This window comes from Apus apus, chromosome 7 (assembly GCF_020740795.1).
Source record: "Apus apus isolate bApuApu2 chromosome 7, bApuApu2.pri.cur, whole genome shotgun sequence".
In the NCBI taxonomy this organism is placed as follows: Eukaryota; Metazoa; Chordata; class Aves; order Apodiformes; family Apodidae; genus Apus; species Apus apus.
This window is the reverse complement of record NC_067288.1, coordinates 11,743,931-12,032,288: the sequence shown is the minus strand read 5'-3', so window position 1 is coordinate 12,032,288 and position 288,358 is coordinate 11,743,931. Positions and strand designations below refer to the sequence as shown.

The 288,358-nt window shown below is 38.2% G+C and overlaps 7 protein-coding genes and 1 long non-coding RNA gene across 25 annotated transcripts in view; 3 read left to right on the top strand and 5 right to left on the bottom strand.

Annotated features, from left to right (window-relative positions):
* VCAM1 (vascular cell adhesion molecule 1) overlaps positions 1-30,692 on the bottom strand; it is a 39,147-nt gene extending 8,455 nt beyond the window's left edge. Inside the window, exons 1-2 of one of the 2 annotated variants that reach the window (XM_051625308.1) lie at positions 30,396-30,692; positions 3,573-3,688 (exon numbers count right to left, since the gene is read on the bottom strand). The gene's annotated coding sequence lies outside the window, so the exon portion shown is untranslated. Of the gene's footprint in view, positions 1-3,572; positions 3,689-4,987; positions 7,733-30,395 lie in introns of those variants that run through there. The other variant, XM_051625309.1, reaches the window with a different exon arrangement.
* A 157-nt stretch (positions 30,693-30,849) lies between these two features.
* On the bottom strand, positions 30,850-32,415 carry GPR88 (G protein-coupled receptor 88). Its single transcript, XM_051625311.1, has one exon. It carries the CDS (start codon positions 31,933-31,935, stop codon positions 30,850-30,852), a length of 1,086 nt encoding a protein of 361 aa, XP_051481271.1. The 5' UTR covers positions 31,936-32,415.
* A 2,616-nt stretch (positions 32,416-35,031) lies between these two features.
* CDC14A (cell division cycle 14A) lies at positions 35,032-93,532 on the bottom strand. 3 transcript variants are annotated; one of them, XM_051624676.1, is made up of 17 exons: positions 93,212-93,530; positions 92,588-92,678; positions 82,959-83,034; positions 76,187-76,279; positions 69,727-69,806; positions 62,681-62,747; positions 60,472-60,534; positions 57,182-57,269; positions 54,900-55,130; positions 52,468-52,606; positions 49,767-49,920; positions 49,136-49,177; positions 47,341-47,456; positions 46,800-46,847; positions 45,112-45,240; positions 43,859-44,181; positions 35,032-36,835 (listed from the first exon to the last, which is right to left on the bottom strand). In XM_051624676.1, the coding sequence occupies exons 1-17, from the start codon at positions 93,315-93,317 to the stop codon at positions 36,822-36,824; spliced, it is 1,860 nt and encodes a 619-aa protein (XP_051480636.1). In that variant the 5' UTR covers positions 93,318-93,530; the 3' UTR covers positions 35,032-36,821. The 3 variants fall into 3 exon arrangements, with proteins under 3 accessions (XP_051480636.1, XP_051480638.1, XP_051480637.1); XM_051624678.1 differs by lacking the exon at positions 43,859-44,181 and having other exon boundaries at positions 93,212-93,531; XM_051624677.1 differs by lacking the exons at positions 35,032-36,835; positions 43,859-44,181 and adding an exon at positions 44,192-44,535 and having other exon boundaries at positions 93,212-93,532.
* A 2,283-nt stretch (positions 93,533-95,815) lies between these two features.
* EXTL2 (exostosin like glycosyltransferase 2) lies at positions 95,816-103,349 on the bottom strand. Of its 4 annotated transcripts, none has more exons than XM_051625356.1 (5): positions 103,250-103,349; positions 101,858-101,927; positions 100,178-100,605; positions 98,901-98,971; positions 95,816-98,366 (listed from the first exon to the last, which is right to left on the bottom strand). In XM_051625356.1, the coding sequence occupies exons 2-5, from the start codon at positions 101,860-101,862 to the stop codon at positions 97,875-97,877; spliced, it is 996 nt and encodes a 331-aa protein (XP_051481316.1). In that variant the 5' UTR covers positions 101,863-101,927; positions 103,250-103,349; the 3' UTR covers positions 95,816-97,874. The 4 variants fall into 4 exon arrangements, with proteins under 4 accessions (XP_051481316.1, XP_051481313.1, XP_051481312.1 ...); XM_051625353.1 differs by having other exon boundaries at positions 101,858-102,730; positions 103,250-103,339; XM_051625352.1 differs by lacking the exon at positions 103,250-103,349 and adding an exon at positions 102,514-103,228.
* A 477-nt stretch (positions 103,350-103,826) lies between these two features.
* SLC30A7 (solute carrier family 30 member 7) lies at positions 103,827-133,231 on the top strand. Of its 2 annotated transcripts, XM_051625350.1 has the most exons (11): positions 103,828-103,966; positions 104,128-104,229; positions 108,835-108,948; positions 110,381-110,468; positions 112,083-112,209; positions 113,127-113,282; positions 114,814-114,864; positions 116,847-116,982; positions 125,379-125,469; positions 126,224-126,373; positions 128,187-133,231. In XM_051625350.1, exons 1-11 carry the CDS (start codon positions 103,887-103,889, stop codon positions 128,232-128,234), a joined length of 1,143 nt encoding a protein of 380 aa, XP_051481310.1. In that variant the 5' UTR covers positions 103,828-103,886; the 3' UTR covers positions 128,235-133,231. The 2 variants fall into 2 exon arrangements, with proteins under 2 accessions (XP_051481311.1, XP_051481310.1); XM_051625351.1 differs by lacking the exon at positions 108,835-108,948 and having other exon boundaries at positions 103,827-103,966.
* A 775-nt stretch (positions 133,232-134,006) lies between these two features.
* Positions 134,007-155,290, bottom strand: DPH5 (diphthamide biosynthesis 5). 2 transcript variants are annotated; one of them, XM_051625357.1, is made up of 8 exons: positions 155,229-155,290; positions 154,858-155,040; positions 151,435-151,559; positions 148,092-148,200; positions 138,524-138,644; positions 136,327-136,366; positions 135,165-135,268; positions 134,007-134,251 (listed from the first exon to the last, which is right to left on the bottom strand). In XM_051625357.1, the coding sequence occupies exons 2-8, from the start codon at positions 154,990-154,992 to the stop codon at positions 134,031-134,033; spliced, it is 855 nt and encodes a 284-aa protein (XP_051481317.1). In that variant the 5' UTR covers positions 154,993-155,040; positions 155,229-155,290; the 3' UTR covers positions 134,007-134,030. The 2 variants fall into 2 exon arrangements, with proteins under 2 accessions (XP_051481317.1, XP_051481318.1); XM_051625358.1 differs by having other exon boundaries at positions 155,206-155,238.
* On the top strand, positions 152,200-154,752 carry LOC127387243 (uncharacterized). Its single transcript, XR_007890076.1, has 2 exons — positions 152,200-154,215; positions 154,344-154,752. It is a non-coding gene; the product is annotated as an uncharacterized LOC127387243 (long non-coding RNA).
* Positions 155,291-155,311: 21 nt separating the features above from the next.
* S1PR1 (sphingosine-1-phosphate receptor 1) lies at positions 155,312-213,229 on the top strand. Of its 10 annotated transcripts, XR_007890075.1 has the most exons (9): positions 155,312-155,426; positions 170,881-171,129; positions 179,285-179,386; positions 191,576-191,667; positions 196,832-197,014; positions 197,499-197,558; positions 199,744-199,845; positions 200,385-200,530; positions 205,232-205,538. XR_007890075.1 is itself a non-coding variant. In XM_051625344.1 (8 exons), exons 1-7 carry the CDS (start codon positions 155,348-155,350, stop codon positions 199,837-199,839), a joined length of 861 nt encoding a protein of 286 aa, XP_051481304.1. In that variant the 5' UTR covers positions 155,312-155,347; the 3' UTR covers positions 199,840-199,845; positions 205,232-205,538. The 10 variants fall into 10 exon arrangements, 9 of the variants coding, with proteins under 9 accessions (XP_051481304.1, XP_051481305.1, XP_051481307.1 ...); XM_051625344.1 differs by lacking the exon at positions 200,385-200,530; XM_051625345.1 differs by lacking the exon at positions 200,385-200,530 and having other exon boundaries at positions 199,744-199,874.
* Positions 213,230-288,358: the final 75,129 nt, after the last annotated feature.

Below are 288,358 nucleotides of genomic sequence, written 5' to 3'. Positions count from 1 at the left end.
CTTTTTAATCACAGGCAGAGAGACACAAGAAATGAAACTCTTCTGCTTTGACTGCTTAAATAATTATGGGCTAAGCTGAAGGAGAAAATGCAGAATTTCCCTATTTCTGGGAAGTGAGTTTCTAGACACAAAATAATATAAACATAGGTCATATCCTCATGCTGGAAAAATTGTAATCAAATCCTTCATCAGATAACATGAAATAGGAAGTAACTCTGATTCAGCTCTCAGTAAATTAAACTGGATAGCTGCCATTAACTTTACTGGAGTTGGATCCCTACCAGAGGGACTACTACACTAAGTGATCAGACAAATTCAACTCAGACGGTACAGGTAAGAGCAGGGTTAGCCAACAATTATTATTAAAGGAAGCACAGATCTGCAAAGAAATTAAAAAAAAATAATCTTAAAACTTGCTCTTTATCCAACTCAAAATGTGAGTCTTCCTCGAATTTGAAAAGAAAATGTCCTTTGCAGTTGCTCATACTATCCTCAGCATCAATCTGCAAATAGGAAAATAGGTATAAAGTGTGCTTATTTTCAGAACTGGCTGTTCTATCTGAAAACAAATAGGGGTCACTTAAAAACTTTTAGCAGTTGACTTCAAGAATTCAGATTATCTAGCTTTTTATTCAGATGGCACAGAGGAGGACACTGGGGAGAAAACCAGAGGATGCATCCAGATTCACTGCGAGATCAAGTATTATAGCATCAGCTGGAAGAAATTCTGACACATGCAGAGCACAATAATGACTAGAATGTAACAAGTATTACCAAAATATTGCTAAAGGCAAACAGGTTAAAACAATTAAGCATTGGGTATAAATATATGCTTTCCAATACATCTGGTAATCAAAAGAGACTTTTATCAGGCTTTGAGGCACAAACAAAAATAAAAACTTTGTGTGTCTCAGAAGGGAGTCTAGAAATACTGAACACATCATTTTTGGCCTGGTATCAGAAAACACAAATTTATTTCAGGAAACTGAAACTTACTTCAGACTTTTCTGAAATGTAAGAAAAGAAAACCATTTCAGAACTGTGCTAAGCATTTGATTTAATTTCTACAACCCTGCTTAATACCTACATGATGAAATTAAATTTATTTCTTCTAGTCAAAACAGATCACAAGTTCTTGATACCTTAATGAATTATTTGAACAAAATGCACGTTAGGCAACATGTTATCTAACATTCCTAACCCTTTTCCTTCACTTTTAATGTACTGCACTGTCTCATGGAGGCTATTAGAGGAAAGCTGAAAGGCTAAGCCTCATGCAGAATTTGTTCTCTTAAAACCTTCTCCACTGGTTTTGTGATTTATGGCTAAGAGCCTACAAACTGGGCTAATCCTTCTTTTTTGGCAGAGGAGATTTTTGGGGAAAAAAAAAAAAAAGGTAGAAGGAAATTAATCTAATTCAACATACTGTTTCCTGTGTCAGTAATAAAATGCTTCATGGCATTTAATCACAGTATCTGCATCTACAGCGACTATTTAGGATTCCTGCTAAAAATGCCCAGTGCTGGAATAATAACTGCTATACAGGGCCCCAACACAGAAACATATGCAACCTGTTTATTACTAAGCATCTCTGTGACCCATCAGCTTGAGAGGGCAGGATTCTTCTGTGGAAGGCATGACGCTCAGGTAAGAAAACAGCTAACTCTGACTCAACAGTTCTTCAGCCTCAGAACATAGAAGTATTACAGCAAGGTCATACTTAGGTCTGCCATTCAAACTGCAGCCCTCACCCATCTCACGGAAGATCTCCTTGGGATGTGCACTGGACATCTGAGTATAACAAAGCCTCTTACAAAGTTCCTTATGCTTTATGGAAGCAGCTGGGATGAAGAACTTTCAACCTATGAAACGTCTTTCAACCTTTCAATGTCTGAAACTTCCACTGTATGATCACACTTAAAGAATAAGAGCAAGAGGAATGTGCTGTAACTCAAATGAGAACTATTCTCAGAGGGAAAATATATCTGCATCAATGAAGATGGAATGACCTTCAGGCACCACATCCCAGGTAACACCTTTAATATGGTCATACTTGATCAAGTAACTGAAAAAACATGGACCTGAAAGACATGCATCAATACTGCTGACCATATGGCTTATACAGCAGAATATGATCTGCCAGCCTCAAAATGTTCAGTTCTTAGCAACCTCAACAAGCCTGCTATACCAGTTATAGACTGTCTTTCCTTCCTCAGTGCCTACTGGCTTTTTGGATCCTCAGACCTTCCCTGACCCTTTGCTTTCTCCAACTCCCTCCACCTTCTTTCTCATCACCTGACAATACAACCTCTGTGGAGCCTCCAAGAAGGGGAGGAGCACATCACTGACTCCCTATAATTTTCATTTCTGGATGGGAAGGATGAGATCTACATGCAGATCTATTTAAGGGTTGTGTCTGTTTCAGAAATTGTAACTTTGTTCCTAGTTACAAAAAGAACACCAACGCATTACCCTGTAACCCACATCAGACCTTACAATTGTACTCCACGTCTAACTTGTCATCTATTGAAAAAAAGTGAAAAAAGAAACAACTTAAGAAAGTTTTATCATATTCTTCTTTCCCTTTTCTGGAATTTCTGAAATACTTCATATAAAAATAAATGCATCTACTTCCTTCATTATCTTTCCCAGGCATCATCTCCCCAGTTATGACACTTCCTCTTTGGTTAGTCTGAAGGCATCCAGCATCTACAAAAGATGGATGCCAGAAAAAATAATACAGAACTATGAAAACTTATATAGACTACAGAATAGCTAATTTCTTAATTTCTTCTACTCAGAGGCATTGTCTATTTCACATCACAGAAGGAAAAAGAAGTTAATCTAAAAAAAAAAAATAGAAGTCACTGCAGAAAAAAAGTCCCTACTTTTTATCTTAGTCTCTTGTTTCAGGTAAAAAACAAGCTGTGGAAATTCCAAATCTTATTTCTAAAAAAATGAAAGTATGGATTTAGTGATGTGGGATCTAAAAGTGAAACTGTTTAATAACTTTTAAATCCACATACTTAGACTGCCAAGTACTGTACTGTAAATCAAACTTTGTTAGTTTGGGTAGCTGAACTTCTATTGTCTTCATAGGACATACATAAAAATAAAAAAAGTTTCCCCTTTGAAACATTCTCCTGTGTATCTCAAGAGCCAAACTCAAATTCAAGCCTTGAAGTATTCAAAATGTCTTTGGGAATTTTGAAGTGAGAGCTCAGATCTGCTTTTATTTTGAGCCAAATAATCTGAGACATGATTAAGGCTTTTTTCTCATTGGAATTACAGGTTTTCAGAAAAAACTCATTAAAAGTGGTCAGAGTGAAAAAATAAAATGGAATTTCGGTTGAAGTATAGATACTGGCCTGGGATATGGCAAAATAAAGTGAGCTGAAAACATTTAACAAGGAATATGAGGAAGCTATTTGATTCCCCCAACACTCTACATGAAATTTGAGTATCACTAAATAACATTGTGTACCTCATTTAGGCCAGCATTTCACATTATCAGATTAATGCCATCAAGAAAAGGGTGGTGAACTTTTTGACCACACTTCATTATTACTCACCAGCAGCTGCTGTCCAAAGCCCTTGCAGATCTTTGACTATGGGAAAATGGCTATCAAGTCATTTCCCTCTTTTCCTTCTCCTTCCTGCTCTTCCATCATGAGGTCCATGTATGTCCCTATGGAGCCAGAAAGACAAAGGGGAATGATGAGAGCAAGGTCTGTAAGACACCGTTGCAGCTAGAACAAATACAGAACTTGGATTCTCCTAGACAGGCTACTGATAACTGCACTGCTACTAATTGATTATACACCCATCTGTCTATCACAGACTATATTCTTTATTCTCTTACAATGATTCATATTCTGAAGAGCAGTGTTTAGCTATATAGATGTTATTTTTGCTGGACTGGTGTATATATAAATGTTATCTTTGTCCAGAAAGAGGAATTCCAAAAGGTATTAAACAAATTAACATTGCATGATGCAATAATAATAATTTTTAAAGCTTCCATATAGGTGAGGATTACACAGATTGCTCTATTTTTTAATTTAATTTTTTTTTTTCTAAAGACACATAAGGAAATATTTATTTTATCTAGATATTCTCACATTTCCCTCTCTGAAAGTGGACTGAAAGTTCTAAAGAAAATGACCCTCCAAATAAAAACAAGAAGGAATGGACTGATTTTTAATTCCATCAAGACAAAATGACAAGTAACCAAGAGAAAGCATTTTTCTGTAGTAAAAGAGGTGTGTGTGTGTGTACACTCATTTTTTAGTATGAAACAGAGTGACACTTAAATCCAGCTGTAAATTTGTTAAAGATCTGGCACCTTTCCTTTATCTCTTGAACGTGCTCTGCCCTAAATCAACAACATGTTGTTTTGTTACATCAACTATTTCTCTTTTTCATTGTTTCCCCACACAGTTAGGTACCATCTTAACTACTTGCTTTGTTAACACTTTGATGGAAGGAATATACTAATGTAGGAGCAGCTAATTAATAAATACCTTGGGCAGGTGAGGTTTTTCTAGGCAAGCAAGGGTAAGAAAGATGCAAGTTGCTGGGTTTTATTTCCCCTTTCAGGACAATTACTTGGCTAGGCATCAAAGCCCCAGTCCTTGTTGTCTGATACAGACAACTGAGAAAGACTGGCTTTCATACTTGTGTCACCCTCTATCATAAACCATGTTACCCTCTAGTGATAAGAGAGACAACTTGAGAAATGTGATGTGTGTTTGAAATTGCTGTCAGGCAGGATAAAGGTGTGTTCTGAATTAGCTTGAGAAATGTTTGACTTTTGACATTCCCATGATTCTTAGCCAAGGATTCCTCCTGAAATTTCCCAGAATTACATGTGAATATTGATTCATAAGGAACAGGTGGTTTAATGGCCCTTTTGGTTGGATAAATTTTACCTCTATTGACTTAATTTTTGACTATAATTAGCTCCACAGCATGAAGATATTAGTACCTCTCTTCCAACAGCTCAGCTCCAGACAAATGCTCTGTATGTTTTTCCTGCAAGGTTCTCTCACTGTTGAATGAAATCACTATTGACTGGGTCAGATGACTGTGGAGTTACTGCTTGGGCTTTGACAGAATCACAGAATCGCAGAACTGTCACGGTTGGAAAAGATCTCTATGATCCGTGAGTCCAATCATCCACCCAGAGGAAAGAAAAGAAAAACAACAAAACCCCAAAAAAAACAAACCTGGGATATCTTAATTGGAAAGAAAACATTTCTGTGCAGTCCACAGTTTCTAAAAGATAAGGAAAAGATATAAATGCTGCACAAGTGGTATGGAATCCTTTTGTGATCAAGGGCCAAATCCACTTACATTCTGGTAGGCTCACGATCCTGAGATTAGTCTTACCTCTGTAACGTCTTCCTGCATCCAGGATATCAAGTAGCATGGTGACTTGGTATCTCTAAGACCATCAGAATAAAGACAAAGGAACTTCCAGGAGTATGTTCAAGGGTGAATTTGTTGAGATTTTGAGCAAACTATCTTACACTCAGTTTTCTAGATTATTTGAATGAACACAATAAAATGATCTGTAAATTTACTTTGATCCTTTTTTTTTTTTTTTTTACACTTCTAAATAAAATTCAATGTTTTAATGAATACATTTAAAACTACAGTATTTGTCTATTTTTGCCAGGATTTGTACTGTACAATATGCCATTTAAGATTAACTTTATCCTTCTGATCCTTTTTTAAGATGATCAAAACTAAGTCAAGTTCAGCGCTTTGACAGACACAATTCTCCACTGGACTTGACTAGGAATAGCACTTTTCTGGCACGCAGCTAAAAGCAAACCCTTGTGAATAACTGGAAATCCTGGCAGGATCTAATTAGGAGAAATAGGAGACAAAAAAAAAACAAACCAAAAAAAACCCCCACACAATAAGAAGTTATCTGTAATTTCTTGGTAATCTCATAATAACCAAGTTATACCAGTTGTAACAGTTTATTTCATCTCTTCTTACTCTTTAAGGTCATTGAAGGTGAAATGCTATGGAAGCCTAACTTGATACATGATACAGAACCTACAGTTTTATCTGGGCTGTAATTGCTTGCTGTCTCTCACAAGGGAAATGTCTGCATTATTCAGAGACCTCTCTCAAGTACATGGAATTTCAAGAGCCTGGAGTGAAAGTGAGTATAGCCTGCACTGTCACATCAGGGTTAACAACACACAGAAGTGTCCAGTCACAGTGAGAGCTACTTTATGCTTCCCAAATGAATAGGGAGTAAGTACCCAAGAGTCCAAGGCAGTTTTAAAATCTTGCTGTTAAAAGGGAATGAAGTCTACTATTCCTGCCAATGTAACAGTACTTTTCACAGAGATCAATTTCACAGGCTCTTCTCTGAGAAATTTACTACTCAACACAGGAATGAATGCCAGACACTGCCACAAACTTCTCGTAAAATTTCCAGGATCCACATAGTGGGAGGCTATTTGAAAGAGCAGTGAAACAAATTCTTGCAAACACTGAAAGTTCTTCTTAATCTAAAGCTTAAAATCTTTCCTGGCGAACCCCAGCTTTCTGCTCAGGAATAACTTACAGTAGCTCCCCAAAACACAATAAGTAATGCAAATAGATAAAAGAACAAAAAGCAGAGAAAAAATGGAAAACAGGAAATGGATATTAAGGAAAATGCTCTTCCTGGAACTTGAATAAATTTGTCTTCACACATTTTAGGAAAAATGTTTTGTCTTCTCAAGTAGTTCAGATGAACAGACAGAAGGTGCTACCACAAATACTTCAGATAAAAGAAAATGCAGATAATATTCTCTTATTTTCATGTATTATAAAACACATTATGTACTTTGGGTTGAAGGTTATACTTTTTATCTTCTTACACTAAAGGAACCCTTTTCATCCATAAATTCTGCTGCTGCTTTTTCTTCCTTACATTTAGAATTATTTGCTTGTGATCTTTTTCATAATACATCAAAAGAAACACAAAAATTTTTTTACATAAAGGTCTACTTTTTCATGAGGGTTTTCCCAGTTAATTCAATATTCCTCTGCATCTTTTCAAGAATCATGGAAAACAGGCCAGAGGATAGGTAGTACCCTGGATCTCTTTCCTCCTCATTTACAGTATTTCTGAATTGAAATCCTGCTTGAACGTGCTTATCAGTGTAGTTTTTGTATAAGGAGAGATTCAGACTTTAACACACCACTGAGTTTTTGGTTTATCAAACTTAGATTTTTATCAGAATATATAAAGACCTGTATTGGATCAGTCAGAATTTTATCGAGCCAGAATCTCATTTCTGACACTGGCCAAAAAGCAGATGAAAAGATAAAAGCTTGATAATGGGGAAAGCTCAAGTGATACAGTTGCTTACACAGGGACTTAGAGAGGGATGGTTTCTATACGTTTAGTCTGTGTTTTTGAGAGCACAATTCAATACAGGAAAAAATCCTATAAGCAAACTGAAAGAAGTTTGAGAAATCCCTAAGAGATTTGGAAATACATCTACTGACATATTCTAAAAGTTTGCAGGCTTTGAAAATCTTATCCCAGAGAGTCTATAAAAATATAAATTAATATTACTAAGTTTATTTACAAGTTAGGAATCACCTGCTTTGTTCTGCCAGTCTAAAACAAATTCTACTGCTCTGTGAAGCTCTCCTTTGCACTGCTGCTGCAAAATGTCTCTTTCTCCACCCAACTGCAAAACAATCTCAGTCATTCCTGAATCCAGAATAACACTTCATCAAATGAGCTCTTCTGAGCAGCTCAATTTTGCACAGAGACTCTGCCAAACTTTTGCACTGCAAAATGGCTGTTGCTGCCTGCCAACTGCTGCTGATGTGCTACTCCCAGGTAACTCACAGTCCTGTTACCACTTTTTGGCTGCCTCTGTTGTGTAGCAGCTTCTCCATCCACTAACTTCACACTACATGTTGCTACACAGCTGCCTGTTGGCATCCACCTCTAAAGGGTAAGTTTTTCCCTAAGTTAAGGATGTCACCTTCTTGCTTTGGTCTTCATTCTAGCCTAATCTAAACTCCACTGGACTCAATAGTCAGCCTTCTAGAGACACTATTAGACTTTGCATTGTCCCCTTCACATGTATAATGACTTACTAATTGATTTCTTAAAATCGAAAGCATCACATTCAGTACCACTAGAAACTGAAATGACCGAAAAACTAAAAAGCTACTTTGCTACCAAGGATCTGTGTTAATGAAGTCATGAGGAACAAGACTCTTAAGTACTTTATAAGCAATCTCCTGCTATGACAGACCACTCAGCTCAAGGCTCAAGTACAAAGCATGGATACAGGTCAGAAGGATGTATTTGCCATAGCACAAAAGTTCACAAATTTTATCACAAAGAATAAATATCTTTATCTACAGAGAGAAAGTTGGTTTTGTAACACAACTTGAAAGTACATGTCAAAGATTTCAAAATAAGAAGAGGTTGCAGAGGAAACCTACAAAATAGTAAATCTCTAATGCATGTAGTCAAAATAACTTCTTTTTTTCCTGGTGTGTTCCTTTCCATTCTTCTCTTGGAAGAAAATTGGCATTTAACATTTTAGTTGCATCTCTTGCCACTCAAAACATTTTTCATTTTTAGCAGACACATTTCCACCCTCTCCAAATATACCATTGATGAAACCTTTCTATGGATTTAGTCCTTTAAAAAATCCCAGTGTCACAAAGGGGATAAAGAAAGAAACAGGAAATCCAAGTAAAATATACAAAAATAGGAAGAAGTTTGTTTATGAAATGGCAACCAGAATCCTGACATATACAATATTCTCACTGTTTTTTCCTTTGCTACAAGTTTTCTGACCCATCTGTTTTGTTTTTCTGGTTGATTTATTAATCAGCTTTTTCTATCACTATGGCAAAGGCAAATATCCTTTGGAAGGAAGACCATCTTCCCTCCACACTTCCTCCAGGACAGGGAAGAAAGAACATCAATTTATTGTCCTGACAAAGTTGGCCACCTGGACCCATCGTTCTCAGGCCAGAAGTGCAATCCTGTAGTGTACTCCATCAAAATCTGCCTGAGGAACAGATCATTTGCCACATCAGCAGCATTTCTGTTGGTCCACTTTCTAACTTACAGCAATAGTCAACAGCAGAAGACTAATACTGCACATCACAAGCCAAGTGCATCAAGCAGTGCTCTAAACAATGTGCTTATTTCTACAGATTATTATGCCCCTTTATTTGACGTATGATTTCCTCCTTTGGCTCAGATTACTTTAGTGCAAACATTATTCCTCCAACAGTGAAAAATCACACTTTTTTTTAAGAACTCAAAATCCATGCAGAATGAACAATACATACAAAAAGAGGTAGATACTGATGTGTATAAATTTGTATGAAATTCCAGCATTTTATCTTTGAATACAGCAAGAAACTTCCTGAAACTTTCCCAACAAACATGTATTATATCATCAGACAGCATCAGTATCTGAAATCAAAACCTACTTAATTCAAGGAAATGTGAAACATTTGACTGGAAATGAGATGAATTCTCACTTACTAAAGCACAGTGCTTGCTGTTCTTCAGCTAAGAAAAGTAATCTTCCTCATTTCATCAATCCTGTGGTATTTTACCTGTATTTTAGGCTGTGAGCTTAATACTTAACCTTTAATCAAAATAAGCTCTAGACAAACAGAAGAAAAAAATGTAAAAAAAAAAAAAAGGAAACTTAAGGTAACCTTAAGGTTTGTGATGGTCTAGTAGTTCAAATCATTGCCATGCTAAAATCTGATTTTTAAATTTTTTATACATTCTCTCTAGCATATGACTTAGACCAGTTTTACTGAACTTCAGTAACTGTGCAGGTTGACATACGGACACCTACTGATTTGCAGATACCCTATATTTAGGTGTTTATTTCTGCAGTTTAATCCCATTCTCTTCTATCCCTTTGAAAGGATATCCTTTCCCAGTCACAAACTCCCTAAAACACAAAACCTTATAGCCTATATTAATATTAAAATATTCTGTTCTACGTGAAACATATGCAGATATATAAATATAAGTTATTAATGTCTAAGTGGCATATATACTAAGTAATTATATGCAAAAGAGAAAATACACATCTGTTTCTCTATGTATTACAACTTCTTTTAGAATAAGTTTTTACTTAGTGATGTGTGTGTACTACAGATTACTACTTCAAATGCCTATTTTAGTAAAGCTACATAAAATACAAATAATTTGTTTCCTAATGCCACAAGGACTGCTATATCTGAATTTATTTTTTCAGTATTAAGAGACTCCATACCAAACAGAGAAATTCAACTCATTTCAACATGAACTTATTAGTCCCATTCTTAGAATCATAGAATCACTTAGGTTGTTAAAGACCTCTAAGATCATCAAGTCCAACCATCAACCCTACTCTACCAAGTCCAACACTAAGCTGTGTCCCCAAGCACCACATCTAGACAACTTTTAAACACATCCAAGGATGGTGACTCAACCACCTCCCTGGGCAGCATGTTCCAATGTCTGACAACCCTTTCAGTGAAAAAGTTCTTCCTACTGTCTAGTCTAAACCTCCCCTGGTGCAGCTTGAGACCATTTCCTGAATTTATAGTTAACATTATCTCAGATTTATTGAAATTTAAGTTAATTTATGAACATTCTTCTCACTTTGCTGGTGAATGCCATTATTACCACCTTGTTTATGTGTGTACAAGTGGAAGCCATAGATTACTGCTTCTGACGGAAAACAGACTGTAGAAGCTCAGTGCTACATACCAGTAGTTAGTTTCCAGCTGTGTTAGGATTTTTAAATTTCCTTTAAAAAAATGTTTTAAATCATATTTAGTTGTTTTTTATTGTTTCAAATGAAAAGCCCTGCCTCCCTGTGCTCCCCAAAAGGTTGTATATAAAAAAATGTGGAGCGAAACATCCAGTGACCTATTGCATTGTTTTAACATTATTTCCTAGCAAAGGCTGCTTGTCTTGGCAGTCATTCATAATTCAGAAGACCTTAAAAAGGAAGGCAAGGCTCCATCCCCTTTGAATTGGTCCAAAAGAATCAAAATTCAATGGCTTGTTCAAATCCTTGCCAATAATTTCTGAAGTTATTGCAAATAAAGAACTTGCAATGCCTTATTAGTGGCAAGATTTATAGGGCCCACATGAAGAAAATCTCATATATTACAATGCTGGATGGACATTTAAAAATATCTTACTAGAATGTCAACTCATATAAAAAAATCTATAATAGCTCAACAGCACAGCTGCTCTTGTGGAGCTGTAAGTTTAAGGCATTCCTCTGGTCTCTTGTCAGTATGACACAGTATGAAGGAACTTCTGCAACATGGTAATATGTTTAAAAATGCTATTAAGGTTGCAAATCCACAAGCTATAAAATGTGAAAGAAGATAATGTTTACTTACATGCTCACATATTTTTTTGCCAGGAAACTTTCAGTTCCTTTACTATACAACATAGATTGACTACGGGAATGAATGACAAGTTGGAGGACAAGGGAGATCCTTCGTACCTGAACCTGTGGCCTCATTTAGCCCCAATAAGAGTTAATGAGAAATATCTTTTTCCTAATTAAAGTAGTAGTGATGCTTATTAATCTGAAAACTCAGGTGCACAAATTAGGCATTCAAAGTTAATGGAGCTGAGGTGCTCCAGAGAAGGGTGTGGAAAAAACCCAGTAAATTAATCAGTGGTGGTTATCTCACACGTTTTGTTAATCTACATCAGCTATGTGAGCATAGGTACACTGAAAACACGTGTTCAATTCAGTACATCTACTATCCCCTGAATATGCTGCAAGGGAAGGGAAAGGTTTTAAATCCTGTTACTAATGGGAATTGCTGTTATATCCTCATGATTATGAGGAAATGCTTTAGAGATTACAGACAAAAATGAGATGGCATTGTAACGGAGCAACTGAAAAAACAGCTTTAGGCTATATCCAGCTTCTAGACAGTTTTTATATGGGAAGTGACACCCATGTGTCCCATTTCCTACAAACACATCCACTTCTGCAAGGATATTACACCAAGCAAGACCAAGATCCTCACAGCAGTTTGTTTTGCAAGAAGTTCACTGTTTTTTCTCCAATAACCAGACACCTTTTTCTCCAGACACCTTGAGGGAATTTTACCAAGGAGAAATAATGTTTGACTAATCTGATGGCCTTCTGTGCTGGTGTGAATGCATGGGTAGATGCAGGGAGACCAGTGGGTATAGTCTACCTTGACCTTAGCAAGGCTTTTAACACTGTCTCCCATAACATCCTTGTGAGCAAGCTCAGGAAGTGTGGGGTAGAAGAGTGGACTGTGAGATGGATTCAGAACTGGCCAAACAAAAGAGCCAAGAGAGTTGTGATCAATGGTGCAGAGTCCAGCTGGAGACCTCGTGCAGTAGCCCAGGCATCAGTGCAGGGTCCAGTGCTGGTCAACTTCTTCATCACTGACCTGGATGGGGGGACAGAGTATATTCTCAGTAAGTCTGCTGATGACACAGAGCTGGAAGGACTGGCTGATTCACTGGAAGGCTGTGCTGACATTCTGCAAGATTTGGACAGTCTGGAGAGCTGGGCAAAGAGGAACCTAATGAGGTTCAACGAGACCAAATGCCGAGTCCTGCATCTTGGGGAGGAGTAACAACATGCACCAGTATAGATTAGGAGCTGACCTACTAGAAAGCAGCTCTGTGGAGAAGGACCTTGGAGTCCTGGTGGACAACAAGTTATCCAGGGGGCAGCAATGTGCCCTTGTGGCCAAGAAGGCCAATGGAATCCTGGGGTGCATTAAGAAGAGTCTCTCCAGCAGGTCAAGGGAGGTTCTCCTCCTCCTCTACTCTGCCCTAGTGAGACCACACCTGGAGTGTTGTGTCCACTTCTGGACTCCCCAGTTCAGAAGGGATAGGGATTTACTTGAGAGAGTCCAACAGAAGCTACAAGGATGATTAAGGGGCTGGAACACTGGTCTTATGAGGAAAGGCAAAGAGACCTGGAGCTGTTTAGTCTAGAGAAGGAGAGCGGATCTTATTAATGTATATAAATATCTGAAGGGTGGGTGTCAACAAGGAGGGGCCAATGTCTTTTCAGTCGTGTCCTGTGATAGGACAAGGGGCAATGGATACCAACCAGAACACAGGAATTTCCACCTCAATATAAGGAAAACTTCTTTACTGTAAGGGTTACAGAGTACTGGAACAGGCTGCCCAGAGAGGTTGTGGAGTATTGTTCTCTGGAGACTTTCAAGATCTGTCTGGATGTGTTTCTGTGTGGCCTGCCCTAGGTGGTCCTGCTGTGGCATAGGGGTTGGACTCGATGATCTCAAGGTCCCTTCCAAACCCTAACATTCTGTGATTCTATGATTCTGTGAAATAACTCCGAGCAGAGACTGAAACTTTAGTCCCTGGAGTCAAACACATGCAGAGTCCTTCAGTTACACAAGGAAAAAACTTCCTTTTTAAAAACAGACCTGATAAAAAACTTGCTCTGGGACAGTAATTCTTATAAAACACAATGATAACTCATATTAGTGAAGCTTGGATGAGGAGCAACTCATAGGTAACAGTCCAGCATCTGTGGAGAACCTGGGCACCTGATCCCAAGCAGCCAGCGGTGTCTGTTGTGAGCCCCTTCATATCGCAGACTCCTCTGGGAAGCACGTAGCTCTCCATATATACAAAATTGTTCTCAGACCCAAAGGAACTTAAAATATTTCCTTCTTCACTATCACATGCCTATACTTCCTTCTTGATTATCATATGCCTTAGCAGCCTCTAGTTCCCTGTAACTGTTTGGCACTTTTGTCCAAGCAAACAGCAGTACCCTAGAATGATGAAGACAATCTGCTGACAAAGGTAACTTGCTCTGTCATTCTCTCCTCATGAATCTGTATGGTGCCAAACCCTGGCTATTCTCCTGTGACAGAACAGTCATGCCAGCATTCAAATTCACACAAGGTTTATGAAATTTTTGAACCTTTCTTGCAGAAGTGTCTCTTTAAGTACCTGAGCTCTCTTTCAATTTCCTTTCAGTTACCAGTAAGTAAAGAGTTATTTTGAAACTCTTCTTGTTGGTAATTATTTTTTCATCTTATTTTTAAGATTAAAGATAGTTTGACTGTCTTTCCCCTTAATTAAGAAATCATCTGCAAATTTATAAAACTGTTTCAATGCAACCAGTTTCCCTTCGTATATTTATTTTCTCTCCCCAGTTCTGGAGAGGGTAACTTCAAAAACCTGCTGTCCTTTTCTTTAAATATTCTCTTCTACACATTCTTGCATTTTCTATCACCATAACTGCTTTTGTGCCTTTTTCCAGTCCTTTCCAAGATCACAGGCTAAATGTTCTCTTTTCTTATATGCTTCACCACAAATCAGTTTCTAAAATTCTGAATTACAGCCAATCTCATATTCAATATGTTGAACACCCTCTGGACATTTCTGCACTTGTACCTGAAAAGCATTAGCAAGACTCCTCAGCTGACAACTTTTCCCCAAGCCATTAATGGTTCAAGCCACTACTGAATGTAGCCTGCAATTGCTCCCATAGCTAAAACTAGCAGAACTATCAGGTATTTTGTAGCATAGTATCTGCAGGTATTTAACCTGTTTACATTTCTTATAACTTCCACTACCAGCTGAATTCTCAACCTCCTTGCTTCCAAGTCCTTCCCAAATCTTGCCCCATCTTACTTGCTAGTGTTGCATAAACATGCTATTGTTCTTTTCCGACCTCGTTCCAGCTCTGTCATTTCAGCTAGTTCATTTGTATAAAAATAGTAGAATTAAATTAATTAAGATTTCCTACTATTCTTCCTTTCAGTTATCTTGTTGGAAATGCCCCACCTACCTGGAAACCTGAAAAAAAATTTCTCAGATATTGAAACTGAAACTTTTGAGAGAAGAATAAAAAAGAAACAAAAAGAAAAAAGTGGATAAAAATTCCTCTTATTTGTGAAAGAAAGCAAAAGATTAAAAAAAAATTCTCTTAATACTCTTCACACTAAGTTCAGCGTAGGCTCTCAGCACATTACAGACTCTCAAAACTGAAGAAAATAATCATAGAATCATAGAATCATAGAATCCTAGGGGTTGGAAGGGACCTCGAAAGATCATCTAGTCCAAGCCCCCTGCCAGAGCAGGGTCACCTAGAGTACATCACACAGGAAGGCATCCAAGCGGGTTTTGAATGTCTCCAGAGAAGGAGACTCCACAACCTCTCTGGGCAGCCTGTTCCAGTGCTCTGTCACTCTCACAGTAAAAAAATTTTTTCTGATATTCACCTTAAACCTCCTGTGCTCCAATTTGTATCCATTACTCCTTGTCCTATCACTGGTCATCACTGAAAAAAGCTTAGCTCCATCTTCTTGACACTCACCCTTTACGTATTTGTAAACATTGATGAGGTCACCCCTCAGTCTACTTTTCTCCAAACTAAAGAGACCCAGCTCCCTCAGCCTTTCCTCATAAGGCAGATGTTCCACTCCCTTAATCATCTTTGTGGCTCTGCGCTGGACTCTTTCAAGCACTTCCCTGTCCTTCTTGAACTGAGGGGCCCAGAACTGGACACAATACTCCAGATGCGGCCTCACCAATGCAGAATAGAGGGGGAGGAGAACCTCTCTTGACCTACTAACCATCCCCTTTCTAATGCACCCCAGGATGCCATTGGCCTTCTTAGCCACAAGGGCACACTGCTGGCTTATGGTCATCCTCCTGTCCACCAGGACCCCCAAGTCCCTCTCTCCTACACTGCTCTCCAGCAGGTCAGCCCCCAACCTGTACTGGTACATGGCGTTTTTCTTCCCCAAATGCAAAACTCTACACTTGCCCTTATTGAACTTCATCAGGTTTTTCCCCGCCCAAGTCTCCAGCCTGTCTAGGTCTCTCTGAATGGCAGCACAGCCTTCTGGTGTGTCATAATATTTAAATGTTACTCTGCAGGGAAGTATTTTTGTTTATTAGTTCTCCAAGATACTGAAATATATACACAACCTCAGTGAAGACATTAGTTCCAGTTAACTATGTAACTGAAGTCTCATATATGCTTAAGAGTTTTGCTGAAAGAGCCCTTTAAATAACAAGTGAAAAAGAAGGTGTAAAAGGTATTTTCCTTAGTTGGTAGAGCATTAACCAATGAACTCAGAGGCTTACAGTTCTTGTGCAAAAAAAAACTTTACCCAACTTCTGCTATAGCAATCACATCTAAATAGCTCTGAACACATCTTATACATATGTACTGAGAGCAGACAGCTGTCTAATGAGGGTTTGAATGCTGTGGAAATACCCTTGTAGAAGAGTGTAAATGGAAATCCCCCCCCACATCCATTATTACAACAAAAAATTATTTATGTAAAATTAGTATCAGAGTCATGGGTGAAGTTGAATGTTTAAGAATATGGGAAAATATTCCTGCATTCCTGATATTTTATGGAGATCCATAGGGGCCTGTGTTGTCCCAAAAATCTCCTGCTTATAACTATTATTTCCCAGTAAAAAATTAAACTGTTAGATATTGGTCTCCCCCTTAAAAAAAAAAAAAAAATCATTCCTGTATTTTGCAAGACTAGAGTAGAACAGTAAGAAAAGAAAAAGGAACATAAGTGATCAAACTAACACCCTCTTCACCCAAATGCTGCAGACAGCAGAACAGACACGTGGAGGAGAGGCTCTTTTCTCTGGCTTGTTCCACTGATTATGAATGTTCTCATCTTTTTTTCTTCAGACCTCACCTGTGCTGGATCAATTTGCTTTTAGACATTCCTGCTAATAACAGAAATATTGTAGTTTAGAGCTGCATTACTGCTCAAAGCTAACACTTGGAGAGAAAACTGAGAAAGAAGAGAAGCAAAAAGAGTGATGTACAAGTGAGAAGCAAGTGGGAATCTCTACCCTTCCCTACACAGGGCGCTCTAGAAGGAAGGCTGCTGCTCCCAGGAAAGGGTCTTGTGGGTGAGAAGAATTGTGGAAGCTGCAGCCAATTTAAAAACTGTAAAGGAAAGAGATGCTTGAGCAGACACACGGGAGTCACTTGCATATAAGTTCTTACCACAGCCAGCAAACTTAGAAGTTTCAACAGGACATGAAAAGAAAGATCTGTGGCTTTCCACAAACTGTCTCTTTATCTGCAAATGCAGTAGCAGGCTTGGAGTTTGCATCCTAAACTGGGGCAAGCAGAAAAATGGTCTTTCAACCTCAGCTCCTACTCTCTTCTCCAGCCTGCCTTCTTAAGCCTAAAAGAGACATTGTAACTGAGTTACTGCAACTAAGTCAGGGTATCGCTGGAAACACTGGCACAGGGTTGGGAATTTGTCATGTAATTTGCAATGGAATATTGCAGCAAATATTCATAGAGGATTTAAATAAACAAAATTAATAAATGTCATGATCCAATAACATTAAACAAATTAATTTACCAGAAACACTGATTAAGCATGAGTAATTTAAAAGTTTCTACTGCCGTATAAATGTGTCTATAATACTTATCTGAAATTCTAGTCTTCTCTTCAAATCAGTACAGTGCAAAGTGCTATGTCAGTAAAGAGCCTGCTTAACATCCCAGTAAATGTTGTATATATCTAATACATTCCTAGTATTGCTGAGAAACTATTTTCATTGTAATAAATGATTGATCATTAATTCAGAACAAGTAACACCTTTAAGAACTGTTAATATTTTTCACATACTGTCTGTATCTTCTACTAGAGGGCTCACAATGTCCTGGGCCTGTTTCATTGACCTTGTTTGGACTTCCTGTGAACAGTCACCAGCCAAAATTTAATTATCCTATTACTTTCAGTATTTTACAAATATGTTGCAGTTTTCCCTTAAAATACATTGTTTTGATTAAACATCTTGTGGATAATAAATTTGTCCAAGGATGGTGAAGCAAAATGAGCAGATTCAATGCAGGATAAGCAATTACAAACTTCTACTAATTTTTAGAACAATTATTTTTAAACATTCTCACAGATTTAAAGTACATTGAATTTATCAGCTTGTGCTTTCCTCTGTTCACCTATGACACTAAATCCAAAAAAAAGTTATGTTGGATTTCTTGCTGAGTGTGCTTATTTTAGGGCAGTTGCTGCAATCCAAAATTAGAACTTTATTTAGATCAGCATTTTCTGGAAAATTAATCCAAAGTTGATGGTTATTTTTAAGAATTCGCTGCATCACACATTTAGAAATACAAATAATGCCAGCAAACATGAAGGCAATGTACCTTATAGAATGTCACAGGAAACAGAAATCTGATGGAACAAGGAGATCTTCCTATCACCAATAACTAGAAATTGGACCTGCTATTGTTTACTTAAAACATAGGGAAAAATCTGCTTCCTGTCACTATACATGTATTTTGCCCCTTATACAACATGACCCTTGACTTACAATCGACATTAGAGAACTTCTTGGCTTTCATTCAGTTTAGCCACTATAGACTGAATTTGTAGAAGGTTCAGCCAACATCCACACTATTTTAAAAGGATTTGACACATCATCAGAAAAAAGAAAATGTGAGTTTCCTTGAATTCTAGGAGAAAGCACTTGAATGGCAAAAAAAGGAAAAGAACAGAAACATTGATAGGTCAGACAGTACTCTGGACAGTCCTCCTCCTTGTTGCTGAAGCAGCACAAAGCAAAACTCAGCTATAGAACTACAGTATCAGCACTACTATATTGCTTAAGGCTTTTGAAGGATGAAACCTGCTGTTAGTTCTCAGAAGTCTAGAGAAAAATGGGAAACTGCACAGTACGGTATCCATAAAGGGAAAAAAAATGTGTAAGACTTCCATTAGGTTAAAAAAAAATTAAAATATGAAGATTGGTGTTTAACAAAGCAGCTGTAATCCATGGTTAATTAAGGACAATGCTCATGATCTCCCATGTCTTAATGTAAACCTGAGGAATGATACTATTTACTGGATGATGCTGTTTTTTCTGGGTAGTGGGCAGTGGGCAGATCAGCAAGTAGGTGGTGTTTCTAAAAGGTGTTAACAGGAATTAGAGTTTTTCACATATTGAAAGAAAGAAAACATTTTGTAATTTGTTACAATTTATTCTGAAGTTTCTTCCTAAATCCCTCCAGTTAGCCATTTTGGTCATGTAGGGATTTTGTGTTTGCCATCTCTTGGGAAGCATAATTTTTTCCCATTTAAACTTAGAGTGTATCCTCCCACCATACTGATACTAAACACAGGAACTAAAAAGGACTCCTGATTCATCAAATACACAATAAATCAGGTGCTGACAAATTTAGTGTAGCCTAAAATTGGAGGAGATCCCAAGAATATTTGCTATAAAATTAATTTAACTTCTTTTTTTTTTTTAACTAAGTGCCATGTTAAAAGTAAGTGAATTTTTTTCTTTGCTAGCCCAAAGGAAATTTGTTCTGCTACTCTAGTGTATGGTTATTCTAATAGCCTGATTCTTCAGATTTCCAATTCTGCTGCCAACCTGCTTCTCTAAAAATTTCTAGAAAACTTTTAACTTTCTTCCACTATGCCTTCTGTCCACAGACTCCTTCTCTTTTAGTCACTCCTGAAGCACCTCCAATAAACTTCCTAGTTTCTTGCCAGTATTTCATTTTGGCTATCTCCATCATCACATTTTAACTTCCGAAGAGGTGTCTTGTTCTCCTGCTCCTTCCAACCCCATTTTTTCTCCTGTTTCTCCCAATCCCATTTTCTCAATTGCATTCCTACTCATCGACTATTTTCTTTCAGCTGCTAATCCCTTAAAACTGTCCTTGTAGGACTGCATTTCTGTGAATTTGCCTCACTGACCTTATGCAATATTGCAAATATTTAAGCATTACAATTCTGTAATAATGTTGAGCTTTTAACTTCATCTCACTAGCCCTTTTTTGCAGGTTCCCAGAAGATCCTCAAGAGCCTCCCTACCGGCCACTAGACCTGAAGCTTTTCTAGCATTTCCAGATTAGTTACATGCCCATCCATAACCCTTACTGTCACATTAATGACATACTGAATCCTGTGGGAATAGTATGGTATTCTATTGTTACCTTATGCCATGATAAAATACTACTAAATCTGTCATTTATTACATCTGTTTTGTGACAGATACATGTTTGTGTAACTTGCCAGTTTGTATAGCAATGGTAACAACTGCTGAACTCCTTTAAGAAACGGACTCTTCCTTTCACAAAAGACCTTGGTTCAAACATAACACAATGCAAAGTAAGCCCCTTTTCTATGAGCAAAGTATACTAGAGACTGGCCTCACTACAGACACCATGTTGTCTGGCTGCCAGGATTTTATTTACTTTCAAATGCAGAGACTTTCTTTAAACTGATTATTAAATAAGACCTCCCTTGACTTCCAAAGCTCAGGGATATTTTTGTTTACTTATTTTGCATTTGAATAACTTTTACATTCTTCTAAGGAATTCTTAAATTGCCTACTTTGATAGTAATTACAGGTGAGATAAAGGCTTTGGTTGGCCTGTAATTTTAATTTAAAACATATAAATAAATTACTGTCTGACTTTTATTTCTGATAAAAATAAAAAACAATTAATTACATATATTAGTTAACCAAAACTTAGGATTAAAAATACTACTTCTAAAAACAGATATTAGAAAAATCAATATATGAAAGTTGAAATGTATGTATATAAAGATTTAATGAGTGTCATACAATAACTACCGTAGATATTTGCTTGTACAAAATCTGTATTTTTGCAGTGCAAGTCCCTTTATCCTTAAAAAATCAGCCAAGAAAAGTTTCATGTGTGGATCAGGGTGAAATTTTTTACCCTCTAGCTTCATGGACCCAGTAAGATGAATGCATTGGTTTTGTTTAACACAGATATTAATGCACAGATGTGGTTCTTTGCTAATCTTCTTCCATACATATTATCTTATTTGAACGGATGTATCTGAGTGTATGTTTAAGTTATGTTCAGGCAGTAAGGCACAACCTAATTCTTACAGTTTTATCTGTGTAGGCAATCTTAAAGCCATTTTACATCTGCAATATCTTTCATGTCTGTATGCTTAAATTAAGCCTGTTAGTGTTTTTAAAAAAAAATCCCAAAAGCTAAATAATTTTATCAGTCAAAAGCCTGTTCTCTCTGTAATTTCACTTCAGGAATTCTGACCCTCATTTTGCTGCTATCTATTAAACTCTAGAGGCTTTTCAGACCAGATTACTTGTACAGCTTCATCCTGTTCACCAACAGAACATGATCTCTTTGGACCATAGTGCCATCTAGCTTCTCTTTTCCTGACCTTAGTAATTCTGTGTGCTGGAAATAGCTACCTGGGCAAAAGGAGGCCCAGGGAGCAATTGTTAATGTAATTGTCAAGCTAGTCTTGACTATTTATCTAGGCATACAGCTGAATTAGGGGAAGCAATTACTCACTGAACCTCTCAATAAATTTCTCTTTGATTATCATTAAAAAATGGGAGGCAGAAGTATGTATTTTCCTTCAGAATAGGTCTTAATGCTTCCCTCCAAAATGGAAAATCAAGATTGACACCAATGCTCTAAGCAAGCCACCTGTGCCTTTGTGAAAGCTCTGGCACCATACCAATACTAGTATACACTTCACAGGACATCAAGGGCAAGATGGCCAAGTCCTCTTGCATTGCTGAAGGTATTTGTCTCTTGAAGAAAAATTCCTGCTCTCAAAGTAGTGATATTTGAAAAGACTTGGAAGATTCCCTAAGGTGCCAAGAAAGGAAAAAAGCTAGAGAAAAACTGACATGGGGGAGGTGAGGAGGGGGTGGTGTCTGTCTCTTCCTTTAGTAAAAAAGCTTTTTTATTGGGAATAGCACAGAAGGCATGAAATATCCACAACTTCTTGAAACAGGCTGTGTGAAATGGGAACCCTTTTTGGATAACAAATTTCCTTGTGTAAACCTGGAATCTGAGACCCACTCAAAAATGTGTCAGTTTCATTTGCTTTTCCAATATATGCAGGACCTGCCTATATGCAGGCATACAACCAATCCAGTCCCCTTGACAAAGTTGTAACCTCAGAGCAAAGGCTGCAGTAGAAAAGCAGGTAAAGTCTCTTCCACAACTGGGTCTGGCTCATTTCCTTGGCAGCTTCTGGTGAGCCAGGACTATACAAGTTCAAATTTAGTTTTCTGAATGTTTCTTTCTGATACACTGATATGCTTTTTACTGCTAGGAGGGATATTTCCTGCTATGTCTCACAAGCATGGTTCACTTCCATCAACTGGCATCATTACACACACACCTTGCTGCTAATGCCCAGTGGTAAAGCAGCCAAGCCTTCAAACTACTTCAGACACAATAATAAGGTAAAGATTTTCCATTAAATTCTACTATCAAGCAAACTACTTAACTGATCAGAGTTTAATAAGGTCTTAATCCCTAAATAATGAACAAACTAACTAAGATTCCACTGCCCTTATTCCTTTTCACATAAACCACTTTCAGTCTGTGCAGATATAAGGATAGATGTGCTACTGAGTACTGGCCATCGTGAAAGAGCAGGCTGCAGGGCAGCAGGCTCCATGTTCCTAAAGAGCACGCAGACATAGCTACCCACCCTCACTGCTGACACACCTGCTAGCATCACACACTGTTGCTTAACATCTATAGACAGCCTTGCAACCACTTAATGTTTTAATGGACATTCTAGGCAATGGTTTGTTCACAGATTATGCGAATAAAAGTACCCACATAATAAGTACCTATGCCAACCTAGGAATGGCTGGTACATAAACTGCTTTGTACACTCGTGCTTAAAACCAAATATTGATGTCAAAATATCACCAAAATATTTTACAACTCACCAACTTTGTTCCTAAAATCAATTAATAAAAAAGCAGCATTTCAGCATAGCAATGTATAAATGATGAGAACAGGAAACAAAACAACAGTGCAATTTCTACAGAAATCTTATTTAAAGATAAAAACTTGTATGTGCCATTCTATCGTGATTATGGTGATCATAATTATTTTCAAATTACAGATAAGACTAGCATTTAATCAGCTATTTTATTAATTACGTTAGTGCAATATTTATAGTGTTAGATGTTACTAAATGAGACAATGGTTACAAGACCCTTAGTTTTACATGTAGTGGGTTTTTTTATTTTGAACTATTTGCTCCCCAAGTGCACTCATACAGATCCCTCTGTACAGTTTTCTTAGAACCTTCTTACATTTGGGAAAAAGAACTGTTTTATAAATTTGTATACTTACAAGACAATATATCTTTCTTTAGAATTAAATTAAAAACTGTCCCCAAATCTAAAAGGAACACAGACCAATGATAGTAATAAAATCTGAAGAAGATACCCATTAATGACTTAAAATTTGTTCTGAGATCTGTTCAGATAACTCTCTGAAAGCGTGTGTTTCATACTCTACCTGCCACCCACAATCTGTGGTCTCGTAAACCAGCATCTCCCAGGACACCTGTCTCTGGTTCCCAGATCAGCTTCTGGGCATTAAAGGTCATCAGCCTCTGCCATGAGAGAGATCTGGGGAAATACAGCCAGAATACCTGGGGCACCATGTGTTGTACCCCAAAAGGGTATGGGCTCATCCACCACACTGCCACATGCTGCCAGATGCGCTTTCACATGATTTCTTTGATTTCTGAGTAATAACTACATCTTTAAATTTTCTTAAATTCCCAAACTCAGCCAAAAAGATGCATGGCAACGGATAATAAGTTCTGACAAGTTCTGTTTATCTCAAAAGAAGTAAAGCCATAGTTCAAAAGGCTACATATTTTTTATTATATATACATATATGTACATATAAGTATACTGTTTTCCTTGAATGTTAATACAAGGCTAAATATATTTTAATATATACACATATATCTACATATAAGTATAGAATTTTCCTTGAATGTTAGTAACTCAGAAACAAAATCATTTGCCCTCAAAAATCTCAAAATGTATTTGTGTTTGGGCTGAGACCAAGCCTGGGGCACTACCATCTCAAAAATACATTTTTTTAGCATAGTATGACTACATTGCAGAAGGGACTATAATTATAATCTTGACATTACCATAACAACCATGGTTGCTACCAGGTGACAGGTATAATATAGATAATCAGTAGACAGTACAATAGCAATATTTAATGATGCATGAAACAGAATAAAATAATTCATGCCTTTAATTCAGCTCAGAGCCATGATTTCTTATGTTTGCTTGTGACTTCCCTAATCCTGTTAGCATGTACACAACAGTCACAATAAGCAGCGAAGAGCCAAGCAAGATATTTACTGCAGAATCCAGACAATTTACATTTACTCATAATACACAATGAAGAATTTTTGTGTCCTTAGTTATCTTTTTTTTTACATGATAGATAGTTCTATTGTCTTTTTTTAATACCATAAAAAAAAGCTGATAGCCACAGCAAAAGCTCTGAAAAGTGCCTTTGCCTTGAAATCAAATACAGTACTGAGGCTGTTCTTTATTTTCCCATGTTGCAGTCTACCTACTCTTCCATGTTATCAACCTGAGAGAAATAAAAAACCTAACCTAAAGGCAGGCACTCTGATGCCTGCCTGATGGCCTGCCCCACTCTGATGAGGGGGACAATTATGCTCACTGGATGAGCTAACAAGGCTGTACATTTCAAATCCTGCAAGATTTTACCACTACCTTTATGAAAAAGGATTAATTGAAAGATTTTTTTTAATGGAAAAGGATAATCCTGCAATTAAGCATTTCCAATATGTGTAGATAATAACAGATTAAATGCAACAGAAGACAAAGGAGAAATACTCAAACATAGATACGAAGAAGTACTACTCAAATATCTTCACAATATTTCTGGTTATTACCTCTTTTCAAACCTTGCTGCTCCTGTCTGCACAGCTACAACACTGCTACAGCCATTTTACTGAACATTAGAATGAAAGATGCAAAGTTTATATAGAATCACAGAAACAGTGTTTCATGAAATTACATCCAAGTCAGTGTTAGAGGCCCTGTGGTGAGAAGGAAGTGGCTATCCCAGTACTGTGGTACACAGTGGTAAGGCAGACAAAGGGGGAAGAAGAAAACAGAGGACATTGCACTGCGACACCTGAATGGAGTAAACATGAGGCAAAGTTTGTGTAACGCTTTGCAGAATTCTGGCAATTGTTCGATTCCTCAAATTTGTCTCTTAAGCTCTCTCTTTCACAGTTTTCTTCTGTTGCTAATGCTCACTTCATTGCTTTCAGACTGACACTGTACCTTCACCACATCACCAGCTTCAGAACAAATCAGGATGGATGCAGCTTCTGCCTGAAGCATATCTGCATTTTTAATTCTGCCCTGAGACTCTCACGGGACAGGTGAAGACTCCACACAGTCGGAAGCACGTTATTAAGACATTTCCATCTGAGATGAAGCTATAAATAAAAGAACAAGATATCAAATTTATCTCTTCTATGTATGGTAGTTCCTGCTGTTTCTCCCCTCACAACTGCTCTTCCACTTTCCTCACTTAGTTATACTCTGAAGTCTCAGGAAGAGAGGGAAAAGAAAGGCCAAGTCCTGCTGCAGAAATAAAAATCTGGCCTTACTGAGAAGCTCAAGCTGAACAGCTATTTTTCACAATTAATACCTTATCTAATGGCAGTATCACAGGCAAACATTACCAGTGTGTCCATTCTGAAAACAGCAAATGTGACAACTGCCAACTGTATGGTTCTAGGATGGCATTTTTCACAAGCAGCTGTTTCACTTTGTAGGACTGCTCCTAAGCACAAAGAATCTTTGGTCTTTAGTGAAACTTTTCACTAATAGCAGCTCCATCTTTGTTCCTTGGACCTTGGTCCTTGGACCACAGGAGCTGGTTCTGTCCAGTTAAAATGAGAATAACTCTTTCTCCCTTTTATTTCTTTAATAATTAATACTAAATATGGTTTTAATCTGCTGTCAGTTCTTGAGCAGCAGGAAAACTTTTGAAGCAGAGGATGATCTCACAGAAGTAGAGAAAAAGAAGGCATTTAAAGAATGCCGAAAAATTTTGGCAGGGGCTCATTTTTGTTATTCACTATTTCAAGCCATTGTCCCACAAAGGCATGGTTCAACGTGGTGAAGCCTGTTGTGCTACACAGCTCCCTTGTTTGGCTCAAGCTCTCCCTCCAATAGGCAGTTTGCTTTCCTTCTGAACAACTCTCAAAAGCCTGGCTCTATACTTATAATAGGCTTGGTGTGGGCTTGCAGGTTAGATATCCTACAGTTTGCCCTAAACACCAAACAGTTAACTCCCCTGGTAGGGTTATTATGTTTTTTTCAGAAGCTCAAAGCTTCAGATCAAAAAGCAGCCAAAAGTGGCTTTTCTTCAGGATTATTGTGTTTCCAGTTCCTCAATTACCTGCCCAGACTAGGTGTAAGGCAAAGACTTCACAGGAAGCCTTGCCATATTGAACTCATCAATAATAAACAAACAAGGTGACCCATACTCACTTAAAGCAAAAATACTTTCCTTTAAGGTCTTCCGTTCCAAGTCAGAAGAGCTCATTAGATCACCTTGTATGTTAACAGATTGGTCTGAGTATTTGTATAAGGGCTTTTACTCTGTAATGAGGTCATGTTTGATAAAATTAATCATAATGAGCTCTTCAGCTACACAGTTATTTTTCTGCAGCCTTCAAACTATTTGTGACTTTTTCCTTTACTACCCCTGTCTTTTACATACTCTTAATCAAATACAAGTATCTCTAAATATAGACCCAGCATTTGTCCACTGCTCTACACAAGAAAAAAATCCACCTTCAAAACCTACCCAGTCTTAAGTAGAAATTGAACTATGTGGGATTTGTCCCTCAGTTCTTTAGTTTTAGCTTAAATGGCTCAAGGAGTAATGCCCTGATTGCCAGGATCAAGAACTTTTCCCTTAGTGAAGCAAATTAGAGAAAATACTGAAAAAAGGAAAAAGAAAGAAAGAAAATAGACTATTACCTTGGTAAAATGATGACAGTGCATGGGAAGGATTGACATCAAAGAGCAAAAAAAGTGGCTTTCTTAGAAGTGAAACAGTCACGAGAAAATCTATTTTCGCTGTCGTTTGGGAAAGGGACTTCTGAATTTAAAGAATACTGCAATAATCTAGTTATCTGATTTAAGATGAAATAGAAAGCTAAAGTATATGTTGTCACTTTTTTCTTTAATGAAATGCTACACTTAAACGTCTTCATTTGAAAATAATCTCTATGTGGGTTTTTTTAAAAATAGCATCAGTTTGATAGTTAGAAAAAAAGGTGCACAGCATGCTTATGGCTGCCTGAATCTGGAGGTTAGCTAGGATGTTATCCCTGCTTCTAAGTCCAGTCATGCTGTTGAATGCAGTCTCCATAAGACCACTGATGCAATCCATATCTTTAGTCTTTTTTTATTCCAGAGGTTAAAGAAAATTTGCTGGTGTATGAAATGCTTTGTTAAAAGAAGAAATTGAGAATACAGTTGCATCGGTTTATTTGTTAAGAAAAGCATAGAATTCTGTTTCCTCACATATGTAAAGAATCAAATAATTTAATACGGTTTATTTCATCATAATCCCAGGCCTCTTTTGGCTTTCAGACATTTCTCTCTGTTGTTTCTCAGGATCACATTATCAGTGCCCCTGTCCTACTATCTTTATCTCCTCTTGATGAATTTTTCCTAGCTTCACTTTGCCTCCTGTACTTTTTAGGCACCTTTGTTGAGGGTAATGATTGTCCAGTTTTGGTGAAGGCCCAAATTACTGTGGCTACCTGATTGCACAAAGCAGCTCAATGGCTCTTAACAACCATCTTAAATTAAGGGTAACTCCAAAAGATTTAATCCAAACTATAACTTACACCTCTTGAAAGATTGTTTGATCAAGACATTTTAAAGAACAACTGGCAACATATCCCTTGCATTAGTTATTTGTGCATGACAGAAATTCATATTGAAGAAAATCACCATTAAACTAGCAGCGGACACAGTTGAATCAGATGTAAAAGTAAAGCATGTATGCCCAACACTGAGAGTAAGATCAGTTTTCTTAACCAAGAAGCTGTACCACAGGGCCAGGAGAAGTTGCACTAAGCCAAGCTTCCATTGCAATTTACCATGGAGTATTTACAATGTGGAAATACAAAGAATATGGCTGTAGAACAAGGCATACAGGATTTTTCTGAGCAGTAATTTCTCAGAGAAACTGACCTTAAGATGAGACAATTATTCTTTCTTAATTACTTTAAATTACAATTCTTTTCTGCGTGATGCTATTTAGGTCACCTGAGTATATTAAAACAGTCAAAGATTTAAAGTCAGATGTAATTACATCAGACTTTCCACGGGATTTCCAGCTATTCTCTGGAATTAATGCATAGCATAAGGATAGCTGACGAGAGTTTTGTAGATGATAGCATTTAAAACATAGTCCATATAAAATACAGGCATTTCAGATTTAACTTGCATGCTATTTTACAGGGGAAAAAGCCCAGAAATTCCAGTTATCTGATGTCTGGAAATTGAATTCTGTAACAGGTTATTGCTTTAATTCCAGACTAAAATGTTCCACAGCCAAAAACTGGGAAGGACATTTGTTCTTTTGCTTAAGTGCCCAATACTGAGCTTTACCAAGTGTCTTTAGTTCCTGTAGACATGGTGGGCTGTGCTGATGTGCATCCTTTTGTGGATTCCAGCCTAAGGATTACTTCATAGTAGAACAGGGCCTTTCCCCTCAGTGGCCCTTGGTTTAGCTTTATGTTGGCAGTGATGCAGAATATTTTCTAGAATTGGTATAGCTGTTGGAACACTTTTCCTTCTCCATGTGCTGCACTAAGCTAGCAAAAGCACAGTCACTGTGAGCAGGATGAGAGATTACTACAGGGATATAGTGGCTTCTCCACCCTCCAAGATATGAGCACAGTGTTGATAAAACTTGCATATTGTCTATGTTCATGTTTCCTTTTTAAGCCTCCCCATCTTTCTCATGTTGTCCCTCAGTGGTACAGTGTCTCTCACAGTGCCTACCAAGATGGAAGAGAAAACTCTGTAAGCCTCAGACTGTAGGACACTTCTCTTACTTTTCCACAGGTCCTTGTAAGTAGCTAAAGGTACTTTCAAGATGTTGATACATTTTCAGGATGCAAAGACTTTTTTTTTTTTTTTTCCCTTTGAGGCCTTGGTTCCTTGTCTTTATCAAACCATGCTACTTTTCTGTGATTATGGCTTTTTTTTTCATTTAGAAAAAGATTGGTATGGCCATTTTAGATACATCATTATATCATAAATGCCTAACAAGTCTTAGATTTGGGAAAAAAATTCTTTCCTTCCTCTTAAAGCAATTTCTATTGAACCTTAAACTCCATTAGGTAAGGCAAGCAAAGTGTGGAGCATTATAAAATATGGCCATAGGGCATCTTGTGTTACAGCCATCACACTTGTCTTCTCCTTATTGTCCCATCATTAATTTTGAGTTCATGTGAGCTGCCAAGTCCATATTAATACCTATCACCCAATACAACAAACTCTTTCCATGAAGTACTTCCCTACGTCCTCATGTGTCCATTCTTCTTCTCAAGATAGCTTAATTTAGGTGATACTGCTCTATTTCAACAAGCAATGCCTGTGGATTCAGAAAACAACTACCTTGTTTCAGCCTTTTGTACCAAAAGGCAGAGATCTTAAGTATCATCACCATGAGAACAGCAGCAGCTGTGTTGGAAGAGAAGAAGGAGGTGGTCAAGCATTAGAGAAGAAAACAAGGATTTTAGGTCTATTCCTGGGAGGAATCAGGCTGCAGAACTCACCACCACAGATTGTTTGACTCACCACCTGAAGTGCAAGGAGCTGTTGACTTTCCAAATTCCAAACAGAATTCGTCATTTTATATTTAGCAGACACTTAAAATTGCACTTCAGCAGTAACATATTTAATAGAAACACAATAAACTGGTTAATGAACAGGTCAGATGGACAACACTGGTCTCCATATTGCATTGTACTTTATCAAGTGCATTATCAGAGGCAGAGGCCTTTGTCAAAACGGGCCTTATCTAAAGAGCTCTCAGAACAAAATATCCAAACCAGATCACCACAAAGGTGTATCTGTTTTTTGTTAGACCAGTTTCCACAGATGGCATAATCCAGAAGTTTGGCAAGGGAAAGCTGAAGGAAGGTCTTGTATGGCACACAGAGACAAGGCAACCTGGGGGAAGCAGTTCCTGGTGGTTTGTACGTGTGTGTAATGACACACTTGGCAGTTCTTCACAAGTGAACCTTGTGTTCAAGAAGCTCACTGAAAAGTTTGCTCACTTTGAATTACTTCAAACGCTGAAATAATTACATAGATTTTGTAAAACCAAGCTTGCAGTCTCAAAAAGAGCTGTCTAGGGGCCTGTATCATACCGAAACATTTAAAGCATAACAACAGTTAAGTACGTTGCCATATTTACCGGTTATCCCAGATTTCAAATCTCCCGCGTTTGGCTGGAGTCCTGGCCGGCACCGGGGGCGGGCAGCTGCCGTGAGCGGGAAGGGAGCTGAGGGGACGGAGCTGAGGGGACGGAGCTGAGGGGACGGAGCTGAGGGGACGGAGCTGAGGGGACGGAGCTGAGGGGACGGAGCTGAGGGGACGGCGGGGGCCGCGCTGCGGGCGGGCCAGTGGCGCAGGGCCCAGCCCGGGGGAAGCGGCCGCAGCCTCAGAGCAGCGCCTGTCAGTGCGGTGAAAGAGGGAGCGGGAAACAGGTGCGTGGGGTCTGTCAGGAGCCTCAGGAGAAAGCGGGCGAGGAAGAGGGGAGCGCTACCGGGGCCGGGGTGGCAGCACAAGGGCAGCGGGCCTGGCGGGGCGGCCTGAGGGGACGCGGCCGTTCCCGCCCCTCCGCCGCCCTCGGCCTCCTCCGCGGCCCCTCAGCGCGGCGCGGCCGCGGCGCTGGCGCTGCCCGCTGTGCTCCTCCGCCGCGGCAGCTGCGGGCAGGGCGGGGCGGCGGCGGGGCCGGCGGCAGCCGCGGGGCGCGGGGCGGCGGCGGGGCCCTCGCCGCGGGGCAGGACGGAGCGGGCCGCCCGGCGGAACTCCTCGCTGCGCCAGGTGTAGAGCAGGGGGTTGAGGGCCGAGAGGGAGCAGAGCAGCAGCCAGCTGGCGGCCTGCAGCGCGGGCGGCGCCGGGCGCAGGAAGAAGCCCAGGAGGCTGACCCACACCAGGGGCTGGGTGCCCAGCAGGAAGACGCAGCAGAGCAGCAGGACCGAGACGCTGCTGAGGCGGCGCTGGGCGCGGCGGGGCGGCGGCGGGGCGGCCGGGAAGGGCAGCTGGTGGAGGAGGTGGAAGTTGAGGACGCTGACCCGTTTGGCGCTGCCCCGCACCCGCCGCACGATGCCGAGGTAGCAGTGGAGCAGCAGCGCGGTCTGGCCCAGCACGGCCAGGGCGATGAGCAGGGCGGTGTAGCGAGAGCTGCCGTCCGAATGCCGCGGGGGCGGCTGCTGGGCAGAGCCCGGCGTCCAGAGCCCGGGCAGCAGCGGGACCAGGAGCAGGGCGAGGGCCCAGGACAGCCCGATCATGCAGCCCGTGTGCCTCCGCTGGTAGAGGGCCTGGTAGACGCTGGGCAGCTTGGTGATCAGCACGTACCTGTTGAAAGCCACCAGCAGGTGAGAGGCCAGGGAGACGGTGAGGCCGAGGCTGAGGAGGCCCCCTCGGAGCAGCCGATACTCCACTGAGCGAAGGGAGGAGGAGTTGGGAGGCAGCAGCCCCAGCACAGCCTCCTGGGGCATCCACAGGGCACACACGCTTAGGTCTGCCGCACAGCCGTTCACGATGAAGGCATTGCTGGTTGTCTGCAGCTTCTTGAAGGAGAAGACTAAATAGATGACCATCACATTGGATAAAGTCCCTGAGATAGCTAAGACTGCATAGAGCAGCGACAGGAAGATGTGGGTCCCAGAGGAGTCCTGCCAGAGCAGCAGCAGAGGTGAGCTAGCACTCCAGGAAGAGGCGTTGGGCATCTCGCTCAATACAGTTCAGTTTTGACTTCTCCCTGTAAATCCCATCCTTGTCTGGGTCAGAAGATCCTGCTGCAGAAGTGCCCCACCGAGCACAAGGGAGGATTTGCAGCTGAGGTTCTCTACGAGAGGTTTCAGTCCTACAAGCTGCAAGGTCCAGAAAATAGAGTTGGCAGTGATGATCCAGAGAACAGCAATGTCCAAGGCAGGTAGGTAGCAAGAGGTCCCGCAGATGTAGCTACTGAAGGTGGGTCCATAGGGAGCAGATAGATGTTAGCAGACCAGAGCACAACTGAGGATTCTGTAGCTGTGAAAATGCCAAAAGCAGCAGCACCTTGCAATCAGCAGCAGAAACGGCAGCACTGATACAAAGCTTTGCAGTTTCTCTGTGCCACAGTACGTACACTGTATATCATTCCAGGAAGATTCAGCCCTTCCACTCTTCATGAATTATTCAGCAGATTTTCAACTTGTTAAGAAGAAAAAAAAAATACCAAACCCTATCATCCTCCAGAAATACTGCAACTACAGTCTGACTCTTCCCTTTGCCTTACCAGTTTCCTGGTTCTTACCCATTTACACAACTTCCATTAGCAGCAAGCTTTCAAACCAGTATCAGTCTTTTCTGTCTGAATTACAATCCATTTACTGTAGAAACTCCTCTGCTACATACACTGTTTTTTTTCTGAGTTTTTGTTTTGTTTTTTTGAGAGAAAGCAAACTGTGCTTCTGCAAGCTTAAAGTTAATTTTAGAACTGGTCTAAAATAACAACATCCTTTCCAAATTGTATCTTTTAAACACGATAGATACACGGGATCCTTGGTAAGACAGTGCTTCTTACCTGATTAAACTGGTCCTCAATCTACATATTCTATATTTCTTCATCAAACTCAGCCTAAGCCTGCAGGAAATTCTGCATCATCAACCTGCCAGAGATGAATGCTGGTGTCAGTAAGTACACAGATATAGCAGAATCAGCATAGTGTTTGGAACAGTCTCGCACCGAAGTTCAGAGCACAAGTTCCCACAGAGGTTAATGACATTCTTAGCTGGACTAGAAGCTGATTGAAGAGCAGGGCTTAACAGTCTCTTCCCAAATGGACAAGAGTTAGTAGTGGGATTCTCCCAGGAACTCTACAGTGCTGTACTCAAACAGGGAAAAAAATGTTAACTGTCCTTACACTGGACAAGGTTTATTAAGAAACGCAGTAAAAGAACTTGCATTTCCTTTGAAAAGCTTTCCAGAGAAGGAATACTGTTTAATTTTGTGGTGACTTTAGGACAAAGCTGCTCTTACAGGAAAGTTACATGTGGCTACAAAAGTAAGAAATTTCAGCTAATGAAGTAAGACATGTATATTGACTAAAGTTATCTTTATACAGTATTTTTTAGATACTGTTAAACTCACAATGTTAAAAAATGACAATGCCAAAATAATATATTGGTACATCATTATAGTTAAATATTAAGATAATGAAATTAATTTGGGGGGGTCAATGGCTTATTTTATATCACAGAACATCTATTTATTTGAAAGAAAGGCTTGGTTGCAGTTGACAGGACTATTGATACAATGTGGATTTGTTATGAATACCTGTGTTTTTTAATTAGATTGCTTATGTGCTTAAGGTTAAAGAAATAACCCAAGTGATTTAAATGATCAGGCCCTTAATTACCATATTTTTTGCCTGCTGCACTTTACAGTGTGAGATCTAATCAAGTGTCAAACCTTTTGAGGCCTTTCATTGTTTAGCTGTCAGTACAGTTATTATAGAAACTAAAATCCTCCTCTTTCTGCAGTACTGTAATTGAAAAATATTATCTAAATCTGTAACAAGAAATACCTCCCTAAGCAAAAAGCTTCAAAAAGAATACTTCAGAGATTATTAAGTTTCATAAGGCATTAGCCACAGAATCAGGCCCAGTAGGCACCTGTCTATTTGTTTAACCCTTCCTGTGTTTCTCAAACCTCTTTCTGAAGATCTCATGTCCTACAGCTTGTTCTCCCAGAACAGGGAGATATATTTATCTATGAAGGAACAGAAATGGTAAAGTTCAAGGATAAGTGAACATTTTTCCAGGTATCTCTTGCTACCTGATACAAATTTCAAGGTATTTCTTGAAAGCTACAAGGTTCTAAAGACCTTCCTTGACCTTTCACTGTCCCAAAATTTTATATTAAGAAGCTGATTATTGCAGAATACTGGCTATATTTATCATTCATTTTTAAGAATAAAAATTATGTTGTACATTAGCTGACATTTACTGAGGTTCACATAATAACTAGAAGGTAAATTAGAAAAAGACTAAGGCAGAGATTGATACCTACATACTAGAAACTTCTAAATTAGCTGTTCTTTTATTTACTTTACACATTCAAATAAACATCTATCAATTGTAGTAGCAGAAGTCTCTTATTGTGTTTTTTTATTAGACCATCAATGGATTTTGGGCAACTTCTAAAGCATCTGCTCTATTCCTGGCTTTGCCATTCCTTTAGAGTGGCTGTGTAACTGTATGCATCATCTATTGCAGTACAGATTATCTGACTGGAATATAAAGCACTGTGGATAATCAATCATGAAACACCACAAATTGGCTGAAAATTTTCAGCAGAGTTAAACAAGGTTAGAACCATTGCTGACTAGTTTTTAATTAAAGGAAAGAAAAAGCTAAATGGAAGCATGATCTTTTAGGTCCTTATGGACAAAGACCCTGCTGTTGTTGAGACTAAAAAGCTTGTTTCATACAAAGAGACAAGGTGTATTACACATTTAACAAGGGTCCTGGTCCAAGAAAAAAAAAAAGCTCCTTCCACTCAGACTCAGCTTTTAAATTGTTTTTAAATATAACCTTTACATCATAATGTCAACATGTTTATTAAATACTTCTTGTTCTACAAAGCAAATACAAGAAGGCTAGCTAGGCTAGCTATCTGTTATAAACGATACCTTTGGTACTAATGTCTTTTTGCAGTGTCATAAATATGTTACACGCTTAGAAGAAAGGGTGATTTTGAAGAACTACTCTTCACTTAGATAACTTGTCATAGTAGTTTACATAAAAAAAACCCGAAGTAAGTCAAGAAACAAGGAAGCTGGCTGGTATAAGCATTTTATTATCAATTAGCTGTATGTATTTATACATACCTACAATTAAAAATTAACTATTTTATTAAGAAAAACTATTTATAGCCAAGTACATGACAAAATTCTTTATAAGAGGTAGAATTACCTTACAATCTACATATCATATACAGTATATTGTATATATATGCACACACATATGCTACTTTGTGTGTGTATATGTTACATATACACAGTTGTGGAAAAAAGTACAGTATTGAATGTAAATTTTATTCATTTATATAGCTGCTCTCAGTATTGCTTACTAACACTTTCAGTACAACTTTCCATAGCAATTTGTCACCTGATTATATATTTTTTAAATAATGTGGCACTTTGTCTTAACTTCAGTTGTAAAGCAAATGCAGAGCATTCACAGGTCTTTAGGAACAAAGACTGACAATTAACAAAGTTTTATTTTCAAGTTTCTGCAGATACTGGGAACACTAATAGGTAGCTATTTTTTTTTCTTTTTGTCTTCTCCATCAGCAGCAAATCAAATCCTCACAGCTGCTTACATATTTTTTGCTTACTATGCACTTGTGGAGCTCTGAAAATTTCACACGTGATCTCTAGTGCTTCATTTTAACACCACTTCATTAGAAGTCACATTCCTAATCACACCCCATTAAGCTATATGCTAAAGAGCATCTTTACCACTGACAAAAAACGTCCTGCGACACAGGAGAAACGTTAGGTGTATGTTTAACAACCTTCCATATTAAATAGTTTATGAAGTATCCAACTGATAAGTGAAAATAACATACTTCCAACATTTACTTCAGAATGCTTTGCTAGGGAAACTGTACCCATATTGCCAAATGTAGGTTAAAAACACCTAAGTATGCAGCTCTGCCAAATTCACTGTCCATACATATTCTTACCAATTTAAGTTTGGTCTGCCTTCATTTTAGCAGTATATATTGCATAGCAAAATTTAACATTCTACAATGAAAATAAAAAAGTTAAAACATTCCTTTAAGACAAACTGAATGAAAGCATTAATTGTACAATTCAATCATCAGATATATTACTTTCTCTTTGCAATGGAGGATGCAATTTACATCTCAAATCTTTTCCCTTTATTTTTCTTTCACAGTGTTTCTTCATGAAACATTAGCAGCCGAAAGTGGAAAGCAGATTATGTATCAAGTGCTTTCAGTGGAAAGTGTGGTAACCAGTCTCTCACTAGTTAGACTTCCATTAAGTTACCAGAAGACCAATCAGTGAAAAAGTAATTACATTAAGCTTTTTGCAAAAATGGACCCATAAAACAAGAATAGCATCTTGTGTATAAACAACATTTGTATTTGATAAACATGTAAAAATTCTTTAAAATACACTTTTTTGTAGCAAAATGAACACTAAAATATATTCTAATTTTTACATAATTTTATATTGCTTACCAAAATATTCTCTTAATACATATTTTAACACTGTACACAACTTAATAAATGTCTTCATGAAACTCATTAGAAATATATTCAAGCTGTCTCAACATTTAAAATTTAAATTATATATAACATGGGGTAAAATAATTTCCATAAATTCAACATCAGTGCATCTGCAGTAGTCATTAACAAGAAATTTCTGCTTGTTAAGAAGTCTCCTCTTGGTATTAAGATTTTAATATTCCTTCTATTGAAGATTCCTCCTCTCAGATAGCAGCTTCCTTCATTAAGTTCTTCTCCTTCATGAAGGACTTCAATTTTAAGAGCTCAACAGGTTTCACCAGAACAGCAAGGCTTTAGTACTGAACATGTTCAGACTGAAGGGACTGTGCAGAGAAGAAAAACTGATTAAAACTTACTGGGGAGGTTATTCTTGTATATAATACACATTTAGCACTTAAGGAGTAGAGAAAGGTCAGGAAGTAGCAAAATAAACAGAGTTAGAGGGGGATCTCTGCGTAGGTAAAGATGAATAAAATAGAAGAAACTCAAAAACCGGATACAGTAAAGTCCACCAACTTTCCTGTACCTACACTTAGTCCAAACTCAATTCTAGAGATTCTCGAAGAAAGTATTACAAGTCCTTTAAAACACCACCTTAAAACAATACCTTTAAAATGTGTTGGAAAAAACACTGCAGTTACTGTAATTGTATTGTTTGCATTTATCCTGATTGAGAATCAAAGTGCTACTCTAAAAAGTACAGAATGATTGAGATGTTGTTTCAGATGTAATGACACTGGAAACATACATGGTGTGGCTAATTACTGAGAAAAAAGCTACAATAGTACAATTATGCACATTAATAAATTTATGTATGATTACTAAAACCTGGTGAAAATGAAGCAATCTAAATGGTTCATCTGGTTTAACAAGCAGTCAGTATATTTAAGAGGAAAGCATAACATGGTCTACTCTATTTCTAGTTATACTGAAGTCTAAATTTTTATTTATGAAGTAATCAGTTTAGAGAGCATCAACATTTTTTTACCTCCTACACAGATGCGTTCAGGAAGTCATTCTGGTGAGTAAAAAAGTTGTCTGAGAGCACTCTCCACTGTATTTGTACGGTTATAGAAATAGCAAATAAAAAAATAAACAGTATTTTTAAACTCCATCAATCCCATCAGAGTTATAGAGAACTACTAGAGAAAAATATGAATCCCAGGAAAGCCCAGAACCTTGGAATCACCTTTTCCATTTTTTCACTATTCCTAACTAGTCATTATAGATATGCTCTTTGGCATCCACAGTGAAACCTATTGATAGAAGTGCATAATAGATATAGAAAACTTTTAGAACTCTAATATCACAACCTCACTTTTTTCCTGTATCTTAAGTCTCAGTGTATTTTTCCAAAGTTGTCTTTTAAATGCATTTTCACATCTTGAAGATCTGAGACCATCTGGATATTCTTTCCTAGGCTGAAAAAAGAAGTGTTGGCAGAATATAAAAAATTGAATACCACTGACTAGAAAGGCTCTGTTTTTAGTACTGAGTGGATTCAACACGAATGGTATAATTTAATAGAAAATATCCTAAAACTAAGCAGATGAAATGAGTACTTTTTTCACCACAGGCTCAGAATGACCGTGGAATACACAATCAGAAACTTGTTTTTCCCCACTTCATTCTCTAATAATTATTCTGGATTATCAGCTTTAGTGAGAGCATCTGCAAGCTATTAATTACATGTGTAAGAGTGAGGCAGAAGGAACAGCCCTTCATTAATTAGCACTTGAAACTTCTACTCTTCTATTGATCCTCAAAGCTCTCCTTTTCAGAAGTGCATTTTAAGAAAGATAGCTACACTTAATAAAAAGTAGTATTTGAAATCTATCCCTCAAAACTGAATTCCAAGTAAAGTCGATTAAAAAAAAAAGGCATGTTGACAAACAACTATGAACGCCAAGCCTTTACTTAGCAGATAATAGTAACCAGGAATTCTACATCATAATGTAAATAAACGAACAAGCAAGCCATAAATTAAAGATCTTGAAGTTTACACTAAAATTCTTGAAATTGTTAGGAATCAGAGTTACAAAAATACAGAAAAAAATGACAATGTATAAAAGAGAACAAATATCCACACAGCAGATTGCTTGGAAACAAGATAGCTTGCTTTGTTAATTTTCATTACAGATGGATAAGCAGGGTTTATTTTATTTATTTTCAAATTGATAAATGTTTTTCAGTGTGTTCCCACCCTCACTATAGTCCTACTTCACATAGCAATGATTCTTAACTACTGTTGCAAAGACTTTTCTGAATACAGCAAAGAATTAAATCTAAGCAGCATTTTTTTCCAGGCTAAGATTAATACAAAATAATTTTGGAGTTTGAAAAATGAAAATACAGCCAGGGAAGCTTGGGTTTTTTGGTGGTGGTTTTAGTTGGTTTTTTTCCCCGCTTTTGCAGTTAAGCAATTCGTGCTCTTAAATCTCTTCACACTGTCCCAAGAGATTGACTGTAACATTTCAAACCCTGTAATGGCAATTTCCCGACATGCCTTTTTTTTTAATATATATTTTGAGGAGCTATCTTTTTTTTAAATTTACAGTCCTACCTATTATGTGCAGTTACTAGAAGTATGGCCTGTGATTCTGAAAGCCTTATTAAAAAAAAAGCCCCAGTCCCCTTTTAGAAGTCATATGCTGTTTTTTAAGAAAAATATTACTTAAAATAGAGGCAAAAATAGAAAAGAAAAAAACACAAAGGAAATTGACTGCTGAATTGCAGTGGTAAGAGTATAAAATCAGTTTAATAGAATTTTCAAAGTGAACCAGTGAACCCCTACAGTAGTCCCATGCAGCTTCAAGCTTGGCATTTTATACCTAACTATCAGACATTTAATCAAAGAAGTAAGATTTAGATAACTTCACTACAATTAATGATATCTAGTGGAGTTCGTGCTGAAGCCACTGCTTAGATCACTACCATTTTTATTTCTTCCACAGGAGGCACCAAAATCCTCAGGGAAGAGACAATAAGCCACAGATCCCTCTAGGCACTAGAACCATATTCACATGCATTCAACCTCAGGAATAAGTCAGCTGCGAGTCAGCTTTAAAGAGGGAACAACCCTATAGAATTTAGGGTTCTCTGCTAGGACTTGAACATGCTTTTTTTTCCAGATAATTGCAACAATTAATTTCAGTTTTCTGAATTAGGCATAAACTCCCCCAAAACTTTGTTGCAACAGGAGTGTTGTAGCAAGCAGGAATTACTGAGAGTACTCAAGATCCTAACATAAATCAGGGTATATTACAGAAAATGAATATGCACTTGAAGTGATCCTTTGAGTCTGCTAAAGTTACAGATCAATAAGGTACACTAATGTGTGTCTCTCTTTTTGCAAAGGCTAAATTCACTAATGGTAAGTTCTTATTTAGAACAACTATTCTACAAGAATAAAGATCATGTATATGATTTTAAAATACTGCTACACTTCACAATTTTTCGCAATTTTTCTATCTTGCCAGTTTCCATGACAGCTATAGAAGCAAAAGGTGACTCATCTTAAGACTACCCAGTTACATAGCCTTCAATAAAAATACATTTTAAAGAGTGGTATTTTGATTTATAAGTATTGTAGGAACAAGGTAAAAATCTGATTGTCATACGTTAAATGTAATTATACTCAATAAGAATATTTCTGCAAATTATAATTGTGAGATTCTGTTTAATCAAAACATCCAGTTTGTAAAATTTGCAAATGCAGTATTTTTTCTCTTTGCCTAGAATGGCAATTTCTATGAAAATCAAGCTTTTCTTCTAGTTCTACATCAGCATAAACACTACAAAAAGGAAGTGGATTATGAGCTTACTCCAATGAAGGCCAAATACCATTAGGGAAAAATACATGGCTGACAAAACCAGGAAGTCATACTCATGGTCATTTTTTGTTTTAAATTGAATGTGGAACAATAGTATTAATGGGTTTTTTTTAACAATTTCATTACAATTTCGTCCTTAATGAGATAAAAGAATGTTAATGAGAACTGAAAATTTACTGTCCTAATCATCTTAAAATGCTCCCGCATTCCTGCAGCATTCATGTTGATAGTTAATAAAAGTTGTAATTTTCTTAAATAGAGAACCTATAAGGTTACAGATGGTTAACTTGATTTCTAACTCAGGTAAGGGAGATTCTGCTAATAAGGTGAATGGAATTAATATCATTCAAGAGCTCTTTGATGAGATAAACTAAATGAATAAACTGTATGTAATAGACTGCTGTCAGCTTCATTATCTGATGTGCTCCAAGTAGGAAAAAAGTGCCATGTACAAGATTTAAGATTTGGCTGACAAGACTTCCAAGTCAGCATCTAAAGCAGTGAAATGGAAGTCATTAAACAAAATGCCAGACTTGGTGTTAAGGCTTGATGCTACTCTGCATTTTGCATATGAGCTTAGGACCACTGGTGAGTATCACCAAAAGCAAAATACCTGGATGTCAGTGTTTGAAGTGGTAAGACAAAACAATCTTCCTTGGTTGGTTAATTAGTCTCATTAAGAAGTGGGTAAAAAAACCCCAATGATGCTTTTATAGAGCCAAACGCAGAGTTCCACTTAAAAAAAAAAGTAAAAAAAAGTAAAAAAAAACCCAACCACCAAACAAAAAAACAAGGGATGCAGGACATTGGACTACAATACAAGTCTTGGATCACAAGAAAGCAGTTTAGCCATTATTATATTGAAATAAGATTACTTTGCAGGTAAGTAAAACTTGTGTTTTACTACATATAATTTGAATTTTCCTAAGGCATGCTGCTTCTCACATCACAAAATCCTTTTTCTCTCACCTCACGTGTCCAGAGAAGACTGGATATAGAATGTAATTTAAAGATGTTGCTACATTTGACTGTGTATAACCTCTGTTCCTAATCAGCAAATTATATAAAGCCAACAATCATTCAAAGGTTACATCCTGACAGCCCCTCTTTGAAGTCAAGATGGCTGTTCCCACGTTTATGATCTGCTCTTTTCCTTAAATCAAGCAATAACCAACATCCTTTGCTTTTCTCCCTTTTCCTAAGTATTTTAGTCACCCTTATCTACAATACTAGAAGAAACAGTTACATTGTAAACCCAGCCCCTCTTCCCACAGGTATTTGTGAAATTTTGGTGTAAATTCTATTAGGTTGAACCCTCAGGGTTCAACAAGATTAAACAGAAATACAGTGCTAAGCTAGAATTCTGTAAATATTTAGACAAATAAAAAACAAAGTGTCAAACATTAATTTCTTAGCCTATGCTTATGGAACAAAGCCCACTAACTTTGCTTTTGTTGGTAAAAATAATTTAGGATGAAAGTATGGTACCTTTCCAAAGGAGATGACAGTTCTTAGATTTTAAGATTTCACATTTTCATTCAAACTTTTCAGCTGTTTGAGGAAACAGACTGATAGTTTCTGTAAAGGTTTATATTATCATTTGTTACTCTTGTAACTTTTGGCCTACTGTGAACAAAGTTAGCTTATGTTCATGACTGAGTTACATTACAGTTAGAAGGCATTTCCTTCCCTTAGGACTCTGCATGTAGGTTTTCATACTTATGCATGAAATGCAGCTGTAGCTAAAGTATGGAAAAAAACCCTAAGAATTGCTGCTGGCAGAATATCTTTTACAGAAGGTACAATAGAAAAGAATGGGAATGGGTTGATCTTCCAAAGAACTGTTTAAATATGATTCCATATTGAAGGTGAGGAAAAAAAAATCAGACACTTTACCACTTAGCTTTTCAGTGATTGCTCTCTGCCATTGTTGGTGTATTGACTTTGGTTCCAGTACACTCACCTGGAGCCTCTCTAGTCCTGAGGACTGAACTTGTGTAGGCATGTTAGATAAAAGACTGGGAACACCTAAAAAGGCTGACTTTCCAGAGCCATCAGCATTCATGAACAAATGAAAGACTCATGGATGTGTCTCATATCAAACACCCTCAGCTTGCTATACAGCTATTCACCTCTCTCCTCATCTCTAAACCTGGAGGGATTAAGCTAAATTAGTTACTTAAACAGATCTCTTGCTCTAGAACTGGTTTCATCATAAGAAGACTGGGATGGTTTCTATAACTTCAAAAAAATCTCAGTTTATATATAGTTTATCTCAATTGTATGTAGTAGGTTAAAACATGCAATTTATTTCGTACTGTCACCTATCCTCAGAAAGCTATAAACACATGGCTTCAGAACTGTGAGCAGTGCCAGGTACTAACTGATAACAAGAGGGCAAATCCCCCACTTCTTCAGAAAACAAAGAACACAACCCATAAGTGATCTCTTCACCTGACATCCTAGTTACAGGCTATATGTGTATTAGCTGTTTTAAGACAGGGGACTCACCACACTCAAAAACAGCAGCAGACATAACACTGAAACTTTCTCTACACTGAAATACAGTAGCAAGGAAACAGAAAAGAATTGTGTAATATTCTGAATTTTATATGAAGGTAGTTTTATTTCCAGCACCTGAAAAAATAAATCTGAAGTGTCAGTACTACTAAACAGGCTGACAGGTTCAATCAATTGTGGGCAATACATTCTATTAAAAACACTACAATCATTTTTATAATTAGTAGGATATAAAATCTTGGGAAATCAGGTATTTTAAATTGTTTTTAGATTTGTAGCAGTAAATGTTTATTTTTCCCTAAAATAGCTGAAGTTATTTCTGATTTCAATACTGAAATTTCCCTAGTCTCTCTTCCCTGCATTTTGTGTCTAGTAACTTTCAAGTTGCATTAATTTATCTCTGCATCCCCTCTCATATAGAAAAAGGGCACAAAATAAGCCCAGGGCAGGAAAGCTGTGGAGGACTGAAACCTAAAATGGTGAGATAATCAGAAATATCTTGATCTAAAATACTTTTCACATTTGGTGTTAGAGGATTTCAAATCAAATGGACTCATCCTTCAAATAAGTTCTATCTTTAAGACTGCTGTACCTTACATTTAGTGTGATACATACAAAGGCTTATTTAAATATGTTACTGCATGAATATTAAAATATCTAATAAGGTTATAAACTGTGTTATAGATAATTTGAAATAAAAACCCTAAAGGATAAGAAGGTCCATAAATAAAGATATCAGAAGAGGTGTTAGTTTAAGTTGAGGACTGATTTAATTTCATGAACCCTCCATGATCTAGATGCTTGAAAGAGATGGAAAAAAAAACAATCCAGGTGAAATGATAATTACTTAAAAACTAAGAGACAAAGGTGCTGTTCAGAAACAGTAAAGGAAGTCAGAATTATGCAGAGTCAAGATTTTTTTGCAACAGTTTTGCTCACAGAAGGTAAGCATTGGTCAGATGCCTGAAAGTGCTGTTGTGACTATGAACTTACAGGAATTGATTGACTCTGGTATCGTGCTGGAGGAGTTGTAAGGCCCATAAAGGAAGGCTGATGAGTACTCATCTGTCACGGCGCTGTGAAAACTGGTTTGGCTGCTCAGGTTGTTGCCACTACTGCTGTTTCTGTTGTATAAGTTGTTGTTCAGTTCATGGTTATTTCTGTGAGGCAGCTGCAAGCTGCCATTCAAGTGGCTGGAGATTTGGCTTACACAAAGACCTGTCCTAGTGGACAATGATGTCCTTTTGCTCTCATCATCATCTGAAGCAGCATACAGGTTCCCTAGAGAACTGGCTAGTCTGGAGTTTATGGAAACGCTGAATGGAAAACACATGCAGGGAAAAAAATATACACAAGGTATGTACAGATTTATACAAAAAACAACAGACAAATCAGAAGACATTACATGGATAGCATAGATAATTCTGAAATAATCTGTGTTTGCGCTCAGGTTCATCTTCTAGCTCTCAGATAATGAAAACCAGAATTCTTTGTCAGGAGTTCCCAAACTTTGTTTATTCAATCACTACCATAGCTTTCACTTGTCAAACCACAGGCACATGCAGGAGATTGTGTTCAAAGGTTTAGGCAGTGGCTGATCTACATTGGAGTACTCTGTGGACATGTTACAGTTTAAGAACTCCTCTTCTGTTTCTTGAACCATACTACTTCTGTAACCAAGAAGTAATATGATAAAATTTGAGAATAAAAATAGGGTGTCCCAAAATATGTGTAAGTTAGTTCGTTTGTTCAAGTAAATATTTGTGTCTAGAGTATTAAAAAAGCATCAATCATTCTAAATTTAATTTAACATGCATAGTTACTTAGTACAGTAGTAATAATAGAATTAAATAGCAATAAATAAAAGATGAATAAAAACTGTATTAACTACCACTCGGTGTTCTTCTGAGATTAATAATAACTTGTGGGAATATCTGCAAAACTTTTAAAAACTCTTGACGAGTTAAAAAAAAAATCAACCTCACAAACCTCAGCAACACAATATGGTTTCTGACTTGATATAATCCCACCAAAACTCTCATACCAGTAGCATAGGTTTTGGCTTTTGATTGTTTTTTAAATCTGCAGGCAACTAAAGTTTGACTAGTGTACAGCAAATCCCTTTATAAGTAACTTTAAGCCTTCTTACACCTGAGAACAGCAAGCATGTCACAGACTGCATATGTGCTGAAAACCATTGTAGTACACAGTAAATATTTGTACCAAAATAGTAATAAGAAAAACACCTTTTAAGATTAGAGCCTGAGGATGTGGAAAACCTGCTTATTCTTTCTGCAGATGGTGAATTAATTGCCATCACTTTGGAGGCCTTCAGAGGAGACATGGATCCTTCTGTGCTACCTGAAGTATTCAGTCTAAAAGGAATACAGAGTTTTAGTGAGAAGCAAGATTTTTATAATATATACCTCAGAAACCCATATCCTGTCCCAACACAAACTGGTATTTTAAAAAGTGGGATTTCTCAAGTCTGAGAACTGAGAACTCAACAGCAAAAATTAAAAAATGTTGCCTATTTTCAAATATCCCACTCCCAAGTTTTTCTCCTGGTGTACCATACTGTACAGTTATAGGCTACTTTTCACCTTGTTTATTTGTGAAGGTTACCAGTCCATTTTGTATAAAATTTACTGTAAATTTGATTATAAATTTTAAATATTGTAAATTTAAGAAAAAATTCCTTTTGTGCTTATAAAGCTAGTACAAGTAGAAAAAAATAACACTAGTTTTCATGAGAACATCATCACTTCCAAATGACAGCAAGACCATTTTAACAAAGTTGCACAGAACATACAGCTCTTTCCAGGCTGCGAATCCTAATGACCAAATTCTTCACACTTTGATTACGAGTGGTAAGTACAATACACTGGACCACTAAAAAAGAGTTATCATATAGCTGTCCATAATAATTTAAAAACTCAACCAAATAGTATGTATCACAGTAATATTAAATTCTCTCCATCCTTAGACTAGGGGACATTACAATGATCAGCTCTTAAAAGGATGAAAGACCTCAGGTACAAGCTACAACCATACAAGGAATGACACTGAGCAGAAGTAGATTTAATTCTACACCAAGAAAGGGTAATCAGACATCTCCAAGGATCACCTGGAGTAATCCATCTCAAAAATCCAGCTTGTCAAAAAATGGAAAATAATGTGTTCTTTTCAATATTAACACTTTATAATGACAGATATTTTGTCTTCTGTGTTGTGTTTAGGATGCAATAGTTACAAAACCAAAAGACTCAATTCTTCCATTCTTATAACTCTTAAAATAATGTAAACTTCCACTCTATGTTTTATTTTCTTTGGGAGGGGAGGGCATTGCCAGTACGGATTTAAGATTAGTACAGGTCATAAATAAACTTTTAGAAAATAAGTATAACTATTGGCTTTATTGTCTGAACAAAGCCTGTAGTGAAGAATACAGTGAGGACCCTGGAATAAAATACAAAAAAGTTACTAAAACTCAGTCTATCTGGTACATAATCTAAAAAAAGTGCTGATTGTATCCACTAAGTAATACTTCTAGTTCATCTACCAAAATACACATCATGAGAATTGTGATATGCAAACAATACACAGAGAGAAGTATTTAATTTTACAGAGATAAAGTGGTTATGAGTTAACTAATTATCCTTCATTGCATAACAGCATAGATATGAGAAAATGTGACTGAGGAAATTACTCATATGTGCTAGTTTCTTATTAAGAATTCAAGGTATCTCTGAAGTAGAGCTGTACCCCTCTGTCCATTCCCCCTGTATCTGCAGGTGGTTAGAAAAGTTTGTTCCCTGCCATTTCTCAGAAATCTGAAATTGCTAATCAATTGATGTGACAAGTATAATTCAAAACACTGAAAATTTAAGACCTGAGCGGCGTACATGTAAAACTGTAATTTTCAAGTTAATACCTGAAAGGTTGTGATATTGACCTGGTGTGCAGTTTCATGTCTTGCAGCCTGAAGAAACAAAAGCAGAAATCTTTATCAAAGGATAAAAAGCCTTGCCTCTCTCCCAAAGCACACCTGCATGTCTCATACTGGCTTTGAAGTAAAAGACTAGCAAGAGTTAAGAATTATTGCCAACCATTATTTTAATTTACAGCTAACCAACAGAGAGGTACTTATTTTCCGTAAATTTCAAAATTTATACAAGAAATACAGAAATCAATGACAGAAAGATAACCAAGTTCACTGAAGAATATTTTGAGACCTAAGTTTTAGAATGCCAGATAGATATACATTTGAAAGTTTTGAAATATTTTTTTACTTTGTCTTTTACTTCTACATGCTGAGTAGGGATTCTGAATAGAAATTAATAACCCAAATCTGCAACTAGATATATACTTTGAAAAATGTCCACCACAGAAGGTGATAAAAGTAGCACCACTGCTTTAAGCAAGGCCACCATGGACTAAATTTAAATTTGCAAATTGCCTCAAAATTAAATTACCTCAGAGCTCCAGTTGTAGCAGAACACGTCCGTCTCCGACTTTTTAAGGCATTAAGCTTATCTCCCTGTGTCATGCCATTCTGATTTTCCACACCTGCTTTGTCTTCAAAATCATTCTGGGAAACACAAAGTATGCAAACTAGGAAATGTGTAAAATTCTCAGAAGTAGTGTAGTTCCAAAGTATTTAACATCTCCTTCACAATGATTATAATTTAACAGGCTAATCTACAGTCTTCTGCATACACAGGGCTCTACTCTGACTCTATATAGTTCCAGTAAATTCCATATGTCACTGCCCAAACGCACATTCACAGAAGCTTTTTGCAGAATCTGACCTCAAAGTCAGTTCAGGATGCTCAAGTCTAACACTGGCATTATTTACTTTGAAGAAGTTTGCTTTTATAGAACTTACACTCCAACTCCTTGCTCCATAACCATTTCTAAAGTTATAATCAGTGTGGAAGGGAAGCAGTAACACAATTTTGTGATATGCATAAGATGAGGAAAAAAATTTAGCTGAAGTTGTGTGTCCTTCAAGAAGAGCTAAAGTCAACTTTCCAAAATATTTTTTGAAAAATGAAAAGTTCTCCTGACCTCTAGAACAACAGTTTTGAAAAAAATTCCCTATGACAACTTAGTAATAACTTAAGCAGGAATATAAGATGAACAGATTTCAGAGTTTTATCCTACTTCTTCTAGCTTTAGAAAATATTATGAACTCTAATAATTAGAAGTGTAGGCCAACACTGTTTAAATGCCTATTTGTAATTTGACTCATCACAAAGCAGACTTTTCTAAGACCTAAGTATTAAGCAGAGAAATATGAAAGTTACACAAAGCAAGGAGATCTGAGATTTTTTTAATTGCCAAATGAAAAAAACTTTAGACCAATTATGATTCATTTGACCTCAGACCAAGTATTTGTTTGTATTAGTGCAGTTCCTATTGTGCCTAAGTGACCTCACTACTCTGCATAAAACAGAACAATACTTTCTGTTATTAACCAAGATGAAACATTGACAGCAGAAGTAATAAAATGTAAGTAAATAAAATGGTGTGATGGTCCAAGTACTGCATTAATTACAGGAAAATATAAATATTTTAGCCACATTTCATTGAAGATTATATGCCAGGCCACTGTTAACTTGCCATGCAGCATCAATGCTGATACATTTTGTTTCACTGTCTTTACTTGCCCAACAGTTATTGCATGTAGATATTCTGTCCTCTGATTCTTAGACCTTATGCATTTTTGGGACATTACTTTGTGTTGAGCTTCTAAAGATCCTAGTATAACGAGGCCTTGAAATATAACCAAATATCAACAGAGACAGAGAGGTAAGTTAAAACGTCTTGAAAACTGAATGTTAAACAGCTTTAATATAACACATGTAAAAAACTGGAATTAGTATATTATAGAGACAGTTACAGTATAAAGAAACAGCACTGTGAATTTGTATTGTTAATCTCCACATAAGCTGCTACACAGTGTACAGGTAGTTGAGTTACCTGCAAGTAAGTTGCCTGGAACACTGGAAGCAGTAAAGTTGTAGTGGTAGCTCAGATGCAAAACCATTACTTTTACACATGTGGTTACGTGCCAGCTGTTTTCACTAGGCATGCAAGATCACCTCTACACAGTGTTATATTACCCAGTTAGTAATCTAGATATTTACCTTTACATATTCCAAGCCACAAATTTAACTTCCAAAAGGAAAACAGTACCTTTATAAAAATGCATTCAAGGTGCGCATCCACATTATGATGCTTAGTTTAATTTATCATAATAACTACCTGAAGAAGGTGCCCCTGGTCTTTTACATCAAGTAAAGGATTCTGTCAGCAACATAAAAGCTTTTAAGTTATTAGAGATCTGAGACAGGATAAATCCAATACATTGTTCCTCTAAACTGCTTCTCACAGATACTGTAGGAAACTAAAGTTAAACATATTTTTTTACTAGTCCAGAAGCAGAAGGATGTTCACTTTAGTTCATGCTTCATGCCTATGCTTCCAATAAATAATTGTAAGGTCCTTACCCTAAATGTACACATCAAGTCAGTAATCCATAACACTGTGATAAAGGGATGGACATGTCATACATAATTAGCTAGAAATTAGCTAAAAACTTGGAATAAATTTTCAGGAAGAAAACTGATTTTTTTTTCCCCTCCATTCTCCAACAAACAACTGAAGACCCTGAAAGACTTGAAATTATCTGTAACAGTTTTAAATATAACCTAAGGTTTTCTCTTTTTTAAATAAGAGATTTGTTCTAATTATAACCCCCCAAAAAATCAAGTGTGAAAAAGCAATCTAGTAGTAATACAAGCCTAAAAACAACCAACTAAAACTTAGCTATAGCTAGTTATTAAAAGATCAGCTCCATCTCTGCTTGTTTGAAATTTATCCTATGAACTCTTACCTCCCTGTACTGATCCAAATCTTGTACTTCATTCATGCTGTCACTGATAGAAATGTCATTCAAGCCACAAAGAACTCTGTTAATATTTCCATCAACTACTCGTTTCTGCTTTGATCGGATGTGATCTCCCTCCAGCCATAACATCGCTTGCTTCCTTTAGGATACAAACCAAATCAATTTATATAAACAAATCTGCATACACATAAACACAATACAAAAACATCTTGCTCTTACAGATTGCCAACATTTAAATCTTCTGTACATCTTCATGTCGCAAAAAAATATTTGAATTTCTATCAGGAAAAAAACACCTGTGTAATTTTCCATGGTTAAAAACAACAATCCCCCCACTCCCCTGAAATCACCAAAGAAGTCTGTAGCTACCACAGAAATATCACAGCTACTAAAATTTCATTTTTCAAAAATCCTATTGTGAAAATAAATTAACCAGCAGGAATTTGTAACAGGAATTTCAAGGCTTTTAAAACACAAATTCATCTAAAATAATGCTTTAAATAAATGATGATACAGCATATTCCAATTTCTTAGTAGCATGAGTTTTGTGTATACAGATTGTGCGGGAAAACTACAGCTGTTTTGCCCAGTAGAAGTGGTCATAGTCATGTGAAGTTGAACAGGACTCTAGAGTCTATTTTCAGAAAATGAAAGATTATATCCTTCAGACAGGTGATTAAAAATAAATTATTGAATTGCTACAATGTATATGGGCTAAGCAGGCTTTTGTTGACGAGACTGCATTGTTCCTCAATAAGGAAGTCTGCTGGGTAACTCATCAAGCTAGTTTCATCCAATAACTGAGATCTTATTACATATTATTGTAACCAAATTAAATTCCTACACTGACAGAAGAAAAGGAAGAATGAGGAATTAAATCACTGGAAACTCTTCTTTGTTTGAAAACAAAAAATATTGTGGCTAAGAGCCAAGTAGTCTGAGTCAAATGCCTAAACCTGCTCAATAATAAAAAGTTAAGCACTTCCAGAAAATTTTCACTATGTCCAAAGAAAACATAAGGGAAAAGAAAAGGAGGGAGTGGGGGGAAAAAGGAGCACCACCTATCCACCTAACAGAAATAGCCTAGAAAACGCGTTTGAATTTAAGTACCTTTGAAATCTTGTAAGGATAATTGCATTAACAGTAGCAAAATTGTTGGATATGTACTTGGGTGGGAGGGTCTCTACAAAAACACTACTCCAACCTCCCTCATTGAACCTCAAGGAACTTAAGATACAGAGCTTTGACATCCATCGGACGGCAGATCAAAGTTGCAAGATTTTACCTTTTGGCAGATGCAACTTAACAGTCCTAAGGGCAAGGTATGTTATATTAGAGTGATGTAACTGACAATAGTTCCTTCTTTCTCTATCCCATTTTGACACTACTGGTGACATTGCTTGAATTTTTTCTGATAGTCGAAACACGTATCTATTGCCATTAGGACAACAGAAAATTCTTCCTGAACAATACGACAGTTCTTAGCTATGAATAATAGCTATGAATAAGCAGTAATGAAAAAATTCTGAAGGATTTTTGCCTATCTATAGAATCAAACTAAGTATTTATATGGCACTGCAGAAAAGACATGGGCTCTGTTTTTCCTATCCTTCAAGTAAACAGCTCTTACTAAATCACACTACCTACCACCTTTCTCCCTCAGTTTTGCTCTATTGTGGAAGCTACTTTTTAAGAGTACATCATGCAAGCATCAGCCCTGTGTGGAGAAGTTTAATCTGCCTTCAGCAAGCACTTGTGGTTTGTGAAAGTTTGTGATTCACAGTATTTTGAATAATGGTGGGCCATATCTCAAATAAGGAGTGCCCATTCCCTTGCACTGGAAAGTAAACAGGATTTCTCATTCATGCTCAATTTCTCTTATAAATTACAGTAATACTCCTTTCTCTCTGATATCCTATGAATTTTCAGGTGCAAGGTCAGTGCATGATGTATGGTATTTATGCAGTATCCAGCAGAGCTGTTGCATTCTTTTTTTCCAAAAAGAGACATTTTTCTCAAAATGCCTTTTTCTCAAAACAGTGAAAGTGTCTCCAGCTAAATACCATCGTGGTATCAAGAAAGATTAGCATAACCACTATAATAGTACATGTGCAATGTACAAACCACTATGAAATTTAACTTAGTGCACGCATCAGTGAAACCAGTGCAATTTTGCCATCCATTTCCAGTCAGGGTCAAACATGCTGCATATACTGTGCTAGGAATATGACATATCATACGGTATCCACCCCACACTTATTAAATATCTAGTTACAAGGAAGAAAAAAACCTTCTCAATTATACTATCGTAAGATTAAGTTTAAATGTTATCACAGGCTATACATCAAGTCTATCCTTTCTATGTTAATATTTTAATATTTTTATTGTTGATTTTATCTTTTGTCCACATCTGGACTTTACACTTCTAACATATCTAACTCCAAAATCTCACAGAACACAAATCTGCAGAGTCTTGAGACCCTCTGCCCCTTAAGATAACAAAATGCGTAGCACTCCAGGTAAGACAATTGCTACTAAATGCATTCAGTTTCAATCCCAGATTAACTAACCTTAAATATATTGCAACAGGCAGTAATATATGACACCAGTAAATCCTATAAATAGTGCAAGATGGATAAAGATGTAGAGAAGCAGGTGATTCTTAGAACAAAGAAGGTATACATACTCTTCCAAGAAGTGTTGCTGGGGTCCTATTATAGAGCCTGGCCGACATATTCTTATCCAAGCAATGGCTTCAGCATGTGTGAACTTGTAGTGTTTCATTATGTAACAGGCAATTAGTGTTCCTGTTCTCCCCAGGCCAGCTATAGAAACAAAAATATCAACATTCACGTACAAAGCCATGAACACTTCATAATTATCAAACTGAAGTATGGGATACAAGACTTTTTGCAATATTATTTGCCACTTTAATATTTGAAGAAAGAATCTCTAATTCAGTATCCCATTTGTAACTTCTATATATATAAGAACGAATCATAAAAAGTTAACAGCGTTTAAGAACACGTAATTGTGATCACTCTTGGCACTTGTACAATTCTATTTAAAATTTTTATTTCTCTTTTGTTTTTTTAAGAAGAGGCTGATATTTTTAAAAAGCTGTGACTGAGTTGGATACAAAGTTCAAAATTATTAAACCTGTAAAAAACAAAAGTAGCTTTCACAGGCCAACACAAATACTTTACAAATCAAGGTCCAAACTCATGCAAATACATGTGCACATCACAAGATAGCAGCATCTATCTTCTCAGCCAGTGGCTTTCTCTTTTTGAATCAGTTTTCTTGTGAAACCAGCCTATAAAACTGTGCACTATCTAGCATATATTTTATTTATTATCAATACCTTAAAATAATTTAACCTTTTGCTCCCCAAATCACAAACTAACCCTGATTTTAAGGGGAAATAAAGAAAAACTAGCTTTTACTGTCAGACAACTCTTGAACTACAAATTAAGAATGAATATCTTTCTAGCCATCTGTCTTATCTATAATAAAGTGTCTCCCCATTGTAACCTTATTTTCCCACAATCACTGTATCTGCAATTTACAGTGGCCAGCTATTTTTATGCATCAACAGCTACCTAAATGGAAACGCTCAAAGCAGCCAGGCATCCTTGCTGAGAACTCTACACACAACTACAAGCTCTTTACATTTACCCAGTAACTAAATCATACTGTGACTTTCTAAAAAGTTAAGATAATTCAGGTAAAAGGATGAAGTTAAAAGTTCACAAATAGTGACATTCCATAACTGTATACTTGAAGACTAGCTCTGAACAATCATTTAAAAAAGGAAAGTATTGTTAGAGATAAAGTTTTTGGCTTGAATTTTTGGTTTTGAAGTTTTTTTAAATGCAAAAGGATGCAACATGCAAATAGGTAGCCAAGTACTACACTAAACATACATCTGCACAAGAAAACAGTCCCTGAAAATTGCAGATAACATGTACCAACTGCATACATCACTGACACTTCAGTTCTTTTCTCTAAGTTCCTTCTATTGTATACACTTTCCACAGCAACCCTTTGCATTAAAGCATTCTCTAACTTCTGGGACAAGCAGTTTCTACTGCAGAAGCTGTGCTTAGAATACTTCTGCAATAAGGGTAGAACTACAGACAACTAACTGAATTAATTGTTGATTTAGCTTTGTATAGGCTTATTTAGAAGGGTATAAAAACCTAAAAAATTAGACTGTTGGTTTGCTGAACAGTTAATGCTCAGATGAAAGATAAAAAATGCTCAGATGAAAGATAACTATTTTAGCAACCGCGTATCTAAGTCACTAGAAAAGTATATTTTTGTTCCTTTAGCAACCAAGCCTGGAAAATAACAATCTACTCCTGCTAATCAATAATTTATACTCTTGTTTAGTCAATTAGCAGATGTCCAGCCTATTAATGCTAGAATTTCTGGGTTCTAGCCACAGCAAAAACTTGTTAGCAAATAAACTTATTTATCTCTGATATGCATGTTTATTTTTAATGGAAAAATTATGAATAGCACTATTCTTGTTCCAGATCAGCAAGACATTTGTCTTCACAATGTTCTTACACAACTCTAAACATAAATCAAGTTGAAACCCTTCAAAGCCTTTGTTAGTAGTTCTTGACTAAGCATGTTGTGTGTTTTTTTCTGGCTGATTTGCTGAAATAGGCTGGTTTGAAATGCTGGTATCACAATAACTCACATTAACTTGAAGTCATGCTCCACAGAAAAATGTAGAACAGTCCAAAACCACAAAGAAAACTTTTCAATCTTTTGCCTTTCCTAGCCAATTATCATAATGCTTTGAAAGCATAATGCAACACAGAAACCTTCATCAACTAAAATTCATGCCTTTCAAGAGATATTAAGAAAAAAAAAGAACAATGAACAACAGATCATCAGTTACTGTAAGAAGTAGTGTAGGATGAAAGAACTTAGTATGCACATGAAAACAACAAATATTTGTCATATATTTAGTCAAGTATCACAAAGCAGTATTACTTTCACATCCAGAAATTGACGTGTTATTTTTAAATGCTTTATTTCTGGAATAAACTCTATGGATTTACACTTATTTTGAACCTCAATCTGAGAAATAAGTGCATATACCTTTACAATGTACAGCAATGGCACCATCAGCACTTTCACAGATGTTCAGGAACCTCTGAACTATACTGTCACTTGGTGTGCTTCCATCTATGAAGAACAGGTCATAATGCTCAAAACCAGCATCAGTAAAGCGTTTTGCCTCATATATTTTTTTGTTTAGTCTTATGATTGATGTGACATTATGTTTCTTGAAATAGGGAAAGTAGGCTTCAGGCGCATGAAGAGGATAACCTACAAAAACAAAGCAGTGAATATTTAAGGTCACAGATGAAGTTCAAAGGCCTGGTAATCAAAATTGCCCCCAAAACATTTTTTTAATTATTATTATAAACATGTTAATACTGAAAATGCTTTATTATTTTATTCAGAATAAACATGTAAAGCAGTATTTTAGAAGTCCACAAAATACTCATGAAGACCACTATAATTAAAGGATCAAACTGTCTCTTGTTTAGCCCATTCCTCTCTACAAGTAGGGTTTTATAGATTCATAGAAAAGTTAAGGTTGGACAGGACCTTGGAGACCATCAGGTTCCAACCTCCCTACTGTGAGCAGGGACACCTCACACTAGACCAGGCTGCACAAAGCCCGGGCAACCTACTCACAGTGCCTCACTACCCTCACGGTTTAGAATTTCTTCCTGATGTCTAACCTAATCTCCCCTCTTTCAGTTTAAAACCACTACCACTTGCCCTATCACTGCCCCCTCTGCTGAAAAGCCCATCCCCAGCTTTCCTGTAAGCCCCCTTTATACATAAAGTGAGGCACATACACAAATTCAGTATTTCAGAACAGTTCTTTATCTACACTCAAGCTGCAAGTCAAAGAATAAGAACGTACTTTAAAGAGAAAACACTGGGTTTATGAGGAAAAACAGACTGGTGATATATGCTGTGGACAAGAAAAATGGTGAAAGGATAAACTGTAGCACCAGAAATATTATTCCACTATGAAGTAAAAAGCTTCAGTGCTTTGATTCAGCTGAGACAAAAGGATCTTCTAGTTGAGGACAAGGAGGCAGGGAGGGAGAGCAGAGACCACACCACAGCTGTTGAGGACACTTTCAGCAAATAGACATTCTCTGTCAAGGAGGGCACGAGGGAGTGCGCACATGCACACATCTGTATGATGTACGTATGGAAAATGTAGGGGGTTTTTTATTAAGTCTTATAAACAAAACTCAAGAATGACAGCTACCACAAAAATCACAAAGTCTGTAATTAATCAAATTCACTAGGTTATCTCCAGAATTGTTATTCCTGTTCAAATTAAGTCCAACAGCTTTATCACAAAACAGGGGTCTTTTCCACAAGCCATATGTGCATTACTAAAGGAAATCAGAGTCACAATATAAAAAAAAAAGTAACTTTGTAATATGTACTTACACTCACCTGTGAGGCTTATTTGTAGCCTCAAATAGATTTTAAGCATTAGTGTTAATTTACTAGTTTTCAGTTATATACATGTTAAAAATAAAACACCAGTTTTCCAAGTCCTATGGAACCTTGTAAGTAATTTTTGAAAATTCCACAAGAAGGTACTGGAACAGTGATTGGGAGAAGAAACCCACACCAACCTAAATATTTTCTCCCTGGATTTTGTTTAAACCTTCAGTGGATACTATGTAATTAGAAGCATTCCAGTCATAAAGGTAACATGAGAGAGAAGCAGAGGAAAAAATAAAATTAATGCTCACATAAACCAAGTGACATGGCACAAAGAATATAGTAAAATTCAGCAGAAATCTGACTGTAGTTTTTAAATGACTGATCTTCCTTTTAGCTGGACCAAATCTCTCCTTTCCCTCTGTTAGTCAAGTTTGTCTGTTTTATTCCATTAGAATCACACAAGTTCTTACCATTATCCCAAGAATCTTCAGTAGTAAAGGCAAAGTTATTTTTCTAGTCTTTCCTGGCCTTTGTTATAAAATTCTTAACAGAGTCTCCTACACTTTATGCGACCCAACTTTAATTCTTCACATTTATCGTACCAGGTGTTAGGATCCAGGATAAATGTAAGTGATCCCAGTTTCTCAGGCACTTTGTCACTGAACTGAAGTCACTGACTGACTGTTAGAAGAATTAGAATTTTACTAGCAAAGAAGAATTCCAAAAAACTTTGCAATTAAGGTTGATGATTGCATATAGAATGTTCACTCCACACTTATTTTTCAAGATAAAAATTGGTCTATAAATCTTTAGTATCTTCTGCTCATTTGCTGTGACAGTTTAACATGCTGGAAAAAAAAGATTATAGAATAGCATTAAAATATACACCATACCATTTTCAAGTTTGCTTTTTGGGTGTGGTCCACTAAATGCCAGAAATTTTCCTGGAATGATCCAGTTGAAGTCACCATTTTCTACTCGCTACAAAAGTTTCAGGAGAGAAAAGCATTTTATTATCTGTACATACAGATTTCATTTCATTTTACTTTTAACTATGTTCTTGCTGCATTAAAACAAAACACTTCAACTCTAATTAACTAGCTTACCTATATGGAACAAACTAATCAGACGATGCTTTTTAGAAATCTTAATAAAACAAAATAATCTGAAGTTTTCCAATAAAAGCAGAAAGATCCTATATCTAAGATATTTCTCCCTTGGAGGGTTCAGTGTTTTAGACACTTATAAAAACACTGACAAACACCAACATTCTTGTATGCTTTAATCAAATAATATGGAAAAATGCTTCCCTGTACAGCAGTGGCTAAAAAAAAACAATACACAGAAAACAAATTTAAAACAAATTATCCTTCCAAAACAATTATCCTTCCCCCGCAGAAACTGGAATTTACATACTTGTATAATATCTTGATGAGCCAGTAATCATAGAAGCAAAGCATAAATTAAAAAAAAGACTAAATTAAAAAAAAAAAAACAAAAACAAAACTTTCAAACTTTAGCGTTTCTTGCTAACTTTTAAATGAAAATGTCAAAATCAGTCAGTGCCAAAACTGGAAACTTATTTGGAAATACTTAACTAAAGTTGATAATTGTCTTTTTTCCATTTTTTTAAATTGAAGAATGGTCATTCCTCATTTGGCAATGCAGTTATTTTCAGCATGACTTTTAAGGACTTTTAAGTTCCACTGAATTATTAAGCCTGTGTTTTTAGCTCTCAGCAAATCAAAACATCCTAATGAGTGAAAGATCCTGATAATGGATGTTACTGTAATCAATTCACCAACTGTTTGCTTAGCTAAGCCCATTAGGCTTGCTCCAAATGTCCTCACACTGTGACAACTCCTGTAAGTTAACAAGGTTGCATAAGGACTCCTGAATCAATCTTACTGCCAAGTCAGGACTCCTCACCCTCCCAGATTTGTATCACAGACTGCAATGTCAACATTGTAGCAACTCTACCCCATTACCACAGAAATCCGTTTAATAAGTTAGAAGTATTTTTATATTTGTATTGTTACCAGTTTCAGTTGTGAATTAAGTAGCTCTTTATAGTTACATGGGTTTTGTGAATAATTTAAATTTTAACCAATCTGCATGTGTATATATACTCAATGCAATATGCAGACATTATTTTAAAATATAAGTATTTTTACATGTAGTGCAACAAAAGGGAAATCAGCAGCCTTGATAATGTGGTAAGATGGAAGAACTATGACAGTGACAGAGTTCCGTTTAGCCTGTTTCCTTTAAGTTGTATGCAACTTTTCTTCACATAACTACACATTTGAAGATGTAACACTGAAAAATCTTGGAATATTTAAAGTTCTAGAAATATAGCACAAGACATATCTAAACAAACAGAGCTGACCATGATGCATAAAACAATAGAAGACATACCAAAAAATGGACAACAAACTAAAAAGTATTCCAAGTTCTTGATTCTTAAATTCAAACAGTGCACAGGATATTTTAAACATCATTCACTTACACACAGTCTTCACAAATTAAAATAATGTTAAACATTAAACAGGAGAACGGGATAGCATTGGCCAATTATTTTAATACTTCTGCCAGGCAGATTAACCCCTATTATACACACAGATTCCTAAGAATACATAACCATAATTTGGTTTTAGAACAAACATCTTCCTTTTGTACAGGGAGTAAGCAAAAAAGTAGCACTGTCATACTTTAAATTTTAATTACTCTTAATTTAATTTTGGTAATTCATACCAATTTCTCAATCTAATAATTATGGAACATTGTAGTACACAGAAATCCTTCTACAAATGCTTTTAAGTTTTATGAATAGCTGTATGTTAGTGTGCCTATTGCAGCCAAGATCTACTGTATAGATTTGTGTTGTAAATTAAGTTTTTCCCACTGTGTCTTCCTCTCCTGAGCTCACCCTCTTTTTATAAAGCATTTTCTATTGTTGTATGTATTTCATATATATATACTGGGAAACCCATATCTTCTTACTTATAGAACAAGTGAGATACATATAAATGTTTTTTCCCTTCCTCCTGGGTGGACAATTAGACTTTGTGATCTTAGAGGTCTTTTTCAACCATGACAAATTCTGTGATTCTGTGAAATGTTAGAGATTCAGAAGCTATTATCCCTAAAACTTGGTTAATATTAGAAACATCTAACTTCAGATAACACATTTTAAAATGGACATTTCCAGACTGAGCAAATTTCTTCTCATTATTTCTAAGTTTTCTGAAAATTACAAGAGAGGGGCTGGGGGACCAGTATTGGCTACAATAAGGTAACACAGATCTAAAAAGACCACTTAATATATATTGAAATGTTTAGTCCACCTCTACTTTATGTATCTTTCTCCTTAATCAGTGCAACTGCAGAAACAAGGTCCTATACTACTACATGGTTTTTACTGACTTCAGTAAAAAACCTTTTCCCCCTTGAGTGTGTAAAGTGGTTGATAAATACCATGCAACTATTCTGGACCAGATGTATATACACCTCTATGCCTGTTATTTCCTCTGTTTGCAGCCCAGTTCACAGGTGCAGCACAGACAGCAATGTAACTTGAGATAACTGTCTACTTCTAGTAGAAAAAGGTGTGTAATGTTACTGAAAAAAGTCCTAGAAGCATCTAGAGTTATCCAGAATATCTGTTTCTTAGAGTTGCAAGAAAGCTGGCAGAACAATGAATGACATCTGCTAGCTTTCTGGAACTTGATTAGGGAAATATTTGGGATGTATTTCCATTACTAGCATCTCCACATAATGCACCCTTACTAAAATACCTCTAATGTGGTCAATCTATGTGGCTATAACAAATTTAGCATATATTTGATCCAGGAAGCAGCTCAACAAGTGTTGAAAGAACAACATTTCTGTGGGTCAGCTGAGTGACCTAGGATCATAAGCCGGACGAAGGCTGGGAAAGCATGAAAGACATCCCAGAAGCCAAAAAGGCCACAAGAAAACAGCAGACTTGTTATGCAACTGCAAGGATATTCATCTGGCATATTTTTCACATACAACTTACAGGCTTGGATGTGTATACCTGACATATGAACACTGGGTTTTACTTGAGTAAAAATGTGTTTCCACTATGTTTTGTGGGATACTGTAGAGTTTAACTTATTTTAGGTAAACTAAATGTATGCAACTTATTAAATGTACAAACCTCATAGTGTTCATATTCATCCACATCAAATGTCTTAAAGTCAAAAAATCCATGCTGCAAAGCCTAAAAGGCAACAAGGTGTCAGTTTATTCTGAAATATAACATATAAACCCATTTTAAAATACTGTTTTTGAGAATTAAAACTAAATCACTAAATGTTTGTGCTTCAGGCTTATTGAAGCCTCTATGTAAGACAACATTACATTTTGCACAGATTAACAACACAGACAACAAAAAACAACCATATTACTAAAGCATGTCAGGCTCATTATTTCCCCTTCAAAGACATCATGATGGGACATAAGGTTGTTGCATATCACTTAAATAATAAAATTGATTCTCCCCACTGTATTATGTTTTTTTTTTCCCCATAAAGCAGTTGACAAATTAAAAGGCAATTCCCTTTTTGTCATACACTCATTTAATTATTTCTATGCTGAATACATTTAATGCAGTTGGACACAACAAAATATAGAACATTAAGAGTTTAATGATTTTCTGTATTTAATATGATACTCTGATTTTATCACCATAATACCCAGGCAAAATTACATACACAGAATACAGTGCTGTGTATAATCTGCATTTTATTATTTGTTTTTAATGAACATCCCACTGACAGAATGAAGCTCACTTCACTGACCAGACAGCATTTATTACAGGATTAAAAGAAGTCAAGTTTTGTATTTGATTACTGCTTTATTAAATATGCCAATTTTGTACTCAATATTTGTGTATAATACCATATTGAAAACAATTATATGTGTAAAGAATAGCCCAAATTTATTCTAAGAAATAGGTACAAAACAATTCTTCAGCATATATTTATACTGAGTCTACTGCACTTAGAAAAGTATAACGATTACAAAACATTCTGGGATTAAAGTGTGATATAAAACACAGCACAGATCTATGATTTTTTAATCATCAGTCCACCATTATTTGCTACATACAGACAAAAAAATAGCTCTGCTATAGACAGCATATGCTCCATGACCGGACCTGTCAAGAAATCCAAGATACTGAGAGATGTTTGAACAGCTGATTTTGAAAAATGTATTTCTTTTAGGCATGGCTGGATGTGCTCCAGAATTCGTGGGCTTATTGAACTATATGTATACGATATACACGCATGCAAACACTCAATTTACCCAGGTAGACTAAAATTTTACTTTAGATTAAGGCCTACAGTTTCTGCTCTAAGTGCTTTGACCTCTGTAGTCAAACTGGACAAAAGTTCAGTAATAAGTTTTATGGGAACAAAGGAGGATAATTTATTCTCAGTCCTTTTAACGAGTTTGTTGCAGATAACTTACAGTGACTGCACCGACTGTTTCAGAGAGCTTCAGGATCCGTAGAATGTCACACAAATTACAGTCTTGCTGTTAACTGACAGCTTCTTTCTCACCCCCACAAAACTAAAAATGTTAAGCTCGATCTCTCTTTTTCAGTTTTTAAGAAACACTTGTTTTGCCATACTTCTGAGAATTACAAATAAGTCTATGAAGTGTCTGTACAGAATTGTTCATATAGCCTGCTCCCTTCATTAAGGCTACTGGGAAATGATGAACAAAATTTAATCTTTGCTTATGGTATGGAGTATATACTACGTACAAGGCTGCCAATTAAGACATGATGTAACATTTCGAGAAAAAACAATATTGGAGCTTAATATTCCCCAGGACCAAGGCTATTGAAACATTACAGCCCTAGTAAGATACATACGTTTTCATCTTTTTTTAAACAATTCTGAAAATATTTGTCAGATACTGAACCAAGCGTTCTGGGGAAAAGTTGGTGCCAATTACATGCAAAAGCTGCTCAGATTAAATCACAGTATATCTAGGTGTCTTGCTTGATTTATCAACCTATGTTATTCCTTTTTACCAAATGACCTGTTAGCAGATCTAGTACACTGCCTCACACTGTTAAGAACTGCCCCCAGCCAGCCTTGTGCATTTGCACATTCCGATTCACAAGGAGAAGTTCAGAAAGCTGTCCAAGGTAAAAGCAGCCAGGTAAAAGTGTAACCTTCTGCTATCGTCACTACTCAAACACAGTCCTCAGTAACTTAGGCTTCATGGCAGCATACTACTAATTGACACACATTTTGCTTTGAAACCAGATTTTCTAATGTATTTTAACAGTATTTTCCTTCACATTTTAGAAGTAAATTTAAATCTGTTTTGCTAAGGAAAAGTGTTATTACCTTATTTACTCCCTGCAAACAGTCCAAGATCGTAAGATTGTATGTGCAGTTCCCAAATGAAGCATCCCTATAGATTTAATAAAAATTAATTTATTATATATACATAATTATTTTAGGAATTGGGGCAAAGGTAGCACACAGAGCATAGTCAAGTTATCCAATCCTATCTGAGAAATCTGAATTGAGGTTTGAAGAAATCTTTTTAGAAGCTTGTTCATGCTAAAGCATTCCCCTACCAAAGATGCAAATGCAGTTAGATATTGCAAATTATTTCAAAAGCATATTTTACATCATTCAACTACAAGACCTTTACCAAATTATTTATGTTGTCCTGGAACAGGAAACTTTGCATCCTCTCCCAATTGTGTAAATATAGTAACAAATAAAGCAAAACTTGCTCTAACCATTATTCAAGTCTTAATTGAGTTAAAATGTCAAACACAACTACTAGTTTGGATTTCACTTACAGGCTCCAATTTTGATGCCTCATTACAGATACGACTGAATTTAAAAACTATTTGACCTAGTTCTGCCACTATGAAAATAACAATTGCTCTTTAAAAGATGACAGGATACGCCAAAGCAAAATATATTCAAGTAGTAAGAGACACCAACACAAAAATAAATAACATCACCAAAAAACCCAGCATGTATAATGTATAGTGTAATATGGATAGTGTATAGTATGGATAATGTATAGTGTAAAATGTACAGTGGAAAAAATGCTTTTCAAAGTCCACTTCAGACCAGTTCGCATTTTAACAAAATTTCTGCTTGGGCAGATTTCCTAATCACTCATTAAAGGAATCTTTTACAGTTTTGCTCTAAACTATCTTATCCAGAATCCTAGGAGTTGCAATTTATTAGAATGGCAAAATTCTAGGTTTCTGGCAGATATATCTTTAATTGATAAAGGATTCAAAATGTCAATATTTCATTCAAAACTTTCATTTTCTAAAAGCTTACTTGGCAGTATGAAATTTTTTATATTTATATGCTCTTTTAATCCTAAGTACTTGAAGAGTAGATTATTCTCAATCATTCTTTAAAAGCAGAATAAGTAGAGCAGTTTTGAGCAAGCAGTGTTTATAGAAAATGTAATTTATGAAAATTTAAAGCTACAGTTTAGGTAGTGTCATATTACAGGCAGGCTACTCTAGGAAAGCTTTCACATTATTAGATTACTAAAAAAATACTTAACCACGATGTATCAGAATGGGAACTTTGAAGTGCGAATAAACCTTTCATTTCCAAATATAACAAAGAAGATTTTAAAAACAAAAAGCCACTGAAGTATTTTTGTTACACTAGATACGCAGAACACATCACAGCTGTAAAATACAAACTTTACAGACAATACATTTTTGACAGGAGAAAGCTGGATAACAGATCATTTAAGCACAAAAGCATTTTAGCAAAAAAGGTCTTCTGAGTAAAAAAAAAAATCTTAAAGTCCTGATGGGAAGAATACACAGCAGAAAATCTTTAAAAGCTGTTAACAGTTTTATAAAGGTGCAACAACAAAACCTGAAACAATATAAAGCACAAAATCAAGTATTTAGGGAAAAAATGAAGATAATTATAGCAGACATGTTCCATATTTTATGTTATTTTGCTATAACAATAATAGAATTTTTATATTATCTATAGAACTACTGCCTCAATTAATAGGACATCTGATACTGCAGTACATAAAAACAATACTGGGAAAAAAGGCACAGTCTCTAATCCATTAATAGTAAATGCTCTGACAGTGAGAGAGAGAAGGGAGAGGAGAGAGGGAGGGAGGACATTGAACTTGACCTAGATGTACAAGATAAGCCTATCACAATTCCAGGTGCACAGTATTCTTAGCTGCAGTTCCCACAGACTGCTGTTACCAGTGGAGTGCACACAGATGCTGGCAGCTAACATCTATTGCCTACCTCATCCATGCCTCAAACATCCCATTTCTGTTGCTGTGCACCTCACCACTAAAACAGCTGTACTGGCTGACAGGAGAAAACAACTCTGCTGACACTTGCATCCACACACAGTGTGGAAATAATAAAAAGACTGAAGGCCAGGGAATTCCTAATAGGCAACGTTTTGGAATGAGCACTTAAAAAAGCCATTTAAACCTAATCCCAAATTCCAAGAAACTCAAAGAGCAGCAGTATCCAAATATATTTTTTCCCAATAAATGCAACACACTGAGCTAACATCTGAAAAACACACATGCCCATCTATCTTTCTTGCTAGCATACAATAATGTAATGAAACCGTAAACAAACACTAGGTATGAATGACAGAACAGCATGTTACTGAGATAACATCTAGAAGAAGTCGCTTAATATTACCTAATACTTCAAGGGAAACTATGATGTTTGATGAACCATGGCAAAAACTGAGCCTACAATGTCAGACCTCTCTCTTCCCTCCTTTGACCCTCAAAGTATCTACTGGTACGAAAACACAAGCAAATCATAAAAGTTCCTTCTATCATAATTTGGAAAACAAGAAAACAGAAAACTGTTTAGTTTTGTTTGGCTTTTTTTTTTTCCTTGAGGCCAGTCATTAAAAGTAACTTCAGACATTCCTCCTATTTAAACTTAATCTTCTCCTTTGTCAACTGTACACAGTCAGCGTTCTATCCTACAGACAACTAATACATGTACTTATTTTTACAACAGTAGTAATTTTTAAATTGCTGGGACTACCTGTGCATATACAAAAACATTTAGGTGTTTTTATCGGTGAAAACCAAGTTGCTTGTATTTCAAATGTTGTACCTTCCAAGTTGAACAAAAAGAAGAACAAAACAGAGCATGTACAGACATCTCCTGCACTGTTTTACAGTGTAGGTGCTCTGATTTCTGTTGCTGATCATGTTTCATTACAGCACTCTTTTGTCTTCTATGGGAAAATGCATAACCACCTTGATTTTCAAACACTATAACCTGATAGTACTCTCCTTGCTTTCAAAATGAGAAAAATGCAAGCATTTCGATGAGACACAGATGGAGTACATATCTGAGCGGGCGTTACAGAGCAGCAAATCCCACATCCCATTTCACAGTTATTGTAGCTGACCTCAATACTGCACAATGCCTTCCCTTTCACCAAACCTTTAAACACTGTCAATAACAAAACATTTTCCTCAGCCCTTGCCCATACAGAAACAAAACCCAAAAGATACAAACTACAATCTAGCTCTGAATTTCATGCCATCTCTAGAGACTGCACACAGTAATATTAAAATGTTGTTTTTTCCTCTTTGATGTAAAGTCAATACAGAGTAGTTTTGAGTAAAAAAGTCTGAAAGTTTCACAATACGAAACTGGTTTTTATGATAATTTAAAATAGCGTCAGCACCTTTTTCTTCAGTGTAAGTGAGAACATACAAGATCTTCAAGAGACTAGAGCATCATCAAGTGACAGTGAATCAGCCAAAAATAGGATTAAAGTGTCTCAAAGACAGTAGTGCCTTCCCCTCCTGGTTTGTCTTTTTCAATTATAAAAACAATTTCCATTTATTTTGTAAGATGAGTATTCTGACTTCCTTCCACCCTGGAACAATATTTGCTGGAGCTGTCTTTAAATGAAATACCCGCCGAAGATCTAAGCCGATTAATGTGTTTTGAGGTCACTGAGCTAGATGAAAGTAGATCAGTTTCCCAGTGATCACTTCCTGCAAACATATCTCAGTACTCCATGAAGCATCTGACAATCCCACAGCTTCTACTTACTGAAAGCTATTTTTTTTCAAATGAAAGACAATTCATATAACTAATTACCAACCTTGTTAAATAGTCCAGCTGCAACACTTAGCTGATCGTTGCTCACTGATAAACCCTTGTACTTGAAATTACTCAAATGGAGATGACATATACTACAGAAGTTATAAAATATAAGCTGCAGGTTTCAAGAATAAATTCAAGTCACTAAGAACTGAATACTAATGATTAATCTCTCAAAGGACTTCCTTCCTAGACCTTAGAAGAGGAGAGAAGAGATAAGGCATTTGGTTTCATTGTTTTCCAATGTTTTTCACTGTACGTAAGAGTCATTTTAGCTCATTTCAAAACACTGAAGATGTGAAGTGCAATCTCTCTCAGAGCACCAATTTGTTTCTTCACAGTATAGCTTGATGGTGAGCAGATACACTCCCTAAGGCAGCACTACTGATTTCAGCACAAGTTTGTTTGCCTGAGACTCAGTATCATGCTACGTTTTGCACCAGAGATACCTCAAACACCCTAGAACGGTCAGGAAGAGAAAAGTATCAAACACCTTGAAAAACAAGGGAAGGGGGAACAATTTTTCTTCCCTATTCCCAGCTAATCTATATTGACCCACTGCAGGCATTCATCAGATCTACTTGCCCTTCTCTCTGCCCCAGTAATTCAAATCCCAAATACCCCCTTCCCTAAATACCAGACCCCACATTTCTTACCTAGCCTCCTATCTTGTCAGAATCCTTCAGTTTATTTCCTCACTCTTCTTCATCTCACCTCCTGTACAGATAGATCCCACAGCCTTCCTTCCCAGCAAGACAAACTGTACAGCAGGTAACAGAATCTGCTTAGATGCTAATCCAGTGCCAAGACCTGACAGTCCAAAGGAGCTCCAAAAGAAACTTATGTGCTTTCCAGCACCACATCATGGAATAATGAATGCTCAAGAAATCAAGATGTTTAATTCTTTTAGCAAAAGCTCATAACGCTATATTCCTTCTAGGAACACCAAGGCTCTGCTCAAATAGATTGCCTCCCTCCCATACTTAAAATAGTCAAAGCTTTGCATTAAAACAAAAATCCCCTGTAAAAACATACCCAAACCCAACCATATCACAGAAAACCTACCACAAAAAACAACACAATCTCCCAAAAAAGCTTTAGAATTTAGCCAATCATTTATCTCCCAGCAACCCAGGGCTTGAAACACACAGGCAAAGACTGCAGAGGAGTTATATTTCAGAAGACTGCCTACGCTATGTATTTATTGCCCCTCTTCTCCTGAAACTGACAAACAGAATGAAGTTGTTATACTTCTGTAGTAACTTTGAAGAAGACAATGTCTAGCAGAGCAACAACTCAGGTTTTTTTTGCAGTCTCTGTTTTCAATGTTTTCAGTTAGTATTTTGTCCCCTGGGAAACATGAAATGCTCTTTGTATTAAGCTATTTTTTACTGTGGTTCTTATCACCCTCACAAGATAGCATGGAGCAAATTACTTTCACTATTCCCTACCAGTTGGGCAGAAATAGCATTTGTTATTTTTGTTACTACTGTCATCATCACTGGTTTTATTTATTTTTATTGGTTGCAAGGCAAACTTTTGTAGCCTTTGGTCTGAGCAAAAAGGGTCCCATGAGACTTTGTGGCAAACATACCATTTCTCCCAAGTTTTCTGTCTTACGGTTTTAGGATCTGACAGCTAAGTTTCTTTCCTTGGTCAGAACCTCTTTACTTCGGCAGGGGAGAAAGGAACATACAGACATAGCAATTTACTATAATTCCAAATGCTAAGTTTTTTTGATTGGTGAACAAGATACAGCTATTCTCAGGTAACACACCCTCCACTACTGAGATAATTTTGTTTTTTAAGCAAGTGTTGAATAAAATAAACTTAAGATTGAGAAGTTTCAATCACTAATATTAAAAGCTCTTATATAAAAGAAATTGTCCTGTCAAAGTTGAACCACTGATAATTTGACATGAAAGGGAGAATCAGGCTTTTTTAGACTACATTCAAATGCCACGTGGTAATCCCCAGAAGAAAAGGAAACATTGCAGGGAAATATTTCACTTTTTGCTTCCCCAAAATAAGGAGACAAAAGAATGTATTGACACTGTTTCCGTGCTTAGAACAATGAATTTGCTTCAAAGAAATTCTGGTAGCAATTTTTCAATAGCTGAACTTTCCGTAAATGGAAAGGACTAGTGTAATTATTTCAAACTGGGAGATCAGGAACCAAAGAAACTAAAAGGTGAACAAAACTATACATTATTCTTTGTTTAACTTAGATTGTCACTCCTGTGTTTTATATAGCATTTTGAGATATTAAAAAAATACGTTTATAATAACTGATGTTTTTTAAGGTACTGTACCAAGTATCTTTTATAATTAGCTGAAATAAATGTAATTCAGTGAACTTCTTGGGCTTTGGACAGCCATTGACAACCAAGTGAATGTATAAGCTCCCTGCCAATAAAATCTATCACTGATTTGATATGTGTTCCAAAGCTTATAATTTCAAAGTCGAAATGGTCTTCACATGCAAATCTACCATCCCAACAGTTTATACTGTAGCTGGCTCCTGTAGAAGCTATGAGAAGAGAGAAAATCCAATCTTCCTTTGGTAAGTGGTTGCAGGATCAGATGATTTGATATCCACAAGGTAGGTTTGCATTTACAAATGCACTGACTGACAGTGAACACTACTTTTTACTTATAAGGCCCAAGGGCATTTCATGATCCACACAATGAAAATAATCTGGAAGTCTCTTTATTGAATAGGCATGATAGGTAAAGCTCCTCAGATTCAACTTTAAATATGACCTTAGTACAGTGAATAAAAACAGACTGATAGAAATTATCTATGATTCATTGAAAACAGAAAGACACAGCAATTAACAACTGGAACATCAGTACCAGTTCTGTAAAATAAAGAATATATAACAGCATGAAACTCCCTTCATTCATAAGTCTAGCTAGTTAGGTACTAGGAAATTTAAAGGATCTGAATGACTCCCAAATAGTAAATCATCATACACGATACAGGAAAGTTTTAATTGCTAAATCACAAACATGCTAAAGAACTATTTTCTAAACCTGACAGTTTGCAGTACTGGGAGTGTTACTTAAATCAACTGAAATGCCTTTATTATTCCAACACAGAACAAGTAATTCTAACATAAGTAAAAAATATTTTTCTTGAGATTAGTCATTTTTATAAAATATCTGCATCAGATATGAAACTCTTTTCTGGGAAGGCAACCTAAAAAAATTAATATTTTGCAAATTCCAAAAGCCAAGTTAGGTCCATTTCACACATTTACGTACCTAAATGGAAGATATTGTGGATTAGATCCAGACAAAAGTGTTCTGTAAGCTTCTTCTGGTGTTTTCTTCAAGTATATTACCTAAAGAGGGTGCAGGGAGAGGTAAAAAAAATAAGCCACCTGCCTGAAAAGTCATTAACCACATCGTACACTTCTCCAAGCCCACTAAACTCTTAAGATTGTATACTATAGTCCTTTATGATCAACTCCTAATATCTTTAGGTCAGAAATTACATACCTACACGAAGTAAAAGATTCTGAAATTAACAGAAACTGGGATGTTTGTGTCATTCCCCCCTTTAAAAATCAATAAATAACATACTGCTGCAACTGAGAAACTTAGTAAGATAAAAGAAAAGGTATCTATGCTAGGAATTCTGTCCAGCTTCAGACAAGTCAAAATATTACCACAGCAGCCAAAAAAGGAAACATTTCTCCACCACAGCTCAATGGAAGATTTTTCCAATACAAGTGTTTTTTATTCCTAATTGTCATTATCAAACTACTAATAAACAAAAATATCCAATTCAACAAGCTGAACCTGTTAATGTAAGACCAACATATAGTTAAAGTAACACCCTTAGCCAAGGCTCATTCTGCTATCACTGAACACTATCAGCTCAGCTTACTTCACTAAGAAGTTAGAATATAACCACAACTTTTTGCATTTTAACACCTATTTGTACAGTAAAGCTGGCCATAAATGAATTTAACTTGGAATACCCAGTAAGCAAGTGCATTATTTAAAAAACAACTCATCCACTTTGGAGTGGCACATTTCATGTGCAAAACCATGTTTTTTCAACAAAGCAACACAATTTTCCTAGGCATTTCCCCCCAACTCACCTTACAACAAGCACCTACACAGCTATTTTATAGCTCTACACACATTTAACTGTTTCATTTAAAGTATTCTAATAACAATTGTCTTAACTAAGACATAGGCTAGTTCCTAATCTAAAAGTTGAATAAATCTTTTGCCCTTGAACATATTAGAATTCTTCTCTTACAATAGTTGTTTTACACAGGACAAAGTTCTTCCTTATTGGGCCCAATGCTGTTTAACATCTTCCTAAGTGATCTGGATGTTGGCATCAAGAGCACCCTGATGCAGTTTGCTGGTGGCACCAAGATGAGTGGAGAGGTTGACACTCCAGAAGGGAGAGCCACCCTCCAGAATGACCTAGACAGGCTGGAGGAGTGGGCTAGCAGGAACCTTATGAAGTTCAATGGGGAGAAGTATAAGGTCTTGCACCTGGAACACATAACCCAGGAGTGCAGTTCAGACTGGGATCCACCTGGATTTGAGCAGTAGTGTGATATGCTTCAATTACAAGAGAGCAAAGTCTCAAAACTTCATATAGGGCTGAGCATTTTAATTATATTTTTTAATTACAGAAAAACACTCACGCAAGCAACTGACTGAACGTACTCTAGTAGTTTGCTTTTACCCAGTTATATGCTGTGATAAAATTAAAAACTTAAGAACTCAACAGCTTTTCTCTCTACTGGCATTACAGAAGTCTAACAAAAGCTATTACTATCAAAACAGAATCTTAAAGTAACTGTGAGAAAGAAACATGACCAGCCCATCTACTATCTACAAGGAAAAGAAAAAAGAGCATGCTGGATCGCTTTTCAGAGTTTGTCACAGTATGAAAGCATTAAGTTTCACTAGGACTGCTCCAAAGTCAGATTTTGGTCCACTAATCAAGTTTTCATCTTGGAAGAATTGCAAGAGATAACTACTACTTGTCTTCTACAAGGGTAGCGTCACTGTCTGACTCAGTTTGACAACAATGCTCTTGATTCCCTCCCCCTCCCACCCAGGTAGGGAAGGAGAGAGATTTAGGAGAGAGATGCTCTGGATTGAAAACTAAACTAGATGGCTTTAATTAAACACCAATGATAAAAGAAAATATATACAATTATATACAAGTGTATCCAGGAAATGTACAGAACCCCTATTGCCTCCCCCCACCCCCATCAACTCCCACAGCACTCTCCTTAGCTGCAAACAGTCCTGAAAAATCCTGGACTGCTGCTGGGGAAAGCAGAGAGTGATGAGGGTCAGGAGATGCACAGCCTAGGGGCTGATGGTCATGGACAGACGGAGTCCTCCCCAGACACCAGCCATGGATGGGAGAGAAGGGAAGAAGCAGGAGGGAAGTTGTCTTCTGTGATCTCTGACCTTCCTCTGAGTTTACATAGATATATGGAATGGAATATCTGGCCAATTTTGCTGTCTGTCTAACTCAGCCTCCTACAGGGGGGTCATAGATCTCCCTGTAATGTCTGAGCCAGCAAAGTAAAGGTGTGACCTTGAAGACCCAGCAGTTAGAAAAACATTCCACTGTTTGTTATCATTCCTAGCTAGAACTCTCTGCTACTAGTTAAAAGAAAGATTACTGAAGGGGAGGGGGGGGGGGGGGGGGGGGGGGGAAAATCAGTAAAAGGAAAATTGGCTTCCTCCTGGCTCAAACCAGGGCAGGTAGAATCAAAGCTCCATATTTACCAGAGGAGCAAGTGTAATAAACCTATGTTCTCTCTTCCCCCTGCCCCGTTTCTCTGCAGGAGCAGTCACTGGTACAAACACATCAGTATTTCTCCAGCTCTTCTACACAAGGAATTACTAGATAACACAGTACACAATTAGGTATGGGTTACTTACTTTGCAACCAGAAAAGAAACATAGAAAACACCGTAAGTCTATAGAAGAGAGACACAGCCCTCAATTAATCCATACGTTAAGAGACAGAAGAAAATGCAGTCTCCATTATTTCTCCAAGAATGAATTATTTGATGACACACGGGGAGTTCATGTAATCGGTTCAGTATAATTCAGTTAAACTTCCTCATTCTCACTCCTCTTCCCCCTAGAAACTTATAGGGACAAACCATGGTTTGACCAGAGTCAAATCAAGCTCCTTTGGTCCTGGTATGCAGGAAAATACTTCTAATACTATTCAAAATTGTTAAAGTTATTTTTTTATTAACTATTGTGAAAGACTACATAAACCCCTAACAACTAAAATAAGTCTCCAAACAGATTAAGGGGAAAGTAAAGCAATACTAGCTTCAAACTATCCTCTATGGCACCTGGTAAGATTTGGAAAAACCTAGAAGCACTCCGTTTCTGACATCACTGAACAGTTTCTGTTGTAGTCTTGGCCATTTAGGAGAATAATGAAATTCTCTGTAAGATCAGAGGAACCTGCATGTTCCCTTGTTCTGTAACCCTATAATTATTCTTTTTATTTCTTAACCTGAATTTTATGACAGAACCTTCTTTACAGAATTCTACAGAGCAAGGTCAATAATTTAGCAACTGGTCATGATCAGCCCAAAAGTACTGGAAGTTCATTGTAAAACTGAAACAGAAAACATCTACTCCTGAGATGCAATTTTCAAACAGGAAAGCTACTGCCAGTTAAGGTTTAAGACTTGACTTTTGCTTAAACTTATGACTCTCTTATTAAAATATTTTAATAGCTATGGGGTATTTCAGTTCAACATGTCTAAGCAGCTGTTTAATGGAACATTCTGAATTGCATAATCACTACTGGAAATCCATTCTTAGAACCTGATCCACTGTTTTCCACGTTTCATTTTACACTTAATGTTTTAACACCAGGACAAATAAAACAAGCCTTCTCAATTAACTTTCATTCATTGGTATACTTCATAGTTATAAGACTTTCTGGTCTCAAAAAGGTTGTGCAATCAAAGAAAAGATGTAAAATCTAGAAGATGTTAAATCAAAGTGTATATATATTTCAGTCACAATTTGGATACTCAAATTGTAATAGATTGAATTGTCATTTTTACCGAAGAATTATTAGATTCCTTCAGGTCAGGAACCACTCTATCATGTAACCCAAGAGTGTACCTCTACTGCACCTGGCTGAACACAGCATTTACAGGTAAAACACTCCAAAAATGCAAATACTATTTCTTGACTGTGAAGTGAATATGCCTGGATTATAAAATCTAAGTCTCTGCAGTTCAAAACCAAAATTTTGTTTATTTTTAGAAGATGAATTAACTATCATAACACTTTCAAGTTTAGGAATGCACATCTATAGAAATAATTCTAGGATGATATACTTACATTTGGTGCTTTTGTGAAAACCGTTTTCCCATGTTATACTAAATCGATATGAGCTGGAAAGTGTTCTCAACAAGAGAATGAATACTTTTTCATACTGTTAACGCTGTATTAGCAAACAATTATTCTGGGTACATAGTATCTTCAATAATCAGAAGATAAAACACCTACTAGTCTGATAGAACAAGAGTATCAAATGCAGATGTGGATCACATGCATATGCTTCCAATGAAGAGCTATAAGCATCTTAAAACAGACTAGGCAAGGGTCACACGTGCATGCAGTACACTCATTTACCTTATTGTTCACATAAGCTACCTACTCTTTATGTGATGTGCTACCTGATACCTATTACGGAGCATATACACAATCATGCAATGATACATATACTATGTGCTCCCCTGCTTCATTTTCTTTAGAGGCATTTCTACAACCCTCCCCACCCCATGCATGCCCTACCTCTTGCTTTAGCTGTTGAGCAGCTCCTTCAAGTAAGGACTACCAAATATTACCAGACTGTCCACATGTTTAAGTCTTAAATACTGCAAGTATGGCATAGTCTTACTTAGCTGATCAGTCCTCTGGCTTGGAGCTCTCTCTTGCACCTTACATACCTCCTTACCTTTCTGTTCCTACAATCTGGCTTTGCAAGAACTTCTCTTTATGGACAGCAGTGCTCTCTCCTTGGGTCTAGCTAACACTGTTATGGGCCTTTTAAGCCATTATCCACAGAGAACAGATACTGAGATGAGACAGTCATATAACAAGGACTAGACAAGGAGAATTAGAAGGTAATCTCATATCTTTCAGAATGCCAGTGTCCTACCCTTTCTAAGGCTGTTAAGATGTATCAGAAGGTGAAGACAGGATCAGACAAGGGCAATCCAGTGAAGGTAATTAGATGCTGTAATCTACATACGTGCTAGATGAGTATTCTCTAGCTATAGACTTAATGAGACCAGCTTTAAAACAAAGTGAATCTTTCCAAATACAGAACTGGAGATACAATGATGAAAACAAATAAAAAAGAAGACTCTTGACAAATTATAGTGTGGAAATCAATAATGAAGATGCTACAATTCCAACAGATTTTTGGATCTGAAGTACCAGTAAAGCTTAAGAGATGCTACCAAATTTGGAGGGTCCTTAAACAGAACATAAAATACAGAATTTGATATGAATTCCAATGTTATTACAAATAGCCCTCTGTGGTCAAAAAACATTAACAAACTTATATAACATTCTAACTTATTTGTTCTTACTACTCCTTTTGCTGCTCCTTCAGGAGTTGTTCCATCTAGTCTACTCCAAGTATTAAAAAACTAACCCAAAGGTTTTTAAAATTTGAACCTACTCCCATTTATTTTTTCATATTTACATTTCAATAGATTTTTTTTCTCAAGAGCATTTACATGGTATCCCTATCCTTGCAGTAAAACATTTTCTTTAATTACAACAATCCACAACCTGAATTATTTCAATATTATCTCCTGCATTTACTGAGCTTTGCTTTCAACATGACCTTGGGCCTGAAAGAAACATACCAGCTTTCACATACTATAAAGCCTGACTTAACGAAGACCTCCAGAACTCAGCTGATCATGTGGATGTCTGCTCAGGACCAGCAGGCTGTTAGCTCCAATCCTTTATCAGCATAAAACATGCTATCACAAAGACTCTCTGAGTTTCCTACAAGTGTGCTCCAATTCTGGACAGTAGAGCAGGAAGGTGAAATTAAAGTTTGAGCTACACTGCTATGAAGACACACAAGTAGCTGTGCAGGTGTCAGCTTGGGACTATCACAACACAGGTGATAAATTAGGCTTGTTTAACTAAGATGGTTCTGAACGTTGCATATTATCTGTAATATCAGAAGGTTGAAATACCTCAATTTTTCTATTATTCTGGGTAGGCTATGAAAATTAACCAAGAAAATAAATCCACGGAACAACCATTGTGTGTCTGGTCTAGTAATTTTAAGAAAGGCTGTGAGAAAAAGCTTTCTCCTTCCCAATATAAATCTCCCTAATGCCATGAGCAGCAATTGTTCCTAAGACAGCCAAGTTTAGAGGTAAGTTTGTGGCTTGCATTTTTGACATTCATGAAAATGGTATTCTATGAGAAACATGCCCATGGTCCACCAAGGCCACTCCTTGTGTAGTGAAGTAAATGGAGTTAAGTGCTAAAGTGCTTCCCTTAAAACTCATAGAGCAGAATTTTCCAAGACAGCTTAGAGAAGAATCAAATGACAATCTGCCTACCTCCCTAAAGGACCATCAAGAGATGCTATTTTAGACACGGCAGATGCATCTCAAGGAAGGTTAGAAGCATCCATGTGATAAGTAATACTTACAGCATATGCACCTATTAAAAACGCTGCGTTTGCTCGCTTCCGCTGGTCAAAACTGGTATAATACACTATCTTCTTTCTTGATAGGCTGAAATACTGTAAAAAAACCAAAACAACAACAACAAAAAACAGATAACATATTGACTGAAAGATGAATATACTTTAAAATACTTACACAACTCACTTTTTCAAAACCAAAAAATAAGGCAGAAAATTTAAGTCTTTTTTTAAATTAAAGAAGAAAAAAAATTACCGATACTATGAGCAATATTCTTGCACTACAGATAAAAGTGCAGGGAAATAGCCACTGTATCAGGGCAGATCTCTTAGTTTGCTGTGCAAAAATATCCTACTAAATGCAGTTGTATCAAAATGTTCAATATAAAATACTGTTTTTTCCCAAGTTTAAATATTGGAACAACAGCTTATGAACACTGATTAAAGACATTGAAATTTTCAGACTAAGACACCCTCCTGTATGCTAAATCTCTTTTAAGCACATAATTCTGTGGAGAAGGCAAGAGAAAAACTAAAGCAATCAATATTCTTCCATAGCTAGCATCCTGGGATGACCCCATCCATTCTTCTGCCTTTGGTCCTGATCCACACATTCCTACATCCAGCTCCTGCCTGCTGCCGAGGCCAGGAGTCCAGCCCAGGACTTTCCCAGGGCCTGCCCTGCAGCATTTTGGGGGGGTGCACAATATTTGCTTTGGATATATTTATATATAATTTCATTATTTTCTTTTTTATCATTACCATTTCACTAAAGCTGTGTACTTTAGATTCCAAACTGTAAGTCTCTGCTCTTATTCTTTTTCCTGTCCCTTTCTGGAAAAGGAGTTAATAATGAGCATTAGTCATTTGCCTAATTGCTGGGTCAGCATTAAACCACTCTTCCATCTGTACTACTTAAAATGGGATGACAGACATCTTTAGAAAGCTTCAACAGCAAAAATCTACAAAAAAATAAATTACTGCACAAGTGAAAAGCCTGAAAAAAGAGGCTAGGCAGAGACAGAACAAGTAACACTTGCTATTCTTTCTTTAGGAAGAAAAGAAGCCTCTGTCAGAATCCTGTGGACAAAACTCCCATGGAAAGCAAGACCAACGAGCACCAGAAAAAAACAATAACAACAAACTGCAGCAAAACTATTAAAAGGCAGAAATAAAATTATCACTTAAAAAGGGCAAATCGGACACTTTACAGACAGGTTTTTTTTAGCTTCATTAATTGCTATGCTTTCATTATATTCTGAAACACTACCACTATGTCAATAGACATACTGGATTCTGCTGATAAATATTTGAAGCACATCTCTATTTTTAAAATTGCACATTTTATAAACTGCCCTCTTACCAATGCTACTGGCACTCAACTTCAGGTTTTTAACTCCAATTTGACAACTTTAATTTACTTTCTTTTCCTACTCTTGGCTTTGATGACACTTTGATAACTGCTGCAGAGTTGTGTTTTATTTAAGTCCTGTCAACTGTATTTCACTTGCACAAATCTGTCAACATGAACAAAAAAACAAATTTTGCAAGAAAACAAAAACTTGGTAAAACCTGGAGAAAAATCAAAGCATGTATCATAGCCAGCATCTTACTCCCACCTCACAAAGAAAAAACACCTTTAGTAGCAGTTCTAACTGTACATTCCTGTCTGGTCTTATTACCCACAATTTCCCACAAGGAGTAAGAGTTACTGCAACTGAATATGTCTAAGTAGGACTGTGAATCCCAAGATAGCTGGTTACTGTTGATTGGAAGAGGTTTTTATCTTGAGACCAATAGCAACATTTCCCTCAGTGTACAGACAAAAGTACAAAGCAGAAGTAGTTATTTAATTAGTGAAGCATTCAATTGTTACTAAAACTTGACAAAATTCATCCCAGTATTTTAAGATCCTTCCTTTCTTCCCCCTCCTCAATTTTTTAATTTTAGTGTTCTCTAACTGTAATTCCACCCATGATGTGTGGGAGGGATAAGATTACAGTAGTTATGCAACAGTGACAAAACTTCAATTATAACTTGTTGACTACTAATTTTAAAGCTAAGTTCTTTGCAACAGTTTACAGTTCACCTGAAATAATATTCTAAACTGGAAAAAGCACATTCTGCTACCTAGCCAGAAGTTCTGTGTAACAAGACCATATTTCTTGTTTTATTTTACAGAATGGATTTTTTTAATCATATGGGCTTATCAAGTCATTCAAATTTTGAGATGCTTTTGTACCTGAAATAATCAAGTGACAGCTCACCTCAAAAGTTCCCAGAATATTTAAATGAAAGGAGTATAATATTTTCATTGATTCATTTTCAAAATAAGGGTTTGATCCTTAAAAGCCATATTGCTAGATGAAATACTTAAATGTTTTTTGAATCTTGACTGAAGTTTTAATACAAAATTGAAGAACAAATCTGCCAATAAATTTCTCAATACAAATTGTCTACACAATAGCTATAGTTAGGCAACACAGAAAGAAAGATTTCTATGTTACTAAGACAAAACTAAAACACACAATAAAAGACCTAAAGATATTTCTATTTTTTCTTTACCAGTAAGAACATTTTAGCAGTTTCACACATTGTTAGTAGACAAGATGTAACAGTATAACAGAAGAATGTGTCAAGATACAACCCAGAGGAATATACTCAAAGACAATCTTTTGAACTAAAAGCAGAGATTACATGAAAAGCATGAATGAATTAGTTTTATCACCTAAACCAAAACCTTTTTGTGTATGAGAGGATTACAGAACACATGATTTTCAGTGCAAGACTACTTTTAAAAAAATAATTGTGCATTATAACATGTAAAAACTACCTCAAAATTTAAGGTGTCCTAAAGGAGATGCTTGCAGTTTCCATAGCTCTATGTGCATGCCCTGCAGTTTACTCTGATTCAACAGCAATACAGTTCACATACAGGAAATGTTAACCCCATAGTTACTAAGTCTGCCAGACCCTTCCTCCTCCTGCCCTTGATCTTCTGTATTTGTATCATTTATCTCAACAACACCAGCTCTCTGATTATGCCTGCTTCTGAATGTGAGACTGTGTTACGGCTAGCCACACAGAAAACACAGCAGGTTTTTTAAAGCAGTTTTTATGAAATCAACTTATTTAAAACAGAAGAAAAAAAAAAATATTATTTCAGAAATGAATCACAGTTGCTTAGTCAAGCATATTTGCCCCAAACAAAATTCAAATAACAAGTAGGAAGACACACGGCCAAGAATTTTTTTCTCACTGCTGAATTGGCTAGTCAAGATCATCTCCATAGCAATCAGCAATCAAAACACTACAAATGTAACAAGGTCAGAAAGGTCTTCCTGTAAAGCATAACCAGGACTTTAGCTTCAACTTCCTCAGCAAATGGACTTCTGAATAAATTCTTCAGCTCGTCAGAACAGAACTACTTACTGTTTTTAAAATGAGCCAGCATAAAGTTACAACAATTTACTTTAAAATATTCACCTGCCCTTAGCACATTTCAAACTGGAACCCTTCTTCCCCACTTGTACTCTGAGAAAGGAAAAACAGAAAACTGCCTCCATGTCAAATTCCTCTCTCAGAACAGAAATAGATATAGCTGAAAGACTTGAAGGGGAAGTTTATGGGCTCAGTTTGTTTTTAAGATATCTTATAATGTCATTTCTCCTGTTCCTACTCATAAAATTTTTAAACTTAATAAAAGTCCATGGCAGAAATATCTCTGGGCTTAAGCACTGTGTTGCATTATGGCAACAACAGCCATCCTGCAGCAGAGGCTGGATTTCCAGAGAAGAACGATCTGCAGTGCCTTTTGCTTCCTATCATCAGCCAATTCCTGCTGCTGGTCACAGGCCACAGTTACCCTTAATGCAAGGGTATGCAATCAGCAGGTTGCTCAACAGGACTCTTTCTACATGTAGTTAGTCCAATCAGCACTTCCCCTCTCTGAAACATCGATCTCAGGATGCCTACGTGCCCTGTGGTGCCATTTGAGAATTACCATCCTTTTGCTGCTGCAGTTGCTCATTGCACCAGTGCCTCGCTGGCAAGTAAGTCACACATCATAAACTTCTGTCTTACACACACTAGCTCAGACCTCAGGAATCCCCTCAGGAACTCATGTGAAGGACAGACATGAGAAGGCATGGGGTAGAAGGGTAAACCATGTGATTCCATAATTCTTGACTAGTGAAACTGAGCAGTAGTCTTTTGTAGCTAAGCCCACAGTACACATCAGATGTATGCCTCACTTACCCATGGTAGATCGCATCTAAATTAAGACAAAGTCCAGCACATATTTTAACTACTAGAAGAGCAAAGCTCACTTCAGCAGGTGCTGGCTTACCTCAGGTGCAGCCACTCAGCCAGACTAGAATCTATTCAGGTGCAAGGTTCTGTACCACTCAGGTAGTATTCTAAGCTTTAGCTGTTTGATTTCAGGTATTACTTTCAAGTGGTTGCACTATCACATTACCCGTCTCTATTATGCACTAGTAGTTGAAATTAACCTATTTGAAATTACCCTCTGGTAACATAGTAGTAACAAACAGCACCTCCTCCCAGCTGAGACTGCAGGTCATCTGCATGAGACTTCTCTGTCCTGTTCCTGACCATCTCTATTCTTCACCTAACACTGTGTGTTTGCTTGTTTTCAAAAAATATAAGTTACCTTAAAATAATATCAGTTTGCTAGATCAACTGCATAAATGTCAGAGTTACTAACTCAGTTTCAATTTGGCTCCCTTGGGTATTTTTTTCCACTATAATACACAATCTTTGTATAATGGTTACAAGCCATTCACGATGAGCAGCTTGCCTCATTCAATGCAGATGATGGCCTTGTAACAGGAATACAGACTGTAGAGACAATCCTGTTTAATACAGAATCATTTATGAAAAACAAGTCCTAAGGTATTTATTAATTGTGTTCTTATTTTCTGTGTGAAACTCTTGGTATCTAAGGTCCAGTTTTATAGTTGAGCTAGAATACCTTCAAAGTATGAAGGTACACTCCAACAGAGACACACAAGACTGTATGCAAACTGATCAAACTTACCACAGTCTCAACTTGGATCTGGAAAAAACTAATCTCTGTAGTAGCTTTATTATTGACTCTGGAGTAATCACAGAACAAGTATTCTCCATCATCTTTAATAACTCAAATATAAGGTCACAAACAGAACAATTTAGGTTAAAAAAGATTTTACTAGTGAGTGAGCATCATTGGTCATGTGTTTTACTGGGACACTAGAAATCAGGGTGATACAATGATGAATTTATAACCACTATTTAGTGTTAACACAGAAATGACAAATGCAATGTTTTCCCAACATAAACACAGGCATTCAAAATTAGAAATACCAGAGTTTATTTATAACTAGCTTTCTGTATTAAGAAGCAATGTAAATTTTCACTAGAACCACCTTTTTTTTTTCTGCAAAAAGGTTAGAGCAACTCTACAAATCCCGCATTTCGCAGAGCCTCCTGTGAAGACTACCTGACTTGAAGTCAGCATGCCCCTGAAAGCAGCAGATAGTGTGAATCAACTTGCATAATGGGTTCATTTGTGCAGCAAAACATCCCCCCCAAAAATGTCATCTTTGATATGGGAATCCTCTTAACAGTACCCAGTGTTATCACATCTGTTGCCCCATTTTCCCCTTCTGTCACTAACAGGTCTAATATTTTATATTTAAAGACTCTAAATATGCAATATTTAGTGAATGGTCTCCTTGCTACTTGTCCACAAGTGATATTACTTAGTAATTTGAAATTAAAACCCCTTTTTTATTTCTTGCAGTTGATCAGTTTTCTATACATGTTACAAAATCTTTTTCACAGGTATTTGGGAACCAGTTTAAATCTACAGCCACATGCACAGTGTACTGTGTCTGTCAAGGATGGAGTCTGCCTTTCTCCACAGCAGCTTGCACGATGCTGTGTTCTGACTAAACCAGCACTGATAACACCAGTGGTTTGGCTATTGCCGAACAGCACTTGCACAGCATCAGGACATTCTGTTTCTCACTCTGTCCCCACAGCAAGGGGGCTGGGGTGGGCAAGATGCTAGGAGGGTACATGGCCAGGCCAGCTGACCGGAACAGAGGGATGCTCCCTAACATGTAACATCACACTCAGCAATAAAGCTGAGGAACAGTCTTTCTAAACGAGCTCGGAACAGAACAGGCATTGGTCTGCTGGTGGGAGGTGGCAAGTGATTACCTTTGCATCATTTTTTTCATTTCTCCCATCATCTCTTCCCACTTTTAGAAGCTTAAAAACACATTTTCATAACAAGTAACAACGTATTAAACTAAATGAGATTTATAAAGTTTTAAGTTTTCCACTGAGATTTAAATAGTTGGATTTTGGGGCCATGTTTTGTTCCTGTTCATGGGTGTGGGCGCTGGGTTTTGGTTGGTTGTTTTTAATATCTGTGTTTTCAGTTATTCATACCAGCATACCCACTTAATTAGCTGCAAACCCATGAAATATCCAGAATATTTGTTATTATTGACTTGAAACTGTAAAATTATATATATAAAAAAAAGATAAACACATGCTCTCATTTTTGCTTAGCAGGTGAGGCACAGAAGGATATTTATTTTTTCCATTCTTTACAAGGAAAAGAATTCAGAACAAAGTATAACCTTAAAGCTTACTGGTAACCATCTAGATAATAAGCACCTAACAACCACTTTCAAATTGAATAATATACTTTAGTTGAATCTCAAATCACAAAAATATAGGAACATTGTTTTTAAACAAACCTTACCTTTAGTTTCTTATTTAGTTTACAGCAGTATCTGTATAACATTGCCAAATTCAAAGGTCCAAAATCTCCATAGAAGCTGCGAGAAAAAGAACAAACAAGCATTACTTGTACAAAAGAGATAAGCAAATTTCAACATGTGGTTGACAGTTAAAGCTGCAAATCAGTAACTTTGGGGATAACTAGTAGCCAATACAGATGGTGCAACAGGCCTTGATAGTCTATGAAAATGTGTTGATGCACACAGTAAAATTACAGTGAGAATGGACTATAACTTAAAACTGTTTTAATCTGCTCTGCCTTAAGTCTTTTGCTAAGAGACAAGACACTCTGCCTACTGACAAAACAGGCCATCAGTATCTGAATGCACGTTTTTTGGTGGAATGACAAAAGAAAAGGTAACTATGTTCTATACTTCTGGGCTTTGAAAAAGTGAAAACTTACTGACATGGGATGATAGAGTAGGTGGTAGTATTTTTCAAACTTTCTTCCCCAAGCAGAGGGTTTATTTCTCAGGAAAAATTAATTACATTCTAGCTTAACATAAGAAAACTTTTAATTTGAGGACAGTCAAACATTAGGCAGAGGCTGCTTAAAGGCTCCAGAGTAACAACCCAATTGTACAAGATCGAGCACCTGGCAATTGTTGACCTTGCTTTGAGCCTGGATTAGATTGGATTACATGATCTGTGGAGGTGCATTCCAGCTTCAACCATTCTGCTTTTCTTAGTGGACCCAAAGTTGTACAAGTTGCAGAAGTGCCTTACCTTTTTGCTGCTTATGACCCTACCAACATCCTCCTCCCCACACTTTTTCAAAGGAAAAAAGCTAAACTCAGAACAAAAAGAGACAATCTATTGGTCTGATCACCATCTAGGATGAGTAGCCTGTTTGCCAAACCAATGCTATTTCAACATCACCTACTTTACAATGTCAAATACAAACATAAGTGTTTGCTAAGATTCAGTTCAACCCTCCAGCACAAAATAATATGACTTAAGGCTTAATTACAGAAGCTCATTAACTAAGCTGTCCAACTCTTAGGACTTTATTGGTAGGTTTATTCTAGAGGTTAACTAACGCAAGGAGAAATTGCAGTGGCAGTAAAGCAGGGTCTAACTTTAGAATTCCTCATCTTTTCTTAGGTAAGTCTGCCAGATATGGTCAACAGTTAGTTATTTTTAAAACAAAACTTTCTGCACAGTTTTTAAGAAATTAAAAATAAAGTTCTTGGGACAAGTATGACAAATAAGAAGTTAAAAATGGAGCTCTAACAACACTAGAGTGAACATAACTTCTAGAAAAGCTATACAGGCGGCTTACTAACATCTCTTCCTATTCCGCTACACTAACATCTTCTATAAATAAATAAAAAAAACCAACCCTACCTTGTTCCACTAACTTTAGAGTATTCTTTCACTTCAATATATGATGGAAGAGTAGAAATTAGGATTTTAAGATTTTGTTAAAAAAGTTTTAGAAGTATTGTGAAAAAGTGTGGAATATGATAGTTACTAGGATGCATTTTTATAAACCAGTGTAAGCAAAGCAGCTTTTGATCAGCTCAAAGATACAACTGAATACACAGCTCACCTAAAGCACTGACAAACTAGAGACGTGCTTTAGGACAGTAAGATTTTATTATTATTCTTTTGCTATAAGTACCCCAATAAGAAGGTATATCCACTTTCCCTTTTCCACATTATTAAACTCAGAAGTGTAGGAAAAGCACACTAAAATTAATTTACATATCCAAATAGACAAACTGATCACTATTTTGGTGGGGATAAGGATGAAATACATATATTAAGTTTATTCATGAAGCAATTATATTTCTACAAAATAAAGCTATTCAGAGTCTCTCAGCTGCCAAGCTAAAGATGTCACACTCAAACTATTTCTCCATCCCTTATTACCATTAAGTATGCTGTTCTTCTCAACACAGTAGGGGAAAAAAAAGTTGTAAGACTCTGGTACTACCACTGTTTGCTTATGCTGCAAAAACAAAATACTTCTCAGAATTCAAACATAACCATAAAGAAAAGATAAAAGGATAGAAAGGCACTTTTTGACACTGTTGCAGAAGCACTACTACCCATGCAGCAAACACTGGCAGCTCCTACTGATTTACTAACACCACGTAGGCTGTATAAACCAGCCATTGGCTTGGTTGTCAAGACACTGTAGTAGATATATGAGGGAGAAAAAATTACCTACGCAACAAATAACTTAACCTTCTCTACTTAATACCTCTAAACTGGAACAAACTTGAATGTCCTTTTTTAATGGAGCTAAGTGAAACAAGGACTTTATAAACCTTCAAATCAAAGAGTTACCTGAAAGGTAATAAAAGGCTCTGTACTGAAGCAAATAAACTAATCTACAAAATCCTTCTTCAACGTATATTCTTAGAACTAAATACAGTGTCCACCATGTTAAAACAGAAGGGTTTAATCTTATGCACCCTCATTATTTTTAGTATAACAGGCCATTTTTGTACTTTAAAATTAGAGACACTTGCACCTGACTAACCCAGAGTGTTTTCTCCTTAAGAATAGAATTTTGACAGAGTGGAAGACAAGAAATGAGGGGAACAAGGAAGAAACGATACACCAAGTCACTGTGTGAAAAAACGAATTTATCCGGCAAAAGTTGACTATAAAAATGTAAAAGAAATAAAATCTTATTACATGGTAGTCACTGACAATCTACCCTGTATTATTTGACTTCCATCTCTTCTAAAGATAATAGATTTGCTTTGTATCTAGATGTTTTAATAAGCATTTATGCACAATAAGAAATGCCTCTGAAGCTTAAGCCAGTTAAGAGGGACAGTCATTTACAATAAAGGTAGGAACCAGATATGAGGAAATATCTGGCAAGTATGGTATTAATCTACATTTAATTATATTTTGTTTTAATCAAGTACTTACATGATAGCTTAAATTATTCTTCCCCCTCATCCCATGGAAGCTTGCTATCCTTATGCTTCTCAAACTAAGAAGTGGCAAAATCCCAGAATATACTAGATGATTATTTAAATACTCTACTTCAAAAATACTATCATAATGCTACTTGGAAGCAGTAGCATAGGTTTCTTGTATTTGTATTCTCCTTAGAATAGACTCCTGGAACCACTTCTTCCTTACAGTATAAGATCTCATGTATTTGCTGTATTGAATAACAGGAACGGTCACACACCTACAGAGGCCAGCCCACAGAGAGCTTGTTGGTCTACTCTGTCTTGAAAGCAGGTACATACATTTTTCCATGGAATTTAACAGCGAGAAATTCAGTCCACAATCCTTTAGGACAGCAACTCAAGTTGTTCCTGACTGCAGTTCCATGGGATGCCTTGTGAAGGTGCCATGAATCAGCTCAAGCCTTGGGCACATTTTCTGAATGCTTTAGTCACTTTTTACTAAGCATTTGAATACTATTGACACTATTACAGCAGAAAAAACAAACAGCTTTTGTACCTTGAACTACTGGATGAAGCCTTGTTATGGTCAACGAAGGAATACCCTAACCTGGCAGACTTTGAAATTAATTGATAACCTCCATATAAAAATCACAATCAATTTATAGTCAAGGTATCGAGTTCTCTTAAAAATAAATTGCACTACTTATACTTTTCCCCAGAAACTTGATACATTTTTCCCCATAAATGAATACACCAGAGCAGTAGTTTCATAGTACCATTCACTTACAATTTTGTGACACAGCAACAGGGTATGGATTAAAGGATAGCATATTCCTACCTGAAAAGTTATTTCAGGGTTCTTGTCTTCAAGACAGACCAGAGTAAGCTCAGTGGTTTTGGTACACTGAACATAAGGGTATGCATGCATTCTTACCAGGTTGTAGGCCTTTCCACTATAAGATTAACCAGAAGAACTTCAGGAACTAGCAGAAATACAGATTCCTAACTCCAAAACTACATTAATTTTTCAGCATTTTATGAAGACTCAGCTTATTATTAGAATTAAGCAGTGAGACCAAATTACACTTCAGTAAGAAAAACATTCTCCACTTGCTTTTCTCTCCCCTTTTCCTAGGCTGGATTACTGTAACATCCAGGTCACTGGACTGCAAGGTCCTTGCTGCATGTGCTCTGAATCTAGCCATTAAGCAGCACAAGAAACAGCTACTGGCAAAGTGTCCAGATGGCTACTGGAGATGAAATGCTTCAAAACAACACCTCACGCAAAAGGATTTCTGGATGTAACTGGATCCAAGAGAATGAGTCCACACATCCATTACAACCTAACTGCTGGTCAGGAAATCTCACTTATTCTGTTTTCTTTCTCCAGCTTTTGTTTGCTATAATGTTCCTACTTCTCAAGTGCATGAATAAAGGTGGGATGCTCAATGGCATCTTGCCTCTCTGCACTAGCCGCACCAATTCCACTAACACGTGACTTGCCAGAAGCTCTCTTATCTGGGCTGAGCCACAATCCCTAACACTTAATACTACTTAGGGATTGCACACTTCTGAATAGATTTAGAATAACAGCAAATGTAACCCTAGAAATTACATACCACCTCACTGCTAGCACCTGAAGGTTGGAATAAAGCAGAGGTTCTGAACTGTGCAAAACACCAGGCACTCACTCCCATTTCCCCCTTCAACATTCTAAATCATCCCCAAGAACCTGATTCTTCAAAATCTAACAATAACTCGTAGATCCAAATTACAGATTATTAAATAGTTATTCCAGTTATATGCATTTTTACACAATACTCCTTATACTTCAAGAAAAAAGTGAAAAGTTTCTCCAGTTAAGACCTTCCCTATAGAGGTTAAAAAGCTACTCCCTAGGGAAACAAGTCATCTTAACAGAGGCCAGGTTTCTCACAAGGAGTCACCTATATCCAACTACACTCCCATCCAATATAAAACTGTAGCCTAGAAAACAGATCTGTTTTATTCTGTTACTCTTCTACTGCAAGGAAAGACATCCTCAATACTTTTGGCAATTGCTTTTATCTTTTCTATACAAAGAAGTGAACACAGCTACGGCAGAGCAACATGTGGGTATAAAACTTAAACTGTTGGACTGCAGAGAACACCACAGGTGTTAAGGGATAGCATTTTACAAGTTTCAAGTATAAAATTATGCCAGTAGTTTGTGTTTGAAGGGAAAGTTGATACTCCCTGTTCCTACATTATCTGATTTTCTTGTTTGCAGTGAATTTAAAATCCCTCATTTTAAGATGGAAAAAAAAAATAGAATTTGAGTAGTATTCTCAATAATGACACCTAAGAGTTAGACAAAAAAAATCTGTTACTAGCATATGAAGTTTTTCTGCTCAGTATTTACATTCACATTGATATAAGCTAGGAGTTGGGAAATACCCTTTTTTGCAGACTTTAGCTTACTAAGTTATCTTGGTCATCTGATAGTCAGGTTCAAGTCTTCAAAAGCTACTGCTGTGAACAAGGAACTCCCTGTTCTCAGTGTGAAGTGACAGCTCTGTTTGCTGTAGCAAGGCTAAGTTTAAGTTTTCTTTTTCCTTTCAAATGACAGAAGCCACAGAATGACAGAAAAGTTCAGGTTTCCTATGCAAGTACTGTTACTGGGTAGCCACAGAAAAAAGCATTTAGCCAAACTAAAAATTAACAATTTAACCCTTACTCTTTTCACGGAAGAAACACTTTGTTGCATATATGCATGCAGTGAAGGAAGCAAGTCATCCAACTCAAACAGTACTCATTTAATACTGTTGTAGCTAAGCACTTCAGAGTCTTATTCTACTGCTGCTTGAACTCAAGGAAGCAGCTAACATTAAGACTGCTATGAAATGAGTAAATAACATGGCTTGAAATAAAGTTTTAGTGTAAAACATGGAATGTACAGAGAATTTACTATTAATTACTTTTACAGCTACTCAGAAGATGCCAGTCTAGATCTGCAAAAACTGTTTATACCAAAGACAGAACAAATGACTGAATAAAAACATTTTGATTTATGAAAGCTGCCATTATAATTTATCAGTAAGAGATTCCCCTTTTTCATTATCTAAATTTTAATTTTGAGAAAACTTCAACAATAAAAAGGACATTAAAAGTTGCTTTGATAAAAATGTGAGAGCAAGTTAACCAGTCAAGTGTAGTATTCTCAACCTAGATCTGTTTACTGAAAGGTGAAACATGAAAGACGCTATTCTTAGAGAATAAAAAGCTTCTTACTAGTGCCTAACTCATTAATTGAGGTCTTGCTGAGGCAAGGCTTGTCTGTTTGCCAAATGACAGTCTTTGTCAAGCTGGATTATTTCTCATGAACTCCATTTTCCTGAAGTAATAGTTACCTGCATTATATTACCCTGAAAGATTATTTTCTCTTAAAAGCAGCAGTGCAGACTTTTTCAGGAGGGACCTCAGAGTTTCAGAAAGTGACTGACAAAAACTTACAGAAACAGATCAAAGAAAGAGAATTCAGAATTTGATAAATTCATTCAAGTTTCTTGTTCCCTCATCTGAGGAATTTACATACCATTTCCCTAGCATTAATAGGTTCAAGGTTAAATTGTAGGACTTTCAGCTAAAATAGCGACACTTCTAGTATCAAGTTCCTAGTCAACTAGCATTTTAGATGTTCTTAAAAACATTTAAGTCTATCTTTATTATTTTTAAAAATGTGAATGTTTAAATGAAGACAGTGTTATGAATTCATTAGAACAGTTGGCAACTGTGAAAATCTAAGGATAAAGTACTCAAGATTACATAACGACGCTGTGTACAATTTAGTGATAAATCACGTGACAAACTGCAGGAGTAAGTCAGCATTTATCAGATGAAAACTTCCAAACTCATCAGATCTAGCACTACAGATGCTTTGTTTAATAAATGGGGCATCCTATTAATGTACACTATTACTTCGCTGTCTCTCCAGGAGTAGAGAAAAACAAAAAGGGAAGCAATGCAGTGACATTTTAAATATTCATAGGTTTTCAGATCATATATTGCTTCAGTAAAAGCAAACTGACACCTCAGTAAAGTCAGCTAAACAGATTTCTGTAACACTCTTACATGTAAGAGTTATTGCTAGTTAGCCTAACAGCCCAAAGAAAAACAGATTACTTCTTGCACAATTAAGTGCCTTTGTCTTGTCATTAGAATGATGCATCTAAACCAAAACAATGACAGTTGTACTAACAAAATTACATACCTCATAGGTGCTGAAGATTTTGTGCTTGAGCAGACACATCCTATCCTCCCCCTTGTAACAAAATGAACTACTAATTTTATGAAAAAGCAGAAGCAGCAATGAAATTCTGATCAGCAAGAAAAGCACAAGCAGGCCATCTTGATTGAAGACTCTAAAAACCACTGTTCTGAGCTATAGCACTTCAAAACTCACTTCCCAATGTTTATTTTGCTATCATGTAACAAATATTTCTAATCACTTTCTCAGAAAGAAGGCTGCATTTTTGAGAAAATGAGCAGAAGATCCAGTCTGGTATATTACAGTTACACTCTGCTGCTACCTACAGACAACCCCTGATGTCAGCTCCCCTGACTTTGCTGTGCAGTCTGTGAAACAACAAATTGGTGTCAAGCTTGCTGGTGAGCAGAAGGGAAAGGGAACTATAGTAGAACCAATATATCCCCAAGAACCAAAAGACTTGCATTCTATACCTCACTTTGCCTCTAGCTTTTCAATTTCAGAAAGATACTGAAAAAAATATAATAGTAACCCTACTGACACCTACTTTTACTTCTCTGAGACAATAAAAGATTCCTTGGAGATGAGAGGGGAAAAAGAGAAACAAAGTCAGGTACAGTTTTACTACCATACCTTGAAAGTGATGGGTGCTGCAATACAAGTATCAGGGGAAAGTTTAGCATCGTTATGTAAAGGAGTTAGGTTACTACACAAAATTCATTCATACCTGGTAATGTCACTTAATCTCTATGCTGTATTATGTTTTAGTAATTTAATTTGAGAGCACAAAAAAGAGAGTACTATTACAGTACCAAATGGAGGATGTAATCTTTAAAAAAGACCAAATGAATTAGGAACTATGAAATCAGAAAATACACCATGAGTTACATGTCCAAAATCTTTAGATGTGCCCTAGAAGATAATGGAAACTTTGCTTCCTCCCATTATCTTGTAATTATATCTGATGTCAAGTTACACCCTGGTATGTAGTTAACAGGTAATTGGGTTAAGGAGTACACTTGCTGGATTTCCTTTATACATGTTCAAGAAAAGCAGTTTTTAAAAATATGATACTGACCTCACACTAAACACCCCAGTCACAGTCCTTGGTTAGTACAGTAACAGAGTACAGAACTGCTCCCACTTTCCACCCCCAAGATCAAATCCCACATAAGATCCCTTCACCCTTCCTAGACACATATTAAGGATTAAAACTAAAATATCTCAGGTCAAGAGTAACACAGAAGTCTTAAAACAAGATCACTTTTTCCTTTCATTAAAAAAGGTGGGACATATTCATGTATCACAAATTGCTCAGGACTTTCTCCAGCTGAAGACTGCTTTTACCAGCTTTTCCTAAGAGTACTCCTGAGGTCCTTTCCAACATAAATTAATGATCATTACAGAATCTATCCCAACCTAAAAAGTTAATTACAAAATTCAGCGTTCAGAACTCCAGTAGTATAGACATACAGCTTAACATAATGAAGACTCAGAAACGTGTAAAAAATAAACCCTAAAATGGTAAGCTGTGCATAGAAAGAAGCTAGACACCAAAGACTGGTTTACACCTTCACAGAAGCACCACTGAAGTCAATGGAGAGGGAAATGAAGAATGGTTGATGCTCAGAAGTTGTTCAATTCAGATGGAAAGTAAGCTATATTTATAATATGACCACAGTTTCTGTTTCACTTGTGCTGCAGCACACACTTTTTCAAGTAACTAGACATATCATCACACCTGAAAGAGTGGGAACACAGTGTAGAGCAACTACTTTTTAACCACAGAACAGAGAGATTACTTTATTTGTTTAGTGTATTTTATGTCCTTTAACAGTACCCACAACTATAATCAATTTTACTTTTGATCTTCTATGTGTCTTTCCAAACACACTACGTGTTCATTTCACACAGAACATTTTCTGCTGCTCTAAAGCTACAAAAGCCAACAGGAAGTGCTATCTGAAAATGTTCTGCAGACTTAAAAAAAGTTGTATATGTTCTTTAAAAGCACATATAAGCTTTGCGTTCTTAAGATTCTGTATAAGAGGTGATCACTTCATACTCCTATGCAAGAAAATACATACAAAATAAACTATTGTTTCATCTATTCATACCAAACAACAGTCTTCTATTTAAGACACCATTTAATAAGATCTAATTAGTCTAGAGACCTTCTCCACCTTATAAACAAATCTTAGCTCAGCTATCCTTCCCCTAGCTCAACCACAATTTAAGGCATTTAACAGCTGTTTTTGTTTTATAAAACTGCAATCTTGTTAAACTAGTTTCAGCTAATGTATAAATATATCCTAACTTTGTACCCATAAGCTATCTTTGTACCCATGCCTTGTGCAAATAACTAACTGGGGCAAAAATATTCTGTTAAGCATTCAAGCGTGCTGGGAAGAATCTCAAGTGATCACCTGGAGTATGCAAAACACTACAGATCAAAACACTTACTTTTCATAAACCAGTTCCTCATCAGTACAGAAATAGTGGGTATTCACGGTACTTTTCGGTTTATTTCGTAAAGTAGCGAAGTACAACCGATCTGAAAGAAAGACAGGGACAACAGCGTCGGTCGACAGAGCAAATCGCCGCTGCTCCTCGGCCCGCTCGTCCCCCCCCGGCGCCCGGGAGCGGAAGAGGCACCGCGGACCTTTTTTCTCCTGCGTGAGCGGTGGCGGGAGCGCCGGTCCCCGCTCCGCCCGCGGGCCCTGCCCACCAGGACCCCCCCACCCCGCTCTCACCGGCTGGGCACCCCTCGGGAGAGAGCTGAGGAGGGCCGGGGTGATTTGTGACCCAGAACACAGCAGCACATAGCAACAGGTGCCGGGCCCGCTTCTTACCGGAAAAGAGAGGAGGAAGGAACCGCTTAGGCGTGCCCCGCCGCAGCCGGGGGGCAGACAGAGCGCGGCAACCGCAAGGCAAAAGGGGCAGAAGCCGAGCAGCTCACGCAGCAAAGCCCGGGGAGGGAAGCGGGGAGGGCAGGAAAGAACCCAGCGGTTTCCTTTTTGAAGGAGGCTCCGGCGAGCAGGACCCCCGTGGTCAGGGGACGGGGAGCGCTCCCCGGCCCGTTCTCACCTTTTACGAACTCCGAGGCTCCGACCAGCATTTCGGAGGCGGCTGCCGCCGGCTCCATCTTAAACAGGGCACGGAGCAGCGAAGTGCGGGGCGGCTCCGAACTCATGGCGCTCCCGGGCAGCCGCGGCGGGGCCGGGGCGCGCTCGCTGGGAAGCGAACCCGCTGCCCAGAGGGGCTGCCCGCCTGGGGCCACGCTGCCAGGAGCGCCGCTGCCGCAGTCCGCATAGGAACGGAGCGGAGACAAGAACTGGCTCCAGGACACGGCGAGCTCCCGGGCGGGCGGGCGCCCGCAGGGACTTTAGCTTCACCCCGCCCCCGGGCAGGCGCCGCCCCCGGATTAAGAGGCAGCGGGCGGTTACCAGGCGACCAGCGGCGCTCTAGCAACCGCGCACCGAGCCTTTGTTTCGCCCGGCCCGGGGCCGAGGCGTGCGAGTGACCGGCTCCCCCGCCCTAGTCCCCCCCCGGCCCGGCAGCTCCGCCCCGCAGCGCCTGAGCCCCGGGCAGCCCGCCCGCCAGCGCCCCTGCCCCGCAAGGCAGCGGCCCTGCACCCGCGCAGCTCCGCCCTCCGCCGCGCTCCCGCCCACCGCCCGGGCAGGACTGCCCTGTCCGCGCCCCGCGGAGCTTTTCACCTCTTCCGCCGCCCGGGAGCGGCCCGTGAGGAGGCGAGCCGCGGGTTCCTGAGGTGCAGCGCGCAGGGCCTGAGGCGGCGGGAAGCAGGCCTGAGCCGGAGCTAGTACCTCAGCAGTGCAGGTCCAGCTCAGGAGCGAGGTGAGCGAGCTGCGCAGGCGGGCGGCCGTGCACGACGGAAAAGAAGCGCCTGTGAAGTTCTGCCTCCCCTGCCCGGGGCATCTATTCCTGCAGGGCCCGGCCGAATCTTTACCGCCATTTAGCTCGACAGACAAGCAGACCCGCCAGTCAAAAGCTGCCGTCCTGCGCCGCCAGCCAATCAGCAAGCGGAGCCTGGCGGGGGGCGGGCTGACGCCGCGCGCTCGCCGCGAGCCGGGCTGTGCGCGGAGGAGCGGCGGCTGCGGCGCTTCCCGCCCAACGGCCGCGCGCCCGGCCCCCTGCCCCGGCCCCCCCTGCCCCGGCCCCTCCTGCCCCGGCCCCTCCTGCCCCGGCCCCCCTGCCCCGGCCCCCCTGCCCCGGCCCCTCCTGCCCCGGCCCCCCTGCCCCGGCCCCCCCCTGCCCCGGCCCCTCCTGCCCCGGCCCCTCCTGCCCCGGCCCCCCTGCCCCGGCCCCCCTGCCCCGGCCCCTCCTGCCCCGGCCCCCCTGCCCCGGCCCCTCCTGCCCCCGGCCTTGTTAGATGCAGTTTTCAAACGCTTTTTTCTTAAATTTTCACTACAGTTCAGTGTAACATACATTTCTAAGTCTGTGCTGCACTCGACTCGAGGGGAGTTTCCAGGAGGGGACTCAAACCAGCTTTAACAAAGCTATCTTGGGCAACAGAAGCAAAGATGGAGGAGTGTAACAGGCTGGATATCCAGCGTGTAGAACCCTTAGGTACACAGTTTGTGTTAAAGCCTATTATTTGTAAGTCTGTTCAGCTAGGCTGGTCAATCTGGGAGGCAAACACGACTAGACACTGAAGCCCCACTGTCGAAGGTTGTTTGTATACCTTTTGCAAAATTACAAATGCTGCTTTGGTTGCATACGAGTTCTCATTTGTGGCCGTTAACTAGAACCTCTTTAAGCACAGACAATACTTAAAATAATCTTTTGTCTTCTTCCCTGTAAAAATATGTACAAAATACCCTCCATATTTTTTCAGTGCCAGTATTGTCTCAATTTTTAGTATAATTATTTAGCAAATTTCACCTTGTAAAAAATGCTAGCTTTAAGAATGTTTTCACCTCATACAATTTTGTTATTAAAATCAATTCCAATTACTATTTTTAACATTAGATTATATCGAATATCAAGGCTACAGTGACATCTTGTGGTGCTTAACTGCAGGAAAAGAAGCAATTTTCTTGTAGTCCTGTTGCATCACTTTAAGGCTATAACCTGATTTTTTCAACAAGCATTTTTAAATAGCTTTCAGATACCATTTTAAAAATACTGTGTTGCATAAACATAAAACATTTCTACAGAACATTCAGAGGTGGTGATAGACCTGTTTAGACTCCAAAATTGGATTTCCAAATGACATCTAGATAATTCTTATTTAAAAAAATCACACATTATTTTGTTAAAAATACAAACTCTTAGTAATGGATTTTGTTAAAGGATCTTAAAGACACTTTTATAACCAAAGGATTAAAAGTTACCAGCCTTTAAAAAAAAAAAACAACAAACAAAAAAAAACCCAAAAAACCCAAATAAAGTCCTTTTGGTTCCCAAACACAATGCATTATAGCTAGAGCTGAGGTCTTTTAATTTAATTTTCTTTGCTATCTAAGACTAACTGCTTAGGGCTGTGTTTTTGATGGCTTTCTTTCCTCATAAGTGGCCTTACCTAAGTTAAGTGCATGTATATGCCAACAAGTACATGTTTTTTAAAAGTTAAATCTTAGTGCTGCTCATCTATAAGCAAACTGTGAGCTTACTCCAGATATCTAACACTGAAAAACTTGGTGAATAATCTGAAAATAAATTAATCACAAATGTGTTTTATGTATTTTATTTGACAATTGTACAAATTAAATTTACCAGTATTATAAAAGCTTGTTCTATTAATTCTGTCACTGATACAGAACAACAAAAAAAACAAACCCACAACAACTGTCCCTTTAACAAGGAACCCAATACTAAGATGTGGCTGAGATGACAGTTCATTTCACATTTTAAAAGTAAGGTAAACAACATCTGTGAGTCTTCACAATTCTAGTTGATACCGCACAGAACAGAAATTACAGACCAGTAAATGAAATGCAGTAAACTGCCACTGGGAAAGTTGCATTTCTGGGAAGATCATAGACCTGTTTGTATACTACTTATCACTACAGCACAATAATTAAATTCCACTTTTCATTATTAGAACAAAATTAAGCAGACTTTACATTGCCATGTTCAGATTTTGTCTTTAAAATATTACAAAAACACTAGGAAGACTTCACTGAACATAAACCAAATCCTGTAACATTGACTGAACAAGGCAAAAGAAGCCTCTGTTCCCCCAAAGAAACTCAAAGACTCACTGTCAAACCCTGACACTAGCACCCAGAATCAGCCCTGCTGTGAAGAACTTCTCACATTTTTCACCCAACTTCTTACAAAAAAATGGTAAAATTACACACCATGTGTGCAGATGCTGTTTGTGTTCTAGGTATGAGCTGTTATTTATTGTCCATAGATACCCTTGAACTAAGAGTCAAATAAAAGCTGATGCAGATGAAACTGAATTACTTTGGATGCCAGATTTGATTCCTCTCTTGATCACTCTTTTCTTCCTTTGTCCATACTACAAAAAAAATATTCTGCAACATCAATGGAAAAGATTTGTCTGGTCTATGTTAACATTTCCAAAACCAGAGAGTCCTAACAAAAACTGTTAATAACAGCTCTGTTTCTTGCTATGATGAAGCCAGATAGTAGTTCAGCCCTGTCAAATATCCACTGTACCTTAAAATACTTCATAATGCTTTACCCATCATTGCACGTTTTAATTCTGTTATCATAGCCACCAAAAACAGAGATGAAAGGAACCAAATACTCATTTGAAAGAGCAGTTAAAAAACCTGTAGACCTGTGACATTACAAAATTTACACTCTGTAATAAATGTAGAACAGTGTGCTGCTCTTAGGATTGTAAATGTATTTTTTTTAAGTGAGGATTTTCTTGGGCACATTTTTGTAACAATGTACATGCTAAATATCAAAATAAGTCAAGTACTAAAGAGAGTATAAGTAATACCCCATCCATTTCTTCTGGCTAGTTCTGTAAGTTTTATATTTCATGTATTCATGTTTCACACATTTCCAACGGCTAGGTTTTACCTTTCAGCTGCTTGCAGTGTTTCAGCAACTCTAGGCAAATTAGTAATATGGAAAGAAGCCACATCAGAGATAATTTTACACTGTCTCAGCAGCAGTAGATACTGTAGGCAATGGTTTTAGGACTGAGATGAAGGTGAGGCACTCTCTTCTGCCTTGCTTTCATAGCAGCTTCAAGAACATCTCAGAATACAGAATAGCGTATATACAAACTTCAAAGGGGTTTTCTAGAGGAGTCCAGAAGTTTGGCCAACAGTTTACTGTAGCCTTTCTATAGTTTGTACTGGGAACTGAATAGGAGGTGAGGAGAGGAGGGGGAAGGCAAGGAAGCATCTCAACATAAACTATCAAAAATGTGCCTAGACCTCATTTGACTAGATACATACATCAAAAAAAAAATATAAAAAATATATAAGCACAGAAGGGTAGGAGTGCATTTTTGTCTGTACGTTTCTGAATAACTGTCCTAATTAATTGTAATAGCTTTTCTGGTTTCAAGGAAAGAGGATTATTTTGTCACAGATAATTATTTGTGTATATTATTTAAGGTTTCTCCAAGCTTACCTTGGATAATAAGAAAGAAAGGGCAAAAAACGTAAAAAGCTGTATGAAAAAAATTCAGAGGCTATAAATAAGGATGGCAAAGATGCAGTAATTATACCTTCTCTCCTTGAACTCAGTACAATTCACTGAGTATTCTTTTAACATCTAACCCCTTAAATTCATTGGCTTATATTTTATTTTTGTGATTTGCATAATTAGGAAAACCAAACTGAGAAATCATGATATTAGAATATTTTAAAGGCATGCCATCATAAATATTAACCAGTTTATTTACACAGTAAGATCTCTGTAACAAATGCTCTGCTCGGTGCCACATTCCAGAATAGCCACTGTTACTGTCTTTTTCTAAATTTCTTATGTCAACAGGTTTCACAAACACTCCTGAAGGCTTTCCAGTATGCTTGGCTACCAGAAAATTCATGGCAATATCATCACAATTTTGAGTTTCATCTATTAAGGCATAAACAGCTTCTGGCTGCCTTTGAAAGTCTTCTAAATACCCCCTATGAAAAAAGGCTGCACCAATAAGAACCATTGAATACTGATCTCCATTTCCAAATCCAGGGTTCTGCAATTCAAAGCTGCCATAACTGTATACACCTGAAGGAGTAGAAATGTGTTTTCTAGGAACAAATCCCACTATATGATCTGGAAATTGCTAAAAGAAAAAAGAAATTTAAAAAATCAAAATGAAGCCCACACAGTGAAATGTGCATCAAGTACTTTCATAAATTATATTTATGTTTTTTTAAATGAGAGGAGCACAGGAGAGAACAAAATCTGCATAAATGTTGCAATTAAACACTTTTGCAAAACTGACACAATATGCCTCATTCCACATCATGTAGTGCCAAGAAACATCTATCCGTAATTTACAGCTGTATACTTGGCACTCAAAGTTTACAGAAACTTTTGTTTTGTAGCCTACTATCCATTTAAATAAATTCAGCAGTCAGCAACTTCAGTGCTCATGTACAAGATGAGTTAAAAATTTGAAAGTTAGAGATTACATATATATCTACTACTCAAGAATAGTTTTGTAAGTTCTACTATGCAACTCTTCTGTCCTTCTGAAATGTGACCTTAGAGGTAGAAAATCAATGGCAAAACATTATGATACATTACTCTAACTAAAAACACTTAATCCCAGTTGTGACTCACAAATACTGCCTGCCAAGGTGCAAAACATTACCTGCCAAACAGAAAAGGCAAAAGCAAGGTCATGAGCACTGACTAGTGTATCATCGTCCATCATTAAAACAGCTGAAGGGAGGAAAAAAAGAGAAAAAATTATAACTTTTCAGAAGATTAAATACATGAGCACAGCATGCAGCACAGGATTTTACAAGTTAGCTGTGAAACTTTTGTAACTATTAAGCTGAATTGTAGAACTGAACTGTAACTCCTTGAAAGTAGTCTGAGAAAACATATTTAGATTTCAAAGCTAAAGCAAGGTTGCAGCTTTGTGGTAAGTTGAAGCAAACCTAAGCCAGGCTGTAACAAAACTCAGCAAACGTCTGACCATCTGTAAGACAGCTGGCCAGAGAGGTGTTGGAAAACTTACGAGTGTTTGGCAAAGCAACTTAAAATTCTACTATTGTATAAAAATAAAATAAAGAGTAAGATAGCATTCATTAGTGGATGAGATCTAAAAGAAATGCATCCAGATGCATCAAAGCTTTTTACATTTACAATCAGCATAAATCCTACTGGAGTAAATACAACACTTAGTAAGTTTACGTTTCCTAGGGTCTTCCTGTAAGTCATGGGTTGAGTAGCAAGGCATGTTAGGAAGGGGGCATTAAACAGAATTACCTTCACTAATCATGAGTAAGGTCAGGTCTGTCATGCAACATATGGGGTTTTTTTTCATGTGAAACAAACATGATTTATTGTTATGCTTCTCCTGGAAAGAGCTTAGGAAGAATATTTAGATGAACAGCCAAAAGACTGGGGAAAATACTCCTAAAAAGGATCCATAATTTGAGATAGAAAGCCAGACAGCCAGGGAGTGAAGTTTCTCTGAAGAGCAGAACATGCTTGAGAACTTGAGTCTTTAAATTAATGGCTTAAATCAAGTCTTTACCAGGCAATTTAAGACCAAATTAATGCAGACTCACCATGTACATGCTATGAATTTCAGTTTACACTATGAAGGGAAGAGAGGCTGAAATACCTGTGTTTGCCCGACAAAGAAAATGAGGAACAGACACAGTAGCAAAAGCCCATTAAATGCATTTGACATCCCTCTTGTTTTCCTTACTCTTCACTGATAGCCTCTAGCCTGCTGGTGGTAGTTGTGGTGTGCATCTGATATCACAGATTTATTCTACATTACCCACAACCTATTACGTGGTCCAACAGATCCATGGCTTTATTACATAGTATAACTCAAACCATCTCTGTTTTAGCATTCAGATTTTAAGTGTGAAAGTAGTATGAGTAGTGGCAATATGAACTGCCGATTACCTTTTGTTTCCAGCTCAGGGAAATTCTGGAGTCTGTTTCTCATGCGATTTACAGTTTGAACTTTAAAGACAACAGGGACAGGGTGAGGCCCCAAGGAATTCCACATTTCCTCTGGTGTCTTCTCACCAATGTTGTTCCACACTACAATTACTTTATGTAGGTGGGGGATGGCTTGATAATGATTTAAAAGCTTTAGCAGTAAGTCAGTTCTATTGTATGTCTGCATAATAAGAGTAAATGAATCCAAGGCAGACTGACTCTGGATTTTTGGTTCCCTTCTCAAATTGGGCATTTTCTCATCTTTGATAGTGGGAAGCAAAGCTGTTAAAGCACCTGCCACAAGAAGTAAGACAATGATCACCACAGAAGTGAAGCGTAGTAGGCGGATTCCCATAACTCTTCCTGGAAGCTTACAGAAGTGAAAATACCTTTAAAACAAGTAACAGGAAAGGAAAAGTGATTAATACTGGGTAATCTCCCTTATTTGAGCAAAACTCACACAATATTAAGTAGACTTTTGTTTAAGTAAATAACTAAGGAGGATTTTAGGATTTGGGCCAATTACATTCAAGTATCAAGACATACTTCTGGTACTCAGTTTCTATGGTTACTTGCTTTTCACTTTTTTTTGCAAACTTTTTACACTTCTTTAAACGAATCTAGAGCAACTCTTTAACTCCATATTGTTCATTGTTCCTTATTTTCTCAGTGCTGCATTTTTAATTGAACATTTACATACCTCACCAAACCTATCCAGCTGAAATTAGAAAGCAAATTTGTACAGATCCATTATTCTGAGCATTGCAGGAGCTCTGCCTGAGCTGGGAAAAAAAAAGGGATAGAAGGTGCCTCCTCAAAAGCTCTGGCAGAAAGCAGGAACTAAAATGCTCTTTCTTCTTCTGTTGCTCAGACACCATATGCAGAAGGAAAAATCATCACTCATTTGCTGACATTTTATCAGTAGTTTGTTTATCTGCTCAATAATGGTTATTAATGCAGAAAGTATGACTCATCATGCTGAGGTTCTAACACAGGTGGAGCAAAAGAAATGGAGCAATGTAGGAATGCAACAACATCAGTAATGGCTGGTCTGCTAAATCTAGAACTCAGCAGAAGCTGGACATGCCAGATGCTATGTGCCATGGTATCAGCTAACTGGGGGAGCAGCCTTAATATAAGGCAGGGGTTTTGGGATCCTTCTGATTTTGGAAACAATCAGGAGCTCCTAAAAAACAGCTCCTGCAGAGGCAGCCCCAACACTCATGCCTCTTGGGTAGCACTCCCAGTTCTCAAGACATTTTCTAAATTGTAAACTCAGCAGGATCCAGCAGCCACTGTATTCCATGGTTTGCCCCTCAAATGTGTCATCCACATCTCTTCTTCCTCCTTTATTTGCAAGACTAGTATGAATTAAATACAAGATGAATATTCTAAGCTCACTACTAAACAATTGTTCATCAATACAAATTGCTCATGTTATTCCATTAGTAATTTCTAGGCCTTTAGCAAGAAATTCTGATTAAATTAAGTGATCCAGGACAGGTCCATCAATTACAGTTTTTGAGAGTATCAGTATTTTTTCACAAAACTGTTTTTTATAATTTTTTTTTCCAAAATCCCTATGTGTTGCTTGAAAACATGAATGCGAGTTATTTTAGTCTAAAAGACCTCTCAACTTACCTCATTGTTGCCAAGAAGGATTGTTTTTCCCCTCTTGTTTTTACAGGACAGTTGTTTGTGATCTTTTAATCTGTTGGAAATTAAGCAGACTCCTTAACTGAAGATAAACAGTTATTCCACATGCTACCCAAGCATTCTTTTACAACATTCCTCTCAATTACTGAATTTGACTACTGGAGCCACGCAAACAGTCCCAATAAAATTATTTTCTTTTCTGGATCATCCCCTTCACACTGTCCTTCCAGCTTACCAGTTATGCTGTGCTAGACCTTTTGTTCTTACCATCTGGTTTGGCAGCTTAGCAGAAAGGAAAGCAAATATGAGTTTAAGTACAGAAAGGAAGTATGCACAAGATGCAGGAGAGCAACTTAAGAAACTGTGTCTGTTAAGGCTTCTAGGTTGTTGGAAGGATTTTTGTTTTTTTAAAACTAGTGAAAGAAGAAAGGGAGTTTTTTATTTAGGACTGGTACTATGAAAACTTAGAGAACAATAATTTGTTGAACTCACTCAATAACTGAACCTATGTGAAAGTTTTGAGCCATAATTTAAATTGTATAAACACGCTTCTTAAAAGTACAGAATCACCAGTTTGTGTGTATACCAATCTGAATATGCCCACGCATACAGGTCTTCCCAAATGTGAATTCAGTTCTTACCCCTAACTTATTTTGTGAGGCTGGAGAGGTCACTGAAGTTATTTCCACAAGCTGATCACTTGTTTTGGTTACTTCACTTTATAGGTACAAACAATCACGTCTGTCTTCTAAAAATTCTGAGTAGCAGTGGCTACTCAGCATTTCTGAGTTCCACCAGATCTAGATCATTTGCGCTTTTCAATAGGTGAATCTCAAATTCTCTTTCCTCAGATGCAGCCTAGACACAACAATACTTATCAAGACTACTGTTATGATAAATTAGTTAAAATTTAAAAGCATGCTTAGGATGGATATATAAATGTTGTTTACAGAGGCAATGGGACTTCTTGGCTTCCCATACATTCTTGCGTTTACTCAATTAAATACAAGGGGCTGTAATTACAAGTAAGAATGCCGTTTTAATATACACGTTATTTAAAATAAACGTCTGCACAAAATCTTTACAATTAGCGTACTGGCACTTCCCAGTAAGAAAGTGCTGATCGGTTTTGCCAGTTATGCGATTGCAGCACAAGATTGGCTTCCTAAAAAAATTCTTACAACACCCCTGCAGAGAACACCTGGCGAAAATAACAACCCTATGTCAAAGCAGTATTTCCATCCTCTTTCCAAGAAAAGGCTTCTTGAAAGGCTTCCCTCTCCGCGAGCAGGGCCGCACAGCGTGCCCTGCAGCCGGGCAGGGGCAGCCCCAGCCGCCCGGGCAGCCCCGCCCGCCCCTCCCGCGGGTCCCGCTCACGTTCCGCAGGGCGCCGCTCGCTTCTCCGCCGGCGAGGCGCTGGCAGCGGCCGGCTGCGCTTCCACCGCGGCGGCCCCGCGGCCCGGCAGCCCGCGGCCCGGCAGGCGCTGCGGTGAGCGGGGGCGGCGCGGCGGGACAGGCGCAGCGCTGCGGGCCCCGCTTCCTGGGAGGCGTCTCGCCGCTTCCTCCCAGCGGGCCCCGGTTTGTAGTTCGCGGGCAGGGACTCGCTCCCCGCCCGGCTCTGGGGGCTCCGGCCGTCACGCAGCTTCCCGGAGCGCAGCGTTACCCGCAGCCCGGGGCCGAGCACGGGTGCGGGGCTGCCGCCCTAGCCCGAGGGCAGCCACAGCAGCGCTAGGAGCGCCGGGCACCGCAAGCATGGCGCGGCAGGGCGCTCGCACTCCGGGGACCGGTTTGTTTAGCGTTCCCAGCCCGCGGGGGCAGCCCGGGCAGCCCGTGCCCGCCCTCTGTGGCCGGAGCCCCGTTCCCGCCGCCCGCAAAGGCCGCCCCGGCCCGGCCCGGCCCCGGCGCGAGGCGCAGGCGCGCGTGGCGGCCGGAAGTGCGCCTGGCGCGTGGGCGGTGCGGGGCGCGCTCCCGCCTCTCCCGCCTGCTCCGCCGGGCGCGCCGCGGCCCCGGCACGATGCTGCCCCTCTCCATCAAGGACGATGAGTATAAACCGCCCAAGCTCAACCTGCTCAGGAAGGTGTCCGGCTGGTTCAGGTGAGCGGCTCAGCGCGGAGCGGGACAGGCTGGCGGGGCCGGGGCTGAGCCCCGCGGCGGGGCGTGGGGAGGCGGGTGCCCGCTGGTCCCCGGCGAGCGGGGCCGGCCTCGTCCCCTGCCTCCTGCCGCGGCGGGTGACGCGCTTTGTGCTCCGTGCGCAGGTCTATCCTGGCGGACAAGACCTCCCGGAACCTCTTCTTCTTTCTCTGCCTCAATCTCTCCTTCGCCTTCGTGGAGCTGCTCTACGGCATCTGGAGTAACAGGTACCGGGGCGGGAGCGGCTCCCGGCGCAGGAAGCGGCGCCTCCCGCCGCGGCTCCAGTGCCACGTCTCGCTGTCCGCGGGGCCGGGCTGGGCCGCCCTCCAGGCCCGCCGGCTGCGGGGCCGGTCGGCAGAGCGGTGGGGCTGCTGGGGGGCTTCGTCTCCCCGGGAGCGCTGTCGTGGGGAGCGGCCGGCTCCGCCGCCCCCTCAGCGGGTCCCAGCAGCCCGGAGGGGGCTGCTCCGGCCTGGGGGCGCGGCTCGGCGCTTGGTGGGGCAGCGCGGGTTGGACCTGGGGCCTGCGGGCCGTGCTGCTCGGCCGCTGCCTGGGGAGGGAGCCTGGCCGTGGCAGGACCTGCAGGGCCCGGTGGTCGTGACCGGGTGGTGCTTGCCGCGGAGCCTTGGGGAACGTGGCTTCGCTTGTGAGTTGACAGCTTGGTGGCGTAACCCAGCACTGCGCCCAGTGTCCTTGTCTCCGAGTGGGAAAGGGAACTGAACACGTCCTGGTGTAGCTAAGTAGTGCTTTGTGGAGCACGTAAGTTCAAAGGGGCAGGAAAAGCCAGGAGGGACTTGACTAAATCGCTACTGAAAAATTTGTATTAAAATGTAACCAGAAATGCAAAATAACTTTAGTACTGATGTATGGTGTGCAGGGAGAGAACAGGCAATGGTAGTAGTATCTCCATCGTGCTTCATTCTTGATAGAGTTGTTCTATAGCAGTACTTCGGTCTCTTAAGACAAAACTTCAGTTGGAAGTGGGCAGGCATGGAAATGCCATTTCAGCCCAACAATGTGTTCTTCCACATGGAACTTAAAAGTAGATTTTATCAAAAGCTGTAGTATGGACACAGATTACTGGGACTCTTAATCAAGAGTCTTGAGTGAAAACAGTAACACAGATTTAGAAACAATTAAATCCTACTATTTGTTGTTTTTTTGTGAATCTCTCCAAGTGTACTATAAAATTCTTAACTTTGATTACAGCAATTGCTGCTGTAGCACCAGTGAGAACACAGTGCTATCTTGGGCACAGACTATCTTGGCAATGTGCTGGCCATCTTGGATGCACTTGGTTTTGACTTTGATGTTGGTTCACTTTGCAACTGTATGAGGATTATTGTATGTGTAGCTTGTTTATTCAAGTATGGATAATTTTTTTAATAGCTCAGATGGTGCAAGTATTTTTCTTGGGGGTTCAGATATAAAGAGCTTTATGTTCATGTAAGTTTGTTCTGATGTCTTTTAAGCATAGTATTTTTTTGGTAGTGTAAGCAGGAATGAAATCTATACCAGATGAAGCTCTGTATATGAGATAATTAAACTGCAAAACTGAAGTGACACTGCAGAAATTTGTCCCTGCAGAACTGGAGTCACTGTAATTGAGAAGACACTTTTGTTTGTTATGGAGATGAAAAATTGAGACTTGCTGAGCAGTTGTTAGTTGGAGCTCTTGCTTATTTTTCAAGTCACAAATGTCAGGTATCTTTACAACAAGCCCCTAGCTTTTGGGCTAGAACAAAGCAGTATCTTAGCAAGTCTCTCTTTCATAGAGATGAGTAGCAGAGAATATAATAAGGAATGATTCAGTCAAAGCAGATGGTTCATGCCTTGAAAGAACAAGCCTATAACATTGAGGAGCCCTTGTAGGAAAAATGATTTATTGAGTTTGAAAAACACAGCTTCCTTGCTCTCCATGTGAGAAATGCAGAAATGGAACATTTGTAAAAGGGTTTTTCTTGGAACACTTCTTTATTCCATTGTGGCCTGTCTTCGATATGGCCAGTGCCTAATGCTACAAGTGTTACAAGCATGATCTTGAATTGTGTTCTGTAGTCTCTTTGATAATGTCAGTCAGTATAAGGTAAGGTTCACAGGCTGCCATTATTACTCAGGTGACTGTTCCCTTGTTTTTCACAGACTAAGGAATTTTTTTTTAATTGTGATTATGAAGACTACACTTACAGCTGTTTAAATTTAAACAGATTATTGTGGGGTTTGACTAGGATAATCTTCTTTCAAAATCAGACTTAAGAATTCAGCAGCCAGATTTTTTTTGGCAAGTTCTAAAAGTCTTCAGTTTAAATTTTTTTTAGTTCATTCTTCTTGTGTTCTCCTGAGCTTTTTTTTACCAAGTTGTTTCCTGAACTTGCATAGCTGTTTTTTCATTTACATGATCCCCTTCAAGTACTCTGGCATTTTGATGTTCTTGAAGCACAGACAACAGAACTGGATGTGGTATTTTGCTTGCTGAGAGCTTTTCTAAAGTTGAAATCAGCAGTGTTAGCACAGTGCTATGATAACTTGCTGCATGATTTCTGGTTCTAGAGTTAGTGTGGGCTTTTGTCTCAGTATTGGTCCTTGTACACTCTTTCCTAGGAGACTATGCAAAAAAAAAAACCCAAATCCTCAGAAACAGCTAAATATCTCTGGTCAGCCATGCTTATTCCATTTCATAATCATTACACACCTATGATTCCTGTCACCGTAATTACTTTCTACCTGAATGTTCGTTGGGTTTTGTGGTGTTGGTTTTTTTTCCCTACTGGATCTTCCTTACTTCTCAGAATCAAACGTAAAAGGAGATGTTTCCCTGTGGATGTCACCTGGCTTTTAGGAGGGGGAAACTGTGACCTACACCCTTCAAGAGTTCAATAGGGAATTCCATTTTGCTGCTTTATAGACATCCAGCTGAACCTGTTTGTTTTCATTTAGTGTTTGTTCAGAACAACTTTGTCTGTTTCCTGCTTTGGTAGCTTTTTTTGATCACTCTTCTGTCCTCCAAACTCACTTCTTCCACAGTCAAGTATTTAATCTGAAACACTTGAGATTAATCTTGAAATTTATTTCAGTTAGGCCAAAATGGTTTGGTTTCTTAAGGTGACAAAGTTCGAACTTTAGCTAATGAAACTTCATAGTTCACTTCAGTCTGAAAATGAGGCTGTCCTCTAGAACTAGTTACTACCAGTAACTGCTTTTTGATCTTCGGTTTTCAAGCCGAGTTATGAACATAATTTTTCTTAGACAACCAAAGGATTGGGAAAATGGAACTTTAGGGACAAATTATTGCCGTCTTTACTCTTGGCAAAGTAAAGAACTTGGCGCTCTTGTCCATGGATTTTTTTTGTTTGTTTTTTAATGAAAGCATTGATAGAACTCTGTGCTCTCAGGAGTGCTATTGTTGCTTCCTTTGAATTATTGTAACTTTACCACACTGTTGACTGTGGATGTGTGTGATCCCAATAGAAATGGGATGCTGGAAACCTTGCTTTTTGCTATGAAGTAATGTAGTTTCTTATCACTGTCGCATCACAGTCGGTTGTAGTAAGAAGAACTATGTCCATTTGGATAAATTCTGTATGTGTTTATGATTCATGCTAAAATACTAGCTGAAGGTTTGTGATTGGAAATTTGGAGACTAGCGTCAATAAATTAAAAAGAATTCAGATTGGTGCTTTGGTGATGCCATCAGAGACTGGCTTCTCAGCTCAGGTAAAATGAAAAAAAAGCAGATGTAAACATTAACAGATGGCTATTGAGTGAAGGTATGTCATAGTCAAAAGTACTTAACAAGTGTATTAATTGCTATCCTTTTATTTCAGGCAAAAGATAATATGATCTTAGAATTCCATGTGTATTGAAACTTATTTTCCAGCCTGCCCTATTCATAGAAAGTGTCAAGTTTCTGCATAGTGAATCAACGTCAAAGACAAATGCTCATCTGATACTGTATAATTTCTGAAATAAGATGCTTGACAGCTACTATGCTTAAGTAGACTTTACAGTCTTGGAATGTTTGGCATAATTAACCCAAATTATAAGTGGAAGACTTCAGTCTTTAACAGCCTAAAATACTTTGTCACAGATATATTTGTCAAAATTTTAGGGAACTTTCTTTCAGTTGGTTCATTTGGGTTTTTGTACTGCAGACATTAAAGATTTTGTGACCAATTTTCCCCTCTGTGAAACCTCTTCCAAAGTGTATCAAGTTTGACAATGGATTTGAAAGTATTGCTTTTGTAAATATCTAGTGCCACCACTATGGTGGTGTTGATAGTCTTCAGCAGAGTAAGTTTTGTGTTACTGCACTGGTTATGCACTGTGTAGAATAGTTATCTTTAAACCCAATTTTGTTTCTTAATTAGATGTGAGATACTACTTTACAAACTTATATGGGGTCAATATTTAAATGCAACTTGTGTGTATACACTTTTGTTGTCAAATTTCCTCATATGCTCCAATTATAAATGAAAATATAAGAACAAATACCTAGCACTAGGGTTGTGTTGGTGAGAGATGCATCTGTGGGTATATCTACTCCAGGGGCTTGATTTGTCTCAGTGAAAACCATGCCCCATTACCACCAAATCCATATGCTAGGAGGTTTTTTTCCCAGCTCTCTTCTAAATTGCCTTCCCTAAGCTGACAAAACCATTTTGTCATCATTTTTGTATCAGTGATCTGGTGAGGATTTTCTTCTGTGCTAGCAAAGCCATGTCTGAAGCTTAGACAAGCACTGTATTCTGCCAGCATGTAAAAGATTAAATGCTGTTTTTTTCATAATCAACACATAACATATGGATCATGACACTTTTTTCCCTGTTCTTTTCCAGTTTAGGTCTAATATCAGATTCTTTTCATATGTTTTTTGACTGTACTGCTTTATTGGCTGGATTAGCAGCTTCAGTTATTTCAAAATGGAGATCAAACGATGCTTTCTCATATGGGTAAGAAACTTCAGGCTGTTACCTTAATGTACTTTAGTAAATGTCCAGGTAGTAATTTTTCACTGTACAAACAAAACATTTTTCTGCAGAACATGGAAAAGCTGAGTTATGTAAATCTGTAAGTTAATATCCCCCTAGAAATAGTAAAAATGTTAAGGCATTGCTTTTGGGGAGCAGGTTTATAATTTCTCATATCTCCCTGATCATATTTGTGGAAAAAGTCACACTCAGAAAGTTGCCCTGGATTGTCACATGTTTGTGGCACCAGTAAAGTAAGAGCAGATGCGTCGTGGGCTTGTCTTCATTGCACAGTCAGGTGCCTCACAGAGAATCTGTCTGCTGCCCCATGCCTTCTTTGGAACAGAAATTTCCAATTGAATGAGCTAAGTCTCAGTGGTGCTGCACCTGAAATGGTAAACCATGCTTCTCATAATCAGGAGGATTCAGCAGCTGTGGCTACCACAAACACGAATACTTAAGGCTGAGGTATATCTTCCCACACCAGCCTTCATGGATAACAGCTGCAGCTGCTTCTGTTTGAAAGGTGCTTGGTTCCACTGCACATTGCAGTTGTGCCGTATGAAACAATACTGATGATATTATTAATTGGTGATCCAGGTTAATTAACAGCAAATGGACTGTAACATGGGTTGCTGTGTTCCCCATAGCATTACCGACCTGAATGTCAGCATTTACCTTCTGCTCTTGCCTAAGCATGGATGATGTAGTTTGAAATGCAAAGAGCCCTTTAATTAAGGTGGAAATTCCAGTGTGCCACCTTCTAGGAAGATTTTTTTTTTTGTACCGCAAACTAACTGCAATGAAAGTGGCGTCTGTATTAATTACTACTCTGCATTTAAACAGCTGGTGTTCCATTTATTAGAGAACAGCCACAATTTATTAAGTCTGATGTTTGCTACATTGGAATTACATGTTATTCTAACCTGGTTTTTTATTAGAAAAATGTATTAGCTGAAATAATTATTTTCTACTTTAAACTTCTACTAAAACCCCCCCTACTAGATGGGGAGCAAATTAATGTGTGGTTGTTTGGTATTAAACAGAACTTTACATCAGCAGACTTGGATTACATCTTGCGTGTTTACGTTACATTGTGGCTTCCAAATACACATTTGTACCATAACTTCCATTAGAGATGATCTTAAATGGGAAGATTTTGACATATTGTAAGTTTTCTTTCATCTAGATCAGTTAATGGCTGCTGGAGATCAGGTAATTCCTGTTCATAAATGCAACATAGTGGATTTCCTATCTATAGTTTATATACTGCATCTTCCATTTAGCAAATCCCTGTGTAATACAACTGTTTGAGAACTAGAAGATTGTACTCCAATGTCTTAAGTTTCACTTTTAATTTTTAGCATTTAAATGAAGGTATTAATATCTATCGTTACTGTTCTGTTTCTTGTAGATATGTTCGAGCAGAAGTACTTGCTGGTTTTGTAAACGGTTTGTTCCTCATCTTTACAGCATTCTTCATTTTTTCTGAGGGTGTTGAGGTAGGTATGTTACAAAGTCAATTGTATTATCAGTTGTCACATTTCTATTTGTAGGATATAATGGGGATAAAATTACTGAAATGGTTCGTTTATAATTGGTTAAAAATCTGTAATTTTAACAGATTAGGACCACCTGAAATAGCTTTTTCAGTGTATCTGTAACTAGCTTCTTAAATAGTGTATTTTGATGGCACATTAATATTCTGAGACTTACCCTGTCTTTTTTTCAGACTTGTATGTTGTAGAGAGATCTTTACTTCTCATTGGTAAGGAAAAATGAGACTAAGAAAGAAAGGCTAAACTGGTAATTCAGAGGACAGTAGTTAGTCAAAAGAAATAGAAATACATTCTGTGAAAAAGTTGGACTAACTCATTAAAGAAAGAGCATTATCTTCCAAATCTTGAAGTGTGATATAAATGGCAAGTAGTAATAGCTTTAAGATTTACAGTGGCACTTTTCTTGAATTTTTTTTTACAAGATGATTCAGGTGGTAATTGCAGTATGAAAATTTAGATCACTATCAAGGGTATCTGCACTGAAGTGATGCAGGATTAGGAGTAAAATTAGTATCTCATTTTGATCAGATTTCATTACTGTTTTGCTTTTTAATGGGAGATGCGCTATGCATTTTTTAGGCTTTAGTTCAGAATACATTCTAGCAGTTTGGTTTTTTAGTTGACAGCTGGGAAGAGCTTTCAGGAACATATCCTTCATATAGATAAGCCTGTAAACATTTAAAAATCAGTATAAACTGGGCTAAAATAGCCTAAAAGCTTGGGAAAACTTCAAATCAGCAGCAAAACTTACTAGAAAAATTATAAACTACTACTGGAAGGGTCAAGGGTAATGTTGAAACGTAATTCTTTTCCTGTTGGTCTTGGCTCACGTGCTAAGTATTTCCTAGTTTTGTGATGGTGACCCCTTTTCTCTGTCTCTTCAAAATTGTACACCTGGTGAAAGTTTTATTGCCTTCCTACTGCCTGGGCTTTTTATCTCTGTGGACATTGGTGAATGTTTCTGTCCCCTGTCAACAGTAATTTACACTTCTTGACACTTGGTTTCAGATGCACATTGCATTAGGCCTTATAGGCCTATAGTTTTGTTGAAAAAAAAACTTCCAAAGAAAGGGTTAAAAAGGGCTAAAAAAATAAGCAATCTATGAATCTCAGAAGCTTTGAAAAATGCCACAATTTGTTCTCAGCCTTCATTTAATTGCCCTCATCCCCTAACCTTTCTAAGAAGAAAGGAAGAAATGGTATTCTAGGCTCTTGGAAGTTGTTTGGTGACTTGGGCAATCCACGTATTACAACAAACTTGAATGTTTTCGTATGGTGTTGAGCCACATCCCACAGCATGATGAAATCTTATGATAAACGTTATCTAGAATATCATATTCTAGATTTAATAATAAAACTTGAACTTTAGATTGTAAGAATTAGGCTGTATACTCTCCCCAAAACTAAAAGTACTGAGTAATTTCTAATTATGTCTTTATATGCCTGTTTGTGTAAGAACGTTTCTGCGTCCAAGCTGTTTTTTCAGTGCCTTTTAATAACGTAAAGAGATTGTAAAACTCTGTATTTGCATCTTAATGTGTTGTTCTCTTCTTTTAGAGAGCACTTGAGCCTCCTGATGTGCATCATGAGAGACTTCTTCCTGTTTCTATCCTAGGATTCATTGTAAATCTTATAGGAATATTTGTATTTCAACATGGAGGTCATGGGCATTCACATGGCTCTGGTAGGTTATCTACAGTTTTTACTACTGTTTCCTTTCTTGGCACATAGTGTTCCAGGACCATATAATCCTTCAGTGAGAACTCCAGGATTACATTTTATGTCCTTGTAGTGGCAATTTTAGCTAAATGTATGTGTGACTTGTTGCAATACTGACTCTTACATTTTAGCACTAGCTCTGGTATGTCACTAGTGTACTTCTTGTGCTAATGTCCGTTGACTTGAAGATGTAGAGCTCCAGAATCTGCTTTCTGGAACACGCAGTCTTCTACATCTTGTTGCAAGACATTTACACGGTGCCTTTTGGGACAAAATAATGTTGGAGTTCAGCTAGGTCTTGGCTGGAAAATTTACCAAATGGTGTCTGAACCATATTTTTAAGTATGGGGTGATTCAGCTTCACGTGTTTCTCAGCTTCGTGTCTTTTAAATGCAGAATTTATTTGCCTAAATGCATCTGGTAAACTTTTTTTTCTGCCAAGGTAATTGATATCTCTTTCAGCTTAACATACAAATGGATATGGACCGGTGGAAGAAAACAGTCTTGAGTCTTTAAGCAGTAATTTAAGCTTGAATTTTTAACGTGAACGATAGCCCATTTCTGGTTTCTTAAAACAATCATTTTGAATGTGCTTGTATCTAAATATGTGTACATTTTGCAAATATTGCTAAAAGTGTAGCAAAACTTGTCTCAGAAGTAGGAACTTACGAAAGCACTGGACTTCTCAGGTGTATATTTTGTATGGCTGCACAGTGTAGATTTAGATGACAAATCACCTTGTGTTAAGTTTCTTAATTTATTTAAGCCATGCCTTAAGATGACCTAGAAGATGAATAGGTTTCAAGTATCTTAGAAACAAATATATGCATACTTCTATTGAACACTTTAAATGTATACTCTAATGGTGATATTTTTTTATAGGGCATGAACACAGCCATTCTCTATTTAATGGGGGTCTCAGCCATGGACACAGTCACGGAGGTCATGGTCACAGCCATGAACATAAACATGCCCATGGACACGCTCATGATCATGGGCATAGTCATGGACACTCTCATGGTCAGAATTATTGTCATGGTAAGTACTTTGTTAATGTCATAGAACACTTAATTTAAATTTGATATTAGTGAGTTTTTGAAAAAAAAAAAAAGAGGGTGCTAGCAGCTTGTTCTGAGCAGACATGAAACTAGTTTCACTGAATGTGTGGTGTGCAATGCCACTGCTGTGTTCTGTAATTATTTTGGTAAATGCTGTTTCACTTGCAGTAAGTTCAGTGTTAGTTTTCAAAGGTTTTGCTTTACCTATGTTTTTTGAATGTTCACTCTAGCACTTGACAACTGATGTAATTATATTGCTATGTTTCAGTTTTGCATTAAAATAAATAGAGTTAAACTGCTTTGCTAGTGTTCTCCATTTGAATAATTTTACAGATCAAGGTAATAGGAAAGATGAACAAGCAATTTTACGTTGGGTCTTGGGGACTCATATATGGTACTTGGATTGTGATCTCAAATGTAAGATTTTTTTCCTCATCTTGTGTAGTTGTAATCTGTTTTAAAGCCGGTTATGAAAAAGGTACCTGCTGCGTTAACAATGTTTAAATCTTTTCAGTAAAGGTAAATAATCTGCAAGGACACATCCATGCAAAGTATTATCAGTAGCTTTCACTGTGGGAGAAAAGATAGCGTGGTGTTACTACCTATTTGAAACAATGCAAATGAAAGCCTTAATGAATGCAGGGTTGTCAGTCCTTAATGCCTGAGCCATAAACCAGAATCTGAAGTGAATGAAAATGTGCATGTTCAGAGTGGAGAATGGTGTGGTAACTCGCAGGCAGGAGGTGACAAAGAGTATGAAGTATTTACTGGTCCCTTGCTATTTTTAGCAGAAAATTGATGCTTGTTTTACAAATGTTCTCCAGGAGTTTGTTTGAAAAGCAAGAACTCCCCCCTCCTGCCTCTTCCTTGCTCTCCCCATGTCCCCCACCCAAGTGGAAACAGCAAGTGTAGCTATCCGTTTTGTGCCATTTGATATAAAAATCAACGTTTGCATAAATTATTATATCTCTTCACTTGAAGTAATCTGCTGTCCCTCAAAGTTTTTCTTAAAATACCTTTCTGGTGTGTTCCACAGAGGTGTTTATTTGCTTGGATGAGAGGATTTTTTTTTTTACTTAGTTCTGCCCTCTCCCAGCCTTATCATTCTTGTTTTTACAGTAGGTATAAATACTTAATTGAAGTATTTCTGATTAGCAGATGTATTTGACCTTGCTCTTCTTGCTTTCTTTGTTTGGCTTGTATTCTTGAGGGGGCCTTATTTTGATAAATACTAGAAAGGTCTTATTTCTTAGGTTGTTTTCATTTAAAAACAATTGTTTATATTTTTATTTTTATAAATACATATGTAAAATCTATTGTGTAAAGTGGTATTTTTATGAAAAATGTGGTTTAAGACTTAATTGCTGTGTTCATAAATGATAGCTAGAGTAAAAGCTAGTCATTGTGAATAGCTTGTTTGAGAAATTTCAGAAAGGAAGAAAGACCACATTGGAATATAGCACTAGAGAGAGCCTTTGTGTAGGTTAACATGCTGATAATTGTCTTCACAGATGACCACTCTCTTGAGGGGATGGCTGGATCCAGCAAACAGATTTTACAAGGTACGATTTAGAATAAACAGTAGTTTATTTTATCATGATTTGCCTGCCTGTTACTGTTTTTTCCACAGCTGTTTTAGGGGGCATCTCTGGATAACATTTGTCTTAGAGGAGCTATTTTATGAGGTCTCCTTCCACTTGTAAACAGAGCAGTGCCATACCCTGTGCATGGTTAGGTGTTGAGACAGTCACTGAAGTCTCAGTGTAATATTGTGTCAACACAGCTTAAAATGGAGATCCCAGAAACTGGGGTTCAGCTTCTGTTACTGATGCTGAAAAAATCAAATAGTAAAAATCTGTGAAAGAGTGGCTGAAAGGAAAAACCTGAGGACCCTAATTACAGTGTATGCTCTGGAAAATTAAAAACAGTATTATTAAGATAGAATGTATTTGAAAAATACAGATTGATAGAATTGTTAAAGGGTACCCGAGCTTAAAACTTGCATTTCATCAAGCTCTGTTACAGTTGGTTTAGACAAGATGATAATTGCTTGAAGGAGTATTGCAGTCCATGATCTCCTGAGCATTAGTGTAAATAAATTGTTGATAATTTAGGCTCAGTTTTGAGCATTGATTTTTTTTTTTCTTTTTTTTTTTTTAAGTTAGAAGGAGAAAATTATATGATGTAAGTGGTAATAATCACCTGGCATACCCAGATGTGCATACCATTTTCTGGCTTGTTTGTAGCCCTTGAAAAGGAACATTTTTAACCCTCCCAGAATTTGTAGTATACTGTACTATGAAATATGTATATCAGAGCTCTGGTAGAAGTTTTTTGAAAGTTAGTCTTTGTATGAAAGGGACATTCAAATTGAAACATAATAAAAATACTCAATTTTGTATACTTTAATTTTTCAATACTGTGGTGAGTTGGCTCTGGCTAGCAAGTAAGCACCCAGCATCTGCTCCCTAACTCCTACTGTGGGACAGGAAAAAGAATTAGAAAAGTAAAAGCAAGAACTACTCTTGGATTGAGAAAAAAGACAGTTTAGGAAGTGAAAGGGGGAAAAAAACCCAACAAAAACAAAACTCGGGTGATGCAAAGATAAGCACTCACCACTTCCCACCAGCATATTAATGCCCAGCAAGTCTCTAAGCAACAGCTATTTTAGAAAGACAGCACCCCAATTTTATTGCTCACCCCAACCTAGTGGTTGTAGGGACAGAATGAGAAACAGAAGGCCTTGATTCTGTGCAATTGCCTTTTGGCAATAGCTAAACCACTGGTGCATTGTCAGCACTGGGTTACTCACAAATCTAAAACACAGCATCGCACAGGCTGCTATGGAGAAAGCCATATTCCATCCCAGCCAAACCCAGTACAAATGTAGACTTGGAAAAATCAATAAAGAGTTGATGTATAGTTGTGTTGGTTTTGTGAGGGGGGATTTTCTTGAGTCTGGACAGCTGTATTTAAAAAGCTTCTTTCTGAATGACTGTTCCCGGCATTGCCAGCAGAGAGCTCCAAAGGCTAAACTTTAGGTAGCTGCGAAGTGCTTGTTTCTTTGTCTTCTGAAGTAGCTAGCATGTTGTTCTTCAAAATAAGTGAAGTTGTTAATGTTTGCGGTATTGTTCTCAAAATAATTTGTCTTGGATTTATTTTCCAAATAATTTCTACAAGGTACTGTCAATGGAACATTAGCCTCTTTCAAAGCTTCACACAGCTGTTTCTATTAACAGTCTTTGCATCTTACACAGTACTTACCATTGTCTGTAGGCATCAGTTGGGTACTACCTAAGTTGGTAGCCATGCCATGAAATATCTGTTACTGCAAAGTGCAGAAAATAAATTCAAATGCTGTATATTCTATAAATATGTTGAAATCCTGTGATTGCTTTTTGTGTGTTTGACTAAGAATTGGTGACAAATTTAACAAGCATAAATTATGCTATCTAGTTCTTGCAAATCTCCTTAAACTGTCTTTGAAATACTCCATTAGCTTTAAGAATACCAAGTTGTAATTATATCAATTAATCTTTTGTAGGTGTATTTCTACACATTGTTGCAGACACACTCGGAAGTGTTGGTGTGATCATATCTGCTATATTGATGCAGAACTATGGTCTAATGATAGCAGATCCCATTTGTTCAATGCTTATAGCACTACTTATAGGTGTAAGGTAAGCACTGATATTGCTGATCTTTGGTAGCATTTTTTATGTTAGTTACAGCAACTTACAGCTCAGAAGAAAAGGTTTGTCTCTTATTATCAATGATTTATAAGGTTTATTTTTCTTCCAAGAGTGATATGTTACCGCTGTTCTGTACAGCTGTTCTGATGTGCTCTTAACATGAGCTATCTTTGTTTTCCTTTTCTGCAGCTACAGCTTTTGGCCTTAAATCTGCATATTTTAGCCATTTGCATAATACTACAAAAATGTCTTTCAGGTTCAAACTGTAGAAGGATTCCTCTCTGTTATTTAGTACATGCTTATGTAAACCAATGTACTCCAGTAAATGGAGCAGAATGGCTTCAGGGCAGCAGAGTTGAGCCTGCTGGCACAGGTTGTGCCCTTGTCCTTGATAAATCAAAGCTGATAATTTTTTTTTTCTCTGCTGAGGTCTATCTTTTGTATTTCGATTCTGAGACACTCTTATTCCTTTTAAGATCTGATGGAAATACTTCAGGTAGTTCTGGGCTTTCCTTGTTGTAGCTTACTGAGATCTCTGTAAATTAAGCTATTTGGATTAGACTGGACAAGCAGTCATGTCATTCAGTGATGCTGTTACTGAGGCTTTTTTTGGCAGTGGTTTCAATGGTGCCATAGGCCAGAGTGCCACAACTCTGCTTACAACCTAATAACTGAACACCTTTGTCTTTTCAGCAGTGGTGAATGTCATCTGGTTAACTGCAGCTACTTATGCTTGTGCCATATATAGCATCTTTACACAATATGCATGGCAGCATTCACAGAACTATTGATGTGAATCTCCCTATTTGTCAGCATAGGGAAACTTACTCCAGACACTAAATACCCACAGAAATCTGTGCTAGAGATCACAATTAAATTACAACTTTAATATAAACTTAGCATTTTAAGTTAAACTTCCTGTAATTTTATAAAGGACAAATTATTGCTAACTAATTCTGTTGCTGAAATCTCAAAAAATGGGAAAGAAAATGTGGAGGTTACCAAGGGGGAGAAAAACTAGTGCTGAAGTAATAGCTGAGTAAAACACAGCCTATGTTCATAGGAGAGGTGCTCCAGCCCTCTGAGCATCTTTGTGACCCTCCTCTGGACATGCTCCAGCAGATCCATGTCCTCCTTGTGTCAGGGGCTCCAGAACTGGACACTCCAGGGGGGTCTCACAAGAGGGGAGTAGAGGGGGAGAGTTGCCTCCCTTGACCTGCTGGCCACGCTGCTTTTGATGCAGCCCAGGGTACAGTTGGCTTTCTGGGCTGCAGGTGCACATTGCCAGCTTGTGTCCATATTTTCATCCACCAGCATTCCTACGTCCTACTTTTCAGGGCTGTTCTCAGTCCATTTTCCTCCTAACCTGTAATTGTGCTTGGGATTGCCCCAATCTATATGCAGGACAAATTGTCCATTTCCTTTTTAATTAGCTGTATAGGACTCTGGTTCTACAATAAAGGTATTGGGTATTAAGTGATGAACCAGAGCAGGCAATACTCTCCTTACCCAACAGCTGTTAGTGAAAGCAAGACCTGGAGCATGGATCCTCTGTGTCTTTGAGTGCAATGAAGTTTTAAAGTAAAGGTGTTGAAATTTCAAAATCTGTATGCGAATGCTTTTGCTCTTGGCTGTCAACTTGTTATTTGGGAGGGAGACTTCTTTCCTAGGAGAATGTCTTTTGATGTGTTTTTCTTTGAGCTCTTGTGCTGGCCTTTTGCCACTTGTTTTCAAATGCCAAGTTACCATATTGGATTAATACTTGCCTATAGTACAGGTGCTTTTCTGTCATCAGGAAGGTATCTTAGGAAATACTTGTGAATATTGCAGATGGCTGTATGAGTGTAAATCTAAGGTCATGGTGGGAGAGTTGTCTAGACTTGAATCTTCTATGTTAATTTTTATATAACGAGGATACACCATTCTGAATGTTACAGTCTAGAAACCCTGCTGGTTGTATATGAAAATAAAGTATACATTAAGCAATTTTTCTTCATAAAGTTGGACATTTCCAATAAAGTACAAGCTGGTAAACTGAGTTTTTACTCATGTTGGTTGGTGACTTTCTCCTCTAAGGGAAGGATCCTCAGATCAGTCTAGATTACAGTATCACTTTGGATGTGTGTTTAGTCTAACTGGTTAAGAGGCATTCTAGCTGGATCAAGCTTACTAAGAGATGAATTAGGACAGAACTGTAGATGTACATTTAAGTACTTGGTATGGTTTTTGTTGTTTGAGGGTTTAATGAAGCTAATTTTTTGCCTTTTTTTCTTAATAAAATGTTAATATATTACTTAACCTGGTAGTGAGTTGGCTTCAATCATGTATCCTCCAAGTTACTGCTTTTAATGGTCTGCATTTTGACTTGTGGTGGGTGTTGGTGGGGAGGGTAGGTTTGATTCAGGTGTCCTTTTTTTTTTTTTTTTCCCAATATGTATTCTTTCAGGGATACTAACCTATCCAAAGAGTGATTAAAGTTGGAACATAAATCCTTATTCAGTTTTGTGGAACGAGGTCTAATAAGCTAGTAGCATATCAAAGCAGTTGTATGTGAGTGCAGAGGAAAATCATTGTTCTTTAATCCAAGATTTTTTGTGTCTAGATGAAATAACTTTTTGTTCATTTCATGTTAACTGCTTGCTTCTAGGTTGGGCAGCTCTCTCTAATTTACTCAAGTCTTGCCTGCTCCTATTAGTGTGTCTTTTCTGTTCAGTTTTACGATGTGATGGCAACAACGTGCCAAAAGAAATAATAAAAATATCTGTCTAGGATGACAAAAAAACTTATTGTTGCAATATAAAGCTGTACAGCCTCTAATTTGTAATCTATTTTGTCTTGTGCAGATGCACGAAGGGTTGAGCAACACCTCTTCAGAGAAGTCAAGCAGTGCTTTTAATTCAAATGGCTGAGCCTTCTTCTAGACAACATCTCTAATTAGTGCAAATTGTCAACTACTGACAGAGTTGCTCTGTGTTGCTCCTGTGATCCTTCACTAAACCTGCTCTAAGGTGATACATTCTCTGCCTAACTCCTTGTGAGTTAGCGCGGAACATTCTGGCTGCACAGTGAAAATCCGGTGTGGGATTCTTCTGAGGTTGTTTTCACTGACAAGTAAACATAGTTCAAAGAAACTGGGTAGCTGTTACTAGAGTAGAGAGGTAAGATCAGTCATTTCTCTTTAGTAGACAATGACTATCTACATCCCAGTAAAAGCCTGGCTTCAATAGAATTATATAGAGGTACTGTTAATACCTGTTACATCTCATGCTTTATAATTTGTCTTTTTGGAGGAAGAACAATAGTCCACACATTACTGTTCTGATACAGAGGCAAAATCACAAAGTCAGATACTTTTCACTTTGCAAATTTCATTATGCTTTTACTTCCTGTAGAAAATTTGTGTTTTCACCATTTAGGTATTTATCTGTTAGGAAGAGGGCTTGGTAGTTTGTGGCTTCTCAATTGGAGAGCTGTATCCTGTAATCTTTAAAAACCTCTGCATCATGAATTTATGGCCCATTCTGAAGGGTTAAGCTGGTGTGGTCATGGGGTTGTAGCTCTTGAGTGTTCCTGGATGCTACCACTAATATCTGGTGAATCTTTCTTTGATTACTTTCTATATTATCTCATGCAAGTTTCCATTTAGTTATAAAGCATAAACAGGACATGTTTAAAAATAGATTAATCTGTTTTACTAGCATTTTGGTTTTAATATTTTGGTTTTTTTAAAAAGCCATTTCATAGTTGTTCAGGTTGACACCCTTCAAGTGTTTTTCTGAAGTGTTTTCCTCATAATTTAAAGTGCCTGAATCGATAAACAATTTCTCAAGTCTCTAAACTGCTTTTAAAATTTAAAACTAAATGTTCATTTATTTTGTAGCCTTAGGCTTCTAAGCCTTATTTTGAAATGTTGAAGCAATTTTAGCATTTCGATCAGCCATGTGAAATTAGTCATCAAGCAAAAGCCACAATTCCGGTATAAAGCAAGAAGTTTGTCTGAAACCACTATTAGAGCCACATGTTTCTAGAAAGGCACCATAGACTAAATACAATACTAGATTGGATAGAGCATGCAAACTACCTATTAAGTGGTCGAAGAAATGAGGTAATTCAGTCATTTGGTAAAGTTGTTTCCATGGGTTACATAATTTTTACATAAAGTCTAGAGCAACTTGAACATATGAGAGAGCTTTAGGGGATGAAATGTAATGTTTGGGATATAGCCCATGTTGGGGCATAACAGTATAAAAAAGCTTTTTTAAATGAAGTGCTGGATTCACCAAGAATTAGAAGGAATGCTCTATAGCAAAATCTCCCCCAAACTCACAGGCTTGTTGTTGATGTTGTAAGTTAATTCTGAAGAAGGCTGACAATCTTGGCACTGCAGGTGTGAGTGGTGGCTGGGAAAAACGACTAAACCTGGCTGCAGACTTTCAGCTATGGTATTTGAAGAAATGTAGGTGGTCTTGAGTCTTAGCTGTGTTGTTAGACCTTCAATAATATCTATCACAAGTATACTATAGTTTTTATAGTGCTGAGAGCACTAAATCAATTTCCTTCTCTGCTCTGACTGTATAAAGTGTTCTTTACCCCAGAGTTGTTTCCAGCCTTGCTGTCCAAGATCACAGTAATGCCAAAGTTTTGTTAGCTGTGTCTACAAAAGCAGTGACATAAATAGGATGGGACTGGAATGGATGTGAGTGTGAACTGAATGTGATGCAAGTTGATTAGCGGCCTAATGCTTTCACTCTTCATTATTAATCAAGCCATTTGTGGCAGGCTGGATTTATCAGATTTATGTCAATAGCTTTTATCTGTTTGAGCACCTTTTGCTTACTCTGTAACTGTGTAGAAAAGTGGTGTGCTGCTAACTTGCTTTGCACACATTAGCTGCTTTTGCTGTTATGGAGTTTTTAGAGGATATGTTTAAGTCCCAAGTCTTGCTGTGTATTTTGTCTTTTAAGAGAGTGTGATATTTTAGATTGAAGGCTTGGTAATCAGAGATGATTCAAAAATTGTGTCTGCTTTAGGAGCAAAGCTTACAGACTGCTTATGCATGAAAAATTTCTCCACTTGGTGAGAATTCAGCACTATTTATTTTAATCAGTAATCTTTTTGTAAATAAAAAAGGGGGGAAGTACCAGTGCAGTAGTTGCTGCAGAGACAATCACGTGTATTTTACACTTATGACTAATCCAAAAAAAAGGAAAGTTTGGTCAAATTCTCTAACCACATTTTCAGCCTGCTTGGTATGGTCATCCTTCCTAGTGTTTTCTTCAGTCATATGAGAGGGAAGTAATATTTCTAGTGCCTCCTGGTGATTAAGTAATACTGTTTTTCACTTGGTGTTTGAGGAAAGGGCATATTATCTGGAGTTTTGGGTTTTAATTCAAGGTTTTGTACTTCAACAGTATGCATGGAACAATGGAAAACCTGGCATCAGAAAAATAGATTTTATAGTTTGTCTTGTTAGTTTGGCTTACGGTAAAAGACTGCCTTGTAAGATAGTGTCCTTTTGGATGCAGAGATGCATGCAGGGGCTTCTGTGCTCTGACAGCATTTGTGATGGCGTAAGACATCACTGCCACTGTCTCTAGGCTTTATCAGCTTTGCGAAAGGGAAGTTTGTAGCTGAAAACTGTATCTAAGGTAGAGGAGGGAGGTGTGATCTAGGATGCAGTTCAACTTTCACCTACAGTATCAAGCCACATCCTGATTTATATCTATTCTTTGGACTTCTAAGATGTCACTGTTTTCGGTTAAACACTTTCAGCTTTAGCTTTTTTGTGAAGTCTGGCTAAAAGCATAACTTGTGCAGCTTTTTTGCAAAAAACTTGCTCAGGAGGTTTTTCTCTTAAAATTTCAGTGTGGAGCCATTACAAAACCAGGACAGGTGAAATCTTGTCAGCAGGGAAACTTATCTTTTGATCTCTATCACCCACTCTAGGAGTGGAACATCTTCCCCATTCACCTTCTTGGATATTAGTTGATTTTGAGCTAATGGTTCCAATATGTGCTGCTTAAACCTGCATCTCATTTCCTGGCAAGGAGGGACGGCCCTTGGTGCTTGTATACAATCTGCAGAATGCATATACTTAACTCTGGAAAGTAAGTTTCTTAGGCAGTGAGGTTCTCAGAAAGAAATAAATCTTAATGTTAAAAGCATCTTCAGCTGAAGAGCTCTCTAACTTGGGTTGTAACTTCCTCCTTTTCATTATGCATCCTGTTTGAGAATGAATCAACCAGTTTCACTGACCAAATCCTTTTTTGAGATGGGTTAACATGCCCAACCTGCTAGTCTTCAATTTCCATAGGCTGTCTCTCCAAATCTCCTACTTGCCAACTAATTTCCATTCCATCAGAGTTTGTACATCGTTTTTACCAAATAGAGTGAATAATTGTGCAAATTAGACACTTTTATTAGATTTCTTTCAAGGATTCTTTTCTCTCAGTGGTATGTTGCAATGAAAAAGGCAAGCTCCTACATTCACTACCTCTTTAGTCCTTTCCCTGGGGAAAAAATATGCAGCCTGTACGTGTGTTTTTTGAAGCCTTTGGATGCATGTGTTGGAGAGGCCTTGTTAAATTTATGGGGATGGAATCAGTGCTCAAAAATCTTGTATTCAGTTTTTATCCTCAACTTGTGTTTTGGTCTTTCAAGGTTTTTATTAAGAAGCAAACCAGCATTTTAAATAGTGAGTTAAACTGAAATCAATTCAGCAATTGAGTATTTTGGCAGCTCCAGCTCTCTTTGATATAATGCTTGTGACATGGACATTATTTAGTGAGAAGGGTCCATTGATAAGAGAACCTTTTTCCCTAAACTTCTGTAATCCACTGTCTGTACAATGTGACACTCCAATTAAGCTTCCTTTAGAGAGATTGACAGTTATTGCATTGCTAAATGTTTAATTGTCTTGGTGACAGGTCTAGTTTAGGCAACTCCTGCTTGCCCCTATTTGCTTCTTCCTATTTCTAAACTGATTCCTCAGTAGCAGTGAAACTGCGAGGCCACGCGATGGAGTGATCAGGTGGTGAGTTTGGCTGGAATAACCAGCGTGCCTGCAGGGAGACTTAATTTTAAGGAGGTTGTTTTTCCAGAGGTTCCTTAGAAAAGAGCACCTTCTAACTCTCTCCCACACCAGTTAGGGGACTGGCCAGGGAGTGAGCTGAGCACTGGATGAGCCGACGCTGCTTCCATGTGCAGATGGAAACATCTCTTGAAAAATGGCAAGGAATGGCATGATCATGCTGTTTATCTCTGCAAATAGGCAGCTGGTCTAAGCACTGTGTTCTACATCACTTTGTGACATTTTAAACAATGCTTCTGTGGTTTCCTTTAACAGACAGCCCAATTAATTTCTTACTTATGTTTTCTGGTTGCTTTTTATCCCATACTTCTTATGTACTCCAGCTGTGATGCCAGTGCTCAATGCTGAAATTCAGCTTGCAGTTTCTGAAATAGATCATCACTTTTGGTCTAGAGCTTTAGGTGGCTTATATTCTCTTGAAATTAGATTGCCAATTAAGTTTCAGTATTGGACTATAGATACTTGTCATCCTTTTCAAACTTTTAGGATGCTTTACTGAGCCAGACATGATGCACTACTCCTAAATAAAAAAAAAATCATATTGAATACTTAATGAGAATATACATTTTTAGTGGTAGCTTCAGGGTGTGTACTTACTGGTCTCCTGGTTTTATTTACCAAGAAAAGTAATAATAAAAAATGGTATTAAGTGTCATCTTACTTGGCTGATGAAACAAGACCTTTTGGCCAGGAGGGAACCTCTTAATTGCTTCCATATGTTTAATCTTTGAGCTTGTATGAGACCCTATCCTTAGTTCACTCCAAGAATATGCTAAGTTGTCTTTTTCTGACAAAATAAACTTTGTTATAGCTGGACTGGTCCATACTAATTTTGTTTTATGATCTCCCCATTATTATCTTAGTTCCTAAGAAAAATATGCTTTAAGCCAAATACAAAAGCAAAAAAACATTTCAGTTCCATGTTTTTGTGGTTTGTTGTGAGTGATGGCCATTGAAGTAGGTTTTAGTTTTGAGCTATACTTACCAGCTGCTCTGTCGTATAACTTTCAAGACAGTAAGAGGCTTCCATTATTAAACTGTTACTCTTTTGTGATTGTCCACCAGTTGTCTTTGTGGAAAATCTGAAGGAAAAGTAATCTTAGTTCTGGTAAGACACAATAGCACTTTTGTCAGTCCTTTTATTTTCTGTACCAGGTTTTCATGGTAACTTTCTCAGTTTCTGGTGAAACAACTAAAGAAAAATTATTCAAGAGCGTTAAGGAATGTAATGTTCCTCTTTGTTCAGCATCTTTTGAAAATGTAATAGTAGCTAACTTCCTTGTTTTATTTCCAGTATTGTTCCACTTTTGAAAGAATCCATTGGAATCTTGATGCAGCGAACGCCTCCTTCCCTGGAAAATGTCCTGCCTCAGTGCTACCAGAGGGTGAGCTCTTAGGCCGTTTTAGCTTCAGATGAAGCTGCTGACTGAATCGGCCCCAACTGTGTGTGTGAGAATATTTTGTGATGTTTTCCCAGTAATGCCCATGAAAGGTTCCTTAGATTGTACAAACAGAGGTACCAGTTTGATTCTTACCTTTCTGAAGTCCTAAATTGTATGTAGATTGAAGTCAGTTTGTGTTTTAAAGCATGCCATGTTGGTTGAGAAGAATAGATCCTGAAGCTTTTCTTCTCAGAGTATTTGATTCTGATACAAAGTGTGTAATGTTTTTCTGTTTTGTTTCATTTTTGTCTCTCTCAAAATGTAGTTCTTAATAAAGTGAGGTGGAGTAACATTGGAAGGGTATTTATAAGAGTACATAGATTACTGTGGATTTGGCTTCTCTTAGTACTCCTGTTTAACTTGCCTATTACTGTGTCATGATCTGAACATTTGAAGGACCTTTGCAAAGCTGATACAAAGCACTTGTAGGAGTGCCATCTTGCCTTGGGAAGTTATAGGATTCTCATTGTCAGTGAAATATATGTAGAACATAAATGCAGTAAGATACACATGACATACAATGTGTTTTCCCCTTCCTTAGAATTACTGAGATAGTAATAAGAAATTTAAGTGAAACACCACAGATTGCACAGTGACCTACAAGTAAAAAAATGGCTTTTAAAATATTTTCTGTAAAGGAACATGGTACAGCTAAACGTTTTCTGAAATAATTTTTTTTAATGTGCTTGTATTTTAGGTTCAGCAGTTGCAAGGAGTTTACAGCTTACATGATCCGCATTTCTGGACCCTCTGTACCGATGTTTACATAGGGACTTTGAAACTGTTAGTAGCTCCTGATGCTGATGGAAGGTGGATTTTAAGCCAAACTCACAATATTTTTACTCAGGTATGTTTCATGAGTGAAAATTATATATCAAAGCGTAAATTTTCTGTCACATGGTGTGACATGGTCATTCTTATCAAGAAAAACTGTGTTTCTGGTGTTGGTATCAGTGCGTTCTGAAAAGCTGCTCTGCTCCAGCTGTATAGAACAGTTTTTAAATACTCAGTAGTGCAAATGAATTGCTGTACCTCTCTGAATTAGTGTTTGATGCCACTTAATAGAGATAAAAGCTGTAGTTGTCTGAGGTATATCAAATTAAGTTGAAAACCTGTATTGACCTATGAGGAGCCAAGAAAATAGATGTGGCTTCTGACCACAGACTGGTCCTACCTGAGTTCTTCACTGTGCTGGTGCTGTATTTGTCTTTCATTTCTCTTAAAAATTCATGGTCTTTGCATATTTTGTAGTTTTTGCTGTGGTGATCACTAGTTAAAATGTAGCCATTAGCTGGCAGGTTGTATACAAACAGTGCATTCCCATTTATTTCCCTACAGATTCTAATTTTTATATAGATACTGGTAGCACTTTTAACTGATATGAAAGACTGGAATTCTTGACAACAGCTGAAATTATTGAAAGTTGATAGTTCTTGCCTTAAGATTAATATCTGAAAAATTTGAGAAAAAAAATTCTGTTGCTTCTTTATACTTTTAGTCATTAAACATGAAATTCCTTCTGGCTGTGCCTATTCCAGTATAGCTACTGGATATGAATGGTTTAGAAGTAGAGCCCAGAGTCTGATAGAAAATTGTTCTCTAGCAAGAGAACATTGTGAATAATAAAGCTGGAAACTTACTGTCTTATACCATCCAGAATTAAACATCCTGATTTTATTCTTGACAGTGAAGCACTGTATTTTAAAAAAAAAGTTTTTCCTTAATGTTTTTTCTCTGATTTTGAGAATGGAGAGTTCTGTAGCTAATAAGGAGACAAATATTTCTTCTGATTAGATTTATTTGATACTGTAAATAAAAAATGTTTCTGTCAACAGTTTAGCTAGTGCTTGCATAAATGTTGTTTACAAAACTTTCTACAGCACTGAGAGTCCTTGTGTGCTCAGATGCACCAGATGCATCTTGTTTCCCATGTTCTAAACGTTCTGTTGGTCTACTGCATTGGCAGCTTGTGTATGTGATGGCCTAATGAATCATTTATGCATCTGATAGGAACCCCTTTTATTTAACTGTTTGATAAGTTTTAAAAAATTCAGACTGGACTTTTGTTTGGGTTTTTTATGCATCTTGCATACTCAGTTTGTGAGTATTTCTGAGGAGAGAAATGCTTTTGTACAATTCATATACCTTTATCAAAAGTTATTTCAGTTTGCCACAATGTCATTAAATTTCCTATAGCCACTGTTGTTTCTTACTGAAATCTTAATTTAGAACCAATTCAAACAATAATTCTCATATTATGCTCTTGTATTTACCTCCACTTTAAACTGACAGCTCTTGAAGCAGCTTACTTTTCAGGAAGTTGGACTTGTACAAAATAAAGTTAGAACTGCCTTTTTGCAGCTTCACGTGTGACAGTTATTTAGGATGAATCAGAAAAGGTAATGTAGCAAAGCTAATGTTAATATATAATCGTATTTGTGCACTTGAGTATGTGAAGAGCTGTATTCATAGAGCGTGCTCAAAGTTTGTAGTTTCCAAATTGCCAGTATTGCAGTGAATGATGTGCTAAATGTAGAAGATTAATTACAGAAAAACAAGAGTTTTTTGCAGGTAACTTACTGATGTGGACTGGTGTTCAGGACAGTTAAATTGCTTTGGCTTTACAGGGGTTTTTTTAACTACTCTTCTTTTTTCCACAGGCAGGAGTAAGACAGCTTTACGTACAGATTGATGTTGCAGCCATGTAGGGAATTTTTGAAATTGGACCAAAGCTTTCTGTACTGTAATGCTGTAACAACATACACTTCTCAAGACAGAACCTGCCTCTTCCTGTTCTGGAATTGACTGTATGATTCCTGTCCTTGGGCTATGGATGGAGTTCACTTTTAAGGAGTAAATATTGAATGAATGTTACAGACTTTGGGTCTTGTCTTTTTGTGGCCCCTAAACTTGGAAGTTTTTGAGGGTTTTTTACTTACTAAGATTGTGGTACTGGAAAGCCTGTCACGTCTTCAGTGAAGCTGCTGAAACCACTGCTCATTCCCATAAAACCAATGTTACCAACAATTGGAAACTTCTTTTGTAGATAATGTCACAATGGCTGACATGCTTCAATATAATTGTATGTTTGTACAATTGTTTGTACTTTGCAAACTTAATGAACCAAACCATATTGGGTTTTCAAAGTGCCTTTTATATCAGGAGAGGTATTTGCCAGCATAAAAATGGAGTATCAAAGGGTTTTATTACTTTTACAAATGTCTTGTATGCAGTCTGATTACGTATTAATGATGTATGTGGGGGGTTTGTGTACTTGCATAACTGTAGATGTTAGAGTTTCCCTATACTTGCATCTTACCAAACAGACAGAAAAATTCTAAATTTAAAAGGCAAAGCTGTTGTGAAGACAATTGCCTCCAAAACCATGTATTTTGTTGCACATACCTCGTGGAAATTATTTTAGTCAAAATGTTAGATTTATCTCCAATTCTTAAGTCTCATCATACTGTTGAGAGTAATAAGGCATTATGTGATGCTACTTTGGCTCACATCATGGAAACAGCAGGCAGCTGAGGGAAGATGCTGGTGATGGAAGCAATGCTTGAAGTTTTTTATCTTGCAAACTATGTGGTGGGAAAAATTAAATCCTTAAATTATTTGTGAAAGCTTAGATCTCCATGATTTTAGTAAGGTGTGATAATTTTTATTGAAGTGACTGGTGAGATAACTTTAGTCTTTCTAAATACTGAGAATAATTGTTCCCTGGTGGTTATACCTGAAGTGCAAATAGGGACCATGGTTCATGCTGTTTAAGATTATGCTTTTTCCAGGTTGACAAGTCTGATGATTTTTTTTTACTATCTTACTCTGAAGCCCTGTGTATTTTCATGGCAGGTGGGGGGAATTCTCAGTGCAGCAAGTTGTTGTTTCCAGAAACATTGGTCTGTCATTTTTTTCTAGCATTTATGATCATTTTACACTTTCAGATCAGAGCATTGTTTTCAAAGACAATCTGCTACATTTTATAATTCCATTATTTTCCACAGTATTACAGGTGATAATTCCACTATGGTGTAGTAGTTAGCTTAGTAAAGGAAGATTTTATAAAGGACATTTTATAAACAGAACATTGTGGGGTAAAAAACAGCTACCCAGTGTCGTGGATCTTAAGTATTCTTCTGGTACCTGGTATGTGGTGATACTGCAGTCAAGGCCCTTCTGAGGCTGACAGTGTCTTGTGTATTAAGTGCTGGGCACTATTAAGGTACCCCAGAGTTGTTTGCAGAAATACTTCGTGTGCCACTGATGTTGCTGAATTCATGGTAGAGGTTAAGAGCTGCTTGCAATCATTCTCTCATTCTTATATAGTACCTGAATTTTTCTCTTCTTCATGTGAAAACACAATGGTTGCCAAGTTGATAGGTAGTTCCTGAATTTTCCGGATGAGATAGTGAAACAGGAAAGTAGGTTTTGTACACAGCTGGGGAGTGCACTCTTGTGCTTGGAATTGAAAACTGGGTGTAAAGAAAAATAGCAGCCACATACATGTTGCTCTTAAGCTTTGCAGTCTCTTCCAGTCTTCAAATCCTTTTTTATCCCTGCTGCTGGTTTCTGATCTTGTATGCTTCTCCTGTGGATGCTGGTAGAGTGCTCTTTCAGCTGGCTGCACTGTTCCACCTCTCTCTTCTGGCCTCCTGCCTGGCACCCCATCAACTCCCTCCCCATCTCGCTTTGCAGAGGTTCTGCCAGGCCTGGAGTTCCTGACCACAGGATGAGATCTATAAGTTACATGGTGCAGAGTAGGGTCCAAGAATCTGTTAAGCAGATTTGAGTGTTGCAGTTTAACATGCGGTGTTTGCATGTATGTTCACAGAAAAGGTAATTCAAATATGGTTGTAATTATAGGATGGAGATCCCTCATTGTTTAGTAATATGTTGCATATAGACTGCTGCTTGTTGGTTGACAGCATGATTTTTTTATATTTTTTAATAGTTAATATTACTGTTTGAGGCTAGAGAAGATCAACTGATACCACCTTAAAGGCAAGCACCAGCCAACTTCATGGCAAGTGTGTTATGGTCCAAGAACAGGCCTTGGTTTATATCATTTTTATACCAACATGTTTTGGGACTGAGTATTCCTGGACTGACTGTACTGAAATACTGTAGTGCTGTCCAAGCTTGGCCACCTTTTTAGTTCCCTTATATGAAAAGACAACTGCTGCAATTTGTTTCCAAGTGAGAATCTGCCTGAGTGGCAACTGGGTTTGTTCTTGTGTTTGATGGGTTTTTTTAAGAGGTACATCTACAAATGTCTTAAATATGGGAAACTGAGTGAAAAAGCTGGTTATAATTACACAATACTGATTTTAATATTTCTTTTTACATCTTTTTGTTGCTTATGGGATCCTGACTGTTGGAAACATATGTACAAGTTTGAATTTTTTAACCATGATAGCAATTTATTTGATATTTTTAAGGACAACTTGATGTTTTTATAGTAAGAAATTAATCATTTGTTATTAAATATAACAGAGGATAGTGTAGGGAAGTCAGATTTGAAGTAGACTTTAAGCCTTTATAGGTTTTCTGAAAAAGGATAAGCATCACAAAATTCTACAAAAGATGGTAGATGACATGTCCAGTAGTTAACTACAATCACATCTGCTATGTTAGTAAACAGAGTGATGCCTGATTTATTTTTTCACCTACTAAAGGGATATTTGCTCAAGTTTTGGGAGAGTACAAATTGTGCAATTGAAAGTGCAGCTTTTCTTATCCTGAAAGTTAAAGCTACATTATTTTGTGTTTTGCTAATTACCTAACACTTAGCTTTATGTGACACTTTGCTCCTAAGACTTACAGGTGATGCCTTGCATCATTTAAACAAATTGTTCTGTAAATGACTGACATCCAGAGGTGGATGAATTGTCGGCAGAACATCTGCTAAAACTCAAGCTTCCTGGTATCCAGTGCTGAATTTTGAACCAAGTTTTCAGAGTATGATTTTTCTCATGTTTTCATGTAGCTGAAGCTTACTGTGGGGTTACTCATCTGTCTTTGTGGGGTTTTTCTGTGACTGAAAACAGTAACCATATTATCCCTAAGACCAAACCTGCAAACAGCATGAATTTTACAGGCCTTACAGCAAAATAAGAAGATAAAACAAGTGCTACAAAGTGTCTGTTTTAAAATGCCCAAAATGTTTATAACGGTAAATAACAGTGGAAGAAAATTACTTAAGAGTGAAGACTGGTCCTTTATAGGCTATTCCTGAAAGTCTGTACACATGGAAAGACTTGTTCCTTACATCATCTCCCAGAGAGAGCCAGGTTACTTGTGCAGTTTGCTAAACTGTGGCAAAAAGTGCTGGTCCAAATAAATGACTCTGCTTTTTTATGTAGTACTGCTTAATAAAACAAAAGTTAAACTGCATCATTAGCAAGAGCTGCTGACGGTATTTTAACATAAAAATTGAAACTGCTGCTACTACTAAAATGGACTTTAATGACTCGTAACATTCTTCATTTTTTTTTCTGAAAATGTAGAGCTGGGTTTAAAGGTGAAGGAAATAAAGGGTATCTTTTTTTAACTTTTCTAAGCGGAACTGTTTGGGGAATGTAAACAAAATACAAGAGGAGAGAGAGGCTGCTGCTGAACTGCAGTTTTCCAGCCTTTGCACTCACTGTGCAGTCAAATTGTGGAGTTAATGGCTTTTCTCTCACTGTGCAGATTTCAGTTGCAGAAATGTTGATACTTCTATAAAGTGCAAATACTTGTCAATACTCATGTAACAAGATCTTTACATAACAGTTCAGAGCAACAGCTTTAGTTACTAATTAAGTCCTGTCTTGTTTTCCCCAGCAGCCATTAGCCTGACACTTGCTATGATTCTTGATTATTACACCCATTTTAAGCATGTTTGGGAATGAGTATAGAGGGATTTCCTTTTTTTTAATTATCCATTTCTCTCATCCCTAATACTGACTCAGTGGTCAATTCCTCCTTTGCACCTCTGAAAATCCCTATCTGCAACTTGCTGGGATTCCCTTCTGGATTTCTCTCCCATTCAGGCTCTGCTGCAGTGACTATCCTTGTTGGGACTTCATTGCCAGAGACTGCTATAATGTGAAAAGATGCCAGTTACGCTTCTGCTGTGCCTGGCACGTGAAGACTACATGTCTTGTGAGCCACAAAAGGTTCCTGCTGATGTGGTAATTTGGCAGAAATAATGTGTAAAAGGAGTTGTGTATTTCACTTCCCATGTTCATTGAAGTCTTTTCATGTGTATGCTGGGATCTTGTACAAGAGTTAAATGAATCGCTACAGTATTTTGGCTGAAGTGTGAAATACTGTGAATGAAGAAATTGCCCAAATCATTCCTTGTAGCACACAGCACATTGCTTGTATTCAGCATACTGCTTGCCTCTACCTTTAAATTACAGGAATGACTCTTAGCAATGAGCTTAAGTTGAATTGTACAAAAGAGTACAGGTATCAAAATACCTGTAAAGAAATCTTAATACACAAGGCAGCTCACTAAAATTCTGAAGATTGCATATGATTTTGTTCTGGAATGCTAATGTTAGTAGCTTAGCCATGACTTGTCCCAAGTGCAATAGTAGAAATTTTTAATGTAATCTTTTCTACTTGAATACAGTCTATATAAAATGTTAAAATGTCCTATATTGCTGAAAGGATACGGGATCAAATTTCTCAATAAATCTTCAGTTTAAAAAAAGTACACAGGTCTGCTTTGTTGTCATATGTACTGTGAATACTAGTTGAAGTAGCAACCACCATAATTAATTAACTGATTTTAAAGACAACTCTTGCAGTCTGTCTGCTCAGAATTGTCTTGAGGTTAATTGTGGTTACTACAGCTTGCACTTCATAAATCCTCGTATTAACATAATTAGAAATTCAGTTCTATTTTAAGCTGTAACCTTCTGAAATAAGAAATTATACACAGCTGCTTCCTCTGTTTCAGCAACTGGCTGAAGTGTGAGTCCTTGATTTTCTTGGTTTAGACATAAAGAACATTCTCACCTGTCTGTATTCACTCTCCTGAGTGTAAAGATGGATACACACCTAACTGGTTTTGCACACTTATTCTTTCTATTGGTGAGAGAACTACTAAGTTTCTGGAAAGTTGAAAAGCAAAATTTAACATAAAAAATGCATTTCTAACAAAGTATGCAGCAGGCTTGGTTAATGTACTGCAGCAAAAGTGATGCCAGACAGCTATCTGGTACACTTCAGTTATCTATTTGCACTTCTTATCCTAGTCATGAACTTAAGACTGATGTAGATGCAAACAAACTTAATCAAAGTTTTTTTTTTTAAGGTCTAAAGGCTTCTGGAGGTGTCTGCATGTCAGAAGCTGATACTAGCAGGTGCAGCTTGCAGTTTGTAGTCTCAGATAAAAGCAGGTCTATGTTCCTACATTGTCTTTTGAAGTTACCAGGAATAGTCATAGAATAATCACAGGAATAACTTCAGGCTGTCAAAACGAAATATAAATTTAAATGCCCCATTTTTATTTAAGTGGTCGTTTGAAAGATATTTTCAAAACTGGAACTAGCTACAGAAAAAAGCTTAAGCATTTCTAATTCCAGGGGATGCATATTGCCTGTAACAATTAAGGAATGTAGTGGACCACCTAATTCCACCATAGACATCTGATGCAGTGTGCCTGAAACAATCTTCTGATCCGGAGCACCCACACGTGCAAGCCCAACACAAACTGTGTCCTCAGAAATTTCTGTAAGAAAGAAGATTAAATGCTTCATTTATTGACTAACAGTCCAATCATAAAGGAAAAAGTACTCAATATGTTTGAAACTTAACAGTATTTTCTTAAGTCTCCACACTTAAGTCTCTAAATTATTGGAGTGGCCTAGAAGTTTGTTCTTCAGAAAAAATAAAGCTGTATCTTACGGATGTTTATAAGCAAGAATGGGAAAGCATAAGAAAGAGAAAACAAAATTAATTCAGGAATTGTGCTCACTTTGAGGAAACTGCTGCTTCTGCTTCATTCTATATAAAAGATAAAATGAAAGGATTTAAATTTTACCAGTATTTAAGGATTTTAAAAAGAGGAATATAGCTAGATGGATTTTTAGTAAAAAGAATTTTTCTGTGACACCACTGAGTTCTCTATAGTTGCTGTGTTTTTACCCTTGATCTCACTAAACAACTTTTACACTTTGCTCTTGACTAGAGTTAAGAATTCAAGGTCAAAATCGCAGTTCTGCATCATTGGGTTAACCTTAGATGCATGCTGATACTCATGTAGAGCAGAGTGTGACCAATCTAAATAAAATGTAGCAGAGATTTTTTTAAGTTCAACTGATTAAAATGCTCAAAATCCTTCTGCCTCCTGCAACTTAACAGATCAAGAACTCACAGATGGATAGAAACAGTACAGGGTTACCAGGCTAACAATTTGATTAAACCTTGAGGAGCAATTAGTGCTTGTTCATATATACTTGCTGAACTACATTATGTTCAAGCTCTGCCAAATCCGTCTCATAACTAGGATTTAAGGCAGCCCAATTCCACTGCAGATCAAGTGAGTGCTAAGATTTCAGAGGAAAGGAGTAGGGTTCAGAAGCTCATCAGTAAGTGTAGCTTGAGAGAAATAATCACAGACAGAACTGTTGTAGTAATAGTACCTGGTTCTTCTCCTTGGAGCCTCCTGTTTTGAATAATGCAAAGAAGCTGTTCTGCAGCTTGATTCACACTCATGTAACGTGGTGGCTCATATATCTTTTTTCCCCTGCAGAGAAAGTAAAGTAGAAAAAAAAAAATGTATAACCCATTTCATTATTTCTACAGTTCGTACAGTTTATTTCAGAAACTTCTCGACCAGCAAATTGAACTTAAACAGGCCCAGGCTCTCAGGCTGGGCCTTTTAGACTAGAATGGAATTTTCAAGGAAGACAGAAGTCTCTTGTGTTCTCACCACACCTGTGAAACAGCAGGGCCTCCAGCTGGCAGATCATTTGAGTCCTAAAAGCTGCTAGAAGCAATATGCAAGTTTTGCAGCTACTCTTTAAAGGTGCATTAAATTCAAGGGCAAACTACTGCTTTTCTGTCAAATGCCCTGTAGACAGATGATTACAGACTGGAAATATAGTCTTAAATGAAATGCTGCTTTCTTTGCCAACTGTGGATTCAGTGAAACATTTTATTTTGAAACTCCAGAATAACAAACCTCAATGATACTGTGAGACTTCACAAACGTTAATTTAGGCCAGAGCTGCAGCATGCATATAAAGTAACCATTCATATTTGCCACTGTCAAAATATACACATTGCAGAGAGATTATTAAGATGTGGCAAAAGCTTTTTTGAATACAGATAAATGAATTCAAGAGCATTTTCTATATATTGCTTATTTGGCTGTTTAAAAAGTGTGGTATCTATTCAGTACTTTGCACTGTTTCTAGCCAGTGTAAGGAAGAATTAATTCAAGAAAACTGCTTCAGCTATTAATCTATTTCAGAACTGGACAGAACAGTAGGTCAAGTAACATTTAATTTGCCAGACAGAAAACTCAACTCATACTGACTTAATGCTACACATGGAAACAGTTTAAAAAAGAGATTGTTCTGCTGCAACTTCAGTCACTGTAAGTAAAGGTCCTATTGTAATGAACAAAAATTATCTGCTCCTTGTAAGAAACAAAAGGCCATGGCCACTGAGAAGTGCAAGAGGAGAAGGCAGGTAAGTTCCATGTTGGACTACAGGCCAAGAACCTCTGTTCCTTGTACAAAAAAAAATCCTTTTTAAATACATGGTGTGTTTCTGTCTATTTTCAAAATGGTGACTTACTTCATTAGGTTCTCCAGAGACTGCTCCTTCACCTTAATATCTGTAGAACAAAATGGATATTTAAAAGCAGGTTCCCTACAAACTTCCCACTTAAGTTTTTTATGTAGGTAGATAAATTTAATTAGTAGATTCTATAAGCTTTATAATAACATTTTAGTTAGTAGATTTAATTTGTAGATTCTATAAACTTTGTAACAACATTTTAGTTCTTCCAGGCAAAAGGAATATGGATCACATTCTATTTGTTCATGTTGATTCATCACAAAATATTGTGATTTTATGCATGTGATTTTACCCAGAGATAGAGCAAGTCTCACAGATTTTAGAGCAACATAGATTATTAAAAATACTGCTAAGTATACAAACAGCTGGTATTTTTACCACAGGATAGTTAAATGCCAGCATGTTTAAGCAGACCAGGAGGGTATGTGGACTACTCTTGAATTCTGAATACAGTGTGGTAACAAAAGGTACAACAGTATGACTGATTCACAGTGATTACATCACTGCTGTGCAGCAACCTGACTTTCGTTAGCACTTCCTTCCCATCCCAATCAAAACTTAGAACAATCTTTGTTACGGGAAAAAAAAAGGATTGGGCAAAACATAGAGGAAGGGGTCAGGTAAGACTCTGCATATCTGCAATTTTATGAATCTCAGTTGACCATAATCTCTTCAAGAAGAAATCAAATAGTATCTGTATTCAAATGCCCTGAGAATATTTTCATAGTGAAAGCTGGATACATTTTTAATTTTGATCTTAAAACAAATATTACTTAAGATACACGATCAACTCCTAAGCCAAAGTGACTCTGAAGAAAGGGGGTTAAAAGGCAAAGCTGAAAGATTATTCATGCAGTTTACCAAGTTGCTTTTATGTCTGTGTAGTCATTTTGAATTCAGAAGTTTATCAGCCCTAAACTTTTTATGTCACATTTGCTTATTTGGTAATCTAGCTGGATAAATAATCAATACATAGACCAGAATGACCAAGTATAATTAAGGAAACAATTAACTTGGAAACTGGTATTTTTCAGCTGTGAGCTGCAATTAGATGCAGGTACCACAACTGTTACTAAAACAAGAGATTAATAATTCAATTGTATGGTTTCAAAATTTTTACTCTCATTACTGTAAAAAAAAAGTTAAAATGGGAGAGCATAGAAACTATTATGGCAAATACTGAAAAATATGGCAGTTTAACATACTATAGTTATAATAATCCTTATTCAAAACACTTGTAATTCTTCTTCTTGAAAACAAATTACCAAAAGTCTGATTTTTAGCTAGTTTTGAAATAAACTTTCAAGGTACTGGAAAGTCTGATGTGCAGCGATGCTTACACATTTACATTGTTTCCTGCTCAGGATTCCTCCAGTTACCACAGACTTTGTTTTTACTTCAAATATTAATTTATTTAGCACTGACAGATCGCAGCTGTGTCTGAAAGATGATACAGAAAAATATATAACTATACATACAAATACACAATTGCCTAATAGTTTATACACAGGCAGTTTTGTCACTTAAAGGAGTTACCTAGACTAATAGAGTTACTCAGAAAATGGCTTCCAGCCAAGGATTACTGGATGGGATAAAGATCAGACAGCACCATGGGAGAGCCCTGGGACAGTGGTCAAGTAGGAGCAGAATTCTCTTTCAGCTCCATGATTGGCAAGGATTTTTTTACAGCACTGAAGCTTCTCACATCTAAGGATGTTGCCAAAACATCCCTAGATTGAGTAATTTAGGAATGGGAATACCATGTTACAAAGCAGAAATGTAGTTAAATGTCTGATTTAGCTCTCCAGAAAGTCAAATGTGTTGGGCTCTAACCTAATTAAGTCAATAAAATATAGCTGCTGTCATTGCAATCTGATTTGTATCCTGAGCCTGATCTAGCTTAATATCACACTGATCTTTAGAGCAAATATGGGCCTCCTGCTCCTATTTGACTTCTACAAAAGCATAATTTATTTTGGATTTTCTGAAGAGGAATTAAGAAAATTCTGGGTGCTGTAGCATGAACAAGGGCTGAACTCACTCAAAGTACACACACACTAACATTTCAATTTTTGGTGTATTTTCAAAGACATACATTAGCTAAGAGCATTTGTTTAATGACTCATGCCTATCAAGATTGCTCCTGGATGCCACAGAAGATGGTAGCTAAGGAACAGGGGTAGCTGCTGCTTACCAAGTAAGCAGAGTGTGTGCATTCCATTCTGCCTGTTCTTCTTGATCTTGTCAAAAAAGCTCTCTGGCTTCCATGTATCTGTCCAGAAAACTATAGAAACCGTCTCTCCAAAACTGTACAACTGAAAAACAAGGCAAATGCAATAACACACATACACAATAAGAAAAACCTAAGCAGTAGAGCATACCAACAAATGCTATGAAAATCATGAACAACTGGCAACACTGACAAGTCCTGAGCCTAGTTAATGAAGAAGTTTCTTACCACAGGAAGTGTACCCTCCTAGAAGATGCTTAAGTTGGCTCTTTCTTAAGTACACAACTAAGCATTGCATTAAAAATAATTCTTCCTTTTAAAAAGCTGCCCTGTGCTTCTCTGTAACTCTTGACAAGTTCTAGTGAATTCCCTTGCATTCCCTGCCTTTTTAATAAGAACTGTAATTAGTGAAGTGTTTTTAATTCTTCATAATAGAGATGTGCTGCTGTTCTTTCACTGGCTGAACAGTAAAGCATGTTAAAGAATTAATAAAGAACAACCTGTAAAGTTTTTACCTATCTCTGCATCCCCTTTTCAATGTATATTAAGTAACTTGCAACCCACCGTCTATTCTCCAGTCCTTTAAAAGGCAAAACTTTCTAAGACTAGCACAAAAAATAGTAGTTATTATTTCTTATTTTGGTTAAGACTAGGCAACTTCCAATAATGCCATAATATTTGTAATGTTTTGATTCTACTGATATAGTAGTATTTGTATTTTAAAAGCACTTTGCTGCAGAGGAAAGCTGTACCATGCAAAATAAGTTAGTCTAGAGGGACAGTGGATATGAAGATTGGAAGACGGGCAGGTTGTGCATGAAGCAGAGAGATACAACATTTGTTATGCAGATATGATAAGAAGATACTGATAGCAGATTCAAATTCAAACATAATCACTGATTTTATTCTTGGTCTTAAGATATTTTGTTACTGTAAGTACCTATTCTCAGTGAAGACATTTGAAGCAAGTCTTGCCAACCACTTCCAGTGATGCAAAAGCCAAAGTCATATGTAACCTAAGGCAGCATGTGGCTTGGAAGTTTTTGTAACCAACTTGAAAAAGGGAAAAACCATGCATCAATTTTGGTCAATTAATCTCTGGAATGGGGCCATCCTAGGTGGATTTTCCAGCTTGTGCATATTCTGTCTGCTTAAGCCCATTAGAAAAACAATGGCTACATGAACTAGCTTCTCCATAAACCTGGAAGGAAAAAACTGCTTTTCCAAGGCCACTACAGGAGGCACTGCATGTGCTGTTAGAAGAGAAGACAACCTCACATAGAAGTCACACTGGCACCTCTGTGCCATCTGGGGATTCCCCAGATTACCTATTTTTATTGTGGCATTAAGTTGTGGTTTTAAATCCTTTACGCTGGCAGAGCAGAATTTGAATCAAAGCAGAAACATGTTTGTTTTCAAGGGACCAAAACCTCAAATTTTAACCATTGATGCTGATAGGAACAGTATTTAATATAAGATTCCTGGAACATTACTGAAAACATTTCCTCTTTTAAATATTTCATTCTAGCACAAGGACAAGAACACACAGCGTACATTTCACAACCTGAAGGTTCTTCCAGTAAACTAAATACAGGCTGAACCAAAGGAATTGCTCCTGATGTAACTTGTTAACTATTTCAGGCTTGTCTTCTAGAAAAACAAAACAAAAAACAAGCCACATTTTACCTGTTTTTCATATGGCTAGCTAAAACTCTTTCCGTTTTGTACCAAATCTGAAGAACTATTGGAACAAGGTTTCTCCCCTTCACTGTTGGAGCATCTGGGAGAAAAATATCTTTTCATCTCATTGGTAGTACACCTTCAGTCATGAACAACTGCTGAAATGTCCAGTAGCAACCTAGTATCTGCCACCTGAAAGCCACTGCAACCATTTCCAAAGAGCAGCAGCCCTCCTTCAGTACAGAAAGCAGCCTTAATCAGCCTCAGATCTCATCCCTTTGGCATTCTGATAACCTGAAAGAAAGAAATTTCCACCTCTCCCTTTTAGCTATGAAAAGGATGTGCAGAAATAGGCAAAATGTTAGTATCTGCTAAGTATTTGGTTGAGAATAAGATCTTGTAAACCACTCTGCCATATATTAAAACAAGTTGGGCATTTAACTTTATACCCTACAGCACTCGTCCTGACTGTTCCTTTTCTCTTTTCCACTGATCATTACACAGATTCTCCATCATCTTTGCCAACAAGAAGTTAAGCAAGTTACCCCTTCTGTGCAAGCACTGCCAGGCAGATTCACTGAATCTGTCCTTTGTTCACCAGGTTTTGCATTAAAACTGAAGTCTGAAAGTCAAAAAAGAATAAAACAATGTTGTCAGAAATGGCCTGTCTATACAGCCGAAATAACTTCAGAATATCTCCAGGAAGTATTGATATAATAGAAAACTGTACTTACAGCCTCAAAAAAGTACACTTGTTTTCTCAGCAACTGGACAGCACATAATTAGCTTCTACACCAGCAGGATGGAAGGGTGCATATTTTATTAACCTCCTAAAAATGCCTTTGCAACTTACACCCCCCAAAAACAAAACTTCTAAAGCATCGATTTCCTAGTATTAAGGTATAGATATTTTTACTTCAAATTAAAGTGGGGAAAACTTGTAACCAATTCACTTATAAGCACTTCTACAGACACAAAAAAGTACTACTAATTTACTGCAGAGAGAGCAGTAAATACCAAAAATTCCACTACTGTCCTAAGGATTCAGCAGTTACAGAGGACAGCAGGTGCACCAGAGCCAGAGCCCACTAAAATTAAAAAAAGAATCTTTCTACCAACCATAAAAGACTGAGTAGGGTCCCAAAATTCCAGAAATCATGGTCGTGATTGGAATAAAACTGTGACACGTTTGTTAACTAAGGTACATTACATTACAACTAAGAATAAATGTCATGCTTTGGAATTGTTAAGAAGTTTAACAAGACAAGGAAGAGCTCTGTTTACTGTCAGTGAAAGGATCGTGCTGTACGGTTGCTTGCACAGCTTTAAAGAGAGGCAAGAACAAATGAAGTTTCACAGCAGTCTTCTGTGTGCTGCACTCTACGTGAAGCAGCTGGGGTTTAGAAGTGGGCAAGATCTGTTCTGTACAAGCTAAACCATCTCAAGCATCACACTTGCAGTAATCATCAAATTTGTTAGAATGCCTGCATTCTGCTCAGGCAAAAAAAAACTTCAGAATTTCAAAGGGACTCAGTGAAATGGTTGGATGGATATTTTGGGCTGTCAGCTTGCAAACTGTTTCTACCTTCTCCCCAATGCTCAAAAACTCCACAGAAAGATTTCAAAAGATCATTTTGAAAGACCTCAGTCTTTGGAAATACCCCTCCCCCCCTCACCACACAGTACTGGGCTTAAGAAAAGCTTTGTGCATTTAAATTTTGCAATGCAATAGCTGAAGACAGGAAAGGAAGCCAGAACTCTCTACTCCAAGGCAATGCTCTGACTGCTTAAAATACTGCAGTTCATCCCCTCACACTTTCATCACCTCAGAACAAGCTATAACACCTATTTTTTTTACACACACAATATGAAAGAATGTGTGGCAACTTCTGGTACTGAGGTGCCAGTTTTCCGTTAGTATTTTTAACACTTGTTTATATAAGCAGAATTCATTGTTAATTGAAAGGCCAGGATAAACTGTGAGAGAAAAAGTGCTTTACCATTATCTCAGCTTAGAAAGCTTGCATGCAAGTGAAACTATTGAGCAGCTTCATTAATGGACAGTCTGACATCAGATACCTGAAGCTGTCCAGATCAATGGTCCTCACTGAAAACACTGGTGTGGCTAATCACCACAAAAACATAGGGCATAAAAAGAAGGAAAAAGTTGAGACTAAATAGGGAAATTGAAAAAGGAAGGTCCCCTATCCCCTCTAAAAAATACTAAAGCAAGCAGGAGAGAAGATGCAAGATCATATTAAAGGTCAGTAGGGCAACAGCTGCAGAGAAATCAAGAAGTAAACATTTCAAAATGCAGACATTTATTTTTACAGCATCTTCCCCAGAATTACTGCTGCATCAGCTGCAATGGTGACAAAGCAATTCTTCACTTATGAGCCCAGCTCCTCTCCTAAAACTTCAAACAGCTTCAGAACTGGATACATGTATGAGGAAGAAGGTAAAAAGGAATCTTAACATCACATTTTTCAGACCTGGCACCTGTACACACATGCAAATGCCTGTAAAACCCACAGGACTTAAATGCTACTCAGCTATGTTCCGTGTTTAGATGGTCACAGGTTACACTGCAGGCAGTTGTCACAGGACAGGTGTGTTCTGTCCATGAAGATACTGCACAGCCTCATCACATCCCACTGACAGACACTGAGAAGCTTTTTCTCCTACATCTATTCCTCAATGGAATTGAGACCAGAGCACCTTGCATTATCCCAGGTTGCTTGATAAATCCCAATGACCACACACAGAAAAGCTTAGACACGCTTTATTTATCCTTGTCATAAGAATTTTGACATGATGCAACATTCATCCTCAAAAAAAAGGAACCTATCAAGACAATTTTTTCCCTTATCCTCTGTAACCAGTGAACAACCCTCTAGACCAAATACATCTGATTAAAGAGCTCCTGCTCTTCTTCATACTATATATTGTTGCCAGAGAACAGTTTAAGAAGTAGGACCATGATCAACAAAGAGGTAGCAAGAATCAGTCAAGCTTTATTTTTGCTTGTAATTGCTCATATAAAGCAACCACAAGCCTAGCTCTAGCCCTTTACACTATCAGATTTAGTACCACAGACCTCTGGCAACTTTGAATGCCTCTCATGGGAACCTCCACATGAAATTGAAAGTTTTTACCATACACACACACGGGGCTGTGACTCCTTTTTGTACTGCAAGCTAACAGATCGGCTCAGCTGTCCCAAAAACCTCCAGTCCCCCTAGCACCTTCCAGAGAGAAAGGAACTGTTAAGAAAAGGATGTTGGGCTGATGAGGGAAGCTCACTCCACATGACTTCAGTCTTCAAGAGGCAGCTGAGACAAATCACATAAAAGCAGCTCAAGGGAGAACACATTTTTCTCTTGGCTGCATCCTACTCCACAAGCAGAACAAAATTCAGCTATCAAAAGATTCCAAAACTCCAAGCAAAGTGGAACAGGAAAGGATTTTCCCTTCAAGGTAACGTCACCTTATCTTTAATAACCTCCTAAGACTCTTCTGAGTAATATCAAACAATTACTCACTCCCACACTTGTCAGTTGGGTTGCTAATCTGAAATGAAGATACATAAATGGAGGAAAAAAACCTATTCTGATTAAACGCATGTTTCTGGGTCATGTTTGCTGGTGATAAATGGCACTAAGTTGAATCATGAGTAATAAAATAGTGCAACTACCACTGATTTAACCTTCAATTGGTTTGAGAAACAAATGCGGATTCCTAAAAGGCTGAGAAGCTGGTAGTAAGTGAGAAAACCAATAATGGAAAACAGTTTGTTTTAACTGTCAGTGAATAAAACCCACTTTGTGCAGAGCCCCTCCTATGAAAGCAGAGTATTTTTGAAGATTAGGGCACAGAGAGAGGGTGGGACTCAGAGGTTCCGCTCCTGCAGCTACTACAGGTTTTCTATTTGACTATGAACACAGTGAGTAATGATAGCATCCTTCAGCTTACTTATCTATAAGTAATATTTTTCTACTTAACACTGAAAATGTACTCACGTGTTGAGTAAAGACTCAAAAACACCACAGTAAGCACTGCTTTTGCATTTCAGTGATGAGCTAGTAGTGAAAAGACAAAACTATTTTAGAATTGTAATTGTCTTACAAGAATTAACTGGACTGCAAACAAAAAAATCAATATGAGTCACTGGAAGAAACAAGGGGACATGCAGATGTTTGTTCTGAAGCTATTCAGGTGGAAAGTGGGTATGTTTCAAAAGAAAGGCAGGTCTTTGCTATGACGTGTTTTTTTCCTAGCTACCCTACCAAAATATAAAGTAAATGCTTTCAAAACTAACGCCACTCTCCCAGAAATACGTGGCTTATTTTAGTCTTTTGTCTCATCCCATGGCTTGCCTCCAGCTTTGCACTTTAGTTCTCAATCCTCTCTTTATACAGTAATTCTACTATCTCAAGTATTTCAATTAGCATCAGTAATTCATGTGCATCACAGGTCAGTATGATGCAAAGTCATCCTCATTTATCTGACCATCCATACTGCTATCTCTATGACACATTACCAGAACTGGTTATGAGATAATTCTGTCCTGAGAGCACCACTCTGGTCAGTGACCATCCCAAACTAAGCCAGATGTCATGCAGATTAGGAAGGAAGGGAAAAAAGTGTAAATTAGAGATACTGAGTTTTCTGCCTCCTTATTCAAGGCAAAAAGCCTCAGCAATCAGCCCTATTCTGAAAAACTGAGTGTGGGTACAGATAAAGCCATGGAAATCAGGCTAGGCTCTTCCTTTGTTCTCAGCTTGCAATGCTGAATCCTAGCTGGATAGAATCAAGGCCATGTCTTGCTCACAGGGTAGCTTAGTAGTGAGTAGAACAGAGGTAAACCTTTTACCTAAAATGCTAAGCTTTCCAGAGCTATGAAACTACAGTGCAGGTGCTGATGAGGAAAGCTGAACTGTCTGACTAGTACCACCTACTAGAAGCGCTCTCTGAGAATTTTGGCCTTCCCCTGGGGATTTGTCCCCCCTCCCTGAATTCCCTGGCAGTGTGCACAGATACCAAACCACATGACTTTCTTTCATTGGTGGTTTTTAATACAACAGGAGCCAGAGTGATCAACATACCTACCAGATTCCAGACAAGAGAGGTGAACTTGAGGAGAATGTGCTAAGAGGCACTCACACATAGGCACTTTCCCTGGAGTCCCCCCCCCAGCTGTATTTTTTTTTTTTGAGGGAAAATGTTGTTGAAAAAAAAAATCTGACAGTGAGGCACAGCAAGAACAGCAAAAAAGAGAGAGCCACAGCAAATCATAGCCTTATGCACAGACAGTTACTTTGCTAAGTTATACTATTTGCTGTGTTCAATAGCTGTAGCTCATTATATCCATCTGTAGAAGCTTAAATAGGTATTAACCCTACTTTACTATTTGGCAAAAAAATTATCGATGAATTGAAGGTGACAAACCATTCACTAATGCTCTACTGACTTCAGTAATTCACCACTGTACAGGAAAACTGTGCAACTACCAGAATGTTGTTGGCTGCACAGAAACATGGTTCTGATGACAAGAGACATGTTCTATTGCAAACAGACTGGGCTGTAGCTGCATTTTACTGAGGACCTAATCAGCAGTTACAGCTCACTACACACATGGCTTTCAGAACAGCATATAAAGGTGTTTCCTGTTTTTCTCTAGTAAGAAAGAAAGAGGTTTTGTATCACAATCAGATTACAACAAGAAAAAAAGCCAAGCCTTCTCTGTGGTAAGGCAAAAGAGGAATCCCTGCTATGCTTGACAGCAACTTTGCTATTTGAAACACAGTAACTTCAAACCTAAATTGATGGCAAGAGACAGCCGTGAACATAAACTGCTGAAAAATTCACAAACTTCCACTACAAGCCTAATTAAATCACAGGATGCTTTTTTGTAAGATAGCCATCACTTGCGGTTTATGCAATTAAGAGTTAAACACACAGCTGGTTATAGTCTCTCTGGTAACACAATATGATCCCTATTTCCTAAAATGCTTTATACAACAACAGGAATGTTGACTTATGAGAAGGCAGCCCCTCCCAAGCCAGAATGGAAAAGTGGACTAAAGCCAGAGTGAGTAACATCACGTTTCCTTCATAGCCTGTTCCCTTCAGCATGGGACAAGGAAATAGTAAACTAATCTCCAAAACTCTGCCTATGTGAAAAAACTCATGGGCCATTTGTAACAGATTCCCAGTTAGTTTTCTGCTTTTTCTATTTTTTTTATATTTTTTTTTTTTCAATTAGCCTAGGAGTTCCATCCTCCTCCTCCTCCCTATGCCTAGCTGGCATTGTGGGGAAGCAAACTTTCATACAACTTAAGTCATCTGTTCTCTTTGGGAACATGAGCCTTGCATCTTCCTTCCTAATGAAGGTAAAATAACAGTAAAATGACAGCGGGTAGTAGAAACTACTTGTCAACAGCTTGACAGCAGAAGCAAACTGCACCACGATGAAGCCAAAAGGGGAAAGGGTGAGTGCGTCCCAGCCTCAGCTCTTGTGTTACCCACCCCGGTAAGTGCAGTCATGCGACAGCTGCCATCCGTCTGCTCTACATGTAGATCTTAGACACCAAGGGGCACATTTCCTTCCTAAAAGATAATTTTTGTCAAGTCTTGCAGCAATACGCAGGTATCACCAAGAAAGTGCTCACAGAAAGAATTACAAAGAAGGTGAATCCTATGTTGTATTCCCTTTTTATTCATGTCTTGGAACAGGTGTCAATGCAGTGTCTCTGAACTGCCAGATCAGACAGGTCTCCCACATTTTAAACTATTCAAACGTCATAAAAGCTAGAGATAGTATGTAACTTATGGCAAGATTTTCTGCTGCTGGGCAGCACTGAAATAAAGCTATTGGAGTTTGTCAGTGTCAATTTGAAGGCGTCAGTTGTTTCTTGAAATTTTTTAATGGTGTTCTTTTATGTTTAGCTAAGAAGGAATGCTTCCTCCTTCAGTGGTAATAACTGACTGTTCAAACTCTCTACTCTTGTCTGTAGTACACTTACGTTCCTGTGCTTGCTTTTGTTTTTTGTAAAGTGGGAGCTCAGTTTAGGGCTTTCCATACACAGGGAACAATTCTGAACCTTGAGGGGGCAGGTTCTATGTTAAAGTAATGAAGGAAAACAAGAGGGGGAAGCTTCAACTAATTTATATGTGATTAATTATGATACATACACCGATGTAGAACAAAAAGCAAACAATGGACTTACCTAAGTGTAAAAGGAAGTAAAGAAGTATTTACCTGGGGAACACTAGACCTATTCTACTTAGTCATGTAAGAAGCATTCATTCTTCCAGTCCCTGGCTAGACAAATCCCTCCTCTCTCAGCAGGTAAGCAGAAAGTGAAGATGGGTTAGTCTCAGAGAGAAAGAATGCATCATACACAAGATTTTGGAACTACTATGATCTGAGCTGGGCACCCAGACACCCTTGTGCATGTATTCCTTTTATGACAAGAACATTTCTCAATAGTATAACAACCTAATTTAAGAATAAACTTAACAGGTGACCATCAGTAGTAGAAGAAAGCCAACATGAACAATGCTTGAGCTGTAAAATAACTTATAGATCAATATCTCCTGGGGCAGAGGGAGGTCAGAGAGCAGAGATGCACAGAAGTGTTACTATTCACTTAAACATGCGCTCACCAAAGGGACTTCTGCTGACAAGTAGCATGCTGAAAAGGAAGTGTTAACAAACTCTAACAACAGAAGTGTACAGTGGCTACAGATCTTCAAACTTCAGATTGCAACATGTACTGCTGCAGCAGTAAAAGAGGTCACCAATTCTAATTTTAGCAGTTGTGAAATAGCATAAATACAAAAATGTTACCTGTAAACCACAGCAGCCCACTGCATTAATTATTGAAGCGTTATGAATGACCTTGTATGGAATCCCCAATTTTACTGCACGTAGTACTAAGTCGCTGTGTGTCGTGGCCCTGTGTTCAGAAAAGAAAGGAATTGAAGACTGAAAATATAAAGTGACCAAGTGTTACTAGCAATATATTTTCATAAAACGAAACCCTTCACAGTTAGAACAATGACAAGGTGCCAAAAGATCAACAAGCACTTGATTAATAGTTACAGGAAAGTGAAAACTCCAATAAGGCTTCTATATCTCATCTTCCCTAGCTGAAAATACAGCCATCTTTAGTATTTTACAGTTCTCTGCAGCTTTCTGGCATCATTAAAAGTGTAACACCAACACAATTGTTAAAGTATCTTGGGTAACTACTTGAAAAGAAAGGTTCCATGAAACCTTTGTTTCTGCAGGTATCTGCTGGACATCTGTTGAACTGTAAAGGTCAACTCTATTTGACATAGACTTCAGCAAAACTCCAATATTTCCTTACTTGATGCCCAGCCAGGCCTTCTTCCACCTGCACCACTGCATGCTAGGAAAGCAGTAACACGGACACAAGAATTTTGAACAGACTGAGGTAAACTGCATGTGGTACTTAGAAAAAACATCCTTAGACTAAATCAACTTTTAGAATATTTAAGCCAAATTACTCAAATTAACAATGCCTAAGTTTGAGTGATCAAGTTTCTGCTGAAATAATTAAGAATATTCTAGTTAAGCTTAGAACTGAACTAAAATTTGGCTCCAGGTCTAAAGTTTAATAAACACCTTGCTGTGACTCATTCAAGAACTACTGGGCTTGGAGGTAATGCCATAGTGATTAACTACATATGGTAAGCACATATAGATCCAGCAAATCTTTTAATTGCAACAGTGTTTACATATGTATCTTGCTTGCATGTATGCTTACATACATGGCACTTCATTTTCCACCTGAAATATGGAAAAGCACCTACCCCTTGCCTAGAGTTATCAAACCTGAACAATGGCGTTAGCCATCTCATTTCCAAGATGTACCACACATTTCTTTGTGGCCATTCTGAAGAAGGAAGCAAAGAAATAAACAGCATATGCCAATTAGAATAATTAAATAGGAAGACTGCATTCACCCTGGTTTGGTTCAGTTACCCTAACAGAACTCCCCTGATTTTCAGTTTGATAATTTTGATGCTGTGTGTCTGACTAGTACCAATCAGCAGATCAGGTGCTTCACACTGGAACACAAATGTGGCAGCAGCTGGCAAGGCTGTAAAGATCAATCATTTTAAAAAGAAATCAGTTTCACTGGAGGAAAAAGGCAATAGAGGAATCTGAACTTAGAAAATCAGAAACCCTGATACAAACAGCCTCCCAGACCTAGGACAATGCAATAAAGTGATTTAAACCAACACTTTGGTTAGTAAACAAACTATGCTCCTAACTTCCATAAGCAAAGGTGATTTAAGAATGCCTGCCCAAAGGGAAGAGAGGAGTAGTTTTATGGCTTTGTATTCTCTCCTTCACATATGTAGGATAAGGAGCACTGGAGACTGACCAAGGGATCAGCTGGCTTTATTCACTGAAATTTGTCATAGCCAGCATTTTCTCCCAAACGATCTCTCTATAATTACTGTAACTAAAAACAGAAGTGCCCTCATGAGCACTCAGTGAATGCCAGCATGGAGTCAGCCCTCTGCACCCAGAGATATACTAGCATTTTCTGGCACTGATACAGATCTTAAGTTTCACAGGTAGTAATAATATGAATGCTTAGCACCAGGCTACGTGCAGGTTGGCTTTCCAGTATACTACTAAAATTGTCAGATTCCTGCTAGCACATCCATAGCTGTTACCATATTTGCATATAGAAACTTGCAGGGAACAACAGTGAAAAGAATGACATGGGCAGAGCTTGTTTTATCACTTCAACCATTAACCAGCAACACCTGAGATTTCCTAGGGCAGTCAAGTGCTTTTCTGACTTGCAGATATACTTGAAACTCTATGATCACCTGCAGTCACATGGCTTCTATCCTCCTACCATATGGCTTCTCTTAGGACAGAAACATTCAGTACTCCTTCCTCATAACCTCATGAACTCTTAGATCCTAAGAGCTCTATGTGGGCATAGAGTAGTTCTAGCTGCCATATTAAGAGCTAAGAACATAAACATTTAAAGGGAAACAACTCATTCAAAAAAGAGTAGTTTTCTACAGTAATGTAGTATCTTAATCAGAACTGAAGTATTTTGACACAAAATGACAACTGAGGCAGATCAAGATACTGCTTACAAGGAGCAATTATATTTTAATATATATTGGGTTTTTGTGTTTTTTTCTTGTGTACTTGTATCAGTCACTGGATCAGAGCACAAGGGTACAGGTAACGTGGCTTGACACTCTACATGAATTCTAATTTTAATGTTAACGTGCATTGAAAGTATAATTAATATTTCTGAAATACAGCATAATCTGCCCATAAGTACTAGTTTAATGTAATATTCTCTTGCCAATTCCCTTCAACTTGTATTTACATAAATTATTCCCTTTTCATGGATGTGCACACTGGTCTTTTTCATAAACTCTGTTTTTGCACTCACAAATAAGGTGCTCAGTGATTTGATTTTTCTTGTGCCACTTAACTTTGTGGTATAAACCTTAAATCACCAGCTGGAGACTAAAAGCTCTTCTGTATGGCTTGACATTACAGATTGATGATGCCTGATGGAAAAGACAGAAGGGGATCCTTCTGGTGACAGAGAAAGACAATATTTTTCAGCAGAAATAAAAAGTGGAAACAAAAGGTTTAATAAACCAAAATGAGAAGACATAACGACCTAAGTGTTTTTAAAAACTAGCATATAAGCAGAAGCACTGTACAACCAACAATCAGTATTCACTCTAAAACAACTGAGCATAAAAGCTGCAGTTTGTAAGCACAAATAGTAACTAAAAGGATACTCTCAAAACATAGCCATGTCTTACATGATAACCTAGATTTCTTCTATTAGCAGATAAAACCTGGAACAAAATATTCGCTATAAAAGCTAGCATGGAGAATTAAATGGTAAGTGAAGGGAAGATTTACATATCCTGGATGGCCAACATTCCTGTCTGTAAGGGATGTATGGGCAAGGAAATGCCAAAGCAAGATAAAGTGTAGACAATTGTATGTATATTTTAATCCAATTAAAAATATACAGACTTAAAAAGTGTTTCTGGTCTGAAACAGCTTCTTCATAAAGAATTACAGTTACAGAGTATGGCTGCTTCCTATTGAATAAAGAGAGTGACCAAACTAGAGCAATAACTACAATTTTCCTTTGTCTTACCCAAAGGGATCCCCAACTACTAAAAATGCGACATCACAAACATCAGCTTCTTTTAAAATGCTGTCTGCTTCTTGTTCCACCATTTCTCGGTCAGCCAAAATCAATTCTTTTCCATAAAACTCTTCCTAGAAATTGAAATTAATAAGAAGCATCAAAATAGGACACTTGGGAGTGTTTTCACATCTCACTGGGTGCTCACTCAAGAACATGGACAAGACGCTGGAAAGGCCAACCTCATTATTCTCCCTAGCAGTCTGACCTATGTGTTAGAACCCTGCCTCCCCTTGCAGGAATATTAAGCAGCTCCTAAGTTGACAAAAATTAGTCAAGCACATTATTCTGATTCTTTGGTTTTTATGCCTTCTGTGTCAGTTGAGGAGGTGCTCCAAAAACAGCTCAACGACACCTGCACACTGAGGGTACCTGTGTGGGCTCTAGGTATAGTTAATTTAACTGTTTGTCCTAGTGTAAGGCATCCCCTCTCACAAGCCTAAGCCTAACTGCTTTGGTTAGTCAGAATACTGACATCAAACCAGATACAAATGTGACACTAGCAACACCACAACTTAGTTTCTTAGATTTTTTTCCTCAGCACATTGTGACTAACCACATCTAAGGAATTATTTCATATTAATCCTTCATCTTCAGTTCTCTGTAAGAAATACTTCACCATGTATAGAGATAAACATATATTTGATTGTCCCCCATGCTTTTCTTCACCAGCTCAGTAATCATTGTGTCACTTTGTAAGTTTTAAATGCCTTTATTTCCAAAATCAAACTTACATGTGTAATAAAACTTCAGTTAGTTCTAGAAACATGTTATATGACCACCCTGAACACTTCTGTGTCTGTATCTCATGTTTCACCATACATTTTACACATTTACATCATTATATAGAGGGTTTTTTCCATTGTATAGACCAAAAAAGGTGGTGGGTTTTTTTCTAAGCAGTATTCAGAAAATTTAGGTGTTATCACAAATATTAACAAATTGATAAAACTATTAAGTCAGTTATGGTCCAGAAAGATTCTCCCACTGACTTATCACTGAAGTCACAGGAGAACTTCATCTTTGCTTGCAAAAACCAGTGAACTGACTTGAGAATCATCATACTTGTGCAGAAATGGGCTAGTGCTTCCATAAAAAATCCATCTAATAGCTGGAGTACCAGATATGGGACCTCAGTTACTGTGTTTGGTTCCCTTTTCCAAAGACGACTTCCTCACCATTTTTAGGGAAGTTTCTCTACCTCTTTAACGTAAGGATATTGTTTTCCTTGTGAAACAGACTGTGGTTCCCTTTTCCAAAGATGACTTCCTCACCATTTTTAGGTAAGCTTCTCTACCTCTTTTAACATAAGGATATTGTTTTCCTTGTGAAACAGACTGCAATTCATACAGATTCAATAGAAAGGGGATCTAATAAATGTATAAGCAAATCTTGTATCTGTGATTCAGAAGGGTTGGCAGCTACCCTGGAGTACTGCCAACATCTACACTAAACAAACTACAATAAATTCTGACACCCCACTTGTTTTCACTAGGTATCTTATGCTACATGCACATTAGGAAGCAGCAACAGTAGCTGATCCATAAAGCAAAACAGTTGGTGGTGAGAACTCACTAGCAATGCTACGTATGTTTTGGTGGGTCTACCATCAGACCAGACTAACTTTAGTCCAGTCCAGTAAGCAAATGCATGCTATAGAGCATACTAGGTGTGCTTCCACCAGCACAGCTTTCAATTTGTTTTCCTTTAATGGAACCTATTTGCATGCTTTGAGACTGCTCCACAAGGTAAATCAAAGTACAATTACAGGATATATAAAAAACACTCTCCTGACAAAAACTAAAATGTAGACTCACTTGAAGGTCACTGGGTTCAAACAGATCGTTCACCAAATTGAGGGCTGATTTAGATGGTCAACATCAAATAGCTTCTAAGATACATTTTAGGCCAGCAAGATAACCTCAGCGAGTCGTGTCATTTGAATTTTAAGATCTGATTTTTAAAGTATAAGCACAGGAGAATTTCTAGAAAACCCCTGCAGGAAAGAATCTGTTCTTTATCTCAAGAGCTTTCCCATAACTTTGTGTTGCTTAGGAGAGACTATCTTCAGACTACTAAACTGGCCTTGTCATTTGTATATAAACTGGGCTGTATTATCAACACTTGGTGACTTATTGCTGTATTCCCTCTTAGGCAGCTTCAGGTAAGACAGCATCTTTTACTTTGATGATGATTTTTCCTAATTATCTCATTTTTGGGGACCTCAAGGTTTCCAAAAGACTTAAACAAACCCTGAAAAGTAACCATGCCAAAAACATTCAGTTTTTTCTATTATTCAACACTTTATTTTCAGCTAGCTAGAAATCCATCTGTTTTGTTGTTGTTAATAGGAAATGCAGATTTTGCAAAGTAAAAATATCCAAGTAGTAATTTCAATTTTGCAATTTTCCAACAATCTAACGACAAAAAAAGTTTTTTAACAGATTAATTTCAATTCAGATTGCCTCAGTGTATTGAAAACCAGAAGAAAAACATGGAGATCTTCATTTCAAAATGCAGCAGATATACCAGAGATGGCCCCAAGTATTCTAGCCTAGCTTCTATCTGGAAACTACAAAGTGCTGAGTACAAGCTAAAAGTCTCACGTGCTGTATGTATATATGGATAGCCATACAAGTATATTATGGCTATATAGTATCCAAGACCAAATAGCATCTCTGTAAAGTACTACACAGGTTATGTGGACATGAAATCCCTGCTCTATGGGAGGTAAGTCCCTTTTTTTAGTATTGTAAGATTAAACTTTATCTTTCCATGACCAGTGAAGCCACATTTTTACTACTGTTTTCTTCCATAAGGTGTGTTTACTAACAAAAAGCTTTGTTGTTGTTCAACAGCCCATCTCTTGACTGAACTGTCTATGTTCTGGAAGACTCAACATGGTGAGACAACCTGGCCCACAAATAAACAATGACACCTGAGACATCAGAATTGTTACTCCCAGCAGGCATCGTGACACCTCAGACTGATGCTGAGGTCCAAGGCTCCAAAACATCTATTTTTCTGTTATGCCCATTTATTTTATTTTTTTTTTAAATCAGTTCATACATTTTGCTGACCAAGTTCCCCATCTTTTCAGGATTGTCATGTTATAATTTGAGACGAAAACTACTGTCAAAATACAAACACTACTTATAGAAAGCAAATATTATTTTCATTCCAGTCTTCTCAGAAGGTAGTAAAACGATTTTTCCAATAAAATACAGTGTGTGAAAGTTATGTATTAAAGAACACTTGTCCCGAGAACATGCACCACTCATTTCTCCCGCTGACGGCCCACCAGCCCCAGCCCTCCTCGCTGCCGTGCCCGAGGGGCGAGGGCCCTGGTGCCACCGCGGCGGCAGGACCTACCAGCGCCTCCTTCCCCACCGTCAGCAGGGACGTGTAGGCCTCCAGGTACACCCGGCGGCACCGCCGCACCGCCTCCAGCCCCTTCACCGTGATGTCCTCGGCATCTCCCAAGCCCAGACCGACCAGATACAGCATGCCTGGCGAGGCCCTGGCAGCCGCCAGACCCAGTGTCGCCGCTGAAACCTGGCACGGGAGGCAAACGGGGATCAGCCGGGGCCTCACGCCGCCCCGCCACACCGGCCGCCGCGCAGACCCCACGTCTCCGCGCTCCTGTCACCCGCCTCTTCGCGCAGAGGCGCTCCCCCTTCCTGCCCCTTTCCCTCCCTTTCCCTTTCCCTCCCTCCTCACCCCTTCCCCGGCGCGTCTCCCACCTGCCTCCCGCGCCTCCGCCACCCGGCGCGCTCCCGCCGCGCTTCCGGCGCGCGGCGGCGCAGGGGCTGCCGGGAGCTGTAGTCCCCCGCGGCGGGGAGCGCGGCCGCCGCCGTTAGGCATGGCCGGCCGGGGCGGGGCTGCGGGCTGCCCCGCGCTGCCGCTCGCCAGCGGCAGGAGCATCCCGGTGCTGGGGCTCGGTAAGTGCCGCGTCTGGCGGCGGAGCCGCCCGCAACTGGCGCCGGAGACGCCTCCCCCTGAGGGACGTGCTGAGGCGGCGGGGCCGCACTGAAGGCCGGGCCGGCGCGTCGCGGTCTGGCACCCGGGCCCGCCTCAGGAGAGGCCGGGCCTGAGCCTGCCGCGGACACGCGTTCTTTGCGCTCCTCCAAAGGCTTGTTTATTACTGGGTAAATCTGCGTTGTTCTGTTGAGTGGGACCCTCTGGGTCTCCTCCTGCTGCCCTGCAGCAAGGCAAGCTGGCGAGCAGGTGCGTTCCCCTGAGGAGTACAGATTTACCCTCCTGCTTCCCCCAAATTACTGGTTGGTTTGGTGTTTTCGTCTTCCTTTAATGAGACTTGGGAGCACACGTCTTTCTAGCAGACTTTCAAGCCTGAAATACTCTTACTGGAAGTTGGGGTTTTTTTGTCAACAGCACTTGTTACACTTGCAACAGGTTCCTGTGTAGGAGCCTCAGCTTCGCGCTAAAGCCTGTGAGACCTTTGCGCCTCGTGGTTGCGGGAGCGCAGGGCTGCGAGTGTATGGAAAGAGGCCAAACGCTGTTGAACCCCGTCAGTTCATCAGAGTGGTGTGGTGTTAGTGTTGCTTTTTTCTTTTTGAAAACCAAGGTCTGGTGATGTTATATCAAAGTTTAACAAATGCCTGGTTTGGGTTGCTGCTCATACAAATGTCTATGACATTTTAAATGTTTTTAGGAGAAAAAAAATCTGCTTGAAAACGTAAATATGCAAAGGGAAATTAACTTTTTTTTTTTTTTTCAAATTTACATTTAATTTTACTATCAGTTGTGTGGTGATAAGTTCTGCAGTAGAATTGATTAAACTCTTAAAGAATTTGTTTCCTAAAATTTGAGCATGGGGAAAAAATTAGAAGACTATGTTAGTTATCTGAGTCACTGCTAGTGATAGTTCAGGAAAGCTATTGCATTCAGTGCTAGCAGAACAAGACTACGGGTTAAGCAGAATACACTCCTGCCATGAGAAGTCTGGCAGGAAAATGTGTGAAATTTGAAGAAGGATTTTTTTTCTGTCTTTTTTTTTTCACCAAGGCAGGCAAAGAATTTACTTTCCCTCAGTAGTCTGAGGAAAGGATTTTCATTTCTACTGAATAGTAAATGGTATAAATTCAAGCTTGGCTTGCAGCAGCATACTCCTTTTAGTGGTACATAGGAATATGGGATTTATATGATTCTGAATTCCATCCAATTGGTGGATTTGCTAATGGTTCCAAAGAGCCAACATACTTAATTATTTAATTCTACCAAGTCAGCATAGGACGGTGTGAGCAGGGGAGGATTAATACCAGTAATTCTGTGATGCTGCAGCACTGTCTGTACTGTACATGTAACAGATAAAGAGGCCACTAGCTTTCCCAAAACAGTAGCAAAAGAATGCCTGGAAGGTGTACCACAAAGAGGTAAACATACATCATACACAATACCAGTGACCACTGAATGCTTGACCACATTTTTCTGGGAGTTTTGAATAGTTGTCTTTGTATATAGTTGACATTAATAGTTCTGTAATTCTTATAAAAGTAAAGAGTTAATTTGTCTCGTGATTAAAGCCTCAGATTCTTTTGGCACAGTATTTGAACATCTCTTTCTGTCTCTTCTGAACAGTGTTTCCAGAAGCCTCTTTCATTCATAATGTATTCTAAAACATGAATACCCTTCCCAATCAGTCTTTCATGATGCAGTTTTATTGTGGGTCAATTCAGTATCCCAGATTTTCCATTATTTTACATAAACATACAAATCAAAGGCACTTACATTCTTTGTCTGTGACACTAGAGTTAATCATTCACAAAAGTATCAAGCTAAACTATGAAATAAAGTGACCCTCTTGCTCTTTTCATCTTTGTCCTACAAGTGCATACTGACTTCAGAGCAATTATTTAGGATTTTCATTAGTATAAAGAAAGGCAAAATTGGAGCTGTGGATTTTAGAGCATATTAAACCACTTAAGTCAATAGAAGCTGGCCTTTGAATGTGCATACACATTCATGAAAATGTGGTATGTGTAAGTGCAGTGTACGAATTTGTTATTTGTTATTAACCTTAGGAATAGTTGATGCTGCTGTCCCTTGCAGAGTTCCTATATAATGAGCAAAAAGGCTTATGTCTTTAAAAGTTACGTTTTTTTTTTTCCTTTTGCTGTTTTATTTGTTGTTTGTTGTTGTATTTTATTTTGGGGGGTGGGTGTGGAGAGTGGTTTGTTTGTTTTAACCTGTAACACTTTTTACCAATTACAATCCTGTGTTTCTGTGATTCAGTTTAGTTTGCTTTGAAATTTTTTTACAAAACTAAAAAGAAGATACATAGTCTTTAGAGATAGACTCAGTTGTCTTATGATCTGTTTCAGGGTATGCTGCACTGCATTTCAGACCATCTGCAGAACCACCTGTTTTTATTGAAAATCGCAGTAAATTTCTTAGGTGATTGGAAGAATAAGATGACTGGGAAGTAAAAAAGCAGAAAAACTCCTTTGTACTCTCTACCAAATAGCATGCTACTTGCTGTCCTTTCATTATATTAGACATACAGAATATATGATTGTTGAGCCTGAGCTCAAACCACGGTAAATGGATAGCAATTTAGAAAATCAATACAATTAAGTTTGAAGTTTTCTGACCCAATAACTTCATCAGGTATGGCTTTCAGGGATCTTCTCGACTTACAGTGATGTCATGAACAGCAGGGTTTGGTTCTTTGACTTAACTGGCCTATTGTCTTGTTGGAGTAACACCTCACATACTGCTTATACATTCTACAGCTTTTTGAGGATCTTGGAACAGATATGAACCAGTCAGATTGTTCTAAGAAATGCTTGATACATGCTGCAAAACATTGTGGATTTAAGAAAAGAAGGAGGGGGGAGTAAGCTCGAGACTCACCATTCTTGTATTCATGGTCAAGCTATAAACACCATGATATGCAGCCTAACACAATGGGATCTTTGTTTATGGTAGGTGTTCCCACTTAACTAGTCTTTTACAAATTCATGGCTTATTTTTTTTTACAGCCTTACTCCATTAACTAATGTTTGCAGTGCAAAAAATTTACTCAGCTCTAAAGTAGAGGAGAGCTTTCTTCAATAAGGACACATTTCCTGCAAGGCCATTTTCTGCAGTGTTCAAGATCTGGTTGTTTCTTTGTTATTTCTTATCCTTCTAGACATGCAGACATAATTGCTATCTATGAAAAGTTGTCTTTGAGAGGACAGATATGTCTGTTACCTCTGTTACTAGATAATCTTTCTAAAAGCTTCAGGGAGAGATAAATATATGCTGTGTTATGGTGGTTGCAACTATCCAGTCATGCCAACTGCAACGCAGCTCAGATAGGTATGCAAGTTGTTTCCAAGTGATGAAACCCTTTTTGTAGCAGCTGAGAGCTGGAGTAGGAGACATGTCACATGTTTCTCAGCCAGAATATTATTGGAGAGAGAGTGCAACAGCAGCCTAGGGTAGCATTCTGTCAAAAATATTTTATCTTTCTGTTCAAGCTGCAGTTGTCAGAAGATGTGGTGATGGTGTTTTTTTAAATGGATTTTCTTTTCTTTTTTTTAGTAGGTTTCCATGTCACAGCTGCTTTGTCTTCCAAATTTGTGTAGGAGGAGTTCAGTAAGTTGGTTGAGGTTTGATGCAAAAGTGGAGATGGAAAGGGAGGAGATTAAGTAGTCTTTCATTAGGTTGCCATTCTCTTTCTGGTGTTCTGTGCCTGCTTGCACAAGCTGTTCTTGATGAGGGGGACCCATTTCAATTAAAAACTCTAATGAGAAAGATGTATTTGTACACCAGGGGAGGCTACATGGTATGCAAAATTTATGGTCAGTCTGAAGGGTTACTTGAAATAACACACCATATTCTGTACATCCAAAATTCTGTATTTACTTATATGCGTATTTATACTGTATTGTATCTGTACTGTGTACAGTAGAAAGTCAGGTCTAGCAAGCTGACTTCCCTGTCACTGAAACACTAGGAAACTTTTTCAAGGCTATGTGCTGAATGGCTAAAATCAGAACATCACTGCTCTTTGTTGGGTATGAGTGAAACTTGATAAAGTCTTTTAGTGGTAAAAAGTATTTCATTTGTTAATGAACTTTACCAATACAATACTCTGAATGCCTTATTCTATTTTTTTTTAAATTGCCTTACTATGAAGGGTCTGCAAAACACCAATTACAGACATCTCATAAGGCTTGTTCTGGCTCTCTCTAGTGAAACTACTTTCATTCCTTTGATATGGTAGTTATTTTCCCATTAAAAGACGGGTTTCTTTGTGTTTGGTATTGGGTTTCGGATTTTGGTTTTTTTTAGGGTCAGTATTAATGAAATTCAGGGGTTTGGTCAAATAGCATGTGATTTCCTCTGTGAAAAAAATCATAGGCTCTTTTCTTGTAAAGTTGTAACACCTGGGGTAGCTAGAAGTAGTAACAACTTGGTAAGATTTAAAAGTTCTTTCATTATCTCCCCCTATTAAAGTGTAAAATTAATTGTGAAAGCTTGTTTGGGAAAGGGCTTCAGGACAGGCAATTGCTAAACAAAATAATAAGGTCTTTATGCTAGGAATAAAAAAACCTATCTCAGTAGATAATATAATGTCTGTTAACTTATAGCACTACTAACTTGCTTAAGTTGCATTTTTACAACATTTGTCAGTATGTTGCTTTACTAACATGGTAAAATAATGCACACAGATACACGGAATTCTTCCCTACTCATGGGAAACCATTAAAATCTTTCCTGTTGTTATTTCAGGGTGTTCCATAGATAAGATTCCTGATATTCAGCTGTAGCTTTATCTAAGTAAAGAAATCTTAAAAGTAAGTTTTTACTGACTTTGCTGATTGCATTATTTAAGACATTGCATCATTTGCATTGCAGCCATACAAGTTTTCTTTTATTGCTTGCAGTTCTTTTCACAACAAGTGGAATTTTTCTGGATAAAAACATTGAATTTGATTGTTCCACTTTCATTACATCACATTGTGTTGTGTTTTTTTTCATCAAAATGCTACCTGTAACTTGGATCTTAATGCTGAGTGGAAGGATTTTAACATTTCCTTCCATTATGTATTACTAATCCAGTTATCTCCTCCTTAATTATAAATACTAGAATTGCTCATATTAATTCTTAAACTTAGTTGTGGTCATAAAAGACCTAGTCCTTTTGTGGTTGGAATCAAATGAGATTTTGCTTTTCAATTAATTGGCAGCAGAATCAAGCCTCCACTTGTTGTAATTCTCCGCAGCTACTGCCTTTTTTTCTTCATGGCTCTTGTTTCTTCATGGCTTCAGTTCTTGAGGAAATTTATGGAGCAGTGATCCTGATACCAAGACCTATGGCACTCCCCCCTATTAATCTTATCCTGTAATAAGAATCGCCTGTTTATTTCTTCCCTTTGTTTTATGTCTCAACCATTTATATTATTTTTTTTACTCTGTCAGGACTTTGCCTCTCACCCGTGGTTACCAAGTTTCCTTAATAGCCTCTTGTGATGAACAAAATGGCACATCTATAAATCTTTCTGTTTCAATTCATCCACCATTTCAGTAGGTCTGACCTTGAGAAGTTGTACTTGAGCTTTGAGGGCCTCCAGATATTTAACTTCTCTCCTGTACAAAATGTGGCAATATTCCAGGCAGCAGTGTAGTTGAAGACAGCAGAACAAAGCAGTATCCTCTCCTAACCTGACTAAACCTGCTGAGCTCCTACCTTCCTTGCTTCCTTTTATCTTCACCTGCTTCCAGTCTGGTGTTCTAGTCTTTAAAAAAGACTGAATGCTGTACAATTGTTGTTTTAAAGGGTACTAGTAAATGTATTTAGGGCAAAATGCTGGTCCAATTTTTGCTTATATCAGAGTGTACACAGTACAGAAATAATACCTTTTCCTGGGGAAAATTTCTACCTTGTCTCTGCTCTTTTTGTACACCTCCACATTTATAAGGTCAGCTTTTTACATTTTTGCTGGGAATTTTTCCTTATTTATATTTTGACATATGGACTGTGAGATAGCTTCCTTTCTCATGCTGTATTCTTTTTGGTTATCACAGTGTTGCTGTTGTGATATGGATATTAATTGTCTGTTACTAAGTCTAAGTAATAAAATCTAATTTAGGTTTCTCTCAATGTTTAGTAATTAAAACCTTTATCAGTATAAGCAGAGGCAATTTATTTCTATGCTTTTACATTTGCTGTTGCCATTAATACTTTTAAGTGTTACAGGCTTAACTGCCCACTAGATGAACGAATCTGTAACCACTTTGAAATGAACAGAGAAGCAAGCTTCAGTGTATATAAATGTTGTCTTTCACCATGTTTCTGTAATACAGAAAAATTATACCAAACTGGTGGGGGGAGGAGAAAGCTAAAGCTGACTTTTACCTTTCAACCTTCATGCAGCAGATTTTAGTCACCATACCTTTTTCCTTTGCCGCAGCTCCCTAGCATAATTTTGGCAGCGCTGAATGGTGATGTCACATGCTGCTGTAACCTAATTTGCAGTAGTTCCTCATGCCTCCAAGTGGGGAAGAGGGAGGTACTGATTCCTCAACTTTCATGTTTTTCTACTTTTTTATGCCAAGTACCTCCAGCACAGAGAGTGATACAAAATCCTCATTATAGGAGGAGAGGGGAGAGAAAGGGGAAAACCATCTTTGTGGCTTTACATCAGTTCTGTAACTGTGAGCTCTGTTCCCTAGGCTTGGTGCCTGAATGGAAGAGCTTTGCATTCTAATACATACTATTTTAAAGTGGAATGTGCAATGTGAGGAGAGGCTACCATAAAAGTTGTTTATCTTGGAAACGTTGAGAAAATAAATTTTTAAATCTTAGATAATGTGAAAAAAAACCCTAAACATTTGGTCAGAAACATTCTTTACTGTTCACTAAGGATATTATTGTTCACTAAGGATAGCTGACTTGCTGCTCTCCTTTGAACTCGTGAATGCAATTAGTTAGCAGTGGGACACTGCGGATCTTGCACCTTGCAGTGTCATGTGACATTGCACGAGTAGGCTCTTGTCATGATTCACAATTGCATGTATTCTGTGAGCAGTCTGGTAGGCATAAAGGGCACTGTTATGATGTCAAAAATCAGTCATCAGCTTGAATGTCATCTTGATTTAGGATCTTACAATGATGCGTTATCATCCGTACATTTTCATTCTGTAAGCTAGAAGTCCCTATAAATTGCAGTTTTCTCCAGTTTGTTCTATAATATTATCTTGACAACATTGTAAGTGTGTTTGAATTTGTCTCATGATCAACTACACTTTTAAAAATTGCTATCCCTCTACTTAATTGTATGCTGTTTATGCTTAATTGTAAATTTTTTACATAACTTTTAAATCAAAGTTCTAGAGCAGGAATGATTATAATAATGTCCTACTTAAGTACAGAATATGGGCTTTTTTTTCTTTTGATTGTTCTCTTTTGTGGAAGTTGTTTGAAGCAGGAAAAAATTGACACAGGTCTGTCTCATTTATTGTGAAGTATATCCAAATGTTTAGTGTTATTAATATAATCTTTATCAAATAGGATAGTTTAAGTGAATATATTAAAGGGGAAGAAAACAGCATTAACATTTTCAGTCAATCTATTTATTTACTGTACATAGTACATATCCTTGTTAGAAATTAGAAGTCCATCAAGGTTTGATAAGTTTTGGAAGTAATTTCAATTGAGTTAAGAAAGGGAATGGAATGAAGATAATTTAAAACTGGTTCACACCAGCAATTCTTTGTGCACTATTAACTGCTAAGGTCTAGTCACAAAACATTTTTCTGAAGAGAAAAGGTTTAGTGAACCCTAGAAATTGGATTTGATTTATGCCAGAAAATCTGCCTTTTCACTGCTTGAGATTTCTATGGAAGGAAGCCACAGTCTTTTACCAAATGGTTTCTAAGGTAACATCTTATAGCAGAGCATCTGAAACCAATTTGGTTGTTAATGAGAAATAGTTCTCACGGTGGTGGGAAAGTGTGGAGTGAAAGAAAAGGCTCCAAGATTTGGCAGACTGTAAAGGCATTTAAATAAATGTGTGCTCCTGCTCTGCTTATGAAATTTCTACATGGATTACACATTCTTAATTGTGTTTCAAATGTATAGGTCACTTTCCCTATAAAGTTGAGTTCTGCATGATAAAAATATTTGTATAGAACAGCTGAGTAAGTTAAATAGCTGACACTTTCCAGTGGAAAGCTCTTTACTCCTACAGAAAATATATTTGCATTTTTTTGGGTGATAATGTGTTTTTGCTGCTAGAAATATGTTTGCGAATCTATGCCATAGCATCCCACTGATGGCAGATGCTACTTGCAGACTTCCTGGGCTTGTTGTGAGACACATTCTGAGAAGCTGCTTCTATACCTTCTTTTCTACAGTTCTGACTGGATAAATGATACACCAGTGAGCAGAGATGTACAGTCATTTTGCGGTAGATGATTTGAACAGCTTTTACAGTCAGACCCTCTTTGAGATGGAGGGAATAGAGTGTTTCTGTCAACAGTGGCTCATTGCCATTGCTTCCTTCCTCTTGAGAAGAGAAAAAACCAGTAATTCTGGCTTCCTTTTCCCTGGATGCATAATAAACATGTAATGGCTCTCTCCTACTCTTCTGCATCGTGCCGAGGCTGTATTCCTCTGTTCTGTTCCTTGGTGCCTGTGTAGAGTTGCATGAGTAGAAGAGCGGAGTTTAAAATCCTGCTTGCCTACTTTTCTTCCTCATGTTATTGACTTCTTTGAGCTTATTCTGAGTTACACAGGAGACAATGTCACAGAGCAACCCCTTTGTGCTAAGCAGTGGGTCATATTTAGCAGAGAAAAAAAGAGAGAAATATTACTGAACTAAAACTTACATTAAAAATAATATCCATAATCCAGACAGCTTTTATAAAGGCAAGAGAAACTTTGTGGTGTAATCTGTAGACTTTACATAGACATGATCTAATAACAATGTTTCATTAGTATAGTGATATTATTTAGGAACATTAAAATACCACATCTATGCAGTACTGCTTTAATGGCATAAAATGTGTGTAAATGCAATAAAGACCTCTATTGAGAATATACTGGTGAATCTTCTTATACCAGCATGTTATTAAAGTATGCAAGTACCTTCTTACTGCAGTGCTGGCAGGGTCATCCTTCCTGTCCTTTGAGGTTTGCAGAATCAAATTAATGTCCATACTTCAACTGCTGTAGCTCACATTGCACCACGGTTGTACAAAACAACCTCTCTAACAGCTTCAATCAGACTACTGCTATAAAAGCCTATAAAAAATGTTTATAAATATATTAGCAACAAAAGGAGAGCTAGGGAAAATCTCCCTCCTTTATTGCTTGGGGAGGGAAACATAGTGACAAATTATGAGGAAAAGTCTGAGGAACTTAATGCCTTCTTTGTCTCAGTCTTTAGTAGTAAGACCAGTTGTTCTTTGGGTACCCAGCCCCCTGATCTGGAAGACAGGGAGCTACATGGAACACCCGTAATCAAAGGGGAAATGGTTAGCAACCTGCTACACGACTTAGACACACACAGGTCTATGGGGCCAGATAACATCTACCTCAGGGTACTGAGGGAGCTGGTAGAAGTATTTACCAAGCCCCTGTCAATCATTTATCAGCAGTCTTGGCTAAGTAGGGAGGTCCCAGTTGACAGGAGGTTAGCAGTTGTCTTCTACAAGAAGGGCTGGAAGGAGTATCCAGGGAACTACAGACCTGTCCACCTAATCTCAGTGCCAGGCAAGGTTATGGAGCAGATTATCTTGCGTGCCATTGTTCAGCATGTACAAGACAAGCAGGTTATCAGGCTCAGTCAGCATGGGTTCATGAAAGGCAGGTCCTGCTCGGTGAACCTGATCTCCTTTGATTAAAAGGTGATTCGCTTAGTGGATGAGGGAAAGGCTGCAGATATGTCTACCTAGCCTTCAGTAAATGCTTTGACATGCTTTTCCATAGCATTCTTCTGGAGAAACTGCCTGCTCATGGTTTGGACAAGCACATGCTTTGCTTGGTAAAAATCTCACTGGATGACCAGGCCCACACAGTTGCAGTAAATGGAATTAAATCCAGTTGGTGCACAAGTGGGGTTCCTCAGGGCTGAGTATTGGAGACAGTTCTCTCTAATATCTTTATCAGTGATCTGGACAAGGGGATCAAATGCACCCTCAGTCAGTTTGTAGACGACACTTAAGTTGGGAGGGAGTGTTGATCTGCCTGAAGATAGGAAGGCTCTGCAGAGGGACCTGGACAGGCTGGATCTATGGGCCAAGGCCAATTGTATGCGGTTCAACAAGGCCAAGTGCCAGGTCCTGCATTTTGGTCAGAACAACCTCAGGCAATGCTACGGGCTTTGGGGGAGCAGCTGGAAAACTGCCCAGCAGAAAAGGACCTTAGGGTGTTGGTCAAGAGCCAACTGAACATGAGCCTTCAGTGTGGCCAGGAAGGCCAATGGCACCCTGGCTTGTATCAGTATTGACACTGTCCTACCAGTTTATAGAAATCCATCATCTCTATAGGTTCCATTCCTGTGAGGGCAGCTGCTCCATTATATATATATATTAGATACCATTCTTGGACACTGAGTAAAATATGCAAGTTATTTTGTAAAAGTGATTGTGATTAAATTTGGATCCCATAACTGGAAATACTCTGTAGTCACCTTATGAAAACTGTATAGTAGCTTCATAACAAACTTGACTTGGTTTCACAGGAAAGCCCTGCACTCTACAAAAGAAAAGAGTATGCTATGAGTACTTTGTCACATGATGCTAAATGTGATTTTCAGAGTATCTGACCTTGTTGAGTAAAAACGATGCCAAAATACAGCATTAAGAACCCTTGTGTTCTAGTGCTGTGGTTAGAGAAAGTTAGTGTCATGTTATCTGGTCCTCTGAGAGCAGCTCTAGGTATGGTGGTGGGGAATATAATGGAAAGAAAGATTCCAGGAGACAAGTTCCTGGAGAAGGTCTTTCTGATCATTCGGTGGTTGGCTTGAACACAACTGTGACTTTTTTTTCAATTTTTAAAAGCCCTTTATATGTCTAATTATTTAACCGTTGATGCTAAAGAGGGGACTTTTGTATGAAATGTAGTGGTTTTTCCCCTCTGGGGAGTTGTTCAGGTTTGTTAATAATACTGAAGCTATACACGTGTTTGGCCATTTAAAAAGCCAAATCAGCTTGTCAGAGGATCATATGAATGGTGAAGGAGGAGCTAAGACAATAAGCAAGTATAGTAAGGATTGCCTGCCCTTGAGCTGTTCCATAGAAGAGGCATGTGGTTTTCTGAATGGATAAACCTTGAAATGTGTTGTGTTTATTTGCTGCATATGTAGGCTACACTTTATGCTTTGTCATCAAATTTGCTCACAGGGTAATCAGTGAAATCAAACCATATTGATACCAAAAACTTCAGTACGGAAGTGGAATATATTCATAGAATTGATTTTGTATGTGTAATGTTGAAATTACAGAAACAAAACTAATACAACAAGGTATTTCAAACCTACTGTGGTGTACAGTACCATCTACATAATCAGTATGTTAAAACAGACGTTTGACATTCTGCTTTTGAGAGTTCTTTTCTCAAGCGGTTGGAACTTGGAAATTAAAAAATCAGCAAAGGACTGGGCATCTTTGTAAGCATTTTGTTTGTCAACTGTTTTCATTTAGTGAGTACTGCTGTCAGAAGATAATTAATTGGTGATGTGATCTCTAAATATCCTGGCTGCAGTTTCATGAACAGGCACTGTTCTAATGTAAGTGATTCCATTGATTTCAAAGTAGCAAAGTTATTAATATCACTGAACATTTTTTTATATTCAGATAAATAATACTTTCACATTTCAAAAAGCACATGAAGACTCACTCCTCCGCAAAGGGAGGGAGAAAGCAGGAAGAGAAGTAGGTCGTGGTTCTGTTGAAAAGCTGTTGGTACTTAGGATCTCTATGTGTAGTTCTACAGATGCTGTGAAGAACAGAAAGTTTAATGAGGCTGAGTCAACTGAATCAGTGTATAAAAGTCTGTGTGCATGTGTAGCATTTTGGTTTGTTGGTAGTTTTACATTTTGGTGTGGGGTGGTAGGAACTGGAGGGGTGTTGCTGACTTTGTCTTTTTGGAGATTTTGGGGGCAGTTGCTGGTTTGGGATTTATTTTGTTTGTGGTTTTTTTGTTTGTTTGTTTTTCCCTGTATCAACTGCATTGTGAACAGGGTTCTGCTTTCCTAACAATCTTTGAAACTTTTAATGGGTTGCCAAAGCATGTTTCTCATCCCAGTTTGGTATCAGTGTTCTTCAGGATATCAAGAAAGTTATGAGTAGTCACGACCAAAAGAACAATGTAACTAATTAAGCCTAGTTTTCAATGGATTTGTGTCCTTCGACCTATCCATAGTTCTAATGCAGTCCTTGTCCCAACCACCAATTTTTGCAAAATCTGGAGGAATGTAATTATCTCAGACATCTTCAGCTCTGTCAAATGTGGGTTAGTTCAGTTAGTGAGATAAAAGTGCTATTCTGCTATCTAAACAAGTCAAAACACTGACTAAAAAATAGGGAGCTTTCCCAGGCTCTATATTTTACTTAAGTTGTTAAAGGGAATTCCTATTTCTATCAGAGAATTATAGAATATAGATATATTAATTCAATATTTTTAGAAACAGTAAGAGGATGGAATGGGTCCTATTTTCGTGTTAGTCTTAAATGTGAGGTTTGATTTTTGTCTTTAAAAATATAGGTACAGTGTAAATTACATCTCTGTGAATAAAGGGTAATCCCAAACATGTAAGAATGTTAATTTGTTCAAATAATGTTAAGTCCAGATTTAAAATGTTAAAAAAATACAAATTTAAGTCACTCCACTTTCTTTTGTCACCTTTCTGCATCTATTAATTGTAACATATTTAATCACTTGAATAAACATCAGAAAACTGATTTCTAAAGTCTAGAAGCTGTTATGTTAATAGCATAATTAACATAGAAACTTGTTTGTTATTAAGCTGGCTTGCAAAGTGTAATATTAAATAATAAAACTTTAAAAAAAAAAAATATGTAGTGCATCAGGGCTGTTGTAGTTAATTTTTAGGCATGGAAATTGAGATAATTCTGTCCAGACTTATCTTGGTCTCTTTATTTCCTGTGAAACAAGTGTGCATGCCATCACTGAACAGTGAACAATAATAAAATTATTCTGAATTTTCCTTCTTTCTCACTCTTTTTCTTTAACTTAAAAGGGTTAAATAAATAAAAAAAAAGTTGTTTGTCCTAAATGTTCTTACTGAAATCCATTATGCATGAAAAGAGTCTGAGTCCATTTGCTGCAAGACCTCTAAATGAAGTCCATTTGCAAGACCTCTAAATGAACTCCATTCATTCTTTGCTTAGAAATGTCCATTCAGCCAGAAACAGACACAATAGTTACAACCTCATTTATTTGGCACCGTGACCAGCTTATTAAAAGTGAAGAGCTTGTTATGAAAAAATATAGTAATTTTTCTATGCTAGTTACGTAATTATTTCATTAAAATCCTTTAGGATCTGAATAATGTAATAATTGCATATATTTATTTTCTTTGCCCATAGTTGCAATGTAGAAGCATTGCATTCATCTAAAATTCTTAAAACATTCATGGAGATTTTGATATAGCTATTTTGAAAATGTGAGTTGGTCTAGCTTGACTTACTTTCATGTAAAACAGGTTATAGGGACATTATTTCTAGATGGCTCAGAAATTAAGCCAGTTAGTAATCATAATTAGTGGCTATGGAGAAAGAAATTTTAAAGTTTTGTCTTTTAAAACATTAAAACTTTGTTTACATTTGAAAAATAAGATACTTATTATAGATATGTCAAAACTGTAGGAATATAGTATTAGAATTTCATTACTCTAAAATCTGTTAATATAAATCAGTAATTCAATATTTCACACTTTGTAGGTCATGAACGTGAGGTGGGGATTGTCCCAGTGTGATCAGCAGAATGTCACAATCCTCAGATATACAAGGGTGATTTTGGACTGTACTATATCTTGTTTTAAATGACTTGAAGTGTTGAGCAAGATTACAGAGGTATTATTTTTTTAGTATGCTTTTTTTCTGAGATTGGGAAGGAACACAGGTATAAGCATTTAAGAGAACCCGTCTTGCTTTACACTCAAGTGTAGGAGTTTGTAAGTTTTTGTTCTCGCTTGCATTGTTATGATGTAGGAGAAGGTCAGGCAGACTCCTGTGGGCGTTCTCTCTCCAGGTATGGGAGGTTGTAAGGACAAATTTAAGGCAACTGTGGTAGCATTTGTTTACTTTTTCTGACAGTCTGGGTAGCCATATACATTTTTTAAATTAATGTAGAAATAAATACCACGACTGGAGGAAAATAGGAAGTTAATGGCAGATACAATTTTCACTTTATATTATCCTTTGATGTGGAGTCCTTTATTTTGATTCAGCAGTGGCTGAAGACTGTTGCTGTCAACTGTCACGTGACATAGGGCCCTTCTGAATTTAGTGACGTAGCCACTTGCATGACAACTACTGTTTATAGCATACTAGTCATCATCTTAGAAAGTGGCTCTGGGAGCTGACTGGGACTGACTGGGCATTTCCTCCAACAAACTGTAGAAAATACTGTTTGTGGGAAGTGTGTGAGTGAGGGTGAATGGGTGAGGGGCTCATGGCAGGAAAAATAGCTAACAGGAAAGGGTAAGTAGAAACATCATCCTCCTTGCTCTCAGCCAGTTCTTTATCTGACAGTCCTGCTGGCTGCTTTTCCTGCTGAGTCTCCTCCTCTTTCCGTCTCCTTGACATGCAAAATACATGTCCAGTGAATACCTTCACAATGAGTGTTACTTTGTTACTGAAACTCTGTCCATTCTGTAACACTTGTGTAGGATTCTATTGTTTTGGTTACTGTTGATCTGCCATTATGTGAACTGCACCTGTGGTATGGCCCAGTCTGAGGTTGTACAATGCAATAATAATTCAAAGCTACCAGGAGTTCAACAGAGAGAAGTTTTTGGGATGTGCTTTCTGCAAATTAAATTGCCTTTTATTTCTTAATTTTAATATTTTCACCTGTAAATGTTGTGCTCCTGTATGAAAATTGTGCCATATACTATTTTTCCATAAAGTATGTGTTTTCTCTTTGATGGTCTTCAGCCTGACTTCTGAAATTACTTCTTTACAGTTAAATGCTGTTGATACTTGACTTTAGTGGAGTTATTTCTGATCAGTGTCAACATTCTAACACTTTCTGTATTTTTCCAGCTAAGAGATTTGTCAGTTCCCATTTATTTACTATTAGGAAATGAAAATTGAATGAGAAGGTTCTGTGACATTATATATATTAAAAAAAAATAAAAAATGTCCGTCCTAATTCCCTGCTAACAATTCCCTCTGGTTTCATTTGTTTAGGTACTTCCCATCGAGGTGGCTATTCCCATAATGCTGTGGTCTATGCATTACAAAAATGTGGCATTCGTCATATTGACACAGCAAAACGATACGGCTGTGAATCTCTCCTCCAAAAAGCCATCAAAGAGAGCGGTGTGAAGCGAGAAGACCTCTGGATAACTACCAAACTCTGGCATAGTGATTATGGCTATGAAAACACCAAAAAAGCCTGTTTGGAGTCATGTGAAAGACTTGGTGTTGAATATCTTGGTATGAATCCTAACATATAGCTCATTTATTGCACCTTCCATGTGAGTATTTGCAAAGATGAATGAATTCCTGAAAAAAACTGTGTAGTACATACCATAGAATCATAGAATGGTTAAGGTTGCAAGGGACCTTAAAGATCATTAAGTTCCAGCCTCCCTGCTCATTATGAGCAGGGGCGCCTCTCACAAGACGGGGCTGCACGAGGCCAGATAGATCACAGAAGCCAAATTTTGCCCTTATTTGCACATTAACCTTATGTCTTCCGTGGTCTGCTAAATCTCAAGGAATGGGAGTCTTTTCTAAAACTTATTTTTTAGGTCTATTAAATTTTAAAAATTCTGAATAACTGCCTTTGGTTTGGTCTGTCTGATGCAATATACTTTGGAGAAAATGTTAGAAGTATCTACAAGATACTGAATTCAATACTGAATTAAACTTACACACACAATTTTAAACTTACCCTGATCATAAACTTCTTGTAGTCAAAGATGTGATACTGTTACTCCCTTATTAGACAGGCAAAGTGCTGCAATAATGATGCACATAAATTTTTTGCAACAGGTCATAGGAGAGGAGGTAGTTGATAAAAATAAGCATGATATTTTTTAAAATGTTTTTCCTTCGTCTTCTCTAGCTGGAACAACGAAAGAGTGTGAAGGTAGAGGAAGAGGAATTTAAAGTAATAATCTAAAATAATTATACTGATGGAGTTAGTGTTTATGATGATAATAAGGTAATAATTGACCTAACTATGAGACATTATCTGTCAGTAACCTGAAAACCCTCATTTTGCTTCTCTTTATAATATAATATTAATGGCAGCTGTGTGCTGTATATACTGGCTTTTTGCTTGGGTACTTTGCAAGATGAAGGGATAGAAACCCTTATCTGTTAAAGACTGAGATACTTGTATGCACATCATTGGCTCCATTATTTCTGGAAATGTATCTCTTTAACTTCCTGCACAGGTACGGTATAATGAAAAATGAATTAAAATCTCCTTTTGTCTGTCCCAGCAAATACAGCTCACTGCAATGAGACTTTCCTAAATGTTTCAAGCTTTGACTTTCTCCTCTGAATCAAGAAATAACATGTTTCCTCCTGTCTGCTTTTTGCTTGTTATGTTTTGTGTTTGCTTTCTGTATCCTTCTGCTTGCTATGCCACTGGTGCTGAATGTTGATGAGAGGAAAACTTGATTCATTTCCAGGAAATAATTCTCTGTGATTTCTCTTAGTACTGTAATTTGCTTTTATTATTGTAGGTAGTAGACCAATTAAAAGAGGTTTACATACTCGGTTTACATATTGCTGCTAAGCAGAAATATATGAAATAAGGAAAAATATAACCTGAGAGCAAGACATGCACAAATACTGTCCCCATGTGCGTGAATCCTTGGACTGACATAAACAGAGCTTTAATTCTTTAGATATATTCAGTTCTGAGACTTCTTTTGCTCGTATTACTAAGATAAATAAAGGTGTACTACAATTGCCTCTGCAATTTGCCTCCATACCAAATTTTTTTTCCCTTTGGTTTCTGTACCCTCACCTGTCTTCTCTCCTTCCTCACCTTTCTTCCATTGATGTGAACATGTCTGAAAAATTTATAAAGCTCTTCCTGAACCACTGCTTAGTCTGACTGTGACCTAAATAAATTCTGACTTCAGCTCGCTTTAACTTGGTGATTGGTAAACTGTGATGGCTTAGGAAGTACTTCACAGGCAATTCACTAATCAGTCAGTGAGGATGATGACCTCTGCAAGAACGATGGGATGGCAAGTGGAGTAATGGATTTGGCTGCTTGAGTTTCAGTCTCTGTTGAATCAACTCCACAGACCATTTCTGTTAAACACAGTATGATCTGCACTTGTGTGAAAGAGAGAAGGTTGTGGTTTATATTTAGTGCTATATGTGCTGGTGAAGTAGACTCTTAGAGAAGGTACAATAGCTGGTGTGTTTTCCAGAGTTCATAGCAAGCCTCATGCTTTAGGGAGTCCTACAACTTCTATCTGAAAGCACCCAGCTTGAAGGTGCTATTGGAAGGATTTTTTAAGCAAAAAGCAGCAATGTCTTGAACCATAAACTTTTTCAAGTGTTTCAATAATGCTTTGAGTAAGAGCTTTTCTTTTTTGGAAATTTTGAGGTTTATCACAAGTGATTCCAAAAGAAACTGGAATGCAGAAGATTGGTTTGAAAATATGGTTATAAGCTTGTAGAACTAAGCTTAGATATCTTCACTTTGTTTTCATTCATACCTGCATTTTGTGTCCCTTTTCTGCTGGCCAGTCTATACAATAGAGAGGATAGGAAATCCATGGCAAGAAAAGATCTGGTAGTAACAAGGCAATTTGTGTCCAAGCTTACTTAGGAAAGTAAATTCTTTAGCTAAAAGCATGTGTTAAAGCTGCCAGTTTTCCTGTGAGATAGAAGTGTGAAGTAAAGGTACACAAAAAGAAGAAAAGTTAGTAATTCAGAAGACTGCAAAAAGAAAAAGCTGTAGGAGCTCTGGCAGCTAAATGCACAGCTAATCTCTTTGTTCTAAGGAGGATTTGGTTGGTTTCCTTGAGGGATCCTTATGGGCTACACAGTCCATTCATGCAGACTGAATTAGAGACTTGGGAAAATAATCTAGCAGGAATTGATGAATCTGTGCATTAGCAGTACATAGACTGCCAGCTGTTGAGACAGTTAAACTGCTGAAGTAAAATTCTGTCATGAAACCTTTCAAATAAACACTTTTAGGGCAAATGGTATTAGGAGAGCAGTGGTCAGGATTTTTATTTGAATCAGTACATTATATCTCCATAAGAAGATGGAAATTTGTATTAGTTGTGGGCAGTGGCTGTAACAGATATTCTGTTTCTTGCGTTTTCTAAATGTGGTTGTCAAATAACAGTCACAGGAGACCAATATGAAATGGCAGCAAATCTTACAGGTTTGGCAGTTGCAGAATACATTCCTTAGGATTTGGGTCAAGCCTCCACAGTAACTTCTTGAATGTGATTTATGGGTTACTGAATTCATAGACCATTTTATTTTCCTTTTTACTGTTCTGGTGTGTCACATTCAGGCAAATATCTGGGCAAATGTTCTATCAGCATATTCAGTATAATAGATGAATGCTGATAATACACCCAGTTTGGATTGTGTATGAATTCAGAACACTTTGAAGGTTACTTCACACAGATCCTTGTTCAAATAGAATTAAAAAAAAAAAAAAAAGGCTGGGCAGGAGAGAAAAATACATTGTGTACATAAAAAGTGCACTGACAATTAAGAAATGCAGGGAAAATAGAAGCATTGTGTTAAGATAACTGCTAAAAATTGGAAAAATACACTTTTGCTTTTAGATTTTATATGAACCAGGGCTTGTTCTTCAAAACTATGTTTGTTATAGTGAATTTTGACCTTTTCTTTTTTATATTGCTTTAGGAATTTGAGTAGAATTGCAAACTTTCATTTCCATGCAATATGCTGGTAGCTTTTTAGTTTGTAAAATGTCGCTGGGCTTTTGACTTAAGAGGAACTGTGTTGATTGTTGGTGCTGTAACCACTAAGAAGTAATAAGCCACTCTGTTTTAAATGTCTGTGTGAAAGCAGTTCACATGTTAATTTTAGTTTTCCTGCAGCACTGTTTTGACCTTTGAATTTACACAGGCCCTCACCACTCAAGTGCGTCCTGATAGTGTGAATCATTGGTTGTTTTTTATTTTGAGTAAGTTTAGGGTTTTTAATATGTTTGGAAGACATCTCAAAGTATTGATTAATCTATCCCATACTACAAGGCACAGCCACAGTGTTCTCAACAGATAAAAATGTAGTTGGCTTTTAAAAAACCTCCAGTGATAAAGTTACACATTTCTTAATTAATGGAATGTTAAGCTATTTTGATAAATAATGGAAAACTAATTTCTTGCCTCCAGAATTTAAAAAAAAAAAAAAGAGTGTTCATGTAATCCCCCAGGCAGGGAAACATTTTAAGAAAAAACAAAGTGTGTGGGTGCAGGTGTGAATGTGTGTACAAACGCAGATGAAATCATAGACCTTGGTTTGTGAGACACTTACTGCTTTTATTGGCCTACAGATACTATGGAAAGTTTTCTAACAGGTGCAGAAGAATTAAGCAGATCACAGTTTAAAATTAACTATGCTTAGTTTATTTAGATTGACAGCGCTGTAGCTCATGGCAAGGTGTGTGGGTGTGTGGTATTCCTTCCACTTCTAGCTGTACTGGGGTGGCTTTGTGAATGACTGGCAGAAAGATCTTTCTGCTTCTTATCTCTGATATAAGGTACCTTTGCCCCACATCTTTTGAGAACACTTCTTGTAGTCAGGAGGACTGCACTCTGATCCAATAGATGCTTTCTGGCTGTAAGTGTTTATATTTTTATAACTGAAGTAATTTTTGTTTCAATAAAAAGCTTAAATTAAAGTGAACATAATAGGATTGTATGGACATCATGTACCTGATAACATCACCTTTCTAAAATACAGGGCCAACAGCTAATCATGTTTCCATTGCAGAGGTTTCCAGCACAAATACAGGGAAGGGTGAGGTACTGCAATTTTTAAATATCCAAGGCCACGGATCTTTCAGTTATCAAATTGGTACAAAGTCATTCATCCTTCTGGGAGTGCTTCAGTTTCTTGGCCTAAGTACAAAGCATCTTTGTATCACAGAATCACAGAATTTTTTTAGTTGGAAGGGACCTTAAAGATTGAGTTCCAGCTCCTCTGCATGAGCAGAGATACCTTCCACCAGAACAGGCTGCTCAGGGCCCCATCCAACCTGCCCTTGAACACCTCCAGGGATGGAGCCCCCACAACATCTCTGGGCAGCCTGTTCCAGGGTCTCACCACCCTTACATTGAAGAATTTATGCCTGATCTCTAACCTAAATCTCTCTTTTTTCAGCTTAAAACCATTACTCCTCATCTGCTCATTGCAAGTCCCTGTAAAAAGACCCCAGCTTTCCTGTAGGCCCCCTTCAGGTACTGGAAGGCCACTATGAGGTCCCCCCAGAGCCTCTTTTTTTTCAGACTGGACAACCCCAACTCCCTCAGCCTGTCCTCATAAGAGAGGTGCTCCAGCCCTCAGATCATTTTCGTCACCCTTCTCTGGACACATTCCAACAGGTCCACATCTTTCTTGTGCTGGGGGCACCAGAGCTGGACACAGTATTCTAGGTGAGGTCTCACCAGGGCAGAGTAGAGGGGCAGAATCACCTCTCTTGATCTGCTGGCCACACTTCTTTTGATGCATCCCAGGATGGAGTTGGCCTTCTGGCCTGCAACTGCACATTGGTGGCTCATGTCCAGCTTTTGATCCACTGGTACCCCAGGACCTTTTCCACAGGGCTTCTCTCAAGCATGACCTCCCACAGCCTGTATTCATATCTTGGGTTACCTTGGCCCAGGTTCAGGACCTTGCACTTGGCCTTGTTGAACCTCATGAGGTTCACCTGGGCCCACTTCTCTAGCTTGTTCACGTCCCTCTGCATGGTATCCCATCTCTCTGGCATATCAACCGCACCACCCAGCTTGGTGTCACCAGCCAACTTGCTGAGGGTGCTCTCAATGCCACCGTCAATATCATTAATTAAACAACACTGGGCCCAGCACTGACCCCTGAGGGACACCACTTGTCACTATATTCCATCTGGACTTAGAGCCATTGACCACTACCCTCTGGAGGTGACCATCTAGCCAGTTCCTTATCCACTGAACAGTCCACCAATCAAACCCATATCTCTCCAATTTAATGAGAAGGATGTTGTGGGGGACCATGTCAAAGGCCTTGCAGAAGTCCAGAGAGATGACATCCACTGCTTTTCCCTGGTCGACTGATGTAATCACTTCATTGTACAAAGCAACTAGGTTGGTCACGCAGGATTTGCCCCTGCTAAAGCCATGCTGGCTGTCCTGGATCACCTCCTTGTAGTTATTTCTGTGAATATTTGCTAACTGTGATGTCTAATTGAATATTCAGGCTTTGGGAAATTTAGCTTCTGGTAAAATTCTGCTGAGGTTAATTATTTTTATTGCTGCTATAAGACATGTTTCTGCATGGTTAGGCAGTTCTTTTTAGTCTGATTTGGAGAACATAACAGCAATTAAAAACGTGTAATTCTTCATTTTTATGTGAGGTAAACTTACACCTACTTATATGTGACATTTGCTTTATCCAAGCAAGAAGTTTACATTAAAACATGGCAGTAAGTCTGCCAATGGCATATGTAATTTTTGGATCAAAATGAACACTTGATATTAGCAATTCCTAATGCTAATCCTTGGGATTACATTTAATAAAAGTCAGTGGAAATTTTAAAACAGACTTTATTTGAAACAGAATTAGAGTAGTCCTGAGTTTTGAACATAACCTTACCAAATACTTTAATCAATATCTCAATATTAGTTTTCACTTAAATGTCACAGAAATTGGTATTTACTCCAATAGCATATACTGGTATTTGTTCTTAATAAATACAACTTATTTTTTCAGAGCAATTGGAGATGAAATAATTCAGTGCAAATCAGTGATGAACAACACTGCATGTAGGTTTTGTGGTTTTTTTTACTCTTTTCCAAATTGCAAGTGGATTTTATGCATATAAAGCCAAACAATGAGCAACTTTATCTTGGAATGTGACAAAAATCCAGGTGCTGCAACTCCTATGTGAGTGATGTTTGCTTGTCTGAGCAGTTGTATGTAAAAGTCTAATGGGTTATTGATATCAGAAAGTGCAAAATTAGTTCATTATTTTTGTGGTATACCCAAAAGAATTTTTTTTCCTCAATACATCTGTAATGTATCTTACTGTACAAATTTCTGTACTGATATTATTAGATTCTTAGTGTAAGCAAAAAACTCTCTTTAACATTCTTGTGATGTTGTTGTACCCAAAAGGGAGCTGGTGTATTATAGTGCATTTCATGTTACCTTTTCCTCTTAAGTCAAGGTTGAATTTGTATTTATAGAGGTGGAAGGCTAAAGCACCAGCCCAGTGATACAGTAATAATTAGTGCAGTCCACAAATGTAAATTAAATAAATAATAATATGGCAGAGGGTCTGTGTTTTTAGAAAGAGGTGCTGTAAATGAATCCTGTGATGCATTCAGAGAACAAAAAACTCTGCTAATTGGAAACAAATCTCTTTTTCTAGTTCTTAACTCTATATTTGTACTGCTAAAACCTGAGAATATTGTAAAGCACAAGACAATGAGGCACATCTCAGTCATGCATATATTTCCTTTTCCTGTTTTGTGTCAGTCTAATGTGGCAAAGACCAACACCTCTTTGATTGGGATGCCTATAGTTACCTGTTTAATCTACAGTTAAAATTTAAATAGAAATGTAATTGTTTTCAAGGTATCTCGTAAGTGTGTCCCTCAGAATGTCTGGCAATTACTACAGACTTATAAAGGAGTTATAGATTCTATTATTTTTTTAAAGGTAGGTAATCTGATTTTGAACTCTGAGTCTAATACATGTACATTTTCTCAGTTTTATGTTGTAAGTGCTTCCTTTTTCTGTAGAAGGGTAGTCTTTTCTTGCATGGAAACAACACCAAAAAAAATGCTTTACTGAGACAGCCAGTTTCAGTAGCTGCTTGGATAGTTTAATCAGCAGTAAATCATAATTATGTTTGAAATTGGGCTAACATTTCATAAAATGTAGCTAAGCGTAATCTTGTCCCTTAATATATTAAAAATGCTTTTTAAAAAATCATAAATGCTGCCACAAATTTATAGCAAAAAAACTGCATTAAAAATGTGCTATAATTTTCAACAGAAATTCATAAATTGAAGTATTATTTAGAAAGGAAAAAAAACCAGTCCCACTGCTGAGGTTGTATAAATTATTTATTGAGCTGCCAACCATATTTCTCGTCTATAAACTTGAAGACTTGTAGCACTTCAGCAGTACTCCAGTCTTCATTCCAGTAACCAAAAATCCTTTGATTTATATGGGGCTTATGGATTGAAAGTTTATTAAGCGTGTATGTGACCATTAATTTCCCATTGATTTATCTGATGATAAAGTGTTAGGGGCCATTGTAGAGAGAAAATGCTATTTCACATGGTTTGGTTTAATTTTATTTGTTGTTGGTTTTTTTTACGCTTTAATGAGTAGTCTTGTTCTGTTTCTTTTTTAGATCTTTATTTAATACACTGGCCTGGTGCACGTGTTCCAGGTAAAAGCAATCGAGAGGTCCGAGCTGAAACCTGGAGAGCAATGGAGGAGCTGTATGAGAAAGGTGATATAATAAAAAAATCTTTCCAGAAGGAATTATAGTGTATTTTGGGATTTGGGAAATTCATAGAACTTAATTTGAAGTGGATGCTCATATTTGGATGTGTAAGTTATGTGAATCTCTTTGGAAACTGCAGCGTTAGGATTTTGGTAATTGCCAGATTTTGCCCATGAGGTTAATGGTGGTGTGTGTACTTAAGGAAATCTGCAGAATTACACTGAAATGTATATGCCACTATAGAACATTTTTGTAGAAGCCTTCTCTGTTTTAAGTATAAATCATGCTGATATTTACTTCCTTTAGATATTTTTTTCTAATTGTATGATGCATCCTGTATTGTGGTACTTTATAGATCCAATTGTGTTTTGGAAGAGGTTAGTGAAACAAAATGACTAGATAAGGAACAAATATTCAAATATTCAACAGCAGATTCTCTGGTACTATGGGGAAAAAAAAATTCAAAGAAGGGAGCTATTCTCGCAAGTTTTGATAACTGTAAGTTTGATTTTTGGTGCACTGCAAAGTTCAATTTATATTCATAGCAATAGGAAGAGTAGATTGCCCTAATCAAAATTTATTGTGCAGATTTAAGAGGAGGATTTTGCTCCAAAATATTTATGCAGTATTATTGAAAATGGTGTTGTAAGAGAACATCTGGTCATGCAGTTCTTGGGAAAGGTGAACCACTCTGTTTACAGCTTCAGAGAAGACTTCTTTGCTTAAGTAGTTTGTCTGCTAACCCAGAGTTACTGAAATAGTGATTGTAGGAGAGTTGTACAAAGGCAATGGCAGGCTGTGTGGCACTACCAGTTTTATTAGAGCAATAAATAAACCTGTTGCCTTAGACTTCAACCCTATAGTTACTTTTGGTCTGCCTCTGGAAACAAAGGTAAAGTATCTTTGATACCTCTTCTGTTCTTGTTTTTTTTTATTAAGCATAGGAAGTTACAAAAAGTGGTTTCTGCCATGTAAGGAATGACAACATTCAGTTTTCAAAGAAATGCTATGCCAACCTAATATTTCAAAGCATCAATAATTTTTAAGTCTGAAGATGAATTATTATACAAGGTACTTAATCTTTCCATTAAGAATTTTTTTTTGTTATGAGTGTTTAAGTTAGTGTGTGTCATTTGTGCCTATTGATCTTTCCTGTCTTACACAACTTTCTTTCTATCTGTGTCTTCCTAATGGGAGAGACTTTGAACTGTTTGGTGGTCTTTCAGTAAAACACTGGAAACACCACCGCTGGTCTCATAGGCAGAGGAAAAATTACTTTTATTTTTTGTTCCTATGCATGTTACCTCTTTACAGACATTCCATGTTATATTTATTTTTCTTGCAATTGCGTTTCTTCAACAGTTTTCTCAATTTCCGTGTTGCTGCCCTCACTCTTTCTGAATTTAAGCATTCTGTAGACTCATGATTGATGTAGCTGAGCTTAAGTTTTCCAGCTCTGGTTGTCTAAATTACCTCAGTTAGGCGATCTATAGAGGAAGGAAATTTTATTAGTCTGGTTGAACCAAGTGCCTTAGAACACTGACCTCCACATTTTTCCATTAAGGGAGAGGGACTCTGGGTGTCCTGACCATAACCATGTGTTACTGAAATGAAACATGAATGTTAACTGCTCTGGAGAAGAAAAAGCAATTATTTCTGAGGAAAATGTTAAATAATTTGTTTGTATGGTTAACCACTAGACTTTCCACTGAAGATTAAACACTTGCTGCATATCTTTGTGACTTGCTCTCTGTTATGTAAGCAACGTATTAGCCTTGGTATTAATTGAATATAGGATTTGTTTGGGGGAAGAATTGTAGATTTTATACTGAACAGCTAAGTTCTTTGTCTTCTTTGAACTTGACTTTGGTATAGGTAGTCATTGGTTGCTGTTCGCGATCCTGTTACTTTTTTTTTGTTGGAAATGTTTATTCTGCAGAAAAAAAAAGGTAGAAACTAAAAGTTTCACATTAAAGATTGTCTGTGTAAACAAATAATATGCTTCTGCAGTCAATTCATGAAGGAAGTTGTGAGATTACTCAACTTGGTAGTGGGTTTAGCCATCAGCTGTGTCCACACTGAAGAGTTTCTGAAAGTGCAGTGACAATAACACTTTTCTCTGTGGAAAAAAAATGTCTTCTGTTTTGGGACTGATAATGCATGTCTATCTGCAAGACACTTATGAGATGATTAAAAGATTTCAATATTGACCTAAGTCTTTAATCTGGCTGAAGTTAATAAGATTTTCTTCAATCACTTCTCTGTATTCCCAGGTTATTTGAGTGCAGATGTTTGAAAATCTCATTCTTTCAACTTCAGTTTAAATCCAGGTTAATATTTATTCTGCAAAATTCCACTTACCTGGGCAAGCGACGTTTTAAAATAATGTAAAATATTAATAGTAATTTTTATTATTGTTGTCAATGCTCTAAGAGGATGGTAAATAAACTGTTAGTACCCAAGACTGTAAAAGTCTTCAATGCAAACTTTTTAAAGATTGTTTTAAGTTTTAGGTTGGTCACAATGGTTGCAAGTTGACACAAGAGAAAATCCAAACTTCATAGCTTTGAAAGAAATTTTATTTTAGGTCATGTCCACAAAGATAGATTGAACCAGTTTCACCTGAAATCCAGCACATGGGTGCTGAGACACAGGGCTGCAGCAGCACAACTTGCACAACTTCTGATCTTAAGTATCTTCTCACCCAGCTAACTGAGGAGAGACCACAGTATGTGGGTCTGTGCCCCTGTCCAGGTCAGCATGCACTAATTTAAAAGACACTACTCACAAGTATTTTTTTTTTTAAAGATCTGTGATAGGCTATTAAAGTAAATTTTCTAGGGAGCCAAAAACTTGCATAAAAAGCTAAACGAATTAATGAATACAATTTTAGAAATCTCTTAAGTACCACTGGCTGTAGAAGAAATAGCAGATTCATTGTTTTTTTGAATGCAGCATGTGTCAATGGAATTGGTGTGTAATGTGCATTCATTGCAATGTGTAGGCATCCTTAAGTTTACTATTTCTTAGTCTTTGACTGCTTACTAGTGCTTCCTAAATATATACTCTAAATGAGGATTTGGTGTTGAGCTTTAACATATTCTCATTCAGAACATTCTCATAAATAGAAAATAGATTCAGCTGATGAGAGGGCTCCCTTGCTATCACTAAAAAATCCCCACTGTGGCTCACCACTGCACTGTTTTTATATTTCATCAAAAGGAATTTGAGGTTAACATTTTCAAAAGAATCTCTTGTCCTGATAATGATTTGTAACAATTTAAAGGGAGAACCTGCATAGTATTTGTTAGAGATCTGGGTACCCTCTCTAGTTGATTACTTGCCATGCTGAAGTTTTGAGCTGCACTCCTTGGATCCAATGTGGTTTACATGTTTGGAAATTAAACAGAATCTGGTTACTGCCCAAGGCTGAAGTCTCTGGAATGTACTTGCAAGAAGGTTTCATATTTTTTCACACTCTCACCCTTGTGCTTGAATCTACTGTTCAACTGCCTTGTGAAACTGAGGGCGTATCTCAAGATCTCACTTCAGGTTAAAAATAATTTCCCAGAATCCTGGGCATTTTTCTTGAGATTTTTTTGTGTAGGAGACCATGATAGATAATGAGAGCATATCCAAAATCACTCATACGGATTCTGAAACCACTGTTGTCCTTTACTGTAACAGTATGACATAGTACATTTATTATCTATGTTAAAATCTCACACCCTAAAAGTTTTACTCATTTCAGGTACTCTAATCCCTATGGGTTGTGTCTGGAATGTGATCCTGTGTCTTTGTGGTTTGCCCTTGAGCTACACAGTCTTTGGCTAAACATGCTTATCTTTTATTTTCTCCTGGATAAATCCTGCAGAATTCTGCACCTGGTCTTGGTTGTCAGTCCAAGTGATGGGAAGATGTTCTAATGGAAAAGCTCCTGAGGAACTGCAACAAATTCTACTGATCAGTCATTGCAGTTTCTTTATGTTAATAATTAAGAACAAATGAATGGGGAAGGATAAGTAGTATTTTCTTTAGTGTTTTTTAGAATTGTAATGTGTACCTGACAGTATAGGATAAAGGCACTACCTGCACTAAAAATGCCCATTTATAAGTGCTGGGTGACTTCTGGTAGACCAAGCTGGTAGGTCTTTATTCATAACAAGAAAGATTGTATTGTTAAATTGATTTCTACTAGCTGAGGATAATCTTACTGTCTCAAGAATTAGTTTCTTTAAATGCTGATATGCCTGAGAATGTGGCATTTGTTTCTATTTTTTGTTATCTTCAGTTTGACAGGAGCAGTTTCACAGAAGCTGCAAGATTCCATTGCTGTATGTGCGTCAGTCATAAGATTGCAGAGTAAAGAAGTCTCTATGTTTACTGCAGTGATAAGAGGCAGAGAATTCTAGTTGTGTCTTTGTTCAACAGCCTACATACATGTTTTCCTTTAAAGAGTTGTGGGATAAACAGTGCTGAGGGAAAAGGGAGGGAAAAAAAATAATCTTAATTTTGGTCATTGAGACATTTTTGTATAATATCTGGTTCTTTCTGTTGTAACAGCTGACATTAACTAGGATTCTTGTAATATCAAAGCTATGGTTTGAATTTTTGTGGTTTCATACATTGTCATTTTGTGGAATTATGCTCTCCAATACCTCAGGAGAGAGGCCGGAATGCCCACAGAGCCCATTCCAAGATACATATGTTGAGTCAAATATTCCCTTGACAGCTGCAACATTCTTGTGTAGGCATTTGTCTCCTGGCAGATGAAAGCAGTGTGGCAAGCTGCTTGACATCATGAATAGTCATTATATATGCTCACTGGTATTTGGACTGTTCCATGTAAAATGACCCTTTCCATATGCAGTGTCTTTAATGATCTTGATGTTGGCATTGTGGCTAGCCCATCATCTTGGCAAGCTTTTCATACACACATGCACATGATTACTTGTCCCTCCATCTAAAAATGCTGGGAAGAATGAGGGCTTCCAGCCAGCTTTTGCCTGAAGTCAGCAAGAGAGTAACGTGGTGGTTGTTCTGGGTTCAGATCCCACTGGGACTCGGTGCCATTTTACTAGGAGTAAAATTTTTTGCTTATCCTTTTAGTGAAAGAAGTCCAGCTTATGCTTAGATGAAATACTCATACTTGCGTCAGAAATTCCTTAATGGGTTAACATATTATTTTGTTAAACATGTAAAAATACTCTTAAAAATAAAGACAATTATTCCATTAGTATCTTAGTTTGATAGTCTTCATGTATGTTTTGAAGAGAGTCTGAAAAAGTAACAAAAATTTTATATCCTAGCAATTGAAGCCATGTCACTGTTCTTTCAAAACAGTTATGTTTTGCCTAATTCCAGGTGAGAGAAGACCCTTAACAATATTCTTGTCCTTTTCATCTTTATAGACCAGTTAGTTCAATCATTGTAGTTTCTTCCTCTGCTATCAGTTCTTTAAGTATGAGTGAGAGTTCAGTAAACCAAATACAGTTTTCATGTAGGAGGCATACATTTCTAGGAGACATATTCTGCTTTTATTTTACTGAAAAACTACTTCAAATCTATGCATATATTGTCAAATGATGAACAGCTGACAATTCATAACATTTGTGTTACAGCTCCACAAAATGTTTGCCTTTGTGTGGTTATATTGGTAGAAATCATATGTTAATGTGTGCAAAAGTTGCACTGAAGTTGGAATAAGCAGAAGCAAGTAACTAATCTTCCTAGCAATGCATCTCTTTCACGTTGTCTGTAGTATTCTGTCTGTACAGATGAAGATGTCTCATGGGCTTGTTATTTTCAGAAACACAGTTCAGAGATGTGTTTTCATGGGTTCAAAGTGGTTGCAGTTAGTGAGGATGTTGGTTGCACCACACCCTGTTCATCAGATAAGACAGCAATTAAAGACCTATGCAACAAAAAAAAGTTCTGTATTTTATGTGAAAGATCATAAAGAAGTCTTCATAATATGCAGTATATTAACTTAAAAGTAAGAAATTTTCATAGAATAACTAATTTTGGTTCAGATGTAAAAGTGGGAACAAAGCTAAGCTTGCATGATTTGATTCATGATTTATTGCGGTGTATGTTTTGTGCTTTTTCTACTAGCAAGGGAATCCTTTTTATAAAAAAATTAGATAAATCTTTTTGCTTGGTTTACTTAAAGCAAGTGCACAGATTTATGTACCTAAACAGAAGTGCCTGTAGGTCCCAGTGCCATCACAAGAACTCTTGGGAAGAAGGCGATATTGAAATGCATTTCAAAGGAAAATCTTTGTCTGAAATATCTTTTTATCTCAATAAATAATATACAGGATTTGGGAAAAAGGCATAACTTATCTGTTTTGCATATTCTGAGTTTAAGCCCTAGATTCTTCGCTATTGTAAATCAGTCTTGCTTTATTGACATCAGTCAGGTTGCTGTTATTCATACCAGTTGGGAATCTCAGAGACACAGAATTGTTCTGGTTGGAAAAGAGCTTTTAAGATCATCCAGTCCAACCATTAACCTAACTCTACTGAGTCCAATGCTAAACCATATTCCTAAGCACCATATCTGCATGTTTTTAAAACGCCTCTGGGGATGGTGATTCAACTATCAGTCATTTCCTCTGATGCAGAAGTCCAAAAAGTATCCCAGTTCAGGAAAATGTGCCATCATAGTTAAAGCGGGGACAAACTTTAGAGTCTACCAATGTGCTATCCATAATACTTTCAAAGTGCTAGTTTTAAGGGGTACATATTCTAACAGCCTTTAAACACTTAGCTGAGTTGCTGATAATTTTAATCACATTTTCAGAGCACAGCATGTGGTGGCAATATTGACTTAAGGTATAATGGGATTGATAAAGTACCAGTGTTGCTTTTGCAGTTTTGATTGCCCAACTGACTGAGCAGCTGCAGAATTTTCTAGATACAAAAATGTATTTTCAGCTTTTTTTTTTAAACCTGCATTCTCTTCACAGTATGATTCTACGTACTTTAATCTGGTGTAAGAGAAGGGAAAATCTGTAAGAGTACAGGAGAATTGCTTTGGTTTTAGAAATAACTGAACAGCCTTTTGGTGGATTTTTTTTTTTTTTTAATCTGATCTGGTTTGTAATGTCAACTCAAGAAAAAAAAATATGTCAACATAACTAAGATAATATTGCACTGAAGTAGTGAGATGAGCAGCCAGGGTCAAAGAAGCTACTATTAAGCTACTATTGCTGCATTATGCAAATTAGCCACTTAACAGTTGTGTAAACTGAATGTTTATAATAACTTCACAGTCACAGAAATTGTCAATTTGACTTATACTCTTGCCTCCTCTTCTGTAGACCTCACAGTTCACAGGTGATGTATAGCAGGAGTGATGATCATGGAAATGTAGCAGTATGAAAATAATTTTGAAGCAGATAAGCACTTATTCTATGGGAATAAATAGGATAAAAATAAAAACTTTTGGAGATGAAGCATCCTTTTTGAGTTTTCAGTTTTGTCATAGTCTTCCTGTGTGTGTTAGGACACAGCCTTTGGTATCTGTTTTTTAGTCTGTGAAATGGGAAAAAATGTTAGATAATAAATTTAGAACTTAATTCCTTATTGGTTCTGTCTAGTACTCATCTGCTTTATCAGTGCTTTGGCTTGCAGTCTGCATGTGGGCATACTCTGCCTACAGCTTTGATTGAGCAAGCTGTGCTGAAGTCAAATCTTGTATGGTTTCTGAGTAATACCACTTACACACAGAGAAGGTCTTAGCATGTGTATCAGAGAGAATGTGGACCTTTCCAACCTGTGTAACCTCCTTTAATAAAGATACAGTTACTACAGTTGACCTCTTGTGAAAAGTGGATCCATTTGTGTTTTTATTCTGTGGCCTGAATTGAAGATCTAACAGAATGGGCACTGTTCACTGGACGTGGGAATTCTCCCTTGCTCTGACTCATGTAGAACAGCAGGGAGGGGGAGGAAAATGGGCTCCCTAAGCCCAGTGTCCAGTTTTGTAATTTAAAATAACTTTTTGATCTGAACTTTGCACATTTAGTATTCCAGAGGGTATTTAGAAGTTTGAGAAAAGTTCATAGTAATGCTAGAGAAAGATAAGGCTCACTGTTGTGCTAGAACAATGTTGTGGTGCCAAGACAGTATATTTATGCTTTTTTGTTCCAAGACTAACAGTGCCCATCAAACTTTGTATAATTTGGCACTGTACTAAGTAAAAGAAAAAATACCCAATCATTCCTTAGGTTGTAATAAAAAAAATGCCTTAAGCTTAATATGCACCTATTTTGTAAACCAGTCCATTAGCATGATGTATTTGCTTCACAACAGTTGGGAGTGTGGTGAAATTACTGATGTGGTGGAGGCCAAGATTTTTTTGTGTGGAATAGAAAAGATACTAATTTTTTTCCCATCATAATCAACCATTATTTTGCCAGTATGTTTTCTACTGAAACATGATAGTTTTTCAAAGCTGGATGAAAATTTCTGTTCCACCATTGTGGTCAGTCAATTTTTAGCACGCATAAAAGAAGCATCGTTGCCAAGTTTTCTTTCAAGCCTGTGAAGTCAGAGTTGCAAGGAGTAGGACAAAGCCTCAGTAAGCATTGGGAGCTAATGGGGAATTGCAAACTGTTTATTGTACCTGGCACTTTCTCAAAATCTGCTTCATAGAGGCCAAACCACTCATTTCCTTAAGCAGATAAGGAGGATGCTTTCTCTGCCTGAGTCAAATTTCTGTAAATAAGGCAATATACACGTGTATTTTAAAAGTGTACTTTCTAGAGGGATTGCAGCCTCCCACATTGCAAACTTCTGCCTCTGAAGATCTGAACTTCAGGACTAGTTAAACTGGTTAAGTTAAATAGAAGTATAGACTGACCTCCTGTCACAACAGCTAAACATTAATTGTGTCCAAGTTGTCTGAAATCGGATTTTTAAGCATACCAAACATGTACAAAAGTGAAAATTAATGCTTTCCTCCCCCTCCCCTTTTAAAGAGCATTCTGGTGGTTTTGAGACCTGTGCCACAAGCTCTGGGGAGCCTACCTCTGGAGCTCCATGAGAGAGGAAATACCAGGAATGTGCCTCTCCACAAGTATCTCATTATGGCGTGGGGTGTTTTTGTTTCTACTGCTGATGTGATCATTGATACACGTAGCCACAAGTGTTGGTCAGTTGGATAAGACCCAGGACCTAACGAGACCTTCATTTTCTTGTCCATCATTTTCTAATTCTTCATTCTTAGGGAATAATCCAGCACATGTAATTGTGGAAATAGTTCTGTATAATCTCCTGCAATCTTTCCCAGATTTTAACAATGCAGAGCAACTGTGTTAATCTTCTATCAAGCAGATGGAAGCCATGTTCTAAAGCAAATCTATTGGTCATTCCTTGAAATTTAGACTCACTGTTTTGCAGGAAATTACAGTCTTTCAAATTCATGTTTCCACCATGCCTTGCAATAAGATTTTTAATACAGCCAGGCTGTACTATTCTTCTCATATTTATTGTATTTTATATTGTAATTTGATACAAAAGTCTAAACGCTCTTAACTTTCATGTACTAGACTATAACTAAAAACAAAGCAATGAAGTTGAAACAAAGGATTGTAACTTACCAAAACTAAGTATGTGGATTTGATGAAAGTGAAATTTTTTTTTTTTTTTAAAGTAGTAAGAAAATTCTGGTTCCACGTTGAAATTCTAATTACTGTTTCTCTGTTGTCTGGGAAAATGTTTACTTTCTTGGCAGTTTTGAATTTAGCTTGCTTTTTGCAACATCACTCTAAACAGAAGAATGCCATAGTATTGATTTTAGTAGTTCTCAACTCAGATGGCTTTTAACACAAGACATAACTTATTTTAAATTTATTGATGAGAAATCTAACAAAAAACTTACAATTTAATGCAAAAGGACTATGGAACAGACTTCAAAGTCTCCTATGAGAAGTCTGCTAGAGGCAAAACATCTTAAAAATATACTGTAGGGGGAAAAAATTAAAGCTTTCTCTGGAACTGGACAAGTTTAATAAGCCCTTTCATCTTTCATGTCTGTTATTTAGTTTTGTTTTATTTCAGCCTGAAATAAAAGACTCTTCAAGGGCAATAACAGCATGTTTTTTGTAACTCCCTAGCTTTCAACAATAGAGTGTAATATTTTAGTTGACCATTGTGTTAAAACTGCAAGTGTTTTTCTGACTTCTTTGGCATAATGATTTATTAGTGTCGACACTCCTGAGCTGTTTGTCAGTAAAAGTCAAAAGCTCGGGTTTTGCTCCTTCTGGCAGATTACATACAAATTATGCAAATTGCTATAGTGCAGGTTGTGACCTAATTATATTATACATTTTGAACAATTAAATTTCTGTATGGGAAAGCTGTCTAGTATTTTAGATGTTAATGTACTTTTTTCTCCCTTTTGTATTCTACAAAAGAAACCACATTAAAAAGTGATAGTATGTGTGCAGGTTTTGCTGCCATGCATCTGATCTGCTTTTGCTGCTGAAATACGTGAAAGCAACAGCGCAGTCAAATTACCTATATTTAAATATTTTGTGGCTTTTCTGATGCAGAACTGGTATTTATTTTTTTAACAATCTGTGTATAATAATTAACAATAAACTGTGACTTCATTTACAGAATTTCATTGAAGACTAGAAAAAACTAATTTCTTTGTTCTGTTGAGGTAAATCTAACCTGCAAATTCAAGATACTGTGTAAGCTTAAAGCTTACATTTTTATATTCCAATTTATAGTCTAGTGAGTTATTTTTTATATATATAAACCATGCATTTCAGGAGTAAGTACTTGGCTAGTAAATTTTTCTGCAACATTTTTGTTTAGCTTTCATTTCAGGTGAAATTCTTCTTTTTAATGTATTCACATCTCTCAGTTGCATTTAAAAAGTGCTTTTTATGTGTCTGTGTTACGGACTCAAATCAAGGCAGCCCCACATGGTTCCCTGCTGACCTCAAGGAAGTAGCAGTTCTAACTGTGGAATGAGAGCAATTTCAGTCCCAGAAATCATTCCCTTGGCATCAAATTGCTTCAATTGCACAATGAGTTTATTTTTTTCTGAAAAAAAAAAAATTGTATACTTTTTGACATAATTCCTTTGTTTTTTGCTATAGATGTATGTATGTGTGCATGTAGATAAGAAAGTGCGTATACATTAAATTGGTCAGCACAAGTACTGTATTAACAACAGCGATTGGACTTCTGTGTTCACACACCTTGAGACAGACTTTCCATCTCCATATTGCAATGCAGATCAGGTCAATCGGGACAAAGTTCACATACTGAAGAAATTAGTCTGATTTGTAGTCCACAGAACGCACAGGCTGAGGAGGCCACTACTAGCCCGACCAGCGCTGGTTTCCCCATGACCTGTGTTTAGCACAAATTAAGGCCCAAACTATCAAAGATGAGTCAGGGTTGAGGTGTGGTGGTAGGCCAGTTCTGGGAGTTGTGCTTTATCATATCTGAGGTTCAAAGGAAGACCTTATTTTCTTCATTTGAAGGAAGATTTCAGGACTGTCAGCACTTAATTTATACACATGCACACATGCTAAACACTTACTTAAAAAAATAACCTTCATATCACCTATGTGCCATTTAATTTTATTTGCATGTCAACAGGAGCTCAGAAATCTAGCTATATTTTTAAGCTTCTTTGTTCCTGTTAGTACTGCTCACTTAATTAAACTTTTTATACTGAGTTTTACGTAACATTTTGTGATGATCTAATAGGAAGATAAGCAGTGTTATATAGTTCGTTTGGACTGCATGTCCTTGTGTTGTGTTGCTCACACCTTATTAGTCTTCTGCAAATGTTCTACTTTTCTTTAGTTTTGGCAAGCTGCTCAGAACACCATTTCCTTCTTTTCATTCTGGTGGAGTCCAATTGTTCTTTGCTTATACTACGTTAGCTTTTCCCAGAATTTAGCCTGGAGTTTTTATACACTGGGGAGTTTCCAGTGTGTTTAGATTATAAAATGATTTCCTAGTTGACTGTGACTGAACCACACTATAGATAATACTGTCAAACTAGATTTCAGTGCTGTTTTTCTGTGTTTCTTGACAGTATTTTGCTATACAGAAATGATGCATACAGTCGTTTTGTCTCTTGACAGTGGTATTTTTCAGGTTATCCTCCTAAATAGTTAGGATTATCCCAAAACTTTTTATTGTTCTGTTTTTCATTAGGTTTATGTAGATCAATTGGTGTAAGCAACTTTCTTATCAGTCATCTTGAGCAACTAAAGGAAGACTGTGTGATTACTCCACATGTTAATCAGGTGAGCAGATAAATATATTTAAAGTATCTGTGTTTGGGTTTTGGCTTTTGTTTTATTGTGTTTTTTGTTGTTTGGGGGTGGGGAATGTAATTATTGCCTCCCCACCCCTATGCCTGAAAGACTGCACCCAAAGTGGCCTTAGTCAAACAGTTTCTTCCCTTTCCTTTCTATACACATAGTGAAAACCATTCAAGAAGATGACCTGAAATGACAGGGGGAAGCCCTTCCTCCTCTCTTTACCACAGTTTCTCCTAGGCTACTGGTTTTAAGGCACAAACAAATGGTCTGTGTGCTGGTTTTGGATGATAAAACAGTTTAGACGTAAAATTCAAGGAGCACTGAAGATTCAGAATCTCCAGAGTGAACAAGGCTTTGGAGAGAGCCTGTGTTCAAATAGTATTTCTAATTCCTCTAAGCAACACTGAAAGCTTCAGGTGATTACATATTCATGCAAGGGTGCTGTTTCCCTTGCTGCCCCCTTATTTCATATTCATATTTCAAGATCACATGATTTTCAGTGAACTACTTATTTAGGAAGGTGCTGTGAGAGCCCTGGCAATTTTTTTTTGCCACCCTAGGCAGATAAAAAATGACCACCTACATACCAGTAGACTTCCAGGACACTGAAATTTTTGTTGCAGTTTTCTGCTCACAGTTGTGCTGGAAGTTCATGCTCCCATTCCTATCACCTTCTGCCAGTGAAAGTGTATGTATGCTGACATAGAACTGGGAACTGGAATGGATGAAGTGCAGCCACATGCTTTTCCCCTTTGTACAGGTGGTGGGGATTTCTGGCAGCTGTTTGTGGTTTAATGCTGTAAACAGCCATAAAAAGGTTGCTCCAAATGTGACTATTAGATTTTTGCTGGCTGCTAGACTAAAGGTTACTAAAGGACAATTATGAATACTGTTCAATTAACCTAAAACCATATGAAATAATTTTAATTCAGTTACTCAAAATAGGCCATTGAAAAATATATTGAGATGGGTAGGTTGACGACTGTTTGAGAATTGGTGAGCTTGCCAAGGTTCAGTTGCTTCGTCTTCTCAGAAATACACATCTTCTAAGACTTACTTGATTTTGGCATAAATTGTTAACTGTCTGTTAAATGAAAATAGCCTTTCAATGTCCTACTAAGTCACTGCAAGGAGAAAAAAAAAGTAATTTTGGATTTGTTTTGAAATTTCCTCTTACCTACAATTTTAAAATGTTACCAGTCCTATTGTGTCAGTAGCATTAATGGAGAAAAGTTATTTCTTGATACTGTTTGATAGAACCTCTTTTTCTGAAATTGAAAAAGAGGAGACAAAAAGGTGAGGCAGCAGTGACGCTAGTGGGTGGGTACCCCTGCTGTGTGCAGGTAGTCATTTCTTTAGGGAGATGCACAATATTGTTCCAAATGAAAAACAAAAAAACCGAGATAGCCATGGCACTGCAAAGTGCTCCACTTTGAACAGCTTTGCTATAAAAATTATTTACACTTTTTAGAGTTACATAAACACGTAGTTTTTAGAATTATATAAACAATAGTTCAAGTAATCTTTAAAAGAGTATTTATTCTGTTTCTTGCCTAGTGTTAGCTTGTTATTTGCCAAGCATGATGGTGAGATTAATTACACATTATCAAATAACTAAGGAATTCCTAAATTTAAATTGGGAATGGAAGTGCTATACTGAATTCTTAGTTCACTGTCCAAAGTTTATAATACAAAATATTTCTGCTATATTTAAACCTAAAATAGCTTACTCTTTCAATTAACTTATTTCTAAATACAAAACATTTGCAAACAATCATTCTATACAAGTCTAAGTATTTAAGAAACAAGTGGAGGAAAATCACTTCCTTGTTAGCTGTGTTAAATTTACATAAAGAATTTAGGATGTTCTTACAATTCCAGCAGTTCTCATGATGTTAAAATTGAAAGTTATTTTTATTGTGAAGAGGAGGAAGTAGAAAGCAGGACAAAGGAGGTTCTTTATTAGACTTCTATAGTCGTTGCAAACCAGGTAGTAAGCAATGCTTCTGTTTTACAGACCAAGTTATAAGTACTGCCTCTTTGTTCCTGGAAAAAATAGTATCATCATGGCTTTTAAAAAGTAGGAAAGGCTTGTCTTTTCAAGAATATAATAATGTTAAGGTATTTAGTAGTAAGCAAGCACCATTCAAAAATTACAATCTACTATTAAAAATAACCATCACATGCTATATAAAATTATGCTAAATATTTTTTTCTAGCATCATGAAGAAGTTGTTACAGGTTTTTATTCCAGTGTTTGTACTTGACATGGCAGTAGTAAGTTTGGATTTATTCTCAAGAAAGCCTTTGATATCTCTTTGAAGGCTCTTAGGCCTGTCAGTCATTAGGGAAAAAATATTACATTTCATGAAATTTAAGTTAATACATATGTTTCATTTAATAAAGCAATACATTAAAAAAAAATGTAAACTGTTCCTCTCTGAATTCTGTGTAGTAATGTTCATCAGTATGTCTTCTGCTTTTATAGAAGCGCAAATTACTGTTTAATGACCTCAGAGAGATTTATTAATGTTATTGCCATTAATACTGAGATTTATTGTGTACATCTGTACAAGGCAGATACGTATTTGAGTCTTTTGAGGCATTAGGAAACAATCTCTTTTTATATAAACTTGCCTGAACTGTTCTTCTATAAAGAAAATATTTCTAGGCTTAAAATTCAGTTTGATCAAGAGAAATAAGGGTAAGACACTGCATTCCCATTGAGAACCTAAATCCAGATGCAGGAAAACTTTTCCAGGTGAAGAGAACCTATAGCAGAGTGGAAAGAATAAGGCTCTGTGTACCATCATCTGACGTATGACTTTCTAGGTCTGTGTGTCAGGAGAGTTATTATGCTCAGCTTTTCCCTATCGCGCTATGACTTGTAAAAATCAGCGCTTACTGGAGAGTTGCCTTGTGACTGACCAAGTAGCAGCTGTGAAGAGTTCTGTAATGTGAACTGCAAACTCTCTTTTAAACAAATGCCAATTTTTCACACAAATCACTCAGGGTAGAGTGCCAGAAAAGATCAAGATCTTCCTCTACTACCATATGACAGACAGCCTTTGCCTGAGAAAAGTTTGTTGACTAAAATAGCAAGGGTGGGGCAAGTCAGGAAGTAGGAATTATTATTTTGAGGGGAAGCACAGGCTGGCCACTCACTGTATGCCTCTTCTAGCTCAGGATATTAGTCCTTTGCATTTAGATGCTGCTAGAACCTTCTAGAAAGTTCTCACAGGAAAAATAAATCCAAAAGTCCTTATCTTATTTCATGCTATTGATTATTTTAGCAATATATTCAACAAGAAAAGTATTTGCTGCTACCGACACACAGCTGCATGTGCCAAGATTCAGTTCACAAAACTTGGGCATCTCTTGGTTCAGTGAAAGGTAGAGTATAATCTTCCCTGGTGGGAAGTAGTTGTTACTGTGTATTGTGCTTGTGAAGCAGGCAGGTGACATATCAGCATGTTGTTCTTGCTTTAAGTATTTCTGGTGTAATCTCAAACTGTGCTGCTTAGAAGTCTTACTAGACCAGCAGGTAAATTCTGCTTGCAGTTACATCAGTAACAAATGGTGAATAATTCAACTGATGCCCTGAGGGTACAGCAGATATTTCAGCATTTGATCCTAAATACATAATTCTTTATTTAATATTTTCTAGGCTATGTTATCTGTTACACATAGTGTAAAGAATATCTACTGAAATGGCGTATTACTATTGTAATAATCAAGTAATACACCCTGCTTGCTCTTTCATTTTTCCCTCCTAGTTTTGTGTAAAAACAATGAGAACATTTTCTAGTCAGCTCAGGTGCAAACAAATGAATAACTGTATGACCTAAACACTGGTCTTACACATATAAACATGAAATACAAAGGCTACTCAAAGGTCAAGAAACATCAAAGGTTGAAGACATGGTTCAAGTCTGCTGCTTGAACCTTGTTCCCGAGTCCACCTAGTAATTTAGATCACAGCAGCTTTAGGCTGACTCAGCCCAGCCTTCGAGGGGCACAGTTTTTTTATTAGCGCATATTGAACATCTGCCAGCCCATTGTTTCCAACTATTGTTGTCTCAAAAGACAACATGTACTAAAGATGAGAAACAGGAAATGTTCATTTGTCCTCTGTGGCAGAAGAAATTTTCCAGATTCCATGTGTTGAGGTAATTGTTCAGAAGAGTATTTTTCTTCAAAATGCGCAAGAGTTAGATCACTGGAACAATGGTGACAACCAGTCACAAAAATACATCACATGATTATGTATTTGATACAAGAAAACACTATTTTTTTCATCTGAATGCAGAGGAAGGTATGCTTCTTGCAATGTAGAAGCTGAGAAATTCTTATTCAAATAACATAGTAATATTATGGAGGTTTTGTTTTGGCTTTTGTTACATGCCAGAATACCTGGCCTTACTTGCTGATAACTTCTCTTTCCTTTTGCTTCCAACAGCTCTGTGTTTGTAGCTTGTTACTTTTCCTCTTTTAAGTGGTTCTTGGCAATTTGTGATCTTTCTTCCTACAAAGGGTCTCCTTCACACTTTGTTCCACAGTGTGATTGCTTCCCTGCATAAGCTGTTGGTGACGCCACACACAGAATAAAGGATTTTCCATGTACAAACTGTGGCAACAGGCTTTGCTTTCAAGGTCAGGCCCTCATCCTAAGCAAATAGTTCTGGTTGGTCTCTTGCAAACCCAGTTCCTGCCTAGCCCCCTCCCCCCATGCCTGTGCAATTCAAAGATCATTAGTGAGGAAACAGGAAAGGAAGTAGATCTGGGAAGTCTCAAATCGGCAGTAGATGTTCCCTGATGCTGACTTCCACTATGCACTTGCAAAGCAGAACAAGAGTGGAAGTCCAACTGCAGGTATAACAAACAGCTTCTCCATGCACCTTACTTCTGAGGGAAGCATAAAACACATAGTGAACTGTTGTGCCAATTAATGGCAAAATGCTGTGGATTAATATCCTTCACTTGTCTTTTAAAACTGGCAACTTGCATCTTGCATCTATCTCCCAGAAGCAGTGATTTCACTTGGGTTGTATTTTTAAAACAAGAGAAAAAAAAATTCATTTATTAATAATGCTTTCTGCTAAATATACTCTCAAGTTTTTTACTAAGTTTATTTCTATTTGTCAAGGTTGAATACCACCCTTTCCAAAGACCTCAGGAGCTGGTGGATTATTGTAGGAGCAGAGATATTGTTTTTGAAGGCTATTGTCCTTTAGCCAAAGGTGAAGCTCTCGCTCATCCTAGCATCATTCAGCTGGCAATGAAATATGGCAGAACTCCAGCACAGATTTGCATACGCTGGAGTATACAGGTAATGGAGGGTGGTAATAAAAACGTGTCTCCTCTCTCAGGAAGAAGGTGCAAATAGTTTGGGGTTTTTTGCACCAAACCAGAATTTATACAGAAAGTATTTTTGCCTTCAATAGATTGATATCCCATGAACTAATGTGCTGTACTGGAAACCTAGCACGTAGTACACAAAGCACAGCGGTATTTTAAATATGCAAACTAAATGTTACAAGCAGTGTGGGGCATCATTCCATTTCTATCACTCAACATGAAGTACTAAACAGTGAAATAGTGTATTAAGTTGACATAAACCACATAATCTATTTTGTAATTTAATGGAGTGTATATAACAGCAACTAAAAATAGAATATAGAAATGTCAGTGTCCTCTGAAAAATGAAATTAGAACCTCGGAAGAGCTGAGGAATGCCTTGAAATGTTTTGAGGAGAGTTTATTTTCTTTTAAACTATGTACATTTTAATGATGAGTAGCATTATGTTTTTCAGAATGGAATTGTCACTATCCCAAAATCTACAAAACCAGAAAGGATACAGGAAAACTGCAAGGTAAGATTTGACTAAGCACTCAATTCTGACTAATATCCAAATTACTGGAATTACTGGTTTTAATACTTGAGTTTGCCTGCCCATTCTCCTATACCAGTTTTATATTGGGGCAACTCAGGTAAAATTAGCAAATCATAGTACCATGAAATTACTATAATATAGTAGAAGATAGTAATTCATAAATGTCAGAAATCAACTGGAGAGTTAATTGCTGTGTATGAAAAATATACCCATAAAAAACTTTTCATAGTTGATTTTTATTATTAATAATCTTGTTTATTACTTGGCTGGTTGTAGAACATCCTATTGTGGTTATAGTTAGGTCCTTTTCCTGACAGGCATATAGCCCAAATGGAAGGAGTTTGTATACTATGCATAACACTGTATGAAAGCTGTAAAACTCTTGGGGATATTCCAGCTAGAGACCTTCTAAGGAAATCGCACTAGCTGACTCTTCCCCTACCTTCTTTCATCTACTCAGTTTGCAGAGGAGGTCCCAGCATTAAGATGACAGACAGAGGGAAGTGGGGAATGAATGAGGACTGGCATGCTTCCCCTCACCTTTCCCCCACCCCCACCAAATGCTTTGAATTTATTACCTCCTTTTTCTCTCCATTTCTCTAATCTGAAAGTGTGCTTTCTTTGGGGGAGGAGAAGGGAAACCACAACAACCTTATTGTTACTTCCAAAAATATCATAGGGTTATGAACTGTTTGGCAAATCAGGAAGAAACTTCACAAGAAGATAGGAAACTTCTGTCTGCTAGTAAAATCACTCTGTGTGTGTGTGTAGGTATAAATCAACATACATATAATTTCTCCTGGTGGCTATGCCTGTTTATATAGCTCCTGCCTTGACTATTTCTTCTGACACCACAGTGCCTTCTGTGGTACAAGCACAGCTGCTTGTGGTACTGTATTGTGAACCAGATCAGAGAACAAAACCAAGTTAAAAATCCTTCCTTTATTTTATTTCCCCCAGTAATATTTTTAAATCCAGATTAATTCTGTTTTTTACAGCATTTACTCTATGGCTCCACCAATTTATTTTGCACAGCTAAGGGAATGCATTGCAGCAAAACTTAAAACACTTAAGATGGAGAGAAGGAGGAGGGGAGAACTGGCACAGTTATCAGATGTTGTTTATCACATCTCCCCCCTTTTTTTTTTTCTTTCCCCCATGCCTGTGTGTTGACCTGAGTCCCTGATGCTTCAGTCAAGTTGGTGAAAGCATGGACCTCATTAAGTCCTCAGTATATCATGTATTATATAGTATTTCTTGTTCTGTGGCTGGTCTCTGGTTTAGATTTAAAAACCTTGAGCACCAAGATTTGACTACAAGGGTCATTCTAGCAGACAGCAATTGCTGGATAATGCAGGATGAGAAGAGCTCATTTGGCAGCAGTTCAGGCTCCACAGGTTCTTTTTGTTGAGTATGGAGGAGTTCTGACAAAGACAACAGGCCAACTTCAAGCAGCTTCAGTTCTGAAGTGCTAATGTCTGAGTGAGACACCTGTTAAGAAAGCACTGACACGATCATTCATGTTGCAGGTCTCACAAGAGGAGAAGTCAGTGCCTGTAAGAACCTATGCATGAAGACAAGTGGTTGCTTTCAAGTTCGAGTACTGAGGCACTATAGCTCTGTATCTGTTTCTGTATTAGCTGATCCATGACTGTTTTGCCTTAGTACACAGAGAAAAGATAGATATAGCCCTTGGTTTGCTAGCTTTGTGAATGTCCTTATACCTTCTAATGTTTCTTTGCCTAAATTTCTGAGGAAAAGAACTGTAACTTTTTAAACTGAACATTAGGATATAAATTAAATGTGCTCATGTTTCGAGAGGGATTGCAGTCAGAGTATTCATATACTTGTGGCAGTGACCACATAGAGTGCTGTCAAAAACAGTTTTGATACTACCATTGTCTTGGACCCTTGCCTGAGGTCAGAGTGCTACAAAACCATCTTAACAGGGTCTACAAGTAAAAATAGTCACAAAAAGAGCAAAAGACCCAGTGGAACCTGTAAGCTTAATGGAATGTTTGTCTATGACAAAATATAAGAAGAATTTCCAGAAGGAAAAATACAGAAAGACTCTGCCTCACAAATAAATTAATCTTTGTTAGTTTAAATAACAGAAACACTCCTGATTCTCTTCATTATGTTAACTGTATATGCATTCCTATAGGTGTTTGATTTTACAATAGCTGAAGACGATGTTGAAATTCTGAATGGAATGCATGATGGGAGACATGTGTCCTGGGACCCGAGCCTTATTGTGTGAATAAAGGTTTGAACTTCTTCCTTTGTCAGTGATCAGTGAGTCACACCATGTAATTTAAATTCAGGGAATGTTACAATAAGAACATAATTGTAAGATTAATGTCTGCTATTAACGGTAACTGGTTTGAAATCCTTAACATTGATAACAGACAAAAGCTACTCTTTAGGGTATCACTTTTGTAGAGAGATCTTGCACGTTTGTCTCAAATCCTAATCCATAGTTCTCTGAAGCCCATGCAAAGCCTCCTGTTTATGCCATTGACCCCGCATCAGCCCACTTAATCAAAGAATGTGAGGAGATATCCTTTCTTTAAAAACCTAAGAAAAAATGCTACCTGCTAGTGTACAAACAAATGTTAAGTACAAAGTCATTTTTCACATACTTTGTTAGGGGGATATAATGAATGAATAAGAAAAAACTGGGTGAAAAAAACACATGCTAATACTATTATTTTTACAGTATTTATACTGTACTGCAAATCTCCATAAATATATATTGCATAATAATGGATTGACCCAAAGAGTTCTAAGCATATTATTTATTAGCCTGTAGGTATAACGAAGTAGAAATCTTTCCAGAGAAGCCCATGTACAAATAAGCTATCTGCATGGCTAAGAGTTGAGCAGCAAGCTCTAAGAGCCGAAGAGGCATCATTGTTATTACTGATCTTTTACTCTTACTGGAAATTCTGGTGAGTTTTGTGTGGCTTTTCATTATAATTAGTTTAGCTTTCATTTTGGATTTGTCCAGAAAATCTCATTAAGAGAGTATACTGTTCCTTAGATTTTCTTGTAAAGTATGTATGTATATACAGAGATAGATGTAAATATAGATATAGGTACATGTAGCTTACAGGTCTGTTTGGAGAAATACATGTGCAGAGTCTTTTATCAGCTGAGTATTCAACTTCTAGTCACATTGGTTTGATATTTTAGGAGTTCCTGTGTCTAGAGAGGTATGGAAAAATTCAGACTATGATTTACATTGTGTGTGGACTTCCTGCAGCAGTTTTCCCAGTGCTGTTCTGCTTTAGTAATATTGTGAAACAAAGGCCCTTAGTTTTTTATCAAGAAGTGACTTACAGCAATCATATATCCTAGTCTGCATTGTTTGTCCTCAAAGTAGAACTTCTGTGCAACTTGGCTAAAATACAAACTTACCTTTTTGGTAACAGCTCCTCAAAATAATTGGCTGTTTTTTCCATGAATAATTGTCTAGATTTGCCTCTGGAATCATTAAAGTATTTATTATTTCAAAATAAAAGATACTATATGAAATGTGCTAATACCTATATTATGTACTGTTCCAAGATAGATACACAATGTCCAAAGTAAGGTTATTTTCTAGAGTTTCAAGTGTGGCTTGCAATTTGGGGTGTGTCAGCATTTGGGAATGCCACTTTTGGCTCAGAATCAGAATGGTTTGGGTTGGAAGGGACCTTAAACTTCGTCTAGATCCAGCCCCCTACTTTGGCACGGACACCTGGGTCAACTGTTGTGATGACGGGTTCAGTAGTTCCAAAAAGTAATAAGAAACACCTGTTACTGTGCTGCTGAGGGACTCCTTGCATCACAGTGTATCTGAACTCAGAAAATGAGGATGAGACGAGAATGGAACATCTCCCTTATGAGGAAAGGCTGAGGGAGCTGGGTCTCTTTAGTTTGGAGAAAAGGAGACTGAGGGGTGACCTCATCAATGTTTACAAATACGTAAAGGGTGAGTGTCAAGAAGATGGAGTTAAGCTTTTTTCAGTGATGACCAGTGATAGGACAAGGAGTAATGGATACAAATTGGAGCACAGGAGGTTTAAGGTGAATATCAGAAAAAAATTTTTTACTGTGAGAGTGACAGAGCACTGGAGCAGGCTGCCCAGAGAGGTTGTGGAGTCTTCTTCGCTGGAGACATTCAAGACCCGCCTGGACGCCTTCCTGTGTGATGTACTCTAGGTGACCCTGCTCTGGCAGGGGGCTTGGACTAGATGATCTTTCGAGGTCCCTTCCAACCCCTAGGATTCTATGATTCTATGATTCTCTGGCTTTTTAGCAGTAAAGACTTTCTTGGAAACTACAAAACAGAAGTTGGAGTTTACCTCTAGTGCTCTCTAAAGACAGACATCACATCAATATACTATTTCCAACACAAATTATTCATATAAAATGAACCAAATCTTTATGTGTACTGGCAGTATTACCAGAACAATATTAGTTAGGACTAGCTACGTGGCTGGAAGTCCCATGTTGGTCATAACAGCCCTGGTTTTTTCTGCATTTATTTCTGACTGATTACCTCCCTGTTCTGAACTAAACAGAACTAAACCAGATTTTCTCACTAATCCCCCACATAGATGACTTTAGGCTACAGTGAGGACAGCTTCCTAATTCATTGACATATGTCATTGTTCCCTCTGTCAAAGAGATTTTACAGTGGTTTTGTGTCTGCATCTGCTTCTGCTAGGAAGTCAAGCCACCGTTTTCTGATCTAGATTGTGGTATCTAAGTAGTTGAAGAGTAACAAAAGCAATAACCAGATAGAAATAGTATTACTAAAAAAGCATTCTTCTTAAGGAGCAGTTGTGGCAAGTTACAGTTTTAATCTGATAATTGCTTTCCTATCTACTTTCAGACTTTATTATTCTTGGTTCAGGATTTTTTTCCAGGCGTTTTTGGTAATCTTTCCTACCAATTCTGTTGCTACCACATAGTAGCTTTAGCAACTATGGAAGAGTTTCACTTTAACTATGTACCAAGTGTAATTTGAGGCAATATAAGCTTTTTGAGTGCCAGGACTCAACTGACCCATGCTGTCTTTCTTCCAGGTGTGATGTGCAGTTTTACACATTGTGCCATCACTAATAGCCATTGTTTTCTGTCAGAAGCTGTAATTGCCCCAAGAGACTGGAACCCTGTTATCTCCTCTGTGCTTTGAATATATAACTAGAGCCTCTTCCTTTGACTATGGCATTCACAAGTTCTATACCAGTTTAGTTAATTTGGAATCATTGAGCAAATCCTCTTTACTTTTGATCAGGTTGCAGACAGAAAGACAGACTCGGTGGATTCGTATTTTGTGCTTCTCTCTACAACTAAATTGACATGACAGATGTGGTAGACAGTTTTCTTTCTAAGCAAAGGTTGCTGAAGGGTGAATCTGCATCACCTCATCTAAATGAACGTTTCTAAAGTACTGGCAACTTTGATTATAGTATAAAGAAATAAGGCAATTTTACTATTTTTTTAAACTCAGAATTCATCCCTCAAGTGAATTCTTGGAATGACATGCATATCCTTCTGCAGGGCTAAAATTCCTCCTTTTGTCCATATTTCTCTAAGACATGCTTTCTCTAGAGAGAAAAATTTTTCACCTTTCTACAATGACAGTTTCAGCAATGTATCCATTTTATCAGTGTAACCCACCATCTTGCCAATAGGAAGAGGGAATTCACCTGAAAATTAAAGGCCCTTTTTCTTCTGTATTATGTAGAACATTTATGGTGGTGACTGATTGGGGCATTCTTTTCTAGTTGAGATAAACCATTATTTAAAATAAGATACAGTTTATCAGTGTTATCTACTTAAGTGCAATAAGCTGCTTTTGCGAGAGCACTGTGACTCCTAATGGAAGGGAACTCTATTGAAACAAGTAAGGAAAAGAAAAAACATATTCAAAATCAGTGGAAGGGGTGAGGCCGTTTTCTGTGCAGCCAAGTATCTTCCTGTCTGACACTGGCTCCCTCTCCATTTTTCTTGCCTATTTCTGTGTTTCTACTGCACCTGTCTCCCAACATAACTTTCAAGACATTAATTTTCTGACTAGCCTGTGTAATAAAGAAACTATAATACTACTAAGTTCACAAACCCACTAAGCCAAACAGACTACATAATATTCACCCCTCTTTGCACACTGTGGTTAACACCAGCTGATACTCTTTTTAAACTCGCAGTGCTGAACTGCTGACAGGAAAGCTTACATTAACTTCATGTTTTTGAAAATGGGGACAAAGGTGGAGTAGCTCTTGCCGACAATAATTGAATCCAAGCAGTTAACTCTTTCCACATTGCCACACCCATTCCAAAGCTTTGAAGCTCATCAGGACATTGGGTAAAAACAGATAAGCCAGCCTTCTGGCAATGTTTCATGTTGCTGTGCCAGGAGTCTTTTTCTGTACTTAATTTTTTTTTTTTTTTTTTTTTTGCAACCTCCATTAAGATACCTGCACTTTTGAAAGAAAATTTGCAAAGTATTTGCACTGCCTTGTAGTGAACCTATGTTATATTTATGATATATAAATGTTGCAGCTTTACTATTTGTGTGTGTATATAATGAGCTAATGCTAGGTTCATAACTTGGCTGTGAAATTTGGAGGGAGTGTTGCATACAATTATTTTCACAGTTTCCTGGTAACAAGGAAAGCAGAGATTGTTGGGTTGTTTCTTTCTGGTTTGTTTTTAATTTTTCTGTGAACTCTAGGAATCATTTCCTAATGGTTCATTTTGACCTGTATTTATCCTATTGAATAACCATTAGTGTAATGTTGCCAAGATGGATTTACAGTAAATCACTTACTTTGGGTGCAGTGTGAAGGTGGTGGAAGGTTAATCTCAAGCATAGCTGTCAAGGTCATACATGTACTGTGGTATAAATTTACTTTCCTGATGTTGAAAAATAGATATTTAATGGACTCTTTATATTAATGAAACAGCAACCAGCTATTTTTTGTCACATGGCTTGTGTGATTTTTATGTGATTATCATGAATGTCTTATAAACCAGATATAAATACCTTTCATTAATCTGAAAAACTGTCAGAGGTGGGTTTGTCTTAGTTTTTACTAAAGGGTTATTTTACTGCTTCCCTCCTGTGTTACAGATAAACAACGACTGTAATCTGCCAAATAATTGCAGATTTTCAATTTAAGACTAATGTTTTGTTACAGTAGCATGTTAAGTTCAGTTATCATGCCCATTAATGTTTACCTTAGCAGAAAACACAAAGTCGTAGTTAGTTGACTGAGTTTTATAATGCTGCATTATTACTCAAAAACTTTTGCTGTATTTTAATATGTATTAAAAATACATCTGTCATGATTAGATATATTGAAGTGTGCTATGGTTTTGGGTGCAATGATATCCAGTAAAACTACTGCATCTCACTTTCTACTTGGACTTAAGCTTTTCCTAATGTTATGTTCAGCTTACTGATCTAAAAATAAAGTACGAAGTCTCACAAAAAATAACAACGAACTTTTTACAATAGCCTGTAAAAACAAAAACGGCCTTTTAATATTAATTAATACTAATTAAAATAGACCACCTAAATTATAGAATGCTGGTGCCAAGCAAGTATTTGTGCTTTAGTCTTTGGAATGTTCTCATAACTTTTTTTTTTCCTCCAGACCAGGTTTTTGTTTTTAATCTGAGAGAAGAAAATACGGGATTTTTTTAACACTATGAACAGCAAAAGAAAATTGATTCATCTAACCTATCCACTACAGAATGGTAATATAAAACCGGATTGTTCTATACTACAAAAGTGATGGAACTGAAATATTAATTCATTGTAAACTGAGCAACAAGTCTAAATTGTTATCTTGGGTACTCAGAGAATACCTATTCAATATCAATCAATAATCAAAAATCCATATCAATGGCTTGTGTTTACTGTTATGTTAACAAATTAATAAAATAATTTAGTTTACCTTTTCTTTGTTGCTTTCTTAGAGATACAAAATTGTTTACTTTCAGCATTTTCTCTGCTTTCTTGGAACTTCATAGTATATTCTATAATATCTATTGAGTTATCTCACAATATTATAATTAAGGTTCCTCTGCCTGCATGTACTTCATTTAAGGTGTCATTTTGACCCATTTGAACAAAGAAGGGGTTTTGTTTTTTTTCCCCTACATATTTTGCATAGTATTAGTTAAAGACACACAGATAAGAGCATGCTACAATGCATGTAAATCTTGAAAAAAAAAATCAAAATATAGAGTATTTGTTTCAGGATTGCAGCAGAAATTTCAGTCTGCCTTTTTACAGGGTTTGTTACATTTCTTATAGTAAGGAGAATTTCAGGGGATTCTGCAGGCCAGTCTTGGTGCTTTCTTGGTGGTCAAATCTGTTTTGTTGGTACTGTCCCAAGGATCCCCTGCCTTGACCTAGCACATGAGGGAGGAATGGCTCTGGTTTGTGGTCTGTGTCAGAATGAATAAACATACTTTTTGCTTATATAATAAAGATTTTTGAAGGTGCAGAAGTGCTGAAGAAAGATCCTTTGCTAATCTGTCTTGCAGGGATTTTCTGTATCTTGTCAAGATAAATAATGTTCAGACATTCCTCTGATGCGATCATGAGTTGTCCAGCAGTGCCAGCACTCAGAATGGTCTTCTGGTGGGGTCAGAGGACGCTGATCTATCAGTATGCAGGCCTTGGGAGTACCCTAGCTTGCAACATCTTTTCTGACAAGATCAAAGCATTCTCCTGCAAGGTAGTTGTCCTGTGAGTAGCCAGGTTTCTGAAATCTCCACCACACTAAGTTTTGATAAGAAATTCCACAAGAACTTTGGTTGTCACAGGCAGTCAAGCCTTTGGTTTTATGTTGCCATGCCCTAAAACATGAGTTTCTGCTCATCCTAAAAACTGAAGTATCTAAAACCAGCATCCCTGTGAACAAAAGTGTCTGCCTCTATATGCTTGTGGACATGTTGCAGAAACTTTTTTGTAACCACTTTACCCAGGTCAAGCCGCTCTTGCATATCAGTCTGGTGTCATGATGTGCAGCCCTCCCATTAGACTGAGGCCTGCCTTCTGCTTATTTTTAAAATGGTGCATAACATTGCCCTTTCTCCTTGCCATGGTTGTAGAAAATTCCACAGTCAACTTCTCAAAGGAGCTGTATATTCTCAGGGATTCTGTAGTGTATTTCATAGAAGTACAAGCTTCCTTAACACTGGACCAGGTGATTGGGGAGGTACTGAGAAAAGAGTTCTTGTTGGTGAGAATGGAGTATAAAACACTGGTGTAAATCAACAAACTAAAAACCTAGCAGCATTTTTTTTATACAGGTGGCTGGACCAACCTGAATTTACCTGAGTTTGCGTTTCAGCCCATGTAAGCAGGCAACAACCTGTGCAGCTCAACCACCTTAACCTATCATCTCTGAGGTTTTAGACAGCTTTCAGTGCAAATGCAGCTGATCTGGCTTCATTTGCCTGAGAAGAATGAAGCTGTGTTTCAGTTTCCTCTCTGCTGACATGTCAAGAGGACTATAAATGCATGTGGTAATCTAATTTTAATGATGCTTTTTGTGATACAAATACCCAGCTGCTTGGAGTGGAACTGAAGTTGCCCAGGTATTTCACTCTGACAAGTGATCTGTTGGATGTCATATCTCTGAGTTGGAGCCGTCTTAGTTGGTTAACCAATAACCTAAACATGAAAGCCTGTACATCTGACTACTGAAACCCTGAGTCATTCTGTCCTTTAATTAAAGCATGTTCCTTTAATATGTTCCTCTTGCTTAAAATTATGTGAGAATTATTTCCTAGAGGAAAATGCCTCATGAATGCACCTTCCTTCAGCATTTTCTATAAATCAGCTAAAAAAGGGGGAAAGCTTGAAATATCTAGGGTATGTCAGGCAGTTGCAGGGGATGCATATGTCAACCTCAAGCATGATTTATCTTACATGCCTTTTCTGACAGTTGTAATTTAACGGCTGTATTTTCCTCCAGCCTCTCAGGAGGCTAAACATCTTTTCAAGTTTCTAGCTTTGTGGTGGAAGAGTAAATGTCTGTTTGCCAGTGTAATTCATCTGAGTCATTCTGGGAGAGGCGTGGAGCAATTGAAGCATGACAATTAGCATAAATAAGAGTGAGGGACTCTTCCTGAGGGTAGAGTTACTCTTTCCATCTTCCAGAGGAAAGCTGCTCCCCTGTAACAACAGCTACTGCTAATTGGGTGGTGTGATGCTAGGAACTAAAAGACCTTATATATTGAGCTCTGGTCTATTGTAACATTCTTTTGCATTTCAATTTGAAATGCAGTTAAAGAGAACAGAGCAAGGAAGGAAGGAGAAAAGTTTCTGCAGTAAGTGCAACAGTAGGTTACCACCAGAGTTAGCATTTCATGTACACTGAGGTTTTTTTATTTTATAAGTTTGAAGAGAGAAGTGTTTATGAAGCCTAAATTCACTTTTTAGTCTCTGTGTGAAAGCACTGTTACCACTGTTAGTTGTCATTACCAGTTTTGTTTTTTTAAAATTAGTTTAAAACTTCTCTTGATATTTTCAAACATGTAGGTATCTTACAGCAACCTCTGAAGGTTAAAAGATGTGCTTTGGGCGTGGGAACACCAACAGCTCATGGTGATGTTTGGCCGCAGCATGAAGCCAGTGCCCTATGGGCCAGCACTGGCTCCTGCCGCCCCTGTGCTGCCCGCACAGCCTTGCCCCATGGGCTGGCGCATGCTCTGCAGGAGCCGCTGGGCAGCTCCCCACGCCACAAGTGTGGGTGACACCCTGCACGATTTGCTCCCGCAGCCACTGGGCCTGCCAGGACGAAAACACACCGCTGCACGGCCTCATCTTGGTCAAGTGGGAAGAAGGAAGAGTATTTCAGGTACTTCCCTTACATTGCGTATAATGTCCCCAAGAGCGAGACTGAGGTGGCACACGGGATGATCCCTTTGCACTTACCCCGGTCTTGGCTACTCAGAGGGAAAAGAGAGGGTGCAGGAGGATGCCCACCAGCACCCCTCGAGGAGCAGGGGCCGTTCTGGAAGCCGCCCGCGCCCCGCCACCTCCTTCCCGAGGCGAGCCGCCTCTTTCCCGCGGGAAAAAAAGGAGGAGGCGGTGGCGTCCAGGTCAGGGGCGGCTGGAGCCCGGCCGGGGCGTCCCTCTGCCCGCCTCCCCTCCCCGGGCACGGCCACTTCCCGGCCTTTCCGCTTCGGCCCCTCTTTCTTCCCCAGGCCGGTGGGTCTATAAAACCCCCGGCACATCAGCGCCCGCCTCTGCTCCCCGCGGGCTGCGGGCAGGGCCGCGGAGGGACGGGCCGGGGCAGGCACGATGCCCCGGCCGCCGGCGGGGCGCTGCGAGCTGCCGGGCTGGGCGGGCAGGTCCGCACAGGAGCCGCCCCGCGGCCGCAGGCAGGGAGGAGTTAGGAGGGAATAATCGGAAACGGGGTGGAGAGCCCCAGCTGCAGAAACAGTAAAACCACCGCGTTCCCGGCCTGGCCGCCGGAGTTGCTCCGCAGGCACGCAAGATGCGCAGGGCCGATGTGGGCTTCGCGCCGCGCTTGAGCGAGGTAAGGGTCGGGTGCCGCGGCCGCGCACCGCACCCCGCGCACCCAACCGCGGAGCCGCCCCCGCGAAGCCTGGGGCCGCCGCGAAGTTCCAGCGGCGCGGCTCTTGCCTCGGCCCCCGGAGCCCTCTAAACAAAAGAGGCGAGCGGGCTGTCCGGGACCCGCCGTGCCCGGCTGGGTGCTGCTTTGGCAGAGACGGTGCGGGACGGAGCCGGGGAGCGGTGCGGGCCAGGGGCAGTGCGCGCTAAAGACCGAAGCGGAGCAGGAGCGGTGCGGGAGCAGTGCGAGGTGCGGGACAGGAGCGGTGCGGGAGCAGTGCGAGGTGCGGGACAGGAGCGGTGCGGGTTTGAGCCCGGGAGCAGAGCTGAGAGCCGTGGCCACTGGCCTCGCACCTCCTGCTTTGCCCCGCTTAGACTGTAGTTTAACAATTGTGCCTGTTCTTTCCTTGAGTGATTTCACGTCTTTAATTCTCTTTAAATGTCCACTAGAAAATGTGTGTATGTAAAGGGAGTTTCCATTATATGTGTTCCTTAATCATGCCCGTTTCAAAAGCTTGCAATGCTAATTATTCAAATGCAAGGTACTTTTTTGCCATTCTTTGTTTCAGACTCACGGGATGGGCTTGCTAACTAGCTTATTTACATTTTTTTTCTCTGGATTTTCTGAACTTTTTACTGCTCCGGGTTTTGTAAGGCAAGCTCTTGCTTTTATTTAGCAAGGGCACCCCTTTCCTGTTTACAGCTTTAAGATGATCTCTTGCTTATATATACATCAGTGAATTGACCACTGTTGGAGATGGCATCAGTAAATTGCGTAACTCCCCCCTTCCAAAGCATACTCAGACTGTTTGTGGAGAAGAATATAAGTCTCATGTCAAGTATTTTCTGTGCAGGCTTCCATGTGTTTGCAGTTAAATCAAATCAAGCCCTTTCCCTTTCTAAATCTCTGCTGTTGTATCATGAGGTGTGTTTCCTACTGGAGAAAAAAAAAACACTAGAACTTACTGCTGGGGAGCTTTGAGATCTTTCACGCTTGAGGAAGTCCAGTAATGCAGCCCTTGCCAACTACAGTTTACCTGTTCAGCTCTGCATAACAGAACTTTATTTTTTTTGTCTTACTAGCTTTACCAATTTAATTGACCTATCCATCTTTTAGGTGTGCTTTATCAGCCGAATGAAACTGATTCCTATGTGATTGCTTTTGTGACTCTCGTGTACAATTAAACTAGCAGACGATCTTACACCGTTTATCATTTGTTACATTGTTTGCCTTCCTTCTTTTAACGCTGGGCTTTGTGCCTCTTGCTCTCAGGGCTGCGGTTTCTGAGGCGGTGCAGCAGTGCTGGGAGGCTGCGTGGCCAAGGAGCTGCAGAGCTGCCACTTGGTTTGGGCTCAGCGTCACTGTCCGGCGGCCGCTGGGGAAGGGGCGCCCAGCCAGGCACCATGAGCTCCAGCACCACTGCCCCACTGAAGGTCGTCAGCAACCTTGCCAACACTGATGTCAACTATGTCATCAAAGAGCATTATAATTACACGGGAAAGCTAAATGAGAATGCGGACAGTGGAATAAAAGTGACGTCGGTGGTTTTTATCATCATTTGCTGCTTTATAATCTTAGAGAACATTTTTGTCTTGCTCACCATCTGGAAAACCAAGAAGTTTCACAGACCAATGTACTATTTCATTGGGAACTTGGCTCTTTCAGACTTGCTGGCTGGTGTGGCTTACACTGCCAACCTCCTGCTATCTGGACACAAAACCTATAGCCTCACCCCCTCCCAGTGGTTTGTAAGAGAAGGCAGCATGTTTGTTGCCTTATCAGCTTCTGTGTTCAGCTTGTTGGCCATTGCCATTGAGAGATACATCACTATGTTGAAGATGAAACTCCACAATGGCAGCAACAGCTTCCGCTCCTTCTTGCTGATCAGTGCTTGCTGGGTTATCTCTGTGATACTTGGGGGACTCCCAATCATGGGTTGGAACTGCATCAGCCTCTTGACCAGCTGCTCCACTGTGCTGCCTCTCTACCACAAGCACTATATTCTCTTTTGCACCACTGTTTTCACAGGCCTTTTGCTATCTATTGTTGTCCTGTATTGCAGGATCTATTCCATGGTAAGGACTAGGAGTCGCAGGCTGACATTTCGGAAAAACATTACCAAAGCTACTAGGAGCTCAGAAAAGTCCCTAGCCTTGCTCAAGACAGTGATCATAGTCCTGAGTGCCTTCATCGCCTGTTGGGCTCCCTTGTTCATCCTGCTTTTACTGGATGTGGGGTGTAGAGTGAAGACCTGCCCAATCCTCTATAAAGCAGAGTATTTCTTAGTACTGGCCGTGCTCAATTCAGCCACGAACCCTATAATCTACACCTTGACAAACAAAGAGATGCGGAGGGCTTTCATCAAGATTCTGTGCTGCTGCAAATGTCCCCCGGCAGATTCTGGGACCAAATTCAAGAGGCCGATCATTGGAGGGATGGAGTTCAGCCGGAGTAAATCTGACAACTCCTCCCACCCACAGAAGGAGGAAGGCGACCATCCTGAAACCATCATGTCTTCAGGCAATGTTACCTCATCTTCTTAGGAGTAACCTTGGGGGTGTATTTCAGAGCCTTCCTCTGAAATTGGGGAGCTGAGGTGCCTTCTGCTCACAGCAGCAGTGTTGGGCTAAGTGAGCAAGTAGCATTAGTTCTAATGAGGCAAACAGTGCACTTGCGAGGCTGGAGTTCAAGAAATGGGACAGACTGTTCTGGCTTGAAAATCTTTTTCCCTGGAGCATGTTTTGTCTTTGCACTGAGGCAGCTCAGGATTGTCAGGCTCATTCATATCCTGAAATCTCCTTAGTAACTCTGAAAGACTGATGCCTTGGTGAAATGATGCCTGGTGTGTGTGAGAGAAAGAGACGGGGGGAGGAGGGAGAGGGAGAATGAATCTTTTTTTTTTTTTTCCCCCTGTGAGAAGAATGTGAAGCTATTTCTTCTTGCAGCAAACCACTGACACAAAGATCCTTCTGTACTGAGTTTAGTGGTGGCTCTGGTATAGTTGGTCAGAAGTGTTTGTTTAGCACATATCACACAAATATAACTTAGACCACGTACAACCATAATTTGGTATCACTTTCTGGAGTTTTTAGTTAAGTCAGGTTTTATTTGCAGAGTCCAAAGCTGTTGGGGTTTTATTTACAAAGATCATAGCTGTGAATTTTTGCTGTTGGTCCATTCTACATTTGAAGACCACAAGGCAGACTCTGCAGTTACTTTCACCTGTACAATTCCATTGACTGCATCAGATTTTTTGGAATAGCTCAGAGCAGCATTTTGCCCCATATGTTGATTGCCTTGTTATTCTATAGTATTAAATAACTGTATTATCATGGCAGATGCAAAGTAGAACTAAAGGTCATTTATCTTTAAAATGACTGAAAGTAAAACTAATAGTATAAGATACTATTGACAACAACAGGATTTTTGCTTAAGAAAAGTTAAAAACTGAAGGGGCATTTCAGTGCCAGGTTCATAGTCTTTACAAATGTAAAGATCAGTTGGAAAATCTGAAAAGAGTACCTTGATTTTCAGAAAAATCTAAGGAAAGTTGAGGTGAAATTACTATAGATAAATGCACTTCCATAACAAGATGCAATACGTTTTGGCACATTTAATTAATGTTTATAATTTCAGCAAAGATGTCTGTATTTTATCAGTTCCTGAAAGAAGTACCTGTCATTAAATTGAATGTATTTGTTTCACAATATCATTTTTACTTCTCTGTTTTTCTAACTTGTGCTAATGGGGTTGAATGTGTCTGATGTAAATAAGTTAATAAGATGCAGGAGTCTTCATGTGCCTAGAGTATTACTATAACAAAAAAGGTATATTTGGGATAGCTGAGAGCAATTGACTGATGTACAGTTACTGGCAATTCCTAGAAGTGGTATTTTGTAAAAAAAAATTGCCTTTGTAGTAAAATTTCCAGTGCAATTAAACTGTTGGGATTTTTTCTGGTTTAAAAAATAGTATTTAAAATGTTTCTGACTTTTATTGTTCAATTTGCACATAGCTTTATTGACTTCTAAACATTAATAAACTGATTTTTTTAAAGATTCTGTTATCAGATTACTATTACTTTTGTACTGTTGTGGGGGCTTCATGCCAGGTTTGATTTCTTGTTGACACAAGTCAGTGAAAGAATTCCTTTATTTTAGTACATGCGAGCATTAAGCCAATTCTGTGGGGACATGAGCTGCATAATGCAACTTACAGGATCGTGTAAAATACAAAATGAAAACTTGAATATATTTTTTCATTGGCACATGCTGTATTGATGAAATGCCATTAAAAGAATCTCTATAGTAGCAATCCTTCTCCCAGCAGCTCATGAAGTACAAACCAAAGTAAAAACAGACGCCTGTCCGTTTTACCGTGACTGCCTAGAGTATAGTAAGTTAAATAATTAGCTTTATATTACTAATATAATTTTTAAGTTTTATTTCTAGCTTATTGCAAACATCAAGGAAGGTTATGGAGCACAGAATGGTGGCCTCAGCTCTTTCACTGCTGCAGCTCCATTGGGTCCATCAACCCATGGCAGTGTATTTGAACAGGAACTGTGTTGCTTCTTCCAAAGGCTTGACTTCCATTTCCTCTCATGCTGCCATTCCTTCTCAGCATTACTTTTAAGTTCCATGGAGCTCATTCAGGATGCAGTTGGAGTGTGAAGATAAACCTCACTTCTTTTACTGTATGTCATCGCCGTGCAAAGTTTACTGTGGGAAACGAGAGCCTGCTCACTGAGGAAGGGTCTGGGTCATAACCTCACTTCCTGAAGGAAATTCCAAAAATGCCCCCAAGACAAAAGAGTGGAAACTGGCTGGAATTTCTCTCCATCTGTCTGCCTGTACGGAAGGAATGATTTCATGTGTGCTCACTTCCTAGGCTTTTAATTAGTGACCTGAGCATAGCTGGAAAAAATGTCAAATCTGTATCTGTGCTCAAGATAAAGTCTCTCTTGGCTCAGGCCTTAATTTGGGCAGAGATGGTTTATGCTGGGTGCTGAGGGTCATGAGGGAAATAAATGTTTTGTCCAAGGGATAAAGTCATTTCTGTGCAGAGCACCAAAAGTATATAAATAATGAAAATCCAAGTTTACCCCTCAAAATGCTACCAGTGAGGCATAAAGGCATTGTACAGAGATGTCTGAGTTTGTAGGGGTGTTTTTATCTGAAAGACGAGGGCCCTTCTTTTGAAGCCTTATGGCCATTAAGGTTGCTTGTCTTGCAAGACTCTAGGATCCTGTGACATGGGATGAGCTATGTCACAGCATGGCTATGTCACTGGCCCCTCATGACTACCACTGGCCTTTGTGTATTCGTAGCTGATAGCCCTCAGGTGAGTCACTTCCCTTTCCTTTGCCTTTGTTTTCATATCTCCCGTTTATCTATCTCAATAATTCTACTGCAAGCCTTTGCAGAAAATGACCATTTCCCCCAGTTGGAGGTGGCTGTGTCATGGGAGCCCCTTTTGGGTAGGGAGCGCAAAGCCCTACGTCATTCATGCAATAGAAGAAATGAAAACATCAGAGCATGGCACTGGGCCATGGGAAGCACTTCCTCTGCTCTTGATCAAGAAGACTGAAATCTGTTTCCTCCATAGACAGGCCATGTCTGTGCATCAAGACAGGGAACAATAACTGTAATAAAATAATAACAATAATACAAGTAAGGGTTCCTGCTGGGGACAAAAAAAAAAAAAAAAAAAAAGTCTTCACTTCCTATGGGGGAAACTGCAGCATCTTGGCCATGTACATCCATTACTGTACCCCAGCAGGTTAGGCCAGATGTGTTGTGCATGGATTTGAAGTGTGCAATGTAGCAAGAACCCTTCCCAGGCCCCGAACTGCCTTCTGTATGCACAGAAGGGGTGTGCAGCTTTGTCCTGTTGTTGGCCATGTGACAAATGGCCAGAGAAAATGAACCACAAACTGAAAAGGTGCATTATACTGAATGTCTATGTGAAAGAAAATAGCCCAAATTCTCCAGAGTAACCTGGCCCTTTGATTTATAGTGTTTCCCTAGCTGTTCTTTCAGTGTAAGGAATAGAACATGGACAGAAAATGAACATAAAATGTCTGTTGCTCCCCTAACAAGGTGTGCCTGTGTGAAAACCAGGTATAGCAGGGCGTATGGGGCAATGGAGGGGCTGCAGCCAAAAAGCACTGCAGGCAGTTTGGGAGAAAGGAACCTTGGGCTTGCTGTACAATGCAGGCAGCCAAGAACAAAACTAGGGGACATAAACGCATAAAAATACTGTTATCCATCCTTCTCTTACTCTGTTAACTGAGAAATACAGGAATTGCCCAACTGTAACATTTCCTAATTCTTAATTTTGCCTGGAAGATCTCAATACTGATTGAGTTTTGTATGGGTTGAGGCATTATCAGATGTTGTAAAAAGGTTTGTTGTAAAAAGATTGACAAAGCATCCAAAAATGTAGATATATAGACCAGAGCTATGTAACCTGCTCAGCTCTAAATGCTGGAAATTCCCCAAGGACAAGCTTTGTCATTTACGGGGCTCTAAAATTCCCCAGGAAAACAGTTGTTGTATTTCAATAATTCCCCATACTGTTTTTCTTGGAAAACAAAATCACTCCAACTACAACTGAACCTTCAAGGATTTAAGAAACAAACAAACAAACAAAATAATCTAAATTCAATTCCTATATTATAATTTCACAAACTTTTTTAATCTCACTTTTGCATTTACAGGGAGAGAGTTTGGTCTCTCACATCTAATTTATTCTGATAGAACCTTATTTCTTTCTACATAGCCTGCAAGTATCACAGTGGGTCAAGAAACCTCCCTTCAGTTATGACTCTAAGCACAGTATTTTCTGGATAATTAACAGTAAACAAACTTACTGTGCATGCAGGAGCTAGATCTAAGAACATGTTCCAGTACAAGTTCTCTGCTGAAATAAGAAATGTCTAGAGAGATCTGAAACTCAAACATCTCATATACATAAGGATTTTTTTTTTATTCGTTTTTTTGGATAAGGTGAGAACATAGTGTAGATTTATGTGATCCACAGAAAAGAATTACAATGTCAAGGACCCTCTCCCCTGAAGGAAAAGGGTGACACATTCCTTGTGTCTTCCCTGCTCATCCACAAATTCTGAGAGATGCTGTGTCAAAACAGCAGTTTCCAAACAAAACACGCCAAGCAAATCTTGGCTTGGACACATCTCTTACCCTACTGAAAAATCTTAAACGGGAGTGAAGCAGGAACCATTTCCTTGCACTTGGACTCTCAGTGCTACCTTCATGGGACAAAAAGGCAGGAAATCACATCAGCCACACCCAGGAATTCTCCCGGCATGGAAAAGTCCTAATAAAGCAGAGTTGACAAAGCTCAGTCAACCCTCTGTGAACCTTCCACCAAGCCTGGTTTAGTAGTAACATAATGGCATCCTGATACAAAGGCAAATATTTATTTTGAGCTTATGTGAATGATTGCTTGGAGAAGATCCATTTCTAAATACATGGTACAATAACTATAGACATCAAAACGGCTCACCAGAAATGCATGGGACCAAAGCCACATTAAATATTAACATGTGTACGTAGCATTTGCAGTGTTTATTTGGAATCACTCTTCTCAGCTAAAAGCAGGCTCAAAATACTGACTGCATCATTTTTTATAACTAATGAACATTTGGAAAACATAGGCCAAAGGGAAATCGCTGAATAAATACTGGCTTCAAATTATCTGCTAGGCTGCATGAAATCATCAATGAAACAGTATCACTACCTGGGAAATTCTGCAGTTTGAATCATAGCTGACTCTTTCTGTTGATGATCTGAGCTGTCTGCTAAAGGTAGCTTCACTTTCTTAAGCATAGATATGCTTGGTGTCAGCCAAGACTTCTTGATTTAGCAGGACACTGGTATAAATTGCTGGAATACTCTCTCAAACAAATCCTTGCCCATATTGAGCACCTACAGTTGTATAATGTGAAGGTGGGGATGTGAATTGCTATAAGCAATAGAAATAGAATTTATACAGTTACAGAGAAAGTGCAGTAGCAGTTTTTATGATGTGAAAATTTGATTTGGCACAAAATTGTGATTGAGAGTGTAAGGGAGAACAGGTTTCAGGGACAATTCAGGATTGGTGGGGGGCTTGGACTAGTCTGATATTTTCCATTTGAAATGAGAAGGAATCCTCTCTGGTAATGCAGACACACAGCTGAGGATTTTCACTTGTGAACTCTATCCTTAGGTCTTCAATTATTTCCTGAGAAACTCTGGGCAAGGTCTCATGAATTCTCATCTTCCCACGGATATATACATAATACATACACAAGGATGTTTATAAGTGAACATTTTAAATTTTGTGGTACTATTCAAAGAGCTGACATCTGTAGCATTTTTAATATGGGGGATCATCTGCCAAGTCATTAATTGCCCAGCTACTTGCAATATTTCCTTGTGCTTTGATGAGCTCGAAAACGCTGTATCACAGTTACTGTAAGGTGGGGGAAAAAATATAGTTCTAGTAATATGTGAACTCAGTCCTTATGGTTGGAAGAAGCAGCAAGATTTTGGCTGAAAAACACATTCTGAAGCAGTGCTATTACTGAAAAACAACTCACCAAAGTCTGCATTATTATCTTTCTTGCTTTCAGGGAAGACACAACTATGGTCTAACGATTTCTTCTAATCTGGTGACCATACAGATGCCTGCTGCACAACAAACACGTGAGCCATTTCCCAAACACTTTTGGATGTTTTTTATTTCCATCACAACTCCCACTTCCACTGCTGGCTTAGATGCAAGATAAGAATTTGCTTTTAGCTGGTGTGTAGTTTCTCTCTCAAATCAGGATTATTTGATCAATGCACTTTTTAACAATTCCTTTACATGGGCATGGAGATGTTACTTCAAAACAGCCTCTGTTCCAAGAAGTGTTAACTTTTTTTGTTTCCTCTGGTCTTAGAAATTAAATTAATTTTGCAGTTTATAATCTCTCTTAATGTTTTTATACATGGTATTGCAAATGTTGTTTGGAGGAAATCTTTAACTTTCATCTCAGAGGCTTTCTCCATTTCCCATGTGAAAGTGGTTGTATTTTATTTTTCTCATAAGTAACAGAGGTGTGAGGGAGAGGAGCTTGACTGCACAATTGAGGAAATCGTGAAGGAATACAGAATCTTTTAACTTGAAAAGGTTCATCAGTGGAAGTGGCTCTAGTCAGGACTCTTTCATGATAGAGGGTGAAGTTTTGCCTTTCACTAAACTTGTTGAAAAATGCAGAGGCAGTAAAAAGGGTTCAGAGGACAACAAAGCAAGGCGCTTTAATAGGATGAACCAACATAAAAGGCTCAGTGAGCAAAGCCTTTTCCCACCAGAGAGACGAGAATAGGGAAACACAATACTCTGCCTAGCAGCTACGCTATGAAAGCGTGCTGGATGATACAGAAAGCAAACTTTTTAAAGCTCCAGGCAAAAAGCAGATTCTGCTTATAGAAACCTGAACCGGTTGAAACATGTTAAGTATTCCAGAGTAGGATTTACCTAAATGTTGATTGTTGAAGGCTCAAAGAACCTTAGTATTCTAGAATGTAATAGGGGGCGTGGGGTGTTTTTTTATTTCTTTGAAGAAGCAAGACTCCTGTATTTGAACACGAAATTTTTCCGACAGCACCCGAGGTCACACAGCACCACAGCTGGCTCCCAGCTGCTTGTTCCGAGCCGAAACCCACCCTCCTTTCCTCCCCCGGCCCTTTTCGAGGCCACTGAGCAGCTCTGGCCCCTTCCCGTGTGCTGTTCCTGCGCGACCCTGGGTTTTCCCGCCGGCCGACCCGGCTCTTCCTGCGCCGCGTTTCCCTTCCCCTCCGCTTCCCTCTTGCCTGTCTGGATGCGCGGCCGGGGCCGAGCGGGGCGGGTCCCGCACGGCGGGCCCCGCAAGACGGGGAGGGAGCGCCGAGCCCAGCGGGCAGGGCAGGTGGGGAGGAACAACAAAAACCCCAGACCAACAACAACAGCAAAATTCCACACAAACAAAGCCCACGACAAAACCAACCCCACCCCCCAAGAAAACAAAAACAAAAACAAACAACAAACAAACAAAAACACACAAAACCTCCTGAAAAACACTTTTGGTAACTAGAACATGAATAAAAAGCGTGTGCTGTAACGGGGAGGGAAGTGTTGAGGGTCCTGCAGCGGCCGCCAGCTCTGCCCCCCCCAGCTCTGCGCCCCCGCCCCCCAGCTCTAGCCCCCCCCCCCCCAGCTCTGCCCCCGCCCCAGCTCTGCGCGCCCCGCGCTCGCAGCCCCGGAGGGGCTGAGGCCGCGCCTCCGAACGCGTGAAACGCCTCAGACGAGCTCTCCATTAACAGGTGTTAAGCCTGAAACTTAAAGGTGAGAATTTAGGCGCAGCAGCTGTAAAGCAGGCCAGGCCTTCACAGGCGGTATTTTTGTTGGGAAGTACTTAAACATTTGTATTTGTTGCTGATGATTGCACCAGGAGCAGCAAGCCACCCACCTCCAAGCAGACAGAGCCTGTGAGGCTGGAGGGGACAGGCGTGTCCTCGGGAGCAGCCGAGGCCCGGAGGCAGCTCCCTCGGGGCCCGCCCGCCCACGGACACCGCCCGCTCCACCTGCAGCTCCTCAGCGCGAACAAGAAATCCTGGCTGAGCTCTTGGGGCAACGTGAAAGCAGTTAAAAGGCTGAGTGTTTTGTTTTGTTTTGTTTTAGGATAAGTGCATCGCAGGTTTTGAACCGTTTATGGCAGGATTTTTGTTGAAATAGCTGTTTCTATTTATACGTAACTGAAGCAGCACTGACTCTGTGGCTGGCTGGCTGAGGGCCTGCTAGAGAGAACCCCCAAACCTGCTGTGCTGTGGGTTTAGCTCAGCAGGGAGGGCGAGTGGAGCTGTGAAAGCCTCTGTCTGAGGTGCCGACAGTCCGTGGAGAAACCTTCACCCTGAGGTGGTGAGGAGGGAGAGCAGGTGGGGCTGAAGCCTGGCAAGGGGAAGCTTGGTGAGGTGGGGCAGCGTCCCTTGGGTGCTGTGCTCAAGAGGAATGAGGACCTCGGATCTCGCTTGATTTCCCCCCTCGTGCTATCAGGGGGTGTGGTTTTCGTGTGGGAGCAGTGCAGGCTTGCAGTAGTCGTGTGCGTGTGGAAGTATGTGTGGCTGCAAGATACTTCCCCTGCTGAAGTGCCGTGAGAATATATGGTGTTACGTGGCATTCAAGCCCAAGCTAACAAAGTGTTGGTAGCTGCACTTTAATTACAAAATCTACAGAAAAGAAGTGCAAAAGCAAATGCTTTTTCAGTCTTGCCTTTACTGTAGTCCTTCAGTGTTGTCTATTATCTACCTGTGGGTAGCCTTTTGGCAACATTTAGTAAAGACACAAAGCACAGAACAGGTTGATGCCACCCTAGCTTGACATCTTGGGAGTTCCTACACGAGTTCACACTTATTCAGGCAGAGGATCCAGCTTTCTTACAAGCAGCCTTCACACTGGCTTCTTTTGATCTTGTGTGCTTTTGTGCAGACACTTTTGTTGATAAAATAAACAGCATTTTGATACATCTTACTGAAGATGTTTCCTTGGGACTGGTAAATTTCATCAGAGCATTTATTTGCACAGATAGAAGGGACTGAAAACAAACAAATAGGTTCAGGTACACTGGAGAAACCATAAGTATTCCTAAGATGATTCTTTTCATCACGTTTGACTGTGTTCCTACACAGAATGAGGTTAATACAGCTCTCAACCACACTTCAGAGCAAAGTGGAACAAATAGCAAAACATTTTTAGCTGTGTTTAAAGGTATTTTGGTATGTGTCACTTGCAGACTTAGCCTTGTGTGTGTGGCCTCTACTCCTTCTGTTACAGGAAATCAACCTAATAAAACTTCTCCTTCCCTTCTAAATGAATGTAATTGTTATAATACAATGAGTCAGAAAAGAAACAATATTAACCACAATATCATGGCAGCCTAACCACCAGCATGAGTTCTCCCCCCCTGTCCATCAATCAGCTGCAATGCCTTAACTGTGTTTCCTCATTGTGATCATAATCTGGCAATAATTTGATGAAACTGAAAGTGGAGGAGTTCCCACAAATCAGAAGTAGGTTTTTCACTGATATAATTGCATGCAAGAGACCTCCTATTCAGAGTCAGAGAACTGAAAAAAACTCGTCATCTGTGAGCATTGTGTGGGTACATCAAGCAGGTCTGTGTCTGCCTGGGTTTTTGAGGTAGTACAATGATGGCTTTAACATGTTCAGTGTTTTGATGACATAATGAATGATGCCTATGACATTTTATGCCTGATACATAATTTGCATTGAATTTAAAAAGCTTGCAAAAGCTGCAGATGCAGGCAACTTTGTAATCCCTACAATTTGTTGTACTGTAGAAGTGGAAAGGATACAAACTCCTTATGTGAAGACAGAAACAAACATGGATTAGGTTTCTGCTCTGTTCTATCTCAGAGCAGCTGGTTGCTGAGTGGGTTTTGGTCTGTGGCTCTGACCCTCTTAGGCACGTGGCATTCTGGCTTGGAAATGCTCTGTTTAAACTGTCATCCCCTAAAGGTTGTTCATGCTCTGCTATTAGCCTTGCTGTTGGACTTGGAATTTTAAACAAAGGTGGAGGTAGTGGAGGACTCGGACAAGCCCTGCAATTAGAATGAAGTTTTGCTCTAATAGAGATGGGCACGAACATAATAAAGAGTTCATGAAGAGATTTCTCGTGTTGTCAGAATTATACTCTGGGCTTCAGTCACACTCGTGCAGTTTTTATGTTACTGCTGTGTTCATTCCAAATAAATGTCTGGCCTGTTTGACAAGTTGTGGTTGATGTACGGTAGTTTCTGTAGCTGATGATACATGAGAAGAGAATGTAAACACTGTCAGTTGTTTTTGACTCCTCGTTCCGAATGGCTGTGTGTGCGTTTGCATTTGAGTTAAATGAGCGTGACTTGGAGAGCGACGTAGGAAAAAAACTTGGACTGAGGTCTGCCTTGATCCTAGCAATCTTTGAAACGCTGCCACAGTAGCCTGTGAATTTATTAGAGTTCACAGTGGTGAAGCTTGGAAGAATAAGCAAGATGAAAAGGAAAGAAGACCAGAAGAACAGGCTGCCCTGCTTGTTTCCATTTGTAGCTACATGTTTCTGGAGGTTTGTGTTTGCTTTAAATTTACCTTTCACATGGAAGGTGTGTCAAGTGCAGATACATCTCCTCAGTGTTTTGACCTGGTCATCTGAGGCCAAAAGCTGTATAGCTGTGTAACTACAAGGCACACTTAGCTAATGTACTTTTTTTTTTTTTTTTTTTTTTTTTTTTTTTTTTTTTTTGTGTGTGGCTTACTTGTTTCAGCAATGCTAGCATGGCTAGCTGGTGTCTGGACTTGATCTGTCTTGCATCTTGTCAGCCCTAGGTACTCTAATTTATCTGCCCCCAGGCATGCAGATGTACTGAGAACTGTTTTGATTGCAGAGACATTACTACAGTTCCGTTTGTGGTTGCTGTCTGTATTTCAAAAGAGAGCTTTTATATGTAAAGTGATGGGGAAGCTGAAATTACACTGTTTACTTGTCCTCTCTGGATGAAAATTCCTCCTTTTTGTCTTGCTTTTCTGAAGTGTTTTGTTGATTTGTTTTGGTTTTTTAAGCAGGTCAGGCATCATTGCCCATTACTCCTTGTTCAGTGGTCTGTCACAGGGTCCTGCTGGTTGATATCTAAACGGCACGTTTGTTTAGTCTTTGTTATTATACAACAGTTAATTAGTAATGGAACTATGAATAAAAGAATCGTAAAGCAGTAAGGAGACCGCAAGAGTTGTGCAGGGACAATACTTATGTCATGCAGATCCTGTGCTCAGATCAAATTCCTTCCTGGGAAAAGGTGGTAGAAACTCTATCGAAGTTGTTAACAGTTCAGCACACTTAATCGCGGACCCACATCTGACGCTCTCACAGGTCACAGCCTAATGTGTTGGTGCCGGCTGTGGGTCAGACCTTGAACTCTTGCAGTCAATGAAAGATTTAGCATCAGTTTGTGTGGGAGTGGTGTTGGAACTGTGATGAAAAATAAATGATTGTTGCACTTAATTTTTCCTGTGCTGCTCCTTGCATGCTGTCTCAGTCATTGCTTCCAGCATGAAAGGGAAATCCTGCAAAGCTGATCACGCCTCTAAGTTTCAGAATGACAGTATGAGATGTTTAGAAAAACCCAAACTTCAGCCCCACCCTGCCAGGCACGGTTGAATGTTTATCTGAGCAAACCCAGAAAGTCTACACCAGCAGAAAATGAACTGTTTTGAGACATTCAACCTTCTTGAGAATCCAGAGCAGTGCAAAACGAGTGAATGGCAGCTGAGTGCATGTTTATTCCACTCTATGAAATGGAATTCATGTCACAGTCATAGGGGTATTTTGTGAAATAATGCCTCAGTTAACGGGAGAGAACATGCACTGCAAATGGTGTGCTGCTTTCCCTGGAAGTACGAATACCGAATAATTAAGTCTTGTGCTAACCTAGTCTCTGCTAACTCAGTGAACTTGCAAAAAATCATAACCAGAAGAACTAGGGGTACTGGGGACCAGGGAGGCTGCTGATGAGCTGAAAGTTACGGGAGATCAGAAGAGAGAGATTTCCTTGATCAGACAGGCTATGAGGTACACTTCACATGTTATTCGTGCAATTGGAGTGCACTTCTCTTCAAGGTTACAGGATTTTTATTTTATTTTATTTCTTAATGAGCAAATTGTTGCATTTTACATATGAATCTGTGGTTTCTAATAAGGTCTGGGTGATCTGTGCTATGATACACCTTGCATGTACTTTTAAAAAAAAAAGTCTAGGTGCTCACAACTCACACCTTTTAGGAGATTAAATGCTTAACCCAACAGAAGTTTAGGAGGTGAAGTTGGAGGTTTTCCTGTGGGTCAAGGGCATCTGCATTCTCTTTCAGTGCCAGATGGAATTTTTCTGTCTCAAGTCTTTACTCATCAAGTGAATGATGGGAGTACACAGAGAAATGCATTTTAGTTTTCTCTAATGTCCAAGAAGGTGCTAGCATCTTTTGAGGAAAATTAACCACTCTGAGATAGTTGAGTTTTTGCTCATTCATATAGGTGATTCCTGGAACTTGGGTAACATTTTTCTTTCATTTTTTCTTTGGAACCTGACACTGCCTTCCTGAATTCTGCCAGGTGTGGAAAGAGAAGTTTCTGAAGTCCATGAGAAATGAGTGTTCCCATGGAGTTTTATCATTCCTGGACACAGGAGAAACCCTGCTGTGTGTTCCATTAAGGATCAGTCAACATGGTCTACAAACTTGTATTTTATGAAATTTGCAGTATTGCATAAATATACAAAAAGTAATCTAATATATTGTTGTACCTTCAATCAGAATGAGCATTTAAGGTCATCCTAGAAACATTTTTAATTTGTTTGTAAAGATCTTTGTGAATGAATACTTAAAAGTTCTTCAGGCCATCCATCCTAGCACTTTGCTGTCTTTACCACTAAAATCCCTAAAATTATCTTTTTGCAATTGATCTCCATCACTTCTTATTCCATCTACTCTGCCTACAGACATTAGTATTCCATTTGGATATATGGAAATTGTATATGTATTTAAAATCTGGCAGGCTGCTACCTCTTAGTCTTTAGACTAACCAATCCCAGTTAATGTACTTATTCCTCAAAGAGGCTTTTTTCCCAGTGATTTAATTTTTTTCTCTCTAATTGGGTAATATTTGTATGTAAGCATGCATATAAACATGTTAAGAATAAACTAAAAGGTCTTAAAGCTTTGAACAGATAGCATTGTGCACACCAAGTTAACAATGTCTGTGTGAAGACGGTGTGTTACCAGTGTTAGACCTCGCTTTAAAAATTAGTGAGTATGACCCCTTTTAACAAACAATAGTGATGGGGGTGTACAGGATTATTCCAAATGTGGCAAGGTTTTTTCACCCCTTTATCTAAAGCTGTTATAAGTGTCACATCAGGTGTGTGAGAAATACTGGTCACTTACTGGGAGACAGTTTTCTAATAAAAGCAAAATGAATGTTCCTGACTGCATTTGGATTTGTGTACAGATCTTCAAGTGTTATCTGGTCCTTCTTGGTACTTTCTAGTGATTCTGTGTTAGTATAAATAAATAAATAAACAAACTAAATCTCTTGTTTGGTACTTTGTTTGCAGCCTGTCACCTGTGAAGACTGCAGAGAATTTGTTCAATCAGCTCAGCTTATGGCAACTTAGCAAACAGGAGCTTTTCCTGTCTTCGTTGTTTTGTGCCTCAAAATCTAATTTAAAATCACATTCCTCTCTGACTGCTGAGGGCAATGGAATGTGTGTTCCTATCGATGTGTGCTCTGTGCCTGCCCAAGGCAATCGTTTCAGCTACCCTCATCTTCACCTCCCTGACATCTAGGTGTCCTCGCGGCAATCATGTTAGGAAGAGGGCTCCTTCAGGATCCACCAGTAGTTAGAGCCCTGGGAAACCCCAGTGCTTCAGGATCTTCCTGTTCCTCCGCCCTTCACTATCTGCCTGTACTCACCCTTCTCTCACCCTTCAAGTCTGTTCTGCTTCTCATTTTCCATTAAGAAATGCTTGCTTGGGGTGGCAAAGAAAGCTGTCAGGAAAGGGTGCTTGCAGCTTTGATTTGAGAGGAAAATAGCAGGGAAGTGCCTTGCCATTTTGGAGAGGGGGAAACGGTCCTACCCCAAAAGTTCATTTTCCTGTGAGCCTGAAACAATTGTCACTGGTCCTTGTCCCACTGCTGTTATTTCCCAGGTTTATCCTACCACACCTCCTGAGTTCTGTCTAGTGCACTGTTTAGTCCAGATACCAATTGGCCAATTTAGACACCAAGACAAAAAGAGCAGTTAATTATTGCACCTGTGATTAGGTAATGTGTAATCAGGTAACAAGCGATTAGTGGATTAATTAGCTCACTTTTAAGTTCATATCACTTACAGACCTTAAGTACTTTGCTCATAGTGCCTCAAACTCTGCCCATGACAGCTGTGATGGGGATGAGCCTGACTTCCAGTTGGGCAGCAGAACGACCCTACAGAGCCGGACGGGAGCACCAGTATTTCAGGATACTTCCCTACACCTTGCTAGCTTCCAGCTCTGTATGAGAGAGACTGCCGTGATCCCTTTGTCTCTTAAAAAGCTTGCAGCCCTGTCACAAAGCCGCGGCAGCTCAGCCTGGGGACGCTGCCTGCGGGGCGCGGTGGCCACCTGGCGGCTGCTGCGCGGCGCGGAATGCCCGCCCTCGTCCGCGGGGACTCGGCATCAGCGTGGGACACCAGGATTTTACACTTTGCCCTCTCCTGATTCCTGTAACCGAGTACCATTAATGCTACGGGCAAGGAATTACGTAGCGCCATTGCTTGGTCCTGTGTGGTATTTTGGTAAATAAAGTGTGATACAAAATCGAATGTAAACGGTGAAATGATGTGGAATAGTTAAGTAACAAAATGTCATTGTTGATAGGGAAGCTTTCAGACTTCTGTTCTTGGACTCACGGTTTTTAATGTTTCTGTTATTCTGACTATTCTGAACTAGTTAGAAAAAGAAGGAGATGTGGGCAGAAAGAGGGTGCTGTTGTCAGGTTTTTGTCTGTAAAGGCAATAGAAAAGTTGAGGCAATAGTTTTTATGAATGTGCTGTGGGACTGTCGCTGCAAATTTATTTTTCGATTAGCCAGAATATGCCAATGACTCTTATGCAATCTTGCTGGAGACAAGATTCCTAGGACTTTTATGGACACTCTGTATATGGTACTTAGAGGCAGGTACTGTAAGAATAGTAAATTGTAAAAAATATACAGGTCAGATTTATGCCTCTGCTAATTATATTTCTCAGTATTGCTGTGGACCACTCTCTTCCTTGAAAACAAGTAATGCTCCCATTGGAAACGGAAATAGTGAAAGGAGCAATTTGTAGTAAAATTGTCTGAAATTAATTTTGTCAGCTTCATCTACTGTAAATAACACCCCACAAAAAACTCAACCTTAAGCTATGTAGAAAAGTGATCAACTATGAACAAGTTGCTTTTAAATGTTACTTAGATATACAAATTCAATGAGATTTAACTACATAGAAGCTTGCTGTGTGATTCTGAACCTGTCTGAGCAGCAGGTGGAAAGTGTGACACTGGGTCAGTGTTAGCCTGCGCTAAGTCAAAGTTGGCTCAGGACTGGGAAGGAGCTCTCCTCTGTCTCTCAGCCTCTCTGTCTCCATTCTCCCCAAAGAGAGGATAACTGGAGTTAAGTTGCCTACTGTGACTCTGCAGAGCTCTGGCCTAGAAACAAATTGCTCCTGCTGCTTTCATATGGATGAAAGAAAAACTGGTGTCCTGAAACTGTTTTCTGTCTCCTTTTACTAGGCATTTTGGGTATCACTGCAGTAATTATAGGCAATATCTGAGAAACATAAGACTTCACTCTCCTGGCATTCTCTAGGAGAGTAGATGCTATCTTTTCTGAGACCTTCTGTGTATGCACTCTTTATTAGTCCTTGATGTGTGCGGCCTCTCTTCCCTGTATGCCGAAACATGGAAATTTGCACATGCACAAATAGAGGATGATGAAAGTCATAGGATGAAATTAGAAGGGGAAGTTTAAGCTGAACACTGAGGAAAATACCTTGGCAGTGAAAAGTGTTCTCTAGGGAGCCCAGATTTCTCAGGGGAATAGTGGAAGCTCTACTACAGTACTTAAAACTAACTTAAAAGTCATATAAATATGCAGTGGGGACAGTTTTGCCTTGACAATAAAATAGAACAGATGGTTTAGCAGGTATCATCCATTCCTAACATCTACATTTCGTCTGTAAGTTGTTATGTCTCTGGAAGTATTCTGCATGGGGCTTGTGTCAACTGAAGCTGTATAAGCCATTACAAAATATCCATCTCCCTCAGTGTTTTATACAATTTTCCTTTTAGAACAGCAATAACAGCTAAAATACAGGGCATACATCGGAGATAAGTAACTGGCTGGGATTAATGATGCTTGGTTGTATGCTGTGCCATCATTTTTCATCAGCTGATTGTGAATTGAAAGGGTATGACTTCTGCCTCAGTCACTCTTACTGAAAATAAAATTTTCCTTCCTTCTCCTCCTGGACACAATCAGTTTGTGAGCCTCATGTGCTCACTTTGGTCCAAAATGGTTAAGTCATAGGTTGGATTTCTTTGTGATTTATTTATATAATTTGATTGGCCCAGACATCCTTGGCTATATCTTAGAAATGTGCTGCTACAATAAACAGTCTTACCAAGTATTTCATAGCATTGTCTTAGTGGAATAAGTCCCCACTAGACCCCAAAACTTCTGTTGAACCTTTCTCATCAGTCATATCCTGCCTGGCTGCAGACAAAAAGACAGGGTTTGCATTGCGTCCTGATGTTTAATACATTTATGCTGTTATAGACTAAAAAGGGGAAGAAAAACTCCCCAAAGGCAAGGAGCTCTGCTGCAGGGTGTGTCACTTGTGTGCAGTTTTCCTTCTGCGTGTCTTTAGCTTTAACATGCAAAGACAAATGTGCAATGTGTGCTGCTAATTTGTGTAGTGGACAGACTGCAGTAGCAAAAGATTCAGTAGAGGGTTTTGTTGCTCTGAAAGAGTTGTTAACCCAAAATGTTTAGTCTTATTAGTGTTCATTTTTATGGCAAGGTTTTAAAGCTTTACATTGGAAGTTGACCTACTAGTGAACTTAGTGATAATATGGAAAGCTTTTGCAAATGCTCTGTGTTTTCATGCATCTTATACTGCTATCATGTATTGTGCAATTGCATAATGAAGGCTACCTTTATGTAATGCTCAAGTTGTAAAGCCAAACACTAAAGAAGTCAGAAAGCCCAGAGTAACCCGTGCACTACAGGGGAGCCTTGACTTTGACAAGTGACTCCTGAGAAGTCCCATCGCAGGTGTTGCAGCCTTGTCTGTAAACTGGTGTGTTTATGGTTTCATTGTCTGGTATGAAGTGCTGGAATGTGCTCAATGGAGTGCTCAGCAGGAGAGGCTCCCCACACAATTCAGCTCTCAAAGCCCATTACCTTTTTACTGAAACAAAACTGGTTAAGATTCTGGGAGGATTTAGTCAGATTTTGGTGGTGACAAAGTATATAACAGAAGTATATATCTCAGCTGGACACACTTCAAAGGTAGATGTGGTAGAACTTCCCAGTGAAAGTGATAAATCTGCAGTGATGGGCATCAGGTGACTTTGAGTTTATTTGGTTGATTTTTTCTTTTTTATTCTAATTTTTTCCCCTTTCCAAAACAAACAGACAAACAAACAAACAAAAAAACCCACACAAACAAAACCCCAAACAACAAACCAACAAAAAACCCAAACAAAACCCTTCAATCCCATGGACAGCCCTGTGGTAAACAAAGGCAGAATGCTTGAAGTTTTCCAAATGAGAAACAACAAGAGAGTTTATAATAATAAGAAAATTACTATGCAGTGTTGGGTGTCTATTTTGTTATTTTTCATTTATGTGTTAGGAATCACAAACCTCATCCTGTAACAGAAAGCTTCAGTCATACAGAACAGGACCAAACTTTTTAGCAATGTAGCTCGGTAGGTTTTTAAAATATTTGTGTGTTTTAAAAGAAAATGTTAGCAGGTACTTTCTAAAATAGATGTGGCATATGGATTCCTAATTGTTCTTTGCAGCTTTGAAAGCCTCCTGTTTAATGCAGAATCCCTTTCAGCAAGTCCAAAAGGCAGAAATGGGTTGTAATCCAAAGCACAGCTCGAATACACATCTAGAAGCTTGTAAAAACGAAGACCATTCTAGTTGAAGCTGATACCAGACATAAATGTGAATTAGAGGGCTTCTAAGGAGCAGTTTGGACACTGCATTTAAATTTTAGAAATGCTTTTTACAGTACAGGAAAAGCATATGTTTAAAGGAAGAATGTCTGGGGTTGGAACTGATTAAAAATTAATTTACAATAGCAGCATGAAAGGTAGAAGAGGACAGGCTGATGTTTTATTTAAATGGCTTTACCATCCTATGCTTCTCTAGTGTAAGTTTTGTTATGAAAGTGAAGCCCACAGGATGCAATTCAGTCAGAGGTCTCCATGGGATGTCTGTGAGAGATGTTTCTTTGTGGAAAGCAATTTCAAAAAAGAACTCTTTTATAGATATATGACTATCAGGATCAAAGCATCATGTAAAGTAAAATAAATAAATAAATATGGGACAATCGTGTTAGTTTTGAATATGACGTAGTTTTCCATCAGTTAAAAAAACCTCACACAGTGTGAAGTCCTTCCCTAGGTGAAGCCAAGCCATGCACAGAAGTGCTTCATGATGATGGCCAGTGCAGTATTTTTGCATTTTTAGTTATGACAATATTCACACTCTGCTGAAGATCTGCTACCACATATAGACTAGTGCATATACAGTGAGGCACAAAGAGCAATCCTACATGTATGCGTTATAATCCTAAAGGCTGCATTTGGAAAAACATCTGGGATCTTTGAGGTTTGGCTGGTCTGAATCAGTTTATAGGAGGAGCTGAGCTAAATGCAGAGCAGTCAAATGAAGCAATATGATTTTTATAATACAGTCTGCATGATAATTAGTGGATTGTTTCAGTCAGTTTTAACTAACCATTCTTTTTCCTAGACATTAGCTAGAATTCCGGGTTGGGATGATGGCATAACAGGTAGACCTAAGTTAAAAATAAGTGGTACTACTGCAAGATAATCCGTCTTGTGACTGCCATAACTAATAAGCTATTGATAAGTTAATGTAGATTTTACTCAGATGCTTGAATCCCTGTATGAGTCTTTCTTCAAAAATAAAATGCTAAAACAACTGATGGAAGTCAAGAAAATAGAAATAAATGTGTAAGGAAATTTTTTTTCTCATAATGTTGGGTATGGGAAGGAAGAACTTAAGGAGAATGGTAAGTGCAGAAATGGGGCTGGACATGTTCAGTGTTTTTGGCAGGTTTTTTACTTCCTCTGTGTCCTAGGGGTAGTTGGTATAGCATGGGCCTGTCTACGCCTAGTTTTGGTCAATTCCTTTCTGAATGTGCTTTTGTTGAGCCCTTTCTTTTCTTCTGATCTTTGCTTGATCTGTCAGTCTTTCCTCATGGTCCTGTAATGTGTGTGTGTCAAGCTTTCAGCTTTAATTCAGCTTTCATTCAAACAGTTTTGTAACAGTATAGTTCCCTTGATTTCCACACAGATATGTCTTATTTACTCCAGTTTTACCAGGATTAGATTGGACTCCCACACTGAGTGAAGTCAGTACTGGACAAATAAGATAAAGTTTATTTTGAGTTTTTACCTTAAAAAAATCCAACCCACATGTAACTGCTGAATCAATTATGAAGTTGGTCTTCTGTATGTGGAGGGGTACCCATGTTCACGCTCTGCAGGTAAGACAGTGCTGTGTTTTTGCTGTGTGTTTCCAGCAGAGGGCAGATTAATACACCTTTTCCAATCTCCGTAGCATTTATAAAGGAAAGTTCCACTGTAAAAACATGAGTAGTTTTTTTATGCATTGCAGCAATAAATTATGAATCTGTAAAAAGAAATAAAATCAAAACAAGCTTTTCAGATAAAAATAAAGTCAAACAAGAGACAAAATTTGCAACATCAGCATTTTAGTTGATTCTTTAGCATCACCCTTTTTTAAACCTCACTCTCTTGATATATTAAGCCATGACATCAGCTGTTTTCCTTCCAGTTTTCCCCTCTTTGGTTAGTACTGTAATTTTCTAGCATTATATAAATGATACATAAGGGAAGGGAATTACATCTGCTGTCAGTGTTTTCTGTTGTGCAAGGTCTATAATTTATTTTTCCATAGCTGCAGATTCTGGTTGTCCACAAGTTTCTTGCCAGATTTCTTTCAGCTGGTACTGCAGCAATCATCGCGTGACCCAGGCACAGCATATGCTTCTCCCTTGGACACCCATTGCTCCTTTCCTGAAGCAAAATCTGAGTAGTCTCTGGATTTCTGCACCAAAAGAAGCACAGTCAGCAGGTCAAAGGAGGTGATTCTCCCCCTTTACTTGCCTCTTGTGAGACCCCACATGGAGTACTGTGTCCAATTCTGGAGCCCCCAACGTAAGAAGGACATGGGGTTTATACCGAGTATGATGTGTATGGGATGGAATACTTTGGTCAGTTTTGGTCCCCTGTCTGGTCCACTTCTCCTCATAGGAGGGTTGCAGGTGTGACTCCTTTGCTCCCATTAGTTTTCATAGCATAAGATGTTTAGCAGAACAAAGCAGTGGGCTTGGTTGTGCCTACTGTTTCCAGCAGTAACTGTAAACATTGAGTGTTACCAGCCCTAGGAGACATTGACTGGAAAATATGCTGTTAACTTCAGCCCATGCAGTTACTTAGAAGAGACTTAACTGGAAAGTAAAATTACTAGAACGAAATCTGGTTCTATCCTGGCTCAAATCAGAACACCTATCTTAAGTATCTCACCAGGCTGACCATGTAACAGGCCCTTGGGGTCTTCCAACATAGAATCTGTGGCTTCTGGGAGAGTGGATGTTACTCATGCAATGAAATTAATTTGCTTCCTGTAGAAAACTAATTTCCCAGCCAAGAACAAGCCCTATTCAGGATGTGACAGGAGAAAAAATTTGTAGCTACAAAAATTTCACAAGCCTGCAAATGTCATGCAGGGAAATTTCTGAGGTTCACTTCAGCCCAGTGACACCTGCTGCTTATGTCTCAGTCTGACTCCTTGTCTTTTGTAGTACAGACTACCTTAATTTTCCTGTCATCTAATGATAAGAACATGCAGCCTTCAAGAATTTGCTTTTAGCTTTGAGAAAATACTCCAAAGAAGTTTTAATCTGGATGAATTTGCTGTTTTTTCCTCCTCAGGTGTGGCACAAATGCATACAATATGAGTACTATGATTTTTGTAGGTTTTTTTAGACTACTATATCATTGTAGTTTGTGTCATACATCCCAACCTGGACAGGTCCTATCATTTTTTGGGCCTCAGTCAGTATAAGAATGCCTATATGATTATTTTGTGTATTTGAAATAGATCTGCATTTCCTGTTAGATTTTAACAAAGAAAAGTATATTACAAAAAGAAGAAAGATACTAGACTTATGGATCTTTGAATATCTAGATGCAATGCAGTTGTATTTTCACTGTATTCCATATCTTCAAGTGGTGTCCAGGGACTCTAGATCAAACCATATTTTATCTCATTAAAATAATTCTGTGACTTTCTGCCAAGTAAATGCAGGTCATGTCAGTTATTAGCTGTTGTTATAATATTGTTAAATAAGGCATAATTTCAAAACCAGCTGGACTATGGCATGTTTGTCTGCATAATGATGTCACTATTTATATCATCAAAATGTCTACAAATTCCAGTGACAGACATCTTTGTCTAGGTACAGTCCAGTGAAGAACTATGGTCTAAGTCAGTGAATAACTTCAGATCCATCAGATCATCCAATGCTACTCTACTAGGAAAATCAGAGACTTTGACAGTAAGTGAATTATTTTGCTGATCAAGTATATAGCTTTAACTCATGGGCTTGTAAAATCATGACTTCTCTCTTGGATAAATGTGGCATATCTAATCAAACTCTCTTTTTCTTTGCCTTTCAAAAGTACTTATTCAGCATATGGTGGGAAAGGAAAAGGGTTTTGGCTGGATTATCCTTAGCTGGTGGTCACACAGGATTGCTATTGAAGGGAAGTGTAGGACAAAAGTCACTGTATTTGGTACTCTTAGGTTAGGTCAGAAATTGTATCACCATGGGCTTCATAGTTTCCCCTCTTTTGTTGAGTTCTAACAAGTGGCATCAGTCTGAATAGTCAATGAAGTAAGGAGGATCTAGAAAATGGCAGCTCTTTTTTTTTTACCCTGCTGTTCTATTTCATGTAATTATACACATAATACAAAAACAATTACAGTGTAAATTACTAGCCCTTTACTGACAATTTTGTCTATCATGTACTATTCTTTTCCCAATAGCTTCTGCCCTCCTGCATTGCATTAGATTGCTCATGAACCTGGCAGTTAACTTGAATATGAAGGGTCTAAACCCACAGAAGAAAGCTGGGATAGAGGATCCATCCATGCTGGATCTGGTGTAGGAGGAGGCTGTTTGGCTGGCTGCAGCCCTAGACTGCTGTCCAAGGAGAAATTAGACATTAAACATGAGTAAAGCACTCCCACCTGAACTGCTTCTCCAGCAGTTTTGCTTTACTTTCCTCATGGCTCAGTTTAGTGTCATGTCCACCCAGTTTCATGGCCTGAGAGAGCTGAAAGTTGAATAATTGCATCTTTACAATTCCTGAGGCATCCTGACTGTTTCTGTGGAGACGGAAGAAGAGTAAGATGTATTTTGTAATGGAAGCAGGTTCTTTCAATAAGAGAACCAGAATATTTTTATGGGGCAATAGAACAGTTGGACTTTAACCCATAGATGTCAGATAATGTCAAGCCTGTGTGACAGAGTGGGGAAGAAAAGAACAGTTTCCCACACAGAGACAGGCTATTTGCAAGCAACAGAGATATTTTTTTTTCTTCACACAGGACATATAAGGCTGTTTGGATCATTTTGTCTGGCTTCCAGCAAGGGAGCAACAATTTCTATGCTAAATGGGAGAGGGTTTTCAACTATTTGGCACAGATGGAGAGAAAATTAGACTGTTGTGATAAGAACGGGAAGTTTCAATGCAGATGGATTAAGAGGTCACCTTTATAATCTAAACTGCTTTTTTCCTCCCACCTGTGCCCAGCATGCAGCTAAACTTTTGCATAATATATCCTAGTCATATTCACTCTTTTGCCAAATCAAATAGTTGAAAAATCCACCTTTTCTATGAACTAATAAAACCTTCAGAATTTACTTTCCATTCTGTCATAACCAAGATACACTGCTCTGCAAGTGGAGGATGAAGATATTTTAGGAAAAAAATGTTCTGGTAAAAGAAAACTTCTTTTTACCAAAATAAATGAGATTATCTAAAATTTTTCCAATTGCCCTATATTTCTGTGGGTTATGAATCGTAACTTGGGTGCAAACCTGTCTTTCTTTGGAACTATTAGTAGTACACAGCTGTTTACCTGGAATGTTAGGAGGTTTGGTCACTACTACACATTCTGTTTCATGATTTAATGACATTATTGTTCTCCAGCTATAAAAAACATCCATTAAAGGAAAAATCATAACTGCCTTACCTTCATCTCAGCTGGTGGTGTTCTTTGGCAGCTGTTAAGCCCTGGGGATATCTGATTTTGTGTTATTAACCTTAGTTACCACAACAATTATAAGCTTTTAAAATAGTCTTGGCTAAGTGGTGGGAACTGAAGAGAACTGGCTGTTTTAATTGCCTCTTCAAAACTGCTAAATGGGCTTTTGGACATTTTCTATAGCCTCACAAGGTGTCCATTGCTTGTTTGTTTTTTGGGGTCAAGAATACTTTTTTTTTTTCAACAGTGTTTCCCATACCCACAGCTTTTCAAATGGATCCACAACAATTGGTAAATATTTGAAAATGTTTGTGGAAATAGTAGATCTGATTGTGTGGCAAAATTTCAGACGCTTTTTAAAAAGCTTTTTAGTGTTTCTCAATCTGGATGCCTGGAAAAAGGCCAAAACAATAATAACCTCACGGATCAGCCTGCACAGTAGCGCAAGTCCTACTGTTTCTATGGCAACAAATAGCTTTTTCATCCCCCCCAAATCAGGCCTATGAAGTACAGTAGCCTGTACAGCAGATTAGTGGGAAGATGGTGAGACTTCTGGATTTGAACCTGTGCAGGTACCTGTAAAGGGCCATATTTCTCAGGCGTCGATGATGGCAATGCTGTAGTGACGCAGCAACTGCAGCGCAGCACCGAGGTGCCCGAGTGAGCTGCAGGTTAAGTACCTCAGGTACAGACAGCAATCTGCCCCGTGCGTAAGGAACTGGGAGCTCATTTGCTCTGCTGAGATGTGATTTGTGTGCGTTGGTTTGTCTTATTCAAATGCTTCCCATGGAGTTGCAAGGAAGCTGTAGTACAGAAAGTTTTTCTTAAAGAAAAAATGTATTTGATTATTTCTTTTCTGTCAGCATTCCACAGGCTTATATATTATTCAAAAATAAACTACTTCAGACTAGGAACACATTTCCTCATTTTTTTAATGTCTTCCTATGCTTTTGCTTTCATGTTTCTGGAAATGCTTTTTATAGCCCGTTCCTCTGTTCTTCCTGAATCTCCACTGAGCATTTCTTTTGCAGTTTTGCTTCATCAAATTTGTTCTTCATTGTTTTTAACAATTGTTTTTTTAATGGTCAGGTTCCAGGTTGTCTTATCCTTCCAATGCCTTTTCTGCTACCCTTGATCGTCACTATTTCTTTCTCTCTCATCTTTCAAAACTTAGCATTTTTGGCTATCTTTTGAGCCTGTTTCTCAGCATGTTCTCTGGCTATGTCTGCCCTGAATACCAAAGCTGTGACAGCAGCTTGTGGGGAATTCCTGGCTGTCCTTTGCACCAGCTGGCAAGGGGACAGGCAGCCGTGCTGCTGTGTGCTGATAGTGTGGGCCTGCTGCCCTTCAGGTGCCTCCTCTAAATCTAGTCCATGGAGCTGCCAGAGGGGTAGCCCTTTGTGGACTCTTTCTAGATGCTAGGCTCCTTGTAACTGTTTTGAAGAGAAAAGACAGGCGGCTTTGCAGCTTGCCTTCTCTGGTGGCCATGGAAGCGGTCAATGAACTACACTTACCTTCATTTTTAATTCTGCAACCAGGAGAAACACACTTCTCATCCACCTGTTGTCACAGCTTTTGTGCTGCCTGACTGGGCCAAAATACTAACAGTTATCAGCAGGAGACAATAATTTCTTCTTCATCATCTATAGAGATTTTAGGCTTCAAAGGGAAAAATTGTATTGAAGGTGATGCTGAACAGACTATTGTCCTTCACCAGTTTTTCATACAGTGTGCTGTGGACATACACCTGTAAATGTAATTCCATATTTTGTGGAAATAAGGCCTCTTTTAAAAATAGATTTTTCTTAAACACTTGGTGTACTGTATTTATTGAAGCCCTTCCAAATGGTAAACGAAATAAACAGCTTCCCTTTGTTGTCTTTTAAACAAGCACTCTCTTTTATTAAAACATGATTACTTTACCAATATAAGTCATGGAGGAACAAAATGAACCAATAGCATAATGCTATTGAAGTCTTTTCATGGAGAAAAAGCTGATAAAATTCCAGCAGAGTGTAAGTTTAACTGTACTCTGCATTGTGTCCAGAATTTTGCACCTCGTAATGGTGGCTGTAATTACAAGTGAACTGGAATACACGTGGCAAAAAAAAATTAGTATTCCAGAAGTAGTGATGGGTCAGGGTTGAAACACCCCCTTGTTCTTCAGGGAGCCTCAGAGTCATCCTACTGAAATTCAGGTCAGATACTTAGAGCTAGAATATGAAATAAAGACACAAAATGAAGGAGAAGGATGAGGATTTCAGTATTCTTAACCAAAGAAGCATAATCTTCTCCTAGATGAAACTGGCTATGCAGGTTTCTAGGAAGTAAAATAATGTTACAGGCCCCTGTAGTAGTCTTTATATTTGAAAAACCTTTGCCCAGCCCAAGCTGAACTACCTGGAAATGAGAGGAGAGAAGCCTCCTGTAGTATAAGAAGGAATCTGTTGTTTGTCAATAACAAAGCATTTTGTCAGCTCCAATAGTCTGATGACTATGAAATGAGAGCTGGGCTCAATATTTGGACTTTAAAGTTAGTTAGATAAATCTACCCATTGTGTCACAAAACAATGATGTGTTGAAGATGAAGACCATTTATTCATTTAGTTTTTTTCTTTCTGACCTGGGAAGTCCAGTTGCTCTTAGGTACAGGAGAAGAAATGTTTATTAGTGGAATTAGCTTTAAAATATGTCAACCAGAAGATGTCCTCTGCTGCCATGTCAGCAAACTTCAGGGAGATATTCCAGGACAGGAGGACTGATGGAAAAGGAATTGTCAGGGGAAATGTAGCAGGACTTTAGGGAACTGTGTGTGGTAATAAGCATATTATTTTTTTTGTCTTCTGTTCAGACTTAAAAAAATCAGAGCAATTTTCCTGGCTGCAAGCTAGAACTCTAAGGCTCATGAATACAAAATATGTAGATAATGTGAACACATTTGCAGTCATGGTTTGTACAAGCAGACAGACCATTTCTGTGAGCCTCTTGAGGAAATTTGCAAATGCTGTGGCAGAGTTTGCTCTTGCCCATATTTTATATCTAGACAAGGGAAGTTGTAATTCGGAGGTGCAGACTTGAGAGGAAAAGGTTAGGTAATTCACTAAAAACACTATTTCATACGTACTATATATTTGTACAATTCTCTGTGCACAAATCCTGATGTATGAGAAGAACTACTGATTAAATCTTGTGTGTTAAATCCCTGCTAATACTGTAACACTTAATGGATTACAATGGAAAATCATAAGCAAGAAAAACCACAGGAAGAACAGCGTGATTCTTTAATTATGCAAACAGTAAGAGTTGGCAGATTATTCCTAATAAAAATTACTAGCAATGAGAGAAAATGCGAGTTATTAGTTTTATATAAAAGTAATTCAACTTTCTTTTAAAAAATACTTCCTGCTAGTGAGCAGTGCATGACACTTAAATATTCAGCAAGCCAGTGTCTGTGGGGACAGGGCAATCACTGCTACCCAGCAGTGCCTGCCTGAGGCTTGGCTAATGGATCTTGTTGCAGATGCTGTTTGCCACAGATGGTGTCAGTAAGGAACAGCATGATATGGAGATGCCTGCTTCAGCACCTACTAACACTTTTGACATACTCTTCATTACTTAATAAATGAATAATGACCCATTCAGATCTGAACTGACAGGTTAGGATTTCAGCCAGTCTGTTAAAGTCACTGCCATATTCTGAGAACACCTTTGGAGTTTGCAACTCAACCCATGATCAGAGACAAGGAAGGGCATGAAGAATCTGTAGCTCAGTTATTCAGTCTGTCTGTGCTTGAATGGTACATGGTTCCTTGGAGCCTGCTGTGATTTGACATAGATTAAAGCAAGCCTTAGCTGCACTGTAAGCCTGGTGGAGAGTCATTGAGCCATACATCCTCAGTATATACCCCAATGTATAATTAGTCCTGTGTTCATAAATAAATTTGAGACAAAAACTGCTTGAAATATAAGGCTGTCCCCTCAAGGTCTTCTCCTGAACCCTTACTACTACAGGAGGTGGTGTGACTTGCCTCCTTCTAGAGTTTGGCTAAACATGACCCAGACTAAAAGCACATTTTGATAAGGAGAAGTAGCCATTACCTCCTTGACATTAGCCCCACGTGAAGGTCAGCCCTCATCTACAGGCAGGTTAGAAACACCATCAGGTTCTGTTCCCCACAGCACTCATCCAGGAAAAGCACTGTTACTTCCTTATGGTAGGGGTCTCAGTCACTGTCTCATGTCTCATTCCTATCTCCAGGATTTTTACTCTTAGAAAACTACTCCCAAGCTCTGCAACAAAATTATTGGATGAATTCTGAAACTTCTTCCATTGTGCCTTATTATTGCATGAGTGTTATTTTGCAAGTGAAACATGTCAGCTTCCCCTAATTCTTTTGTAGTATGTGGCAAGTAGATTTTGCAACCTGGGGATTTCCTACACTCAGAGCTCATCACAGCTTAGCAGATCCTATCGTTAGATATAAAGCTCTTCAGCTGTACCACACAGATGGTAAGGTTGTCTTCATAACAAAGTCTTTGTTTTCCTGTTTGTATGAGTCTTTTGAGACAGAATTACATCAACAGAAAGAATAGGTGGTGGGGGGCCTTGTGTTCATTGTTAAAGGCCTGTAAAGTGCACAGTGGTACAGATAAACTGATGGTTTAGAAGTATGGGTGAAGAATACTCAACAAAGTGAACACTGCAGTGATTTTGTGAACCACTGCTTTCTCTTTTGGTTGAATGAGTTGGTCTCTTTCTGACCACATCACAGTGTCAATCTGGGTTATTCTTAGGAAACAGAATCATTTGGGATTTGCACTGCCTATATAAAGAACAAAAGACCTGTTTATAGTTTTAGGTGCTCTTTTACTGTGTGGAGCTGTGGAGCAAAGTCTTCTTTCTTCTTCCCTTGGCTTTACATTTTGATGAGACACATGGCAGGGTTTCTCCATCAAGTGATTTTAAAGGTATATTTTAGCATTGATGTAAACTTTAGGGGTTCTGGACACAGGCTAAAATTTAACTGTAATTGAATTTTAAGCGTCTCTATTCATGAGATTCCATTTTGTTGAAAATATAATCAGTTATTCTTATACACTAGCATAACAACCCTTTCTACAAATGGGAAAAAGTGATGAAGACAAATCAACCAAAGCTGTTATTCTCTTCTGTGTTGCCAACTCTCACTTTTTAGGACACTGGCAGTAGCAAAGAGGCAAATAACAGAAGGACTGTCCAGCTCATAAGGGCATCTTTTTAAAAGATGAAGAGATATAACCTGTTTGTTCCATGGGACTGAAGTAACAGTCCATTGGAATGGACCCTCCAGTCTCTTTAAAAGTTTGTGAACCCTAGATAATATCCCAGGGAAATCATCCACAATTGGGATTTGTAGGAAAACTTGAGACCAGGTAAATTCCATGTGGGATTTCATTGTTCATAATTCTTGTAGTACTATGCCTATTAGCTCATCTTTCCTTGCAACTCTTCTTCACCAACTCTGTTATATTAGTCTCGAGACAAAAGCCTAAAGGGCAAACTAAATATGGTGTGTTGTTTTGGTTTTCTTTCTTTTTTTTTTTATTTTTTAAACTTATGTAATCTAACAGTTACTTTTTAGCCTTCTTCTGTTTGCTTTAAATCTATCGTTTTCTTATACTTGGCATTATAGAAGGTCATGCAAAGAGCTCTGACAACACTCTTAATAGGCAAGTTAAGTGTTCCAATAGAACAGTCCTTTGGAACCGAAAGGGGATATAGGCACAACTCCTTTCTGAAGCTTGTATGAGCTAGTAATTTAAGGCTGGGCAGCATGTACCAAGCATGTCAAACCTCACTGCCTCCCAAGCACTGCCATTCCATTTTTCAACATCTCAGATGTTTCCTCTTGATATTACTCAGCATTTCACAAACAAATACTGTGTAACTGCTGCTGCAGGGTGATTTTAATCCCTGCAACAGATGTGGTGGTTTAAGCCATATGACAGGTCTGCGTTGTTAAGGAATCCATTTGTAGCAGAGGCTCAACATCTCAAGTGTGGGTGCTAAATGGGATCACCACTTTGCAGGGAATGCTCTAAAAGATACAGATGTAGCCTTTGTGGGCCCTGTGTCCAGGTAAACAAGCCCTGTTCCCTGCCACTAGAAGATATTAATAAACTCCAGAAGTGAGAATTTGAGTATGCAGTTGTTTTGAGCATAAACTGTCAAGAAAAAAAATAGTCCTAGCATGGTTTTACTCTTGACTTATCACTTAATTCTGACATTGACAAACGAGTCTTATAGTAATTATCCAATTTTAATTTTAAAATACAATCATAGGCAAACAGGGAAGTAATGGCTTCTGTTTACCACTACTCAGAATATTATCGAATAATTTGTTAGATCTGGTCTCCAACTGCATTAAAGCTGGGATAATGTTGCACTGTATTTTGCATGCAGACAACTTGGTTTCTTCCTGCTTAGTCAAGATATAAGTATGGTCAGGCTAAAATACAACTGGCCAATAATATGTGTGAGATTAAAGAAAGAAATAAATGTTAGTTTCAGTCAGAAGTCTGCTGTCGTAAATATTGTCTCTTAAAATGGGCTATACAGAATTTAAAAATATGTTCACCAAACCCTGTAATTTTGCAGAAAAGAAACTGATTTAAACCAATCATTTGTGACACATCACTCTGAGACACAACAGTATTTTGCAGCTAAATAAAAATCTGCCTTCGGTAATAAGCCAAAAGCAGTGAAGAGAGAACTGCTGGTAACTTGTTAGAGTTTTTAGATTTACTACTGGTTTCTGAACTGGGAATTAAAAATATCTTTTAAATTATTATTTCATCATTTGACTTAATTAGAAAATCATACATGAGTTATATCATAATTGATCTTAAATTATAAGCACTTGTTTATAAAATGTTCTAAAACTGATGAGCTGTGAAACTGTCTCTACGCTATAATTTCCAAAACACTGTGAAATAAACTGTTACTCTGAGTTAATTGCTCCAGACTCTACAGATTAAAAAAGCTGAGTGGTGCTAATACTTGTATAGGTTAGACTGCTGCCTCCTAATGTTCAGAACATTTGTCTCCTGTGGACATGAAAAAGTAGGAAATGGAAGAAAATTAATTTTAAAAGGTATTTGAAAGGCTAGGTTATATTGTGCTCAAGTAACATCAAATTATGCAAGGGATTAAGGATAGGCTTTTTGTGGCAGGAGAGTTTTGGGCTAGCTTGTGAAATTATTATTCCTCCTTTCCTCTTCTCTGAGGTAGCTCACCATGTACGGTCTCTGCAAATTACTCCAACAGCAGAGTTCAGAAAACACACAAGACTTAATAAGAAGGTAACCTTTATTCTCTGGTCTCAGTGAGATAGCTTACTTCACTGTTACAAATGTACACTTTGCTAGAAACCGGGCAGGTATCATCATGTATTGAATAGTGGCCATGTTACATTTGTGTTTGGTTGTTTTCATTTGAACCAGCTGAAATGAACTCTGCTGACAGCCAAGCACAACACCTGCAAGGAAAAGCGGAAAAGCACGGAATTGGAGAAACAATGTGAGCCCTCTGAACATATGTGAGAGGTGTGTTTATTAGAGATATCTGCCAGTAGGAAGTTTAGCTGAATTTAACTGGTTTTCTGGTTGCTGTAAAGCAATTGTCTTTGCAGAGACCTACTTGATTCAGGAAGAGATTGATTCTCCTTGGGTTGAGATGACTTGTGGTTTTTTTTCCTGTTTTCCATTTATATGTGAGCACAATCTCAGCTTCATTCTGATTGTCTTGTAGATAAGAGAATCACCTGTCTAATTTCTACAGCACATTGAATAGTGGTGTAGAACGAGTTCAGTGGACACCTGTCTTATTAGAAAGAGTAAATTCTTTTTACTGAGAGCTGTGCTGTCCTTTGAGCAAAAGTCTTTCTACACGAATACTGGGGAGGGGGGGAGAATCCTAAATACTAACAGAGCTACTTGTCATGAAGAAAGTGTTTAGGCAGGCTGAGAGATATAAGCAACTTCATTTGCCCCATTTTTACCAAAGATTAATTTTCTGATTTCCTTTAATTATATTATGATGAACTGGAGCACTGATACCAGATTAAGATTTATTCCTCACTGGCTGTAGTTCTTCAGGGTGAATTATGTGCTACTTCAGACAGCGAGTTTCAACACAGCAGCAACCCATTAATTTCAAAATACCTCCTGTCAGGTGCCCTGAAGCACTGATAGGTGCTAATAGCTCTGACCAGCCTCACCTGGGGTCTTCCAGCCCCACCCATGGGCCAGGAACACTATTTAAGCTCAGCCCTGGGACATAAGGCTCTTTTTGGGCAACACTATAGGAGTGTTGGTCTCTGTCTGTGGATTCTGCTGATGTGGACCCTGGCTTGTGCATAGGTTTCCTAGCTTGGTGGTGGAATTGTGCCTGCACTGTGGGTCTGCATGGCAATCTCTAGACTGTGTCTGATCCTGACCAGTAAATTGACCACCAAGCTTGGCCTCAGACCTGCTTCATCACCATAAATTTACCTGATGGATAAGGGTCATAGCTAAAGCCGGATGCTAGTTCTGGAGCTGCCCTGCTCTCCTTGCCAGGTACTGTGGGATGGCCCCTGCTGCAATTCCCAGCTCCCCTCTCTAGCTAACTTGGGCTCACAGCTTTCTGACTGTAGAACTAGTATCTCCTACTACTTAACTAGTTCTTATGCATATATAACCATTTCAGACCTCAGGAAAATAGTTCTTAATTTCTTTTTAATTCAGGAGCACAAAGAAACATTTAGCATGCATAAATAGCAAAAGACAGCTGCAGGATATTCATGATAAAGAAAATCTTACGCTTTGCCTGAGTTTTAAAACTGTAAACTTTTTACCAGTTAAATAGTTTTATAAATCCAATTGTTTTAAAGCTTATGTCAGTTTGGTAGCTGTATTTTATCTACGGTATTTCATTTCTTGTGTGGAAGCAAAAGGTTTCTTCTAGATTCTCCTACAACTAGTATCTAATTTGATTTTCAGAATAATTGTAACTATGACTCTGTATAGCTTAAACCCCTCACATATCCAAACATAAATCACTAGAGGCTGAAATATGCCTTTATCAATCTAGTCTCCTTGGTTTTAATACCTAGAGAAGTGTAAGAAAAAAAATTCCACTGTATGACTTTATAACTGTAGTGATAACTAAATTTTAGATAACTTTGCCTAAGTAAAGCATCCACAATGGAAGTATGGTTTGGCTATAAAATTGGAAGGTATTTGGGTGCAGGGCTTTATTTTTGTTTACTATAAATTTGTTGAAAGATGTTAATCTAGTCAGGAAAGATAATGCTATTTGTGGCTAAATAATCATACTTTTGTCTGTGTAAATATTTAGTGTTATTTTTACAGGTGTCCTTCTCTTTACCCATGTGACTTCCTGCCAGAATTCAGGGTTCTTCTGAATGGGGCTGGAACTAAAAACTAATTAGAGCTGAAAAAGTGGCTATGAGAAGATACCCTTTAGAAAATGCCAAGGGTCCTTGAGGACAATGAAGCAATGAAAATACTTCTGATTTATTTTTGTAGCTTCTGCCTGTCTGGTGAGGTTTAGCTGTCCTAGACTTGTAGCTAACATCAAAGGGAACCTTTAAAATGTTGGCACAGCGAAAAGGAAAGTTGAGCAATTTGCCAGGGGCTGCCCCATGAGCCTCTCTGAGGGCTGATGGGAATGCAAAGATAAATGAGAATGACATCAAGTGAAGCAGGCAAGCTATCTTTGCCCATGGCTGAGGTGGAGATAACTGGGTTGAATAAGATTTACTAGTATTTTCAAGGAGAGATTCAAGTTTAAGAAAGGGTCAGTGTGCAGAATATTAATACCACAGGAACAAATGCAAGTATTATTTGGGTTCAAGGCTTAGTTGAACTGACTAGTAAAGCATCTTTGTGTCAGGATAATTCCCTCTGTGTGGGTTTTTGAGTTATTGCTCTATAATAGTTTTATTTGTACAATGAGTATTTACATGTGTTCAATGTGTCTTGTCTTAGAATTTCTTAATTTGGCTCTGACTTCTGTCCAGAGGACCATTTATGTCCAAGCAGAGAGGAAATTTATCACTCATGAACATGTCTTTACTGAAGGTGTTTTTAGTCTGGATTATACAGGGTTTTTTTCAGGAATGATGTGTGTATAGTTGATTATTTCTTGAGGTCCATTTCTGACAATGTGATTATAGATACATTTGAAGTTAGAGCTACAGATACATTTTTTAAATTCAATTTTAAATTTTTTATAAATCCTTCTTTCTTATAAATCCTGCTGGCTTAGGTAATGTTCTATTTTGGTAAGTCATTTCACCCAGAACTGACCCTGATACAGCAAATTTGGCTAGGCACCCTGAGAGCAGCTCTGTGTTGTGCATGCATAAGGCAAGAGAAGTTTGGGCTTCCAAAGCTTCTGGAACTTAGCAGTTTGTTTCATACTGAATTCTTGTGGCTTGCACAGACAGATAACAATACAAGTGGCCAGAAGCAAACAAAGAAACCTCAGCCCTGCTACAGTCAATATTGCTTTTCAGTTAGTAGGGCTTCCTGTATTAAGTTCTTGGTATTGTTAATTGGCATCCCATGGTGTCTTATCCTTCTCCCAATCTTTGTGGGTTATATTATTCCCCCTACACATGATAGAAGCCACCTGAAAGCTGTTGCATTTGTTTATGCTGGAAATCCGAAATTTCTGTGATTCCTCCTTTGTTATCCCCTGAGCACTAGGTCTTTTTTTTTTTCTTTTTTTTTTCTTTTTTCATGCTTTCAGTGTGACTGAAATGATGGGATGCAAGACTGGCTGAGACAAATACAGGCAGATAGGGAGGTTTGTGGAAGGGTCCTTGAAATTCCACTGAGAGTGGTGGCTGTGGCTTTGCAAAGCAATCTCTTTGCAAGCACTACAAAACAATTTCTGCAGCAGCCCTGGCAGTTGCACCAGCACAACCACAGGTGGTTGAGGTGGGGGAGAAACTGTTACCCAGCTGTCCTCATCACGGTGTTTTATCTGAATTCATAAAAAAGCATCAAATAGCATTGGAGGATTTTTCAGCAAATGTTTGGCTTGGCAGAGCTACTGCAAACCAGTAGTGGTCACAGAATGTAGGATCATCAAGACAGTTTGCTAGAGATATGTGGTGTGTTGACCTTGTACTGCAACAAAATCCCACTCAGCTGCTCTCTCACTCCCCTCCTCAACAGGACAAGGTGAGAAGGTAGGGTGAAAAAGCTTGTAGGCTGAGATAAAGACCAAATCATTTACCAATTACCATAATGAGAAAACCGGTTTCAATTTGAGGAATATTTATTGCCAATTAAAGTAGATTTGGATGGTGAGAAATACAGGAAATTAAAGCAACACCCTGAGCGGTGAGTGTGGGATGGACAGTCAGTACATAACAGCTCCTTTTTGCTGCTCATTCCTCCTCATGTTTCTGCTCCTGTCTGGGCAGTTTCCTTCAGGGCATCTCCAGTGTGGGGTCCTCCATGGGCTGCTGAGGTAAACCTGCTCGGGTGCCTGAACTGCCTTCTCCTTCCTTCTTTCTCTGACCTTGGTGGTCACAGGGCTTTTTCTCACACTTTTTGCCTCACTACCAGGCAGTGTTTTGCCCTTTCTTACATGTTTTCCACAGAGGCACCACCATTTTTCACTGTGGGGCTGGTGGAACCCTCTGGAACCGGCTGTGCCCGGCACGGGGCAGCCCCGGCCTCTCCTCACAGAGGCCGCCCCTGCAGCCCCCCTGCCAGTGCCTGGGCACAGGTACTTGGTACAAGATGTTGGGGAACTCACCCCTCAGGAGGGAAATATCTTCATCAAAGGCCTGTTTTTTTTGTCAAGGAAGGCTCATGATGGGGCAGGTCTAGCACAGTCTGGGTTGTGGGTTTGTTGCCCTGGCCACCGTGGGTGAGAGCGTCGATTGTGGCCCTGTTATTCTGGGAGACTGACCATGTAGTCCATCACTTGTCTGAATGGCTTGTTGCCGATTTTGATCGTAGAAAGAAAACACACGAGTATCTGAGCTGCTGCAAAATAATTGTGTGTGTTGGGGGCTTGGGGAAGGATGGTTTTGGCCTGTGACAAGAATTAGGTAATGGAGGTCTGGGGAGGGTGGGGCCCTGTAAGCAGGTGCTGAAACAGGTTTGTCAAAACCATAGTGGCCAAGCACACTTGCTACAAGCACAGGAGCTGATTTTTATTACTGTTAATTTTTTTTTAATACTTTATGAAGTTATTAAAATATCAGAAATGTTTCATTAAAGTATTGGGGAAGAATATTTTTTTGAGTATTCCTATAACACCCTAAATGTTTTTATTACTTGTGCAAATTATATTTTTACGTTTGGCATGAGATCTAGTTTCTGCAACTTGTTCTGCATGAAAAGCTTGTGTGTTAGTTTATTAAACTTCTGACTTCAAATTTTAATATTTATATTGTAATAAAATATTGCTAAAGTTGCAAAGATAATGGGGAGGTAAACTGGTGAGTTCTTAACGGACATTTTAAATGAACTTCATCGACATATTTCAGTAAAAACAACTTACTCGTTTAGTGTTGTTTTACTTAAATTAATATTAAAATTCTATTTACATTTTCTCTTTCATGTTTCCATAGAACATCTGGGATAGCTAATGAAATGTCAGGGATGATATTACAAAGTGATCTGTCAATATTTCTTAATGTATTTCTGTGGGTTTTTTTCATGTTTGATAACTCCGGCCCCATTTTGGGAAGTTTATTTTTGTGGAACTTGTATCAAACATTTGTAGCTTTTCACAAGCACAGATATGCACCCATCCACTCTGTAGATGCAGGTATACGCATCTACACAAATGCACTAAAGTTATTAGTATTTGTTCCTTAGTTTTATTGAACAGAATTATTACAAATTTTGTGAAAGCTTTGGGATAAAAGTGCAAAAGTTTGAGTCCAATCGTCAACAGTCAAAATTATGGAAGTTGGAAATGAATAGTACAGGGGTTCACATTTAGTTAAACAGTTCAGGAATATGCTGGTGCTTGGGAAAAAGATGCATTTACCTTTGTTCCTGAAGTTGCTGCTATGTAACTGGCTTTAGCTGGTTCTCTGCAGAGAATGTAGGATGGCTGTGGCAGGAAGCACCAGAACGTAGCTTGAGGCACCAGAGCTGCCCTGAGCAGTGCCAGGGGCTGAGGCTTGCAGGAGGCAGAAACTCACTGGGGCCTGGCTGCTTCCAGTGTCAGGGGGCTGCAGGATGCTGCTCTTGGAGAACCAGAATCCCTCTGCCTGAAGCATGGTCTCAAGCCAAGTGGTCTTTTTGTTCCTGGGCTCTTTGTTTCTGTTCCTTTCCACTGAGTCCTGGCTGTGCAGTGAGCTGTTGAGCAGTCAGGCTGATTGCTGTGATGGGCTCATGCTGAGTCACTGCTGCCTTGGCAGGTCCAAGGACTCTCCCTTGCTGAGCTGTCTGGCTCTCAGGTTTGGGGCCATCTTCAGTCTTGTTTCTTCCCTCCCCCTCTATCCTTACTTTGCGGATCCCTCTTCTGGAAGGCAAAACATTGCATACAGGGTCCACAAAAGAACTGAAAAATAAGAATAAAAATAACTTGTAATTGAGCTACCATCCCTAAGGACTTTTCCTAGTGTTGAAACTGGATATTTTGGTTTTTAATATCTCCTCTTTTGCAGGTTGTATTTGAAATAAAATTTACTCCCTGTGTACCCCATGGTGTGCATGCATATGCTCACATGTGGCTTTTCAGGGGAGTCTGGCATTGAGATGGGTAGCAGGGCTTGTGGGGGGCTTGTTAAGTGGAACAACAAAGGTGGGAAGGACTCAGTAGTTTGCATTAAGAGGGTTGAAAATAGTGTATGTATTTTGAAGGATTTATTACTTGTTTGTTGTGGTTGTGTTCGCCCCCCTCCCCCCAAAGGAAGCTGGAAGGATGTCTGTTTAGATGTCAAAAAAGAGCACAAAAAGATACAGAATGAAATAATATGCCAGACTAGTTCCCCTGAGGTACAGAAAAGCATAGCTGTCTAGTCTAGAGCCAGTGTCAGGGCAGTTCTGCCTTCTAATGTTACCACCATTATAAAACACAATTTCTTAAAATTCCATTTTATATTTTTGACAAATATGATAAAATACAGTTCTGCTATACAGACCCTGACATGCTGATACCTCTCTGCTTTTGGAAATTCTCATGTGAATGCAAATCACTGCTGTATCGTGTTCTTGCAAAAGAATCTCTCCTGCCTGTTAATATGTTGTGCAATCTGAAATACCTGTTAAAAAGCTATGAAATACATTTGTTAAAATGCTGGAATTAAGTGCTATAGCCCATGCTTCATCCCATGGTAGGGCACAATGTTATGAAGTGCTCCTCTCCCTTTTTCCTTGCCCAATGTGCAGTGGAACTTACCTCAACAAAATGCACATGACAAAATGTTTCCTTGAGTTTAGACTGCCTCTGGCTCTTGTGTTCATCTGAGAACCAGACAAGCAGTTGAGATCTTCCTCCCCACCTTCCATCAATGTGGGAGTCTCTGTGTCCTCAGGGACCTATATACCGTGCCTCTCAGCTGGGGGAGGATTCTGACTGTAACATTGACATGTAGCTTCATTGCTGCAAGAAGCCTGTCATGATTTGTTCTTGGCTGTCTTGCAAGTGTCCTTTGGTTCTTCGATCTGCAAGACCTTTCAGCGACCAGTAGCAAGTACTAGTGAGCAGTAGTTTGGTACATGTTCTTGTGGTAATACTTTTCTGAAAGCCTTCTATTTTTAATCCCACAGGGTATGGAGGGCTGTGTTTCAGCCTGACTCCAATGAACATGTGTGCTGCAGTGCTGTGATGATGACTCTGGGTACAAGCAATTACAAACGGAGTTCTCCTGCCTGTGTCAACATGAGTATGGAGCAGCAGCCAGCCTAGAGGTACATACCCACTGACGTTAGTTGTAGTAGGATGTGGAGTACTATACGGTGGCAGATGTGGGTTTAAACCATCATAGGTGATAGTCTGTGGTAATTTTATAAGCAGAGAATTTAGGACACTGTGAGAGGAGTCTGTGAGACAATATTGTGGCAGATATCTGTCTGAAGAATTGTGTTCACGCATAATGTAGTGGAATTATGCTGAGATTTATGCAAACTCTCTTCCCCACCTTTGACCTCAGTAAGCTCTTTGAATCACAGCTAAGTCAGCTGTGATGTTTGAAAGTCACCCTTGTTTCTATGCGTTTCTACGGTTGGGTGCAGCATGCAGAATTTGTGCTACACAATTCATAGGAGAGATGTATTTTGTATTTTTTGATGTGGCTTTGATGTGTGCTGTTGTCATTGAAGTAGTCTCAAGAGGGATGTGTTGATGCTTGTATATGTTGTAAAGGAGATGTCTTCTGTCTTCCTCTTTCTCAGAGGATATTACGCTTATTTGGATCGTTCACGCAAGGAGAAGCAAGCATTTTGTAGAGAGACATCGCTTGTGAAATATTAAAAAAACCCCAAAACCTCTTCTGTAGAACCCTTATATCTATACAATCTTCATGTAATAGACTGACTTCTGTGGAAAATTGTAAAGAAACAAGTCTGTCCTAGAGAGTTCTCCTTGCTGTAAGTTCAGACAAGAACCAGTAAGAACAGCTTATCCATTTGCTTATTGCAGAGTCAGTGGATGGCTGCTTCTAGCTGTGGGGTGGCTGTTTCCAAAGCCATAGTAATACCATAAGCCAGAGGATTTGTGCTGCTTTGGTGCTGTGGCTATTGATTTCTTAGCTGTTAATTTTCAGCAGCAGAGAATTTTGTCATTAAAATAATTTTGTGGAAAACCCTTCAAAAGCCTGCCCCCCAACAACAAAAACATTCTTATTTCCAGCACCCATTGTATGCTGGTCACAAGACTCATTCAGCATTTTTGTTGACATTTCCCAATAACCTGCAAACACATTTTCCAGGTAGCTTGTTTTTGTGACCCCAGGGATAAGCTTTTATTTCACTGTAGAGCCATACCTTTTGATTAAAGGACAAAAATATCTGGATAAAACAGAATTATATAGAATAGTATGCCAAACTCTTGAACAATGTGGGAACTCTTATTGAAAGTTTTAGGGTGTTTTCGCAAGTACTAAATAGGCCAGAAAGAAATGGGAAGCAAATGGAAGGCCAATGAGTGTGGCTGTATTCTTGGTTACTGTTGTCAAGATGTCTCTCAATAGTTTGTCCACTAATACCTTTCTTTAAATGTGGAAGTCTGTGTGATCTATTCAGTGCAGTAGCAATGACTGCCTGTGGATAACAGCAATGAAATACAGTATCTCATTTTACTGTGAACAAGGGGAAAAAGGTGTTTCATAGGGGGTTCTTAGATAATAGCTCTATTCTCTATTAATTATATTGATGAATATTAATGAAGAAAACATTTTTAGTTAATGTACCACTTGCTAACCAGTCCCAGCTTCTGTAAAGTCTCCTGTAAAACAGTGGTCTCTACTGAATAGATCTTTTAACAAGTAACTTTCAGACTGATATTTGTGCAGGAACTCAGAGCGCCTGACTTGATTGTTTTTTCATTAATTGAACAGCTAAGTAGTGTAGGATTGGACTTCTAAATGTGGTTACTAGTTTTCAATGCCTCAGTATTTTAAATTTCTGTATTTCACAGTGGTGTGGTTGTGTATCGTCCTGTCCTCCCTCACCCCAACCTCCCCATGCTACCAAGCATTTTGATGAAATGTATTAAAGGTTTATTTAAAGGGTTTGGGAAGACCCCAGGAATATTTTTTGTAGTCACAGTTTGAAACTGTGGCTGGATATATGTGGTATCATTTCCTCTGAAATTATGGAATAAGAGGAACAGAAATGGTATTCCTAGTATCATCTTCATTTTATGTCACATGTCAGAGTTGGTTCACATTATACTAGAAATACTCTTGCATGCTTGAAAGCTTTGTACAATTCAGGGAGTGTTCCTCTTTTCACAAGTGGCATGATCCAGCACGTGCCTTGTCATGCTTTATTCTACCAAATGAAAATTAAAAATACACTAATATTTTAAGATATTTCTGGATATTTCTTTTCTGCTACTTTACCTTGAAAGCTACACTATTACAGGACTTTCTGAGAAGTGCAATTTTGGGGTCAGGGGAGGAAGCTGATCACAGTCTCTTCCTTCAGCTGAGGGAGTGTATGCATATGTACACATATAGGTGTTCCCAACTCACCTGGGAAAGGCTGCAAGGGCACTTGGCAGGGACCAGGTCTTTGACTCAGAATGTGTACATTTGTGGGGCAATTGTGATGGCTGTAGAATCATCTGATAAATCAGAACCTGAGAGAACAAACCTTTACCTTGAATATAAAGGCTTTGAAAGGCTTAGATGGGATATCTGCAGTGGGATTGCTTGGTTTGCAGTTAAGGAAGTTGTAGAAAAGCTGACTGGCTTAATGGCTTATTCCTTGCCTGGGTTTCCATTTCTGCCCAGGTAACTGTTTCCTGTAACAGCTGGATGGGTGAAGTAATTTGAAAACTGGTTGATACCTACAGTATGTTAGCTTTTAAAAGCAAGCCATTATATGCTCAGGGTATCACATGCAGGAGCACCATGAAAGAAATGCTCAATTATGATTTAAACACAGCAATTACTTGTTTGAGTACTGTATATTTAAATCTTAATGAGAAAATTACTGTATGTTAAATCACACATATCCAGTAAGTGAGAAAATTATAACTTAAGGATTAACTTTGAAATGGATATCTATTTTGTCAATTACAGACATGCTCTCTGAAGTTAAAAATGCTTTAGCAGACAATCATCCTTTTGCTGTGGAGCTTTAACTAGGTAAGTCACAGTTTCCTTGATTATGACAGCTGGCAGATATTAACAGTTACAGAATATGGGGACCCATATATTTCTTGATAAGATTTAATCTATAGAATCCTCAAGCTTGTACCTGTGCTTCAGTGTTGGCTATAGTTCAGTTATCACCACTGCTTAGAGCAAAGTCTCAGGTAAGGCAGGTTAAATCTGACAGGAGTAGATCTTTTCTGTGAAATCTGAAATGAATTTATAAAAGTGATTATTACACATCTGATAATGGAAGCTTTCTGTATGGTTCAGAGTCCTTTCATTTACTTGGAACTTTGTACCAAAAAGTAGAAAAATAGTGATAGGTTGCATCTACCAGAGACTCTGCCCTGAGTTCCAGGGCATGCTGCACTGAGTGGGGTTGTCCAAAATGACACTACATCCTTGCATTTAGACAACTGAATCCTGTTTTCAATGTCTGAAGTCAGTAAAGCTGCTTAGTTGGTGGTAGGACTGCTAGCTTGAGTGTGTTTGAACGGGGTCCTATAAATAAATAGCAGTAGTTGGTAGACATTAGGATGATAAACTAGATAGGGTTAAATATATTTCCTATGGTGATAATATTTTAAACAGTGACAAGTAGTATGAGAATAAGATTCTCCCATTGCTTAATGAAAATTGTTCACATTTTTTTTCCCTGCTTTTCCAATACCTTAGAAAATTTTGTCATAGACCATCTGTTAGTAACAGGTATTCAGATAAATAATTGACACAAGCAGTCCCTAAACTACAATTTACGTTATTTAAAAAAGTTGTTTAGGAACAAAACCTGTTGTTGCAGTCTGATTCAGTTCTATTTGGGTGAAGTATGTATTTTCATTACTTTCCACTGGTGTGAAAGTGCATATTTTCACAGAACTGTTAAGCCTTTCTGCATTAATAATGGAGTAAAGCTGAGCTGTACAGCTGTTGGTTGTACAATTGCTAGTATTATGATGCTCTAGCATTTGACTTACACTTCAGAGAGCATTTTGGAAATAGGAGGAAGGATAGGATCCATCATCATAAAATTATAATTTTTCATTGTTTATTAAATCTAAAAACCAACTGCACACTTAGGTGCGAAGGCTGCATTTAGTCACCTACCTGCATTTTGACTTCTCATTTTTCTTGTGTAGGTAGCAAAGTAGAGTGTATGGATCCAGTCCTGTGGAATGTAGGTTATTTCTACTTGCCTCATAGGGTTGCTAAAACCTTTTTATGAGGCAGGCCTTTATAGCTTTTTTTTTCTCTTGTAACATTACAATAGGCCATTTGAGAAAACTGTTTCTGTCTGAGGATAGATGAAAAATTGTATGCAGAGATTCTTAGAAATTTTTCATCTCTAGGGGTTTGTAGATGAATTTCTGTAGAAGTCTGTGTGCCTAACTCCTATGAGATTTCACATTACTTGCCTGCATATGTTAAACTTGCATTTACATCTTCATCCAGAGAAAAATCAGTGTACTTGTGCTGAGTTCAGTGAAGCTGTATAGATTCCTACCAAGCAAGGATTAAATTTAGGCAACCTGAGCTTTTCAGTAGCTTTAATATTTTTTTCTAAGAAAATCCCTCCTGGATATTAGTTCTTGAAACACTCAGCAATCTGAATGTTTTCCTTTGACTCGACCTTCCTCACTCACATGCTTATCAGAAGCTTCAGAATTATTCTCTCTGAAGCTGCTGCCCTCCTGGATTATTTGTGGCAGGTGCAATCCTTCCAAAAGACAAAAAGGAAGCATTCTTTACTTTTGAGCCTTCTCCGCCATTTCATGAGCAGCTTGCCGATTTGGTGATGCCACTTTGTCCCTGAGGGGATAGACTCTTGCCATGCCCAACAGTGCAAATCTGAGAATAGTGCCTGTGCTGAACATTGTGGCTGCAAGTTGTATGCTTCCATAGTGTTTTAATAGAGTGCGATTTAAGCTTAACAGATCTTGGGAAACATCCCTTTGATGACTGCTAATCTGGAAAAATAATCTAATACATGCATTTTCATTTAACTTAGACTGGGTTTTCCTGGATGTGAGTGCTTTCTCTACCTTGATAGATTTTAAAGGTGGCGTGGTTTGCTTAGAGTTTCTAGATGTATGAAGCCCTAACAGTTTGGATGCTTCCAGCATATGCACAGTGGTAGTGTTGGCGTTTTCAAACCAGTAGCAGTACTGAAGTGCTACTGCCCTTGTGGTGTGCTGTGCTTGATGGCCAGGTGCAGGTTTCCTATAAATGCACCTTACTTATGATCTGTACAAGGCAGAATGCCTGTCAGATATTTGGGAGCAGGAATTTACTGCAGATAGCAAAAGTAGAGGAATTTACACCAGGAGTCTGAGCACCTCTTTCCACTGCCAGTTTGGAAACTTCTGAAATTTGCTTGCAGTTTCAGCTGTGTGAGTTTTTACCCAGTTACCTTTCCTTGGCCTCTAGCCATTCCTAATCCAGTTTGTTAGAAACGTATCCTTTAAATGCTGCTTATTTTTTCAGGATTTCTTGTGCTGACCTTCTTTGGGCTTTCCTAATTCTATGCAACGTAATTACGTGTTAAAAATACAAGTGAAGTTTTCAAGTTGGCAGCCTAGAAAAGGAGCTGAAAGAGTGGAAGAGCTGACTTTTTGAATTTGCTTGTTGAATATGTTTTGGTGACTGATCATGTGTGATTTTGTGTGTGCAACTGTAAACTTCTTAATATGGTCTAATGTCCCAGAACTAGGTCTTAAAGCTTGACATCCTTGGTGTTTTTAATATGGCTGGAACATGTTTAAGGGTCATAACCTTTGATACAGTATTTTAGTCTGGAAATATAGCTGTCTTTCAGGAAGAAATACATGGTACTATATCTGAAATAAAAGTATTTATTTTCTTGATTTAATTCCTCTTATTTTAAGTCCAGTCCCCACTTTTCCATCACATCTGTCTTAAACTGTTTAATTACATTGACTTTTTGCTGGGCAGATGGCTAAATGGATAGCAGCAATTGTAAACCCTTCTGTGCTGCTATGTGGTGTTTTCATTATGTTCATAAAGCCATCCGATTATATGGTGCTTTTTTTCAAATCAGTTCATGTTCAGTCATTTCAGCAGAGCACTGTTATTGTTCCTTTAAAAATATTATTAAATCTTGAATGGCTGCTGATGTGGTCAGAAATGCCTTCCTGTGTGTCATTTACTCCTCACTTACAGGTGCTTTTGCCGATGAGTGGTTTGTTACTTTCATGTGATGGGGAAAATGGCTTTTCTTGTAACAAAAGATAGTGATTTTGTTCTTGTGTCTAAGCTGAAGTTAATGAGTAAGCACCTCCTAAATTAATTTTGCCATTGGTAGCTCTCATTATTTCAAAAGATTGTCCACCTTACATCTGCTTTAGAAGTTTATTTTCAGTGCATTAGCCTAGTGATCTCTTTTCTTCCTCTTGATCTTATTTTGTTCAGGGTATGACTTTAAAGTATTTTGGAGTCTTAGGACACTTCTCAAAGAGTCTACTTATTTGCTACAAATTCTGGTAAGATATGTGTCCAATAAAATGCTCTTTATGGAAGAGTTTTGAAATCTAGGCTTGCAACCAGTTTCTGGGAGGGAACAGAACACAGTGGAACTTCTGAAACCTTACTTTCTTGCCATGAAGTTATTCCTTTTGTAATCTATTTTTTAAATTCACTGGGAAGACAAAATTCCATTGCTGTGAAAGACATTTTAAATATAATTTTGGAATCTGAAAAAATTGAAACATTAGTATCTTTGAAATAATGGAATTTCTGGAATAATTTGTTTTGGAATAATAAAGATACATCATCAGGTTATAATTGCCAGGCACTAAGTTCAGTTTGCACTCCATTCTAGCAGGCTGAGGCTTTGACTTTAGATGTGTTTAACCTTGAGCATCATTTATATCTGAGAGATGTAAGATTGCTTGAATTGTGGCATAATGTCTGCAGGACTTAGGCACAGAGGACGTGTAAAATTCTGCAGGCTGTGCTCAAGTGACTGCTAGAGCTCTGCTGAAATGCTCTGGGGCTAGGAGGTAGAAGAGGAACCTGGTTTCAGCTGTAGCACACAGAGCAGACAGCACAGTAGGACTGTATCAAGTGTTGCAGCAGTGGGGCAATACAACCTTTGTCCCTACCTGTAAACCAGGGCTGCTTTTTAACTGTGTTGGCAGTGGCCATGTAGTCCTTGTGCCTGCCAGAATTCAGCTTTAGAGTGATGGCCTTGACCAAATGCACAATCTGCTGGGTCTAATGTCTTGGAGGCTGTAGTCTCCTGCTTAAGAAGAGATTTCCATAAATCACCCTGGTCTTCCCATCTACACAATGCCTGAACTTATGTTGTACTCAGGCATCCTGAGGTCCTCCTGTGGGTATCAGGCAAACTGAAGAAGGTCAGAGCTTCATTTGCTAAAAACTGATGTTGCACTAGTGGTCACGCAGGGGTTGTGCTATCTTGTATTTTAAGTTGATACTTCAACAAGCCAATTCAAAAAGTGTCAGTGATATATCTTCCTGTGAGAGTACAGTATGAAGAACTTAGTGTCCATCTCCTTGTCATGATTTAGGTTTTAGAGTCGATATCGCTGGCACCTGGAAAGGGGCTGGTTGTCCCTGGACCCTGTGATACCTATTTTACTCAGTTCCTCCTTAGTATTATTTTACTTTTGTCATTTTGAATAGTATTGCACCTCATGCCTTCAGAGGCATGTTCATATAGATGTGCAGATAAACTGTCTGTTCAGCATCTAATTTCTTGAGTAAATAGTAGCAATTACACTTAATTTCTGTAGCTAGGACAGTTTCCAGGATGTGACATGCTTGTTGCAGTGCGCTTGTGCTCTGTTAGAATTGTACTATACCATACTTGTCCACCATTGTCTGAAGATGAGGGGACATGAGCAGTGACACAGTAAGTGATGACTTTGTAAGCTCCTTTGAGAAGATGAAAAAAAAGATTTGCTTTATACAATAAACTGCTATATTTTTTTCAGAAAATGTAATCCTTGTTGGCTATCAAGTTAAACTGCAGTTGAAAGGAAGTTGCTAGGCTTGTGTTCCAAATTTCCTATCTAGTTTTTTTTTTAAAGGTGATCAACAGCACATGTTATAACAATCTTTGTAGGAATTATTTATTATGAACACATAGGTAATTCATAGGGAAACAAAGGAAAAAAAAAAGCCTAAGTCACAATAGTTTTGACTGCTGTCTTAGAGCAAAAAAGGGAAAAAAATAAATCTTCTGTCGAAATAAATGAAGCTGAAACATTTCTTGTGCTCTAGAGAAGAGGTGTAGAAAGCAAATTGTATTAAAAGAGAATGAGGAAATGTCATGTGTCAGCCCTTCCCATTTTCTTCTTGGCTGCATGCCCTGTCTCTAAGCTTGTATTAAGCTTTGCCATAGCAACATTATTAGTGAAGTGTTTTCCAGTTCAGAGTGTACCTCTTGCTGCAGGTTTAGGGAGTAGAGATCTTTAAACTGTTTATCTTATACTTGTCTAAATACGAGCCTTTGGGATAAGTGGGTGACAAGAAAAGTAAAAAAAAAGTAATAAAACCTGCTTTCAAAAAAGGAAACAGACCCAACTCTGCATTAAAATTACTTTACACCTTTTTTTCCTTTAGAAAAACTAAGATGTTGTGCTTGGAAGGACATGGAAACAAGACTAAGCTGGGAGTTCTCTGATATTTTTTACTGATGAGAACTGCAGCAAAGCATCCTTGAGAGCAATAGGTTGAAGATCACAAGGGTGATGCAAATTCAGTAAGAACACATCTGGTACCAAAGGACTTACAGCTACTTAGATGTGAATCTTCTATGGACAAGACATAGTATAATCTCAAACCTGGATTCTTGCTTTGAATCACTCTATAAAACCTGGGAATTCAAATGTTGAAGAGGCAAGGGTACTGCTCCCTACTTGCAAATGAATTCATGTTGAGGCCATGATCTTGTAGATTACTCCTTTTTTGCTGGCATGTCAATTATTTGAGAAAAAGCATTAAAAAACAGTGATTCCCAGCATCAGATGTTCTGGAATTTTGTAGAATTCTTTAAAGATTAGAATTTATACAACACTGTTTTGGTTTAAATCCAAAACAGAGCACTATACCAGCTACTTTGAGGACAATTAACTGTATGCCAGCCAGAACAATTACAGTCCTCTTTTTCCATTTCCTTCCCTTACCAGTTACACCATTGCAATTTTTCAAGAAAGTATTTAGTGGATTGAGTTAGTAACTAAATGATGTTTAAAAAAAAAAAAAGCCTTTTTTCCTGAAGAGCTGTCTTCTTGTATGGTGAGCCATATACACTCTCCTGAACAGTTGTACCTTCATAAATGAGGCAGGACTGAAGTGGAATATGTGGTAAGATGGAAGGGATTTATGCTGATGCTGCCACTGGATAAACAAGGCTATTCCTCACAGTTCTGATATGAATGTCTTGAAGGGAAGTGCAGGAGGACAAACTGTGAATGAAAAGGACAGGATTTTTTGAGGGGAGAGAATGTATTGTGTTTGCAATGGAATATGAATGCATAATTTGTTGAGCAAGTACATACTGACATAAAATAGCAATTTTATAATAATTTTGAAGTACATATCTTTGGAAGGAATACATTGATTTTCAGCCTTTCAACAGACATTTAGAAATCCTTTATGGCAACTGTAGTCTAAAGATGAACTCAGAATGCTGTACTTCTATGTCTGAGTATTTCCATTTCTGACATGAAACTAGAAGCTTTTAATATTTAACATCTAGAAGGGAATATTCCTGTTAATAACACTTGCTTAAAGAGCAGGGATATTGTAAGGGCTTTGGATATGGGCATGGGAAAACTGGGTCTCATTCTGAGTTCTGTTGTGTGCTTGCAATGTAACAAAAAAGGTAATAATGCATTATTTCAGTTTGAGGCTCAATATTTGCGAGTGTAAAACAAAATATTTTTCCACTAGTTAATCACTTTGTGATGATCTGGTAAATAACACTATTTAAAAGCCAGGAGGTGTGACTCATTGCATTTAAATCTCTTCAAGCATAAAGCTAGTTTGTTCTATAACATGCTTTCTTTCTAAGAATGCCTGAGTGACTGAAGTTTTTTTGAGTTAAAATGAATGCCTATTGACATTATCAAAATGTCTTTAAAGTACTATTCCGCATCTTTACCTTGATCCACATGGATATTGATCTTATCTCTTGACTGAAATCTGCCAGCTGGGGGACATTTTTACATATACAGTCAAGTAATAGAATGGCTTGGTAATACCTTTTTTTTTTGTGTTACTTGTGCAGCTATATGAGTACTTTATTTATCTTGTCCCAAACCAGAGGGAATTGTGACAATAACCTCCCAGCATCTACCATTTACAATCCTCTCTGCAGTTTTTGTAACACAAGTAATAGATATTTATAGCAAAGTGCCAAGAAGACATAGTGATTCCCAGGACTCTATACAGCGGCAGATCACCTCATAAATGCTTGTCATAGTATACAGTGCATTTTAATAAGGTATCTGGTTTGCACTAAGTAGCCTAACAGCTATGAATTGCAGTTGCTCATTTCTTGTTAGTAAAGGAGGCCCTTTGCTTCTAGTAATTCTCTATTATTTCTCTAAATAGGCTGCATTCCTTTCACTTTCTTAATAACTTGTTTATGCTTTTTGAGTAATAAAAGGCCTGCTACTTGGCTGGTGATGTCAGGAGTTCTTCAGTCTGTTTTGGAAAAGGACAAGGGAGCCTAGGGAGTGGGGTGGAGAGCAAATCACTCGTATGCTTACTAATGTGAAAAAAATTCTCAGAAAAGTTAATCCTTATTTATATTGTCTCTACTAAGGCTTTGCAGCTTGAAAAAAATGTATTAATTTCCTCCTAGTTTCATTTCATCCCAAGAAAGAAGACAAAAATAGAATTTGAGCCTGGATGGCTTCCTAGCTTTCATCTCTGAAGTTCTTACTCTTAACTAGCATGCACTGGTTAGAATGAATCTCTAGTATTATTGCAAATGGCACACATTATCAGGTCCATGATGGTGCATTTCTGCATCAGCCTTGGCTTTTACTCTGTAGCTGCATTCTGTCATTTTATACATGCTGCATATTCCATCAAGCTAATAAAGCAACTCTTTGCTATGCATGACCTGCTCTGCAGTGTGACAGACTGGTAACTGCAGCATTTTAAACCCAGTGCTATATTATTCGACCTGTTGCCAGGCCTTTGGTTATATGTTGGAAATATTTCTTGCCACTGAAACTTTGGAGTGATGGAAAGTATTTTTTAGGGTCATTGCAAAGTTGTGTGATGTAAAGTGCTGGGATCCATCACAGCTAGGGCTTTAGCTACCAAACTTACAGGTGAGGAAATGTGTGTTGATGCCAAAATGACCTGGAAAATGTATCCCCCATGGTATTGTGTCTGTCTGGTATGAAATCACTTCAGCTTTGCTCTTTGCTATAGATAAATGTCTAGCTGCAGAGTCACTCGTTACAATTTTTTTTTAAAATATAGATATACCTTAACACAAGGCAGGTAAGATGCAGTCTGGGGAATACAGCATGACAATATTCCCAGCCTGTGATGAAACTATGACTGCTTAGAAACTTTCAATGGAAACTCAGTCCATTTGGTACCTTCTGAAGGATCTTCTGTTGAGATTCATCCATGGCAACAGGACAAGGGGTAATGGTTTTAAACTGGAAGAGGGGAGATTTAGGGTTACACATTAGAAAGAAATTATTTAGTGTGAGGCTGGTGAGACACTGGATCAGGTTGCCCAGGGAGGTTGTGGGTGTTCCCTCCCTGGAAGTATTCAAGGCCAGGTGGGATGGGGCTTTGAGCAACCTGGCCTAGTGGGAGGTGTCCATGTCCATGCTGGGGGGTTGGAACTAGATGATCTTTAAAGTCCCTTCCAACCCAAATAACTCTATGAGTAAGTCTCTTCAAAGGCATCCTTATGGGTCTTTATAAGTCTCTTCAAAGGCATCCTTATGGGTGTTTATAAGTCTCTTCAAAGGCATCCTTATGGGTCTTTATGATGAAGACTGGACTTGGTAGATCTGATTTAGTGGTGTCTGTTAGATGATCCAAACAATACTGAAAAATGTGTTGTTGCTATACCAGGGCATGCTAAACCAAAAAGGGATGGTCTCTTCTCCCTGAAGAAACCATCTCTTTCTCCTGACATACTTCCTTAGCTAAGATCCCCAGAGACTGTGGGCTTTCACATCAAGCTTGTTTTATTGTCAGGAGTGCTTTTATTTTTTTTTTTTTCTTGTGTGATTTGTGATGCACAATGGATTTTGAAACTCCAGCCAATATTCATCTCACTTTGCTGCAAAAAACATTTTCATATTAAAACTGTACTCTAGTTCATGCTGTTTTTCATTACAAGCTTTTTTGAATTCTAAGAGTTGCAATGCAAAATAATTACAGTAATTTGAGGGGTCTTATTTCTTAACTTTTGGAACAATGGCCTTCTCAGCTGTCTCATGATGGCTGGGAAAATGAACTAAATAACATATGTACTTGAAAAATATTTTTATAGAATGTGTCTGATCATGAAAGAAAAAGTAGGAAACAAATCTCTTCTCTTTAGACACTGTCTTTTTTCTTCAGTGAGAAGTAATTCAGTTTATAGTCAGTTACTAGGTGGCAGATGTTGTACAAATATAGAACAAAGATGTGATCCCTGTCCCAAAGATTTTATAATCTGTGTATAAACAGGCAGCAGGTGGGTACAGCAGATGTGGGAAAATGGAACAATGAGAAGAGAGTGGTCAGCATTGGGAGGATCAGAGCACAACAGCTGCCTGTGTGTTATTCAGGCTTTAGATGGGTATCATGGCAAATGGCTGTTTGGGGAGATTTAGAAAAACATAAAGAGTTGTTTTGGAGAATTATAATTTACTGTGCTACTTATGCTGCAAAAACGTTATTAACAATTCAAAGCAGAATTCAAATACACATTTAACATTCTGTTTCCTCAGAAAAAATATTTGTCTTGCTTATCTCTTTGGTGGTTTGAAGTAGAGCTTTATGGAATGACCTACGAGATTAACCATTAGTCTCTCAATTCTAGTGGTTATTAAGATAGGATTGGAGTGTGCTTCTAACATCATAATGTAATTTGCAATGCTTATCTGCAGCTGTTTAGAGTTTCTTTCTAAACTGTGGAGCCATATCTTATTTGTCATGCAAAGTTTGTTTCTGAATTAATAGGCAATCTAGTCAATATATAATGGGATTAAAGAATATAGTGTAATGATTATTCAGTTATCATGGCCAAAAATTATGCTTAATTACTACTTATTGCGTGTTGTAATGCCAAAATTCCATGACTCATTCTTGGAGGTTTCAACCTCTTGTCTTGTCACACCTCCTCCTTTCTCTTACCATTACACCTTTTTTCCATTCCTTGTTGTCTTGAACTTCAATTTCCCTATAAGCACTAGCCATACCTTGCATCTCTGCTGAGCTAGTAGAGTACTCACAACATTAATTTTCATTTGTATTTACAGCTAGAATATTGTCTATTCCTGATACTAAATATTTGTTACACATCTTTAATAGTACATAAACATATGCTTTCCAAAACAGCTACACAACTTGATGGTAATGTCTTTCAGTACTAATAGGACCTTTAGGTTTTGGATTTCTATATGAATATGTACAGTAAACATGTAAAAAGCTATGCAAGGCAAAAAAGGAAATACTCTGCTACTGCCTCAGAGTTGGACTGATGTATTTTTAAAGTCACAGGAGTTTACAGTCCTATATTGCCATGTCACATCATCAGTGTAGCCCCTCAACACAGTTAAAGCCACCTATTGCAAGATACTCAGCCTTGAAGTCCCAGAACAGTACATTCTTGGTTGTTGAGAGAGTATTCAGGAGAAGTAACACTGCACATTTACTTTTTTTTTAAAATACTTTTTCTGGATATGTGTTGTTTGCTACTTTTGCGGAAGGGATATGACTAAATGAATTTCAGTTCTGATCCACATAGGCCATTCTAATGTTCTTAATCAGTGTACACTGACAGAAGCAGAAGAGCATTTTTCAGCTCTGTGGGAATACAGAGATGGGAATTTTCCTGCACTGTTTTAATTTGAGTATTAGAGTTATCCTTTCACTTCACTAAGCAGTAAATCTTTTTGCCTAATCTAATTCCAAGTGAATAATCAAATTTATTTTAAATGAAGGAAAACATGAGACACTAAAGATTTCTTTGCTTTTAAAGCCTTGATTTAAGGCTTATGGAACCTGGTGTAAGTGATGAGTACTACACTACACCTGGGGAGTCATAATTGTTCTAAGCTTCAGCTTCTTAACTGTAAAATGTGCATAATATTTCCTTCCTCACTTTCTTTGTTTATTGAAACCTTCTCATATACACAACCTATTTTATTAGCTGTGATTTCAGCTGGAGCCTTGAAGCTCAGGTTTAATATGAGTAGCTATAATGAAAGCAAAATGCTTCAGTTGTTTAGGGCATAGAGCATAAGGTAGGTAAAGCAAAGGAGTCTGAGCGTATGTTTTCAGTCCCATCCCATACTGAACCGTATGTTATAATTCTAATGCTAAAGAATGCTCTTTTCCTATGAGAAAAATCATGTATGCAGGTCAACTCAATGAGAGTTTTATTTGAATAAAGTCTTCAACACTAAGTCCGAAGGGGACGTTTCCCAGGATAAAGGGTTTACTGGTGTAAGTAAAAGTTGCAGGATCAGGACTATTACGACCTGCAGGTAAAAGTAGTCAGACTTTGTAGTTGAAATAGAGCAATAGATTAAAAACTTGAACATTTCCTCAAATGTAAGCTTTCAGTGGTGTTTATTAAATGTATGCTTTCAGTCACTGCATAATCTCTTCTTTTTGGCAAGACTGCATATACTCACAAACAGCAAGCAATAATGAACGAGTGACTGGTTCTTACAAGTCTAACCACTGTAAGAATGAAAAAAAAAACAGTAAGCCTCTTTAAACACTCATTTGCACACACTTTTACCCTGTGTGGGAGAGTTTCTTATATTCTTTCTTTCCTTACCTTTATGCATTTAGATTTGCCCTTGGAAAAATAAATACCCACTGAACACACTGTCAGGGTTTTAGATGTATTCACAGTTTTGCACACAATTGGATATGTCAGTATCTGACATGACATTATATTTTAGTGAGAGTAACAGCTGAAGCAGATTGCTACTGTGCTGTGATTACTGAAAGGTTTTAGTTTTTGTTTTAGAATAGTAAAAACTTAAAGAGCATTCTAGGGTCTGTGCCAGCCTCTAGCCCATAAAATAACATAGAAACCAGGTAATACTTTTAAAGGAATTTTTTTTTAGGGTTTCATTAAATATTCTAGTCACCTTTATTCTGTGTGGGTGCATCTTATAATGTGCTTACAGAGGTAATGGGACATGATATTTGTATTCCAGTCAGTACCTACAAAACACTCAGTTGCTCTGGTGCAGCTGGGGATACTGTGGAGGAATTACAGGCACAGCGGACTGTCAGGATACAGGGCTGGGGACATGACAGGAGAAAAAGCTGCAGTCTGCAAGGGATTTTTGGTTCTGAGATATTATTGAGGAGAGTAGTGAAGTGGATCTTCAGAGAACTGGGCTTCTAATATGCAAAATAAATAAGTAAAATAACTGGGAGAATAAAAGTGAGGATCTCTGCTGGGAGATACTCTTCCATCAGTTTTCCCAGCTACACCCCCTGGCAGCAGTGCTGCTTAAAGGAAATGGGATGTTGTTCCAAGGGTGGGAGAAGTGTGTAATGTGAAGACAGGCAGTTTAATATGTGGAAGAAGCTGTCAAGCTTCATAGATTTAAATATCTGCTCCCAGTTCTAGTTAACCTTCTACTCATACACATTTATAATAGTCATGTGGTGTATGCAATGACTTTGTGAATCTCATGTTATATTCATACATAAACATAATATCTTCTATAAGGATTGTTCTGTGGTGGAAAACATCACTCATTAGATCTTTATGCTTGATGTTATTCAAACTGATTGTAATGCCACAATTCCTTCAGAAGGCATAAACTCTAATGATTAAAGAGTGAGGGTTGTATTCTGTGCTAAAGACAAACATGTAACTGTCATTCAAAGCAGTATGTTCACACATCAAGGGTGCAGAATCCAGATCCTGGATGTGCTGGATTATATTTGTGTGACCCACAGAATTCCTGATTTGTTCTTAAAAATGGAATAAATTGCAAGTTGTTCTTATTTCGAGGGGAAAAAAATCCCACACCCAAGTCCTCTTCTGAAAGCAATGTTATTAATTGAACAGGGTAACAAGCATGGGGGGTCAAAAGTAAGTTCAACAAAAATCGATGTGCCAACTTGGTCTCCTACAGTTTGAAATCCTCATAGTGAAAGTCTTCAGTGCTGTGTATGTAGTCCTTTGGTTTATTAGGCCACCAAGCATTCCTGCTTTCACTGAAAAATATTGGGGGGAATCTGTCATGATTAGTTAGTGCTTTTAAGACATTCACTGCGATGAAAGTTAGATCTTTAACTGGGCTCAATGGTATGTGGAAAAAAGTCACTAACCTTGGCATAGGATCTTCTACATGTCAGTGGGAAGAGCTGTAGTGTGATTATATGTGTTAATTCTCATTCAAAAGGAAAGTGAGTTATTGTGAGAACTGTACCCTTTGCCATTCTCAAGCAGCTTTTATTGTGCAATTTTGACAGCTTTGTTAAATACTGTGTTCTCAGGGAAATTGTTTTTTTAACTGAGATACTACTTTTTAAGGGCATTTGGGTACTGGAAATTCTATGGAACTGTTTTCTTTCAGTGGGGCTTGTGCACTCAAGTACCTTTTCCAGACTTGGATCCGGGCACAGTTATGTCTCTTCAAGTATCTGAATACCTTTACAAATAAGCTTTAAAATGCTGAGTTAGCTCTGTTCTGTCTTCATCTTTAAGGGTGGAAGCACAGAAAGCTACCACAGTGTGTGCTCAGGGAGACTCTTGTGGCTGTCTCATCACAGATGCCTTAGAGCCCAGCTGAAAACTTATTGGAGTAGATGGAAAGAATCTCTTTAACCTTGTAAGCTTTTTATTTAGCCCAGAAGCTCATCAGGCCTGTAGCTGTCACTTTATTTTTGTACAGTTCTGGGCACAACAAGACTGCTCTCCACTGATCTATGGGCACTGTCACAGCAACACATGGTTACCTTAAAAATCTGTGTGTTAACTTTTTATTCATTATTTATAATCTCTCATTTCAGTTCTGTTGCAGTCACTTTGCTGTACTTATGTGCTAACAATTTAGAAGGACTGGCAGCAGACAATTCCAGCTTTCCATTTCCACTTTGATTCTTAGGTTCTAGATAACATTTTTGAGATCACGAGGTCGCAGTTTTGGCAATCCATGACTTCATGGTATCTCCTTTTACTGTATGCTGGAGTAAAAGCAGACTTTGTAACGTGTCTGTTGCCTTGCAGTGGAATGGCAGTTATCTCTAAGAAATAGATGTATGTTGTGGGTATCTCCTGGTCTGTCCAGCAAAAGGTAGAACAATATGTATTCAGTCATGGCTCCTGAAGAATGCTGCAAGATGTGAATTATTCTAAGGAAGTATTATCTTTGTTGGAAACTGTGTGCTGCAGTGTGTGGTGGTTTAATTCCTCCTGGTAACTAAGCACCACACAACAGCTTGCTCACTCTCCTCCAGATTGGACAAGTGATGCACAATGCAATTTCTCACCACCTGCTGAGCAAAGTCCAGCCACTCTCCAAGCAACAATCACCCTTCTGGCCAATTCCCCTAGTTTACATACATGATTTCCTGTGGTGTGGAATATGCTTTTGGACAGTTTTGAGTCATCTGTCCTGGATGTCTTCTCCCAGCTTCTCCTCCTCTTCCAAGCTAGGAGGAAAGGGGCAGTATGAGAAACTGAAAGTTCTTGGCTTAATGTAAGCATTGCTTGGCAACAACAAAACCATCAGTGTATTATCAGTATTATTCTTCACACAAATCCCAAACATACTCTCATGGTAGCCACTATGAAGAAAATTAGCTCTACCACAGCCCAAACCAGCACACAGAGGGAATGGCTGGTATTTAGAAAGCTGTTGTCCTGCTCTGCTCTATAACAGCAGCAAAATGCTTAACCTTATGGTACTTCAGTTTCTCTGTTATATAGTAAGGATAAATGCTTTTTTCTTCACAGAGAGCAGGAAAAGAGGACAGGAGCTAAGTGCTGTTGAATTATTAGTAGAAACTCCTGAACTCCCTCATGTTTCAATGAGCACTCTGTAATGGTGAACACTGGTCAGGGTATTTGAGGAAATGAAACAAAACAGCTATGGGTGAACACCAAGTTTTGTACCCTTGCTGCTGTTGGCTTTGGCAGCTTGCAGAGAAGTGAGGTAACTGTTATATTGTGTAATGAGATAGAGAAGAATGAAAAGTCAAAGGGAAAAGTGTAAGGCATGACCTTCAACAGTTTAATATGCATAAACTTAGCTCTGGAAACAAATATTTTTGGGCTGGGTTCTAAATGCTCACTGTATTCCTGGACTACCTGCTAAAATAGCTGTGCATCATGCTGATTTGACATGCATGACTGGCTGAGGTTTTGACACGCTGCCAGACAGTAAAGGCCCTTTCACTTGCTCAGCTCAGCTGTATCCTGCATGTGATAAGGCTGTAAAATCAAGTATAGATACATGCACAATGCAAAATCTTTTTGAAGTATTGAGGCCTAGGCTGCGTTCATAAGCTGGTAAGACTTTGGCAGAATTTTTGGATTCAGATCTTCTTCCTGAAGGATCCATCTCAATCAGGCTATTGTGGGCACCCACAATGTTGAAAACATCCATGTGCTGAACCATACATATGATTAAGCATGTAATGCAAAAGGCTTGCATTTCACTGCTGCAATAACTTTAGTGTTCAGTATCTACTTGTAATTGACTTCTGAAACAATCCCTTCTTATGCACAGTAAGAATGTTACTTTAAATACCTTAAAAAAACCCCAAAATGCTCTTGGTACTGGAAGACCTTAACAAGTACCTCCAAATAATCTTTTGTTCAGCAAGGGAGCAGACTGAGAAGCTGAAACAGTTCCTTGAATCTCCAAAGAAGGCTGTGATACAGTTCTAAGTACCTGGAGTCTAATGACTTCTGGGATCTGCTAGAAGTGTTTTTTGGATACCAGAGTTGGCAAGAGGGTTAAATAGCTTAGACAGAATTCTATGCTTGGGTAGCTGTACTGCTTCTAACATGTGGACTGTCTTTTCCTTGTCTAATTCACTTTCTTACTTTTGGGAGTATTTCTGTGATACCAGGCAAACAAAGTCCTGTTTTGTGTTGATCACTTCATTTCTAGCTATCTTTCTCTTTGCAGTTGCTACATTAATTACTTCTGTAAATCTGTTTAAGTTCAGGGACTGAGCTTGTGACATACTGCAGTCTAAGCTAGACCTAGACACAATAATAAAAAGCAGCTCTCCTAAAATTACCTAAATACACAATTAAAAGTTAAGTTTTGCCACTTATCTCAGAAAATGGATCTTATGTTAAATTATATTTTGTAGTTTCTGCCTGTTCCTTTATATTTATGATCACCTGGTCACAACTGAAGTATGGTTAAAATTACCATGTTTTCCTTCTGTTACCTTCATCCAGCTCCTGCAGGTAATGATATTCTTTTGGCAAGTGAGGTCAAAGCTTTTACATAAAAGTGAATGGTAAAATATGCCTGAAAATAGTTCTACTTTTGGAACAGTTGCAAGACAATGTTAGTGGATCTGGTAAATAAAAGCATGCAAAAAGCCCACTGCAATGCCCACTGTTATTTCTTTTTTTACAGTATAAAATTCCCCAAACTCCAGCAGGTGGCAGTGAGCAACAGTCTGAAATTCGAATGCTTTGAAAGTGAGGGATAATTTCCATTGCTGAAACTCAAAGGATACTGTATTAATTTAGAAACTAAATGACATAGATGTGGCAGGTGCATGGAGGCATCTAAACAAATGAAACACATTTTTCACAGACTGATAGCTTCGAAGTCAGCCTTAGAAGGTGACATCATCTTGATCTCTACATTGTCTCTTTGTACCTTCTCACTGGGCAGGTGCTATAGCTCTGTGCTGTGATGCAGTGCTGTGCAGACAAGGGCTGTTAGCTTTACAGCATAGAAAACAATTCACTCTCTTAGATTAATAGAAATGCAGAATGTGTTTTTGAATAGCTCATTTAAATCTAGGTCTTTTTTTTGTGGAGGGCGTAATGAATTGAAGTGGGATAGGCAATTTAATTCATTACAGCTGTCAACCAGAGAGCACTGCTACACTTAATTTGTTTCAGTGCCTCTTGCAAGTTGCTGCTGAGGTGCTAGTCATTACACTACATTTTTTTTAACTACTCAGGTGGTGAAAACATACAAAGGAGAAGGTTACTGGGCAGAAAGGGAGCAGAGCTTCCTTTTCCATAGGTGTGAGGAAAGTGCTGGGCAAAAAAACAAAGCTACATGCTTGTGAAACCTGTGTGCACTGAGGTAAACTTTGAACCTTTGTTTAATTATATGACTTGGGTGGTAAATCAAGACCTAAATGCATCCTATTCTCCCCTTGTATAGTTTACCTTACTCTGAAGAGAGGTAGTAAATACAGTCTGAAATATGCAAAATAGAATCTGAAAACTCAGGTTTACTAACAGAGTTTGTTATTCATTTACCTACCAGCTCAAATATAAAAATCCAAGTCTGTGAATGTAGAGGAAAATTTTTTCTTTCTGCCTTTCTTTACCTGTGTCATCTGGTCTTCCACTGAAGTGAAGAGGACTTTTGTGTTTTGAGGTTTCCTGCAACATCAGTAGTTTTTAAGTATCTGCACAAACTCCTTGTGTCTTAAGTTGAAAGAGGCTGCAAGGTGGGACAAACTGCCTTACAGATGCAGAGAGCTGAGGAGGCCCCTCTTGCTATATTGCAGTTGGTGGGATTTCTGTCCCTTTTGTCTGGAGCTTTCTTAAAATTCCTGTCAATGTAAAATTCTCATCAGTGTGTCTGTTGCGAATGTGCTAGTTGGCTCATGCTGTAAAATGAGCCTATACCTGGTTAGAGTTCGAGCATATTTGAACCATACTTGTACTGGAAGAAGCATGGGTAGCTTCAGGAGTTCAAGTTGAGGCCTAAAAGATAAAGGAACATGCTTCCTTTTCTCCAATCAAATTTAGGGGGCAAATGGCAGATAAGATGTGGATAACACAAGTTTAGCATCTGCTGTATGTCACATGGTGAAGGAAAGTCTGCAGTATAACAATGCTGTTGGGAGGAAAGTGGTGTCCAGGAAATCATAGATAAACAGAAGGTGGCAACCATGGCTGGAGCTTCTTTGAAGGCATGGTATGGTGTGACTGAATTCCATGAGCACAGTCTAAAGCTTTCTGAAGTGAGTGGGGTAATAAGATTTTCTTTACTTACCAAAAACCCTTATTCCTCTGTGGTGTGGTGATTTTTGTTTGGTTGGTTTTCTTTGTTTTTCTTTGGTTATAAAATATCAAATACATCACAATCTGAAATATGTGCTCTTGAAGTGATTTGTTGTAGCTTCTGATCTTGTGGTTGGTGGAAAAGTTCTGCATCTTGTGATGAAAAGAACAACTAAATATTATATGAGACAAGGTTTTTATAGTTAAAAGTGTAGTCCTTCACCTAGAGAAATAAGATTTGAGGTGTGATTTGAGGCAATCTTTGTGAATTAAATAGAAGTAAAAAAATCTTTTGGCTGGAAAAAGAAGAGGGCAATTAAAGTAAGCCCTTTCACTTGGGCATGCTAGAAGCTTTTTCATTATTCAAGTCTTAATGATTTTTTTCCTCTATGCAAAAGTGACAAAAAGTGCAAATAATTTTTAAAATGAAACAAAACTTCTGGTTTTATTTGAACAAAACCTTTCAGATTGAACAAGTTCTAATTTTTTCATACTTAAACAGAAAAGTTATGGAGTGTTAGTATGATTTAAGATACTGTGCTTTGGGTCTGTTACTTATAATGAAAGGAAATACACATAAAATATAAGAAATGCCAAAGCAAACAGCTTAACTTACTACTTAGCAGTGCCTTTGTTTTAATCAGGTTAATTTATTATTGGGAAATACATAATTATTGTCCAGAGCATTAAATAATATAGTGTATTTATTGTCACTCTAAGGAGATGGTTATGATCTTACAGAATGGCAATCCTGCTGCTTCCAAATGTAAATCAAGCATTTGGTTATAAGCCTGTAACCAGGCATGGGCAGGTATCAGAGAATTTAATGTACTAATAGTTCTTACAGCCTTTATATAGGCACATCTTCCCTGCCATGATTGATTGCCAGTGTCTTGGAGAAAAAGAAAATCCTCTTTTCAACTCCTCTTAAAACTCCAATTATACACTGGGAGCAGTGGTTACCCTTCCTTTTTCTGCAGCTGACCAGCAGAATCCCTGCATTTGAGGTGCATTTTCTGCATTAAGCAGAAAAAATGCACAACAAAATGGTTACTTAATTTTTGTACACTCCTCCTTACCTAGTCCTAGCTGGATACTGTGACACTGGATATCCAAGACATCATGTCACAAATAAACTCTCAGTTAATGCTCAGGGTGGATGGTTTCTCTCACTGTAGTTTTAAGTAGTCACTGATATGGGAACTGTAATCCAGGTCTCTTCTCCATTCCAGACTGCTCCCTCAACAGCTAGATAATAAAATTCCCCTGTTATACCTACCTTTTCCTAGATCTTCCCCCTGACCAAATAGTAAAAACTGCCAATACATGAATTTGAAGACATTCAAGATCTGGGAGTACATCACCTTTTGGTTGCTCAAAGCACTCTTGTGAGAGATAGGGATATGAATGTGCCTGTACTGGGTCAGACCAAGGCTTCCTCAAGTGTGTTCTTGTGTCCCTGACAGTGGCCATACCTGGTACCTAAGAAAAGGAGCATGGGAACAGAGCAGGCATGTATGGTGCTTCCTGAAGTGCTCTCCCTATTTTCAAGCATTTCGATGATTTCCATTCCTCTAGGAGGAAAAAGAAAGCTGAGTCGTCCTCAGTGTGAGCCTCTTCTTCCAGTTGTGCTTGGTATTTATAACTTGCTTGACTCCAGCTGAGGATAATTCCCAGAGACAGCAAATGGGAGGCATCATTTGGATGAAGCTCACATGTTTTTTTCTGTCCTTGAGGCTTCCTGTGGTCTAGCCCTTGCTTAGTTAGCAGGCTTAAATGGTAAGTACCTAAGTTCTCAAATGGACCTGCTAAATTATCCAATTTTGAAGACCATGTCATTACTTTGCAGAGCATTCAGGACACAAAATGAGATTGTTGGTGCTGTGAGCTGATATGATCTGGTTTCATATTATAGGATGAAAAAATGGTAGTGCCTTAGTTCAGTTAACTCCAGATGCTGCTTTTTCTCTTGCCAGAGAGGTGGCTGCTTCAGCGACCTCTCCTGCTGTCAGTAATGCATCCTCTGGAGCGAGGGATTGAAAGATGCACTCTGCATCTTCACAAGTGAAAAAATCAAGTGAGTTTCAGTCTTTGAATACAGTAGCCAGTCTGAATGTAAAGGGAAACTAAATTATAAGAGATGATTTATGCCACTAAGGTCATCATGGTGAAGCAGAACTGAATATTCTCTTAATAAACTGGAATACTGTAAAAAAGGGCAATGAAGAAACCTATTCAGACAGAGCCAAGCTCTTCTTTGCTATACCTGTGCAATTCTGGCAGGGCACTGGTGAATGAATGCATCACTGTGTGTGTGCTAATCCAACACGGAACAGAATTTGGACTGTATTGCAGAGACAGAGACAGCAATTTGTGAACTTCAAACACACCAAGGCAATCTGTGTTTGGAATTTTTAAGGGGTTCAAATCTTGGGATGCTGTTGGGGAGATGGCAGGCTTTATCACCAACTTTCTATGGATTAAAAAAACCAAAACCAACCCCCTGTATTTTATTGCTAGGTATGCTGTCCTCTACAGAAATACCTGATTTCTTCAGTTGTACACGAGTTGTTCCCACTGCAGTAAGCTGCAATTTCCCCCTGGAATTTAGTGGCAGTCCCACACAACTCTCTTGCCTTTTGGGAGCTGGCAAGATTATACAGATGGTAGGTTTTTTTTTTTGAGAAAGTGGAAGAGTACACTATTTTTTTTGACCTAGCTGATCAGAGGGTGGCATGTGAGGAGACTGCAAGGTGCTGAATGCTGTGAGAAGGACCAAATCCAGGGAAAATGGTATAGCTGGGTAGGAAGCAGGTATTCTTTTTGACAGATTTTACATTCTAAAAGAAAACAGAATCAACACATCTTAAAGATTTCTATTCCACAGGGTTTTAAGAATATTTTAGATGGATTCAAAGCTTACGTTTTCAAATTAAAAAAAGCAATTATTTGGATTTTTTTAATATAGTGGCTATACAGGTAGTTTCTAAATGGGTGCCTAGCACTGTTTAAAAGTGTTTAAATTAATGAAATGAAATTTTTTACTTTTTTTTTACAAAAATGTCCATCTTGCTTCTATCATTCTAATTTCAGCTCAGTGTTCCTGACCCTTACTAGTCAGTCATTGGAAACATTAGGACATTTTTGTGTCATTGCTTATTAATTATGTTGAGGTTTCTGGAAACCCCTGTTGTGTCTTTCACTTAATTTCATGCATCCATGTGCTAGCAAGACAAAACTGAGCAGGCAGAATTGTGCACAATATTTAGAAGTTCATCATAGGAAGTTAAGGCATCTGAAAAGAAAATTATGAATAAAAATTGACACTAAATTCCAGTAGTATAGATCAGTAATTTCCTAGTCATATAACCCCTACATTTTGGGCATGATACAATGTATTTATTAGAATAAGAAATCTTATTTTAGCAGCTTCATTAGTTAGTATTTGAAAGACGTAGGAGATTGTAAACAATATTAGACAAAATATTTTTTGGCCATGGTAACAGAAACTACACATTTTGGTGTATTTAGTCTTAAGACTGTTTGCAAGTGGATATAAATTACATGAGTAATTTTAGACACTGCTCAAGGAGGAAGCCAAAGAGCTGCTGGAGGTGCTGCAGCCTCTAACTGTACCCATGTAAGCAGCCACCATGTCCAGATGAGGGAGACAAAGATGCTTTAATTTTTGAAGAGTTTTAGACGGTTTATACTAATGATAAGAGCCCTAAGCCACCAGGGTGTGCTTGGAGATTCTTCCACTTTTTCTAGTGTTTGAGAAATACAGTGAGAGGACAGGTATGACCCTAGACCCTTTAGGAGGGCTACTAATTTAAGAAATACTTACATTTCAGTCCAGTGTCAAATTACTTATGCATCAAGCAATGAGGTAAAAATTTGAGGATATGGGTTCCCAGCTCATACTGCTGGAGAGCTGATTTGCTTCCTGCGTGGGTCTGTCCTTTAAAGGCAAACTGACTTATGTCAGTGAAGGGAGAAGGCAGAGCTCTGGTACCACCATGTGTCCTCTCCTTACTTCCTTTCCTAGAAAATGTCTGAAGCAAAGCTTCATACAGTAATGAATCATATTTGACCACATATTTGTTACCAAAATGAAAAGTATTATATTTGTTTAATTGAGAAAACATAAAAATAATACATTTTATAAGACTCATCATATTTATTGCTGTGCTGAGCTGTTCCTTTTGCTGAAAGGAGCTTTGTCCTTTCTTGCTTAATGTTATGAATGCAAAGTAGGAACATTTTTTAAAACTGTAAGCAAAATCTTTGTACCAATTTCCTGTTGTTTACACAATTGTATATATTATGCTTTGAGTTGTTTGTGTATAATCCTTGGTTTAAAAATGAAGAACTGAAACACCTGAGGTCACAAATAACACAAAGTACTCTTCAGAGAAGGAGCTGTGTGGTTTACTTAATTTATCTGTTAAGAAGACTGGAATTGATATGTGTTGGTGTCTTTCTGGAGGAAGCCTTAGTAGCAGGAGTCTCTCTGAGGCACTGCTGAATTTGCTGTTTAGTTTGTACAATTGCAAATATTGTAAAATGAAGACCTAAAAATTTCATTACTGAAGCAATCTCATATTAAATGCTTTTTGAATGGTCTGATTCAAGGCTGATTGGATTCAGTTATGCTGTGTGAAGAAATCTTTAGCATGTGGGAAGATCCACTATGCTGCCTTCTAGCTAGAGAGGCAAAGTAGTGGTGGGTTTAGAAGGTGAAGTGGTGAGGAAGTGTTGAACATCAGAAAAGGTAGATGAGGTGGATTTTGTTAGATTTTTCTGTCAGTCACAAACTAAACAGCAAATTCAGCAGTGCCTCAGAGAGACTCCTGCTACTAAGGCTGGCACTCCTAAAAAGAATAGGTTTGTTGCAGGTGCATGTGTTCCTGTAATTAGCATTGCAGTGTGATGTGAAGAATTTAGTCAAGTGCAGCAGGACACAAGCTAGTTGGGCTTGGCTTTTTTGGCTTGCTGACACCTTACTCTAGGTAACACTTTCATGAGCTCATTTATTGTACTGCCACTTCTATCAGTAATCTTCAACTAGGAGATTATATCAGGGTGTTACAGCAACAAGGTAAGGATTTTTCAGCCTTGTCCATTTTTTTTTTTTTTTAGGAATGACTATCAGCCCCATCCAGTATCAGACTGGCCACTCTGCAACTGTTTTCTATCACTTTAGAAGTGATGTGGCTAGAAGCTTGAGTGGGCACAGTAACTGATGATACAAACTCTCTAGTGGATTTTGTCTATGTATTGTAGATTGTCTGTTGACTCATTTTAGAAGTAATTCTGTATCTCACGTTTGAATTGTCCAGCTGCTTTTTGCCAGAGGCTTTTTGCTGTAGTTAATTATGGGTTTATAATTGCCAATTAAGTGATAAGCTGCAAAAGAGCTTGTATTCCAGAGCTACTAATGCATGTATTCAGTGTATTGTGCAGCACAAGTAGTGTCGGAAGTGACACAGCTTGCTTGTGCCTGGTATTCATATGGCCTAATTTTTTTCCATGATATATTGTGAATTAAAAAAAGACACAAGACATAAAACAGAGGTGGGATTTCTTTGTGGACAGTGCAATTAAAAATGGTAACAAAAATAGGAGGAGGAAAAGAATGATTCCCTTCCCCCAAAATTCTCCTTCCTTCCCCTGTTCTCTGAGTCAGTCCTTCCTCATGGTTTAGCTTCAGTGTGGGTCAGCTTGGGCTCAATTCTATTCGAAATAGTCATTTACAGTGGAGAGGCTTTATAATTCTTAGGGTAGCTTATAGTGGTAAGAAGTGAAAATATTAGAGGTGTTCTTTGTGGTTTTGGGAGCTCTCTTGCAACAGCTCAGCTGAGATGCTGCAGAACAGATAGAAAGTATTTTCTAGCGTCAAAAATAAAGTTTAACTTAGCTGAAATTTTAGTTCTGTATTTGCTTCTTCTCAGATGCAGCAGAGCAATTAATTTGAGCACTGCATTGGAGGAATCTGGTATTTCTTGATTGTGTTTGTCATGTGAGGTGCAAAATTTAACTGCCTAGCCTTCAAAACTTTTAGACTTGAAAATGTGTTAATCTGCCCATTGATCATAGAATGTTTTAGCTTGACAGAAAATGATCAGGAAGAATTTGGTGGTGAGAAGTTTGACATAAATTAGTTGCATTTTGTGGGTGTGCATAATAACAAGGGATGGGGTGAGAAGAAGCTACTTTGTCACCTAGAAAAGTGAAAATGTTCTTGTCTGCAGGAAAGAAACACAAGCATGAAACTTTTCCTGAGATCAAACACTTCAGTTGTTTGCATTGCATTACTGAGCAAAGTCATTTCTAACAAAGATAAGTTCTGGTAAGAATATGACGATGGAAATGTGATAATAAGGTCACATCCCAATTTAACTGCCAGCTTGCAAAGGTGGGATACCAGACTAAATACCCTCTCCATTTTGTGCCGACTGAAGACATGTAGTTGAAGCCAAGTTGTGCAGTTTGGCCCTTAGATTGTAAGGGCTTGTCTTCAGGACAAGAAATTTATGACTGGGAACTTCTCCCATGTCTTTTTATATTTACATGAAACCCAAGTGGATTTGAAAGAACTAAAAAATGTTATCTACCAGATCAGAAAATACTGTCCATCCACTCACACAGCTGGGCTTTACTACGAAAAAGGCCAGTTACTGGAGAAACAGATTCCTTTCTTGTATGATGTAATGTTGAAGCTGTAGCTCTGTCTAATAAAAATACCTAAATGTTACTGGCAATTGCAAATTTATATACTCAATATTCTCATGATTCCATTTTACTTCAGCCACTTTACATGAGACAAGCCTATATGCCCAAAGATGTATCTGGTATTGCAGTCAATGTGAACTTCAAGTTCTTTTGTGTTTTTATCAGAAATGAACTTTAATTTTGCTATTGACTTCACTTTACACATAGATGCTCTACTTACAAGTGTTCCTTTTAATGTCTAAGACAAACTGAGCAAGAGCACTTTTTGCAGTGTCAGATTAACTGTTGCATGCTCATGTGTTTCAGTTCTACACAGCGATGGTTCCCATTGCAACTTTGGTGTGTTGCATTTGATTCATGCCGTAGGATACCACACCACTGTGGGAGTAGTGGATTTCAAAGCCAATGGGAAGCACTGTGATTTTCTACTCCATTTTGCATGACACAGGCCATAGTATTGGAAAACTGGTAAATCATGTAGGTAGAAAAAACCCCAAGGGCAGCCAGTCCTGCTGCTTACTCAGTTGAGGCACTAGGTCACTTAACAGTGAGTTAATGTCCCTTACTAAATTCCTAGGCTTTGCTCCAGATGCTGCATTACTGGCTTCTTGAACAAATGGGTCTGTGTCATCTTCAGGCATGTGAAGGTTAATATTACTTTAAGTTCTTAGTGTCTGAAGGGATGATATAAATAGATGCTTAGTTTGTAATTTTCAGCTTTCCTGTTTCAAGTTTTATTTTGCCTCTAATTTGATTCTGGACTTTTTTTATTCTAGCAATAAACTAATGACATAAAAGAATAGGGAGTTGGCATCTGCTGTTGAATGTCACACAAATTGCCTTGGGAAATTTGTGGGAAAATGGTGGTGGTGCTCTTACAATGATTTGTTGAAATACAAATCATTGGTGTCTAGTGCATTTCTATGGGGAAAAAACCCCAACAAACTTCAGAAACCACTCAAAACTAGAAAACAAAATGGCCCAGAGAGTCCACGTGTGATATATTTTTAAATATTTTCTATCATCAGATAAGAGTGCCTTGCCGGATTTTGCAGAGGTCACACACAGGTAAGAATCAAGAGCCTTAATGCAAAGCAACGTGGCATCACTGACTTTAAATTTGTGTTTACCCTCTCTCTCCACATGATGTGCTAGGTACTTGCCTTGGCATAAGCTGCACAGAACAAGATGTGTATGTATGGGATTCAGATTAGCTATTGATACAGAGGTATTATTCACTGATGCCCTTTTTTTGGTGTAAACATTGTACCAGTTACTCCAAAAACCTGCATAGAGCTCTGTTGATTGTGGATGGATATCTGGCAAGGGCAGAGGGCCCCACTTGAGTGGAGGTTTTTGTAGGAGTGGGGCCTGCACTTAAATTTAGTGCAATCTATCTGCACAGGAGTTTTGTTGCAGACTTGAAATGAATCATGATCATGTCTTGGAATCAGGGACAAGTGTGTTGATTAAGAGAAGCTACAGTTTGTAAATAGTGTTCAGTACTGTCAAGCAGGCAGCCTTTATCAGCCACACATTTTCTTTTCTGAGCAATCTGGAAGTCTCATATGCTGTATAACATGTCTAAAAGGGATTCACTACAGCAGGGAAACAGATGGTCAGAACCTAGTAGGCTTGTTGTAGTGCTGTGGAAAGGGTGTGGTGTGTGTGGAACAGACAATGGGGGAGAGAAGCAGTAAGAGACATAGAAAGTGTTTTTGCTGTATTTGGTTGACAATAATTGGTTTCAGATCATGTTTATCTCCTGTATAGTATTTGTCATATTTCATGGACAATAACGTCTCTGGTGGTAAGTTTTAGTTCTAGGGGATAGGAATGTGAAGGAATTGAGGTATATGCAGCTGCCACAAAAGGGCATTATGAGTATGAGTTGCGAGTAATTTTACTCTGTTTATAGAATAGTGGGATTTTTTTGGCTGTAATATTACCCAAAAAGAAAACTGCACAGAAAGGTACTATTTTGGTGAGATTTATTTTTTGTCAGTAATTTAATATTTTATTGCTTCATTCAGTTTTCAAATAAAAGGTTATTCTTTAACATAATTTAATTTGATTCTCCCCTGTTCAATAACATGATTTCCAAGATTTTTTAAATGACTGGATTAAATATTTCAGTTCATCCCTAAAACACATGCTTTGCTTTGTTAGTAACGTACAAAAAACCCCCCAAAACATTTTGTTTCATCTTTGAATGAGAAGTATTTTGTATCATATTCTTGGAAGACTGAGGATAAGTTTCCTGCTCATTCCTGTTGAGTCAAGTCTGAAAACCAGAATAATGCAATTATTTGATAAATGTTTTGATTTAGCAAGAAGTATAGTTATATGAACAATCATGACCTACTCCGCTTAAAAAAAATAACCTTGTGGCTGAATGACTCAGTGTTTACAATCTAATTTGGAGATTGGTAACACTGACTACTAAGTAGAGTGGTTCAAGACAGCAGTTGCTGGTAGTTAAAGATTACAGACACCTGGAAAATTATATACAGAGTCTGGGAACAGATTTTTCTTGTGTTTTTCAAAATAGAAGAGTGCTGTATTGTAGATCAGACTTAAAGTGACAGTTAAATTGTTGAAACTGCTGTCTTAACAGCAAATAGTATCTCAGCAGTCTGACCAGAGTTAAACATCTTCTCATGGCTATTGCCATCAACTGCAGTGCTAAGAATGGCAGTATTTTATTTTTATGATTTTGAGGCTCAAGCTAAACAGAAAAATGAGATGCTGGATATCATGGATGAGGCTTGGATTAGCTTCCTGCTAAATTTGTTTTATTCAAGTTTTTTCCTGTTGTTATTAGTCCTTCTAAACTTTTAGAGTCACTTATTCTGAGTCACAGAATGTTATAATTTATATCCATTAATCAATGTTACACCTATATACGTGGGATCTGAACAATATAAAGTGGTAATGAGGTGTGATGTTTACTTTGCGTTTTGTAGAAATACTCATATCTGGAAGGAATGAACTGAAACTTCTCAGGGAGTATTTATTAATGCATTTCACTGAATATGCTTTTTTGTTTTCACCTCCCTTAGGAGACAGCTTTTTTCGTTTGGTCAATTGAGTATGGCACAAGGGTAATAACAATTTTAATGGATGCTGTAAACCACCACTTCTTAATGCATAATGTAATTGAATCAGAATCTAGAGTCTATACTTATGGAGTCCCTAGTGCTTTAACAACTGAAATTATTATTAGAAAGATCCAGATAATGCTGACTTCTCATACATTAAGCCTCTATTATACAATTTCCTTTCTACGGCACATTCACTTTTACTTTTGAATTATGCAGTGCTATCTTAAGCAGTTGAATATTACACTGGAATAAAATTCAAAGCTTCAAGAGGGCTTTATCATTTTTGTGGAAATACATCCAGAAGGAATTTGTAGTGGTGCTGTATGACTAATGTTTCCTCCAAAGAAGCTCTTATATAAAATTCCTCATTTAAAATTGCATTATTGGGCAGAAAGGTCATTGAAAAGGCAATGCTCCTGTGTTAGCCAGCCACTACTGAACAGAATGCAGAACAGAAACTGGCTTGATGTTGTATGCTGAGTGTGAATGAGAAGGGCCTCTGCAGACTCAGAGACAGCTGGGCTCTGCTCCACTTACCTAAAGTACAAAATCTGAAGACTATCTCTAAATAGAAGTAGATTGGAGAAGGTTCTCTTCAGGCTCCATAGCTCATCTAGTCACTGATCTACACATAGAATATGCTGTGCTTTCACACAGAGAAAACTCGTATCTTACTATTAGCTGACAAGATACTTCATCTAGATGCCCCAAATAAAAATTTGAGTTATTAAGTTCTAAATTATTATTTCTAAGTTTGCCTAAGTTGATTGAAATATCAATTTTAAAAATGGCTGAAAAGAGAACAATTCCATTCATTATTTCTAGAGTTCAAACAACAATGATGTTCTGGTGAACTTGTTGCTGCAGTTTTGGATAAATGCAAGGCATTTGGGCAGTGTAATCACTAGCGCTGAATGGGAGCTGCTTGCAGGCTCCTCTATGTTTAGCTGGCTAAGCTTATCCTGCTGCCAAGGGCTATGCACTGCAGGGGCATCCTGGCAGCCAAGCTGTATATGCAGCATGGCACAGCACAAGCTTGTGCACACTAAGCTTGTGAGGTGAGCATCTAAATCTTTCATGTACAATGGGCTTCTGGTTAGGGTCACTACAAGAGGTCACACCTCAAAAGACAGCGGCCAGAACAGCACAAACTGGATAAACTTATTTCTGACTTGTGTATATTTGAGACAAATGCATGCCAAGGGACAAAGTATCTGGGAAGAGCCTACTGAAACCAGGTTAACTGTGTTCTCTCTCAGTTCAAAGCCTTCAAATAGCAATTAGGTAATTAAAATTCTTTGTTCTCTTAGAATAGAAGATATGCCTCTTCACTTTTGTAGTGAATATAGTGAATGTAGTCAGTGAAGCTGTAGCATGATGAAAATGAAGTATGGGCTCACATTGACTGCCTTTCAAATCAGCAAACTGGCTTTTTGGGCATAATGAGAAGAGGCTGAAACTTGGTTTTTCTAAATCTTAGGGTTTTTGATCTAGCATTTATTTCATAAATTACTTTCATCATCTCAGTAGGTAGAACCAAACTTCAATGAATGAAGCATCTATATTCAAGTGAAAGCCACAAAAAACTGCATGAATATTTGAGATGGTTGAGAATAGAAAAGAAAGTGAAAACAGAAAATGCCATGAAGTACAGCTGATGGCTTAATAGTTCTTCATGTCCTAACATTGTCACTTCCTCTAGTATCTGATAGTCATGAGCTATTAATTAAATCTGCCCATGTACACACTAAACATGCCTTATTCAGGACTGTGGACCAAGTAAGATTTTTCTGAAGATCTTAAAGTCCTATTGGTAAAAAAAAAGCAGAAAGTTTTGTTGAGTCAGTGATTTCACACAAATTGAGGCTGACAGAAGCTGTCCTTTATCTGACTAAACTGTTTAGAGAATGCAGAGGTCATACTTCATTTTCAGAGGCTCAGATGCAGAATTTCTTCTCTTCTAAAAGAATGAGGTGAAGACAGATTAGGATTCTAGGTAGATGTGTGCTCTGTTTCTGTCATTAGTTTAGCTGAGATTAGCAGGCAGCCCATAATTTTCAGAGTTAAGTGAAAAGGGTAAGTATTAGGTATGTTCTGGAAATCTTTCTGCTGCTCCACTATATTCACAGAGACCCAGAAGTTTGTGATCTAATCCTATAATTCTAACTGTGCTAGATGCCACAGAAATAACCTAGAAATACAGTATAAAAATTAAAGCTAAATACTCCTTTGCTTCAATAGAGCAATGCTTTGTGAATTAGAGCCTCTTCATTTTAACGGATCTGATGCAGGCTGCAGAAGACCCATGCCAAAAGCAGTCAGCGGAATAACTTGGCTAATGCTCTTGCTGGCAATAATTTTGTAACTTTAAATGAATATTAAATGAATGAGTCTTAATTCTTCAAGTAATAGCTGGAAATAAAAGTTGTAACTACAGCACACGTTCAGTGCACAAAAACTGGGACTTCAGTAACGATGTGTGTGTGTGTACAAATAGATTCAAATCACTGCTTAGTACATTTGGGACTGTAAATACCTCTCCAAGGCCTCCAATACCAGCATCACCAAGCACAGATGTTGTTTTTGTTTTGGTTTCTACAGTATCATACATTATGGAATATCTTAGGAGTTCTTTTACTATTCACAGTGTTTATCCTAAATTATTCCTGTTGTAAAATCTTGTTTGTTCATTTTTCTCAGCATCTTTTCTTGTAGTAATGAATTTCCCTGAAGCCAGCCATCACAAGCCTAAGTTTTATGTACAAGGAAATTCATATACCCTTGGTGAGGTTGCTTGTGGCTCTCTAGGCCTCTCATGTCTTAAATTGTTAATTAAACTTAGGTGAAAGAAATGAAACAACCTCATGCTTGTGTTGCAATTCATGTGCAAGCCTTATTAACCCAAATAGCACGGTACAGTCCAACATGCTCTTTATATACTGATCTATTGGAAGTGTCTTCTTTCCTAATGGCTCTTGCCAAAGATGTGGTGATTTGTCTGTGTTCTTTTGTGATTTCAGTGATTTCTATTGATGCTAGACTTCCCGTAACAGCCAAGTACATAAACCATGTCACAGGATATTTGTAAAGGTGGTAAAAGTGACTTGGGTCATTACGAATATTAACCTGAGAACAAAATTCTATGAACATGTTATGCATAAAAAGCAGTAAAATCTATATATCTTGCTTTACTATAAATTAGGGAAATCCTTACATAAGAGACTGGTTTCCCTCCTCCTGTCCTGGAAGAGAGAACAGAAGACATATTTATAGAGGGGTAATCTGTAACCTCTTTGGTTGAGTGGGACTATTCCCTCTTCCCCCCCCCCCAGTTTCTAGTAGGAATCCCTGAGTGTACCTGTCTTTTCAGATGTTACCCCATAGAATGGGCTGTCTGCATCTCTTCCTGTCGGATGAGTTGTATGAATTACAATAGTGGAAGGAACAAAAATTTCAGTTAAAAATGCATACAATAAATTGTATGGCATCAACATTTCTTGGCATTGTGATTGTGCACAGAGATATGCACATTGCTTGCATTGCTTTTTTTTAAAAATATTTTCAGTAATATTTAACTAGTAGGAAATGGCCAAAGGGAGCACAGCCAGGGTATTTTATTAGATTCTGCAGTGTTCCCTGCTGTGTCGATGTCCTGGTCCCCAGAGACTGCACAGCCATTTCTGACTTTGTTCTCACCAGTGGGATGCATTTTTGTACATTTTCCCCTGACTGCAGTAATCCTGTGAAGTTAGTGTATATTGTCAATCATGATGGGAAAAACAGGAAGAAAAGAGTGAGGGGAAAAAAACAAGATGCCAGTGTACATGATGTACACTCTCTGTCTCTGAAGTTCCTCAGGGCACTTGCATGAACTCTGAGTTTATTTTGCTGTAAGACTTGATGAGCACAAAGTTATACTCTGCAGCAAGCTGAGAAGCAAAGTTCCCTTAAATTGTGTTCAGCAACACTGGGGTTTCTTAACATCCAAAGCACTGCTCAGGCAGCAAACTTATAAATAAGTTAACAAAAAGTACAGAAAAAGTTTGTCTTTTTGTTGCCAGTTTTTAGATGCTAATGCTGGACTTTCAAAGCATATTGATTTTTGAATAGCAATGTAGGTCTGTAATTTTCCTACTGACAGTTCAGAGATTTTGACTCAGTAGTGGTGAGGTATCTGATGATAGCATTGCTTAGCTGATATAGTAACAATAATAAAGGAAAAAACCTGCACAGAGAAATAATAAAAAAAGAAAAATCAACTCTATAAATTGTTTCAAATCATAAGCCATCTCAAGGAGGTGGCTTGTAAGTAGAGCGGATTATAAATGCTTTGTATGATTAAATTCATTAGGTGATCTTAAACAGTTGACCTCAATTCTTCTTGTTATCTCTTAGAGTAATAGAGCCATCTAAAATGGTGTAAGATTATATCCTTTTAGACCTGAATAGCATCTTCGAAGTTGACAGATTCACTCACCTACATAATGTTAAGCAACTGATTAAATATCTTGTTGGACTGTAGCTACAGATTTTAAACTCAAGCTCTGTAAGTGATCATTATGCATGCACAAGTACTACATTGCAGATATGGTTGGTTACATGTGTCTTTACTCTCTTTAATTTGAATAATGAAATTTCTTAATCAAGACTCATCCACTATACATTGTAACAGCTCATGTTTCTAGAGATAACTAATGGTATAAAGTCTTAATATTTCACAGTCTTTCCAAATAGAGAACTTTTTGTCTGGGTATGTATGCATGTGTGTATTTTTCAGCTGTGAAGGCATTTAAGATCTCTGCATATGAATAAGTTGGGGTCATAGCAGCGAAGCAGATATTTGCATTTGTGTGGAGTGGATGTAAATCCTTACACGTACAGTTATAGTTCCAGACTAACAGAGCCCTGAGGTCAGTAAATCTATATTTCCATCTTGGGTTTCTCTTGAATTACCTTAATTACATGATAGCATGGTGTCTAGTGATCACTCAAACATGGTTAAGTCAGTATGAGCCTGTAGCCCAGATGAATAAATTTAGCTTTTATGTTAGGCATCTCTTGTTAAAAATCTTGGATTAAGGTTTTCAACTGTACTGGCAAGCTGCCAGATAGACACTGACTCATTGTGTGTTTAGAGCTTGTGTTTATTCTACTCAAGCTGCAGCCAAAATAATTTTTTCACCAGGATACCTCTTTGGCTTTGACATTTATTTTGCCTATGTCTGCATACTTTGCTTAGTGTGATTTTTTTTTTAGTTGTGAGGTTCAATCCCTATTTGTATGAGAACTGTAGAAGTACTGTGCATTTCTAACTATAAACCAGAATTATTTGTTTGGCTTGACTTATTAATATTCAATTTCATTTATTTTTAAAGTGAATTTGTTCAGCACCCTAGAATGTTGCACAAAGGCTGCTTTATAATGTAAATTTAATATGATTGAAAGGTCTGTAGAAGCCAGATGAATTTGGCAGGGATCTTGAAGTCATGCATCCTGTAGTTAAACCACAGATGACATAAAAGGAGAACTGCTTTGCTTGTTGGTGTGGGTTGCTTAGAAAAATCTTTGGTGGGTATGAAAACTAGATATATTTTAATTCTCTACTGTATTCATTTGCAGTGTTAAGGACACCACATCCTTTCTTTAAAATTTTCATTAAGAAAGACTATGATGTTCTTCACAAGTTCTATATTGTCTGACTTCAGCAACCAGTTTTGTTTCACATAAAGCTCTGCTTATATCAGGTAGAAGTGACTGCAGATGAGAAGTTAATGACATTTTCCCTGTTTCTCTTATGTATTTACCTTTTTTTGAGTAATCTACATCTCTGAAAGTGTATTTTCTACCACACAAGGTGATTATTTTAAAATAGTTTCAAAATTAGAAGTAATTGAATTAAAATAAACTGTAAAGGAAACAATATACCTGATTTCATTTTCAGGCTCTGCAGTCTCATCAGTCTGAGCTAGAGCAGTCCTAGTGATGCTGATGCTAAGCACATGTATTGGCGAGTAACTTCATGAAGAGAATGGTGAACCCATAAGAAATTATTACCCTGCCAGAAAAATAGTGTTTACATTAGTAGTGGTGCTATTAGAAAACTGTTAGGTATACAAATGTAATGCATACCTATATCGAAACACTGTAGTCATATGGGAAACAGAAAAGAATAAGGTATTTTACTATATGAGGCAGGCCATGATCTGCCACCTTTGCCTCAGTCTTTAGCAGTTGAACTGGTTGTTCCTTAGACACCCAGTTACCTGAGCCAGAAAACAGGGAGGTGAGCCAGAATAAGACTTTTGTAATCCAAGAGGAAATGGTCAGTGACCTGCTACACCACCTAAGCATAGAATCCTAGGAGTTGGAAGGGACCTCGAAAGATCATCTAGTCCAAGCCCCCTGCCAGAGCAGGGTCACCTAGAGTACATCACACAGGAAGGCGTCCAGGCGGGTTTTGAATGTCTCCAGAGAAGGAGACTCCACAACCTCTCTGGGCAGCCTGTTCCAGTGCTCTGTCACTCTCACAGTAAAAAAAAAATTTCTGATATTCACCTTAAACCTCCTATGCTCCAATTTGTATCCATTACTCCTTGTCCTATCACTGGTCATCACTGAAAAAAGCTTAACTCCGTCTTCTTGACACTCACCCTTTACGTATTTGTAAACATTGATGAGGTCACCCCTCAGTCTCCTCTTCTCCAAACTAAAGAGACCCCGCTCCCTCAGCCTTTCCTCATAAGGGAGATGTTCCACTCCCTTAATCATCTTTGTGACTCTGCGCTGGACTCTTTCCAGCAGTTCCCTGTCCTTCTTGAACTGAGAGGCCCAGAACTGGACACA

Coding starts and splice junctions, on each gene's coding strand:
- CDC14A (XM_051624676.1), bottom strand. CDS start 93,317: ATGAGTTCGGAGCCGCCCCGCACTTCGCTGCTCCGTGCCCTGTTTAAG. Junction 60,535..62,680: donor GTTTGCAGGGAGTAAATAAG/GTAATAACACTT, acceptor GTTGCCTTTTAG/GCTTTGCAGCATGGATTTTT. Junction 55,131..57,181: donor AAAAAGCAAACTTGAAAATG/GTATGGTGTATA, acceptor TTGTTTTTGTAG/GTTATCCTCTTCATGCGCCT.
- DPH5 (XM_051625357.1), bottom strand. CDS start 154,992: ATGCTGTATCTGGTCGGTCTGGGCTTGGGAGATGCCGAGGACATCACG. Junction 151,560..154,857: donor CGGTGGGGAAGGAGGCGCTG/GTAGGTCCTGCC, acceptor TTCAATTTCTAG/GAAGAGTTTTATGGAAAAGA. Junction 134,252..135,164: donor GCTCCAAGGAGAAGAACCAG/GTACTATTACTA, acceptor TCTTTCTTACAG/AAATTTCTGAGGACACAGTT.
- S1PR1 (XM_051625341.1), top strand. CDS start 208,198: ATGGTGATGTTTGGCCGCAGCATGAAGCCAGTGCCCTATGGGCCAGCA. Junction 208,454..210,445: donor AAGAAGGAAGAGTATTTCAG/GTACTTCCCTTA, acceptor TCTTGCTCTCAG/GGCTGCGGTTTCTGAGGCGG.
- EXTL2 (XM_051625356.1), bottom strand. Junction 98,972..100,177: donor CCCTGAGCTGGAAACAAAAG/GTAATCGGCAGT, acceptor TCCTCCCTTCAG/CTGTTTTAATGATGGACGAT. Junction 98,367..98,900: donor TTGCCTTTTCTGTTTGGCAG/GTAATGTTTTGC, acceptor TTTTTCTTTTAG/CAATTTCCAGATCATATAGT.
- SLC30A7 (XM_051625350.1), top strand. CDS start 103,887: ATGCTGCCCCTCTCCATCAAGGACGATGAGTATAAACCGCCCAAGCTC. Junction 110,469..112,082: donor TTTTTTCTGAGGGTGTTGAG/GTAGGTATGTTA, acceptor CTCTTCTTTTAG/AGAGCACTTGAGCCTCCTGA. Junction 116,983..125,378: donor GCACTACTTATAGGTGTAAG/GTAAGCACTGAT, acceptor TTTTATTTCCAG/TATTGTTCCACTTTTGAAAG.
- GPR88 (XM_051625311.1), bottom strand. CDS start 31,935: ATGCCCAACGCCTCTTCCTGGAGTGCTAGCTCACCTCTGCTGCTGCTC.